We start from the raw sequence: 237,996 nt of genomic DNA, 5'->3' as shown, positions 1-237,996 counted from the left end.
GAAATCAGAACTAAGCCCAGATTCTTAAAATAAGCCTTAGTTCAGCATTAAGTATTGTACCCATGTGAATGGCAGCTGTGGCAATAGGACTCAGGGAAAACATGTTTGCTGAGCAGCTAAATAGAAAATTAATAACATAATAGTTACAGAAGAATGTGAGAGAAAGACCATAAGGATATCTGGACTTAAAAGAATAGGGAGAAGCTCAGATAGCTGGCAAGTAGCAGCAGCAGAAGAAAGTTAGATTTTTTCTGTGGGCAAGAGACAGCATTCACAAATTGCAGCAAAAAAAAATCCAATTGGACATATGGAAGGAGGTTATCCAGAGAGGTTGTGAAATCTGCATCCTTCAAGATTCCAAAAGTTCATCTGAACAAGTCCCTGAGCAAGCTAATGTTCTCCCAGCCTAGGCTGAGCTGTCACCCCAACCAGCCACCACTGTTGCTTGAGGAATCTTCCCATCCTCTCCATGGCATCTAATTAATTATGATCCCTGTAATTGTCTCTTTATACAATGAGAAATATTAATCCTGGGTTTTGTTCCCTCTCCCAGTTTTATTAAGACCATAATAAGGAATATTTTTTCTTGTCCGCTGTCAATTTAGACTGAAAATTTGGGTAAAGGGATGATCTGTCTCTTGATTACTGTGGGGGCTGGTGGTCATTGAGACAGTGCACATAACACTGAATAAGCTCAGTGAAGTCTCTGTCTTGAGCATTCCTTTTTCTTTATCCATATTTGTTCATTTTCACCTGAATTGTAATAGGATCAGTATATGAGTTTTACAAGTTGTCTGACATCACCAATCACTGTGCACCTGTCTGCTGGCTGGTCAGATTACAGCTTTTTTTCCACTCTGTTGCTCAGTGCATGACATTTCATCATCCCATTGCATTAAAACTTAAGAAGACCTGCTCTGGGTCAGATCAAAGGTTCAATCACCATAATTCCAAAACTGAATGATGCCTCTTAAACACTTAAGGAGAAGGAGCAGAAGGAGCAGGATGAGTATACAGTGTTACAACAACATGTTTGTTCTTTGGTAGATGTTTCTATTTTCTAGAAATTGGCCATGGATGGAGCTTGTACAGCAGCAAATATAGAGGGTCACAGTTTTTAATAGCCCCTAACAGCTCCAGCCCATCAAGGGCTATGGGGCACCTGCAGCATCACAACTCAAGGTGCTGCTCGGTCACATACCCTGTAAATGAGGCCACTTTCCCATTTGTGTTCAGACAAGACCATTATCTGTGCAAGATCTCACTCTCATGGTAATTTTGTCTTCCCAAAAGAAAGACCACTCAGGTCTGGTTCAGTCAATTGTGTACCTCCCTAGAAAAGCTGCCTCAAGAAATCATTTAGAAACAGATTTTATCTGACAATTTAGACTGTCCCACAGCCCAAACGGCTCTACCCTCTCAGCAGGGCACATGCCCCACCTCCCCTTCTCTCCCCCCCCTCCCCCATAGAGTGGGGGTCATATAGGACATATTGTCTTTGGCATGAAAAGTGATTTCTAGTCTATTTATAAAGAAAATCCTAACTAAGCAGTGCTGATGTGCCCACTTGGTTGTAGATATGTCTGAAGGCATAATCTCTGGGAAAAATATGAAGAGAGTTGTGAGGCAGGCAGCAGGAGCTTCATTGCTCAGAAGCCCTGGCTCTAAATTGGCAGGGACCTGTGTGGGGATTCAGCAAGGAGCAACAGCACCCTTCCCAGAGCAATAAGCTATTTAAACAGCACACTGTGTACTAGCAGGAATTTGCATAACTGTGCAAAGCCATCGAGCCTGGGATCTTCTAAATAAATGCCACATTTATCAGTGTCTGAACATCCCACCTAGCCTTCCCCAACCCTATAAACCTGTGTCATTAATGAAGGCAGATAGCATCTTTTCTTTCTTTAAGGGTTAAGAGAGTAATCCACAGCCACTGCCAGGAAGAGGCAGAACTAAACAGGCAACAAGGAGTTAGAGCCAGAACAGAGATATAAAGCTACATCAATCATCAGAATGGACTGCAATAAGAGCATATGCATGCAGAGCAAGAAAGAAAGTGAGAGGGTGTTTTGTTTGGGTAGCTAATGTTCCCTGGACAAGGAGAGACAAAAATTCTCCTTTGGGTTTTTAATGCCACTCTAAATATTTATAGCAAGATCATGTCCAGCTAGTGAGTTAGCAGCAGCAGGGAGTAGGGAGGGAGGGTACATTTTCCCCAGCACCCCAACATCATTCTTGGGTCATTTCTTTACTTGAGAAGAAGGGAAAAAGCTGTAGATTGCCATGTTTACCCTCAAAGTGACTCATCTACAAGAGTCAAATCCAGTGGCTCCTGCTCTTCCCCTCCCTCACCTCACCTCATACATGCTTGTGCACACACACGCAGACTGTGTGGGCAGCTTCCAAAAAGCTATGCCAGCCTGACTCCACTCTGTCTTTAACATGGGGCTGATTGCCTTCAGGCATTTCACCATGTCAGAAAGGCCATGTACAGCATGCTCATGATGCAAAGCTGCCATTTTTAGGGGAACAGGCTGCCCACATCCCTGTGATCTGCTGCACCATGGACACAGGGGCAGGTACGTATGGAGGACTGCAAACACCAGCATGGCATGGGAGTTGACATGAGGGCACTGTGGCTCCCAACGATTTTCGCTCATCTGCTTCATTGTGACTAAACAGACATGACTCACTCGTGAGCTTTGCCTTTGAAAATATGAGAAGGACTTTTGCTTTAACCTTGTCTTTCCCTGTTGTACTGATGCTTAGAAACTACATTTTGGATTCAACCCCACCCTAGAACAAAGAGAGAAATCTCAGCAGAGATGAGGAGCCCAATCCAGTTACCCAGGCAAGGGCAGCCAACTCTATTTCTCTTGAAACACGCAGGAACGTGGTATAGAGCTGGGGCACATCACACTTGACCTGCTGAAGACCCCTACAGGGCACCAGCTGGGGTTCTGGAGGATCCTCCCCTGGCACAAGATGTTTAAATGATCCCAACCCTGAGAATGGATTTAGGCTCATCATCATAGATGCCCACCATGGGAGTGTTAAATATGGGCACCTACATGTGATTGAGGCAGCTGAGCACCTGTGGATACCCAGCAGTGCCTGGAGGACTGTTCACCTGCCCAAATACAGGTTGCACATACTGGTGACCTGTATTACTTCGCAGACTCAGTTGTATTGACTAGACCTCACTGCCTGCAAAAGGAGCTTAGCTTGTTCATGTGCAGCCATCTGCAGTGAGGGACACCATCAAGGTATGTGCCCTGGGGAGCTCTGTGCCACCCTGGGAATTACCACTCTGAAATCTTGGTTTCCAGCTTGCTACTCACTGCAGCAACCTATTCCAGTCCTCCCACCTGTAACACTGAACTTCCTCAAGCCATCTGATTGACAAGTTCTTTGCTAGGGGTTTCAGAGAGCTGAGGTCCTTAGACAAAAGGCCACAACGTAGTGTTTTCTATATGAAATATCAAGCAGCATCATAAAGATAAATTGCTCCAAGAGTGAACTTCACTTTCTGCTCGGTGAAGGTAGCTGGGCTTTCCCTGACCACCTTGGAGCAGTGCTGGATGCAGGGGTCCCAGTGCATCAGCGTCTCCCATCACACTGCAACAGGCTGATGCTCCCCAGGTCCCTCCATAGGGTGGAGACACGGTCCATCCCCCCGGAGTCCCTGAAGCCCTTCTCTCTCCGCCTTTCTCCCTGAAACGACGGTGACAGCGTAGTGCGAGGCATTGCAGACTGTTTACAGGCTTCTAGAATTCCCAGGCACTTTAGGACAGCGTCCTGCCACTGTTTCCAAACGGACAGCCAGGACTTTTATAAGTGAACTTTCCTCTCCGTGTCTATTTATTATATGTAAACATTTGCCAGAAAAACACCACTCGGGCATGCTCAGAAGCAGCCAGGTCATTGCAAAAGGCAGCGGCGGCGTCACATGCGCTAAGAGCGCGGAGCGCTGCGCGCCTATTCTTAGCGCTGGAATGTACACAATGCCCCGCGCCCGCCGCTCCTGCGCGCAGCGCCCGGCCGCGGCGAAACTGACTGCGCCATAAACACGGCCAGAAATCACCCTCTATGAATCACCTACCTGCTGAAAGAAACCTCCCGTGGGTTTATAGGTTTTTGTCCAGGCTCTAGCTGTGGAAAAAATCAGCAGAGAATAAACGACAGAGAGTAAGTGCATGCAGTGAAGGACAACAGAAGGTAAACGTTTCTACCCTTCGGTTCCACTGCAGGTTGAGCAGTTAAGCCATGACCGTAGATACTCATCATATTGTTCTGCCTGGCACTTAATTTAGTCATTGTGTGTCTGATTAACATAAAAAAAACACAGCTAAGCAGAGTTAATAAATAACTTTTAATGCAGATTCCCAGCCTCTAGGGTTCCGTTTGTCCTGCTGCAGAGTTCAGCTCTGCCAGATTTGCATTCTTTGGGAGTGACTAACTCTAGAGGAAAGAGGCACAAGCTACTAAACTGCTAATACTTTAAAACAGTGAATAAATGTCTAAGTGCGTTTATTCAACATGATGGAAATGGACAAACCAATTGCTTCAGCCCTCCAGCTTTAATCCAAAATCATTGAGATAACTTCAGTGCTTTTGCTTCTTGCCAACGACACAGGCAGTGCTGACCTCAGACTTGCAACCTATCTGATAACTTTATGAGAGTTTTAAAGGGTCTTAGCGACCTTTTGGCTTCTTTATTATTTTCCCACTGTGCTTAAACCATGTTCCATTTTTATGTGTAATAGTGAACAGGATATTTACAGCAACATCAAAGTCCTTACTTGTTCCCTTGGAGCTGGATTTTTCAATAAAAGCTGCTAAGAATTTGAGGTTTTTTTCTGCCAAGTCCGGAATTCATCTTTCTCATATTTTGCTATGGAAGAGGGATACACTGAAGAGTTTCTCTTCAAAGACCAGGACTTCTCCTCTGAACTGCTGAGGCAGCTGAATGCTCTGCGGCAGAGCAGGATGCTGACCGATGTTACCCTCTGCTCCGGGGGCTTTGAAATCCCCTGCCACCGAAATGTGCTGGCTTCCAGCAGTCCCTACTTCAAGGCAATGTTCTGTAACAACTTCAGGGAGAGTCACCAGCCTAAAGTCATTCTAAAGGGCATCGACGCTGATATTTTGGATCAGATTATCCTTTATGTTTACACTGGGGAGATTCTAATATCCTCTGAGAATGTCTTGTGCCTCTTGGAGACTGCATCCATGCTGCAGTACACTAAGCTGTTTGAGGCCTGCTCTACCTACCTGCAAGACAAGCTGACCCCTGACAACTGTCTGAGCATGATCAGACTGGCAAAAGTCTTGAACTGCCAAAGCCTGAATAAGAAAGCCAAGGCTATGGCTTTGAAATGTTTTCCTGCGGTGGCCTCTTCTGAGGACCTGAAGGACCTCTGTCCCATGGAGCTCATAGATTACCTTGGGGATGATGAACTCTGTGGGGAAGAGGAGCAGGTCTTTGAGGCACTGATGGTCTGGATCCGGCACGACCTCCAGGCACGACAAGGCTACATCCAAGAGTTGTTCAAGAAGGTGCGTCTTCAGTACGTCCATCCAACTTTCCTCTTCCATTTCATTGCTAATGACTCACTCGTTCAGTCCTCACCCACTTGCAGGAGCATCCTGGAGTCAGCCCGGAGACACATGTTTTCCTTGTACAGCACCAACACGCCTGACATCAAACCCATGATGCACGTTCCTCGCAGGTACTCCAACCAAGAGTTCCTCATCATCATTGGTGGCAGGAAGGACAGCCAGCAGACCACGAGGGATGTCCTGCTATATGATGACAAGACGAACCAATGGCTGAGCCTGGCCAAACTTCCCATGCGCCTCTACAAAGCCTCTGCAGTGAGTTTACACAGCAATATTTTTGTACTCGGAGGGATGCCTGTTAGCAATAAGAGAAGTCTGGTCAGTGGTAATATTTACATTTACTCCCTCAAACTCAATCAGTGGAGGTTGATTGAGCACATGCTAGTTCCACGTTACTCCCACAGAAGCCTGGCATATAAAAATTATATTTTATCATTCGGTGGAATTGGTGAAAACCAGGAAATCCTGAATTCTGTGGAAAGATATGATAGTGTCTACAACACCTGTGAGAGCATGGCAAACATGCCTGTTGCCGTTCTTCACCCTGCTGTTGCTGCCAAAGATCAGAGGGTTTACCTCTTTGGGGGAGAAGATATAATGCAAAACCCTGTTCGGCTTATCCAGGTAATGGTCAGTCCTGCTTGTCATGGGCAATTTATTCTAAGGTATTCAGCAGTCCATCACCTTCATGAGGAAATCAAACCACTCAAAAACTTCAGCATGTGTTGCAGCAAGAGGCAGGATGAGTTGATCCATGGCCTCAAGCAGCATTGCAGCTCTTCCATTTTCCCCTTCTGAATGTTTCTCAGGCAGCAGCCCCAGAGGCACTGCTTTGGGTCTCAGTCAGCTGTGCCACTGGTGGGCCCCAGGGCCAGGGCTGCTGCAGGTGATGCCATGGCAGGCAGCGGCAGCTCCCCCTGCCTGGCTCCATGCCTGTAGCCTGATAGCACCAAAATCAGTGCTTTCCACTTGGCGCTGAGCTGGGGTCTCAGCCGCACACCTGCTCGCTCACAGCAAACGCAAATACTCGCCTTCATTAGAGTGATTAGATACTCACTCATCAAAGGGCCAGAACTTAAACTGACAGTCATTTTGGATAAACAGTTGTGTTAAAAATGTGGTTTCTGCCACATGTTGCTGGCTCTCTGCCTGCTTCCAGCCATTACACTCTACTAGGAGGAAAAAATACATTGCATTTTTTATCTGATTTGATGCTTTAGCAATGTTGAAATGTTTCTTTCTCATGAGTGTTTTTCACTGTTCAAAATGCTTTAACTAAGAAGGATGATTAAGCTAAGATGGCAACCATGACATGAGCAATGTTTTATAACGGTACTTCATTATCAGAGTGAAGGAAATGTATTTATCAGTTAGTGGGGAGATGCCCTGGTGATATTTGCTAAATTAAGAAGCAGATAATACGACATAAAAGTTTGTGTCACCCAGATGCAGATGACTGAATAATCATCGTCTGGCAGCATCTCTTTTTCTCACATAAATCGATGACTTAGATACCACTCTAAGTCCCTTTGCCAGTCTGAGTGCATACCAGTCACTAGCATATATATAGCAGCTGGGCAAACACAGTGGCTGCCAGCAGAGCTAGATGAAGCTGAGGTTTGTTTGCCCAGGAAATTGTTAAGGCTAATAAGGAATACACAGTATAACTGGAAAATGAAATGAATCAGCTTGCCCTTTGGGAGAACTAGTAACAGTGATTTAATGGCCATGCAGGAAGCCTTCATATGGCAGATACACTGCTTTAGTGCTTGTGCTAGCATCTCCTGAGCAGAAAATCTTGGGGATCCAGAATGCTTTCCAAGGGGACATATTAGGGGAAAAACAGTGGGTACATTCTCAGATTTCCAGCAGTTTGAGCCAGAGGATTGTATTTATTAGGGCAAAATAAAACCCAGAAGTTGCTCTGTAATTACAGATGTCAGTTAAAATGAAACATAAACAGCTGTGTGAATATCTTTATTTTTTTGTCAGGTTTACCATGTCTCCAGGAATACGTGGTTTCGCATGGAGACCAGAGTAGTGAAGAATGTCTGTGCACCAGCTGTCATGATTGGAGACCAGATTATCATCGTAGGTGGTAAGGGCTCTGTTTCACCTTCCCTCTCCCTCCCCTGCCCAGATCCTATGGGTTTTCGCAGCCTTCCTTTTTGGGGTGCTCCCTCAAAAAGCACCTGGATCTTGGGAAGGAAAGGAGGAGTATGCCCCCCCTCCATACACTTCTCTTCTGGAGCCTCATGGTGATTGAAGTGAAGATAAGTTCTTCATGAGGCACTTTCTTACCCTAAGTAGCAGCACCTGGGTGGAGAAAACTGAGGAAAAGCCAATGCAAGTTACTGCTCTTGGGAGGAAGCCAGGAGCATGGGGCTCCTGACCCTCCCCTGCTGACTCACAGCCTGGTCCTCCCTGTCTGCTCCACTTGGAAGAATGGAAAGCACAGCTACCACAAGGCCATGGATGGCTTGTCAGGATGGGTGGGCTGTAGGTCTATGAGGTGTTGGTTGGTCTTTTAGCTGCCTCCTGGAGGTAATTGGGAAATATCCCAAAAGGAGTGCAAAACACTTGGAAAGAGGAAACTTCTCTGTGTCTTTTTCGACCTGAGGGCCAGCCTCTGCCCATGGCAGTCGGGTATGTCATGTCATTGATCATTTGGCCCTCTACAGTCCTTAATGCCTCTTCCCTGACTACTCCCTGCCAGGAGGAAGCATGTGTTGAATTATTTAAGGAAAAATGAGACACACAGTATCTTTAGCAAAACAGAGGATTGAACCCAAACTGCACAGGACTTCAACCTGGTGTCACCCCTCAGGGAGAGGCCACTGCTATCCTTTGCAGTGAGAAGAGAGGAGGGCTGAGTCCAAAGGTCCAAGACTATCAAGCTCCTATAAGGCAGATTGCCCTCACCTCAGACCACACTCACGTTTTTCTACATGGACAAGGTACTGCTGGGTACCAAGCTTCCACACCTCCACTGCTCCAGGGCAGTGGCCCTCTTACCAGCACTTACCTCTCAGCTGATACAAGGTTGTATCACCCCTCAGAAGAAGAGCTGTCCACTTGGTCACTGGCATGGTGGCCAGCACAAATGTGGTGCTGAGGGCTTCAGGAGTGGAGTGAGCACTGGTGGCACCATGCTGTTGCATACCCAGCTCCAGTCAGCAGACAGCTACAACTCCAACCCAACAAGGCCCATCCCATGTGCCACCGATTTCTGTATTTCCAAGTGAAGCTCTAGGAGTCTGTTTGGTAAAAAGAAATATTTTCAGATGTTTGAAGGCACATGCAGGTAACTGCAAGCCCCGACTGTGTTTGACAGATTGGTTGCCTGATCGATGGGCTTTATGGTGCTCATCAAGCCTTGGCTGCCAAGGTGCTACAATGAGGATGAGGACAGACAGGAAAGGAAGATAGACAGGCAGGCATTCCTGTCTTATGAATCATCACTTCTTAGTTTAGATATCTTAATTCTGCCGAATTATGTACTACTATAATATGTTTTATTGAAGACCAGCATGAAATATATTATTATTATCCCTTCTGCTGGCCATAAGAGCTTAATTCCCATCTGTCTCTTCTACCTCTGGCTTTGCATTCAGGGTACACCCGGAGAATAATTGCTTATGATACAAAAGGCAACAAGTTTGTTAAATGTGCAGACATGAAGGACAGACGAATGCATCATGGAGCCACTGTGATCAAGAACAAGCTGTATGTTACAGGAGGACGATGTCTCACCTCAGACAATGTCATCAAGGACCTGGATTCCTTGGACTGCTATGATCCAGAGACTGACACATGGACACCAAAGGGAAAACTGCCACACAAACTCTTTGACCATGGGTGCCTGACTCTCCAGTGTGTCCCCTGTTCTAACCTTCTCTGAACGACTTTTGGTATTACCTTGATATTTTGTGGTTTTCTTCCCAGAAAGGACCCACCTCACTCTGCAGAGAGCATATGGGGAATCTTCATGGGGTCACACAAAGTCTTGACCTTGAAGGCACCAGCAGCATTAGTCCTTCCAGACCCTGTGCCAGAAAGACCATGAGCTTTGCTCACACTGTATTCACCTGTCTGATATTGCATGTGGTGCTGCTGAGTCCAGTCTGGAGGCCTTACCCAGCATCTCAAGAGGAAACAGGAAAAAGATACTGGCTAAGAACACAGTGTGGGATTTGTCCTTGTATGGACTTTAAAAGTGAAAGGGGATGCTGCTATCTCCAGGAAAAGTAAGATCTTTGCTGTCATGCAAACTCAGCTGCCTGCCACAGCCCTGTGCTGCTCATCGCTGACTGAGCTTTCCATTTCCAGTGGTGGGAGTGTTTAGAATAGGAAGCCCCAAGCTCCAGTCTTGTAGCCAGTCCAGGAGCAGCTGCCTGAGTTATCTGTGGTAGTCAGCTCATAAGAAATAAAATTTTAATGTTCCTATCAGCTAACTAGAAATTGGCAAAAGACTGATGCTTTGATCTGAACTCTCATATTGCAACAAGAAGCAGATTTGACTTTTCAGAGCTAACACTCTTCCACAGTGCAGGGAAGATTTTTGTTCCATCTGCCTGGCCTCTGAAGAATCAGGAGAAGACGGGATGGAAATTAAGATTGTCTGCACCTTCTTTTTCAAGGGATCTTATTTTGCAGGGATCTTCCTTCTCCTTTGGCATGAGGAATAGCAGTGGAGTTTGTTAGGATGACTTTGGCTGATGCAGTTCCTGAAATGTAGAATAGCAGAGAGGACACATGAAGGAAAGGGGATGTAAAAGAGAAGAGGTATTTGGGAGGAACAATTTCTTTTTCCCTTTCTCCTCTCTCCAAACCACTGGAAAAAAGCCCATGAGACAAAGCCAGTGACAGGAAGCCAGCTTTCCAAGAAGAGCAAGTCTAAATCTGCTACTTGGCAAAACAGCTCTGCTCCATCAATATTTTCGTGGGGTTCTGCCACTAAGTGAATACTTTTAAAGGGAGGGGATTAATCATCAGACACTGAACAGGCTGTGAACTGCTGTTAGGTCACCAGGCTTGGTAAGATTGCTGAGATAGCAAGGAGCTTTACAGATGACCACTATCCAGAGAAAGGCTGGCAGAAACAACACCCTTTTTCTTCATATTTGAAAGAAAGTGGAACTTTTCAAAGGGTACAGGATAGCACGAGGAAACCATGCTCAACCTTCCTCTTCACAAAAGGCTGCACAGAAAACCAGCTCCAGACACTAAGATCCCCTCCCATGAATTGAGCAGAAGAGTGACAGAAATAGTTAACAAAGTAGAGGGCTGGAAGGAAGTATTTAGTATCAACTGCTGGTTTAACAATGGAAAATAAAAGGGCTATTATTGTTTGCATGAGCTTTGTGTTCAGGAGTCCCCATTGTTCCCTCCCTTTGTTGATAAAGGGAATTGTTTTTGCACCAGTGGGTATTGCCAGGGTTTCCTTCTAAGGACCTGTGAAAAATGAGTGGGAACTCAAACTCCTCTCCCAGCTCAGAAGCCTTTGGCTAGATTTCTCTTCTGTCTTTCAGTCTATATCATCTCCTCCCTGTGTAAAGCAGAACTAAATCATGGTATTTGCCAAATTGAGCTGGAGCAGTGATTCATCCTGCTTCCTCACAGACCAGCTCCAGCTCTCTGGAGAAAGAAGCCTTGTCATGGCCAATTATGGAAAGTCTACCCCAGGGAGATGTTTATTCCTAACCCTGCAGTGCTGCCTTCCCAAACTCCATCCTGTTGTGACCCCACTCAGCTCCAAACTCCAGGAGATGCCAGTTGCTGCCATGCATTTTAGCTGACATAGATTCCTGCCAGGCTCATGACTGTACCCAAAACTGAGGGGAAAAAAAGTTGACTTGGGGCCATAATCCCATGTTTGCAAACCATTGCCTCAGTAATAGGTTTACGATTAGAAGCAAACAGATTTTTTTTTTTAATTCCTGTATCATATAACTAGTGATTTTCTCTGTGTTCGTGTGGGACCAAGCAGTACCTTGCACAGCTGGGCAGGAAATGGGGAGTGCAAAAAAGAGGCAGGGTTGTGGCAGGATTGAACACAGCATCTTTCCCCATCTCGTGGGGAGCCCTCACTTGACCCCCAGGTCCCTGGAGAAGCCAAGGGTTATGGACAGCTCTGCTCTGGCTGCAACCTTGTGCTCCTTTCCTTCACAAACCTCTCACCTCATGCCCATAATTCAAAGAATCTGGGCTGCTGGGCATTAAATTCAAAACCTGGTTTGTAATAGGCTTTTGTCTTGTGGTGAATCTTGATGCAAACTCTGACAAAGCTTTTGGGATCCTTTGAAGAAGAGGGGTTGAAATCAGAAAACAGCGTTGAGCCTTTGCAAGACAGATGAGGGATGGCTAAGTTGCTCAGTCATGGGTAGGGAGCAGCACATGCAGCTCCAGGATGGGATACTGACCTCTGTGTGGGCACAATGGGGAGAAGGGATGTTGCCTTTCTAATCAGGTGCTGACCACCATCTGGCCCTCCTAGACCAGTACCTAATACCATGCTCACTTCTTTACAGTTGTAAGAGCACTCCTAGCAAGGGTTGGCCAAGGTGCTTTTTTCTCCATTTTCAGGAGGGGACTTTTTGGAGCAGTGACTTCTGTCACTACCTGATACACTTTTACATACTTTTTCAGGGGTCTGATCTTCTAAATATTCAAGCATTTGAGTACTCATCCAGATGGGAATCCCCCATGGGAGAGCAGCAAGGTTCTTCACAAAGCAATGATGGACCCATTAAAAGGTGGGAATTTGTTGCTCTTCATTTAATAACCATGCAAGCCATGGAAAAGAGGGTTTTAAAAAATATTTCTTCTTGCAACTTCTAGAAGGGTTGAGCACCTGCCACATTTTTTCAAATCAGGGAGTGCTCCAAAAGTTCATCACCTCCAAGGGCTTGTCCTCAGGTGCCCTGACCCAGTCACTAAATCGAGGAAACCATAGGACCACATGGCTGAAACCAGTCTGTTCCATGGGACAGTGAGTTACACAATCCCTCATGGTACTTGTCCAAAACACTGAAAATCTGCCATGAGGTGCTCTGATCCCTCCCCAGGTAACAAACTTGAGGTGTTATTGGCCTCAGAGCTTTTAATACTATCTTCTTTGCGCTGTACCTTCTGCCACAGAGATAAAGGGCAATCAATTGACCCTTTTAGATGCCATATATTTTTTACATCTTTAGAGTTTATTACGATGTTTCAAAGTCTGTAGACTAAACAAACCCAGCCCTTTCAATCTTTCCTCATAAGTCATGTTTTCTAGACCTCTGATCATTTTTGTTGCTCTCCTCTGGACAATTTTCAGTTTGTCTGTTGGTGGTTTTATTTATTTAAGTGCAGGGCCATGGCTCAGCCTTGCAGTGCTGAGAAGGGCAATAAACCATTTCTGCATCTTACCTACAGCATTCCTGGTCTCAGAGCCCAGAAGGATTTTGCTTTTCACAGCAGCAGCACAATACTGACTGGGGCTCAGCTGTCGTCGCAGTTAAGGAATGTTTGCAAGTTTGGGCAAGGTCACATGGAAAGACTGCAGGACATCCAGAATCTCCCGGGGTTATTCCTAACTTCATCTTTGCTTTGGCTCATCAGGATCCCGTCAGAACCTGTCGAAAACAGTATCTCTCCATGGCTTCAACAAGGGGCTTTGGACATGACCCTTGTTATTGTGTTCACAGCTGGGTTCATCACTAATTCTATTAATTTTAACAGCAAATATTTAATGGTTGAGTAATTTTTATTTTTTTTTTTAGTACTAGGGGAAAAGTTTCAGACGAAAAAATAAAAGGAAGGGAGGAGATTGCATTTTCTTTTCAGCTTTCTTCCCCTTGCCTTGCTGCAAACCCAGAGCTGAGTCCTGCTGCACAGGCAGCTTGTGGCAGCAAATTTGCTTTGATCTCAGCAAAGAGTTGTAGGTTAAACCTGTGTTTTTTCACTGTAACCATTTATCAAACAATGCAGTCCTTTACAAGGGCAGCCTTTTTCTTCTGCAGTAATATGTTTATAATTATAATGCATTTCCTTCTTCTTTTTGATTAAACACACCTGACAAAGTAGGAAAGATGTCAATGCATAAATAAATGGGCACACCAAGTTCATTGCTTTGTCAGTCCTCATTTTCCAAATGCCAAGGAGTTCATTGTGAGGTGAATCCTCTAGTTGAGAAGGAAACAATTGGGTAGAGCATATATGAATAGCATACAGGGTAATTTATCCCTGGCATTGTTCCTTAGCCTGACCTGAGAGCCATTAATAATTGACAGCAGCAAAAACAATCCCTTTTTAAAAATATAAACATCCATACTTTTTTCCAGCTGCTTGAAAGCTCCCCCGGCAGAAGTTGAAGTCATATTCTCCATGGCATAATGAGCATGAATTCCTCAGTGCAAGGTTGCACCTGCAAAGGAGCTGAGATCTGCTAATTAGTGGACTCCTAATGATGTTTTCAGTGGCTAAATTCAATGAGTTTGCCCACAGTCCAAATGAAGCAAAAGTTCTTATGGACAAATTCATGTCTCAGGCTGCTGGTGCCACCAATGTCACAGGGCTCCTCAGGGTTTGTGTTGGAGCCCTGAGTGATTGATCTGGCCTCTTCTGTTTATTAGTGTTTCCAAAATAGTAGCAGAGCAGCGAGGAGCCCAACTGCTCTGTCAGTCGGCAAGTCACCCACTGGCTCCAGCTGCTGCCTGTCACTTCTCTCCCCAGAGCTCTTTGTTTGCCTGCACTTCTTTCATGTTGAAAGAGCCCCTTCCCAGAAAAGCAAGCAGCAGCACATCTCGAGCAGCCCTGGACCAATAGACACATGTCTCGTGGCTGCTTTAAACACAAGGCATCCCCACAGCTGTTGGAGACATTTGCCTTAAGAGTCAGGGGTGAGCCATGAGGTAAAACCTTGCTGGAGGTGGGAGAAGGCAGAAGAATCTGGTCCATTTCTTCATCTGGTCAGGAAGATGCTTGCAACCATCCTCCTCTATCTAATCTTCCCATGTCTAGTTCTCTGAAGTTTGTTTCTTGACCAGGCAGTGCCTTCTGATGAATAAGCCATGTCCCACCACCCCTCCCTAAAGCAGGCGTGCAGGGACAAGGACAAAGGCATGTCTGCTTCTTCAGATCCCCCAGTGCCACATCTGTAATGGCATTCCCTGAGTTTTGCCCTGGTCTTGGCACATTGTTGAGTTGTCTCTCTGCTCTTGGATACCTTCCTAGACAGATCTGCAGTTGCCCTGAACCAACATTTGGATGTGGCAATGACTGCCCAGAGCACCAGGAAGTGACACCAAGGACTCTCAAGTTGAAATTTTTTAAGTGATGGGATGCTTCTGGTCTGGAAAATCAGCCCAAATCAATCTGAGCCTTAGAGCAGAACCCTGGCACCTCTCTGTAAGACCTGGGAGACTCTAGGGGAATGTGTTCAGCCCCAAGGAGCAGAGAACAAACTTAATGGAGAGTGCTGCAATGTGAAACTTGGCAACAAAGCTTCAGTGCTGGGAAAGAGCAGTGTTTTATCCAGATCAGCAGCAAGCCCTGGAATTAATAGGCTTGATTAAACTATTTTGATGTGCATGGTATGTGGAGATAAGGGCCCAACTCCCTAGGGTTTCCAGTGAAAATCAGATGTTAACATAGCAGTACGTGACATTCCCTGACAGGAGTAAGGAACACTGCTGGAAGACAAGAGACAAGTACAGACCAAGGGGCAAAAGAGGCACTTCTTCAGAGAGCAAAGTTACCATGAACTTGCTGGATTTGTTTCAATGCTGAAATGACGTGGACCCTGGCACCAGGCAGATTGAAAGCAAGGGAACTATGCCTGCTTTGTGTTGTTATGACACATATATTTCCCTGAAAATGACATTAAAATGTACCAGAGGCCCAAACATTGTTCTGTTTATCTATTCCCTGGGTAGGATCTTAGAGACAGCCTGAGCACTGCAGAACATAGCCTCTGTGAAGTAAGCTTGGCCTCTGGCACGACGACCATCAGCAAACGTGAAATGGGAAGCCAGCGAATCAGGGCATACATGACCGTGTCCCACAGCCGCCTGTCAGGGCTGTGTCCCTTGGGACACACAGAGGGGTGAGCCACGGGAGGACACTCCCCTGCCACGCACTGAGGTTTGCCAGAGAGGAAGCAGATGGCACAGAATGATTCCTCCCCATCGCATTGACCCTGGGTTCATTCTGTGCAGAAACATGGAAAGGCTCCTCATCACCCAGGCTGTGTGAGCAATGCCTCAATGTGCTTCAGGCCCCATTTCAGCCCTGGCACTCCCTTGCAGTGGAACTTGCAGCTGAATTAATTAATTAATTAATTAATTCACAGTGCGGACTAACCCTTGTGTGTGCACACAGAGCCATGGCATCCAACAGAGAAGACTCCCAGCAACTTAACTGAGTGTCAGCTCAAACCTTGACCAAGGAGGAAAGCAAGGAGGTCCTATGCATGTTCTTCAGGATGCTGTGATATTTAATGGCTAATTCCTTCTTAAATGAAGGAAGTCTTTGGGCTTGGTAGGTTCTGACTGAAGGCTTCTGGCTGAGAGATCCTGGTTATAGCCTGCAAGAGTTGTCTGCTCATAATAACTTGGAAATAATGTCAGTAAATAGGGCCTGTTTCTTCTTCCAGGGGGCTCTGGAATTTTTTTCACGAGAAAAGTAGCAATGCACAATGAAAGAAGGGTTGCAGGTAAACTGAACTACAAATGGCAGGGGAGCCAAAAGCATGTTTGCCCTTCCAACCTTGCGCATATGTTTTTATGGCATGAAATGTGGCATGCACAGTTGATCACGGGTATCAAGCTAAGAGTCTGTTATCTGGGATGGCAGCATAAAATACACAGGCCCTCACTCCAAAGAGCTTATGAGAAAACTGAGGACACAGATGGCCCTCAGAGCACCATCAGCTGGACTTTCAAAGCATCCAGCTCATTCATTAGGCAAGAGCAACCTTACGCCATAACCTGGATAACTGAAGTAGAAGTGAAATAAAATAAAATAAAATAAAATAAAATAAAATAAAATAAAATAAAATAAAATTCAACTCTTCCATGTAGCTTCCTGGTCCACAGATCAGCACACAAATATGATCAAATAAGTGCCAAGGCCCAGGAGTTTCTGGAAACTTGGGCAAAAGTGGCTGCACTAACCTTTCTATCCCCAGGTGCCTCATAGCCGGATGGGAAGCATTACCCTTCACCTAGAAGAAGAGTTTTTTCCCCTAATTTTCCACAACAAGATTTTTCCCTTCCCCAGGAAAAGCAGCTGAAGGGGTGGGACAACTCTAGGAATAGGCACACACCTGGGAAATTGGATCCCTTCTGCTTTTAAAATCAAGTGATTTTTAGAGTAAGGATCGAACATTCAGACAGCTCAGGGAACTCTGATTTCCAGGAACAAGCTGTAAAAGCCATTTAGATTGTCTGAAAATACTTTGACATTTCCCTTTCGTATTTCCAAAGCAATTTCAAAGGTAAGGTAATAGGTAGTGCAGACCAATCTTCCTAAGACTGCCACCAGTGAAGGGAAATGCAGCTGGGAAAATTATTACATGGATCAATAGGATTTTGCCTTTATCATATTTGTTTGACACTAGAACACATTTTCCTCTACTGATCTGTAGCTGTACTACTGCAAATGCATGGATTTTCATGTAAGTATAACATATTGATTTGTGGCTGCAGCATGTTGGTGAGCTCAGCTTGATCAGGAGAAAATCCCTGCCCAGGTTTTAGTAGAAACCTTCAGCCACACTGATACTGCCAGGCTCAGTGGGATAGGCACTTGCAAACAGCATGAGTCATTTGCCCTGGAGCTGTAGGAGCAGAGAAGATCTGAAGATCTAGATCAAATTGGTGAATCTGCAGCATCTGACACAGTTTAAGAGGTTAAGCCTATTTATAGACAAAGGAGGGTAATTTTCATAGCTGAAGGGATTGTATTTTTTTTTTCAATAAATTCATAATAAACTCTAGGGAGGAGAATACTCTGATCTGTACTCAGATAACTCTGGAGATGAGAGGAAGTTTGTCCAAGACAAGGATGAAGGAGCCAGTAACTCAAGAGTGCATTATCCTGTCCCTGGATTAAATTTTGCTTTTGGGACAGTACAAGGCATCCCTGTGGAGCCAGATCTTGATCTCCCTGCTTGGTGCATAGGTGGGACCCACACAAGTACATTTGAAGAGGGAAACAGGGAGAGACAGGATGGATTTGGAAACAAATAGCTTATTTGCAGAGGAATTTCTGTTATCACTTCTTGTCTTACTTCTTTAGTGAAATACAATGTTTATTATTACATTTTGCTCTTTTAGTGATATGAAATTAAGTAAGCATTCTTGAACAGACAAATTGTGAACTATTAGCCTGACAGTCCTGTGGTAGATCACACCCCTTCTCATTCTGGTCATGTCATTTACTGTGGATTATGTCTCACAGCAGAACCAGCTCAAAGCCTACTTCAAATTTTGACTAGAGTCTAACTCAAGAAAACCCTCTTGGTTATCACTAATGGTGAAATGATAGTTAGTTTGCTAATGGGTATCAGCAGTGCAGTTATGTGGCATCACCAGAGAGAAAGGATGTGACTTGCTGAGTGATTGTGGGTAAAACATTGTTTCTTCCATGTCTCCAATGCCACATCATTAAAATAACAATGATACCAACCCCATAAGGGCATTTCAAATGAATCTGCTAAAGCCTAAAAAAACTCTGCTTTTTGTGAATTGCCAGAGATTGCTTTTGTACAATCCTACTGCAGCTACTTGCTCTTTAGGAACTAACCACACCTGTAGAAACAGTGCTCTTAATTAATATAATTATGATCTTAAATTAATTCATCTGGATAAGCACGAAGACTTATGACAAGAATATGGGACTAATTTTGACTGAGGTTATGCACCTCCTCCCCAGGAAAAAAAAAAAAATTAGGAAAGATAGCAGGGCTGAAGTGCTGAAGTTAGCCCCCATCTCCTTTTCCTAAGATGTAGAGATTTTAACACTGCTTTCCATAGAAATCAAGGATGTATTGACTATGGACTTATAGACCCATGGGGAAAACAGGCCCTTATCGAAAGGACACAAACACTAGCAGGATTTGCAGGTGGATTAGACCCATGGACTAGTGATGCATTCACTTAAGCAAAGTCTCTCTTGTTTGGAGGCAATCTCCAAGTAAGCTTGAAGATTTGAAAATTATGTCTTTGAGGTCATCTGAAACTTTTTTCCAAATTCAGCATAATGATATATGGATGTATGGAGCACTCCACGCAGTCAATTAATTCCCAAGTCTGCAATTTCAGATCATGCCAAAACATGGCATTTCTATAACATGCATTTCTACATCCCAGGTCTGCAGAACCAGGTCCTTGTTTGTCTTCCTGGAAAAAGCAAGTTTTTCTGTTCTTTCAATGTTTTTACACTAGCCTTTCTGAGGCACCTTCTTGTAACATCCCCTCAGCATCTGTTTTATTTTAAAAGGATAAAAATGCATCGAAGTCTCACACATTCTTGCTGTTTTCAAGCTTCTCTAATTACATTATTTATAGGAATTAACTCCCTTTTTTTGTTAGGATTTTCTTTTAAATTCAGATTTCATATACTCAGTGGCAAGGACAGAGACCTGCAGGGTGTGTTGTTTTAAAAACCATTTTATTTTGTCTGCTCTGTGATGAAAACATCTCTGCAAATGTAGGATTGCAAAGATGTTTGGGCACCTGCCATCACTCTATTAACTTTAAGCTGATCCTAGGAACTGGCAGTACTTGACTATCCGGTTCCCAAGTAGCATTTGTGAACTGCAGGAGTCCTTCAATCTTGTCTTCCAAGTATGATTCCTTGGGTGCCTGCACTCACCACCTGTCTTGGTAAGCTCAACTCAGCCTGAAATCTTACAGTTAACATGAGACGTCTTCATTCTTTGGCCTCTGCATGTGTGTCTCAGTACAAAAGGGGACACGAAGGGGACATGGGTTGCCCAAGCTGGCAACCCAGGAGGCTCAACAACATAAACTTCATCAGCACTTGTGCAAGTCAGAAGTCCTACTTTATGCCCTGCAGCTTGACCTGACAGTAGATAGGTCGAAGGCTTCAAAGCAGCCTGTGGCACTGGCTAAGTCTCCCAGGACTACCATGGGGGTCCCTGGATCGCCCTGTTTTTCACAACTTCCCAAAAGCAGCTCCAGTCAGTGTGCTTCAAGCAGGGATAGCAAATCAAGCAACTACCTTTGAAAACTCTAGCCTTGGTCTTTGTGACCAGATCCTCTTGATAACAGCACTGCCTGGAGTGAGCAAAGAGCTTTCCTTGTTTTCCTCAGTCAGAATTCAAGCAAACTTTAGCTGACCTCTTCATTTTGGCCATTTGATTTCAATGGGAAATGGACTGCACAGGGAACTTGGACATCAAGCCTTGTATATTTTCTCTAATATTCTTTTATCTTCACTAAAAAACATTTACTAATATATTAAGCTAATGTTTCTCTACAGAGGGTCACACACAGTTCAGCATGCATCTTGCATCCAAAGATTTCTCCAGGTCTCTAGTGTTAAGTTTTTCTAGACAGGTCGGCTATTACTTGCTGTTACTGAAGGGAACAAGCAGAGCCCTTCTAGTTGACATCTAAAATAATGAAAGGAAAACCATATATAAACCATACTTTCTGGAAATAAACTAACCCTTCTACATTTACAGGGTCAGGGGAGTACGAGTGACCCCACATATCCCCATGTGACTGCCCAAGTTTCTACACAGCAGGAGAAAACAGGTCACACAGATGTAGTTACAGAAGTTGAAATGGGGATGCGGGGAAGATGAAGAAACACTGCCAGATTTAGAGTAACAGGTGGTTCCTCTGTGGCATCCACAAGGAACGAGTGGTGCAGAGTGCTGAGAGCAACCTCTGCCGAGGTTGACGCCTGCACAACACGGGGTGGAAAAGTCTGCAGGGATGGGGCACCATGGAAAATAAGCAGAGGAACCTGCACATGTAGCATCAGCCCTTTCCTATAATTGGTCCTGCAAGGAACTTCGAAGAAACCCAACCCAGCAATAAAGACTGTATCTCAGGACTTTGGAAAAACATGGTTTAGGCATCTGCTGCCCAGACTGTGTCTTACTATCAACAAACAGCTTGGCCACGGTGCATGGATCCCAGCAAGTGCTTAAATACCTTCACAGACGTGGGTGTTGCTGTCTCAGTTCTCCTGTTTCCTTTCCATGCTGAGCAGAAAATAGCTGGTCTCTAGTTTGCATGTTAGAGAAGACAAAGGCACTGAGCTGTGTCAAATGCTATTTGAAATGAGGTTTGTATTTTAGGGGTCCACTCAACTCAGAAGAAATAGCCCATTCCCATTTCCAGCCCAGCAGAGGCACCTCATGTGACCCTGCAAGTTTCTGCCCAGCAGAGGACAGGTCACACAGAGACTGTGACAGAAATCCAAGCAGAGAATTGTGATCCAAAGTTTATCAATCCCTGGCAGCTGTGGGAGTGAACTCAGAGCAGTCAAGAAGAAAACAATTAGCACAAGGTTTGAAACAGTCTCTGGGGAAGCTCAGAAAGACTTCCCATAGGCATTTCAGTGTCTCATATGGACACTGAGCTGGGTTCTCCACCATTCTACCCCTCATGTGAGCACTGGCACGTAAAGTAACCACAAAATACTACAGTCATCATTTACCTCCAATTCATGTTCTGAAGGCTGCCCAAGAAAAGGAAGAGCTGTATTTTAACATACTAAGCTTACAAGATTACACTGCTGCCATGTGCCCAGGGCTTTCAAAAGGTGCAGCCAGACCCTCCCTAGTCCCACTGACCTTTTCCCATTGATGACTAATGTCAGGCCTGTCTGTAGGAGCAGAGACTAAACCAGTCCAGAGTGGCAGTTCCTTGGCAGGAACTTTATTCACCTTTCAGTGCCACATTTAATAACTCTGAGTGGCACTTATTGGAATACATTTTCCAGCAAGTGGCATGCCAAAGCCTTGATGAAATCAGGCCTTCTGTCTAATGTCAATCACCTACCCTTTGCCAGTTCAAAAGTGCTATCTGTGCTGGAAAGGCAAGTCCCAAGGAGTGCTTCAGCCCAAAGCACGCAGCTAAACCTGGCCTAGCAATATGCTGTAGTAGAAAGGAGTAATAATCTACAGCCTTCAACCTGTTCTTCTACACTTGGTGTTGAACTACAGACTCGCCAAACTACTGATAATACTTCCAAGTGTCTTCCTATCTGTTTTATGGGAAATCTTTCATGGACACTAAAGCTGGAACATGCACAGGCATGGGCATCTACTGCAGGCATGGGTATCTACTGAGGGGCATCAAACTGGAGGTGGATCCACCACCTTATTTTGCAGACATTACATGGTTTTTACAATAGATTGACCCAAACTGCTGATTACAAAAATATGAAAGATATATTATGGTGTGGGCAAAGTTAAGCCTCAGTTCATGGCCCAAGGCTATCCCTGCTAAATATGCAAAAGTAGATATTATTCTCACCCTAGATTAGGTTATACTTTCAGTTCTTGTTGTTCCCTGGTGTCAATAGGCAGTATGTTCTCTGGCATCTGCATCAGGCCCGTTTGCACCAGTCCCCGACGGCTGCGGAGCTGCAAATTCTGCTTGTGGGTGGTGACTTTGCCTCCTGATCTTTTGTTTTCAAAATGCAGCTGCAGAGGAGAGGAACATGGCATCATTATTGCTATGAAAGGTCTTTTCATCCCCTGTGGTTTCCGGGTTAGAGCTGTGTTGGCTGAGGATTCCTCCCCCAGGGTGGAGGAGTAATGGAAATGCAGCCTAAAACAGGATCAGGAGGAAGATGTGAAAATGAGCACAAATTTACAGTGTATGAGTCAGTGCCACAAGGAATCTCTATCCCGTAAGTCAAGATCACACCTCCTCTTGGTACAGCAGAGCTGTTCCCACACAAGGAGAAGGCATCCTGTCATGTTCAGCATCTTAAAAAAGGACTTATGTCCTGACTGAAAGTTTAATAGTGGGAAAATACTTTCACGTCAGTAAAATTGCAATTTCTGAGAAGGGTAAGAAAAGCAAGCATGGCATGCTGCATTCATTATCTGCTGTAAAATAATACAGACCAGGCACTGAGGCCAAATCCTCTGCATCTGCAAATCAACAAAGCCTCACCGATGCTAAACTTACCCTGCGCTGATTAATTCTGCTGATGAGCTGGCCTTTGTCATCGAAACCAGTTCTTGTACTGTAAGGAGTCCCTCATGGGATATTATATTTTAAATTTTTCATTAGCACATTAACAGCCTCACTTTAGATTGTTCAGAGGAAACAAAATGTAGCTCTAGCACAAGGAGTATACCATATGGGCTGAGAAATACACAAGACAGCAGGTCCACTGCCGAGTGTCTCCAGACTTCCTGGCCCTATAAATCCCCAGTCCTTGGCACACTGGGGCTGCCAGTGGCTGGAACTCTAACCTGAGCCTGTGGGTTCTCCAAGGCAGATACCAAATCCTCAGAGTGGGAAGAATTTGTCCTCCAAGGAAAGAGCCAAGGCCCAACAGAGCAAGACCTTCTCTTTTTAGGTCTTTCTAAAGCAGAACAAAGCTTAAAGAGCAGGGCCGGGATTGAGCCAGGCAGGATTAGGAGGTTGACACTCAAGGCAGCCACGAGACTGACCAGACAAGCTGCAGTCTGCTCTGAACTAAAGGTCCAAGCAATTGGCACAATTGTGGTAAAGAAGCAATGTAAAAGGAGTTATTTTTATTCCTGTATTTGTCTTGAGGACCAAACACTTGACTAAAGCAGAAATATGATGTAAGAGGGCAGGTCAGAACAGAGCAACAGGGGGTGGGACAGCTGGTGGGACTGCTACAAAGACCTGACCATTGGGCCATCCATCCAGACATCCTGCTTGACACCAGCCTGTCACTGCTCTGATGGGCCACACCAATGGCAGCAAGCAGCCTCATGCCACACTGCCTGCTCACCTGTCACATGCAGGAAGAGCAATGCACTGGCTGTGCAGCAACAGTGCTGAGCCTGCCCACGGGTAACCTCGCAGCCCAGGGAGGTGCCTCACATTCCTCTGCCGTGAGCGCGGCTCCGGCCGCACCCAGCTGCCTGCCAAGTCACCTCGTGTCCCAGCGGCAACCCTCGCACCAGCAGCTCTCCTGGGGAATGCAGGAAGAGCTCTTCCAGGAGAGAAGGTGCTCACAGAGGTGGTGGACAGGTGGTGTCGCTCCCCGTCTGTGGGCAGATGGTTTTGGGACAACTACTTCCAAGGAATTGCAAGATGAAGATGGCTCATGCTTGAGCATCTACCAGCCTGGGAGACACTCCAAAAAACCCAGGACAGGGGAGGCCCAGGACGCAGCCCAGGACAGCAGCCTAGACTGTATCTGTGCCCTTGGCACCCACTTCCCAACCAGTTCCTCAAAGGTGTGCATGCAGATGTGCACCTGCACAGGCAGAGGGGAACTTGTCACCCCCTAGATCACTAAGACATGACCAAAGACAGGCCCTGAGCCACAGAGGGTTCACTCTCCACGACTTCTGTTTTGGGGGGCTGTGGCACTGTGATATGAAAGCCTGTGTGTAATTTCTCAAGTAGCTCAATGTCTCTGCTACTCTCAGTGTATAGGTGCAATGCCTTTTTCCCTAATTGCTAGACTGAAAAAATGCTGCTGGCATTGGAGGTTCAGGATGTTCCCAAATAAAAATCATGTTTCCAAGGGCATATGAACATCTTCCATGAATTTGCATGGCTAGAGCCTGGTGAACTGCTGACAACGCACTAGGAGGAGCAGGATCAGGTCATCCTCTGGAATCCATCCGGGCTTATTTGGAAGCAGACATTGTTTCAAATACAAAAAGCTGAGTAGAAAGTGCCATTTGTAAGTCTTGGGAGCAGATTTTCATTGTAGAGGCCCCAGTCTTATTTACACTAGATTGCCTCATAATGTGCAGGTGATTTATGCCATTCTTCAACTATAAATTATATTTACATCCACTCCATGGTTTCTTTATATTGCTAAAGTGTAGTGATGTGACTGTAGGGTAAGTGAAAGGGATAATTTGTCTACAAGAAGAAATTAATCAGAATAAAAGTGTGCATGAAGAAGAATCTTTTTCATCTTGGAAAATATTCTGCCTGGTTTCCTCATGTGAAAAAAGCCATTCACAACACAGATTTGATCTGCAGGCATTGTTTCCCGTGACCCGAACACCACAGATACGTGCTGCATCTTCCTCCGAAATGGGGTCAGAAATTATGAATCTCTTCTGTAACTAGTGCAATTTTTATTCACGGTACTTATCCAAAGATACCAAGCAGAGAGTAAAAAGCAATCTAAATTGTGAATGAGGATGTATTTGTCATGCTTGCTTTTTTTTTTATTCGCTTTTCCAGCATCCGGAAAACATATCTCTTCCTATTCTAAGCTATTATTCCAGGGTGATTTTACTTACAGTCAAAAATGAGCATTGTGAAACAAAATGTTAAATTTAGATCTTCAGGCTGTTTTCATCAGAACAAAAACACAGGGATTTGTAGCTGTCAGCTTCCCTAGAACTGATTCATACAGAAAGACCAAATCCTGAGCTCAATTAACTTAAGGTGGTTTCCAGTGATACCGGAGACACAGGCATGAAACCAAGGTGCCTTTGGACCTTAGGATGAGGGATCTTTTGAGTGTTTCAGGCAATGACCAGACTGGGAGAGGTAGCTGGGAGAGAGCCATTTTAGTGGTTTCTCACTGCTAGCTTCCTGCTGAAACTTTTGAAAGAGGAAAATAACATTTCTGCTTTCTCATTTTTCTTTCTATTTTAGGATATTATTTTGGCTACAGTTGGAGCTTTCTAGCTCTGAGAGCCAAATTCTACCATTAGATCAGCAGGGCATTTTATCTGGGAGGGAATAAAAAATGTCTGGAACATATAATGGAGGACCAGCAGGATTCTTCTCCAATACTTCTCCAACTACTTCAAATACTGGTCTCAGTAGATTGATGCCAATTTTATATTGAGCATAATGTTATATCTTCTTTGAGAGGGGACAGTTCCAGTGCTACCTGCATCACTAAAACACACACCATGTTTGCCTGCAATAGGGGTTAAGTCCTCCCATGAACAGTCTGATGGCTTTTAAGACCAGATTGCCTAATATGCTAAATTGCAGACAATTACCTTATTATTCTGGATAGAGTATTTTTGTCTAACATGTCAGAGAGATGAGCACTGGATATAACACAATGTCTCTGAAGTTCACAGCAGTGTTTTCTGAGAAACATGTCCTTCTGGTTCACTGGTAAAAGCAATGTCTCTCCAGAAGAACAAATCTACCTGTTACTGGATAAGCTCCTGCCTTTGGAACTGTACTTTAGTGTTGGAATTTAGTCCAAGAAGTACATTCTAGGCCAAACATGTGATATCTGCCACTTGAATTTTTATCTCACTCTGTTAGTCCAGCAAACCAAACCAATGGTCTGACCGATACAGTTTATTTGCAGGAATCAGTTGCATCCTTTAAAACTTTTATGTGCAGGCTCATTTTTTGTTGTTTTGAATGTCCTTTGCGTCAGGTTAGTTTGTCCCAGTCCTGTATGTAATCTCTGTGTGGCTTTTTTTAGGGAAACAGCTTACAGCTTGCTACCAGACTGACTGCTGCTGATAGCATGTACAGGATTAAGTAAATTAAAACCATGAACATGATTGGTCAGAAAATTAGATTTACATGTGAATAGGCATAATTCCAGGGCTACCTTTTAGTATCCCTGTTAAACATTATGGAACCTGTTATTAATGCATTTTTTGCTGCCAATTCTATGAACCATTTCACTGGTTAGGAACAAAATCCCCAGGATGCACTGTAGTTGTCCTCCCAGAGCAGAACAATGGTATGTTATGAGAGTCATTGATGCTGGTGCACCACAGAAGACCTTAAGTGGCTCATAAGGACAGCCCACAGAAAAGGATAGAAAGGCAGAGAAACAAAAATCCTGCCTACTGAGGCACACTGAGGTAACATCACGATTGTAGCAACCTCTTAATGTTTCTAACCCCAGAGTTTCCCTGGAAAGCAGGAACTTCATGAAAAATGTCATACAGTTGAATTTAACCTTTTCCTGGTAGGAATATTGCAGCCAGACATTTTGCCTGCTGAGAGAATGCCCCTTGTTCTTTTTCCTTTCTGTTGTTAGTGATAGAAATATTTAGGCAACACATAGGCTGCAGATGGTCAAAAGAGAAAATCTGGGAGATGATGTCCTCTTCTGCCCTTCGTGATATCCATGCCTGGGAAACAGGGGGATATTTTTGGAATATTATTTTAAAAAGGAGGGAGGGGCTATCAGGTTTCGTTTCATCTGTTGGTTCTGATCTGTGGTGCCAATCACAATTGCTACAATTTTAAATTATAGAATGAAGTCCTATGTGGTGAGGAGCAAAAAAAAGAGACAATGCCCTTCTCCACAGCTGGGGTGTACCTGTGGCGATCCATGCTTTCACCACTAAGCCCATGCTACTGCAATTACTGTCTGCCTCAGACTTACTGATGTGAAGCCTATTATGTGGGCTTAGTCAGACAGATCAGTGCAGGATCCTCTGCTCTCCATACCTCGGCCCCCGCCAGGACAGAAAATGGGTTGCCCTTTCTAGAGGGACTGTGGTTTTCTGAACAGTGTGCAGCGGCTCACAAATTCACAGCACAACTGACATCATCTAAATCCTCAAGTCTTTACCCAAGGCTCCCTCAGGAAGGTCCGTCCAGACCCCATACACCTCAGTAAAGAAGGATCAACACGGAGCATAAATTACCCCCCCACGCATTCTCCTCTTCTCTGGGAATAGCATCCATCTGTGCATTGCATTTTGTCCCTTCTTTACAGCCTACAAATCTTTCAGCCATTTTGGTTTTACACTGACTTCTGCTGAAACAGCTGATGATCGTACAGTGTGACCATGTGGGGAAGATGGCCCAGAGCTGCACTGACCATGTCTGTTTATACCCAGATAAGGCTGAGTATTGGGATGGAGAATGGCTTTGAAGGTCCATCAAGATAAGGGAGTTGAGTGGTATCCCCAGTTGACTTTCCTTGAGAAATACATTTCAGTGTAATCTTGCACAAATCCCAGCACTGGGGAAGGCTGAAAAGGGATCAAATGTTCTCATGGCATCAGTCACTCTTTGAGCTTTCAGCTACAGTGAAACCACACCAGAAGATAAGGTGGCTTCCTACTCTGATGACATGAATGCTTTGGGGCTAATCTTGGGTCTGACTATTTTAAGCTGAATTTACCTTCCCTTTCTTCCTTCAGCTTAAATGCTCTGTATCAAAGACAGCAAGGACACTTGCTCCAAAGACAGTGTGAAATTAGTTTTACGGGAAAATTAATAAATTTACATTCTGGCTTGCAGGGTTGTATATTGTCTACACTGCTACAATGATCTAATTTAGCTGGAGGAGTTAGACTCCAATATGATGACAAAGGCTGTTTCTGCACAGACTAAACAGTCACAGCTTTGTACAAGGTAAACAGCAGTGCCTGGGAACGGAGGGGGGGTGGGGGGAAAAACTGGTATCAGGCAGCTTAAGGTAGATGTCTTATGATGTGTCTTTGCATATCAAATGGCTCAGAGAGATCTAAAACTTCAGCTGTTTAATCAGCTGTCACCTCTTCAAGGTTTCCTAATTCTCCTACGCTACACGCTGCCTTGGATGATACGTATTTTCCACAGACACATGACAGGACCTCCGTCAGGGCCCGTGTGTCTGTCATTACCCTCCCACACCAGAGCTGATGTCCTTCCCGTAATGGGTACAGATATATAGATACATGCAACACATCCCCTTCCAGAAAAGTTTTCCAGGCTTTTTCTCCATTAAGTTAGCCTCAGTTGCATTCTCTGACATTAATTGTGTTGCAATTCTTGCTGGATATTCAACCAAGAGATGAATGCTATAAGCACTTACAGGAGTTTCATGTTCAATGGAATAGCTGATCACTAAACTTGGATCCAGACGCATTTCCCTTCCCTGTCCTCCAGCTGGTGAACTTACAGTGATCACACTTTAAATGTCAGCATACACTGCAGAGTGTTCAGCACCCTCCAATATATAGCACAGTATCTTCTGGGAAATCTTTTTTCTTGACCACCAGCTCTGCCTCCAGGCAGCGGGGTTGGAGGAAGGGGACTGCAGCCATCAGCAAAAAGCCTCATTTGAACCATCACAGAGTTTCAAGCTAGAGTATTCTTTAGGGACACACAGGGCAAATTTAAGATCAAAACCTGTTGCACTGATATCAGTGGGAAAGTTGCCAACAGCAGCTGCAGATGCCACATTAGGTCTTCTGGCAGCTGAAGAGGAGTGTTTTGAACTCTCAGATGGGTACAGATACTGTGTCCCACCTAGCCTGGGCAAATGCCTGGTGAGTTAGAGCAGGAGAACCATAAAATTAAATGCAAACTTATGAGAACTCACCTTTTTTTTGATGCAATATGAGTGGGAAATTCAATTATAGAATATAGCTCTGAAAAAAAGCAACTCCTGCTCCCAGAAACCTGTAACCTAAAGAGCAGGCTGGGACAAACTCAGCTGATAATTTTGTTCTTGAAGTTAGTTACTGAAATGTAAGAATCTCCATCCTGTGAGTTGATTCAGGATAACTGTCCTAAGAGCAGACTTCTGACTCCAGTGGAGCCAAGGTACTCTGACTGAGTGGGAGGCCAATTCCATCACTCTACAGCTCGTGCACACAAGAAGCATGGAGCCACAGCATTCCTCCAGCTCTCCTTGTGCCCAGGGATTGGTTAAATCCAGGCCATTTTGCATCTTGGCTATCCTAAAACAGAAGAAAATCCTCTCCTGGGCCAGATGATGCATTTTGCATCAGAGGAACAAAATTTTCTCCTCAACTGGCCTTTAATTGTAATGTGGCAGCTCACATATCTTACTTACCATGAGCCAACAAAGAATGACAGGTAACGGCTGGGTAAAGTACCTAACTGCTTCTGCAGAGCTCAGAGGCTCTTAGTGTGCAGCAGCTCTTGCCAAAAAAAAAAACCAAAAAAAAAAAACAAAAAAAAAAAAAAACAAAAAAAAAAAAAAAAAAAAAAACAAAAAAAACCAAAAAAAAAACAACAACAACAAAAAAAAAAACAAACCAACCAAAATTGATGTTCCAGCTAAGCAGGTGGCCTGTTTGGACATCTGAGTTATCAACCCACTGAGTTTGCTGAGTTATTCAGAGTCCTGCAGTCCTGAATCACAATTTTCTTATGGCCCAGATTAATAATGTTTTCCATCAATCTCAACCATCTGAACTCCTGCAGAATATAAAGGGGCCTTTTTGTGACCTTGAGGTATTATCATGGCTTGTTTCTCAACCTTTGTGAAAGGAACCTGTGACACTCTCTAAAAAGCTTCTGCCCATCACTCAAGTGTTGAGAAGAGCAACTCTGCACAAGGGTGTATAATTCCAGTAAGAGACAGAACTTGTCTTCTGGGAAGACCCTCAAAGCAGCAGGTTTTTTTGTTTTTTTTTTTTTATTTCCTGCAGTTTTAGTGATGTTTTCAAATTTAAAAAACAAGCCACTAGATATGTATCTGGTACTACTTAGATCTTCCTTCTATTTTACAAGGAGAAGACTGCCTCTTGGAAAAGATTTTGCTTTTCCAAGAAGTCTTAGAAAAGATTTTGCAGACAAAGAAATACTTACTCTGAATTCATTCCTCCTTTTGCAGATATCAGTATTGTGCCCTTTCTTTGCAGCTACCAGCTCTGGACTGATGAAAAACATCTTGCAGAGTATCTCTCTTGGGTTATCTCTGGACTGCCTCCCCCTTTCCAGTGTCTTCTAGTTCCCATTGCGTGCAGAAAATCAAAGAGCTCTCAAAAATGCAGTAGCCACCCATCGTCATTTCAGCATAGTATGTGCTGAAAAATCCATCCTTGTAATAACAGTGATGCTGCTGTGACTACTTGGCACTTTTCTCTGCAAATCCACTTGCTTCGTGGAAAAATCAGGCATGCGCAACTCCATGCCTGGCCAAGAAAGTCCAGATGCTTTATTGCTTCATTCTCATGCTGCATTTAGATTTTTAACGCTTTCATATGAAAACACATGGGAACCCTAAGTTGATACTCTATCCTTCATGTTGTGAGAGTTAAAAGTTACAAGGAGTGAATGGCTGTTGACTCCAGGGGTTACTCTTAAAAAGCAGACCAACACTGATTTTTATTTCTGTTTGTCTTATGCTTGCAGAACACTACACACCATGTAAACATCACAAGGCACCAAAGGGGAAGTTGAAAGCAGGGGTTGACCACTGTGGTTATGTCTGCACACAGCACAAAGAAGCACAAAATAAGTATTTAAAACTTGCTGCTGAGCCCTAATGTCTTTGCCTCTATTGGAGCAATACCAAGTCTGAGAGAGATGCAGCCAAAGCCCATAAGTTATGTCTTCAGTACCTACTGGAAGGGGAAAACTCAGATGTGCAGTGGGCCTTCAGCAGGAGGTCTGGTAAGAAAAAGCTCCATTTTCATGCAGTTGTTCATTAGAAAAGAAAAGTATTACAAAAATATCTTACTTGTATGTATTCAGATTAAGAGTGCTGGCACTAATGTTGCCTGTGGGCAGTGATAAGCAGAGCAAGGGAAAGGAGCCAGCCTAACCTGCTCCTCTGAAAGGTCCTGGACATCAGAGGTGGCCCACTGAGCAGCTGTGTCCTTCTAAGCATGGCCTAGTAGTGAAAGGAAGAGTTTGTCACCTGTTCCACAACACCTAAATCCCTGCAGTCCTGGTTCTCAAAATTACGTCAGAACTTCTCCATAACAAAAAGGCCTGATACACTGGCATCTTTCCCTGAGATTGCTAGTGCCAAATACTCTAGGACCACTGTGAAGCCTTAAAAAACATAATATTCCTTCTTCACTGTCTTCTTAACCAAAATATGGGGTAATTTGCATTTTCTGAGTCATGGGAGCATGCTTGGAAGTTACTTTGTATCTTCCCTGCAATTGTCAGGGCTCCAAATGTGCATTCTGGATTTAAACTGAAAGCTGAGCTTCTCACCCCAAAACTATGCTCCAGATATTGGTGCTGTCAAGAGAAAGCCAGCTATCACAAGGCTTACGATAAAAATCAGAAAGCCAGCAACTCTCCTTCCAGCAAAGCATTCTTTGTGGCTATGAACAGCCAGCTGAATCTCAGCTATGTGGCTTCAGAGACAGAAATTAGTACCTCTGGCTGCACAACAACAAGCCTTAACTATACTAACTCAAGAAGGTGACTCCACCAGTGTCCCTGGTCACTGGCACCCATGCTGCCCAAGGGGCAGTGCAAAAGAGGGCAGTGATACAGAAAACAAAGCTGAAATAGTGGTGCTTGTAAGTCATAGATGTGAGAGAGAAAGAATAGATGGCTTTGGGTAGGAAACGGGAAGAATACCAGTAATTACAATACTGGTCCTGGTCTGAGTTCAAGCATGTGGGCCAAGTGGCCCCATTCAATTAAAGATGTATTTGGGAGAGGTCCCACATGAAGCTGCAGTGCTATTCCTGGACACACTCTGGGTGAGCTTCGCTGGCAAGGAATGTGTGCTTCAGGAATGTGGCTGGACAGGCTGTGTTTAGGAAAAGTTGTGTATCCTACCAACAGGGTGAAGGATCGGAACTCTCTAATAACCACGCTCCTCTCTCCACAGGGGTTTTTACACAGCAAATCACCCTGCTGCCCCTTGCAACCAGCTCCTGAGGCTGCACTGGGCACTGGCCACCCATGAGACGCAGCTACCCCAGAGCAGCTTTACACAGAGCTCCCCTCTCAGGCAGGGATGCTCACTGTGTCCCACTGACACTGCCCGGGTGGTGTTGAGGCAAGCAAAATGTGGAGCAACCCAGGCTGGAACTTTCTGCAGAACAGAGGTGAGCATCCAGAGAAACTCCTGCGGGCTCTCCATTGAGACTGAGCAGTAAAGTTCTGGCTTTCATGGAAGGCATCTGCTGGTGCAGGAGAGGGCTTTCTGACACATGGAAAATGAGCTGTTCTGTAAAACAGGTAGTTCTGGGTTGGAAACATCTATGGGACAAGAGGGTCAGCTAAGGGGCACCTTCAAAGCCAGCCAGGAACAACTTCTTAGGCTGCTTCTCCCACACCTTTTTCTGTAGCATGACCATGAAATGTGCACTTGCACAGTGAGAAACAGCTCTTTTCAGAGCCTGTGAGGGAGGGTAAATGTGCTGTGTGGTCTAACAGCAAGGGCTTACCTTTGGATTTTCTCCTTCATCATGTTGAATGGAGGCCTGGAGCAGGCAGCATGCCTGATGGGCAGGGCTGTAATGCCCTGGCACCTTCCCAGACCTTGCCTGGGGCCACCTCTCACCTTCAGAAACTGCCCTGCCCAGGGATGCCTCTTCACACGACAGAAACAGCTGCTTTCTGCAGGCTGCTGGAGGGACGAAGGGTGGAAATTTCACACTCCATTCCCTCCATCTGTGTTCCTACCTTCCTTTCCAGGGACATCTGTCCTCTGTAGCAGGCTTGCCCTTGGTTTGCACCATCTTTCTACTTCGGAAGGCTCCGAATCACTTTAAGAGACAGGAAAATGAAGCTGCAACAAGGCTGCAAAAGGGAGTACTTGACATTAACCTCTTCCCTGCAACAGGCATCCAGAGAATAGAAGCAGTTAGGGTAAAAAATTGAGAATTTGGGTCACCAAATTGGGTGCACTGAGGCTGTGGGCAACCAGGCAGCAATGCTTGTTACACAGGGGCCACAAAAGCCAAAGAAAACACTGCAGCACCAAGAACAAACTTCAGATTTATTGTAAGACCCATAGCCCTGATCTGCCACAGAGAGGACAGAAAAGATGAAAGGCCTGGCCACTGTTTGATGTCCCCAGGATAATTACATTGTTTATTCTAGGAGATGAACCCTCACCTGCGCTACAAAGCCAGGCCAAGCCAACCCCACTGCTAACTTGATCTTTGCAGGTGTGATACCCTCAAGCTTGGTGCCTTTCAGTGCCTTCTGCTTTCCCCAGCACTGGCAGTGCAGTACACACACTGCTGTGGACCTTGGGGAGGCCCTGGTGCTGATCCAGCTCCTGGCTTGGTTTGTTGCTGTCCCACAGAGAAACCTGCATCCTGCAGGACTGTTGCCACAGCCAGTTCAGACACTGCTGGCCTCTTGCCCGCTGGAGTTCTGCACTTCATATCCTCTGCACCGTGGAACCGAATGTCCGGTACTAACAGCTCCTGACTGCAAAATTCTGGGCTTAATGCAGTGAGCAGGGGTTGAGACACTCTTTCACATGGAAAAATATATATTTTCTATGAAATCATATCCCAAAGCCTGTTGTCAGCTACATCATGCACGGTTTACTATAAGCAAGGAATTATTCCCAGATATGCTTCCAGTTTGACAAGATACAAGTCCCTCGGGCTGCTCCTCTTCTCAGTTGGTTTGCTGACATTAACTCGCTGCCAGCCTCCTGCCTCCTTCAGATCTACCTACAGCACGGGGAAGAGGGAGGATGGGCTGACCCATTGCATACAACAAACAGAGAAGTTGGCTCTCAGACAACACTCCACTGTTTCTCTTTTGTGCATGGGGAACTGCCAGTACTATTGTGGCTTTCTCCTCTCTGTTGTCTGTCCTAAGCACATCACCTTGTGTTTAGGGGTACATTTCTGTAAACCAAGGTTCAGAGAAGCATTTACTTCATTTTACTTCTCCTAAATGTTTTTTATTTTCACACCAAACCCTCTTACAGGCATTTGCCCAGGAAACTGTATTCCTCTCCCTCTGGTTCCCAAGGAGCTGCCGCTCAGCACTGCTCCCATTTCAGTGCAGAGCAGGCTTCTCCCCCTGAGATCAGGTAACTCAAGGTACAGCAGCAGCTAGCTGCCCTTGGGGCCAGTGTCCTGGCTTAAGTTCCCACTAGTGACTAACACAAATAGCCCTCTCACCTCAATATCAGCAGCCTTGATCGCACCCAGAGAGTTAAAATGTTAAGCTCAGACTTTCAAAGGCAACAAAGAAAAAGTTTGGCATTCTGACCTTGCCCAGAGCTGCCTCCCTCAGCCCTTCAGCATCCTTTACTGAGTGCCCTTGTACTGCCAGACCCTTGAAGTGAGTCACTGGAGGATGCACCCAGCGACCTCATCTAACACTGGAACCTGCTTTCCAAGGTGAGTCATGGCCCAGCACCTCCCTGCAGGCTGTGCAACTCGCCTGGAGAGGAGAGGCTGGCTTCTGCACATCCTCACATGCCAGCTACCTCCTTGATGAGTACATAAGGTCTAATGGTCACGGGATGGGCAGGCAGGAACTGCTGTGATTTCATCACAGCTGTGACCTGATTCACCCTTCATCACATCATTTACTCTGCTCTCTGTGGAGTGAGAGTCATGAGACTTGCCTGCTTGGTATGAGGATTAATTCCCACCAGCTAACGCTTTGAAGATGAGAAGAAGAGCAGACATCGCCGGGTGCCACTGTTGCTGTTAGACCTGTGCTTAGCCCAGGCCTGGGCAATGCTCAGATCGAGATTCCATGGTGAGAGGCATTTATGCTATTGGTGTCTGTGTGACATCCCTCTCCTGAAAGGTTCCCAAAGGAATTCACTGTTGGGTGCCTCAAAGGACCCAGATCCATCAGGAAGTCTCCAGGAGGCTACTGGGCAGGGGTATGAGGGTCCCCTCCCATGCCTAAGGACAAAGGAAGGCCTGATCCAGTGTAGAGTTACTGAATTTTTTGAAAGATAAGGCTCCACAGGACACCTCTGAGCATCCAGAGAGTCCCAGGGTAAAACTAGCTCCCCTGAATCATCCCTGGAGCACATAGGCCAGTGAGCCAAGCTTATTTCTGGCATTTTCCAGTGAGTTTCAGGGACAAGAGGTGCAGTAAAATAAAGCTTGGGCCATACCATGACTCACTGACCTCAAGGTGAGATGCCATTCATCATCACTGCATGGCTTTCCCAGATGGCAAAACCTCCTGCAGCAGCGTGAGCCACAGCACACTAACTCAGCTGCCAGCATGCCTAGCTGGGAATGACAGGGGCATGGAGGCTACCAGATCTGCCTCTCTAAGGAAGTATCTGTCAGCTGGATCACTTTTTAGGTAAGAGGAATGTGTATGTTTCTGAGGTTTGAGAGCACAGGCTGCCACAGCCAAAAAGGGGTTCCTACCTCTCTGCATGAGATGGTGGGAGCACATCTGGGACGGCCAGAGTCCTGCATGGGCAGGATCCTGTAAGATGTGGCAAATGAGGGTTTGCTGCTCAGAGTTTGCTCTGAAGGAGTGCTTCTGTCTTTATTCTCATATGGGAAATGCATCCTTTAATGCATACATTGATAATGTGATGACCACATCAATAATTCTCCCCATATCCACTTATCTGTGGGAGCCCACAATGGTCACAACATCACCCATGGCCCTTCTGCAAACCAGTGCTGCCAGGTTTTGTTCTGCACTGCCCAGTGCAGCACCCTTCACCCCCAGCCTCAGTGCCCATTTTTGCAACCAGAGCTGATTTGCACTGTTAGCTTTCACCTGTGGTATCTGTATGTGCTGACCATGAGTTGATGAGTTGACCAAAGGCTGATGTTGAGATACTGCTGGAATAAAGTCCTCACCACCCTCCTATGCAGAGTGGCAGGACCAGGACTGTGTGCACCACCACAGCTGCAACCTGTGGCCACTTTGCAATGTCACCCTGCACCAGCTTGTCCCAAAAAAACCAGGGGTTTGGGTTTTGTTTGTTTGTTTTTTTTTTTTAACTGTGGTGTGGTGAATTCTCCCTGGATCCAACCAGCATTGGGCAATGGCAGAGCCACCCTGGCCCATTCCATGTGCACTGTGATAAAACTCATTCCTTGGCAAGAGGAGCCCAGCCTTGAAGGGGCTCAAGGTGGGGGAGGTGGGTTGTGTGCTGGACTCCAGGAGGGCATGTAAAGGGCTGCTTTGATGTCTGCACACACACATGCACAGCAGGCAGCTCATGCAGCTGGCTTCCACAGTTGCTGGCTGTGACAGACATGCTGCAGCAAGGGACCAACACGAGCCACCACACCAGTGCGGGGTGGGGATGTTCTATCACAGCTAAACATGCTGCTTTTAATCCCTCTGCTGCTGACCTGATTCCCAGGTCTCTAAACACAGAGCCACGATTGGATACAGGTGTACCAGCTTTGGGCAAAAACTGAGGGTGATACCTCCACCAGTTCCTTTACAAATCCCTGCACCTTCCCAGGCAAGCACATGGGTTTGACCCTGCTCGCTAACCTCTGCATACCAATGGTCTGTGGAGGACTTAGGGCAGAGTTTGAGCACCTGTGGTACCTGCTAAGTAAAGGCTGAAGTAAATAAAGGAAGCTGCTGCCCTGCAACACACCAGTGTGGAAGCACGCTGTCGGTGAGGCCCTCAAGAAAGCCACCCCTCCATGACCTGCTCCTTGCAGACCACTGCTACTGTGCCCAGCAGGAGGAGGAGGAGCAGAGCAGCTCAGCCATGAGAGGATCTATTTTGGCCTTTGGGAAAAGGGTCTGTGCTCTGGAGCAGTATCTCAATTTTCTTTCTATACCACCATTTCTACAATGGTGGTACCTGCAGTGGGTCCAGCCTGGCCAGCCCTGGCTCTGCACTTGTATGTCTGCACAGTGAGCTTCACTCTGGGTTTGTTGGGTTTTTTCAGTCATAAAATTTTTTTACCATTGAGTCAGGCTGCACTACAGTGCCAGTGGTGGCAGCTCTCCTGCCACAGCATGTTAAAATCTCTAAAGGTTTTAACACACCACCTGCTCTGTTGAACCTGCGGCTCTCACTGGGTCATGGTCTGACACGGTGCTTTCAGTCAGCAGTCAACGGCCTGTTGCAGCCCCCTGGCAGCTTCCTGGCTGCTCACAAGGGCTGATGGTGTTTGTGGGTTACCATGACAGATCACAATGGCTTTTAAAAGAGACAGGAGAAATTAAACCCTGCATCTGCCTTCCCTAGCACTCATTTCTCTCTTCATCCCCTTCTGCAGACCAGTCCCAACTGCACTTCAGAGTTGCCAAGTGATCCACATTTTTTATGATGTGTATTTTCAGTGACAGTGACATGTGACAATATTTTCAGTGACATGGATCTGCCTGGCTGAACCCACTGTCATGGTTTCACCCCAGACAGCAACCAAGCCCCAGGCAGCTGCTCACTACTCCCCCACCAGCAGCATCAGGGAGAAGATTAGAAGGGTAAAAGCCAGAAAACCTGTGAGTTGAAATAGAAACAATTTAATAAAGAAAGCAAAAGCCAATTACCCAAGCAAAGTAAAACCAATAATTAATTCACTGTTTCCAATAGGCATCCTGGTGTTCAGCCATCTCCAGGAATATGGTTCCATCACTTGAAACAGTTACTTGTAACTTGTAACTGGGAAAACAAACACCATCACCCTAAACATCTCCCCCTTCCTCTTCCTTCCCTCCACTTTATTTATTGAGCATGAGCATATGGTTTGGAATATCCCTTTGGTCAGTCAGGTCAGCTGTCCTGGCTGTGTCTCCTCCCATCCTTCCCCATACATCCAGCTTCCTCACCAGCATGGCTGTAGGAAAAGAAGGAATGGCCTCAGCTCTGTGCAAGTCCTGCTCAGCAATAACAAGAACATCACTACATTATCAACCCTGTGTTCAGCACAAATCCACAACACAGCCCCAGACCAGCTACTGCAAAGCAAATTAACTCTACTCCAGCCAAAACCAGCACACCCACTCTGCAGGGCAGGACATAGTGACAGGTGACCATGGACATTCAGGGACACAAGAGGTGGTCTCACCCCAAGCATCTCCACTGTTGCAGAGCTGGTCTCCTCTGGAGTCTCCTGATGTGTGGAAGGTGGTATCACCTGCAGAGATGCTGTTGAAAGATGCTTAGGGCATTTAAATTGCAGAAGAAAAAAAGCCAGAGATGATTTTGCAGCTCAAAGCGCTCTTGCAGCTCAAACAATATATCCTGACACTCAAGAAATAGATGGCACTGCCTGAAAGAGAAGGTGAGACCACTTCTCTGTAGGAGTGGATTAGCTGGGCAAAAGGAAGAGACCTCAGCCCCAGGGCTCTCATATCTGGATTTTAACTTCCACATGCACTGTGGCTCACCACTGCTCTCAAACACTCTATGTACCATGGGGCTGCAAGAGCCCTTCAGATATGACTGATTTTAGCTGCTGGGTTTTCACTCTTCCTCCACTGACCCTCTTTAACACCCAAACAGATGAGCCACAGCAGGATGGGGAGATGGGGTGGCCGGGGCAGCCAACACGCCTGGGGTGAAGCTCCCAGCAGCAGCAGATGCCCCAGGGAGTTCCCCTGCCTGCAGAGCTCCCACTCACTGCCCTCAGCCCCACCAGCGCTGCATCTGCACCTGCAGCCTTCCCCACACCTCCAGGGCTTGTTTTTATTAGGGTTTTTCTGGGTTTTTTTGAGGGTAAATACGTAACACTGTCACTTGCGAGCAGCAGATGTTGCGGAAGGCAGCGGCAGCACAGACCGAACGGCGGCAGCAGGACGGGATTAGGGCAGTTTATCCCCCCGGCCCCGCTCGCCGCGTCCCTTCAGCCCTCAGCCCCGCGCACAGGCCAGGCCATGCCGGTGGCTGCGTGTCCGGACAGCCACCCCTTCCCGGGACTGGGGCTGCTCCCGGACACCCAGAACACCCCACACACAGTGCCCCCGAGTAACACTGACTTGGCAAACCCAAAATATATGTATTGAGATACATATACCATAGCACAGGGCAAATAGGTCACAATCCTAATACAGAATGTCCTATATTTATGGAATGTGCCATAGTACGCTTTTAGCTGGGAAGGTACTCGGCCTGGGCTTGGATGCAAAAAACCCTGTGTTTTTAACATTCAATAAATAACAGTTTTACTAAAAAGTGCTGGTACGTGCACCAAATAAACTATGTGTAAACAGCATGTATATTTCATATAAAATACTGTCATATATATTTATATAGCTTTCAGTCATACATATTAATCTATAAATTATGAAAATAAATAGCACTGAATGTAAAACCATAGTACATATAAGCCCACATGAATATATAAAACAGATACATAAAATGTTATATATACACGAACCATTACAAGTATAATATATACATATAAAGCATACATTTAGAAAACATTCCCTTATATAATTTTTTTATATAGTGTTCTCTATATAGAACCAATATGTAACATTATATTTATTCTGTTTGTTTTCATAACGTTCTAAATTGATGTCTTTTAAAAGAGATAGGAGAAATTCTGTCTGCCTTCCCTGGCACTTCTTTCTCTCTTTATCTGCTTCTGCAGATCCGTGCTGCAGAGCTGCCGAGCGATCCTCATTAAAAGGATGACGGTATTTTCAGTGACACGGATCTGCCTGGCTTAACCCCCTTCGCAGAGCAGGATTTCGATTCCGTGTGCTTCTATAAAGATAACTTTGCAGTACATATATTACATGTTACACTAATATACACTATTACACGGTACAATATTGCAACACGTAAATACCTAAAGCACATTTATGAACCTCTGAAAACATGCCTGCATAAATATTTATATCTTTTGTACCAATAACTCGAATGTGGGAGCCATATATGGCATTGAGGTAGGCATAAAACGTTGTTTTCACGTTTGTTTCTATTCCGCACCCAAAGCTTTCTGCACGCACCGCCGGCAGCGCGAGGCCGCCGCGCGCAGCCCGGAGACCGCGCACGCGCGCGGGGCTCGGGGGCGCGCTCAGCCGGGCACGCGCAGCGCCGCTGGCCCCGCCCCCACCCCGCGGGCGGGGCCTGCCCCGATAAACACGGCCACGTGCGGGGGGGCGGGGCCTGCCCGCGCTTCCGGCAACACGCGCCCGCCGCAGCCACATAAATAGCGCGGAGCGCGCCCGCAGCCACCGCACCGCTGCAGCCGCCGCTCCGGGTGCTGCCCTGCTCTGCCCCGCATCGCTCCGGGTAACTGCCCTGCTCTGCCCCGCACCGGGTTCTGCCCCGCCCCGCCCCGTCCCGTCCCGCTCCAGTCGCCGTCGCCGCACCCAGTCCCGGTGTTGGTCCCTCTCCGTGCCGTCGCCATGCCGTTCCTGGGGCAGGACTGGCGCTCCCCCGGGCAGAGCTGGGTGAAGACGGCCGACGGCTGGACGCGCTTCCTGGACGAGAAGAGCGGCGGCTTCGTGGGCGACATCAGCAGGTACCGGCGGCGGCGCGGTCCGGCCCCGCTGCCGGGCGGTGCCGCCAGGGGGCGCGGTGCCGGGGCGGGGGAGCTGTGAGGGGCGGACGGGGCCCCTCGCCCCGGGGGCGCCCCGGTGTCGGCGGAGCGGGGTCGTTGTCTCGGTGACCCCGGCCCTGCCGGCGGAAGGGCTCGGCGGCCCCTCCGGGCCTAAAGAAGCTCCGAACTGGGGTCACTCAGCCCCCGGCGGGGTCCCCACATCCCTATGGAGGCTGTTCCTTCCCAGGCGGCTGGACCGTCCTTATGGCTGTGGAGTGTGGCGAAAAATCGAGGAGAAGATGAAACATTCACCTGCCCCGCGGCCAGAGGGGCGCCGGCCCGCCGGGCGTCTCCTGGGGGCCCTGGAGGTGGCTGCCCACCCTCCCCCACAAAAACAACCTTACTTGGGGCTTCCCGGTCTCGGACTGGGAAGGATGATGTGTCTGAAGCCATAAATCTTCCCCAGGCCATGAGTAATATACCTTACGTGCTGCTTGACTAATCTGGCTGCAAAACATCAACAAACCCCCAAGATGGTGCGGGCAGGAAGCTTTGCAGCGCGTGGGTGTCGTGGGCTCCGGCAAGATCGCTCCTGTAAAAACCAAACTTTTCTCACAGAGCTGCATCTTCTCAGCTGTGTGCTGCCAGGGCTGGGGTTGCTGCCAGGATGCAACTGGGCCTGGGGATGGGTCAGGAATGCCCATGACAAAGGGCCTTGGAGTAAGAAGGGATTTGCTGTGAGCCACTTGTGCAAGAAGGCTTATGTAGCAGGTATCTCCTGCTGTCTTTCATGTAAGCCGTAAGTAAAAATCAAGTTTAGGTTTGTAATTTGTAAATAGGTAGAAAAATGTCTGACTGATGGTAGTGTTGGGAATACTGAGTTTAGCATGGGTTTATTCATCCCTTTTCCCATTGAAAAGCCAAGAGGTGACATATTGACCCGAGGCTGAGGTCCTTGCAGTGCCAGGTCCAGGTGCCCAACTGCTCAACCTGTCAAGATGATGTGGAGAACTGTGTGGAAACCTGGCAGTACATAAACAGGGTAATAATCTGCCTCCTATGCTGGAGTTCATCCACTGCTGCTGTTATTGTGGTTTCAGATTACAGAGTCATTCAGTAGGAAGTCAACAGGCAAGCGTGTGCTGTTGACATGTGAGATTTAAAGCAGATCCATCTTGTGCTCTTGGGCTCAGATTCTGCCACTGCATGGGGCGTGTTAACTTGACCCCCATTGATTTTGTGCAACCATGATAAAACATGAGCTTGGCTATTCCAAAATAGCTTCTTCCTTGCTGCCATATTCTGTTCTCAGGTTTTGGTACCCCCAGCAGGAAGCAGCATGGATGGGGTACATGAGCAGCTGAGAAGTTCTGCTCTCAGGCTGAGGTGGTTCTGAGCAAGCTGCAGCTGGCAGAAGTGTCTGGTTCCTCACATTGTTGTTTCTGTGAATATTGTTAACCTTCAATGCTGCTGCTCTTCCCCTTCTGCAGTGCTGTGGTGGAGCCCCGCAAGGGGGAGGCGGAGTACGAAGGGGGAGCTGAGAGTCGTGGTGTTCTGAAACTGGGAGAGGTTTCTTCTACCTCTGGGGCCATGTGCAGGTGCCAAACCAGAACATCCATCTAGACTGTGCCTCAGAGGATCTGGGTCCCTTCTGGGGCTGAAACTCTGACTTGGTCACTTGACTTCTGCGTGTGCTGGTGGTGTGGCCATGCAGACAGCTAGTGAACAGGGGAAATAAGTCTTGTCCCACAGGTTTCATTCCTTTGCAGGAGACTGTGCTGAATAGCTGTCAGAGGTGTGTTTGGTATGGTGCTCATGTTTGGGTTTTGTTTGAGACTAAGCAGAGTAAGCACATGGCCTGTACAGGAAGCTTGCTGGCTGTGTAAGGGTCCTTGTGGCTGTCTCAGAGGAAGCTTGCCCGGGCTGCAAGCAGCAGCAGCATGTTTTAGCACCTGTCATAGCTCCAGGGCTGTGTGAGCCACAGTAGCTGAGAGGTGCAGTGAGGTGCCTGGGACCCTTCCTCGAGTTCAGGCCTGCGGACAGCCATGCTTCATCCCTTGCAAGCCGCTAGAGCGGTGGGGATGGCTCTGTTTTGTTATCCTGGATGCATGGCCTGTCTTCTCCTTGGCACCTGTGAGGCACCCTGCAGCTCTGGGCAGCAGGCTGTGTGCTGGGCCTCTGCTGAGAGCCCCTGGTGGTGCTGCCCTGCCACCCCCAGGGATCTCTGCAGCAGTGCTGTGGCTGCCCAGGGTCCTCTTAGTTTTGAGCTGTGGCTTGGATCTGGTGGTTTGCAGTATGTGGGGATGTTGATGCATAGCCTCTTTATAGCTAGCCTTTCATTGCCCTTGAAGGAAATAGGGGGTTATAGCTCCCTTCAGTAATAATACAGTTATAGCAGAGCTCCAGAAGCAGGCAATGGGCAGTCTTGGACAAGAGATCCTAGCTGTTAACTTGTGTAGTCACTACTATGCAGGGTCTGGAAAACCATTTAGATAAGTCTGAACCTCAGCTAAGCTTTTCCTGCAAGCTTGAAATAGTATTTTGTGGGAACTCTTTTGTTAATAAATATTTTGAGTACATATATATGTCTTCAGGGATATCTAAATATGTCCTTCCGTAGCAGATTGCACTGAGCCAGTCAGACTGCTACCTTCACTAGGAGGATATGGTGTTACTTAAGGATAGAAATAGGTTAAAGAGTGGAAAAGAACATTGCTCAGCAGTGTCCCAGCATGAACTGTGTAATCTGTTACTTGCTCCTGTCATGGGTATCTTGGCTAGCCCAGAATTGAGGCAACAGAGGTTCCTTTAAAAATACCAGTACTGGATGCTAAAACTGTGTGCAGACTATTTCACAGGAGCAGCCTGCAAGAAGGCAGCTTTGGAGGCCACAATAAAAACCTGTCTGCTTTTTTTTCCTTGCAGGAAACATAGTGTTCAACAGAATGCAGAAATAAACAGAATCCTTGCTTTGTGTCATTCACAGCTTTTGTAAAAAAGATGATCACAACAAAGAGAATCTCTTCAACAGCATAAACTATGATGTTGCTGCCAAGAAGAGAAAAAAAGATCTGCTGAATAACAAAGCCAAGACTCAATGTAAGACATCTTTTTGGACTTCTTTTTAACAAAAGTTGCTGCGGAAGAATGGAAAATGCTTAATATCTATGTTTTTTGCACAGTGCATGAGGAGCCTTCTAGAGTCTTGAAGGGCTTTGCACCCATGTTTGACCTAAGGAGAGAACTTGGATACAGTTTAACATAATGAAGATTTATGCCCCTGTTAGTAATCCCTGTTCTGAGGAGTTGTGCTTGTTGTGTTCAGATTTTTGTCATTTGTTTGTCAGGAGGGTAATTTTTTCCTATGGTACATTCAAATGAACCAGTTCCAGTATTTTCCCCCCGTAGACTTCCTTGTGCACAACAGGCTAAATTTATTCTTCCTTCCATATGCATGTTGAGCACTAATCTACGTTACTGGAGGCTACAAGCCTGAATGTAAGCTTTGATCCTATCTCTGTGTGCGGAGTGCATGAAAAATGAAATAAGATTTCAGCTCACTCAAAACAATAGAAGGCTTGAAATCTTTGTGTGCACAGCGAGCAGTCGGGGTCTCAGATGGGGCCCTGGGAGAGCACCCGGCGGAGCCTGCAGGGACAGCAAGGTCTGCACTGGCCTGATTGCAAGATAGGTACTGGAGTTACATGTGAAGGCTACAAATGTAAACATATCCAGAGGAAATGAGTTACAATTCCCACACTGCTATTAACTCATTGTGCATCCCCCAGGATTTTGGAAACTGTTGCCAGAAGTTGGCCCCTCAGTGTATTCAGTTCTCAGAACAAACAAATGTTACCATGACAGTTTTTGGCTGGATTATGCTGTGACCTACCACTGAAAAGGGCTTGATGCAGGGTCAGCATGCCTGTAACTGAGACTGGGTCTGTCCTTTGACTTACAGTACCAGGCAGAAGTACATTCCATAGCTTGAGTTCATTAATTTACAGGTTGCTCTAGGAGTTCAATATTTTCTTTATGGAAAGGCATCCAGCAGGGTGGGGAGGAGAACTTTTTTTTTTTTTTATACTAGCAGCTAAATTGCCAGTGTGTGGTGGAAGTAGGGTCAAAAGCCCATGTGAAAATGGAGTGGGAGAAGGACTGAGCAGCATAACTGCTTATAGTACAGGCTCTTCTGCAAACAGACTTAGCAGTGTGTGCTGGGTATTGGGAAGTTATTTTGGGAAATGGATGGACAACTCCCATTCTGAGGGAAGGGAGGGGCAATTAGAAATAGGAAAATTTTGGTCCCACATAGTTTTTTCTTTTTTAGCAAGTTAGCTGCAAGCATAAGCATGCTTCTCTGAGCCTGACCTCACTGCTAAAAGCTCTCTTACATGCCTGGTGTCTCATGACATTTTTGCTCAACTTCAAATTTGACATACAATTCCAAGCCTGTAACCAAGGTAATAGTTAATAAAATCAATAACAAAACCTGGCTGTCAGCCACACTTACTGTCTGGGACCAAAGAAGAGGAGGTGCTATGGTATATCTGTGGCTGGCAGGTTAAACATTTACAGTCTTGAGCTGTGTCAATGAAACGGAAGCCTTTTTTGAGGCTTAGGGCTACAGTCTCAAATGAAGCTGTATCAAAACAAAGCAGCTCAGCAAGTTGCTAGATTTGGTTTCAAGTGTGGTGGTGTAAACAAAATCATTTATAGTAAAAGACAGTGAATACTATGAGCAGAACAGAGATACAGCTCTCTGAGGTGGAAGATTAACTGAGTGAAATGTCTTTGTCCAAACAGATTTCCACCAGGAGAAGTGGATCTATGTTCACAAGGGAAGCACAAAAGAGGTAAGTGCCTCTACAGGTTCTTTGTTCTCTTTTCTACAGATTTTTACACGCAGTGGATGATCCTGTGCTGATATAAATCAGCAGAAGCTCTTAAGAGATAAGTGGAAGTTCTGGCTTGTAGCTGGAATTTCAGTAATGATTTTAGGCCCCTATCAGGGATCCAGGGCTTGATGTACAAGGCTTTGTACATGTGTTTAAAATATGACTTGTTTGCTTCCCTCATTTAAAAAAAAAAAACAGCCATTTGCAGGCCAAGCCATAATACTGTTCTTGGCTTTCACCCAATACAGTCCTAACATGGAAAATCATTGGAATTTATCACAACGGCTTGCTTGCACTCACGGAGAGAAGTGACTGTAGGAGACTGCTCTGAACTCACACTGCATATTGAACCCCAGGAATGTGTGGCTTATTCTCACATGGAAATTCATGGGTCATGAGCAGAGCATGGGTCTCTCTTGGGAAACTACCATAATCTACATTGGGCCATGCCCACTCTTGATGTCAGTAAGTGCAGCTCAGCAGGAGCCAGGCCTGCGTCCTGTGACCGTGAGCTGCTCCCATGGTTTGTACTCATCAGCTTGCTAAATTGAGTTGCTCTGGGTCAGGTCTACCTGGTGCTGTCTGGACTCCAGTCTGCCAAAACATGACCCAGAGTGTTTTTTCTTCTCAGCGCCATGGTTACTGCACCTTGGGAGAAGCCTTCAACCGGCTTGACTTCTCCAGTGCTATCCTGGATTCCAGGCGATTCAACTACGTCGTGAGGGTGAGTCAAAATCCAGGGCTTATTTTGATGTAATGGTGGTGGGGGCTCCAAACTGAGCACCAGTTGGGTAATGGGAAGCACTGGCAAAGAAGAGATGTCTAAGCATGCAAGTGGGTGTGTTAGGCTTTTCTGCATGAAGTAATTAATGGAAGTTTTGTGAGTGGATAGATGCCCAAATCTTGTCTTTAGTTTATTAAAATGGAAAGAGAGAAAAATGTTGATAATGTGGAAAATGAGCTGTCAGGAGCCTAGCATTCCTACTACTTTTCAATTGTGTCATTCACTTTTGAAACCTAGAAAGCTTGGCTTCTAATTCCTGAGTTTTCAGTTCAGCTTCTGAAAAAGATCATGGGCTCTGCAGATGCCACAGGGTACTGGAGACCTCTTCGCTCCAGAAGCTCCAGTCTGAGGTCTGTGGAGCTTTGTCTCCATTGAGGTGATACAGGAGAGACTCAGGGCTGAGCATTTTGGGAATGAGGGGATGGGCTGAACCACTTGGTGGCACTGATCTTAACTTCTCTGTTAAGTATCACATTGCTCTTATTCCTTTGTGACTGGCAGTGGTTTCAGTGGGTGAAACATTTGTTTAGTCTTGACAACATTAGTTAGTAAAGGAGTCATCAGCTTCAAGTTTCCCATGCTCTGGCTTTGCATAATAGCTTAGGGCTTGGCATGGCCAAGGAGGTGGTAGTGGCTGGGGAACCTACTGTCCTGAGGGCTGTATGTTTATGATAATTGTATCTTTATCTGCATGTGATCTGCAAATGGATCTTGAATTTCAGAATGCTTAGCAAGATTTGGAATTCGGTAAGGTTTAAAAGAAAGTTATTAACTTGAGGCTGTTTATGAACAGCTCCTCTTCATGCCTTGTGAGCAGCTATCACTGGTGAGGCAACAGCTGTTCAGGTGTTAGGTTCTGGAGCAAACAGCAGTGGTATTGCTTTCCCTTTGAGTCAAATGTCATGAAAAGTGTCTAAGGAAGAAATTATCTGAGCCACTTCACCTAGGTTGTCTAGGTGACAAGTCACCTGTTGAAACTTCTGTCACCCAGGGACGGGTACAGGCATTGGGGATGATGACCCACTGGCTGTGTAAGAAGGGCAATCACTTGGATGTCCCACAACAGGAGTGGTGGCAGGGAGTGGGGATTCTGGGGGAGACAAAGCAGGATCCAAGCCATGTAAACTCAGGCTGTCCTAGCTCTGCTGATCTTGGGACAACTTGTTTTCCTGCCTGTGCAGAAGTGATCACCAGTGTTGAGGTAGTCGGTGTTTCCTGATATTGGAGATATATATATATACACACACACACACAGTGTCATCTTCGGGGGGATTACTGGAGAAGGAACAGTTCGTGCCAAGGCCATAACCCTTTAGTCAAATATAAAGAAGGAATGTAAAATAAAACTTGTTTAGTGCTGCAGATATCCCTTTGGCAGACTTCCTTATGGCAGTGAAGAACTCCAAAGACCTCTGCTAAGCATGGCCTCAGGTCATGCTGTACCACGTGATGGGCTTCTGCTGTTTGGCTCAATGTGGTAGATGTCTCATATGGGACTGCAATGGTTGAACAAAAGTCCCACTAAATTTTTTGAAGAGCAAACTTAAATTTCAGTGAAGTCAGTGTGGTCTGGTGGGGGGAGCTCAGGCTGACCTTCTCTCTTTTTCTCATGAGCACATGAGAAAATGAGAGAACAGTACATTTGGGATGCTTTTATCAAACACAACAGTTTTGAAAGCTATGGAAGCTGACAAGTGTCCTTGTTTCTACAAATTATCTCTTCTGAGCTTTTAAGAGTAGCTTTCCCCCAGTAGTTTTACAGATGCAGTACTACTGAGAAGTATGAAGGTATCTAATTGAGGTTGACTTGTGGCTTGGCAGTTTAAAGAAGATATTAAACCTGGTACCATGGATCAAGCTGTAAAATTGACTTCTTAAAATGAAAGGCTTGTATCAGCCAAGTCTCCAGTGGATAGTAGTTCATAAAATGCCTTATATGCCAGATTCACGCATGAAAAGCTCTGCCTCGATGTGGATCATGTTTATAGTCCTTTGCAAGTTGCAGGCCTCCTAAAGCACATGGATGGGCAATCTGTCACATGGAAAATGCCTTGAATGTTGGCAGGCAAAACATTTTTCCCTTCCTTCCCTCTCCTTGTTCTCTCTAGTTCCACTCCTTGCTCAGGGTACCTGATACTAATGTCATGCTGCTTAATTCACCAAGCAAATGCTTTCCAAGGAGGGGAGCTTGGAAATGGAGGATGGAAAAGAATATGATGATGTCTGTAGGGCAAGAAAGGAGAGAAACGGCTGCAGGTTTGAGGTTCTGCTGGCTATACCCAAGCTTGCCCTATAGAGACATAAGCTGCATCACTTGCTGGTAGGATAATGGGCCTTCAGGCTTAACATGAACATACGTTTCTGAATTTCTCTGAACTTAAGTGAATAGTCCTTAAGTGTCTTTAGTGCTTGCTTTCTTGTCACAGAAGTTTCTGCTTTAGATACACTCAAACTAAGTTCCTGGAGTTTCTAATGGTGCACAGATGAAATGGGCACCTCCTTCAAGAGGGGTGGAGGTATGAGCTGCAAGAAGCTTGGCAGATATTTTTCATGAGCAAATACCATCAGCTGGAGCCAGTAAATCCATGTAAGTGAAGCAGAAGAAATTTTCCTCTAACATCAATCTTATCTTGATAGTCTGCTGGTACAGCTCTGGAAGTGGCCAAGTTATAGGTGTTGGTGTCATGACTTGGTCCTTGCTGATCCTTCAAATTAGTGCATCTGCTTGCACGTTACAGAACAATGAGTGTTCCCTTTTTAGGGCTAATAAGGAAGTGTGTGATTGACCCAGAGGACCCAAACTGTTGTTGGTCTGAAGCAGCCCTGGTTTCTCTGGTCTTAGAGATTTAATGAAAAGACTGAAAGCATTCTGTAAACATAATTAATGGGAGCAGAGACAAAGGTGCCTGTAGCCCAGAAGTTCGTTTTCCTTCAGGAACACTGTGTTCAAGTGACAGGTTTTGCAGGCTGCTTCTTCAGAAAGGGATTTCTCATATGATGGTTGTATAGTCTCAAGGGAAGGTGCTGTTTCTGATCATGAAAGCTTAGGTCATGTTAACCTGTCTGGGCACAACTCTTCTAAAATAACATGATCTAGGTTGTGTGCAGCCTTCTAAAGTAGTCTCTTAAATTTGCTTCTTAATTTTTAATAGAGGTTAGCTCCAGGAGTCCTGGATTTATGCTGTCCTGAAAGAATATCAGCTGGATGCTGTCTCATGGAGATCTGTCAGCACCTGCACTGTAAATCATTATAACTCGCCTTGCCCTTGCTCCACCTGTCAGCTGACAGACAATGTGACATTTCAGCCACTGAAAGTGAAGGGCTGTGAGAGCAAAGTGAGGCTAGAGGAGGAATTTTTCATTTTTTGTAAGCAGTCCAGATGTGAAGAGTCACATATCCGATCATCAGGAACTTATGGATCCCCACACAGTGCAGTCCAGCTTTCATGTAGTTGGCTTGAGGTATTCAGTGGGGAATTTACAATTCAGTAGTTTGAGACTTGTGATTTTAATCACTACAGAGCATTTCCCTTTTTGAGTCAAGGTTGTACTCTCCTGTGCAGCACAGCAGGACTGCTGAGGATTTTTGGCTCTTTGTGCTGGAAGCCCCAGCAGTGGTTATTTGGAGTGTGGATTGCCTGCACACCCCTGGGTTGAACCAAGACTATGGCCAAAGTGCCATCTGGCTGTAGCGGGTCTAAGCAACGCTGCACACAGTAGTCATGGGTGCACAGCAGTGTTTTCATGGCCCTGAAACAGGGGCCCTAGTTCCCTGCCACATGGCACTGTTCTGTTTGCTTTTTTTATCTTGTGCTTATGGGAGGAGAAGGATCTGCTCCGCTGCTGAAGCTGAGAGACTTTGTTGCACTGTTGCTCCAGATGGATGGCTGGTGGATTTGAGCAGGAGCCCCATTGCAGTCAGGGGAAGTGAGCAGGTTACTGCCATGCTGGGTAGGTTCTGGGATAGCATACTGCATCTCTTGCCTTTTCTCCATAGTTCTGGGAAATCTCTGATAGCAAATAAAATAGGGAAGGATTTTTTTAGTGGAGCTACCAGGTCAACTTCCTCAAATTCTGAGGAGCTGGAAGAGTGAATTTGGACCTAATGCTCTGTTTTCCAGAGGTGTTGCAGACTTCCCAGCTCCAGTTAAAACTGGCTGGAATGCAATTACTTAGTGTATTTGAAAAGCAGACCTTTTAAAATTGCTCTTAACCTTTCCCTGTGCACTCTCTCCTACCATCTGTCCCTCTCAGCTGAGCGTGGGCTGGACTTAATGCAGCTACATCATAACACAGGCTTGCAGCTCTCTGGTCTTTTTACCCTACTCAGCATTAATCTGAATTTATCTGTCTGCTTTAGTCTGTATTATGCAAGTGGCAACATTAATTTATTTTTTTATATACTGCTATAGACCCCAATTTGGCAATCCATTAACTAAGACCATACTTGGGGCCTGTGGAAACACTAAAAGACCCCAAATGCACTGGAGCATGTGGGGCACAAATGAACTGTACTGCTTACCTGGTTTTTGTTTAGTATATGAGCACAGAAGAATAAAATATCTTTTGATTTGGAAGACTAGCTAGTTGTTTCAGTTAGTGGGGTCCCTGGGGAGTGGAGTAGCCCTAGAAGTATTCACAACATAGTTTTCATATGGAATTTCATCCTGTGTTTATTGCTGTAGGAGAAGGGAGGTGACACATGATATCTAAGCTGGTTCACTGAACATAAATTGAACCTTGGTAAACACAGACAGGGCAAATTTGAATCTGTTCCTTTGGCTAAATTAATTTTGTACCAGTTTAGTGTTCAAGGAACTGGGATTTTTATCCTTATTCTTCTAAAAGAACAGCCCTGGTGTCCAACTCCTCTGGTATTACATTACATGATGCTTACTGCTGCATGCATTTTGGTGTTTTTAGTAATGGGCACAATATTGCTAACACTCAGCCTGGAGGAAGCTGTCTCTGTGCCAGCTCCAGAACAGTGCAATCTGGAGACAGCAGTTGTTTGTGCCCAGCCAAGCTGATCTTGGGTGCATGTGTGGCCGGTGTACAGATGGAGTCTGGCAAATTGATCACTATAATCAAAGGTCTGAAGGCTAAACAGTTTAGGCTAACAGAGTATTACAGACTACTGTGGGACATTGGTTGGGTTTTTTCCCTACTTATTCATCCAGTATTTTAAAAAATGAAGAAAAAAACAACCTTTTATAAGCTTTTCAAACATCTTGCAAGCTGCCTTGCATTTAGTTTTTGTGGTGTCATTTAGCTGATATAGCCAGAAAATCCACTGATACTTGTGCACCACATATTACCCAACTCTCCTGCATCTCCCGTTTCCTCCAAACAAGCCAAGAAAACAAGCAGCCTGCCCTTGACAGGAGTTAGTGCAGGTCTTTTTTCATCTTGGGTTTTTTTTTTTGGTCATGTGAGGTGCAAGATATTAATAGAATGTAAACTCAAGGCCATCTGATGGTGGTGTTGGCCTGGATAGAAGACAGAAGAAGAGATTGGTCACTCGAGGCGACTTCACTGCTCCTAAGTGGCAGTCACATGCCAGTGCCCCAGATGAGCAGAGCATGCTGCAGTAATACCTCTCCCTCAGTTCCTGCTTCATGGCAAGCTGCCGGTGACTTTTTGGATACATTCCTGTCATTCTTATAGCAGGGCAAACAGTTCAGCTCATGACTTATCAAGTCTAATCAAAAGCCATCTTCGTTACTTGACACAAGTAGTTGCACCTTCTCTGCACTCTCTGTGGTGCCAGCAATGGGATACTGGAGCTGCAGATGATAAAGGATTAATAAGCTGGTCATGTGGCAATGTGTTGATTGATTTGTAGCATAGAAGGTTTTACCTTTCCTTTCTAAATTAAAACAGAAGTCTATGTACATCCAAAACAAATGGACTGACATGTGGGCAGTCTGTGCATTTATATAATGCTGGGGGAAGGGAGAAAGGTTTGTAAGATCACAGGCCACATGTTCTGCAGAGCATGTTCCATAGGAAACTTCCCCAGCTGTTCTTGCAGCACAGAGATGGGGAAGAGAGAGCATCCTTCCCTGTGGGAAATGCTTCCATTAACAACTGCAGCCCAAATTCACTGCTCAGCTTGCTCAGGAGTCAAGAGGTCAATGATGAGAAGTAAATTCTAATTGAAAATAAAAGCAAGATGTTCATTAGGGGAGGTTAACAAGTAAACAGGGCAGACAGGGAAAGGTGGTTTGTTATTGTCGTTGTTAGAGCTGAACAGGGAAGGAAAGTCTGGGAGGGAAGGGGTTTGTTGTGGGGAGGATTTTTGTTCTTCATACAGTACTTAACCTTTCTGTTGTGGCGACAGTGCCCTGACAAAACCCGTGCAACCCAGGAGTTGACGTAAATCGTAGAGTCTGATTCTCATTAATGGTCTGTCAATAATATCCCCATCCAAACAGGCATTTGCTCGTGTTCCCTTATGACTCTGCTTGTTTATGCCCCAGTGCAGGATGGTGACGCTGGCCGTTTGCTGTTCCCTTGGTGCAAATAGTGGCTGTCAGGCCAAGCACCACTGTGGTTTCTCTACATCTCTGAACCATGAAATCAAGTTCCCTCTCCCCCCACACTGAAAATAATTAAAATGCCTTTTTCCCCCCCCACTTCTTTAGATGTGAGTTTAATTATTTGGTCTCTGCTCTCCTTCCCTTTTGTGTTACTTTGCTCTGTTGTTCTGTCTCCTTTTTATTTTCAAGCAGCAAACAAGTCTCTGGACTGTTTTGCTGTGTCATGTGACTAGGAGTCAAGATTAGAAAGGTATCTCTGTGCTCTAAGGCTTGCAACTTCTATTTTTATCCACAGCTGTTGGAGCTGATAGCAAAGTCTCAGCTGACGTCACTGAGTGGCATTGCCCAGAAAAACTACATGAACATTTTGGAAAAAGTGGTTCAGAAAGGTAAGAAATGGAAATGGTGAGGGGGAGTCTGATTTAATCTGATGTACTTTGGTGAACCACATCCTTAACAATAGCAATGTAAAGTGGGTGAAGAGGGGCTCCACTGTTTATTTCTGTAATGCAGTTCTGCTTTCTTTTCCCTCAATGAAGGACTTAGGGGGAGGGGAGGAAATTTCTGTAGTCTAGTAGGTATCTGAGAGGTGACTCTTCCTTTCCCAGCTTTCCTCACTTACCACCCCTTCTGCATCCTACTGAGTCCTATTTTTGACTGCAGAAGATGTGGCTGCTCCTGCCCTCAGCCAGGCATATCTGCAGTCCCTGCTGCTGCCTTGTTTGCACTGTGCTGTACCTACTGCTCCCACCGCTCTGGAGGGGTGTCTTCACCTGCTCAGGGGAATTAATTGTGGTTGAGATGTGGCACTTCCCTCATGGATGTTCAGCTGTCCCTGAAGCCTGGGCATGGACAGCAGCCTGTTATTATACATAATGAGAAATGCCCATTAGCTGGGGTGGATGGGGAAGAGGTGCACATAGATAACTTCTTGCACAGTATCAGAGGGGAAAACTGGCTGGTTGCCAGTGGCTGGAAATGGGAAGTGTGGCAGATCTGATCTGCTTAACTTGGGAGGCTCTCTTTCCATCTGCTGTCTAACCTGCTGTGACTGGCTAATGTTTAAGTGCTTTCCTCTAAAAAGAAAAGCACAGGCTGGCTCTCTTGGCCTGTGAAATTACAGCAAATGACTTGCCTGAGAAACATGTAGATTCAGAGAAGGACTTTGACAATTCCCATTTTTAACCTTTCCTGTTCTTCCAAAGTCCTTGAAGATCAGCAGAACATCAGGCTAATAAGGGAATTGCTGCAGACCCTCTACACATCCCTCTGCACATTAGTTCAGCGGGTTGGCAAGTCTGTCCTGGTCGGAAACATCAACATGTGGGTGCACAGGATGGAGAGCATTCTTCACTGGCAGCAGCAACTGAACAACATTCAGATCACCAGGGTAAGCACAAATCCTAAAAGCTAAAAATATTGTCTCCATCGTGAAACTTTTTTTTGTCAATGGCTCTCATTTGGGAGACTGCTTCCCACTCTACTCCCAGTGCAAGCACAGACTGGAAGGACCTGGAGTTGCCAAAATAACTGGATGCATTCCTAACATTACTTGACTCCCTTAATTCAAACTTGATGTACATAACCCAGGATCATGCTTAAGGTTACTGGTCACAGACTGTGGCTTGACTCTATAATGGCTGTGAAGTGCTGTGTGAACAGTGCTGGACAGAAAACCATCTCCCCCTCTTCAGGCCTCAGTGTGAAAAGTCAACTCAAGCTTTCTCAAATTGAGCAATTGCCTTCAAAACTTGTTTATCAGACAGCTGAGGTTTTTAGATTTGTTTAATCTGTAAATTAAATGCAAATTTTCAAATAGCTGCATAATTTCATGCTTCCTGGCTGAGAATACCAGTGATCGTTCCAGTAGTCTGGAGCTACCTGTTCCAGCTGGATGAGTCCTGCTTTTACAACATCTGTCTTTTTTCAACAGCATCTGTGGGAATGGGAAGGATGTGTTGGATGATAAATTTCTAAACTGGCTTTACATGGGAATCAAACCTGAACTTGTTCCCTTTCACACAGTCTCAGCAGGTTTGATGTTGGACTAGACCTCTGGAGGTCATCTGATCAAACCCCTCTGCTCAAGGAGGGATGCCAACAATAAGTCGCCCAGGACTATACATACTTTTTTTTTTCCTACCTCAAATTACTCCACTGAAATGCTAAAGCTTTCCCCCCATGCTGATATCTGTGGTGGTGTTCTCCTTGTAGTCTTGAAGAACTCTGCCTATGCAGACAAAAGTGCATCAAAACATTGTTTGTGAAAGGAACTGCCTTTTATACATACTTGTGTATGTTTGCAGACACTCTTTCTAAAGTAAATAAAATACATGTAGCGCATGCAAAAAAAAAAAATTCATACCACTGAAGATAACTTCAGTTCAAGCTGGAACAAAACCAGATGAATTCAGAGAAAGGAAGAAGCTCAGCTCTGTGCAGCCAGTTACTTATGGTGCAGTGAACTTGTGGTGTTTCTAAAAGGGAAAATGTCTTGCAACACCCAAGACCTAAATCATTTTTAAAAACCCCAGAAAACCAACTCTGAAAAGTGTTGTATGTGCTATAGCTGCTTAAAAAAAAAAATAAACTTCTGTCCAGAAAATGACAGCTTACTGATCTATTCTGGTCTAATCTGTGTTCTTTCTGCAAAAAAAAAATAACACATGGAAAGTTCTGGAAAAGAGTACTGAGCGAAAACTAGTAGCAGATAAGCTTTTGGCTTGATCCAGAAAACCTGTAAGGATTTGTTTGAGTCACACAAGGTTTTTTTTTTTTTTTCAGAAAAAGATACAAGTGTGAGCTTTGTTTGGGTTTTTTTTTTTTTTTTTTTTTACCCAAGAGTCTCTGAGCTTACTCTTGCCTGTTGTGCCCTAGCAAAGCTTATATGTAGACATAGTTCAGAAGAATGCAAAATGCAGCCTGGCAAGGAAGAGCAGTGGGACATGATCCAGGGATCCAGTGCATTTGTCCTACCCCAAAAAAATACCCCAGGCTGTTATGGAAAGGACTGTCCTCTGGACACTGTAGAGACAGTTCACTCCTCCTGGAGTGATTGTGTCAGGTCTGCCTGGTGGGTGGTGATGCAGAAATGGGTGTTTTGGTTGACAAGCTCAGGTCCTTGCAGGTACTGGGCAGTGTTGCTGGTCTGGGCAGGCTGGCACTGAGGCGCTGAGGGAAGGCAGGAGCTGCTGCTGTGCAGAGGTACTTATTTATTGTTCCTCTGGAGTCTCCCATGCCGTGGGATGGCTGGAGATGGGACCACATGATTAAAAGCAGCCTCATGCAGTGTTTCCCTGCTGCTGGTGGGCTGTGTGCTGCTTGTTTGAAACAGTTAATAGCTCTGCCAAAGATGAGGCGGGTGCTGTGACTCTGCAACTTAAAATAGCAGCATCTCTGTGCAGGGTAAAGGATGAACTTGGCACATCTGTCTAACATTGTTTCTTTGCTGGAGCCCAATCCTAGAAGCTGCTGTTTGCCTTAATAAGGCTGGGGCTGGTTTTGAAGCTGCAGCTGGTGCCCAGGTTGTGAGCTTTGCTGATGCCTTGCTCCTGTGTATAGCTTGGATTTCCCATGAGTGCAGGACATGCAGATCTACTGTGGTCAATTTGTCCTGGAGCTGTACCCCAGGTGGACTTGCAAAACAATCCTGGACCTTGTAGAGACTAAGCAAAGGTGGATGGGGGTGACTTTTGTCTCTTTAGGCTAGGATCTGCTTTTGTGTGGCTGAACAGCATGGAAAACCAGGGCTGTGGCCTGTGGGAAAGGGGCAAGTCCTTCAAGTGTTCCCAGAGGAACAGCAGCAGTGACCTGGGAACCCGTGCCATGAGTACTCACCAGCCACTGCTGTGGTTGCAGCAAGATCCTGTGATGATATAAGCTAAAACATGTCAGAAGTGCATGAGATTCCCAGCAGTGTGTGTAACCACAGCTGAACTTGAGAAGTAATGCCCATCTGCCTTGTGGTGGAGAGACCTAGATGGACAATAGCTGATACCACGATACAGCCAAGGTCCTGCTGTAGTGAAAGCTGATGGTGATACTTCAGGGAGCAGTCTCACAAGTTGGATGTGAGGTGGACAAAAAGGAGAGAAGGAGGCTTGGACTGCAACTCTCCTAATTACTGTACTACAGATACATGTCCTCTTCCTTGAGGTTATCTCAAACAGTTATGGGGAAGAAGGTAAAATATTTCCATGTAAAATGTCTCCTTTATTTAGAAGGGGGAATTGTTGTTTTGTTCTCTGTGTGGAGAAGTTTTTAAAAAGCAGTAGCTATGCTGTAAACTAGGATTTCTGAGGTTTTCAGCTTCCTGGGAGCTCAGTTCTGTCTGTCTCTTTCAGCCTGCCTTTAAAGGAACCACTCTCACCGACCTGCCTTTGTGTTTACAATTGAACATCATGCAGCGACTGAGTGATGGGAGGGACCTGGTTAGCCTGGGTCAGGTGGCTCCTGACCTCCAAGTGCTCAGTGAAGACAGGCTGCTGTGGAAAAAACTGTGCCAGTACCACTTCACGGACAGACAGGTACAAGGAGAGGTGCAAACTGCCATCAGTTCTTGGTGTATCCCCCCAAGAAAGAGTGTCTGCCCTGCATCTTCTCTTACTTGGCTGTCTCTTGGATCTGAGGACTGTACAGCAAGCTGATAATATAGGCTGGCATGAGAATGGCTGTGAAGATGATTTATATAGAGGGTTTTACATGCCACAGCAATGATTCCTGAAATAGGAGCTTGAGGAATTAATCATACACTGAATTTCAATCTTAATCCAGGTGGGAACAACTGCATGACTTGCAGTTGCTCCTTGCCCCACGTGTGCAGGGAAAATGTGCAGGCAAGCTCCAGCAATCACCCTGATGTCCCAGGGACTGATACCCTTGCAGAGAATCTTTGTGGATGTGGTCCATGAGCTGTACTCCCTTGCCCTTTAGAGCAAGAAATCCCCTCTGAGCTGTTCTGTGAGTGATAGGATGATATGTGGAAAACAGCCCTGCTGCTGCCCACTTTGTACCTGTGTAAACATCTCTGGCAGGCTGGTAGTCATCTGAGATCATCTAAACTTAAAAGCAAACAAACAAAAATCACTCTGTTTATGGGTGAATGTCTGGGGTGATTATACTAGGCCTCTGCACTTCAGAAACCATGTACCAGATTTCTCTGCTGACTTGGCTTTATTTGGTCACTCTGAATCTGACTTTGGAAGTGACTCTGGAGGAGTTATTTCTTTTATTACGTAAATTCAAATCCAGTCTCTGCAACTAATGAACCCTAAAAGAGAAATGGGTGTCTCCCAAGCTAATATGATAAATGGCTGACTCTTAGAGAAAAATATCTCAACTTTTACAGCTGTTAAATGCAACTCTAGTTGCTGTGCTGCCTGCCAGAAACAGTGGTCAAAGTAGTATGACATAGCTCCCAGGGTTTCAAGCTTCCTACAGTGAAGTTGATGAAGTGGGAATAGACTGTCATAATGGTACTGAGTGAGGCTGTTCCCATCAGGAAAATGCTTTTAGCTTTTTCAGCTATAAGTAGAAAGTAAGAGCTTCTTAGCTCAAAGAAGCTGAGAAGTCTTCAAAATAAGAGCTTTCTCAGTGTTGCAAGGGAGCTGTTATGGTACTGGCAAGGTTGACATGCGAGGGAGAGAACATCATGAGCTGAACAGAACAAATCAGTTTTTTGACCTGCTATAATTGTGTGTATCTTTTCTTTAAGATTCGCAAACGTCTGATCTTATCTGACAAAGGACAGCTGGATTGGAAGAAGATGTACTTCAAGCTCATAAGGTGTTACCCACGGAAGGAGCAGTATGGTGACACACTGCAACTGTGCAGGCACTGCCACATCCTTTCCTGGAAGGTATGAGGTGCTGGTGGGACAGACTTGATTTGGGGCAGGAGCCATGGGGCATCCAGTGCTTCCTCTGATTGCAGCTGGCTTAGGGTTGCAGCTCATTTGCCTGCGTAGCCTAGTGAATTCGTACATCTTAATTCTCTCTCAGCTATTAAGACCCTTTCTTCTCTGTGCTTCAGAGATCCCAACTTTATCTTGAACATGAGTATTGTCCATTGGGGCCAGAGGGTTGGAAGATGGGCATGTTTTAGGGCTGCCTGCAAGAAATCATTTTAGCACTGCCAGCAGCTTCCTCTACCCATCATATGCAAGTGGAGGTCTTGGCAACAAGATTAGCTGGAATGAAAGCTGATGGCTGCAGAACAGCTCAGGACAAAAATCTGCTCACCACTGTGGTGATATGCAAGGCATGTCTCCGGAGTTAAACTCCAGTAGTTGGTGGTAGGCTCTAGCCTCTCTTCCCTCAGAAGAGGGGAACAGAATTAATTGGATCCTTGCTGCTGCTTTTTTTGATGACTTGCCCCTAAGATATTAAGCCCACTATTGAGCTGTCGATTATTCTGGGCTCTGCTCTACCTATTTGCACATGGAATGTCTGGCAGAGGGGCAGTGCTGAGTTGGCTGATGCTTTGGCAGCCTTTCTACAGCCTCTCTAAATAGAATTGTTTCCTCCTTTCCCAGGGTACTGATCACCCCTGCACAGCCAACAACCCAGAGACTTGCTCCACCTCTCTTTCACCGCAAGAGTTTATCAACTTGTTCAGGTTCTGAACTTGGGTCAGCGCAGCTTATGCAATTCCTACAGGACACTTTGTCACATAGCTTGGACACTCCATTTGTAAATAGTGTAAATATTCATGTTTGTTTGAAGCTCCTGAGTCAAGGAACAAGAGGATCTCTGAGAAGAAAGGTGCAGTTGCTCACTGACATGCAGCACTTAAGGAATACAGACTTCCATAGAACTGGTGTATAAATACAGCATGTTGTACAGAGTCCCTTTTTTATCATCAGAGTACAAGATACAGGGCAAAAAGACCTTCGTTTTTTGTTTTTAGAAGTTAAAAATGAATTTGCCCCGCAACCATTTGAGAACTCTTTTGGTTTGTTTCTAATAGAGAGAAAGCAATATGAGGCTAGGACTGTTGAACTGTTCCTCCATCTGGTTTTATTTAGCATACATATTTATAAGTATGACATTTTAGAAATATTTATGAAAAATATCCCTGTGACAAGTTTAATAATACTTTAGTGCTTTTAGAAGGACACATTCTGAAATACTTAGGATAGAAATCTAGCCTACTTGCGAGACAGAATCGCAACATACCACTTTCTACCTCCAATAGATTGAGTACCTTTCAAACAAAAATCCGGTGTACAATGTGAACTTTTGTATTTTGTACAATGATTTAAAGGGAAATGTTTGTGATAGTAAGCATCTTTTCTTGTATTAATGCTTACCTCTTTACATTAGTTTTCTTGCTCTACTCAGTGCTTGAATGCCTAGATGATAGGCACCATATGAATACCTAAGAATCTACTCCATCCTCTTTTAATTTGTTGGTTTTATGAAAGACCATGCAAATGTGAAAAGAGAAGACAAAAGGATGAGCATTATCTATAAGGGAGGAAGTTCTATGATAGGGAAACAAAGGACTGGATTTAATCTCACAAGGTAAATTCTTATCTACTTCATTAGGTTAATTGCACTAGTTGAAATCCTAAGTAAGGTTAGTATCTGTTTTTTCAAGCCCATGTTTTCCAACATATACACTGCTCTATATTCCCACTGCTGTCAAGTGAATTCAGTCATCTTGGAGCTGGTAAAATATAGGGAGAACTGGGCCATTGAATCTCATTAAATTATGGGGTTTTTATTCACTGGAAGACTGTGAGACTGGCAGCAAATGTTTAGTTTCAGAGCCCTGGAGCTTAGGGAGTGATTAGTATTTAGTATTCCTTGGGTAAGCAAGGAATTTCCAACATCTTTGGTTCTTTCTCCATGGGCAAAGACCCAAGGACCCTAGTCCCTTCTGCTTCCAGTGCTGAGCTGCTTTATGAGACCCTAACCCACAGCTAAATTTTCAGTCCTACAGAGTAAGTGGCCACTTCACCATGGCTGTGATCTGGCTCACTGTCTCCTCTGTTGCATGCAATGCTTCACTTTTCTCTACAGTGGAGCTTGAAGAATCTAGCTCATACATACCAATCTGAAAACCTGCAGTGGAAAGTTTTTGCTGTTTGCTAGTGGATTTCCTGTATAGCACTTTCTCTGTGTATGATGTAAGCAGGATACCTCGTAAGGGTAAATATTTCGTGGGTTGTGTGTGACTGTGTACAAAAATTTTGAGGAAAAGGAGTACTCAGGACAATTCAGGAAGAACTACTTGAGTTATTGTTAAATATGCTGTTCCTTTTTTTACATTTTTATAACTGACTTTGAACACTTTTCTGTAGCTGTTTGTATTTTAAAATGACAATATTTGCATTTTTGCAAACTAAATCACTTTGCATATTCTTGGAAGAGATGTGAAAAGGGAAAAAAGCTGCCTCTAGATGGAGCAGTGGGAAGAGGGGAAGAAAACGTGGAAAATGCTGACAAGAACTGTTCTTCTCCAGCCACCTAACAGCAAATCCCGAGTTTTTGCTCTTCCAGAGAGTTCTGTGAGCCTGCACCACCCTTAGCCATGGCCCAGAGCTCGTCACTCTCCAGAGATGAGGGGAAAACACATGCAGGATAACAAGCTTTATCTTGGTGTTGATGCCCCATTCATCAGTTTGTCTGCTGGTGGAAAGCATAAGCCTCCTGATCATACTCATGTCAACTGAAAGTGATTTAAAAACTGCTACCTTGGAAAAATATACTTGTGCTTGTTTGGGGGTGCTTGTGAGTAAAGGAGGCCAGTTTCTGTTTTCCTTCCTGTGTTGATGACAGCGGGTAGACAAGGCTGAAATCTGGCTTCGTGAGTGAGGACATTAAGGAGTGAAACTTGCAAGTGAAGTGAGTGAAGCATTGCCACTGAATTTGGAGAGTCCTGTATCTGCTTTTTCTAGCAGTGAGACCTGTCCCCTTGGCATCTTTTGTTTCCAGCTCTGACTTGGGGTTGGTTTGTTTTGTAGTTTTGTCTCTGCCACCCATAGTGAGCCAACATGTTGTGATGAGGAGGCAACATTGCCATATTTTGGTATGAAATGCTGCAGCACTCTGCCTACTCTGCATCTGTGCCTAGCACTTACCCTCTGTGAGATTGTGACACTGAGTGAATTTTAAGCTCAGATTTGAATCTGGCCTACTGCATTCCTTGTGTAAGAAGATGGAAATTCTCAATGTTGAGTTGTGATTTGGGAATGTCTTGGCTCCAGCCATTGCCTCTATCAACCCTTCACTGGCCTCCTCTACCCAGAGACCAGGGGTCATACTGACAACAGATTTAATGTGTAACTGAGGCTCCTATTTATAAAACTTACTTCAATTACTGTGTATTTTATTTCTTAGCACTGTAAGGGTCAAAGTGCTGAAGATTATTTGTTATACATAGACGCTTGTCTGTTACTTGTGTGAGGTCTTGGGATATTGCTGTCAGTGTCCAAACTAGCAGCAAACCAAGCAACTACTGTACAAAACAAACTAAACAAAAAGAAACAGAATAAGCCTTATTCAGTTACTACTTCAGTCATTACACTCCTGCTGCAGCAATTGTCAAAGATGGCCTTGGTCTCTTTGGGGACCCATTGTTTCTTGAGTGGCTGGTACAGGGAGATGTTGCAGTGAATTCAATAGTCTTGGTTTGTATTTTAAACAAAATGTTGTTGCATCCCAATATCTTCCTCATTTACAAACAAAGCAATCAGTGTTTTAGGGGTGTAAAGGCATCTGCTTGGCTGAGGATGGCAGAGTAACAAAACTCACAGTGATATCAGGGGCTTCCAGGTGGGATGGTTTACGGCTGCTCTCAGGCAAAAAGGACCTCTTTATTTTATGACAATTGTGGCAAAGCTGTTGTGAAGGGGAAAACAGACTTTTGCTTGTATTGTGGAAATTGAATGTTGTTTTCAAATAACACTTCACTTTCCAGTTAGTTGATGCATTTCCATTAGATATGCATCAGTTCTTATACTAAGAAAGGAGAGTTTTTCCTCTCTTTGGGGTTTTTTCTTGCCAGCCTATCCAGGGAAATTTCATTGTCTTCAGAGGATGTATTAACTAGTGCAACAGCATAGAACATGGTGCTGTGAAGAGGAGAAATAGATTCATGCAAGGGAGGAGGCTTAGGAGGGGAGAGATCCTGGAGATCTCTGTTTCAGCTTTCTAGAAGAGGCCAGTTTTTTTGATGTGGTGGCCATTTCAAGAGGCAAGATTTCAGCTGTACATACCTTAAGCCATTTATATTAACTATGGTATGCTGAAGTTTGATCATAAAGTGTGTGTACCTCCTCTTAGGTTTAATGGGTTTCTTTTTTTTAACTGGGAGTTGCTAGATCCTTAATTATGTAAAGTGATTAGGAAAATGTGTATTGCTCTGAAGACATTGCTTTGTATGTAAACATTTAATTGCACCCTGCCACTTTCTGCATATGGGAATATATTTTACATTGTTTTTCTTTGCCCCAGGTTTTAAACTGTTTGTATTCCCATTTCTGTTTGACTTCAATTACTTTTGGGAAGCTGTCACCTTCTGGAACATACACAGGTACTAAACCAGCTTTTCCTGCCCAGAAAATTCCTTGGCCCTTAGTTGCTAGAATTTCATTTAGAGCAGGAACATTTCAAACCCCATTGTGTAGCAAACAAATCAGATGTGCTTTTCACACTGACACACTGATCTGCTTGGTACAGCACACCAGCGTTGTCCTCTGTGGTTGTCCTTACAAACATGTTGCACATCTTCCCTGTAGATCAGCACCTTGCCAGAAAGACATAGCTTTGAATTAAAATGTCCCTCTTTCTAGCTGGCCTGTTTGCACAAGCACAGGCCCTGTGGAGCTGATGGCTGATCAAGCTGGTACAGACTCACTCCCTCCTTCAAGGTTTGGGACTCTGGTGTTCTGCTTGTGCTGCTTTCTCAGCTCTTTGCTTGTAGTGATGCTGGTTCCAGGCTCTGAAGCTGTGGTTGGCCATTCACACAGCTCTGTCTGTGGTTGCTGGGCTCTGAGTCTTTACCAGCACCTAATTTCTATCCAGTGTCTTCCTCCAGTGATTTTGTTAGTAGCAAATCAGCTTTGCAGGATCTGACCCTAGGATAACAAATCCATCTTGTCCTTGACACATGCAGTCTCAAGTATATAGATACTCTTGACACCAGAGAATTCCCTCTCTGTTCACCAAGTGTTGTTGCTTCTCCTCCTGAGAGGGCAACTGAGTGTGGAATTTGCCTTTCCTTAGCCATCCTGTGCTGCACAGAATGCTAACATGTCAGCTACCAAGAAAACATTTTAATTTGAAGTAGAAAATATGCTCATCTTTAGGAACTAATCTATAGTAATTATTAATACTTATATATGGAAGAGAGTGTGTGTCCTGTTTTATTTTTCCTTGAAGTTGTAACTTGAGATGATATGAAGTGAAAGGCATCCCTTATATAAGACTTCCGTTTAATATTATTGTGTGGTTAAAATCCTTCCATTATAAATTTGCACACTTTTTTCCTCTTTCCTTGCATGTTCAACTGATTTTTATAGCTGTTCTGTGCAGACAGTATTTTTGTAAAACATTTTTGACACTGAATTGCAATAAATGTTCAAACAATGTGAACCACAGAGTTGGTTGTCTCATTGCTTCCAAGGTGGTGACCTTATCAGCCTTGAGCTCCTGATGACTGTAAGCAAAGACTGTTCTGCAGGAACATCCAGAACTTGGCTCATTGTCACAGTAGAACATCCCAGATAGAGATATTGCTTCATCATATCTCAAAAGGAAATGAGCCCTAGCTTCCAACAGAACCTGTGCTCACAGGGAGCCTTGTGCTCATGAATCTGTGTATACTTGCCCACAGCACAGGAGTGATTGCTGCCCCAAAAGAGAACACCAGTGTTCACACTGATCTGAGACCTTCAGCTCCAACTTATGGCTTACAAAATACTGGGGTTTTTTCTAGTCATATTGCCTAAGTGATTATTTTTTAATCTTTTTTGGGAGTGGGGAACAATTACATCTTGTTAGTGTCAGGACTGTAAACAGTCTGACCCAGGTTCCTGCTCAGAGGGAATGTGAGTAAGAATTCACTGAAATGACTCCTAATAAACTGGGGAAAAGCAGTTGAGAAGGCAAATGAAATGTGCCTCTGGTTGGAACAGATCATGATAAAGCAGGATTACTTGCCTCATGAAAGCTATGCCAGCTATGGAAACAAGCACAAAATGCAGATGTTTTGTTTTCAATCTCATTTGCACTGTCATATAAGGTATGCTTGAGTGGTTTCCTAAGTCTCTGTAGTTATGCTGTGACTCGGATCTGTGGTTAGAGGGTTGCACCCCCCTGACACAAGTCTCTGGAAACACAGTATGGGACAAAGCCTTTTAAACAAGAGAAAGCTGTTGTTAAGACATATTTCTTATTCAAACTTTTTAAAAAATAGCAAGCTCTACTATTTTAATAGACTAAATGTACAAAGATTAAATCCTTTAAGGGGAATACTGGACCTTTTTAGGAGTATGTTGGGCCCCATTTTAATGTTATTGCTGCTACTACCTCCACCCTTTTAAGTGAAGTCAAGGATAGAGGGAGAGGCATCCTGAAACATGGATGAGGGTCTGCCTTGATCAATGGTAACAAGTCACCCTGTATACTTCGTTGGAGTGGCCTCACTGTCTGTCTTAGAGCCTAATAATGAAATACAGTTCGGCCAAAAAGCATTTTGAAAACCTCTTACACAATGAATATTAAAATTATGATTCTGCTTTGCCCCACCTTTCCCTAATCCTCATTTCTGCTTTTCTGCTTTACAGGGGTGAACCCCAGTGAACCATGTAGGGGATTGCTTTATTTTTGACAAAACCAGAGCTGTTCCTGTGATCAAAATTGCAGAAATTGGAAAGAGCTGTCTTCCAAAAGGCTCTATAAAAAACTCATGTGGGTTCAAAGGCCTTCCCTAATCTGGAAGGACACCAGTTAATCCTCAACATTCTTGATGCATAGTATACTGCACTTTTTAGTTGAAAACAAACAAATGTCTTTTTAATATGTTTTCCTTGGATAATTTCAGTTCAGGTCAGAACAGACCTTGAATACAGACAGCAGCACACACAGGTTTGCAGCTGAGGTGCCAGGTCCATTCCAGAGCTCCCGATGGTGCTGCTGCTTCCATGCAGTGGCTGGAAGTGGTTGGTGGGACAGGAAAGACACCCACTCCCAGCTTCACGGGATAAATAAACAAACCACCCCATGGGATTTGTGTTCGTAGACAGAGAAACGCAGTCAGTGCAGGAAATGCGAGTTCCTCCTTGTCACAACATGCCAGGAATTTGGACTTATTTTAGCAGGGCTTTTAAGCACTGGGTTAAGCTAATTCTTACCAGCATTTATTTTTATTCTTGAAGTACATAAAATATGATGTCTCTGTGGGTAATCTTTGATGTGAAAGGTGTGTGTGATAAACTGTCAGCCAAGAAGCTGCCTCACTCCCTGTCTGCACCCTGTGCCAAGCTGGGGTGGGCTACAGTTTTGCTTTTTCTTGATTTCCCTCCACAAGCAAAATTCACTTTTGTGAGGGATTTAGCTCATATTCCAAGCCAGAAACCTCTTTCTCTCCTTCCTCCCACTCCAGTGTGGCAGCCCACCTGGAGGGAAGTGTCAGAGGAGGCTGCACACCCATGGGGGCCAATTGCCTGGCTCAACCTGGGGCCAGCCTCCAGCCCAAACGTGATTTATCCTAAGCTGATGAGAGCCCCTCTGTGTCTGCTCATGACTGCAAGCGTTCCAATGCTGTGCTAGGCTGGGACCCAGCCTAGCCTTGCCTTGCCCTCCCAGCACGAGCTGTCTCTTGGTACCATGGCCATCACTTCTTCCCCTGGGGTTTGGGGCACCCTCCTCAAATGCCCCTGGGGCACATTTTGTCTATAGGTCTCCTACCAGAAGCTGACCACGGTTTTCCACATCAGTCCTCTCTTAAATTACTTTCTCCCAATCTTTTTATAGCTCTCAGACTGAAGTGGAATTTATTCTTTCCTTTTTTAATATAGCTGGAGGTGTAAATCCAGACAAATATAACTCCTGAGGGGGAATCAAACTGTCCGTGCCACAACTCAGCAGGGCCTGTGTTACTGCTGGTATATATAAAGCAACCGGGAGCCTTTTTAAACCTCTGAAATTGAAGTAATTTTTTTTTGTTACTTATAGCTAATTAAATGGTTCTCATTCAAAAGCTCTGTCTCCCAGTGGTAGGTACAAACCTACAATCTTACTCTTACCACACACTTTTATATTTAAAGCCTCTATTTTTAACCCAATGGTGGGATTCAGGGTTAATGCTCGTTAGATCTGTGTCTAGACAGTTGTGAAAAACAGGAAATGAATTACATTATAGTACAAAAGGAGAATTTAACCTTTTCTCTCCTCACTAACACATGTGACTGAGGAAAATATGTTACAGCAGAATATTTTCGAAAGTTTAAGGAAGTAGAAAAATGAGAAGGAAAAAAAAAAATCTGGGTTTCCACAAGGCCTCATGGGAATTATTACACAGAAAATAATGCGCCAGACTCTGCCCTCAGCTACACCCGGGCAGTAATTTGTTTCCTCTGGTCTCCGTGGAAAAATTGCATTTTATTATTCCCTGCTTATGCTGAACATTCAGAAGAAGGAAAAGCCAAGTTAGCCCATTTCACACACATGCATGAGCACGAGTGGCAGCTGCAAGAAAGCAGCCACTGCACAGCACCCTGAGCCAGGCAAAGAGGTTTGTAACACCCCTGGGCATCACAGCACCTTGCACCCCTTCTCCTCCTAAGGCCTCACGGTATGTTTGAAAAATTTAAAAAATTATTTTTTGGTTTTTTGGATTAGAGGCTGAAAAAATGCAAAATTCCCTTGCTTGGCCCTTGAGGAAGAGCCCAAGGACTCATTGGCCCCAAGCAGCAGCACAGGGATACTGCTGTTGCTGAGCACGTACAGGGTAAGGCTCCAGCTTTAAAAAATCGCTGTAATGAACCCAGAGCATGAATTAAACCTGAACCAGTGTGGACAGCAGGCCTGCTTGCAAAGAGCTGGAAAGCGGCGGCCGGGGTGCTCTTTACCCACTTATTGCCCGCATTCTCTGTAAAATGGCCGCTGTTCTGATGCAAAACACACTGGTCGAAAGCGGTGCCGCAAGCATCTTCCAGAGCGTTCTGAGCGCTTTCCTCGCCCCCCTCACGTGCCCCCAGCGATGCATTTCCAGCGTTTCTTAACCCTCCGGGACCCCCGAAGGCTGCAGAAGCATCAAGTGCCCGCTCCGCTGCATCTCCCTGAGCCCCTGCCTGCTTCTCCCCGAGTGCTGCGGGCCCGTGACCAGCCGGACCTGCCGCAAGCACCCTTCTCACCGTGTGCACAGCTTTGCCTCCCTCGTCTGCATCGCTTTGCTGGAGCCAAGTGTTTACATTCGCTGACATGCTGTCAGCTGGCCAGAAACATGAATATATCCCTACAGCAGAGCAACAAAGCCTTCCCAAGGCTCCTCTGCGCCGCTCAGCCCAGGCTCTGCCGTTCCTGCCCTCCTGGGATCCCCGCTGCCTTTGGTGGCTGCTGAGAGCATGGAGGAAAGGGATTAGTCCTCTCTAGACTATTTATTTGCTTAGTTTTATCATGATTTCTTTTAATTTTGAAGGCACATGAACATGCTGTGTACAAATCACTGGAATAATACTGTAGCTAATTTTATGGCGTCTTTAGCACCGTCCAAAGTGGGAACAAAAAAACAAACCAACCCAACCAACAAACAACTCTCCCCGTAATGGAGCAATCTAAATAAAGTTCTTTAAGCAATACAATATTTCCCTGTATAGCTGTCAATGTTTCCACTGGCAGTTTGTCTTCATAAAGGAACCAAGCTTTAGCACAGCTTATATCAGAAAAAAATAACATCTTTAAGTGTTTCCAAGGGGGTATGGAAGTTAAAATTGCTAGAAGAGCTGTAGAATGTTGGCCTAAGTGTCTCAGAAAGGAAAGAGCCTTGATATATCCAGATTTATTTGCCCACGCTTGTGCCAGGGAGGGAGGGAGTGGAGCAGGAGGCCTTGCAGCATTTGCACCAGACCAGCAGCAGCAGCCAAGGTGTGCATCCTCCTCAAGAAGAGCCAGCTGCTAATGGGAGTGGCAAGGAAATAATTCAATGTTGCCCATTGCTAATGCCAAAGTAAGCTCGGGAGCCAACAGCCACTGCCAAATGTGCTGCTGTGGAAGGAGCTGTCTGTACCTCTGTATCCATGTGCCTGGGGAGGCCCACGGACACATGCATGCAGATGGACACACACGCAGTAAAAGCTGCCTTTCAGAAGTCTTGCTCTGCAGTGTAAGGAAGATCAATAACTTTCGTGTCAGCATCTTTGCTTGAAGGAGAGGATTTAGGACATGGCTCATCCTGGGGTGGACGGTTGGGAGGGAATTTCTGCATTAATCACTAATCTCTTTTCTGGCTTTTTTTTTCATTAGTGTCTTCTGCTTGACGTCAGTGTAACCTACTTGACAGTCTACTGCTGCCAGAAATGGTGTTTGATTTACAGTAGAGGTAGAAAGCTAAATAGAAGAAGATACAGGTATTCCAAGGATCTTCATTTTGGTGTCTCTCCATGGCCACGCCTGTCATTCCTGAGGTCTCCTGGCACTGGAGACTGATGGAGGAACCCCAAAGCTCCTCTTGCTGGCCAGGATGGGTTGCTGTAGTATCCTCTCAGGCATCTAGGAAGCCACATTTACCTCCAGCCCATCCTCAGGTTACCACATGAACTGCGTGCACTGAGATCTTGCATCCCACTTAATATTTAATCACCCTTTGCCCTCATTTTCTTAGTGGGCAGTGAAACCCTAGCTGTGTGCCCCAGCAGCATGGTATTTTATTACAGAAAACTCAAAACAAAGCTTCCATTTGCTAATCCAGCCATGCCATTGGCTGTAGCACTGGAGCTCCATGGATCACTCTCCCAATGGCATTAAGCAGCAGCAAGGAGCAGTTCTAACAGTATTTGGGAGCAGGCTCTTTTCCACTATGCAGGCCAGGCAGATGACCTTACTGTGAGACACAACAATGCCAGCTTAGAGGAGACCAAGTGAAGATGGTGACACCTCTTTTGGACCCCACACGTGTACTTCTGTCAGGTGTCAGGCTTCAGATGTCCTCAGCACTGGGCAGTCTCCATGTGTGATTTTTTGGATTCCACGTGCTTAGCCAGGGCATTTGCTTTTTGAATGACCACAAATAATCCCCATTTCTAAGGATGTCTGTAAGCCCAGCAAGCATACTTGCCAGGTTGGATGGGGGTCTGAGCAACCTGGTCTAGTGGAAGGTGTCCCTCCCACAGCAGGGGGGTTGGAATTAGATGATTTAAGGTCCCTTCCAACCCTAACCATTCTATGGTTCTATGATCATGAGTGGGGTGGTAATGTCCTGCAACCTCCACTGTCTGCATTGCCCCTGTAGGGAGTGAGCAGAGGGGACCCCATGGTCCCTAGCAAGGGCTGGGGACCTGATCCATGTGGCAGGATCAGGCTGAGCCATTCCACAGCCCTGCATGTCCACAGCAGTTCAAAGCAGTAGAGCTGCAGAGAACATTGGCAGAAAGGTTTCATCAGGCTCTGTGCCTTGGAAAGGGTGCCCCTGCTCACACAGCCCTTGGCACCAGCTCAGAGGAGGCAGGGGCTTTGCCTCTGTGCATGGATCTGACCTCCACGCATCATGAGAGCATGGAAAGGCTGGCAAGCAGGAGATGCTGGGAATGTGAGTGGGTCTTCTTTGCTGGCAGCAAAGTCCCTCACTTAGTCTTTCAGATCTCAAAAGCACCTAATCTGGTGTGTTTTATTTAATAATTATCAAATAAGTTAAATGAGAATGACAATTAAGTAAACAATCTACCCTGCAAAGGATCTCTGACAAATATGGCAGGCAGGGCACTGCAAATCTCAGCCTACTGCTGGGAGCAAGGCAGGAGGAGCACCCTGCTGGTGACATCAGCAAGGAGAACAGCTGGACCTCACAGCACTGGTTATTTTGCATCTCAGGACCGACTGTATCAATCTCGGTTTACTTTATGGGAACTCCATGGACAATGCATTTGAAAACAACTCCTGGCCAGACACATACCATAGCGTATTAAGAGGTATTTTTAGTACTTCTGGCAAAGCAGATTGAACTCTGCTTTTAGCTGTACTAACACAACTCCATGGAGTTTGCTGGCAGCCCTGCATATTCGTACAGAAGTAGCAACTGGTAGAGGTTACTTGACTAAATAGTTGCATTTCCTTCATGAAAGACAAAAACACAAGTGCACATAAATACTGGTGGGATTCCTGACTTACAGTGTGCTGTATTTTCTTCCTAAGAGAGTGACTCTGCCCGAAAAAAGTTTGAATTGCCAAAGAAATGGCGTCACATAGCAAGGAAAAATTACTCTGAATGTCGCCTCCTCGATTTGTGATGACTTTGTTTTTGTACTGGTATAAATATAACTGCGACCATTTCATACAGCAAAGTGCTCTGTGATGAGTGCAGTATAAATAGTGGAACTGATTACGCTTGCTATAAACAAGGACTGGCAAGCCTTGCTTCAGCCCAGCAGTTAGAACGGTGGAAGCAGCGGGAGCTTTACAGCTAAATGGTTAAAAGCCACAGCAGAACATTTTCTCGGGATGGCTCCAAGCGTGAAGCTGGTGCGCTGCCATTTCAGCAGCCAAGCTGAGATGAGGGAAGCACGCCACCACAATTGCATACTAAAAAGAAGGGAAGGCTGAGATAACTACCATCTTCTTACTGTGTAGGCTGTTTGAAAAAAAATAACATATAATGATTCCTACCTTATTGCAGTGTTTGGGTTCCAGATATAGCCTTGATGGGAAGGCTGGTATGATGCTGAACCAAGCAAAATGAGCATTTCCTGCTTGTAAGTAATATAATGTCAGGAATCCAGCTCACTGGAAACATCCTGCTCATCTTCCAGAGCAGGAAGCAGACATTCGTCACAAGTATCAGGTGAATAATTTCACTTCAGTTGGACATTGTGAGTGGCAGTTCACAGCCCAGGTCCTTAATACTTATTTTTATGACTACAAAATGAAGCTTGGTACCTCATGCCTAGGAAGTGGCTTAGCTCACTCAGAAACTCAGGGACTTGCCAGAGGCCTTAGATAACTAAGTAAGATTTGTTTTAACTGCCCTCAGTATCCACGGTATTTCCTACTGTAAGTATAAGGAAACATTGAGGATACTTAAACAACCATATTTGTTTATCTTAGGTCAAACTGAAGAGATTTTCCAGAACCACTACTGCAGCTGCATTTAACTTGCTGAAAGGCTGCATTTGTATAGAGTGCTTCACTTCTGACTCCATGATCATAAACAAAAAGAGGTGAGCTCCACAGGGAAGTGCACACAAACCTGGGCAGATGTCTCCAGACACTCCCTCCTCGGATGTGCTTCATTAACCTTGGCCTCAACTGGGCCAAGTCCTGCATAAGGAGGAAGCCAGAAGGCAGAAGAAAATCACCAGCATTCTCTCCCTCAAATTTCTGAGAAGAAAAACCTGAAGAGAGACAGACAGCCGGACAGGTTTCACCTCGAGAGCAGATGAGATTCTCTAAGCCTGAAAATCCAAAGTGTCGTAGGGGGGCAAGCCCACCAAAGCTGGAGCCATCTGCTCTGCTGGGTGACATGTGAAGTGATGCTCTGCAGGTCCTCCCCTCCAGCAGTGTGGCTCATGCCAGGTGTGGGGGACAGCCACAACCTGGGTCAGGGACAGTGTCTCAGTAATGGTTCTGCAAGACATCCAGTGCAAGGTAACTGGGACTACTGAAGGGACATGGTGGTATTTTCACACCTCATTCTTACTCCCTGGTACAGTTTTCTCAAGTTATTTAGTCTACAATCTTTGTTTCCTAAAAAGGTAAAGGAAAAAAATGTGAAAACTGAGAAAATTTGGATCAAACTCATTCTAAAAAGGAAAACCTGACCAACCAGAGATGGCCATTTTACAGTAGAAGCTTGGAGAGCAATGGTGCTTCACAGCATGCACGAGGCTCTGGCTGGACAATGAGGGATGAGGAGAGGAGGCCACACATGTCAAAATGCCCTGGCCAAGGCTCTCATCCAGGAATTTGATTCATACAAATATACCCCATTCCCCCTTTGCTTCCTGAATAGCCCAGATCAGATTGCAGCATCCCCAGGTATCTAAATATAAACTGATAGCAAACCAATTGGTCTGACATCCTAAGGTGTCACAGCCCCGTTTTGGTAGGAACTGTGACTGCTGACCAGATCCCCCAAACTGGCACGTGGTGTGATGATGCTGCCATAGAGCCCCTGGTGTGCAGGATGGGCTTGCACTGACATTACAGGCTCAGGCAGTCGAGGGCAATACCTCAGCCTTCAGCCACAACCTTGCAGGATACAAATCACCTCTGCAATGCTGTCAGAATGACTCATTTCTAACTCTAACAGCTACTGGCAGGGCTGAGCGTGCAGGGGATCACCTCTGTCCGTATCCCAACCTGCACATCCACAGAATGCTGACTGCTCTCTCTGCTGGCCAACCAAGAAATGGGATTTTCTCAAGACAGACGTGGTCACATAGAAGTTTGCAAAAATGCACTGACAAAACAAATGCACGCCAGAAAAAAGTGTCTGTTTTTCTAAAGCCACAAACAGCTGAATAAAAGAGTTATTTATCAAATAAACTATATTCCTAGATAAAAAGCAGTGGCATAGAAGAGAAAAAGGCAGGAGACATGTGGGTGTTCCATCTCATGTTGCAGCTTACTGCTGCAATGGCCTGCTGGAGATGGGAGGAACCACCTGTGAGATGGGATATGCCCCCATTATAAGGCTATCAGAGTCTCGCCCTATGATGTCTAGAAATCAAAGGCTTGGAGAACTTCCAGTGATCAACAGAAGTTGGGAGACCATGGGATTGTAACTGACCTGAGAGCAGGAGGGTTCCTCCTCGTTTTCTTCAATGCCTTACTCAAGGATTGCCTACTCCAAAAAGCCACCACTTAGTGTCTCTAAGCTCATAAAAACTGTAATAACTGGACAATAGAAAGACATCACTATGGAAAAGGACAAGGTAAAGAAAGTTGAAAGGGAAAGGGAAGTTAAGATGCACTAGGAAATCATTGTACTGAAAGTGCATAAGCAGCACATCTTTGTCCTGGACACAGTGGGAAAGCATCTGGACACAGTAAAGATTAAAAGTCTCAAGGGCTACAGACAGCACAGAGTATAAGAGAGCACAGGCTGATCCTGTTGTGCCAGTGCACCCCAGACAATCAGCCATCAATGCTTTCCTGTTATTTCCTACCTCAGTGGCATGAGGCCAGTTCCCCTGCATCAAGGAGTGAGGCTCTCCCTCAGCACCACTTCAGCTGGGTGGCTGCACTGGCCAGCCTGGAGCTGCACCTGAGAACCAGCAGTTGTTCTCTGCCATACGATGTACCCCACACACGTACCTGTGACTGTGGTATGAACTTGTTTGAATCTTAGGTGTTTAAATACATCACTGATCACAGAGCTGACAATTAGTGATGTCTGGCCTCCTTGCCATCAGATTTACAGTGGAAGTTCTTTGCTTGTACTTCTGCAGGTACATGGCAAAGTGGCTCTCAGCAAACTTCGCTTTTCTGTCTGCAACTTACTGTGGTGGTCAGTGGGGAAACCACACTGGTGGGGCCACCTCATGTATCAAATATGGGTTGACAGCAGAGGTTAAACACAGGAAGTTCCACAAAATAATCAGGACTGTGGTTACCTGGAGAAAGGATCAAAGAGGGGAGGGAATTCACTTAGTCCCTCTGATGGGACACTAGGACTAATCAGCACCAGAAAAGAGCTGGTTTCTGATAATTACAGCGAAGTGAGTAGCTTATCTTTGTATTTCGGGCCCTAAATGAGCACTTGAAATATTCCTGAATTCTTTCCTTCTGATACCATGCCACACAAAGGTGATTAATTATAGAAAAGCTATAATCACACACACTCTGCCTACAACTACATGTAAAATTAAGCACCTGTTCAGAATGATTACAGAGAAAAAGGACTAACTCTTCACATTGATTTTTTTTAACTTGCATATTCTGAATAATGGTTGTGACTGTTCTTAACAGTCTTGATGCTGAAACTAGACTAAACCAGGCAGACTCTTGTGTCTTGACCCCCACTAAAGGGAGTGTGTCACAGATTTCAGGCACCGGAAACCAGCTGAGGTTAAATCAAATGACACACTCAAGTAGGGAGGGATGAGAACCTCATGTTCTGTAACAACTTAAAGGGCCTGTTGAGCAATGCACGGGAACTCTGTGTCTATGAGACTCAACCACTTTGAAGGGTAAGAAGTGCTTAACACAACCCATTCATCTGAAACGTGGATCTTTGCATTCTCACTTCTGCTGTGTCTAACCCAGTTACATGGTTACATGGCAGCTACATGGAGCTGAGCAGGCAAACTGCTGCTGCTCTGCACTGTCACAACCAGCCTTAACATCACTCAGAACCAGTAAGTACCAACATCTTCATTCCCTGAGTGTGCCTGCTACATCAGCATCAAGCAGAAAGAGCTGCCGTTTCATCCAAACATGGATACATGAGACCTTTTACACAGGAGTATCTGGTTAAATCCAGCTGTCCCCGCTCAGAGGGTTTGTGCACCAGTTTATCAGGAATCCTGAGCTTCATCTCAGTTTCTTCTGGTGATGCTGATTCAGAGTGACAGAAACTGCAACCAACTGTCCCTCTCCAGAGGGCAGTGTCCCAACAACCGGCCTCCTAACTAGTCCATACTGGCACTCAAGGAATATGTGTAGTAGCAGCCTATCTGCACAGGCAACCAGCTGTGCTGCATCTGGTAGTAAAGTTTAAGTTCCTATATTCAGCAGCCCTTATGATAGAGAAAGAGATGTCTGGATGAAGTGAATCAATCCCACAGTTGTCCAGTTGGCTGTCTCTGCTGTTTATATGCTGAGTAAATTCTCTAGAACTGATGAGAGATACAGTAATACACTACGTATATAACAATAAACCTATGTAACACGTACAAGATCTTTATAGGTTTTGATATTTTTTACTTACAAATAAAATGATCCCTTAATACTTAAAATCTTTACTGTGCTTTTCTTCACAGGAATTAAGTGTATCACAAATGTTTATTGTAGTCTCAAGCCCAGTAGGTTCCCAATGCCTGACTGGCTAAAGCCCTGAGCAGTCTGGTCTGAGCTGATTTGAACAGGAGATTGGACCAGCAACTGCCTGACCCTTCTAACCCAGTCTGTGAGTCTATGATGTGCTAGGGTATAAAGTAGAACAGGTCCAAAGCTGAGAATAAGATACCTCATTTTAGCCTGTTTCTGCAATTCCACGTTTAGGGCACTCTTCTAAGAAATGTGAGACTGCTCCAAATCCTCAGTCAGCACGATGCTTTCCTGGCATGCCCTGCAGGGATGCAGCTTCGTATCACCTCTAAGGATATTCCACAGCAGAGAACACTGAACGGGGAGGCTTTCTCACTCCCTTCCCCCCAGCCATATGGCCCTGCTGATTTCCTTACACCAGCAGGAGCAGCTGTCTGACCTCATGGCAGGCCAGCTCAAGGAACCAAGAGGCAGAAAAAAAAAAACCTCAACAAAACTTCCTGTGTTCTGTCAGAATTACCACAAGGCCAAACAAACACCAAGTGCAAGAAGATGGGAGAAGGTGAGAATGCACAGCCAGCATGAGAAGCAAAAATAGAAACTGCATCTTCCAGGAACTGTCAGCACTAGAACATTTCACTGAAACGGCAGGATTTAATTCTCCCATGGTACAGCACAGAAGCCTGGATACTTACCTGGTTTTACATAGTGCATGGGAGTTCACAACTGAACTACTAAATCAATTTTCCCTTTACATTTATGCTAAATAAGGACTAATCAGTAAAGCTAGTGAGGAAGCTGAGATGCACTGTCTGTTTACATATAATTGACTGCAATCACAACATGAAGAAAACCATATCTCACTTTTAAAATGTGACAACATGTAGCAATTTAGGCTAAAATATTCAGTATTTTATGCACATATTTTTCCAAAAGCTTTTTTTTTTTTTTCAGCAGCTGTTTTCAGTTTTGGCACAGTAGCTGGAAAAGCAATATGCTTATGGTGGCATGTCTGCCTTTGATTTGACATTAAAAACCAAGTGCATTCTTACGTAATTAAAATAAAGGTTTTTATTCAGTTCTTGATATTTCTGTCTGGATGTTCTATTTTTCCAAATACCTATTCCATGTACAGAAATGTAAACCATAAATACAATGTAAGAGCAGCAAAACAAAACACATCCACTCAGAACCAGAAGAACTTTGTTCACTTTACTGTCCTTCCAAGGAATAGCTGTAATCAGTCCGACTGCCAAATCGATGCACAAAGTCTGAAAGGGAGAACACTGAGCCCCATCCCACTTCGGGATTCATACTGATGAAATCATCCAAATTCATCTTGGAATCTAAAAAAGGAACAGAAAAGGGAAATATTTAAGTTCCTGATGCAGGTTCTGTAGCACAGATATACATCTTTCAAGAAAACATTCCAAACCCCTCTTCAGTAGTTCAGTTCACTCCAGCAAGATTCTGCAAATTGTAAGGTGGTACAGAAACATCTATTTCCAGTCTCTGAAACATTGCTTTTGCACCCATTCCCCTCTCTGCCCATGGCAATAATCACATTACAGGATCAGTAAGCATCCAGTAAGTCACTAGAAACTAGCATGTGTGGGCAAGATTTTTCCCTACAACAGCAGCCTAGAAGGGTCAAGTAGTGTCAAAGAACTGGAGTGCAAATAACAACTAACACAGGGAAGTGCAATGCAGTCTTCCTGCATTCACACAAATGGGTTGACTTAAAAGCAGGGGAGATATTATTCACCCGTTTAACTTCTGAACCAAAGTCAACAGAGTCAACTTTTGCACTGACCACAGAGGAACGGGCTCACAGCAGTAGTCAGAACTGCAAGTTGCAGTGATTAGCCCCTTGGCAAACCTGCAGTTTGTTACTCTCCGGATTACAGTATTTGTTTTCCCTCCAGCCCTGAACTTTTTCTTTGCTGAACATGGGCCCACTGCAGGGCCAGAATATGCAGAAGGGAGGAGATGTGCGACCTAACCCAGTCCCCAGCCAAGAGGGATACTCAGGTGAAGAGAAGCACAAACTAGGCTGGGGGCAAATACTTATTTTTTGTGAATCCTGAATGACAGAATTAAGTCAGGGGGAAAAGTTTAACTGGTACAGCTTCAAGAGAAAAGTAACCATGACTGCTCTTTGTCAGGATTTAATCTGCTCTGTTCCCTGCAGGAGGCGTAGAAACCATTCTGTCTCATTCATGGATCCCAGAGAGCTCACTGGAAAATGCTGGTGTGCAGTTTTGGGTTTAGGTGCCTTATACATCCTTTTTTTGTAGCTGGCCTGGTACAAGCTTTGCTGACTCAGAACCATGCTGATCAGAGGTTCAGTTCTGATGGGCTTATTGTTTTAACTCCTTACCAATGATGTGCACAAATAATCTTTTTAAATGACCATTAAAAGAAAACTGGCTGAAAATGAGTTTAAGGAACAGAGTGGTAAAGCCACTGTTAGTTTTACTTTACAGATTTACTGGTAACAGCTCTTCCACTGTATTAAGTATTTACCACGGATGATTCATGTGTGCATTTAAAGATTAAGAATCAAACAAGAGGAAGCTCTAAGGAATAGATTATAAAATCCAAAGGATGGAATCTGCTTCAGCTGCAAAACGCTTGTGTAACTAGGCTTACCATTATGGACAGTGTAAGCAAGGAAAGGAAGATGATATTCAGGAACCCCAGACCCAGGAGTACCAGGCATAATCCAGCCCCTGAAGGCCTCTGTTTGCACCACATCTACACTACAGCACAGCTTTGTGATTTGCCTAATCCCAGCTCTCACCCCTTCTGAGGTCTGGTCCCTAAATCTTTTCTTGTTAACCTGTTTGAACTCTGCATACAGAAAATCCTTATGTCCAGCCAAGCATGGTCCTACTGCTGAACTGAGTCTGGCAGAACAGTGATCATTTCTGCCTATGTGGGAATTTAAAATAGCACAAGCTCAGCAATTTGCTGTCATAGCTCAAGAACAAATTAGTAGTGGGTAACAGCTCTTGCTGGTAGACTGTTAAGTCTGTTTTCCAGTTTCAAACTGCTCTTTTCCTCCCAGATGTTTTTTCAAAATTGAGGTAATTCTTCATATATGTTAAGATTAAATAAATAAATAATTCTCTGCTTTATGTGCATTAAGCAAACTAAAATAAGTCATAAAACTGTTCTGTGAATGGTAAAGCAGTCCAAATGAGATTGTTCCAGTAGTTACAAACACAGCTGCTGTTCACAACTTGGAAGTTGCTGCCACAGTGCCTGCAAGGAAATGAAATATTCTCTAACTTCAGAAGGATTGTGGCAGATTGTTTTACCAAAGCAAACAAGTCCATTCCTATGAAGAGCGACGGCCTAAGAATCTGTCGGTAGATGGCACTGGAGCAGCACGGGAGGTATCCGTAGGGAAAAACTTAGTGAGACCTCTCCCGTTGTATTCGTGTAATAACAGCCCCTCTATGCTGCTCCTTCCTCGTGGGCTCCATCTGAAGGCCGTGCATGTCGTGTTAGACCTTACAGTGTTAGGAAACAGCTCGGCAAAAATGCGGGAGAATAACCCAAAGTGTTCTTCCCGAAGCAGGTAAGAGTGACAAACATCAGAATTTATAAAAGATACACCTGGATGCTACAGCTGGCAAACCAAGATGATCTCTCCACAAAAGCACAGAGCATGTATCCTACAACATTTTTACAAGACCAATAGCAGCAGAATTATTTTAAGATTTACATTACTCTTGCAGTCCTCCTCAGGTGCTGTGACTGTCACACTAGCTTGCATTTGTGCAATGCCTAGAGCTCATCTTCCTCTTTGACCAAACTTTGTTACACACACCCCCCCCAAATGAGACCTATCTGGCCCATTCTGGGATTCCTGCATAACTTTATTTTTGTTTAAATCAAGTCTGCCACTTTTACTCCAAGCAGGGATGAAATAAAAGGCCACTATTTCAGGCATTGTTAGCAATTGATACTTGTGGCTTCTCCCAACAGTAGTTAGAAAGCAGTGTTTAAGCCAAGCCTCAGCTTGGCTCACAGACCTTGGACTAACTCAGCGTAACGACAGCTGCCCAAGGGCTGCTGGAAGCAAGGAAGTCTGGAACAAAGCCTCCAAGATCAGTTCTGCTGATGCCTAAAACCTTGGGGGCAACTAAAAGAAAGTTGGACTCTTCACAGACTTGTGTAGGTGTTTACAGCTCTCTCTCTTCAGATCCTCCTCCCTTGTCTGAGCAGGGAGATAAGTCAGAAGGACTCTTCCCACTCTCAGCTGAGGGGCTGCTGTCTCCACCCCTAAGACAGAACTGACTGTGCAAACCATCGTGGTTGATCTCAATGTAAAACACAGCTCACCAGTTTAAATTATCTTTTACAGAAAGTGGTGTAATTTCAACAAGCCACTCTGGCAATTTAAATACTTAGTTCTATCTTTATTGTATCTATCTGACTTGATTCATTACTTTCACAAAAGCTTATGAAGTATGGACCTAACTTTACAGACTGAAGTTTTATTGTAAATGAGAGCAGCAGAAGGTTCCCATGAAATGCAAAGGAGCTACTTGTATCCCTATCAGTGCCATTGCACTTTCACTAGGATCCTGCTGCCACTTCAGAGAGGAGATACAGAAAGCAACTGCAGACATCTGTGGGTCTCTGTCTGACAGATTTCCTGTTACATATATGTTTGATACACAGTGTCTCCAGAATTTCTCAGCTGTCCTATTAGTGCTCTTCAAAATTAAAAAAAAAAAATTAAAAAAAAAAAAAACCCAAAACAAATAAAAATAACAAAATGCTTTCACAAATCAATTCAGCAAGTGTGCTACTGAACACCTTGGGAGAACTGAAATTCAAACCAGTGCTTTTTAGTGTTAGAGCTGCTGCTAACACTTGCACATAAGCCACATGACCATCTGTTTGGAGTAATTTCGAAATGCACTGTGCAAGCTGTATTTTACACAGGCTTGCAGTAAGGAGGGCTGATCTCATTCTAAGTCATAAACTAAACAGAGTAAGACCTCATTAATTTGTGGAAAGAAGATTTAAAAGAAAGCCCAAGGTTGGGCTCACCAGCTCTAGAATAATGAATCTGTTCACCAAATCTCATTTTTTATTATTTGAAAAAAATACCCTGTTTTCTTTCAACAGGAGGTCACTGGCAAACAGGTGGGACCAGGGGAATGCTCTGCAGCTCAGGTATGTTTATTCCAGCAGAGCAGCTTTGAGGACAGGACAGGGTGAGAAAGCACTGTGCAGCCAGTTAGGTTGGCTAGCCTCTCCTGGCATCCATGGCAGCAGAGCAGAACAGAGGCCAGAGCAATGCTAGTAAAAGACACAGAGGCCTAACTCTGGGAAACAGCTAGAGCAGAGCCAGATCCAAGAGCCTAATGCTTAGCATGTGAGTTCTGAGGAGATACTGAGGAGTCTGAGAGGGTATTATTTTTATTGTTGTTTTATTGGTTGGACTGGAGTTGTTTGTCTTTTAGAAAAATGCTTTTAAAAATCACCTTGTGCCAGCTTCAATTTTTTTAGGCATAGACTAGAATTTATGACTCCATGTAAACTTATTTTTGATGATTTATTTTGCAACCCCATGAGCAGGAAAAATGCAGTTTAAGATTTACTCCCTTTGAGTTACTAGTAGGAGAAAAATGCCTAATTTGTTAATGATCAAGATTGCTCAATTCAATTCCAAAAGGTTTTGGTAGCAGGGGAGGATTGTAGGGCTGGCTCCTCTAGAAGCTTCCCCCATGTCCAACAGAGCCAGTGCCAGTCAACTCCAGGATGGACCCAACTCTGGCAAAGGCTGAACCCATCAGTGATTGTTGCAGTACCTCTTCCTTTAAGAAATTTAAGAAAAGTTATTGCACAGAAGTAATTGTGGCCAGAGAGGAGTGAGAATATGTGAGAGAAACAACTCTGCAGACACCAAGGTCAGTGAAGAATGAGGGGCAGGAGGGGCTCCAGGTACCAGAGCAGGTATTCCCCTGCAGCCTGTGGTGAAGATCATGGTGAGGCAGCTGTGCCCTGCAGCCCATGGAGGAACCTCAGGCTGGAGCAGGTGGATGCCTGAAAGGAGGCTGTGACCTCTATGGGGAACCCATGCTGGAGCAGGCTGCTGGCAGGGACCTGCAGACCTGTGGAGAGAGGAGTCACACTGGAGCAAGTTTGGTGGCAGGACTTGTGACCCCATGGGGGATCCATGCAGGAGCAGCCTGTTCCTGAAGGACTGCATCCTGTGGAAAGGGAGCCACACTGGAGCAGCTCATGAAGATCTGCAGCCCATGGGATGGACTCACATTGGAGACGTTCATGAAGAACTGCATGAGAGGAACCCCACACTGGAGCAAGGGAAGGACTCCTCTCCCTGAGCAGCAGCAGAAACAGCCTGTGATGACTGCAACACCCATTCCCCACTGAGGGGGGAGGGAGGAGGTAGAGAATTGGGAATAAAGCTAAGACTGGTAAAGAGGGAGGGGTGGAGGAAAGGTGGCTTTAGGATTTGTTTTGCTCCTCATTATCCCGCTTTGATTTTGATTGGTAATAAATTCAGCTGATTTCCCTAAGTCGAGTCTGTTTTGCCCATGACAGTAATCGGTGAGTGATCTCCCCCCATCCTTATCTCAACTCATGAGTTTTCATTGCATTTTCTCTCCTCTGTACAGCTGTGGGTGAGAGTGACTGAGCAACTTTGGTGGGGCACCTGGCATTCAGGCAGGGTCAAAATGCCACAAACATCAAAGACGACATATAGGAAACAGAAGGAATATAAAACCTTGTGTTTTCTCAAAAGCTTAGGAATTTGGCTGCTCTAAATGAAAGGGGAAAAAATCCAAAAACCAAAACAAACCTACTCTGATAGAAATGTGCCGCACAAATAAATTGGTATTAAAACAATATGGGGTCAGTTCTGTCAGCCATTATATTGCAGTCACTTCTAACATGAAATATATAAGTAATTTAATCTTATGCAAACACAAATCAACATGAAAAGCAGAATGCTCTATCTAAGTGAAACGGCAGGGAGAAAACAGTTATCTGCAATGGAATTTGGCATGGACATGAACATTAGTACCCCAGGCTCTTTTATGATAACAAAAGGTCTGCCACCCAGTTTTACATCAAGTTAAAAATAAGGCAGCTTTATGCCTGATAAAACTGTGCTGAGACATTACAGTTGGACCTAGACTCCTTGCAGACTCACAGCACTGTGCACATTGAAGCATGCATCATTACAAAGCATCTCAAGTGAATACAAAGGGAAGACAAAAAGTAAAGCTGAGGAACTGGTATTAAATGAACGAAAACTTGAACTAGACGTCCTAGACCTGAGACTATCTAGTCCTGTTCTGACTCAGACCTTGAAGCTCCCTAGTGAATGACTTTTCACTTTCTGTGGGTGCAGGGTAACCAGTTTCTTTCAGCCAACTGGCCAGGAGACCAGAGCACATCAGCACAGTGCTGCAATACTGTGTCCATTTGGAGACTGTCAGAAAAAAAAAAAAAAAAAAAAAAAAAAAAATCCCCAAAACATGGACATACTGGAGTAGGCCTAGAAGAGGAAAATCAAGTTGTTTGGTGCAGGACAACATTTATTCAAAGAGAGGCTCAGAGAACTTCAGTCTTAAAAAGAGAAGATGAAGGGGAGACATCTACCTGATCAGAGGTAGGACAATGGAGCCAGAGTCTTCTTGGAAGAGCCTGGCAACAGGACAAGAAATGAAAAATGCAAGTTGGAACACTGGAAATTCAGATTATATACTATGATTTTTTATTCATTGTTTACCATGACAGTGGTCAAACATTGGAACACTGTCCAGAAAGGTGGTGGAATCACCATCTCTGGAGGTGTTCAAGACCAGACTGGACAGAGCCCTAAGGAATACCTGTTTTGGGCAGATGCTCGTCTGGATGGACCTATGGACATTCCATTCAGCATGGCAAGGTATAGAGCAAGGAATGAAAGCATAAGAGGAAGTAAGAACTACATATCCTTCACTATCTACCAGCATCATTGAGAATCTGGAGGCTGGCTGAGGCCTATGGTTGTTACTCACCAAGAAGGTAAAGCTCAGCCAGACACAACCAGTAAGGGGGGGAGTTACATGGTTTGCAGCTTCGGAGTCATGTATTCCATCTAGAGATACATGTACACATCTGCAACTGTTTGAGTCATTATGTAACTTACTACCCACAAGTAATGGTTTTTACTCTTTTGATTTGAATAGAATTTTGTGCTTTCCTAGCCTGACTTCACCTATATTCCTCATACTTTCATTAGCTCTCAACTATCAAAACAACAAAGTTTCCACAGACAAAAAAGTTCTCAGCACCTACAAAGCTCCAGCTAACAGAGAACCATTCACTGTAGTTCTGGAATCCTACACTCCCTACAATACCTTTAGAAAACACCTAAAGCCTCATAACAAAGACTACATCTGTGTTCCTGCTCACTCTCATAATTCACTTCTACACTTATGTGAAACACCAAGCTTCCTTAGAAGCCAAAGCAAAGACTGAGAATTTTCCCAGAATTTTAAAACCACTTGGTCATAAAGACAGAACCGTGTTTCTGTGACCTTCTCTAACATAAACATATAGCAGTACTGCATTATTAAAAATCAACAAAACCAAACATGCAGAGCAGTAACATGAAAACTCTTCCAAACTTTTTCAAAGCAAAACATCACCATGCTTTCCTTGGAAGAAAATGAGAGAATAAACACACACATGGCAAATGTTACTCAGCTTGCAAAACAGATGATTAGAATAAGCTGAAATGTTGTGTGATAAGAATGCTTTAAGCAGCTCTACAGAATAGATGGCAAGTCTGCCTCTCTCTCTGCCTGGCCCAGAGGCTATCAGCTAGGCTATCATTTACACAAGGCTTAAGGCTTAGGGAAAAACTTGCCAGCTTGCCAGTGACTTAAAACATCCTGTCCACCCACCTGGTATAGAAACCTCAAACATTTCATGCAGGCAAACCCACAACACTGAGCAGTCTGAAAACTTCCTCCTGCCAACACTACTTTGCCAGAATGGGATCTGTGTGCTAGAGTGTGGTATAATCACTGTGTGAAAAATTTTGTGATCCCTATGCAAGTTATTTGGTCTGTCTGCTTCAGTTCCCTACTGTAACAAGAGAACAGTATTACTTACCTCTCACTCTCTGCTCAGTTCATGAATATCAGTAACTAACAGTAAATGCCAGAAGGCATGTTGGACTACATGTTCAAAAAAGAGACTACCAAATGCTTCATAGCCCTATTTTTTTCCCATATGAAGTAATAAGCTGGCTGGACAAATGTTATAGAAGTTACTTATTGTGCATCCTGGACTACTTCATTCAGCACTGTAAGCAGGAAGAAGGAGTTCTGGGAGCTCACCTGCAGTTTCAATGCAAGGGTATGGAGGAGGAGGTTTCTGCCATTTCCCATTTGCATCCTTCATATGAGATCTGTCTGAAGCAAATGTCTTCAAGTACAAATCTGCTCGAATCATTCTGATTTTTCTAAAAACAAAATGCAAAATTGTATTAAAAGATGCATGTACACAATACTGCACTAATCACTCAGAATAAGAGCACTTTCCTCTTATCAAGGAGCACTAATGTTATTAAATACACAAACCAGCAATGTTGGGCCAAGTTGTTAACATGAAGCTACAGTAGGAAAGAAAAGGGCTTTTGATGACTAAGGCAAAGAGCTTTAGAAAAGTAACGCAATGCATTTATTTTACTGGAGTATAGTAAAGAACCTTCTGTCACTATGCATACACAAAGAGAAGTTCAACTTTGATTTCATGAAATAATATCCATAGCCTTTATATTTCATGTCATCACCTGTGAAACTCTGGACGAAGGCTGTCATCCAACCTAAAGGCCTCCACACTGTACACATCAAAAGGACATGGAAACGGCAACACTGTGTCAAGATCATAAATGAAGTTCTGCTCCCCACTGGAAAGATGAAGTAGAATAACATGGTAGTCCTGGGAAGAAGGGGAATTGCCATTAGTTCAACAGCAGTTAATAAGAAACTGGCAAAGAGAGTGGAAAAAAAAAAGGATTCCTAAAACCATAAGTTCAGATTCATTTTTTTAAAGCCTGCTTTCTGTTCTTGAATATTAAGCCTGTAACATTTCTGGCACCAGGAGAGAGATTTGCTAATGTCTATCTTGCCCATCTATTCTTCCAGAAACCTTGCTATACTCCACATTTCTTTGCAGCCTCCTTTGATTTAAGCCAAAACAGCAAACTGAAGTATACGCTACTCCTAAGAAAACAGAAAATCTCTCTCATGTTCCACACCAAACCACAAACGTTGTTTGGTTAAGTATTTTTATTAGACCCAGTCATAAATAAACTGACAAGATAAAATGATAGATTAACATTAAAGTTACCTAGCGATCTCTTCTAGTAAGAGATTTTGTACCTGTTGCAGTAACACGGTCTGTGAATTTGAGTGTCGAGTGTTCAGCTGCCAGAAGCACCTGAAAAACCAGCACACCACTGAAAAACCAGTGAACAGCTCTCATCAGGAGGACCACAGGAGTAAGACATTTTTTCCCAGCTTCAAGAGCTGCTACAGGAAATTATCTGTGGGTACTACATCACACTTTTTCAAGGCAACTATTTTATCAAGACTTTTGGGTTATTCAGTGCAGTTTTACTCCTTAACTTGTAAGAAACAGAGGTGGAGGTTTGAGGACAGTGCAGTTACTGACATTATATGTCAGGTATATGCACTGCTGTTTTCCAAAATTAAATTGAAGGTAGCCCTTAACAACTTACTTAAATTTACATTGAAACCACCCACAAAAAGGGTTGAGCACTGTCTTTTGACACTCTCAATATTAAAACCACAAAGAAATTTGAATTAAAAAGATTTGGCCAATCTACTTCACCAGACCAATATACATATGCAACTATATTCAACAGTATTTAGAAAAACCCATTAGAGAGTATAAGAAAAAATAGTTTACAAGCTTTACACAACCTATCATCCATTGAAATGTCAAAGTTAAAAGACCTTTGAATCCATCAATTTTTATGAGAAATCCACATTCTGCCATGGCCTTTCCTGACTCTGCTATTCCCTTTTAGGTCTTCTCTGTAGCACTTGGATCTCTTTTTAAACCAAACATTTTTTTTTGGTAGTGTAAAGCTACCAATATTTTGGAAGAAAGTGAATGATTCAGAAATCAGAAAACTTCACAAGTTTGCAGATTACTCTGCAGAACTTAAGAAGCAGAAATTGCCACAAGAAATAGTTTTTTCTGTGCCAGATAACTGAAAGGACTCTATAGTGATACCAAGGAATTCTGCATCAGCAATTACTGAACTACATTAACTGATCAAATGACACTTCAAAGCCACTGTTTATGGGTCAGTTTAACTGCTAACACTTGAATAAACATATAACTTTCACTCTTCTATCACTTGGCAGGCCTACATAAATATGTTCGTCCATCTACTTCTTACAAGTACAGTCATCTACCTACTATACTACAGAGTTGGCAGCCTCAATACCCAGATAATAATTTTCACAAATCTATTATGCATTCTTACTGTAAGACTTGTCACCTATAGGTTTTACTGACTGTCCTGCTATTACTTTATGAGGGATGGTGCAAAGGAGCACCAGATATAGGCTATTTATAAATCTGCTGTAAAATAATTCTAAATATTAATGCAAAACTATGCAATGTGTGAAATTGGAAGGGACTTAAGGAGGTCATCTGGTCCAACCATCTTGCTCAATGACACTCTCCTAAAGCAAACTGCCCAGGACTGTGTCTGGATAGCTTCTAAAAATCTCTAAGCATGGAGATTCCACAACCCCTCTGAGCAACCTCCTCCAGTGCTCCATCACCCTCAGAGTAGAAAGTGCTCCTTTATGGAACAGATTGTTACATGCCCATGTGTGATCCTGCAGCTATCAACTACAGAGGCACACACTCAAAATTATTGAGAGTAATGAATGCCTTACCCAGACAACAGGCTCATCTCCATGTCCAGATTTCTGCTTCCAGAGTGGAATCTGAAAATTATAAATGAACCTGAAGTGAATAAAATCTTTCAGATTAATACAGATTCATTTCAGGTAAATTGGCTAGTTCTTTGCTAACCTATCGATTTCCTCAGCTTACATATGTCCCTGCAGTAAGACATTTTTTTCTAGTTTCTCTCTCAGGAGCATGACATTGGAGATACTATTCTGGGCCACATTAAAAAGAAGTGTAATGGAATCACCATCCCTGGAAACATCCAAAAGACTTGAGGATATAGTTTAGTGGTGAACATAGCAGTGCCAGGTTAACAGTTGGACTTGATGGTCGTAGAGAAGGTCTTCTCCAACCTTAGGATTATTAATGGTTCTATGATTTTATAAAGATAACTATTCTCCTAAATTGACAGATTATAGACAGAATTACTCCCAGAGCTCACAGGGACACCATGCCTCATTCTACTGTCCTGAATGCAGTGCATAATTAAAAGATCTCACATGGTGTGGTTGGCACACCTCTGAGTCAAAGTGAGCTACAAGACGGGTTTGGACTGTATCTCACCTACAGGCTGGGCTAAAGGCTCACTTCCCAACACTGGACTGTGGTCGGAATCGCTGGGACCATTCTCACCTACACTGGGCTGCGGTCTGAAGGCCCGAGCCTTTCCCTAGCTGGCTCTGATCACGTTCCATTGACTCACCATCCTCTTATCATTGGATATGAAAACAGCATAAAATTCTTCTAAAGGGTACCGATCCTGACTCCTGATGTAGTCACAAAGCTTCCAAACATTTTCCTCACTGCAAAACACAAAATCGGTTATTTATTTTGTTGTCCTCCAACTTCATTTTTCGTGACGAGAAACGAGCCCAGGAGTGTGATCAGCCCACAGCCGCACCATTCCCGCCGGTGGCTCCGGCCGTCCCGGCGCCTTACGGCGCTGCGAGGGGGCACCGGCTCGGCCGTCCCCGTCTCCCTTACCAGTAGCAGCTGGTGTAGGTGCAGGCGGGGCGGGGCGGCACCGCCGCCTCATAACCAGCCTCGGGCCGCGCCATGGCTGGCCTGAGCGGGGCTGAGGGCGGCGCAGGAAGCGCTGGGCCCGGTTGGGGCAGCCGCTACGCCGTTGCTGAGGAAATCGCAGCCATCCCGGCTCGGCGCGGGCACTTGGCGGGTACGGCCCGAGCGGCGGCCGGAGGCGCAGGGACCCCTGGGCGGAGCGGGGCGGGACGAGGCGGGGCCGCCGAGCCAGCCCTGCCCCGCGCCGCCGACTCAGCGCTCCGAGTTTTCGGCGCCAAACGTCTGCGGCGCGGGAGCCGCAGTGCGCCGCGTGCCCTTCCGCCGCGCGGGCCGGGAGTAGCGGCCGCAGGGACGAGCGGCGCGGGAGGGAGCGCGGCGGAGGGTTCCGGGCGGCGCGCACGGCCAGCGGGCGCGGGGCCGCGTCCCCCCTCGCCATGGTTGTCCTGCGGAGCAGCGCTGCCCGCCCGCCCCGCATGGCTGCCCGCGACAGCCGCTGTCGCCGGCCCCCATTCGACCTCCTGGACTCCAGCTCCGAGTTCATTTCCCTGGAGGCCCCCGGGCTCAGAAGCCACCGCGTATGGACGCGCTCCGGGTCGGCCAGGGCTGCGGTATCCAGGGGCGCCAGGAGAGCCGAGGAGGCCGTGAGTGCAGGGTGGGGGTGGGGCGAGCACGGCCTGGCGGGCCGCGCTGCGCTGCGGGCCCGGAGAGGCGCCGGGGAGGAGCCGGTGCTGGCCGGGAGCTGCTGGGAGCAGCGGGGAAGGCGCTGCGGAGTGGTGTTCCGTGGAGGAAAAAAACAGGGGAGAACCGAGTGTTTGGGGCAGGCGGCTGCGGTTGGGGGTGTGTGAAGAAGCAGCCGGCCCGCCCCCCGTTCCCGGCCTCCCGCGGCTAAAAGGGGGCTCGGCACTAGCCCTGGTCCGGGGGCCGTGGCAGCGTGCTGAGAGCCGGTCTTTGGGAATACCAACCTGCATCGCCTCATGGTTTGGTGTGTTGTATGTCATTCCCCATCCTCGTTTATTTTGGTTCAATTCCATATCTGAAAAAGTTACCTTGGGAAGATCTTAGAAAGCTCTTTGCTTTAGTTGCAGTAATGCTTTTAGAGCGCTCTCTGTTTAGATGACAGAAATGCATCAAAAAATATAAATATAATGGGACCTCTGAGTGTGGTCTGGTTGGCCCGAAGGGCCTGCTAAGTACTCCTTGGTCAGTTGTATCCAATTAGTACTTTGGATACTCTAAAACAAAAAAATGTTTAGAAATCAGGCCTCATTTGTACTTAATTAAAGTGCATAACCTAAACCAGTGAAAATGTTACTGGAGCTTTCTATAATCTTGATCTGCCCTACTAGAAGATGGTAAAGGATAGATACCAAGTGGCCTGTGCTCTCTGCATCTTAGCATTACAACTGTGATAACTGAATAATTTCACTTTCTATTGTTTTTAACATAGCTTTCAAAAAACTAAAACTTTCCTCTGCTATTTCAAAGTCAGGCTCTACTCTGCAGGCTGTCCTGCATTTCTGTGACAAATAAAGCAGACCAGATCTGACTTGGAAGTGGTCTGCTCTTCAGGGGAGCCCTACCTTGGAGTGATACTTCTCAAAGACTCTGTTTCCTTCCAGCAGAAGTCTTTCAGGTGTCTCAATTGTATGAATTAATTTTATATTTTTATATTTTGTGCCATTCAAAACTACTGAACTAAAAAGGGAAAAGTCCTTGCAGTGGTGGGGGTTTTTACCCCCCTTAAAAAGAGTCATGGAATCTTCTTAAAGATTACTGCTTTGTTTTTGCAGTCTCCACTAGAAATGGTTGTCAGGAGCTCGTTCAACCTTTGCACAGGAGAGAAGGCTCTGCAGCATTAGGCAGATAACACTGCTGGCATGTGTTCTCAGTGTGGAAAACAGGAATGAGGAAACTAAATGTAGAGTCATCCCTGAAACCAAAGCAGAATCATTGTTATGAAACTGGTTGCAAGGTTGTTCTTTGGTTTGGGTTTGTTTGGTTTTTTGGGTTTTTTTCCTTCCTTCTTGTACACCTTTCCTGTGCTTTGAGCGTGAAGTCGTCACCCCATTTGTAGGATGCTGGGCTCTGCTGGGGGTTTTAACTGTAGAGATAATGTAGAAGTGCTCCATCTGAGAGAGATCATGAGAACTGGTGCTAGCTTCATGTTCAAGTCCTGATGCCTCTTTCCTGTCTTGATGTGCAAGGACGTGGTAGTGGCAGCTTTTGGGGTTTTTTCCTGATATCAGCATATGTCGTTATAGAACTCATTTCATCCCTAGACAGTAAGAAGCATACAGCAGGAGATCTAAGGTTATCAAACATCTGCTGGTTTTATTCTCTTCCAGGTTTCCAGTCCCAGTGAGTTTCATGAGTGAGTCTCCCAGTGAGATCCAAAGTGGCTGCTATCCCTTTAGAAGCCCTGTATCTCCAGGTCTATAACCCTAGTTGGAAGGTTATAATTCCCAAAGCTGAACAAGTTTGTTCTTGTGACCTATATTTGGGGGCAGTGTGCTCCAGAGTTCTCTTTTTGTCTGGGCATTCTGACCTGTATCAGAAACAATGTGGCCAGCAGGACCAGGACAGTGATTGCTGTGCTCAGCAATGGTGAGGCCACACCTTGAATCCGGTGTCCAGTTCTGGCCTCTCATGACAAGAAAGACATTGAGGTGTTAGAATGTGTCCTGAGAAAGACAACAGAGCTGGGAAAGGTCTAGAAAGTAAAGTAATATGAGGAGCAGATGAGAGGTGGAGGTATTGAAGCTGGAGAAAAGGAGACTCAGGGAAGACCTTATCACCTTCTACAACTACCTGAAAGGAGGTTGTGGGTGATCAATCTCTTCTCTCAGGTAACCTGTGACAGCCCAAGAGGACATAGCCTCTGGCTGCACCAGGAAAGGTTCAGGGTGGACATAAGGAAGAAATTTTTCACAAAAGATGGTTGAATCTTGGAACAGGCTGTGCAGGGAAAGTGGCGTCACCACCCCTGGAAGTGTTCAAGGAGTAACTGGATGTGGCACTTAGTGCTGTGGCATCCCATTGGGGCCTGTAGAAATGTGGGTGTCCAAGTGGTGTAGCAGGTCACTGACTGTTTCCTCCCGGATTATGGGGGCTCCGTTCTGCTCTCTGTCCCTGTCTGGGTATCATGAGGACTGCTGGTCTTACTGTTGAAGATTGAGGCAAAGTACTTCTGCCTTTTCCTCATCCATTGCCATATGTTTGCCTGTGCAACAAGTGAAGGATGGAGATTCTCTTCAGTCTTCCTTTTCTTGCTGATGTATTTGTAAAAGTGTTTTGTGTCGTCTTTTACGGCAGTAGTCAGATTAAATTCTGTTTGGGCTGTGGCCCTTGTAATTTTCTCCCTGCATAACCTCTTGACATCTTTGTGGTCCTTCTTCACTCATCATCTCCATCAATCAGTGGAATTACTTCTTGGTAACATTGGTGTGAAGAAGTAGAATAATCCAGTCTGTTTTCTGCCCTTTTTAGTATGAGATTTAGTTTGGCATACTTGCAATGAGACCTTGAGTTGTAAATGGAACGAGCTGCTTCCTGTGGTCATCGCAGCTTTCCTCACACAGTAAAAGTCAATAGCATACTCCTTGCAGAAGCATCAATGTGAACAAGATGAACATCCATGAAGAACTATATCCTGAGTTCCCTTTGGTTTTCTGTGAATAAATGCTACCCTCTGGAAGGAAGTCTTTTTATATCCCTCTGAATGCCATTATAAATGGAACAGAGACAGTACTAGGATTTTTTTTGTTCCATTAAAGCTATAGAAATCTAGCAGAAATGAACCCCCTTAGGTTCCAGCTGCTCCTCAGAGATCAGAAGAGCTGGGTTCAGCTGGGCCTAAGGTCTGATTGTAGCCCATTGGACACTATCTGCCTGGCTGAGTTCAGTAGGAACTTACAGGATCCAGATTTGCAAATAGTGCGTGTGATTGAAGTGACAGGAAAGCAGATTCTGAATTGCTGGTGGTAAATGCACCAACTACACTGTGTTAATATGTGCTGTTACAGAAGGAATAGTGACAGAGATCTATTAGCAGTAGATCTAAGTGAATATTCCCAGGTCTGCTCCAAGACCTGGAGCAGTTGGGAAGCACAAAGGTCACCTAAAGGTGTCCCTTCAGGGACAAGGAGTGACACAATGCATCAGCTGATCCAAAGCAAGCAGAGGGGCTTTCCTCTCTCTCTCTATTGTTTTTCTTATTTGGTTGGTTGTTGGTTTGGGTGTTTTTTGCCCCAAACCCCCCCCTTTTGTAGTGTAATTTTTGGCCCTTCCCAAGGTGTGGAACAACTGCACATTATAGGTGAGATTTTTGGTTACTGGGGTCACTGAACCAATTTTGAAATCAAAGATTTTGGGGTTTTTTTTGGAAATCTGCTGTGTTTTTTTCATCAGAGCTACTTCTTGGTGCAGAAGTGGTTAGAGGCTTCCCTGCCATTAGTTGCAGCTGTCTTGAATCAGGAGTGTAACAGACTAACTTGATCAAATGAGGCAATAGGTGGTTCAGATAAATACATTCTTCCTTCTTTTCCTAGAAATTTTCCTCTGGCAACATTGAATGTTTCAATGGACACTCTTTAAGATCGATGAGAAAAAACATGCAGCGCTGTTCAGACTCTAGCTTTGACAAAAGCATGGAAATATTAAGTGAAAATGTCAATCGACACTTTTCGAGGTATTGTATTTCTCGGTGTTCAATCTATTTAAGTCACAGAATGAAAAGCAAAAGTGAAAGCATGCACAATGAGTCACATCATGATAAATCTACAGCTAAAAACCCACAAGGGAATATGAATATGTTAATGTGTCAGTGTCTTAGGACTAGAAACACTCTTCTTAGTAAAAGCATTCTGCTTCTATAAAAGGCATGTATCTCCTCCCAGGTCCTTGGAGATCGCTCCTTCACTTTGGTTACTGAGATATTACCTGCTCTGTTGAGACATCAAGATGAGCAAGATGGGGAATATCTGCCCTTAGAGAGCTGCGTGCATATGGTACACAGCAGACTTGGGATCCAAATCTTCCCTGGAGTCTACAGGCTTTTCTTTGCATGACATGGAGCACCAGATTAAAGTTCCCCAGTGCTGAGGCGGAAATGTGCAATGCAATATGATTCAGTACTTTTGTACAATGCTTCTAATACAATTCTGTTCTCCTTTCTTCTCCTCTCTTTCTTAATGTAGGCAGTTGGCAAAGCCAAAATCAGGCCCAAAGAAGGAAGACTATAAAGAAGGTAAGTAGTGATAATTCCTTAGGATTCCTTTTTAACCAGCTTTCAGAGAAGGATTGCATTTGGTCACTTTGTCCATTTAACTTGGCCCCAAAAATTTCTGAACTCATCAGCCAAAATCACCTGAAGTTGCAGGAATAGATATAACAAAGATAGGAATTTCCAGTGAGTTTTTTGAAAAGAGGTAGGTGCAAATAAGAGGAGATGCTATTCATTCCTTTTAGGCTTGGGAAGCATGCAGTGTGAATTCCTGAATTTTTAGGCCTTAAAGAATCTGTTCCTTGGCTCATGTTTCTTTGTGTCAGTGATTTTTTGGTGTCTGCAGAACTGGTTACCTTTGCAGGTTAACTATGAATCAGTCTTTCAGGTAGGAGGGGATATTGCAGTACTGTACACAAGTCTGTTATAAAGTAATTCAGTCATGAGATGCACACTGGCATGGGGAAGGTGTCCTGATGTTGACCATTTCACCTTTGAACCAACTTGTCATGCTGAGTACATAAGCAAGCTTGGTGCTGTGAGGCCACTTTGTGGCAGCTGGGGAAATCCTTTAGCTCCAGGCAGCACTGTGCCAGGTACAGGCTGACCGTGGAAGGGACCCAAAATGCACTTTGTGTGTAGTAACTCAAGTTCTTTTTGGGCAATGTAAATTATTATTTACTGAGCTCAAAGTTAGTTTTATAGTTGGTGGTGATGAGATCAAACCTGTGTTTAAAATGATGTGGTGATACATCTGTTACTCTCTCACTGACCTTTCTTAACTATTGTAATGATAGTACAAGTATTGAACCTGTAGCAAAGGATGCTGTGTGGTAAATATTGGGCAGATCTCTTTTAAAGCAAGCAAAGTTCTTGCTGTAGTTCTTGTGGTTTTGAGTTCTTTACATTGAGGAGTTTATCTTGAGGCATTTCTTGTCTTCTAGGGTTTTTGTGTCATGATGCAGAAAATGAAAATTATGCATGCTTAGACAGTGTACCAAAACCAGGCATCTTTAGAAGAGACCTCACACATAAGCAATTTTTAGAAAACACTGTTAGATACAATTTTACATGAATGGAGGGAAAACACCTTAGAGGTAGGCATTTGTTGTTTTCACTTTCACAGAGAGAGCTAACTGGAATAAATGTGCCTCCTACATGGAACAAAAGCTGGGTGTTTGTTTTCGTCAGCTTGGCTTTCCAGTCTACGAGAAAGCTGCTAAACAAATCCGACTTGTAAATATGTAGTTTAAGCAGAAGTATTTTAAGTTGAATGCTGTGATCATGAAAATAACTTTCAATTCAGTATTTAAATTTTTAAAATAAAAGCTGGGGGGTTTTAACTTGTCCTAGAACAAGAGTGAAATAAAAGGACTGACATTTTCCATCACAGAAAGGTTTATGTATTATTGCATTTTAGTGTCCAGACCACTGAAGACCAGAGCTGATGCAAAAGCTGCAGAGCAAGTCCATGAAGAAAATGGGGATTTGGAGCTTCGCCGCAGCTGCAGACTTCGACAAAGCCGTTACAGCAATACAAATGAATCTGTTTTGTTTGACAAACTTATAACAAAGTAAGGAGGTTTTTCTCACCGTCTTGCAAAGCTACTACGATGAGCCTTATTAGCAACCCTTTGTACTATGGCAAAATATTGGCTAGGGACTTTCTCCTTCTTTTGACAACAGGAAAAGGTATTGTTTTTCCTAGCAGCAAGAGCTATTTGCATTCACTGGTCAGGCTGAGACTTCCTATGAGCTGCTATGTATGTGTTATATCTGAGTAATCAGATGTTAGGAAGAAATTATTTACTGTGAGGTTGGTGAGGCACTTTAATAGGTTGCCAGGAGTAGCTGTGGATGCCCCCTCCCTGGAAGTGTTCAAGGTCAGGTTGGGGCTTTGAGCAGCCTGGTCTGGTATGTATGGGCTGGGTTGGTTTATGTGTTGTGAACCAAAACAATCAGTTTACATTATGACTTTTAGTAGATTTAACTTAAGATACTAAGGAAAGTTGGATACTGGCAAAATGAAGTAATCCAAGTGTTTCTGCCTGTCTGTGGCTTAATTCCCTCTGTGAAGCCCAAACGGGAATTCATTTTCTGAAAGGTTTGCAAAGTGTAACAGCAGTAAGACATTGTGTCTAGCATAAGTAGTCATTGAAAATCAATGTGAAATTTAAATAGCAGTGTAGACAAGCAATCTGTTGTCTGAAGAAGGCTGTGAACCAAGTGAGTCAGTGCTATCATGCAGAGCAACCTAGGTGCTATGAAAAACTGCCATAATTTCTTTGTTAATTTACTGTGATCTTCAGAATTCTTTTTTCCTACTAAAATAGTTGGAGTTCTTTACTGTGTTCATCAAGAGGGGGAAATAAATCTGAAAACAGTGCATATACTTGCATATGCATATACTTGCACATACTCATACATTTGTACTTAATTCTCTCTATAAAAAAGTAAACATTTGACCTAATTTTTAAGTAGCTTGAAAAATTTGGCTAAGTGTCAATGACTTCTGTTGTGCACACTGTATTAAATATGATGGTTGTGTGCTGTTCTAAATGGGCTTTTTCTGCACTTGCCTATTTCTGCTTTCATATGTCAACTTTGTATCTTAGTACTGCAGAAGCAGTCTTGCAAAAAATGGATGACATGGAGAAGATGCGTAGACGGCGAAGGATGGGAGACCTGGAGGAGTTCCAAGACACAGAAGAAGTAGATACTAATTTGTTTTGCTGTTCTTATATAAGTAGGCTATTTAACATAGGGAGATGATTTCCCTGCCCCAAGAGGATCTCATGTTTAAATGATAGACAGCAATCATATTTCTCCTCTTGCAGTTTTGCTTTATTAAATTAAGTTAGTCCACTGTCCTTTTGAATGGCAGTCACTTTGTTTTCTAAAAGTCATCATAGTCTGCTTTCATAGATTTTTTATTTTTGTTTGGATCTGCATTCCTATTTTAGAGTGGAAACCCTTGTTATTAATCTTATTAATCATGGTTTTCATGGTTTCAAGAATGATGTTCCTGTTCTCTTGCTGTACAATAATTAAATCTTCTGTGTATATGGAGTGCCTTGATTATGATACTCTATAGACACCAAATACACCCACAGGTTTTCTGCTTTATTTGTGACTGGTCTTTCTTTTTTTTTTTTTTTTTTTTTTTTTTTAAGGAAAGCCTTGATATGGAAAGGACTGATGAAGAAATAGCTGATAATCAAGGTAGCATTGTTGGATAAGTCTGTTTTAAGTTTTCTTGACTGTGTTCTAGCTAAAAGTTTTGTCTTAAATAATTGAGGTGGGATTAACTACTGGGTATTTTTCATCTATTGAAAAGAATTTGTGCTGCTACTGACATTAGAAGCCACAGTCACAGACTCTAGGGCTGTACTATAGTGAACTCAAAACAGGTTTTTCAGAGGAAAAGAGAAGTTGTTTATCCAAAGCGCTTATAGCAGGAAAGGTTGTGGACTGGTAGAAATACACGTGATGTAGTGCGTTCTGAATTTAATATAATTTGCAACAATACTTAAACAGTGCAATGTAATGTTGATGTGCAGGGGGTTCCTCAGAAGAAAGTGAAGCCAAAGAAGATGATGGTGAAGACACTCGAAAGCGTTACTCCTTTCGGCAGAGGAAAACTGTTGAGCGCTATCAAGCTCCATTGCAAAGTAGGTTATAGGCACAACTTCTCTTAAGAGCTAATTTCTTGCACGGAAGTGAGAGGTTATGGGGTTTTTTAAGAATGAAAATACGTACACACACTCAACTTCTATTCAGATATCCTACCTGCAATTTTGTTAAAGGTATATAGCCTCTGTGCATTCTATTTGTTTGCTTTTTGGCATCCTTATTATTGTTTTTTAATAAAAATGCTGCCTGTGTACCCTTGAAAGAACAGTAATTAAACAGATTTGATGACCGTATTCTTGTGGTTTTCAGTTCTTAAAGTTCAGGTGTGTATGTTTTTGCTTTTATTGTGCACTGATTTTAAAAAACAACCTTTCTCCCCATCCTTGAAACTTCCCCAGAACTTAGAGATGGGTGACACACATCCCATTCTCCACCTCTTCTAGAATCCTGCTTTCTCTTAAACTTGTTTGTAACATTGTTCCAATTTTACTTTCAACAGAACCAAGACAACGGAAGATGTATTTTTCAGACAGGTCTTCACCTGTCAGACAGAGAGATTCATGCAAGGGAACTAACAGGTATGAGTTGGGTTAGTGATAATTCTTTCTCAGTAATGCTGTCAGTCACATGACTGAATACTGCTTTCAAGGGTTTTTGGACTCTTGGTAATTAGATATTAACAGTATGGTTATTGCTGTGGTAGTCTGAGGGTATAAAGAAAGCAATTATTGGGGGAAAGCCCATGTGTTTCACTGGCCATTAGATTTTATTAGAAAATGCCGTTTTTGTGGTGATGATGAGGGTTATGGCTGAGACTGTGTAACTGAATTAATTTGTTCTGGAATTGAAGCCAAAATCTCCCTCTGAAAATCTCAGACTGTTATATCTTGAGGAATGCAAATTATTTTCTTAAAACTAAAAACAATTTAGTTAGAGTATGGAATTTTTAATGAATTTTTTTTTTAATCACTCAGGTACTGAATCTGGTTTCTCTTTGGAATCAGTTCCAGTTTCTGTATGAAACTATACTTTAAAGCAAGAAAAATGTTAAATGAAATTCTAATTTACAAATTGCAATAGTAATGACAAATAAGTTTAGCATCCTGCAAGTGTTGAATGCAGCTATGGAAGGACAGTTTTGAAATCAGATTTTGAAATTAGGAGGTTGGTGTTTCACGGAGTAGATACATAATGCTAAGTGAAACTTGATTTGTGGGTGAGAGCTTGTGGACAAAAAGAGTAACTTGGTTAAGAAATTTCTTTGCACATGGGTTAACCATTTTACCTTCCTAATAAAAATGAAATTTTGCTGTCATTAGGAAAAATCACATAATGTAGTTTGAAATGAGATTCATAAGGAGTACAATAATCTGGAAATTTAGTAGATCTCAAAGTAAACTGAGATAGTGTTCACTTCAATTTTGATATTACTTACTGTTTATTTTAATTTTTTTAATTGTTTGTTTGAATGTTTGCAGACGGAGACACACAGTCCCCAGCAGTGATTCCTCTTCGTCATCTGATGATGAAGAGGATTTTGAGAGGCAGAGGAAGAACAGAAATTTAAGAAGGTTAATGCAATTGGAGAACAGGGGAGGAAAGAGACTACTTGGGAGGACTTTATATCTTCCTAACTGTGAAGCGTTACCATCTTCATCTTGTTCAGTTTCAAAATTCTGGGAATCGTATCTGTTGATATAACTGTAACTGGACTCTCTACAGCTGGATTTTTAGAATTGATTTTAATAAGCAATTTGATTTCTAGGTGGGAAGGGGGCTAGCAACACTGATGAAATTTCTTATTGTAAAATTCTGCTGCTCCTGTGCTTTACAGTAGCTGATTTAGAGAGAAAGCCACTATAACAGAGGATATTATAAATAGAGGGAATGATGGGTATTGTGTTTCTTAACAAATGCTCTAGAAAAACTGTTTTAGTAACAGTCTAACAGATAGGTTTTAAGCCTGATGTCTCAGATTTCTTTCAGAGTAGTCTATTAGCACACAGGTTCCAGGGGCCTTGGGAAGGACTGGCAGTGATAGGCAGCCTTTATAATGTTAAAACCAGCTGAAATAAGTATCATCTTGGGCTGTAACTTTTTGAATATAGAGGTTAAAAGTATTTGAAAAGTATCAGTGTGTTTGGGGGTCAGGAGGGGCAGTTTTCTTCCTCACAGGAATCATTGTCAGTGCAAGGTCTGCAAATAAGGAATATCTTGTTTTAAGCTTGTATTCCTACATATGATCTGTTGACTGGCATGTATATTTATAAAGTGCTAAGAGTTGTTAAAATAATTAACTCCGTTTAATATCTGGAGTGACCATTTTCCTTTCTTTATTCACGGACATAAAGCATAAAACATCTGGGATGAATATTTAACAATTCAGGAAGTTTACACTATTATTAGGAAATCAAAAATCCACATTGTAAGTTAGAAAGCACCTTTCTTTTTCTTCTCAATTCAAATCAGGTCTCTTCCTGTCAACTTTCGGAAAAGTGACTTAAAGGGAGTTAACAAAGATCGCATGAAAATCGGAGCAAGTCTGGCAGACGTTGATCCAGTGCAAATAGATTGTTCAGTAAGTGTTTTTACTTCATTGTGTCAGTGAGACATTTTCAGTAATTATGAAAGCTTTTGTACAGTAATGTGCTATCTATAACTGCCTTGGCTTACAGTTTTGTTTCAAGCAGTTTAAAAATCGGCATGAATGTTTTGTTTGTGTTGACATCTAATTTCTGATGGAACTTTTTCCAGCTTGCAACTTTAACATCTGAAATGTGTTCTGTTGTCGTCATCTTTAGGTAAGATTTGATGGTGTTGGTGGTCTTGCTGACCACATTTCTGCTTTAAAAGAGATGGTTGTTTTTCCATTGCTTTATCCAGAAGTCTTTGAGAGGTTCAAAATTCAACCTCCAAGGTAAGAGTTGCAATTTAAAACTCTAAATTCTAATTCACCTATTTTCAGGAAAATATTCAACTGAAATACTGTTATGTTTCCATGCTTCAGAATTTTAAGTGTTGATGGTTTTGGGTTCTTTTAGCAGTAGAAAAAAGTAATGTTTTAAAAAAGGATAGAACCCAGCATATATATGTAGGTTCAAAGATTTGCAGTGTGGTGAGACTATGCCTTAAAAGTGTCTTGCCTTCAAAAACAGGGAGGCGGAGTGGTTTTGAGTTCTACATGCAAGTGGACTTGATCAGCCTGTAAGTGGTAGTCAGCTGCAGTTTTGTTTTGTGGACGTCCAGTTGTCTGTCCCACCAGCTCTTTTTTCAAGAGTTCCAGTATCAGCTTTCCAATTGATTGGACTTTTAACTAGAACCTTGCTGTGCTTGGGCTAAAAATGCATCTGTCCACTTTTTACACAGCTGAATGGGTTCTGTGTTATGAAATGAAATTATTAGAGATTTAATTGTTAGATTTATATATTCTAGGCCATCAACACTCAGTCATGTTGTATTGAAATAGGACTTCAGAGTCTTTGTTTTTAGTAACTTTAAAAGTATAACAAACAATGAGGAGAGCTTTAAGAGAGAACAGCTGTGTGCTTCAGGGATGAAGGTGGTCACAGGTACTTTTCTGTGATATTTTTCTTATGTGAATTTTTTTTTAATTGCAGAGGTTGTCTCTTCTATGGCCCACCAGGGACTGGAAAGACATTGGTTGCTCGCGCACTTGCTAATGAATGTAGCCAAGGTGACAGGAGAGTAGCCTTTTTTATGAGAAAAGGTGCTGACTGCCTGAGTAAATGGGTCGGGGAATCAGAACGACAGCTTCGTTTGTTATTTGATCAGGTAGGTTGAAATAATGCATTATGTTCTGTCTGAGTTGTAACTAACTTTCTGTGGTCAAGAATAATTCTTTTATTTTTTTTTCCTCCTTCCATTGAAGTGGGATTGTCAGGGTTTCATTTTTCAGTAACGTTTTTAGAGGCTGGAAGTCTTGAGATTAATTAGGAAAAGTTAGTAAAGCAGTCAAAAGAACCTTGCAAAGCAACACACACCCCCAACTCCTTGCCTCAGGAAAGAAAAGTCTAAACAGCTGCAAAAAAGGTTTCATGAAGTGGTGCTTTTTGATCAGAGGGAAGTAAATGCAGGCTGATAGCATTTTGAAATTGGTAACAAAGGTTACTTCCAGAACCTGTCAGACAGTTAAATCCCAGCTCTGTTCTTGGTGGTTGGCAAATAACTGTAAAAAACAGTGGTTTGATTTGTTTCCTGTCACCCATCTCAGTGGCTTGACCTGTGTTCCTGCCTTCTGTTACTCATGACACTTCACTACTTTAGATCAGTGAGTAGAAATCTCTGATGCTGGTCTGAAAAAGCTACTTCCAGTGACTTTGCAACCACAGTGTTGTTTGTGCATTTCTCCTCCAAACAGTGCTCTTTTACTGATGTCAGTATTCCTGTGTTTTCACTGTAGGCCTACCAGATGCGACCTTCAATTATTTTCTTTGATGAGATTGATGGTCTTGCTCCTGTACGGTCCAGTAAACAAGACCAAGTTCATAGGTAGGGCATGTTTTCTATCAACACGGAAGCTGCTTGATCTTTGTGAAAAGAAGACCACAACCTATTTAACTTGATGTGACACATTAATTTATCCTGAAAACTAGTAATTCAGTACTACTTAATTTCAGATAATCTTTAAATAGTAATTAAAAACAATTCACTAAACTTGCTACCACCCCGAGGTCTGTGTTACCTTATCTATTTTGTTATGCCTTAAAATGATTTGTCTTTTTCTAGTCAGCATTTTATCAATAAGAGTTTGTCCTTTCTGAGTGAGCACTGGTGATTATGTGGAATTGAAGAAAATTAACTGCTGAGTAAAAACTGTATTCTTCTCTTAGCTCTGTTGTATCAACACTTCTGGCACTTATGGATGGCTTAGACAGCAGAGGAGAGGTTGTGGTAATTGGAGCCACCAACAGGCTGGATTCTATAGATCCTGCTTTACGAAGACCGGGACGCTTTGATCGAGAGTTTCTCTTCAGCTTGCCAAACAAAGAGGTCAGAACTTCAACTCAACTTCAGTGCTTAATGTGGCAGAGTCCATCTTTGTAACAAACGTCTGCAACACAGCAGGATCGTGGAACAGTGAAAGTCTCCTCAGTATTGTACTGCTTGGACAAAAGAGGGCTCACTGGAGAGACTGTGCTGTACTGTGGAGGGCAGACCTTGCACTGGATATATATCATTAAGATTATTGTAATAGGTAGTTTAGTCCTCTAATTATTAGTTTTGGTTTCTCTGCAACCAGTGAAGAAAATGGGGTGCTGCTACTCACCAAAATGTTTAAAAATTACTTTATGAATTAGTTAAGAAATGCTGTAGCATTGTGAAATTGAAAGAAATGGTGTGCAGACAAGAATTCTTTTTTAGTAACAAAAGCTTTGATCCAGGCTGGTGCTGGAACCAATTAAGTATGTTAGGAACTGATGTTCTTACTGGTAGTCAGTAATAGGGACTTGGACAAAAATGTGAAGTCACTGCACAGGTGCAGGGCTAGGGAAGCTTCTAGTTCAATGACAATAGGCAATGAAAAAATATTGTGGATGGGGGTAGCAAGCAAAACTGGAATGCAGTTCTTGTGTTTTCCTTCTGGCTGTCACTGGTAGTTCTTTTTCTTAGCACTTTCTGGAGAGTACTGAATTGAATGCTGGTAAAAGTGCACAAAACAGTGCATTTAACACAAACTATTTTCTCCAGTTTTTACAAGTGCCATGAAACAGATCTAGTACACACCCACTGTGGAAGAATTTTAGAAATCTGCCATAATTAGTCCGTGTGCCACAAAACACTTCAATGAAAATCCTGCTAGGATCAGAGATGGGGATAAGCAACATTTGACATTGTCTGGATGAGTGACAGTAATTTGAGTCATAATTATTGTTCTAGTTTATAGTAACAGTAGCAACTGGGAATTGAGTGCTAGGACTGTTTCCTTGCATGAGCTGTCAGAAGAGCAAATTTGATGAACTAATGAGACTGACACCATGAAATTTTGCTGAATTTGAGAGAATTTTCTGTAAAAAATCTGTTTGCTACAGTGTTTTCTTCTGGATATCACACTTATGAAAACTCACTTTTTAATGGAAGATGTAAATGCCTTTTACTTTACTGCAGCCCCAAACAAGATTTTAATGTAACAAATTTAGAACTAGGAAATTTCCTGCTTGAAAAAACAGAGCATATTAACTGACCCTTAAAATACTTCAGAGTTTAGCAGATGAGAAAATTATTTGTGTTAGGGTTTGGGGGGTTTTGTGTTGTGGTTGTTTTAAGAGAAAATTTAGAGGAAACTAAAATACAAGTGTATTGTTTTCAGGCAAGAAAAGAGATTTTCAAAATTCACACACGAGACTGGACCTTGAAGCCATTGGACAAGTTTCTTGAAGAGTTGGCTGAGAAATGTGTTGGTGAGTTTGAAAACACTGTAGGTTGCTCTATGGCTGAGTTCTGGGAACCAGAGCTTGTTCCAGGCAGTACTTGAGCTCTTGTGCCTTGCTGTAGAGTGAGGCAGTGATGCATCTGGCATGTCTTGGGAGCAAACCAAGACAGATGCTGCTTTCAGTTTCCTTTTTTTTCTCAGACCACTGAATGGGTTTAGGCCATCTTTCCCGGAAGTAAAGTTTTGACTAGGGGGCTGCTTCCTTAGTACAAGATACCAGGCTATGAGGCACATGTCAAATCTTCTCTGCAGTGCAGTAATTCTTTAAATTATCTCTTACCCTGTTAATTTTTGGCTGCGTGAAGAGTCTTTCATTGTTGCACTTTAGAATTCTTGGCCTTGACTTCAGTGTTGCCTGATCCTGATGTAACATTCTTCGGTGTTGCCTGATCCTGACATTTGATTCTTGTTTTGTTTATTAGGATACTGTGGTGCTGATATTAAAGCCTTATGTGCTGAAGCTGCACTCTGTGCTTTGCGTCGCCGCTATCCTCAGATATATGAAAGGAGTGAGAAACTGCAGTTAGACATTGCTTCGATTAAAATAACAGCAAAGGATTTTGTCATGGCCATGCAGAAGACTGTTCCAGCTTCACAAAGGGCTGTGGCTTCACCTGGGAGAGCACTATCACCTATTTTAAAACCACTGTTAGAAAACACATTGGAAAGAATTTTACAAGCCTTACAGAGAGTATTTCCTCATGCAGAGCTTGCACTGAAGAAGGATCAACAGCAAGGTATAACAGCAACATCCATTCATTTAAAATTCTGCCAAAGCAAAAGCTTCTGATACGTGCAATAACACACATAAACCTCTTGGCCATAATGACAGTTCAGTTTTATAACCTGGATGTGCAGAGTGCTGGATGGCAGCTGTGAGTGACTTGCAACATGCAGTGTTTTAGTTGTACTTTAGGGCTTGGCTCCTATAGCATAGGTGAGGTCATGCTCCTCACTGCATCAGCCTTAATCAGGTTTAGTTTGTTGGTTGGTGAGAACAAATCAATATTGATACACTCTCCCTTGATTAATGTGAATAGTTAGTTACTATGCTAATCTCTGGAGAGTGTTTTCCCAGTACCACTCCTGATAGAGCTGGGATTGTTTGTGCTGATGAAAGCACAAACAGAGGTAGAGACCCCCCCAGCACAATGAAAGCACTGGGGCTGGGAGATGGATAATTGCACCCTCTCTCTGTTGTCCACCTCCCATTATCTCCTCCTTTTGTGATCTTCAAGAAACCTTATTTAGAAGTTGTGTGGGTCTTTATACTCTGACTAATTTAGTTGTGGACAAATAGAAGTCTGTGGTCATTACATTCACTTAATTTCCTCACATCTGGTTGGAGAACCTGTTTCAAAAAGCAGTGGCCTCATTGGGTTTTTAAGGTGTCTAGGAAGTACAGAAGTTGTTCCTAATCAAACTTATTCCAAGGAAAAAAAAAAAAACCTCCCAGGTTTTTGTCAACAGAGAAACCTGATGCAAATTGCGGGACATGGGACAACTTTGTAGAAACTGTGCACTCTCCTTACATCTGTGGTAGAATGAACCCTTCAGAAAATAGCATTTAGTGTATGCCCTCAAACAAAATACAAGAGAGTGGTTTCCTGCACTTATTTCAAAGGTGAATTAATGCACAAGTGAGATTTGAACTATTCAGGAAAGTCAACAAAGCTCTCATCTTTAAATCCTGTTTTAGGAAATGATGTGATTGACAGTGAAGAGGAATCACCATCAATCTTTGAAGAGAATCCAACTCATAAAATACCTGATCGTGAAAAGGCAGAATTCCTCACTTTAAACAGGTCTCGTTTGTCCCCTTTATGTTTACATTTTTAAGATGGCTGGGTCTGTAAACTGTTTTGTTGTGAGGGGTGCTGGATGAATGAGTGATGGGTGTGTAGGGGTTGGTCAATATTTGCAAGAAGTAAGTGTGAAGATCCAACTGGGTACTAATGCTCTAACTGTATAAACTGCCCTGGCCCATCAAACTGACTGGCCCAGCCCTATTTGCCTAAGTCAAAGTGGTCCACAGATTATTAGAACGTGTTGATTTAATCCAAAGGTTCAAGACCCAAGAAATGTGCTGTCTGCCCTTTTAGCTTAAAAGAACCAAGATTGTTAAATAAGAAATAAAATTGAGAAATGGCTTGTTAAAACACTGTGAAAAACAATGTCTGCATTTTGTACCTTTAACCTACAGAGTTTGTTAATCTTTTGATGTTTTATTGTGGAAGTTGTATAAATCAACAGCTGAAGCAGCAGATTATTGTTGTCACTGTTGGGTTGGCTATTCTCCCTTTCTGTTGCTGTGCTGTCCGGAAAATGTAACCTGCTGAGCTTGGTCTCTAAGATCTTTGACTTCAGTAAGTAAAGGTGCAACAGTCTTGAGGTAGAAAAACCCACAAACCTCTTCACAAGTGTGTTTCACGCTCATAAAACAAGATGATTAGGAAATTAATAGACAATTCAAAGAGGAAACCATAGAAGTAATTTAACCAATCCAATTGTGTGCTTCTTCAGATACAGCTAATGTGTTTCAGTGCCCGCATTAATTTTTTTCCTAGAAATGTTGGTATGCTTCTTCCTTACCACTATCTCCAGGCACTACAGCCAAATTTTAGCTAAACTTGGCAGGTGTAGAGATCTCAGCTTCCTAAAGTCAGGACCCATTGAAAATGGTAGTGTACATGGAGTGAAGAGACCCAGATTGGTTTGTGCTTAGAAAAGAAAGAGTTGTTGTTCTGCCCCATGTCAGGTCACTGACCAGTTTTGTGTGTGTATTTGGCTGGACAGCTTCCCTGAAGGATTTAAGAGCTCTTACTTAACGCAGCGAAAGGAATGGCAGATATGCTGGGGCCTGGCAGGATTTCTTAGTGGAGGCATAGTACCAGTTTTTGAGAAAATAGGCTTTGATAGTCTTCCTAATCAGACTAGCTTATTATTTGGTGGAACATGGAGTGTTTTTACAAAAAAAAAGCATATAGAAAAAAGTCAACATCTGCGTGCCTATTAATCAGTTGTTTTTAAACTTGTTTTCTTACTGTTGTAGAAACCCTCGTTGCCAGCCAACATCTTTCAGGCCACGGTTCTTATTAGTTGAAGATCCAGGGTGTGGGCAGGCTTTTCATCTGGCACCTGCAGTAATTCATGCCCTAGAGAAGTTTCCTGTTTATACACTAGACCTGCCTGCTTTGTTTGTTAGCATCACATCCCCAGAAGAAACATGTGCACAGGTATATTTTTTCTCATTAATCTGGTTTGACTTACAAACTGAATATAAACTGTATGTCAATTTGTGAAATAAGCAAAATTCATTGTTAGGGGAGGAGGCCTGGTTGGAACAGACTTTTATGTTTACTTCTGTCTGGAAATCCACTTTTTTTCTAGATGATACTTTATAAGGATGATACTGTATAATGATACTGTATAAGGATGGTATGGATAGTCATGTTTTCATTTTGAAAGGAAGCAGTGGGGGTGTTGCTAGCAGCTCAGGAAGATGGGAGGTGCTGCTCATAAAGCACTCTATGTGGCAAAAAGTCCTGCTGGTCTGTGTTGGATCCAGGAAGTTTTCATTGCTTCTTAAGCCTCTGTGCTCTCAGTAGATGGCTCTGAATCAGCCTGATGGCATCATGCACTTTCTGAAGCCCTATTTTTTATTATATTCATTGGACAGTCAAGGTTTGGGCGGAAAGGTTCTTTTACATATACAGCTTGCAGCACTGCAGTACATGCAATTAAAGGAGTTAAAAATTCATATAACACTTAGATTGTTACACTGGTGTGCTTTCTATCACTAGGTAAATTAAATATAACCAGATTAGTGCTGTTTTCCTTCTTTTTTAGTTTTAGGCAATTTTTGTTTGGCATTTCTGTATTAAAATATTTTTACATTCATGGAATTCAGTAGCAGCATTGGAGAGCTGTAGGGGTCAAGACAACACATTCCATGGCTCGTTTGTCACATAGGAGCAATTTTCCTTTTGTTATGTGATGGTTGCATCTGTGGATGAGTAACTACCGTGTATAGTGACTGCCTTGATATACCATGTGTGTTTCCCCACCTTTTGACAGGAACTCTCTGAATATTGTTAGTCTGAGAGGGCACATGGAGAAATTTGTCACTTCCCTCTGGCAGTAGATTCATTTTGTCTCCTGTGATTGAGGTGCCATCTGTAAGCAGTGGCTTGTGCTCTTCCAAAACATATCATCTGGTCTGATGGATCCTTTGGTAGTAAGAAGTTGTGATTTAGCTCTTCAGGCAGACAAAAGAATGGTCACCTCTTATAAAATGTGCTTGAAATGATGCATTGTAAGCAGGCTTCTCACATAGGTGTTTGTTTGTTGAGTCTGTGCTCCTGAATCTGTGTTAGGTATGTGCATGCTCTGAACTGAAATTGGTGTAGTTGCAGTTCTGTAGCAATTTCCCCAGGCTAATACATCTTGCTGAAGAGCGAGTCTTGTTTTTTTGGTCACACCATCAGATTGGGGGAGTGCTGAGGCTCTTTAGGAGTTCTTACACGTAAGAAGTTTTGAAATTGGGCAGAGATTCAAGTCTGTTTTTGTCTGTGTAGCCATGTCTGTGTTTGAATCAAAGTGAAAATTTTACCTTATTGTTAAGGAGTAGATAATTTATTGATTTGTCTTGATGTTTTAGCTTCGCATACTCCTATTTCATAAGACAATTTGACTGATGTGTAGTTATTTAGTATCCTGTTCTACAGGATGTAGCTTTCTTATCTGAGCTTTCATTTTGCCAGTTGATGCGAGAAGCTCAAAGAACAGCACCAAGTATCATTTATGTCCCACAAATCCCTTTGTGGTGGGAGACTGTTGGACCTACAGTGAAAGCTGTTTTTACAACACTACTGCAGAACATTCCAACGTTTGCTCCGGTTCTGCTCCTTGCAACAACTGATGTAGAACATGGAGATCTCCCAGAAGAGGTATTTATCAATACTTTTTTTACTCTTACTTTTTTGTTTGTTAGTTTATAACTCCTTGAAGCATGGGAATGCTGTGCCACTCTAAAGTGAATTCATACTGTTACTATTTAGGCACCCAAAGCCGCTTAAAATTTGCTTAGACAAAAAACAATGCTGTGAAAGCATTTGTCTAGAGTGTTTTCTGAGTAAAAAGATTGTCTTCAACCCAACTCTTTCACCCTTCTCACACACTGATGCGTATTAGACAGATGTACAAATTTGCTCCAGGCAATCATTTTGGTGACTGCAAGATGGTGAGGTGTGTGCTTAGGGAAGAACATACAGTGCTTGAGATAGGAAAAAGATTGTTTTACTGAAAAGTGAAAGATATTTTTACTGAAAAAGTACAGTAGTCACACTTATTGATGGAATGTAATTTCAAATTTAAATAATTTTATTATTATTTCCTTTTCTGTCTACATCTGGTAGGTGAAAACTTGATTTACTGGAAAGATAAAGTCCAACTTCTGTTTAAGGAACTTGGAAATCAATTTTTAGTTGTATTCCTTAACAAAATTCAGTAAGACTACCTGCTGAGCTTTCTAGACGTTTGTGGTGGTAAAATTGCCTCCCCCCTCCCCTCAAGCTGCACTGGAATTTCAAAAGCAACATCAGAGAGTGTTAAAGGAAGGTGTTCAAAATGTGAATATGATGCTCTGATTATTTTGTCTTGGTAGCAAAAGGTTTTGTGCTGTTAATAAATGCTTTCTAAAATAAGGAATGAAATTACTTCCACACCCTTTGGTAATAGAGATGGAAAACCAGAGTAGAACCTGGAAATATGCAACTTTAGACACTTCATTTAAATTAATTAAAACCAGAATTTTAAAAGCCACCTTAACAAAAAGCTGGCACTTGTATGTTGAACCTTGCCCATTCCCTCTATAGCTGCCACAAAGATTCAAGCTAAAGAACAGAAAGGCAGGTAAACACAAAATAACCAACCATGGAAGTGGTGACTGTCAGTTCAGTGGTTTATCACATCTTTTTTTCATGGAGCCTAAACTCTAGATGGTATTATTCCTCAGAGCAGGTGTTCTAATTTGCCATGCTATGAAAATTTAGCCTTTTAAAGCTAAGAAGATGACTTTACATAGCTTATCTTACTCAGATGAGTATTCAGTTTAGTTTAGAAAGGTACTCAGCCTTTTGGAATAGATGCAAAAAATGTGTGTGGCCTTATATCTGAAATATCTTTTCTCCTCATGCTTTAGATAAAAGCTTTATTTAATAATGATTGTGAAGAAGTTTTCAAAATCCAGTGGCCTACCTGTGCTGAAAGAAGAAGTTTTTTTGAGGACTTAGTTATGAAGCAAGCTGCTGAACCTCCTGCATCAAAAAACAACTCAGGTGAGGATATTCAAACTATAAAACTTTGCTAGCACTAAGTTAACAGCTAATACAATACAGCGTTTCCTTTGGAGTTATTTTCTGTCAATTACTTTTCATATGCTCGCATTTGAGTACCATGAATTAATTAAAATTTGCAATTAACTTAAGCTCGGCAGCCACTGGAAGTTCTGCCTGTAGCACCACCACCTAAGCCTCGACAACTGACAGAGGAAGAAATAAAAAAACTAGAGGAGCAGGAAGAGGATACGCTGCGTGAACTGAGGATTTACTTAAGGGACGTGACTCACAGACTTGTCATTGACAGACGTTTCAGGGCATTCACAAAGCCTGTTGACCCAGAGGAGGTAAATCAGTGTTGATCTGCAATACCAGTATACCTGTGTGTATTCACAATTTCTCTGTGTGTGTGTTCCTCAGTGTTTGTGTGTTCCTTCTAGGAAGGTTTATCTTTGTCTTTAGGATCATAGTATTATGAATCTCCAGGTTATGAGAAGTGAATTTTTGTTTTGCTTTTACTTTTTTTGACTCTTTGGGTCACTCAAATGTCTGTTATTTGAGTGTTCACTGAAGTCCCTGTGTTCCTTCTAAAATCTCTTTAAAACTTGAGATTATTTCCATTAGAAGGGTCATCCAACAAGGATCATCTCGTCCAAGTGCCAATTATATCAAATGCCAACACATGAAAAGGCTTGGATATGTAGGTGTATTACAGCACTAAAAAGGAGAGCTCTCTTTTTCTCTGTAATTATAAACAGTACTTCCAGGGCTGTTTTAATAAAGCATAAAGCTCTTTAATTGTCTGTCAATAGTTTCTGCAAGAACAGGAGTAGAAGTGGCAATTTGTCAGATTTTCAGATTCTGTTTTCAGGGGGCTTTCCTTGGTATAAGATTAACCATAAAGGCTGTGTGATTTTTTTTTTTTTTCCTTCCTCTCATATGCTTCTCATTTAATTCATTAAATAAGTGTAGGCTGGGGCACATACTTCCAAGTCAGCTGGAAATTTGAGATAGCTTTGCATTTCCACAAGGTCCTTCTTCCCCACATGTCCACTGGCTTACTTCCTTTCCTTGTAATGTCTATATATGAATAATCTAAACTATAAACATAGATGTCCTCATCTGAACTAGTCCTTCTATTGTCTGAATAAAGAAATTGGCACCTCTGGGTCCAGCTGTCTCATTCTAGGTGCCTAGGACAGGTGCTTCAAAGGTGAAATCCCTGCAGCTTTTCTGTTTTCCAGAAGCTAATTGGGGAATTTCTGCATCTTTGGATGCATCATATTGGGATTTTTAAGAAGTCCTTTATTTGACTTTATGAAAATAATTATTTTTGGTGGCTGCTATGTTAAATCTCTGAGCATGTATATATCCTTTGTAGGTACCTGATTACAATGCTGTTGTTAAACAACCCATGGACCTCTCTACAGTTTTGTCCAAGATTGACATGCACCAGTACCCAACTGCAAGAGACTTTCTAAAAGACATTGATCTAATCTGTAGCAATGCTTTAGAGTACAACCCAGCTAAAGATCCTGGAGGTGAGGATGTGGTTTTATTGCTAATTTGTAAAAATTTTAAATGTACAAGTTGATAAATGTCATTTGTGTACACTAGATGTGGGATTAGATCATTTAAAAGATCCCCAGAGAGCATTTCTGGCCAGGTTGTGAATGTTGCAGTATCAAATAATCTTATTTGGGCATGAAATTGTGATAGATGTGTTGATTGGAAGCTATTGCTTTTGCTTTAGAAATTAACTTATCAGTTGTCATGCTGAAAAGATTGACTGAGAGAGCCTTTCAGAACCTACCTATGACAAGAGAAAAGACTTTCTAAGTAAACAAAATAAAGGTGTTCATTAGCTGGTAGAAAGTACTCAATTCTGACTGTAAAATTTCAGATCGACTCCTTAGGCACAGAGCCTGTGCTTTGAGAGATACTGCCTATTCCATAGTGCGGGAGGAAATGGATGAAGAGTTTGAACAACGCTGCCAAGAAATCAAAGAATCTCGTCAACAAAGAGGTATGGTTTTTGGCACTGAGGATTTAAAGATTTATCTCAGTATTTGTAACCAGCCATGCAAGACACCATTCTTTGCTATCTCTTCTTTATTGCAAGGTTCAGACTGTGCTTCCTCTTACTTCTGTGTAATGCCAAAGGAGGACTCTGTTCCTGGGTGTAAGAAAACAGACCCAAAGTGTAATGAAAAACTGAAGATGCTAGCACGGCCTGTGGATGTCAGTACCCCCTGCTCTAAAGGCAAGTTGTGTTTTACTCAGACTTTCCTGGAGACGGTGCTGAAGCTTCTGCTCTTGGGACTTAGCAGGTTCCTGTGATGCCTGGTTCTTCACGCCAGAGGCATTAAATTTTTTAATATGCTGCAAAACATGGGATAAATCCAGAGGTCATTCATTCAGTATGGTTGTAAAGTCCAAGTACAATGGCTGGTTGACATGGTAAGACACTGCCCTTGGTGGCCCAACTGATATTTAATGGCTCCTACATTGCTACCTCTTAAAGTCAAAGAAGTTGTACATGGCAGTTTCTGAATGCTTACTTAGTTTTTAGCAACGGTGTTCCCCTTCCCTGCCCTCAAACATTAAACTGTATTCCTGTGATTTCCAGTTGAAGGGAAAAGGGTTAAAAAAAGAGGAGCAATACTCATAGACATGTAGAGGAAAGATCATTATTTTCTTCTGTTTTACCATGAAAAGGACATGGAAAAAAAAAAACGGGGGGGGGGCTTAAAACACATGACATGATGTGACATTTCCTGGTCTTGCTGGCATGTCTGGGAATTTTGCCACTGATTTGACCCACAGGCCTTGTGTGGTACTCCATGAGTACAAAGAATGGTGGGGTTTTCTGGGAGGGAAGTTTATATTGAACAAGGTTAACTGAATCAGAAAACTTATGAGGTGTAAATCTCTATGGAGGATTTTTTTATCCAGCAAATACTCCCTTAAAAGTGCCTCTTCAGCTCTTCCCAACATATGTCTAACTTTTGTGAAGTTTACAGATTCTGAGGGTTTATCTGCAAATATGTTTCTGTTCACATATATTAGATGACTTACTAAGTCACCTAATAATCTTGATTTGCAGTAAGACTTCCTGTCTAAAGTAAGACTTCTTTTTTCATAACCTCTTGAAGCTGTTGGTTTTGTGAATTAAATTCTGTAGCTGGATCTTTCAAAATTTAGTAGCTAACTGACCCCATTAAATTCTACCTTTTTCTCTAGACACATATCTGGGGAGATGGGCAGTGGTATTTAAGCTCATTTGGTTATTTTCCTTGTCAGACAAGTAAGATGAGCATGCTTCTTGTTTTGGTAATGTTTTGGATTACTTTTGCTTGTATCTCTTCGTAGATAAGTCAAAAAGAAAACGCAAAAGGAATAGAGAGTCTTCAAGTATCACAGCAAAGAAGAGGAATATTCAGTTCAATAAAGAGAATAAAATTCCTGAAAACCAAAATGAAGTGGAGAGCAATGAAGAGTCTAACACAGATTGCACTGAATTTCCATCCTCTCAGGATATTCCTATTGAAGAACATGAAAATGTACTTCAAGAACGACAGAAAAATGGGACAGAAAATGAAAGAGAGAGAGTTCTCCTTGTGAGTAAATCTCCTTCTGGAAAAAAGAGAGAACATTTGGACTTAAGAGAGCAGAGTGAGATGCCAGATTGTCAAAAAGCCGGAACTTCTGAGGATGGGTGTTCAGATGGTAAGTGAGAGATCAAAGAGGTCATTCACCCCCTTATTCTTCCTGAGGAGGGTTACACTACCTGCCAGGCTTTAGCCTTCCTGATTTCTGTTCTTGGTTGTCTCTCAAATCAGTGCACAGTGTTTCTTGCACATTAGTGCTGCCCCTCAAGTTAAGCCAGCCAAACTCATGTATTTCTGTAGCTGCTGAGTTTCTGATTCTGCAGTTTGTTTTTCAAATGGTATCTAACTGAAAAACAATCATTGGCTTTCTTTTATTGCATGAGACTCTTTCCAGCAGTAAGAAGCATAAGTTAAAAAGCTGTACTAAAAGCAGTGTGTGCCCAGGGTCATGTGTAGAATAGAAGAGTTAAGTCCTAGTGTTTGCAGCGTAAGATGTGTTTTCTAACCTAAATTACTTTGGAGTTTTACAGTGCAGTGCTGTAATGGCAACAGGATTTTTTTCCCTGGTTTTCCCCTGCCTTTTTTTCTAGTGTTGGGGTTTTTTTTGTGTTTAAGTCTCTGGTTTTCATGGAGAAGAGATTTTTGCCAGAAAGGAGGTAAAAGCGTCAAGCATTTATCAGTGAAAAATGGTAACAGTTATCTCTGTTGTTGCAGAGAGGTTCTCTTCTCCAAGTACACAGTACTTCACTCATACTGTGTTTCAGGGAAAGAGAAATCTTGATTTAAGAAATTTGTGTCATTCCAGATTTGTGGGTACACCGTATGACTCGTGCAAGATCTTCTCAGGTGGAAGAGAAACAGCTGGGATGTGTTGGGAAGGCAATGAAAATTGGCACACAGAGAGTGTTTGTGGATTACTGTGAGCTCAAAGTAAGTTTAAATTTTAATTTTGTTAATACCAAAGTAGGACATTTTCTTGTTATATACAGAGTCGTAAATTAAGTCAGTTATTAACCAATGCTAATTGAAACAAAGTATGGGAGGGATATATAGCTGGTGAAATAATTCAACAACTATGACTGTTGTTTCCACAGCTGGCGTAGACTTCTGTTCTTGCTTTTGGTGAACTAAATTTTAGGAGACTGGATTATCTCCTATTTTTAATGTAAATGGGATTGTTAGATTTTAAAATAACCCACTGACAAACTGGTAGTGCTGTTGGTTATTAGTGTCTTGTCAGTTTTTATGATGGACTGGGGGGGGGTTGTTTTGGCTTGTTGTTTGCATGTTTTCATTTATTAGGAACTGGAAGAATATATTGATTTTTAGCAGAGATGACTTTTAACTTGAAGTTAGCAGGTTGACTTAAAGGTCATTCTGAATAAAATACTAATATCTGCTCTTCTCAAATGCTTTCGAAATCAGTGATAGAATTTTGCATTCATATAGGTACAGTGTTACAAGGTTTTTCCAGTCCCCTGTAGGAGAGAAGTTATCCTACAATACGGTTCATGAAAGGATCAAAAATGTACCTAGCTGCAGGAGGTCAGAGAAGTTCCTTTGCATTAATTGGAGAGGGTAAATGGACCTGGCCTTTTCCAGGTGATGTTGCAGTGAGGAGAATCAGGAAATTGCCAGATTGAGGTCCTGGAGATGGGTCAAACCATAGGGGCTGCTGTTTACCTGCCACGATAAGCATTGAAGTGAGAAGAGAGATACTAACTTTTCAAGACAGGCTTCCTAAGCAAGCAAATCTCATGGGGTTGTGTTCATAGAATGATAGAATATCCTAAGTTGGAAGGGACCTAGAAGGATAGAGTCCAACTCCTGGCCCTGCAGGGCACCCCCAACAATCCTGCCATGTGCTTGAGAGCATTGTCTAAATGTTTCTTGAGCTCGGTGGTATAGCCACTTTCCTGAGGAGCCTATTCTACTGTCTGACCACCCTCTGGGTGCAGAACTTCCTTATATCCAGCCTAAATTCCCCCTGACACAGCTTCATGCTGTTCCCTCGGATCCTGTCAGTGGTCACCAAAGAGCAGAGATGGATCAGTGCCTGCCCCTCCACTTCCCCTTGCGAGGACAATGATATTCATGTCTGTCTGTGTAGGGAATCCACAGGGGTTTCTCTAGAGTCAGGGTGCCAGCAGCATGTGCTCTGAAGGTACTGCCCACTGGAGAGATGGTACCATAGAGCTCTTACAGAGGTCTCAGCTGTGAGGACAGAGCTACAGTCATGAAATGCATCTTTTAGAAAACTTGATTCCTTAACAGGGGTGCCACTGGAATTTGCTGCTTGTGTTGGAGAACCTCTTTGGAATTCACTTGCAGACAATAAGTTGGGTGACCCTCCAAATGGTAGCTGCTTGGTTTTGTTTGAGCTGGTTTTTTTTGTTTTGGGTTTTTTTATTTGCTTGATAATAGGCCTAGAACTCGATGAACACGTACAAGAGTGGCAGCTATTAAAAAGTTTCACATGTGAAGTTGGCCATACACCTGTCCTACCTTTTCTGTTTGCAGCTTATCTTGTGCTATTCTGAACTCTGGTTTCCATTTTTTTTCTTCAGCAAGTGCTGCATTCTATTGCCGTGGTAACTGAGAACGTCAGTATATTTCGCATGGAAAAACTATATGCTGTCCTTAGCCAGTGCATTTACCAACATCGGGAAGATGGTGACAAAAACGAATTAGTGAAGGTAATTTTTTTTGTCTTGTAGCACTTTGTCATTATTACAGATGTGTGTATTATGCATTTGTATTTGTGCCCCGTGAATATCATGGTTATTTAGTATTACTCATTGCTGCTTAGTTGCCTGTGTTACGAGATTTGTTCATTACAGTCTGGAAGACATTTCTCCATATTGCAAACTATTGTTGCATTTGGCTTAGCTGTTGGCAGTTTCAGCAGGAAAAGGCTTGAAGATGATGGGCCCCCTCAGAGCCCTCTCAAGGCAGTTAACCTCAGTCTGTCACCACTCCTGCTCCAGTACCTTTTCAGTACTGGGGGGGGCTGTGAAAGGAGGGTGCTTTTCTCAGTCTGTCACTTCCTCGTTCTTCCTCTTGCGGGCAGTCACACATGGTAACACTCGTATATCAGTCATTCCATTCCTGAAAAGAAACTAAGTATGAGGCATAACAAGAATAAGAGACTTTAGTCTCACCAGACTTCCTTCTTAGCTAGAATGACTCAAGCATCTTTAATTTCAGATATGGGAGCTTCCTGCCTATGAAGGTTTAATGCTAACGAGTCAAATTCTGCAATCTCTCCTTGTAAGAGAGGATTTCCAAGTTGTCAGAACTTGGCAGAAATCCTCCACAGGAACCCATGGTCCCAGTCTGACATTCCCAGTGCTGAGTTTATTTAGATAGGTTGGATATTCAGTCTTCAGCTTCAAAGTCCTTGAATCCATTTGTCTTCCAGGTGGTCATGTGTAAGAATAGATTAAAAATTTTTATGCATCTCAGTCTTCCTTAAAAAAAGTCAGGAAACCTCTTCTCTTGGGTCCTGGTCATCTTGATCTCTTCTTCCACATCTGATAGAGAGTCAAATGCTCTTGCTCTGATTGTGCATCAGCGAGGATTACTTGGATTCAGGGATGCCATTTCTGAAAAATGCATCCTTCTCCTATATATCACAATTACATGATTTAGCATTTTTGTTCTCCTGTGCTTGCGAGCTTTTGTGAAAGAACTTGATTTGTTTTCTGCTTCTTTGACCTTTGACCAAAGAATATTATCCAGAGGGATTGCACAAGTCAGTCCAGGAGTAAGTTCTACTGTATGAAGACAGAGACTTTAACAAGTCTTTATTCAGAGTGGAGAAAAGAACAATTCAGCTTTTAGCTGTGGTTCTTTGGGAACTGTCTCCTCTCTAATTGCTGAAGGCACTATTGATCCATACTCCCCGGTTACAGATCCCTGCAGTTTTCCTAGCTTACTCTCTATTTTGGGTGCATAAGGATATATTGGAGCCAGTGAGTACAGAACAACAGTGATGGTGGTAGCACATGTATTGGCAAAATCATTACTAACAATTGTGTGCACAGATTCTTGCTTCTTTTGATAAAGTAGTAAACAGGGTTCTTAAATTTGTGTTCACACTGACTCTTAATTTGTCTTTTTTTTTTTTCTTCTTAGGCAATGAAGAAAGAAATTACAGCCTTCAGTTATCCATGATACTTGATTTCAGCATACTTGACACACTGTAATGTTTTCTTTTTATTGCATGCTGTTCTTTCTTTGTATTGTTCAATAAATACTAGGTCTACATATATATTTATAAAATATGTCTTAAAATTTATTAAGAAAGCTCAAATAAAGTCAATTAATGACTTTGATATTTCCCTTCTAGATATGTATATTGTGACATACTGCTGTGATTGCCTTTTGAACTCAGCAGATCTGAAGAGATAATTTCAGTACCTCTCTTTAAAAGAAAACCTAACTTGAAACAAAGCAAGATTTACTACTGTAACTTTCTAAGGTAAAGTTTAATCATGCTTGTAATAAGACAATCTTAATACTGGAGAAAAGCATTTTAATACAAAATTCATCAGATTAAAAGCAATTTAATACAAAGTTCATCAGATGGCTTGTAGTTGAATTCAGGTGTAAATAGTTTTCTAGTTACCTGGGAAGAATTGTATCTGTTTATTACATAAAAGTGAATATATTGTTGGTGATAAATATATTGAAGTAAAAGCAAAGCAGTACCCTGTTTTGAAGAAGTATTTCTCTTCAAACCAACAGAGAAAATTTATCTCTTAATTTGATAGTTATTTAAAAAAAATAAGACAAAGTTTAACTATATGAAAATAAAATTGTATATAAATAATTAAATATGTGGCATGACCCTTCACTCTTCTGTTCTGTCACCTTGCATACACAATGTGTGCCGATACTGAACGCCAAACTGTGCAATCCTTCTTTCTTTGTGTTTGGTTTCTGACCTCTGTCAGTAGGGTTCTCTTTTTGTGTCCTTCTACTGTGTTTCGTTCAAACATTGGTGTGCTATGTAGTTTTTTTTTTTTCTCTGTATTGTTTGGTGGGTATTAATAAAAAATTCATCTCGTTTTAGTGGTGGGTTGTCTGCTCTATTTTAATCACAGAACAATTTTGATCATTGATAATCTTGCATTTAAGGCACCAGGATAAATACTATGATTTTAAAGTAAGAACTGCATGTGATCATCTTCTTCTCCACTCAGTGTATGGATTACACAGCAAAGACAAGCTCAGGAGAAAGAAAAAAAAAAAGAAAAGTTTACATTTTAATGCACTTTAGTTCATTTATTACATTTCCAATGTCATAATGTCCTTAACTTGATCTCCTCCTTGGCTGCTCTTGCCAATTTCAATGTGACTTGGGGGCAGGCAGCTTGTTGAGTGCATCCCCTAAGAGCACTATTTTGAAAACTGACAGTGTGGAGTTGAGGAACTAGAAACATTCCTGAGATCAAAACTTCTGTTTTGAGCAAATGTCTTCCCATCACTAGACTCTACAGGATCCTGTAGCTTGGAAGATTTTAAAAAAGCTTCCCAACTGTGTAAATCTTCATTTTCTGTGTCCACCTGTGAACAGTTAAGCGTTCCCCACAAGCCAGATCTTTCTTCTTTCTCGAGGAAAAGCGTCACCTTTTACTGTCTGACCCAAAATAGCACACAGTGACGAGAAAAATAGTGTAGGGAAACAACGTTTTTTAGAACTGGGCAGTGAGAGTTAAGCCCAACTTTGATTAAAATATTTTTGTACGTAGTAAAAGGAGAGAGGTCTCCTTTTTCCAAGTTCTCTAACAGAAAAACCCCAACAACCCAAGGTGTGGGAAATGTCTTTTTTGTTAGAGCCGCTACTTCTGTCTTCCCTCGCCCCGATTTTGAGTCTCGGGACCCTGCGGCTGTGCCCTCCCTCGGCGGCAGCTCCGGGCGGGAGTGACAGAAAAACCCTTCCCGAGCTGGGGGCGACGCTGTCCCTACAGCCCGTCCCGGGCGCGGCAGGAGGGCCGAGCGCGGAGCCGAAGTTTGCCAGCGGAGGAGCTCCCACCCTGCCAGCCCCGCTTCTCCCCGGGCCGCCGAGGAACCGCCGGTGTCCCCGGGCTGCGGCGCTGCGGTGCCGGGGCAGCCCCCGCGCCCGGTGTCCGCCGCCTGACGGGCGGGGCGGCGGGAGCGGCTCCGCCCCCGCTCGCTGCCAGGGCGGCTGAGGCAGCGGCCGCGCCGTCCGCGCTCGCCGCGCTCCCGCCCCGGGGCAGCGCCGCGCCGAGAGGATGCGAGTGGGCGCCGCGGGGCGAGGCGAGGGCGCGGGCGGCCGCGGCGTTGGGAGCTCCCGGCCCATCTGCCGCCCCCCCGCCCCGAAAGAAGTGCAGTAGTTTGTGAAGCGCAAGATGGCGGCGCGGCCGTGAGCGCAGGCGGCGGGCGGGCGGCGGCGCGGGCTGAGAGGGCGAGGCGGAGCGGCGCCGGCAGGTAGGGTCTCGCTGAGGGGGTTCTCGGCGCCGGGAGGGTGACCCCGCTGCCGGGGAGGCCCGCCCTGCGCCCGCCCCCGCTTCCCCCGGGAGCGGGCCGGGCGCTCCTCCGGTAGGGACGGGACAGCGCTGCTTCCCGGGGGCGGCTCCCGGCCAACGGGGGCGGGCGGGCCGGGCCCGACGGGGACGGCGCCCGGGGGGGTGGGCGCGGTGGGGCGGCCGCGCCCTCCCGCCTCCCCATTGTCTGGCGGCGGCACTGCCCCCGCGGCCGGGGGTCATTGCCCGTCGGGGGCGGTGGGCTGGGCGAGGCAGAGCCGGGGCATCCCTTGGAAGTGGACTGTGCGTGCCCCCCGACCCGGCTCGCAGAGGGGTCAAACCCCTCCGAGGACGGGCTCCTCTCCCCTTTTTTCCTTCCTCCACCCCGTGCCGGGAGCCTGCACGGGGCTTTGCTCGCCTCGGGGCGGAGAAAATCCGTCTGACTCGTCAGTCAGAACGGAGAATCGAGAAGTTCATTCCCGGCGCGCCCAGAGGAGTCGGCGAGTTCCTGCCCGCTGTCACCGCTGGCGTTCCGGAGGACGGACGGACTGACAGACTGACGGCAGGCAGCGAGCCATGAAGTTCTGGCTCCAGAGTTATCTTGCATCCCGTGGCGTTGCGCTGCGGGGGCGAGCATGAAGGAGCAGTACAGTGTATGTGCAGGCAAAGTTGGGGAAGATGTCTGGTTTACTCCTCTGGGGGTGCCTGGGTTTTGGGGTGCGTTCTGATGCTCAGCTCTCCCCTACACCAGGATGTGCAGCACTGGAAACCAACATCAACTTCAATAAACCATGTAATGGAGGCAGTTCTGGATTTCTGAAAGGGCTCAGAGTATCTGCAGTAATGAATGTTATCTGGTAGGTACTTGCACTTTATTTCTGAGCTGCTTGGTAGGTTAAATAGTTAATGGAAAGATGGGGAAGTTTACTCTGTAGAAAGTGTCATGTAAAATAGCGAAGGCTGAGATGTCTCGATCTGCAAGCTGACATAGATGCCACTTATTCTTCAAATAAGACATACACAGAGAGTATATTGAGCATTTCAAAGTGCATATAAACATTGTTTAAATAAAAAGTGGATTTTGTTATGAAACTTGGTACATGAAAACAAATATTCCCTCAGACATAGGAATGAGAGGGGAATTTTAAAAGCTGTGCTGTTGGTTTTCACCAGAGGTCTGTTTTTTTGTTTTTATTCAGAAGGATTTCATGCCAAAAAAAAGAAAGCTTGTGAGTACTTATAGAAACCCTGTTTAAAACAACCTATGTGATGTAGACTAGAGGACTGCCCTAAATTAAGACCTCTTGGAGCAAAACTGCATAATTTAGAATCCCTTTTGTTACTTTCTTTAAACATTGCCAGCAAGGCAGTCAGTTCCACTGGTGGTGTTAAATGAATTCCCCTGAGCGGATTAGAAGTAGATGCCATTTTGTATAACTGACATTTTTTGCTTTTAAATTTAGGCTAGTGGTTCTTGTATCTTGTCTAGACTGAAAAGCACTCTGCTATGATATTTGGATAATGTTTACTATGATTGTCCCCTAACTTGGCTTGGGGAAACATAGTACTTTGAGGTAGAGGTTTCCTTTGTGAGGCTTACTTTTCTATTTCCTTAATGTTTCTTACGGCTCTGTTCTGGATTATTTTGTCTCTTGCAACACATTTATTGATGTGAGTGCTTTAGCTGGATCCAGTGTCCTGATATCTAGCCTTAACTGCTGTTGTTTGTTACAGGAATAGGCAATATTTATCACAAAGTTTGTCACGATGCTTACCGTTGGAGACGTAGAGCTATGTGTTGAACGGTTCTCCTTTTTGTAGATTCTCCACACTGAAGAATTCCTGTCAAATAATGGACTTTGTAATACTGCTAGGATTCCTTTTGTTCCAGGAGGCTGTTTCTTGTGTCTTTTGCTTCACTGGGCCGTCTGTAGCATTTCAGTTAAGCTTATTGCTATGGCTGAGATTTTCCCCTGGGTTCCCACGATTTGTTTATATGCAGTCTGAGGGAAAGGTTTAAATTTTGGGTTAACTTTCTCATCTAGATGTGATTGGTGACCCGTTTGTTTGTGTGTAACTTTAGAAGAGTCTTACTTGAAAAACAGTCGTTCATCTTTGAAGTCAGATTCTTTGCTTAAGTCTGAGTTCGGGATTTTTTGCAGTTTTATGAAGCTGGAATTTTTAAAGAACCAAGTACACATTACCTGTGGGTTTTTTTGTTTGTGAATAATAAATACAACCGAGGCACAATCACTTGCAGCTAAGCTATGGCTAACCTTTATTTTGGTTATCAGTTTCTCTATCTACCAAGCTGAGGTCTAGTAAAGTTTTCATGGTATCAAATTCAGTATTTTTATGTTTTCTAATTTTTATAAATCCTGAACTTGCTGTAAAATTTGCAGAATGATCAGTTAAAATCCTGTGTGATAACAGTCATGGCGTGAGGGAGTGTTCTGAACATTTTTAGCTGAGTGCATGGACGTGCTGTTCACTTCTGTGTGTAAATGGTCAATATTCCCTCTCCTTGTGCTTTAGATGCAGGGTCATTGATCCATAAATGTCCAAGATGGTTTGCTTCTGAGTTGTCAGGGGCTTGTAAACAAGTGATGCAATTTCCAGTTTAGCCCCATTTTCCCTTTTGTTTGCTAAATAGGCATCAATAGTGAGTGTAGCGTTCTACTTGTGTAGCTCCCCACTACCTGTCTGTAGTGTCACCTTTGCTGAATATACACCTCTAAGAATACAATTTTCTGTCACTATTTAAGTTTCTAATATTGTCAAATCAGGCATTAAAGGGATGTGACTACTTATGTTTTCAGACTTATTAGTTCTATTAATTCTAATTTACCGTCTTTTATGCTTTTATTCTGATTCCTCTTTTCTCTCTTTTCTCTCTTTTTTTTTTTTAATTTTCATGGCTAGTTGAGGACTTTCCCAAATAGTCAAACCATTTTGCTGCATAAACAATTCTTTCTTTTTCTGTGGAGGTGGAAGCCACCAAAATGATACATTTCCTTACCCTGTACCAACCAGATGGCATTTCATAATTTTGTGCCTTACACCACTTTCACTGATGGTTCATTTCCAGTTCTGTGGTCTTTTTGTCAAGGAACTGGATGGCACTTCAGGGTGTCCAGTCAGGTCTTTGTCATATCATTCAGAGTTCAGTGAACTGTAATGTATTTCTTAGAGCAGTGCCTGTACTATCAGTGGATTCTTTCTAACCAGGTTCAGAGATGAGCCCAAATTGAACAAAAGTCGGCTATTGTCACTTGTTAGAAGGTGTGTACCACTATTTTATCCTTAAGAGCTTTGAGATAACAGTAAATGTTACAGTTCAGTATAATTCACTGTAAAAGAGTGTAATCTAAAGGGGCAGAACGTAGCCTACATTTATTGTACCATTAAGAGTATAAGACGCATTGTCATGCTAAAGCACAGAAGACAGGAAAATTGCTGACAACTAAAGGAGGAGCAGATGTAGCATGATTGGAGAGCCTTCGGGAAAAATTGTAAAGAACTTTCAATATTGCTGCTGTTTGCACTTCTTAAAAGATCTAAAAGATAGCAAAGAACTTAATGTTGCAAACATTGTTTAGCATAACCTCTGCTTGTGCCAGACAGGTATAAAGGAACTTTATATGTTCTACTTCAAAGAACAGATTCTGCATCATGTTTGGAGCCGTTTAAGAAAGTGACTTTGGTATTCTGGGCTCACTGCATGCAACTTGGCCTTCTCTGGTAGCATTTTGCAATATGCTGCTCACCTTCCTTGTCTAATGGTCTCACTGGGATTTGGAGGAACTTCACATGCTTTGAGGGGACCCAGAGTTTGAAAGCATTGCTCAAGCAAGGCTTGAAGGCTGACAGTTTTGTTTAAAAGAGTGGGCAGACAGAACTGTGTATGTAATGAGGCGCGTGTAACGCCAGCCCTCGCTGCTTGGCAAAGCCAGCGTCGTTCTGTGAGCACCAAATGCACCTCACCAGACAGAAGGACAGAAATGAGCTTTTGAACTTTCTAATGGTTATGGTAAAAGCTCCACATGTTCAGTACTCTGAATCTTCAAAGTGTCTTCAAACCGCATTTAATAGATGGAAAATAACTGTTAGCTCACAATGAATTCTGTGAATGGGTAATCACAGAGATTTAGGGCTTAAATCATTGGTTATAGGTTAGGACTGTGATCATTTTAACATTGTTTTAGCTTAGAAAGGTGCTAAGAACTCACAGATGGAGGTGTATGCTTGTATAGTCCAAGGCAATCTTGGTAGTGGTCTCTAAGCTTGTCTTTCTTAAAGCTATGAAATAAATTAACAAACATAAAATATGGTACTAAGATGATTATTTTCTCCCTGTGTTATAATGGAAAAACTTGGTTTGTATGTTAAAATGCTGTTGATTTTAAAACTCTGTTACTGGCTCTGTGCATGGGTGTAAGGCTCTGTCTTAGTAATTAGGTTAGTTGAGATCTAGGAATGTTGTATGTCTGAAAAAGTAAAGTGGAAACAGTGGGGAAGGAGTCAGGAAAGAACAGTTATTAACTACCTGACTGTAGAAGACTGGAAGTAAAATGTTAGTTTCAGCTGTATCTTCCTCAAAAACTCCAGATTTCTAGTCAATCTTAAGAATACCTTCAAAGTAGAAACATACTGCCTTTTTATACATGGATCAGATGCCCTCAGCAAATCAGTGGGAGCTGAGAGTGCTCTGCAAATCCAAGTTGTATCAGGAGGAGATGGACACTTGGCAGCAGTGGCCAAGTGAGTTAGATGGAGTAGGCATGAAAGCTCAGGAGTTTCTGTTTCTCAGCAGGATTTTCAGCAAGGTAAAATGCATTTGTAGATGCAGTGGAATTTTTAGAGTGTTTAGCACTGCACAATGTTCAGCCTTGTTTGCTATGTTGAATACTTAATGGCTCTCTGTCCTCCAAACTTCTCAGGAGGATCTGGTCTGACAAAAGGTTCACCACACTTAGAGTGTCATGTGAGTTTGGGTTTTTTGTTCATGGATCAGTTTGAGGAATTAATGCCCATATAAGGTCCTTTCTGACATTGTAGGTATCTGCTTAAGTATGATGCAAACACACAGAGCTTCACTACTTGTATGAGTGTTTTTCAAATTTGACTTATTAATACATTTTACTTAAATTTGTTGGTGAATTGAGAACTCATTTTTTATTGCATTAAAAGCAGCAATTTAGCATGGAAGAGACTCCTTTTGGTGAGGTTTTTTGTGAGATGCCTACAACTTCGGGTGTTTTATCAGTCCAAAGCCATTCATTTTAACTCTGATTCTTAACAAGTAGCTTTCTTTTTTTTTTTTTTTAACTCTCTATTTCCTTGGTTCCTCCAGAGGAAATATAAGGCCTGCTAATATCAGCTGTTTGTTTCTTTAGGGGGACAGGAGGGAAGAGATGGGAGAAAGGAGTGGTATTGAAGAAAAGTAAGTTTACTCTTTATACACATAGTAAAGAAATAATCACAAGCACACATCCTTAGAAGGATATATTAATCATTGTACATAAAGTCCAGAGAGGGAGAAGTTTTACATCACTTTGTACACTGAAATTGAGATTCCTTTGTTTGGAAAGCTTTCCAGTATATTAATATTTGCATGGATGATGACAGCGTGAGCACCATACCCTGATGTCACACTCAACGACAGAGTGGGGAATACTTTGACTGCAGTTTAAACCAGATGCATATGGGCACAAGGTGGTTCTAAGTTTAGAATTCGCAGCTATATGCTGCTTTATATGAGTGAATATCCTATTTCCAGATGTAATGCTCAATTACAGATAGTAATTACTATCTGTGAATTACTGAACAGGAGCCCTCTTCTTCACCAGGCAACATTTAAGCCCTGTTGCTGCAGAGAGCTGGTGAGAGAGAGAGAGGCTGAGGGGGAGAGCTCACTGGAGGGTTAGGACTGGAGATTGCTTTGCACCAGAGCAGCTTCTTCAGCACTACTTTGTGTGGAAAGATTCAGTCATTTCCATCCAAAGCAATGAAATAAAAGGCTCAGTCAGCCATTTCATCTTGAGATACCCCGCCCTCTGAACCAAATATTAAAAAGAAAATGTAGGTTTTGGTCCATGCATATCTCACTAATTTCCACTGATTAAGTTGATGCTTGTAATTGGAGTCTAGACAGGCTGTGTTTTGCAAAATATAAGTGTCTTCTTAAAATTTCTGTAGAGAGAGTTACAAGATTTATGTAATCCTTTTGATATTATATTTAACCCAATAACAGCTTGAAAAGGAGTCTGATTAGCTTACCTTTATCCTAGATTCAGTTTTAATATCTAATGTTTAAATGGAGGAGGGATTGATCTTTATTCTTAATGATTCGTGCAGCCTCAAAGCACAGTGGTTTCTAGTTGTGTGCTGCCTTTCCCACCGGGGGATGCAAACAAAAGAACAATAATTTCAGACTCCTCCTTCAGTTTCCAAGAGAACCTTAGCTGCTCAGGGATAGCTTTGAATTTTAAAAGCATCTTTCTTCCAAATTATGTATTGATTGCGCACAAAATAGCAGTGCTCTAATATGCAATTTAAAACAAATGCATGATGGTGCTCATTTGTTTTTAATGCTGCTTTTTCCAGCAGAAAAACAAAAAGAGGGTTCTATTCCCATAAACCAGTCTTGCAAAATCCTTACAAACATTTATTAGTCTAGACACAAAATAATCTCACCCAGCCTCAGCTTGATGATGACAAAAAAAAAAAAAAAAAAAAAAGCAAGCTAATATTGTACTTGGCTGTCAAAAAAGGAAAAGAAGGAAAAAAAGAAAAAGCTTGCCCCAGGCTAGTGAACCAGTAACATTTTTCTGAGGCTGCTTACAACAACAGATGCATCTTATTCCCATGGGCTTTCCAGGCCTGCCTATTTTCTATGCTAAACTTGGACACTCTTATAAACATTCCCTTTGAGTACCACACCCCAGTTGTATCCTGGGCTCTTCTGATTTGGTTGATTTAATAATGATTCCAGACATGTTCGTCTTACCTCTCCTGACCTGTCTTTGTATTTCCCTGTCTCCCCTAGATATCATTTAACTAATGCATTAATTCAAAACCAGTCCTAATATATGGAACCTGAAATAATGGGAATAGGTGATTTGACCATAGTTTGAATCTGAACGTAGGGAGCCTGTATATAAACGATTCCTCCTAATTTTGAGTTGAATTTATGCTTTCGATAGCTTTTGTAAATGGCAAGTGATTCTCATGGTTTGATATGGTAGTTTGCAGAGGTTTTTTTGTAAAGGGATAAATTATATCAGGGATTGTTACTTTATCTCAACATACATTCAGATTATTAATTTTAACTTCTGTCCTTTTCCTAGAAAACACTGAATTATGCATATCTTGTTTTTCAGTTAATGATTAGTTCCTGTTTTTCTAAATTTATGTCTAAAATAAATTTCATTTGGAAATTAAAATTTAATTTAAAATGCACCTAAATGGCATAACACCTGTATTATTAAACTACCGTAAATATGTACCATATCTAAGAGTACGTGTATTTAAACATGATTTTTTTTTAAAAACCTAGTGATTTGTGAGACAAATTATGATACGTTTTTAATACTCCCTAGAGTAGATTTATTGTTTCTATGATGATGCATCCATGTCTGTTAAGATTTTAGTCCTGGCAGAGTATATCTTTAAGCCTGAATTGGAGATCTACAGAAATAAAAAGCTGCCCTGCTTTTTAAAGTTTGAGGCAGGAACTTCTGTGATTCAGGAAGTAATTTCTACCTTCACTCAGTGCAGATGTCTACGAAATTAATTTCTGTGTATAAGTTTAGTTGTTAACTGCCAATAATTCAGTGTTTACACTGAGAATTTCCACCTTAGTTAAGTAAAAAATAATGATGTGAACTAAAACAATCCATTATAATACTGATTTTTTTAAGTCCTCTTATTCCATTGGTAAAAACTTAGATGTTTACAATTAGAACAGAACTTCTGGCAGTAATTGGTGCTTTTAATGAATATGTCTGGTTTAATGTCAGTAAATGAAATAGGTGTTTTTCCTATGAAGGAATGTGTTCCCTGTGTTGTTGAAACATTAATGTAAATGAACAAAATCTTTCTATTTAAAACTTACAGTCTAAATAATAGGTGTTTTAAACATAATACTCATTCTGCCTTCCCTCCTCAACTGTCATGCTCTTTTGTGCTGTGTAACATACAGTATTGCTTTAAAAATTTTACTACTCATTCTCATTTAAATCAGTGAGAGTATGATTTTGACCCTAGGATATTTATGCAGTTTTAAGCTACCTATATTTTTTGAAACAGAGCTAATCTGTTTTTCTTACCATGTTTAAATCTAATGCAAAAAAAGAAAAAAGCAGCTCCACAGCTACTAAAGTACAGTGTTTTAGTTAATTCCATATTTTCCACTTAAATCATGTTGTGCTAATTTTCCACCATTATACTTGAGACACACGAACTGAAAGAGGGCAGTCTGTTTTTGGTGATGCGCTCTCTTACTTCCCTGCCAGGACTGAACATCGGAGGTTTGTGTTTCTCCTGCAGGGGTGACTCACATGACAGGCAGCTCCAGCAGAGCAGGGCAAAAGGTGCAGCCTCCAGCTTTCCTCAGCCAGTGGCTCCCAAACTGGGGATTGTCTTCTCCAGGGCTCTGAGCAGTGGCGAGGGAGGTTATGTGTCTGGCACAGAGTAAGTCACAGAGGTCAGGTTCACAGTCAAAGTTTAAGGAATTAGCCTGGGAAACAGTGGATCAGAGAACCAGCCTGGTGAAAGACTTGTTGATTCTTTGCTGCTGCATTGAAGGCCTTTGTTCAGGTGAGCTGGGAGCAGTGTGGGACTGCTGGGCGCCAGGTCCAGCAGTGCCTGTGAAGTGGAGCCTGTGAAATGCTGTAACTGCAAACCTCCTGTTCCTGTGCCACGGGCCAAGATGCTTGTTTTGATCTGCTGACTCTTCATTACCCCATGGTAACTTGAGTACACAGTCACCTCTCAGACTTCTTCGGTGGCTGTACTTTAGGTTCATCTTTCCAATCCACACGTTGTACTTGAAAGCCTCTGTAGTCCCCTGTCTTTTACTTTTTTGTCACTTGGCTGATAGGCAGTAAACAATGTTTATCCACTCTCTGGATGAATGATGGGGACATGGGGTGGGGAGTAAGGGAATTGGTTTTGTCACACATAGAATAAGACATTATCTCCCACAGAAATCAGCAGGAGTATCTAAGGAGTACAGTACAGTACTCAGCAGGGGTGTGGAGTCATGTCACTGTTGCAAATAAAAATGCTTTGCTTTTCACAAAGGTTAACTTGGTACACAGGGATATTTTACTAGGTATTTGAGACCTGCAGAGAGTGTTTATGCAGGCATCTTGGACTATCCTCTTTTTTCTTTGTTATATGATTGAACACCTCAAAATCCTGAGGAGAAACATTAGAGTAGAAGGGACTTTTGAAGATCATCTAGTTCAGTTTCCTGCTCAAAGCAAAGTTATATGTGATGGTAGGTAGAGTTGTTGAGCATCTTGCCAGGTTTTGACAACTTGCAAGGATGGAAATTCCTTAAAAATCCCAAGCAGATTTTTACAAACTCTCCAGACAACTCGTTACAATTCCTCACCAGTGCTGAATTGCTGTTGCTCCACCATCACTATACCCCTAAAGTCATCTGCAGCAGTCACAGATGTTTTGGTGCTGCAAGGAAAGACAAGCCTGAGTGAGCTTGATAGTCTCACCCTGGTCCTGGCAGTAATTTAGTGCTGCACTGAGAATACTTGCACCTAGACTAAGTACTCTGAATACAGAGACAGGAACTTACATGTTGTATTTTGACCTGTGGATATGCTGCTCCATGACCAGCATTGTTTGGATCAGGTCAGAGATAGCATCCTGGAGAACTTCTATAAGATCACCTGTACTTGCAAGCATGAACATAAAATTCTTCCGCATTTTTCCACTATAGAGGAGTCTGCCAGTTGGGAGTGGGTCAATTCTTTGTTGTGTCTGTTCTTATATGATTCAGTTTACAATTGTAAAGCTGTTGCATGATACTGGAAACATTCTGGAGCACGTTAAAAAGAACCTTGTAAAATACCAGATCTGAAGTAAAATTTTTTGCATCCAAAGTGGAGATACAAATCATGTGCTATTGAACATAAAGGACTTTTTATGCGCTCTGTACTCCTTGGCCTTCCGACTAAGTGGAAGCAGACCTGCAAGGCTGGGGGAGGCTTTAAGGAGGACATGGGATAGGAAATAAGCAGGTGGATCCAAGGCACACAGGAAAGGTTCTGAGCAAGCACATTTGAGCAAAAGCTCATGGTGGACCAAGTGATAGAGGAGATTCTAAAGAGCAGTTGAAACCTTGAAAATGTGCCTTGCAGTCTTCACCTTGACATGGGATTACGTAGGTCCCTGCAGCAGAATTGATCTTTTTTGCTTTTCAATTAACATTCCAAGTCCTTGCTTTTTCCTCATTCATAAAACACTGGTTCATACAAACACTTGAGTTTATACATTTGTTTCAAGTATTTTGGAATCCTTTACAAGTTATTTAAGTTATGGGTCCGTGTTCCGGTGTCTGCATGTGTGGAGCATGTAGCAGTGTGTATTAGTGTCACCTGGTCAGTTCACTCCAAGTCCCTGTTTTCAGTTTCTTACAATAGTTGAAATGAGAAATTTTCACATTGAGGCTGCTTTTATTCCATGTTCATTGAGTTTTGGGGGAACATTAGCTGGTTCAAGAGTAAAATTAACAGAGTGAGGAGGGAAGCAAGGAGAGGAAGAAAGGCAATCTCCATGTAAAAGCCATATTATCTTTCTTTTTCTGAGAAGCTCTGTGCCTCAGGGATTTGACATAGGAACTTGAAATTTGGCAAGGATCTGGCCTTGAGGTCTGAGAAATGCATTCCACTGTTTAAAAAAAAAAAAGGCAAAATTATGAGTCATAATGTATGACTACCTTTTTGTATCCAAGGTAGAATTTGCAGGATGTTTTATCACCTGCTGTTGATCATGCTTTTATTCCTCTCGTGCACATCTGCAGACTGCTTTCAACCATCTTTATTTAATGGATTCTTCTTCTTTGTCTGTCTAGATTCTTGTATTGTCATGCAGAAGGTACAAAAGCATTGGGAGCTGTAAGCCCTGAGACCCAGTCCTACTTTTTAAGGGTAGAGTGCTACTAATACTCTTAATTTGCTGTTGAGAAGTACCTTTTTGAGTGGTGACAGCCAAATATTAATGAAAGCAGAAAGCAGCCAATGTGAAATCTGGTTTCCAGTGTGACGAGGGCTCGTACAGTTTGTTGGAATCAGTGGAGGAGGGGGAGAGGAGAGCCAGACAATCTGTGCTGGGCTGTGTCACCTCGAAATCGCGGGGGTTCCTGCTCAGCACCAGCGATGAGTTGGGCTGTCTAGCGTGGAGACCATCTGTAGGACTGCAGCTTGGGTCTCTGGAGGAGCTGAGGGGTGTCGGGGGACATGAACTCCAGGAAGTCGAAGGAAGGTCTTGTACTTGCAGCACTGGACTAGGGCCTGGGAAAAGGAATGGCTCTAGAAATTTTTCATCTGGAAAGAAAAAAAAAGGCAGAATGAAGTTGAAAGGAGCATTTTGTGAAGTCATATGTGTGCCAGATTGTTTCATTTTAAAGAAGGAAATCCCATCATAATAAAACCTTTTGTTTTGGTGTTTTAAGGAGAAACTTTTTTGATAAACAGTTTATAAAATTAATTATTTCTCACTGTTCTACTTTCTTTAAAGTCAGCATGAAACATTTAGAGGGTTGAATTAAATGTTTATTCAATGCAGAACACATTAAAATGTCAGTAATTCATGTCAGTAATTTATTTCTTCATCCTTTCTGTTTTGTATGTAACAGCTCAGCAATTAAAATAAAATAGAGCTGTAACTATGCAAAGAAAAAAAATTCCCTGACTCTGCTGCCATTTTATTGGGTATGATAAGTATTTACACAAGTCTGATACTCACTTTCAAAAATAGTCATGCAGAGATGTCTGACATTAGAAGTAGTGTGTGCTCACAGTTCAAATTGGACACTTCAGAGTCAATAAAATAAAGATCTGCCTATATGAGTGTAGCTGCCTAGGTGTCTGTATCTCATAGTGTCGCCCTGATTCTTTAAGATTTTCTAAAGCCTTGTGAGTTTACATTCTTGTAACAAACTTTCTCACACACGTCCTGTAAATAACTTACTGTTTTACATTCCTTCATAGAAGCAAAAAGATTGCATAAACTAGTAGTTTGTCCAGTGTTGTTGGAGAGGTGACACTTTAACTCTCCAATCCACTGTCACCTTTAGAAAACTATAAATGCTAGAGTCAAAAAAAAAAAAAGATTAGTCTTTTACCATAACAATAGCAGTAGCTAGTGTCGTTCTTTCTCGTGTCCTATAGTGACATCATAGAAAATACCTGTCTGTGTGACTGAGGAGCAGAGACATGCACCATTCATGCTGAAGGGCCTCTGGGGTAGTGTACCCCTGGTTTTTTAAGTACTCAAGATGTTTGGTCATTGGGTTTATATGGTCAGATGCAGAACCTGGTTATAGCTTTCTATATCAGAAGCAAGGGCAGAAGTTACTGTGCTCTCCACAGAGTACCTGGTGTATGTGGTGCAATAGAGAAAGATAATGTCGGTCATTTAGTGGTCGCTTCTGGTGTGAAATTCTGACATTTACTTTGGTGGAACTGCTTGTTACCCATTAAAATCAGCACTGAGAGGAAGTAACTGGGAACGTCCAGTCACATGTCCTGTGGCAGGCTCCCTTCATCCTCTGCTGGGCTTTGTGTCGGCTTTCCAGTGCTCCATCACGGGTCTGGCTTTGGCACAGCCTGGAGCTCTGCGTGGGCACTACAGTAAGCTTTTGGTACTTGCCTCCCTCCTTGCCAGTCTAATGCAGCAAGAACCCTAAGTGGGCCTTATCTTTGCAATACTTGAGGACTTCTGCTGAAATCAGTTTGATAAGTTTCACTCCCATGTTGGATTAGTACCAGACCTTATTTTAAAAGAGGAATCGAATGTAAATATTGCAGGATTAACAGAGATGCGGTTTTATTTTGGAGTCATAAGCAGTAAGGCTCTCTGAACTTTGCAGATAAGGAACAAGTGAAGAAAATGGCACTGCAACAAAGTCCTTCACCCTTCTCACTGAGAGGCAGCACACATCAGAGTGTATTAGCCTACACTGAGCTCTGCAGAATAGTTTCTGACATAGATACATCTACTCTGAATAAAGGGTAGTAGAAGGAGGCTAAACAAAGGATCAACAACTGGATATTGTCATGGGTTATAAGAAGGCAGCATTTTCTGTGTGAAGTGGTAGGCAATTTGTAATCTAGGTGGATTTAAAAATTAGAAGCTGGTACTATTGCTTCTATCTTCTCCTGAGCCTCTCTCTGCATATCTTTAAAATCACATTCCATAGGGCTTGATTTTTTTTGGCAAGCTTTTCCTGCACACTGGATGGAAGTGTCATACAGTAGACAGGGAGCAATGCCTTTCAGAAAGCATACATACACCCTGAACACACAGTGAACGTTTTATGTAAACTTGTTTATTTTTCTGCCTGCATCAGGTACTCCTGTTTGGGGGAGGGAAGGAGGAAGTGAGTAAAAAAATTTTTCTGGAAGCAAGTTCTTTTATGTGTCTTCTGTGGTCAACTCTTATGTCTTTTCCTTCTCAAACTGTAATCAAATGGGCAAAAGGTTTCTGCCTCCATTTAGGAAATATTTATATCAGTCTTCATACAAGTCTGCTATAAAGACAACTTTGAATGTTGAATTCCACTCTGTAATGAATCTGTCTTAATATAATTATTAATTAATTGGGATTGCTAACTGTTCATGTTTCTGAAGAAGAGAATCCTGCTGAAAGATAAAACACCAGATTCTTGACTTTCAAAAATATGCCTGCACTTGCTGGTTTATGTTCCTAGAAAAACATCTGTTTTGTGGGCTGATTTGCTAGGAATGTCAATTCTATGAAAATCTGGGGTGAAATTACAGAAGGGGATGCAGTGTAAATAAAGTTTTTCTTCAGATTCCTTTATTAAAAAATGCTGCTTTTGACATAAAATAAACACCTAGATTCTTTAATTGCAAACCAAATTACACAGTGCAATGTCAATATGCACAAGGAAGGATAAAAAGAGAAAATCTTTCACAATATTTTGTCATATATTTGACTTCAAGGTATGTAAGGGACAAGCAGAAGCATTTTCTGAACCATGAGTGATAACCTTCAGGAATTCATGGAATATGAGGGAGGTCTTAGTGGTCTAGAGGCAAGCACAAGACTGGGCACAAGACTGCCCAGTCTTAACCAAGGGAAATGCTTGAGCAGAGGAGAACACATAGTGAATCTCAGGTCTGTTAGAGGGATCTTCATTCCCAGCCCAATACAGGAAGATACTAGAAAACAGTCTGTAAGAACCTTGAGAATTGTAACAAGGTTCCTAGAAAGGTGGATTTGGCAAAACCACATTGTTACTTCATTTTTGTTGGAGTCATATTGCAGACCTTACTGAAGTCCAGCTATGTGGCAAGGTCCCACACACTCCTGTAAGCAGAGCAGGGGAGGTATTTTAGAGGAAATGAAGATTCCAAGGATGATGCATAATTGGTTGGATAAATTACTCGACTGTGAGTTTTCATAATCCCCTGTTAATTTGAAAGAACATGTCAAGCAGGATGCTACAGGTGGAATGATCACATTAGCTCCAGGGAGGAGGGAATGGAGGTTTCTATAAAGTCTGTAGAGGAAAGAAGGCTGGGAAGGGTTGCAGGCATCTCAATTTCTTGAGATTTTACTGAATGCTATTATAGCTCGTCATAGCCATGAATTAAGCAGGGTTTTGACATCACAACATCCTTTAAAAAAATATTTTACACAGTGTACTCAGAAGAACAGAGATGCAGCTTTCTTTTTCTGAGACCTGTTTGCATCAAAGAAAAGTGTTGCTATCTTGGTAAACTGAGGAGGGACACAATAATCTGCTTATGCACCATAAGCAAAACTGAAGCACAGCAGAGATGTGATACAGATTTAGCTAAAAGCTTGCAGGTGCTGCAATTGCACATAAACCTGCTGGCTTACAGGCACTGTGAACACTGTTGGGTACATGAGGAGACTGGAGAAGAGCATTTATTGGTTTCTTGAACAGGTTTCCCACTTTATTCCTTTTCTCCAGCCTTTCCTTCAGCATGCTTCAATATTGCATGTCAGATCAAACGCACTCCATGCCATCCCAGAATGGGACCCTTGGCAGTCACCAAAGCTCACTCAGACTGCCCTGTGTATAGATCCTATGTGCTGTGCTAGGGATACGGCACTGCAGAGTACCACAATCACTTCTCAAAACACAACTTCAGTCAGCAAAACTAGCTGTTAAGTTGCTTTTTAAAATAGGCATTTCTGGCATTTCTGAAATTTTACTCAAAATCGCAGAAACATTAGGTAATACCACCCAGCTCTTCCCCCAGAGCATTGCTCAATGTTGTCTTGGCAGTTGTCTTCTCTTTTGTCAAGAGCCCTCCAGCCTCACAGAGAAGCAGCACAGTTAATAATGCTCTACCTCTTGTCCCTCGAGACACTGAGACAAATGGATCTGTTTAGCTTTGCTTCATGGTTCTCTCACTGCAAAGAGAAATGAGTTGGCCTGCAATAGGTACTTTGTATATACATGAAAATAAATATCTTTTGCACTTCTGTGCTCAGTTTTACAGACTGCCACTATTAACTTGTGGAAGAAGGATATCTTTCTACTCCAGTACCATTAAATAATTGTCATCCTGGAATGATGATTACCCAAGATTTATTGAGCATTTTCAGTGTCTTTAATGCTATGTAGCCATATCCTTGCATAAAAAGCATATCATGTGAGGCTCTGTACTTTGGATATAGTCACAGATGTAGTGCAGAGGGTGACTGTTAAAAACATTTAAGGAGGATATATTATGAAGCAGTAAGGTGACACACAGGTTTCAAAAACAGAGCTTATGGAGTAGCACTGGGTAGCAACTGTGGATGAACACTTTTGTCTTTTGCCTAAAGAAAAAATGTGAAACTAAGGCTTCTGCTTGGGATATCAGTCTTTAATGCTTTTTCTCTCTCTGTTACAGCTTACACAATCAGTCATGTCTCTGTTAATGCACAGAGGCATGAAAACAGATTTTAGTTAATTGCCACATGCTGGCAATCAACTTTTTTTGGTTTGGGATTGGTCGTCAATTGAAGAATGACATTTGGGAAGCTAGGAGAAAGGATAGTTGTCTTTCATCTGTCAGAATGCCTTAAAAAGACATTGGTTTGCCTGTTTTCAGACATGGAAGAAAGGTCTTGCACATGATTGTGCTTGCATGTGTAATGTGATAGAAAAATACTATAAACCTGCCTTTTCTGGGACACTTCACAGCCTCTGACATGAAAGACATGACAGAGCCAGTAGTGGAGATGTCGTACTGGGCTCAAGTTAGTGATAGGAAGGAGTTGAGTTCACAGAAGAGTCGAGAGAGGTTGTCGTAGCTTAGGCAAAACAGTCCAAGGGCAAGACTGACCTCAGCACTGTGCCAAGGAAAAGGCTTCTGAAGCAAGGGAGACAGTGAGGAAGTTACCTGTTTTAAACCATTCTGTTGTTTAGGTCTGTCACTGTATTAACACAAACTGAAACAAATTTCAGCCTATAATAAGTGGATTGGATTTTACCTTTCTTATCATAGCTTCAGTTACCTCTTCTTTGAATGGAGCTGCTGGTTTCAGGGGATGAGCAGTGGCACACTAAACCCCAAAGGACTGAATTACCTTAAACTGTAATATGTAGCAAAATAGAAATTATTATTTAAATTAAACTAATTCCACTGTCTCTTCTTTACTACAGGTGGTGGATGTGGACTTTAAAACAGTGTGTCTCAACATCTCATCCTCAACTATTTTTAATCTGATTGCACTACGAAAGAAAAGCTGCTAATGGGATAAATGTTGAGACTTTACAAGAACTGACTTGAAGTACCAAAAGCCATTATTATTATTATTTTATTATTATTATTATTAATCAAGAAGAGCTTGAAGCTAAGTCTATATCTGACCAGTCGTTATCATTTTCACAGTAACAGTCATGGCAAGTAAACGAAAATCAACAACACCCTGCATGGTCTTAGCCAATGAGCAGGATCCAGATCTAGAAATGGTGTCAGACTTGGAGGAAGGACCACCTGTGCTCACACCAGCAGATAACCCTACAGCAGAGGGTGTAACAAGTGATGAGGATGTTCATGAGTGTGTGGATTCAGACAATAAGAAAAACACAAATAAAGTAGAAGGTGGTTATGAGTGTAAATACTGTACTTTTCAGACTCCAGATCTCAATATGTTTACTTTTCATGTGGATTCAGAACACCCCAACGTAGTATTAAATTCATCCTACGTTTGTTTAGAATGTAATTTCCTTACCAAAAGATATGATGCCCTCTCAGAACATAATTTGAAGCACCACCCTGGAGAGGAGAATTTTAAATTGACTATGGTGAAACGTAATAACCAGACAATCTTTGAACAGACAGTAAATGATCTCACTTTCGATGGGAGTTTTGTTAGAGAAGAAAATGCTGGACAGGCTGACTCTTCTGAGGTCCCCTCATCAGGGATCTCCATTAGCAAAACTCCTATCATGAAAATGATGAAAAGCAAACCTGAGGCTAAACGTATTGCTGTTTTCCACAATACAGTTGATGACATTCCTGGTGAAGAAAAGGGAACTGAAAATGAGCCAAACTCTGAAGATGTAGTAGAAAACCCCCCACTGGCAGTTTCTGAATCAAAACCAAACCATTCAGTGGTGTGCAGTGCAACAGATGTGGCTGGGGCAGTAGTGACCCCGGCACCAGTGCTTCAGCCTGGGGTGGCACAGGTTATAACAGCTGTTACAGCTCCACAGAATTCTAACCTGATTCCAAAAGTACTAATACCTGTAAATAGCATTCCAGCCTATAACACTGCTTTGGATAACAATCCTCTTTTGCTTAACACCTACAACAAATTCCCATATCCAACCATGTCAGAAATCACTGTTCTTTCCTCTCAAGCTAAGTACACAGAAGAACAGATTAAAATATGGTTTTCTGCCCAGCGTCTGAAACATGGAGTGAGTTGGACGCCAGAGGAGGTGGAGGAAGCAAGGAGGAAACAATTTAATGGCACGGTGCATACTGTGCCACAGACAATTACCGTTATTCCAGCACACATTTCGGCCTCTAGCAATGGTTTACCTTCAATTTTACAGACATGCCAAATAGTTGGTCAGCCAGGACTTGTTCTCACTCAAGTTGCAGGTACAAATACATTACCAGTAACAGCCCCAATAGCTTTGACTGTAGCAGGAGTCCCAAACCAAACACAGTTACAGAAGAGTCAGATTCACAGTGCTCAGCCTATTGCAGAAACCAAACAAGTAGCTGCCATTCCAGCCCCTCAGCCTATCAAAAATGAATCCACACTGATGAATCCTGACTCCTTTGGCATCCGAGCAAAAAAAACTAAGGAACAACTGGCAGAATTGAAAGTCAGCTACCTTAAAAACCAGTTTCCTCAAGACTCAGAAATTGTTAGGCTTATGAAAATAACAGGCCTCACTAAAGGAGAGATCAAAAAGTGGTTCAGTGATACACGCTACAATCAGAGAAACTCAAAGAATAATCATGGGATTCATCTCAACAGTGATTCATGTGCCACCATTGTTATTGATTCAAGTGATGAAATGAATGAATCTCCAACAGGAGTCACTCCACAGAGCAAGCCATCTTGGGGTACTTTTCCTGATTTCACCCCACAGAAATTCAAAGAGAAGACTTCTGAACAGCTGCAAGTCCTCCAAGCAAGTTTTCTTAATAACCCTGTCCTTACTGAGGAAGAGATGAATAGATTAAGAGCCCAAACAAAACTGACCAGGAGAGAGATTGATGCCTGGTTTATAGAAAAAAGGAAATCAAATGTCTTGAAGGAAGAGGGAGCTGACATGAATGAAAGCAATGCTGGCAGCTCTAAAGAGGAGTCTGGAGAAACATCTGTGGGAGATGGAGCAGCAGGAACAAAATCAGGGTGTTCTACTTCAAGCAAAATAGGCAAAAAATCACCAGAGCAGTTGCACATGCTCAAAAGTTCCTTTGTCCGTACTCAGTGGCCATCTCCACAAGAATACAACAAGCTGGCAGAAGAAACTGGGCTTCCAAGGTCAGAAATTGTGAGCTGGTTTGGAGATACTCGCTATGCCTGGAAAAATGGTGGATTGAAATGGTATTACTATTACCAGAGTGCCAGTGCAAACAGTCTGAATGGCCAAGGCTTTGCAAGGAAGAGAGGGAGAGGAAGACCAAAAGGGAGGGGGAGAGGGAGACCTCGGGGGAGGCCTCGGGGAAGCAAGAGGTTAAATTGCTGGGACAGAGGTGTATCTGTCATAAAATTTAAAACTGGAACAGCAATCCTGAAGGACTATTATATGAAGCACAAATTCCTTAATGAGCAAGACCTTGATGAACTGGTAGCCAAATCTCACATGGGATATGAGCAGGTCAGAGAATGGTTTGCAGAAAGGCAAAGAAGATTAGAACTTGGAATAGAGCTGTTTGATGAGAATGAGGAGGAAGATGAAATGCTGGATGATCAGGAGGATGAGGAAGAAACAGATGATAGTGATACTTGGGAACCCCCCAGACATGTTAAACGTAAACTTTCAAAAACAGACTGATGTACAATTTGGAATTTGGGGGCCAAAAACCTATGAATTAGGTTTGATGTTATGGTGAAGAGCCAAATGATTTTTCATGGCCTTCAGTTTAGCAAGCAGCTGCTTAGCATCTTCCTTCCACATAAGAGTACCTGGGCAAGATGCTGCCTGTGCAGGCAAGAACTGTTTGCTTTGTTGCTACAAGAGATGAACATCCTCAGGCCTGGCCTGGGACAGGGGGTTACAAATCAGATCAAGTTCAGCTCCTTCTTTTCCACACTACCGATGGGAAGGTTCATGTTCATCATACACGTGACTGCTTCTCAATATTTAATTGCCTTATGTTGTTTAATTCCAAAAAAAACAGACACTTTTTTGTTGTTGTTGTTGCTGTAAGAGAACATTGCCTGCTTGTGAAGGAGGAAAACACAAAAACATTAGATGTCTTTTTGCAAACATCACTTCATCTGAAAGGTTTCAAGGCCTGGGTTTATTTCTTAAGGAAAGCATTGAGAGCAAAAGAGAAGGGGAAAAGTGTGACAAAAGGAACCAATGAACCTAGGGGTGAGGATTGATTGGTTTCAGAAAATAAGGTGATATCTGCACCTTTTGCATTATCTTTGGAGTGTTTTGGGTTTACAGAATTTGGACTGAAGTGTTCCTTGTTGAAAATTATGAGCTAACTGAATGAGTCTGATGCTAGAAGATGCTTTTTGTTACAGTCAGTGTAATCAATGTATCCTACATCAGTCTAATTTAAATGCCTGACAGACTTGATGCAGTTAATAGTAACACTCACTTCTACCTTGTGCTTTCTTTCCTTTGTTGGAAATGGTAAAGAAGTATCTATATTTAAAAAAAAAAAAAAGTAATTTTTTTGAAATTTGACACTAAGTTTTAAGGTTAACAAAAGACAAAAACTGCCTAAAAGTTGTTCAGAGTTGCCTAGGGGTTTGTAAGAATACAGAGATGAAAAACATCTTTTGGTGCTAGTAAGAAAGGTTTTCGAGTAAGTTGTGGCAATGACATGGTGTTGAATTCACAAAAAAAATGAAGTTATATGGCTTTTAGATGCTTAGTAACTACAAACACGTTACTGTTGAATTGTTCTTCAGTGATAACCCAGTTGAGTGATTTGTGGGCAGGTTTAAAAGTAAAACATCCTAATTTAACTCACCACTGTGCTGATTGCTCCTAGGACTGCTGGGTGAACACACTTACTTCTGGAGGTGGTTTGATCTGCCCAAACTGAACTCCAGAAGTAGTTTAATCTGATACAAAACATTCCCATCTTAAATAAGTGTATATAAAATAGGAAAAAAAAAAACCTATTTGGTCTCAATACTGTGAAGTTATAGTGCAGTTTGAATTAGCAACTTAAAAGAATGGGCCAAATTCACACAAATTTAGTTTAGGCAGATGTTTGGCATTCTAGAGAACTGTTACTCTGAGGAAGAGTAGTTTATATTTTTGCTACTGCCAGCATGCATTTTTAGGGATAAGTTACTTTATATTTAGATGTCAAAAGATGGTGATGAATTGGTGCTGCTGTCACCAGCATTGTCTGCCTTTACATTGGCACTAATGGATACTAGCAATCTCCTTTTGCACATCTGACAGCATCTTCTCTGTATGCTTCTGCATCTGATGACTGATGAGGACAGATTAGTGCAGAGAAAATGGGACCTAATGTCTCCCCATCTCCAAGAACCTATGCTAGAATTTTAGAATTAGTCTTTCTTTTGGACTGTGATAATTCAAAAAAACCCAAGAAAGCCCTTTTAGTAATTATTTTCTGAAGCAGAGGAGTCCATGTTGGATCAGGTTTTCATATCTGATTGTGGCTGAAGCCCAGGCTAAAGTAAGAAAGGGAGTAATGTCTGACAAAAAATGTTGTTACCCTCCCAGACCTTCCGCCCTGGACTCTTGTAGCTGCCCTTCTGCTCACAGATTGAATAAGCTCCCTGAGCTCCAGGAGGATGTTTCATAGGAAAGCCATTTACTGGGTTACCTCTTCTGACTGTTTTAAGATTACTGGGGAGAAAAAGGCAATAGCTTATGGTATATGTCATGAATTTGATGATGAAACTATTCCCTGGCTTCCAAGGCTCAGGTTGGTGAGACACAAAGTGGCCAGCATTGCTAGAGAGGAATAGCCGAGAATCCCTCATTTTAACTTTGGAGTGGAGCAGAAGCAACCCCATGTTGTCAGCATATTTCATGGGATTGTTTATGACTCTGCATGTGAGGTGGTACAAGAGAGATCAAAATCTGCCCTTTTCAGCATGGGGCTGGGAAGGATTCTCATTTGTGTGGTAATAGTGTGAATGATGGTAATAGTGTGCTGTTGTAGATGCCAGCGGATACAAGAAAGAGTCACGCTAGCTTCAAGCTCTGTTGGGAATACAGGGTCAAAAATCTGTGCTTGCTGAGTAGGAAAGAACAAAGCTAGAAGGAAAATCGCTATTTTTAAGTTTCCAAAAATATTAAACCAAATCCTTGGGAATATGCCTCTAGCAAGCAAAATCTGGAGTTGCCTTAATCCTTGAAGTTGACCCAGAATTAATTTTCTTTAAAAAAACCCAAAACAGCCAAGCAGCTTGTCCAAATAAATATCTCCATTTTTGTTAGCAGAGCCTTATTTAGGTTAGCTAGGAATTCTGTCTTTAAAAATGGGGGGAAATACAAAGATCCAAGTTAATTACGTGATTGAACTGGGATATTTTCCACTTTGGCAGTGTTCTATTATATAATACTCAGCTACAAAGGTAGGCCTTAGCACATCTGGTCTGAAAAACACAGGAAGAGGAAATACATTGTTTATCAGACTCAATATAGTTGGATTGGAGGTCTTCTTTCAGTAGAATGGTCAGAGACAGTGGCTGATGCATACTGGGCCAGATTCTCAGTTGCTGTAAATACTAAAGTTCCATGTATTCCACCGGTTATACTGGTATTTACAGCCCAGTGAGAAAATTATCTCTTTGCAGAACATAAAATTGAAATTAAACCATGTGCTGTGAACCAGCTAATGAGAGATGCAGAGTCTACACATAGCATGTTGAGCTGCATGCACATTTTAAGCCTTTCAGTTGTACCAAGGATGAGGAAAATCTGGGTGGGTTCAGCCTGAAGACAGAAGTTGTATGCATTCATTATTGTCCATAGTCTGACAGTTATTCCTGTTTGAGGAGTCCATTAATTACCAGTGTGTTTCATGTTTACAGCATGTGTATATTTGCACTGGGAGAGAGGCAAACTCCTTCCAGAGGCCTCCCGTGTCAGGACTGACAGAGGAAGCACTGGAAGGTGTTGTGGTCAGTTGTACCTCTGATTTGTGGTCATGGCTGGTGGGAACTCAAAACTTCTGGTAACAGTGGTTTAGCCCAGATTCATCTCAGCCACCCTTAGGCTGCTGTGGGCACTGTATAGTCATCAAGAGAAACAGGGATGGCCTGGGGAGTGGGAAGGATATGGCACCTTCTCATTCTACCAATCCCTAGAAACTCCCTGAACCTAAGCACATCAACAAGTGTCTTAATTTATTATGATTCTGAGCACCTCTGTGCTCATCAGCAGTGCACCCCTGCAAGCCTGGCTCCCTCTTACAGCTTATGCACACTTCCAAGGTGTTTTGGAAGCCGTTTGGACTGAGTTATGTTGGCAGTTAGAAAGGAAGGGAAAGAAGATACATCTGCCCAGGAGTGAGTGTTCATGTGACTTTCTTGATTTTCCTGCCTGGTAAGGACTGTGTCTAGATGAACCTGTGGTATGTTTTCTGTATTTCTGTGGAGCTTCACCTCTTAGATTATGAGCCAGGCTTCAGTAATTGTCACTGACACTGTGACAAAGAAACTCTGATCTTGCTTAGATCTTATCTCTGGGTAGCTGGTTTCTCAGTCTTCTTTGGGACCACTACATCAGAATTCAGTTGTGAACATCAGTTCCTTTAGAGCTAAGCTAGTGCATTTCTCTTCATCTACTGTTTCTGCCAGGACTACCTGCTCTCATAGTGCCAGTTTTGCTGCCTCTGGAATTCAACTAAAGAGAGAATACAGATAATCCTGTGCCAGAATGGAGAGGGAAAAGAGCTGAAAGACAGAATGCAGTGGGGACCGGGGACAACCTCCACCATCACAGTGTCGTCCTGCTTCATGGCATGTTTCACCCTCGCTTCCGACTGCAGTGAAAGAGCACAGTTCCATCTTAAACACTGCTGTCTTCCCAGTATCACCTCTCAATGACCCCAAAGTTAGTATTGGAATAAAGAAAGTCAGGCCTATATTCCCCTGGAGGTTTGAATGAACTAACAGTGCTGGCTTGTAAGAAGTGAACAGAAGGGAAAACGCAGAAGCTCGAAGGCTCTGACTTTTGCTTGCCCTGCAGAATTTACTTTTCTAGAAGTTGATAAGCAAAACAAGTTTAACTCCTTCTGTTCTGACAGAAGGAGTAAATTATTACAGTCACTCCTTTTTAGCACATAGAAATCTCTACTTTGTCTGAAAGCAAAGAGGAAAGATACCTAGTACCTGATTATTAGAATTTAGTGTATTATCTCTAATACACTGTAGTAAGTGAGGCCGTGCCTTTTTTAACCTTGTCTGGTACCATGCTGAAAACTGCTTTTTCATTACATTATGAACTGTAATTCATAATTCAGAGTTACTGACTGTAACTTTGATTATTGGGAAACACATGCAGTGACATGAAATCATTTTCTAATGGATTATTTGCTCACCTTGAACAAAAGCAGATTTTCTCATCAAGAAATGCTTGAGGCAGGCAAATGCACTCATTTCCCCTCTACAGAGCAAGAAAGGGTTTCTGGATCCCATACAAAGTGATTCATGGCTGTACACGGTCCCCATAGGCCAGAAAGCCCAAAGATGCAGACATTCTCCTCCTCCGTTTTCCTCTGAAATGAGAGCACAGCAGTAACTCTTGACAGCTGATCTCTGGCTGCTGAGTAACCAGGCTGTGGTTTAAGGTGGGGAGTGTTTTCCCTTTTGCACTTAACGGAGTATTCAGGCTGGATGTCAGTATTTGCTTCTGTAAGTATGGCAGTGCCGATTTGCATCCTCCACCTGAGTCCAATACCTGTCTATATTCATATCTCCCAAGGAGAGAAGATAATCTTTAAGCTTCTGTAGTGTTAAATATCCCTGCCCTAACCTGAAGGCACAAAAGTAGAGTGCAATTAAATATAACTATTTTCTTTAATTTATTTTTTGCTTTGAAAACAATTTTGCTTGCATTTGGTAGTAATAGAGAGATAGTATCAATGACTAGAGAAGAGTAGAACTTTAAGAATTGTTTATAATACCTGGAATGATGGTGTAAATTAAAGATGGAAAGGGCTAGTAGAGGATTCAGTTCCCTACACTGAACAGTGCTGGGTTATGTCTGTATTCTCCATCCAGTTTGTGGTATCCTAGGATAAGTAGATTTACCAAGAAGCATGACACAAACTTATCAGGTCAAGTTACTTGATGTTTGCTGATGTATTAAAATTCTGTAGGAAAATGTTTTGAAATAAGAATTTCAACAGAAAGTGAAAAATCCCCTTAATGGCTACTAACACACAATAACTCGAATTTCTGCATTTTTTCCCCCACTTATAAAAAGGGATATTTTGAAGCACAGGTGGGTTATAGCCAGTATTTCCAGGTTTAATGGTTGGAGTTCTTGGGGATTTTTCTCCTTCTGTGGTGAAGAGCATCTGCACCTTTTCAGTGAACAGTTGTTGCAAAACCAACTCACACAACATTATAAAATGTAGAGGGATAACTGAGCATTCTGTAGCACTTTTCATGAATTAAGGTGGGATTTGTCTTACGCTTTTGATGTCTGCACTGGGGCAAGACACTGTAAGTAGTCAGCACAGCAAGGAATGCAAACCTGCTCATCCTGCATGCCTGGAGTCACTCAGAGGAACTGCATCCCAGCTCCATTGACTTACCCTGACTTACAGGCAGCCACTGACACTGCAGACATCTGACATTACAGAGAGAGATCTTCTGGCTGGATTGCAGCACTGATCTTTGTGTTGTGCTTAGCAGTGGTACTGACCTCTGCTTCCAACTTGATGCTTGTTGGGAAATGAGGCCTCTTTTTTTTCTTTTTTTATTTAGAGCAGGTAGCACTACAGTGGTGGATAAAGTAACTGATCCTTGGTTATAATACTGTGGCATAAAAATGCTTTGGGTTTTATCACGTATTTTAGAGATAAAGTTACTCTGTGAACATTGGACTGTGCATAACCTAGAATGTGTTAGGACACATAATATTTGTGTCCCAGTTGATTAAAGTATTTCCTTATGCTTGTTCAGTACTAGATACCTATCATGAAATTGTCCCTAAAGAATCTGCTAGAATGACAGAAGAGTCAAGTCCTCATCTATGCTATGAAATGATCAACCACAGGAGCTCTGCTGTGATTTCAGAATGTTCCCCCCATCTTCCAGTTTCAGCTTACAGAAGTATTTCCAGCCCTGCATAGTTGGCTATCTGCATGTACGCTTACAGTCTGTACAGAAATGCACTAAAATGAGTTGCCCTACCTGGGAAGGCTTTATATTGTATAGAAAATGTGGCACTAGGTACTGCTCTTCAAGTGCACAGGAGAGTTAACAGGTGTCAGTCTCGTTTACAGAAATGATGGCGCTTTGCAATTTTCTATAATATATTGCAATATATTTAAATGTCCTGTTTGACATGTGAAATGAAATTAAGTTAATGCATTGTTATGTATTTGAAGTATGAGGAAGATGATTCACTAACGACCAGCAAGGTTTTTAGAAAGGTGTCCAGTATGTAGCTGTCTGTGTGATCTGTCTGGTGTACGTGATATTAAAGGAAGCAACAATGCTGTCACTGTTTAGAATGAAGAGTTTCTTTTGAATGATGCAATAGCTTACAATGTCTTTCCTTTGTAGCTGCCCAGTGTGGTGAAGGGGAAGCAATTCTTGAAAAATTTCAAGATAACTGGTTAACTGTGAATGGGCCTAATCTTTCGTGAAACCAAGAAAATTTTTGGACACACACAGGACTTGAATACTCAAAAGGATTGGAACTTAGTGTTGTGCCAAAGCTAAACTACTGCAGGTGGCAGTTCTGCACTGTAAATAGAAGACTGATTAAAAGACAGCTTGTAAAGAAAAAAAATCAAATTTTAATACAGTACATTTTTATTCTGATACATGATGGAAACATTCAGTTTTAAACCTTTTTTGAAGAGGCTTCAGTGACCACTAGATTTTGTCCTCTTATATTTTGTTTGGCCTAATACTATATGTTTTAGTAAGATGGGCTTTATTGCCTGTGTTCTTTGATATGTGATTAAGCTTATAGCTTTGAGTGACCAAACATTTTACAGAGTAAAAGTTCTTAGAAACAGTATAATGTAACTGATATTTCTGTGTCTTATTTATCAGGCTCTGCACAAACTTGGAAAGTTGTGCTGGACTTGTACAACTCGTATATGGGAACGCAGCATACTTCTGGATATTACAAACCTAAGCCTTTGTGGCTGTATGGATCTTGTCTTTGGATTTATTTTTGTTATTTTTTTTGAGGCACAGAAATGAATGGATGCTGCTGTAAAATATTTGTATTATTGCCATTATTTCTTTCTGTAGCAATTATTGCTTTTGCTTCAACAGATAAAGAAAATAAATCAGAGATAGAAAAATCCTAAAGACGCTGGTAGAAGAAAGGATCATGTGAGAACTTCTGAAAATAAACTTTGTACCAAAAATTTGAAAACAGAAATAATGGAATAAATGTCTCCTTACTGAGTGTGTGTGGTTTTAAGAGGTGGTGTGGAAACCAAGAATCATGTCTATATGAAAATGTCACAAATCAGACCTTCTCAAATATCATTTTCCCTGTTACACAAAACAGAATTTCACTAATTCCTCAGATGCACTGAATTTGGAGAACTGACTTGGCTGAACAGCCAGTGTGAGGTCAGCTTCACGTATGAGTCAGTACAGCTGCTCATTGCTGAGCTGTTGTGCCGTGTCAGCTGCCCTGGGACGTTCACGGGATTTTTCTCATTAGGGCAGATGCTTTTTTTTATGGCATTTAAAATATTCAGGGTGGGAAGAGTAGGGGTGAGTAGGAACCACCTCCTCACTGAAGTCCCTGTCAGTTGGACAGGCTGCTGTAACCTGTGTCTTTTCCTGAGATGAGAAGGGTCTGAGGAAAGAGCTGCTGTTGAGCTCTGTCCTCCGGGGAGCCCAGGCTGCCGTCACTCACAGCCGCTCCCTGCCGGAGGCAGTGGCACTGTCTTGCTTTGGTGTGATTCATGACACCATCTATTCCAGCTGTTGAGCTGCAACCGGAGGAACTCGAGTCTGAGATTTTCCTGCAGGACCTGGCATTGTGCTTACACATGTATCCCCAGCAAAGAAAAAGATGTTTAAAGCAAGAGAGTCGTTCCTGTGCTGTAGTTAATGTCAGTCTGAAAAATGACATCTCTAGCTGAAGTAGTGACCTAAGCACAGGACCAGAGATGAGCACGAGGTGTCACCACAGCTTGGTGTTTGGCCAAATAGTTTTACTCGTTTGGGTAAAAAAGAATGCTTTTTCAAGAATCCATCAGCTAATAAGGGAGTTACAAGAAGCACCGGATTATGCATACAGTCACCTTTTTCTAAAGGTATCTTTTGTTTACAGAGTTACCAGCAATTCCAAAATGCTGCAATTCAGTAGATACTTTCACAAGAGATCAGCTGGCCTTGTGAGTTGTTTTGCCTTTCCAATCTCCTTCCCAGCATCTTTCAGCTTACATTTGTTTTCACAATAATACTATCAACTACTATTTTTCCAAATTTAAAATACCAAGCCACTTTGTGTACTGCCTTTTTTCCTTTGTATGCCAGAAAGTCCTCTCTATAATTTGTTCCCTGTGGGCTTGGTATTGCTTTGAAATACTGCTGGTGGAGGTCCCTAATCTCAGACAGATGGTGGTTTCTAACATTTTTGTTGGTCAAATGACTTGTTGCACTTCAAATACTGTAAAATGAAATATCTGAATATATGTTTCTGATGCTATTATTGGAACTACTAGCATTGTGACTAATTTCTCTCCCATATGTGTTTCTTTACAGGTTCAGTGCTGAGCTGATCTTCATTACCTTAAAATATTTGGTAGAAGAAAGAAAAGATGGAAAAAGGGAATGAAAGTGTGTGTCACACGTAGTTGATTTGTGTCTTTGGGTGAAAATAAGGTCAATGTTGGCAGTAATTCTCCTCTTGGTGATCTTCAGTTTTCCTAAGTGAGAGCCAAAAGGAAAAACCGTAACTTCAGCAAAGCCTGTCTTAAGGGACTAACAAGGAAGAGAGCCCACAAAATAGCCTGTAATAACGACATGTTCTGAACCAGAGATGGTACAAATAGTATTGCAATTGTAACTGCTCTCAGTTCTGGAGTTTCCAGCAGCTGGCCAGAGCCTCCAGATGAAGTCCAGCTGTAGGAATTTCTGTGCAATTTCTGGGCACCCACAACATGCAGAACTGGAGCCCCACAGATGCCCTGTTATGGAAGGGGTTCATAATTTTCCCTAGATACACCACAGTGTTAAAAACTGCATCACTGATGCAGTTAAAATGTAAGTTTTACAGTTTTCTTTGCTCTAAATGCATTTCACATGCAATTATTGGGGGAAGGGAGCAATTGTGGGCAAAGTCCATCCTGGATTTCTGCATTTTGTTTGCATGTGTTCATTGAGCAGTGCTTTCCCTCTGCTGTGACTCACTTCCTTCAGGCACTGCTACTTGTATAAGGCAATAAGAAGACATAGAAGCTGAATTTAATAGCAGTTGCCACTAGTCCTCTCCAGCAGTGCAAAAGATGTATGGGAAACAAGGCACTGCAGAATCAACAGTTTGGTTGTTTCCCATGTGGAGGCAGCCTCCACGTATGGAAAAACAGAGCAAGGCCTGAAAAAACCTGTGAGTTGCGAGGGTCATTGGAGGACAGGTCTGAAGCCCTGAGTGTATTTCTTCAGTGTAGTTTATTTTTTTCTAATTCTTTTGATTTGTTTGTCTTTGTTCTTGCTAGACAGAGATATTGTAGTAAGTCAGCTCAGTTTATTCAGTGTTGTTACAAAAAAGGTCTTAAATGGTGTCCTAGAAGAGTTGCCACCAGTGCTGCTTGGTCCTGCCCAGTCCTGAAAACTGCAGTAGGAAAGTTTTTACCCAGAGAAGTAACAAATCCACTGTGGTCTCTGTGGCCTGGTTTCATCATAAGTAGCAATTAAGCAACAAGCATAGCAGTGGTCAGGGCAAGTTAATGAGTTTTCAGAAAAACTGATAAAACTGAAGAAAAGGTGTAGAAGAAGGTATAGAAACCTCACCATGCCCAACCCTGGGACGCTGTTGGCTGTTTTTCCAGTTAGAGCAGTAGATTGGCAATGCCAGCCTTTGCCATGACTTTTGTATTCACAGACCATCAAGGTACAACCTCAGTGCTTGCACTACATGGCTGAGTGAAGCAGTTCAGACACATGATCGTATCAGTACTGGAGATGTGTGAGCTTCCCTGGGAAGTTCACTGCTTTAGGATTCTTTCTAGCACTTGATCACTTTCTTCCTTCTATCTTTCCAGAAAGCTTTTTTGCTCTTTTCAACAGTTTTCTGGTCAAACCCAAGGGTGTACTCATTCTCCTCATCATTTATCCTACTAGACAGAAAATAATTGCAAAACCCATTAATAGCTGAACACATCTGTGTGCAGTGCACCCTTTTGGCAATAACAACTTTATTGGGCTTTGTGAGGCCTGAGGGAGAGGGAATATGGCCTAGTTAATATGTCTTGCCAAGGGCTTGAAAGGTTGCACTGTCTTAAGGTAGAGCAGGCAAATGAATCCTCTTTCGGGGGATGCATCTTCTCCTGTCTGTCCTAAGAACCCCTAGGAATCTTTTGACTTCTGTTAACAATGAACAGTTCACTCTCTTTGATTTCCACAATGCTCGCCTCACCTCCCCACTCAATTTTTGTTGCATCAAACTAGAACTAGAATTTACTGTCATCATTGTAAATTATGCTAGAGTTCATCTGAGCTCATCAGAGCTTTTTTTTTGTTTGCAGTTTGTAGTAGTGATAACCTCTGTCTGCCTCAAACCATGAAATTTTATTTGTATTACCCTCCTAGTAGTCATGGACAACATCCCCTTATGTGTGACATCATGCAAAGAAGATGAAAGATGGTTTCTGCTGTAAAGACCTTTTAATCTAAATAAAAGGTAAGAGACAAGGACACAGTGAGACAATGTCAGCAAATAAAGAGCTGCTCTTCTTCTCCTTTCATGAATGTGTTTAGGGAAGAGCATATGTTATGACTATCCAACAAGAAAACTAATCTTCCCTCAAGGTATGAATATTTCACAATGTCTGGAAGAATCCACTTAATTCAAGAGCCACCCCATCCTTTGAGGAATGCTGCCTGTGGGCCTTACTTGGCCTCTTCATTACAAGCAGCTCTTTTGCTTTGAGAACTACTCTCTCTTCGTTTTTTTTCCAAAGGCAGCTGTTTGCCAGTATATTTTAATAAAGCCATGTGAGCTGCATTATTCCTGGCCAATGTGTGTGGGTAGTGCCTACCAAGATAGGGCCCTAGCTGCCAACTGAGGTTTCTTGTTTCTGGTGTGTGTGCTTGATGGGCTCTGAAGCCTTTGTGGTGTGTCTGTGCTGGCATAAGAACCATGTGGCTAGGACCCATGGAGGCTATCACAATACAAGTAACAACATCAGTAATTAAAGAAACATTGGAGGAGGATTCTTATGAATTAATTTTGCCTCAGAGTGGACAGGGAAATGGGGAGAAGAAGGGCGTTAGACAAACTCTGTCCTCCATGCTGCATTTCTTTTCCTGGCCAGAAGATTCAGGCAATAGGACAGCGTGGAAAAACCCTGCCTGTCGCTGGAATTGTGTTCACAACACAACTGGGCTGTCTCTGGGCACCCTGACTGCTAGATTAAGCACACTGGCCTACCCAGTGTGCCCCCGCTCACCCAGGGTGAAGCTGGGTCACAGCCCCTCACCGCTGCCACGCTCGTGTGAGCAGCCACAATGGCTTTGCTGATGCACAGAACTCGCTTGGAGGCCACAACTTACTGGAGCACACTTTCATTGGTCCAGTGTTCGTGTGCCGAGCTGGTGGCTGGCAGTGGAGTAAGACCTCGGCTGCCTTTAGGGAGAGATTCATCTATAGCTTCTTTTTATCCCTGAAGCTGCCTACACAGAGCAGCTGCAGCAGCACAAGCTCTTGTAGGGCTTGTATATCTGAGCTCTCTCAAAGCTGCCTCTTCCAGGGATGATGTTTTCTCCTCTGTGAAGCCAAGGCTAACAGCATCAAGACAAATCATGCCATGCAAACGTGGGCAAACAGCTTTACTTAAGTACAGTGAGAATTTGTATTCTGGCAGCTACACTGATGACTTGGTACTTGGGGGAGAAATTGAGCAAACCTCCAGTGCTGACAAGGCGGAGGGATTTCTTAAAGTTGCATTTTTTCATTTTTGTAACTAATATATGAGGAGCTTTTTAAATGTCGTGAGGGCAGTCAGGGGCAGGGGAGAGCCAGGCAAAGAAGAAATGAAGGAGAGGGGCAATACTTTGCCCATGACTTACTGAAACCACAAGTCAGCTGCTAGGCCCCCTGTGTGGCACTTGGGAATCGTGGCTCTCCTATCACTGATTTACCAGACAAAGGCATTCTCTGCATTGCAACACAGAGCCTTTTGTAGACCACATTGGTATCCTCAGAAGAAACGATGGTCAAAACCCCCAGCCCTGGAGGACTCTGCAATCCAAGCTGGCAGCCAACCAGCTGCTGTGGGATTTGCCCTTGGGAATGCCTTGCTTTTTGTGTCTTCCTTTGAGCTGTGGCCACATTTCACTTTGATTGCTCATGTTCCCTTTTTTTTTTTTTTTTTTTTTATTTTATTTTATTTTATTTTATTTTTATTTTTGTTTATTTGTCTTTCTGGATTTTTATGCCTCGTTCATCAGACTGGTGTGTTGCAGCATGACCTGCACTCCTGGAGTAGGGGGAAAGGGAACGTGTGTGTCCAGTGTATGTGAGGAGCACTACAGGTGCTGAAACTGTTCAGACACTTGTGCCAGCCTCCACAGTCTGACCCCCATGTGCTTTGCCTGCCTCGCTGCAGGCAGGAGGAAGCCAGATGGTTTTGATGTGCATATACAAGTGACTGTCATCACCTACTTGATACTTTTAACAGAAAGACTGAAGCATGTCAGGTAAACTTCTGATTCCCTCAAGACTTAATTGCTGAACAGTTTCCTTTGTGCTGGAGGGCTTGTTTGTCAAACAACAAGTTTACAAGCAAAAGAAACAACAATCTGCTTTTATTCTTCTGATCAAATCCAACTACCAAAGTTGAGTTTCTACCCTGGCATTTATGCCAGGTCATGCTACATCCAGTCACAGCTCTGCTGGTATGAAAGAATATTTTAAGCACATTAAAACAAAACAAAACAAAGCAAAACAAAAAAAACCTAACAAAAGCAAACCACATATTTTACATGTCTTCTAGAAGAAAACTTTTAAAATCATCTATACAAGCACTACTTTGGCCTCAAAAGGTGTTTCGGTATCGAGAAATTCATTAGTCCATTTTGCAGGCTAAGGAAGTACTTTTCAGCTCACCTTCTCCAAACTTAAGTGGTGATTAGATGGGACAAAATGCACCTTCCTGGATGGACGGACTGAAGAGAGGAAACAGCACAGCACAGCTGTACCCTTAAAACACAGCACACTGTGCACAGTAGTGCCATGAGGAAGGGCAGGCAGCCGGGGCACGTAGAGCTCTCAATGAGCAGCCGGTGCCTGAGTCTTGACAACCCGAGGGAGGTCTGGGATCAGCGTTCGCTTTGCTGTGTCCGCGTTTTCCATAGCACAGTGTAGGGTCTTCTGGGAAAGCCTGTGGTGGAAAGTCTGAAATTTGGAAGGGACCTCTGGAGATCATCTAGTCGAACCCCCTGACAAGGCAGGGTCACCTAGTGCAGGTTCACATCTTCTGCTTTGAGACAGAAGTGAAACCAAATTAAAAAGTTACCAAAACACATTCCCACTCACCCTATGCACAGTCACTAGGACGAGATGCTAACACAGCACCTCCACAATTACGCAGTAAATTTATCGAGGCGCAGGACTGTAGTTCAGCTCGTTTCTGGCGGCACTTCCCTTTCGGTGAGTGGTAACCGAGCTCCTCCCCCTGCGCGGAGCGGGGCCGGCGGGAGCAGCGGCGGCGATGGAGCCGGCGCTGGGCCCGGAGTTCGAGGATTCGCTGTTCGCGCCGAGCCGGGAGCGGCGGGAGGGCGGCGGGGACGGGGCTCCGTGCGGCGCCAGGCACTGCGAGCCACGCGTGAGGACTCGGGGCGGCGGGAGGGCGGGCCGGGATGGCTGTGTGTGTGCTCTGCGTGTGCTCTGTGTGTGCTCTGTGTGCCCACTGTGGTTCCGTGCCCATGATGGGTCTGTATGTGCTCTGTGTGTGCTCTGTGTGTGCTCTGTGTGCCCACTGTGGTTCCGTGCCCGTGATGGGTCTGTATGTGCTCTGTGTGTGCTCTGTGTGCCCGCAGTGGTTCCGTGCCCGTGATGGGTCTGTGTGTGCTCTGTGTGCCCGCTGTGGTTCCACAGCGCGGCCCCTGACGGCTCTGTGTGCCCTCCGTGTGCCCGCAGTGGTTCCACAGCGCGGCTGACGCCGGGGAAGGCGCCGACGGGATCACGAGCAGCAAGTTCCGGGCGGACTGGGCGTTCCGGCAGCGGCACTTCGAGGTATTTCCAGGGCGCTCGCAGGGGCCGGGGAAGCTGTGGGGACACAGAGTGGGGCAGTCCTGCAGTCCCCGACGTGCTGCGCCAGGGTGAACGTACATTATGTGCCGCGGCCTGCGGGTCTGGCGGCCGTGCCGCGGTTAATCCCGCTCCTGGTTCGTGCTGAAGGGGCAGGGCCGGGCCGCGGAGCAGATCTGCGTTCTGCCACGATCCATCCGGGAGTCAGCCTGCAGCAAACTGGGCAGGAACGCGGCGCTGCCCCGGAACTGATCCCAGGCAGGCGGGCGCGTCGCAGCAGCTCCGCCGCGAGCAGAGCGGGTGTCTGTGGCCGGGGAAGCCGCGGTGGGAGTCAGGCATGTGGGTGTCTCAGCGCCCGGCGATAATGCCGTGTCCCACGAAGGCTGTCAGATCGCTGGCACCGCGTGGCCGCGGCTCACCTTTCTCAGAGCTCCCCCCGCTGTCAGAGGAAAGCTTCAGTGGCCGTCAGGCTCCTGCCGGCCGCGGAGCTGCCTCTGCATGACTTGTGCCAGGTCCCTGCCGCCTCCGCTCGCTCCGGAGGGCCGGCTGCACCTTTGCCCGCAGTGGTCCCAGGCCTCTCCTTTCTGTGTACGTCCTGAGCCGCATTCCTCATCTGCGATGCTCTCCCGCCTTCTGCCGTCCTAGTAGCAGGATCTAGTTTTTCGTTACCTTGTTTCCTTGTTGAAATCAGCATCCCCAGGCCTTGTTTCACGCGTAGTTTCTCCTTCCAGCCTATGGTTTGCATTACAGGCTCCCTGATTTCAAAGCCCTCCAGCTGACTTCTGACTCTACTCCTTTTGCCTTGCCCATTGGATTTGTAGATCTTTTTGTATCTCAGTTGGCACTGATCCTAATGTTATTTCAGCACTACTGCAGCCCTGTGTATACCTGACAGATATTTTCTAGTCTCAGCTGAGATGCCCTGAAGGCATTCATAAAAGGGTGCTGATAGCAGAACTGCCTCAGGCTCTGGTCAGATGTAGCTGCTAAATAGAACAGACCATTTTTTCCTAACTCTTCTCTGTTGCAGTGATTCATGTTAGAAATGTTTTCAGTTTTATTGCTAACCTAGATCATTGGTGGAACAAGAACCAGAGCTTGATTGCACATAAAATTATTGATTTGGAAGCATTGATCTTAGAAAGGGGGCTGGAAATGTGTAAATAGGGGTAGTAATCTCTTCTCTCATCATCATTTTTTTACTTCAGGATAGGCCACTTGATAGGAAGTGTCAAGGACAGCAGTGATCTAAGCTGTGCCCATTTTTAGGATATAGATGGCTGTAGAATCTGCTTGGGATTCATAATGCCTGAACCTTACCAGATTATATCCCTTTGTCACATAACAAGGCAAACAGAGTTGTCCTCAACCCTGTGATCCATTTCCACCAGTGGCTGCTGCATGCACTGGGCAGAGGGGAGCTCCCTCTTTTGATTAAGAATGAATGTGAGCTCAGCATCAAGAAAGAAAAATATTTCAGCCATTTTGCTAGGAAGTATTTAGAAGCTCTTTCTGTTAGAACCATTAAAGTTTGCAAGGAATAATTAAATACTCATTTTGAGAGATGGGAGAATGAGCGCTGCTCTTTAGTCTTTTCTCTAAGCACTTACACAAAGGGAGAGAAATCAAGATTCCAGACTTAGCTTCACTGAATACTTAATTTAATGTATTTAAATGTTAATTGGAGTCCTGGTGAGTGCCCTGAGCATTAAGCTGCAGAAGTATTGCTCATTCTTGCCTTTTTCCATAGCCCAGTTAATATTTATTTCAAGTACATTAAAACCAGCCTACAGCAACAATGGAGATTCACCTTCCTTGTGGTATTCTCTGACTTACTGATTATTTGAGGTGAGGTACTTGCAGGTTCAAACCTTCCCATGGAGAATGTCATGGTTTTGAAAGAAGGTCCCACAGATTTAGGATGAGCACTCGGATCACTGAGCTGGGGAAAAGATGCCTTGTGTCACTTATTACCCAGGGCAGTAAATGATCCCTTCTGGATCAAGCGTGGTGGGAGAGAGGTGGACAGATGTGTGGTGAATCCTGCTTGGGCCTCAGCATGAGTTAGAATTGAGGCTGCTCATCACCCTCTAGGCTTGGCTGTGCAGTACTGGGGCCTTGTCTCTTGCTCACACAGGTAGTAGCTGAGTCTGGAGAAATGCAAATGTGGACTTCAGGTTCTGAATTCCCTTTGCGACTGTAGTCATAAAGAAAATGTGCTGTCAGGCTTGCTTTAACATGCAAATCTCTCTCTGTTTTGTTGGCTTTTCTCCCTGTGACACTCCTAGAAAGCCCTGTGTGAATACTCAGACTGCCTGCTACTCTTACCTGCCAGCAACACTGCAATGAGGCGTGATGTCCAGGAGGGCCAGGCTCGGTGTTTATCTCGCCTGGGAAGGCACAAGGAGGCTCTGGATATTGCAGAAAAAATGGTAAATAGTGCAGTCTTTATTTTAGGCTTTGAACATGAAAACATTGCCAGTAGTTCTTCTATATGGACCATTTTCTGGAAAAATAATTTTCATGTGTATAATCCTTCAGGATGTTCAGTGCTCAGAGTATTTGGTAAACAGAGGGTAACTGTCACTGCAGATATAATCACTCTTTAGAAACTGGAACACCCTGTACCACAATGAGCTCCCTGTGCAGGGAAACTGGTAGTCCTGGAAGGGACTAAATATCATGCTCTGCCAGGCAGAATTAATGCAATGTAATAGGAATTATAAGAAAGGGAATAAATAAGTGCTTAAATCTTTCCACTATACAAGTGACAGTTCAAAACTCCCTTTTATTTCCATATACTTGCTGCCAAACTGCCACCAAGAAGAGTATCTAGCCACAAATAGAGTTTTTGCCATAAAGGAAAATGTCCAGAGGCTCTGAAGTCTGCTAGAATATTATTGATGATTTTTATTTTATATAAAAGGTATTTATGCTGCAAAGAAAGGCAGCTGTAGAACACTCTGAAGGCACATAAACAAATGACAGCGTTTAGGACCTTCTTGCCTCAGACTGGGACAAGGCATCTAGAGGGAATGCTGTCAGCTTGATTGTGCAAGATCTGTATCCCATTGTATCATTTTAAATTAAAAGCACCATTTTGTACAGTTTAAAAATTACCTTTTGGCATTTGTATGTCATTATTTAGGGAGACATTTTCTTAGGCTCTGAAGGATAATTCTGTTCTACTCCCGGTTTTAATCTATTATCTTTTGTTTCTAGAGAAACAGCGCTACTAACACAGATCACTTAACGACGGTTCTCAACCTGCAGTTTTCCATTTACCAGGGTCTGGAAAATGTAGAAAAAAAGATGATGTGTCTGCAGCAACTGATCTGCTTACATCCTTTCAATCCCTGGTTCTGGAAGTTACTTGCTGAAGCTTATATGAGCCTTCTACAGAATTTGTCTCCATTGGTCATTCCAGAAGCAAATCTAAATCAGTCTGAAGAGGTTTGTGTAAGTAATAGTTTCAAAACATCAACTGGCAGAGAGATGAATTTGCAGCCTCACAGATCAGAGGGCCAGAAGGAAGGCCCTTGGTTCAACCTTGCTGCAGAAACAAAGGGGGAGAATGCAGTGACTTGTCCCAGCAGCCAAGTAGTGAAAGAATTCCTCTGCACTTCAGGAGAACTGGAACAGACGGACAAAGAAAAATGTGCAGACTCCAAGGCCTGGAAGCAGAGCACGTTAAAGAAAGTTGGGATAAAAGCATGTGCCTCATTTATTAGAGCAAGGTAACTCGATGTATTCTTAGAATAATGTTACGTTCTCTCAGTCAAGTGCATATTTTTCCCAGTTTTTGTTTTCAGTTTGCACTTTCAATTTAAGTGTTTGTTTCAGAGGTGGCAACACTAACTTAGAAGCACCCTACTGTTGCTTCAGATCTAAAAAGCAAAATCTACTTAGTGTGGTAGTTGTGAAGAGTCTGAGTGGAAAGAGTAAACCAGTGTCACACACAGCTGAGAAGTAAAGAGTTTTTTAATGAGCTTATAAATCTTTTCAAGTAATTATATACAAAAGGGTCTGTTTTTCAACAAATGCTCCTGCTAGACCATTGCTGTTCCCTGGTCTGGTATTAAAGATGCAGTAGCAGAAGTGCCCAAAGGGAAGGCATAGCCAGTCTTCCTTCTGCGAGTGCCACCTGTCTTATTTGCTTAAAGCCTCATGCTTGAGTGAAAATGTATTTTATAATGATATCCCAATCTGCATAATGGATGAGGCTGGAAAATGAACTCCGTGACAACTGATTGACAGGGCTGCATTAAAATGTTCTTTCCTTTTCTTTTCCCTTTTCCTAAAACTCTTGCATACAGCAAAAATCCCCAAAACATAATCTTTCAAAGAGATAATTAGGAACTGGTTTTGTTAAAATAATCTTGGATGTTTTTTCCCCCTCTTGCCTCTCAGTAATGTATCAGTCATTGCATGTTTTTAAAGGCATCTAGAAATGTTTACAGAGAACAGTTTATAACTGCCTGCTGGGGCAAGATTTAAGAAATAAAAAAAGCCCAAACAGTAGCTTTTAACTGTACTCCAGACTAAGAGATGAAGACTTTAATTGCTACTCGGAAGAAGTTAATTGATTTAGTACTGATATTGAATACTGAAGGTACATTTATATTAATAATTTGTGTTGCTTGTTTCAGCGTGTATGGTTCAGAGCTGAGACAGTTATAAATGGTGGCATTTCCTTGCTTGGCTGCACAGTGGTTTATATTTGCAGATATACTTGTTCAGGATAAGCTTCTCCCCTGCCCAAGGTTTATGCAGGTTATCTAATATTTTCAGGTCTGTTGGATTTTAAGTGGGATCTAGATGTTGTATAAATGTATGTGCAGGATAAATTGCACCTGGAAAAGGGATGTTAGCACTGCTTTTTGTAGGAAATAAGGTTCTTTGTTGATACATCATGAATAATTGACTTTCATAGTTTTGAAAAAAAAATTGGAGGTTTTTTTTTGTTGTTGTTGTTAATTTTCATTGGAACTTCATTATTTTTATACTACATTGATGCAAATTTTGAAACAAAAATATTCTATAAATTAAAAATACTTTCCATTTTTGCTAGGAACCAACAAACCATCTGTAATTTCAGTGAAATTTTAACTGAGAAATTCATATTTGTAAATTTTGATGTTTATAGTATTCAAATGAAAGTTTTCATCTCAGATCTTGAATCTTTTCCTTAAAAACACACACCATTATTTTAACACCAGCTTCACTTAACTTCAGTAAATGGGATAAAAAAGTTTGTTGTTTTTCTTTTTTGCATTAAGCATGAATTAAACACATTTTCAGCAACAACACTGCTAAGTTCTAATGGTCCCTTGGTTAAATATTATAGAATGATAGAATTCCAGGTTGGAAGGGACCTCAAGGGTCATCCTTTCTTGGCAAAATCATGATCTAGGCAAGATGGCCCAGCAGCCAGTCTAGCTGAGTCTTAAAAATGTCCAACCCTGGGAAATCCACAACTTTCTTGAGGAGATTATTCCAATGACTGATCTCGTTGTAAAATACTTTCTCTTGTGTCCAGTTGGAATCTCCCCAGAATTAACATTTTACTTATTGTCCTTCATCTTTTCCATGTGGTTCCCTGTGTAAAGAGAGTCCCCGTCTTCTTTGTAGCTGCCCTTTAAATACAGAAACATGGTGAGGAGGTCTTCCCTAAACCTTCTTTCCTCAAGTCTGGACAAACCCAGTTCTCTCAGCCTGTTCCCAAATGGCAGGCTTCCCAGGCCTTTGATCACCTTTGTGACCCTTCTCTAGACCCTAATAAATTCTCTAAAACTGATATTTATCTCTGCAATAATGCCCATTGTGAATTTCAGTGAGATAGTCCAATATGTCTCTAAGTTCCTAGAAGTGTAAAATAAGCACAATACTGTCAATCTGACAGTGGATTTGAGACAAATGCATAGACACCTGGATATTTCTTCTGCTGACCTGTTTTGCAGTCCTTGTATGAAGAGGACTCTGGAACTGCCACTGTTCTTGCTGGTCGAGCGGTTGGTGACAGGGCCCTGCGTGACATAAACCCCTGTTGTGGGCAGAGTGTGTAACCTTCAGCAGTTCATGGTGGGCATGAACTCCTGGGGCACTGCCTGGTACATAAAACTGGTGAATGCTTTTAGAAAATAATCCAGGATTTGCCTGGGTGGGGAGGATGTTTGATATTTGTCCAAATCCCCAAATTTGTAGCTTTCCAGGTTCCATAGGTAAAAATGTGCTGCTATCTTGTGTCCATAGTAAGGACACGATAACTCACAGGTCCCAGCCTCACTTTTGAATGGTGTGATGAATATATGGGGACAGAAATGTTTGCATAGAGCAACCAGAGCTATTGTCATATTGTTTTCCAAAAATACTTCTCAGTAGTTCTATAGCACAAATATACAATATCCATGGTAGATTGATGCACGTGTATTGACTTTTTTGCAGTAGGCAAGTCAGGAAGAAGAACTGTTTTAAAGTGTTAATTAAAGTATTAACCATTATGGTTGTTTTTAGGTTTGCTGACTTGCTCTTTTTCTAGCTGTGTCAATTTTTAACTGTCTTTCTCATTCCAGGCTTTTACTTCAGCTTACCCAGTCACAACAGTTGTCCTTTGTGCTAGAACATAACAGAAAATGCCAAAAAGAAATCAATGACAAAGTGGCTCTGCTTGGTTTCGATGAAAACTCCTTGCTGTTGATGACCAAAGTAAGAGGATGTTTCATTGTGTGCAGGGTCTCAGTTCTTTGTGTGGACTGGTTGTGCTCAAAGCATGACACTCCCCTGAGCTCATTAAGTGTGCCAGGAAGCACAGGGAATTAGCTGGGCCAGGCAGCTGGCAGGGTGTTATCTGGAACTGACAGAGGTGCCTGGCCAGCCCTGGCCTGCGTCACACAGGTGGATCTCTGACCTGCTGAGATTCTCCTTTCAGGAATGTGCAGTGTTGTTAAGTTTCTCACTGGACTTGTATTTGCAGATGCATCAGCACTATGCATTTCCTGGGATTTACATTTTATCTCAGGAGTTTTAGATGCCCCAAAGTGAATCACTAGTTTGAAATGGAAGTGCAGATTACTTTGATGGCCACAGCAGTATTAAACACTTGCATAAAAAATACAAAGTATTTCCAGAAAAAGCCAGAGACTTTCTTTTGCATTTCTTTGTTTTGTTTAATGTACTAGTTTTTAAAAAAATAACAGAGGAGAGCAATATTGCATTTAATCTCTTCACAGAGATTTAATATTTTTAGTGCTATTTAAAGAGCTTCTGACTTTTATCTGTCGTAAGGATCAAAATAAAGCCAGCTAGATTCTAACTTTGCTGTCAGCATTTCAGCTTTAAGTTAGTGACAGCCAAGCCACTGCCGGGCTGCAGGCAGTCAGAGGGATGGCATCCATGAGAGGGCAGTAGCACACAGGCTACCTCAGGGTTGGGAAAGGCTGGAAAAAGAATCTTCTGTCCTTGCTTCCCTTGCTCTGACATGCCCCAGGAGCAGTTCAGTGTTGATTGATGATGCAAGGTGAGCACTGAATGCAGAGCTGGAGTTGAGATTTCTGCTGCTATTCAGAGTGAAACCTCCCTGTGCAAGTGCAGCCTGAAGCTGGAGGGGTTGTGCAGCGCTGAGCTTTGGTCTCAGCTCTCCCTGAACGCAGAATGCCAAGGCAGGCAACTTCATCATGCCTTGGAAACTTCTCCAGGATGGTGTGTGGTTCATGTGACAAGGGCTTTGCCTGTAAAGATTTGTTATTACTGCCATGTTTGATTTTTTTTTTCCTGCAAGTTATTTTCTTGATTCCCTTCTTTCTTACTCTTTTTTGCAGGCTATGGGGCAGGATCTTATACCAGAAAAACTAAAAGAGGAATTTCAGAGTGAGGTAAAAAGCATAGGCCCTTCAGCACTGTCATCACTGATAACTGCTTCAGTCATGGAATTTGAAATCAAATGGTTTGGTAATCTCCAAGATGATTTATGTCACTTTGATGGACAATTTTATTCAGACATTTATCACCCACCTTCAGTAACATAGACATTTTGTTGTATTTATTCTTGTATCTCCAAATGATTATGGCATGATACATGCAATAAAGTTCATATTACATTTTTTAAGAATTCTTATTTGTATTTCTTTTAAGAGTAGATATAAATCTCCATATTTAAACTCTTAATCTTGCATCCTTTTCTTTGTTTACTGATTTGTTTGTATTTAAAATTATAAGGAACACAGTGTAAAATCAAGCTTTCAGTTTTCAGAGGTAGCTTTCCATCATAATCCTCACCAATTTGTGCTTGAAGTGTGTGTGATTTTTTTTGAGGCATGCAATGCTGGTGGGATGGAAGCTTCCTTTCTGATGTCCAATTTGGAAATTTCTTGGTATCAAATTTGATGTTGTTGCATTTAGAGCCATGAAATTAGCCATTTTCTTAAGTAATTATTTTAATATTTTTGATTAACATTATAGTGATTTCCTGTTCAGAGACGGATAGCTAGAAATCTCAAATATATTTATGCTGAGAAATTGTCAATAACAATAATTCCATATCTTTTAGGAAGGAAATCTAAGTAATAAATATTCAACTTAAAACTAGGAGGTTTTCTCTTTTGGAAGCCGAGTGTTTGTTGCAGGCATGTAGTCTTGTGTTCAGTGTGCTTAGAACGAGAAGGAGAAAAACTGACAAGGTTGTTTATATGTACTGAAGAGTGTTTCATCAGATCATATCCTTTGTAAAAGCCTGCAAGGAAGATCTTTCCTGTGAAAACTGGCAGTGTTGTTTCTGCCTCATCCAGCTCCGTCTGTTGTGCTTTCAGTTGTCAGTGACAACACTTTGCTTTGCTTTCTCAAGCACTGGTGCTGTGTGGTTTGGGCATCTACAAGAGGGCAAAGGGACATTAAAGATCACCTAGTTCCAACCCCACTGCCACAGGCAGGAACACCTTCCACTAGACCTCTCTGGTCGTCCTGTTCTGGTGTCTCACCATTCTCACAGCAAAGAATTTCTTTCTAATATCTAAACTAAATCTGCTCTCTCAGTTTGAATCCATTCCCCCTTGCCCTTTGACTACCGGCCCTTGTGAAAAGTCCCTCTCCAGCTCTCTTGTATCCTCCTTTATGTACTGGAAAGCCCCAATGAGATCTCCCCAGAGCCTTCTCCAGGCTGCAGAGCACTACTTGTCTCTGCCTTTCCTCATAGGAGAGGTGCTCCATCCCTCTGAATATCTTTGTGGCCTCCTCTGGATTCACTTCAGCAGGGCCATGTCCTTCCTGTGCTGGGGACCCCAGAGCTGGTTGCAGTGCTGCAGGTGGGATCTCACCAGAGCAGAGCAGAGAGGCAGAATCCCCTCCCTCACCCGGCTGCCCATGGGGCTTTAGATGCAGCCCAGGACAGGTTTGGCTTTCTGCACTCCAGGTGCCCATGGCTGGGTCATGCCCAGCCTCTCATCCAGCAGCACCCCCAGGTCTCAGCACAGCCGCTCTCAGTCTGTTCCTCCCCCAGCCTGGATGGGTGCGGGGGTTGTCCCGACCCAGGTGCAGCATCTTGCACTTGGTCTTGTTAAACCTCATGAGATTCTTGAGTTTGTCCAGGGCCCTCTGGATGGCATCCCATCCTTCAGGTCTGTCAACTGCACCACTCAACTTGGTGTCATCTGCAAACTTGCTGAGGGTGCACTCAATCCCTTCATCTGCGTGACTGATGGAAGAGATTGAACCCTTGGTGTGGTTTAGCCCTCTGCTAAGTTGACTGAAACTTCTCCAGAAAAATGGAATATTGCCTTCAGCCGTGTCAAATTACTTTTGATAGTTTGGTGAGTTAGTGCGATTGAACCACATCCTGGGCAGCTGGTTACGAAGGGCGATGACTTGGCAGGTATCCTTGGGTGAGCACTGGTGCACTCATCATGTGCCACAGGAGATTTGGTTTAGTCATGCGTGTGCTTTGCTGGGCGGAAACTTTTGTGTGCGTTTGTGCAGCGCTGTAGTCAGGTGGCTATGAAGCCCGCTTGAGGGGCTGGGGATGCTTTTAAGATGAAGAGGTGTCGTAATTCTTCAGAAGAGACTGTCCACAATGTGTTGTAAATTAATTACAATGCTGGCATCAACAGGAGAATCTTACACCAAAGACAGCAAACGTGGAAAGCTTAATGCTAAATATGTCAGGAAAAAAATGAAACATGGACATCTCCCACTTTCTTCTTAAACTGAAGGTCATGAGTAGCCACATAAAAAGGCTGTAATTTGTTTTGTCTCAGCTGTTAGGACATCAGAACACAACTTCTATGGGACCAGGTCTTATAGACACTTAATGGAAACTCACCAAATTATTTGGCTTCACAAATAGCATTGGAACTGTTTTAGCAGCAAATTAAATACTTGCCAAACATTGTCATTTCATGACTGAGATATCCGAAACACACAGCAGCTAGCCAAGGTGATTTGGAAACTTTTTGTTGCCTGTCCAGATTGTTTGATTTGACATTGTCTCTTAAGCTGGGAACATAAAGGTTAACTCCCCACTGGTTCCAGGAGTTAAAGACAAGTGTTAGCTGTTAAGAGCAGGCAGTATTTTCTAAAACAATAATAAAGCAAAAATGTTGATTTTAACTACTGCAAAGAAAAGAAGATTAATGCTGTTCTGAATGTGTCACATAGTTACTGTTCCAAATAACCAGTGTTTATTGCACTGGGGCTATAAAATGTTCCTTTGTCCCATTTTTGCCTGGCTATCTCTCATCTCAGCTACTTCAGTTCTTCCTTTTTTGGCCTGCCTCTCCCTTTTTTGTGCCTCTTCTAACTCCAGTTTTCTGTTTCTGATTGTGTCTCTAGAGGGGCTTTGTATTTCCATTTTGCATTGAATGCTTCATTGTTGCCTCTACCTTCTGCATAATTTTACATCTGCCTGTAATAGATTTCTTCATTATTTGGCTTTTATATTATTGTTGCTATTAGTACATGCATCACTACTCCATTCTGAGTTAAACAGCAAATTTTACTATTGCAAATTGCAAGGGAGAATCCACTAACAGTTACTGAGGTTTGATTTTGTTATTTTAACACTTGCTTGTGGTACAGGTGCTTTGGGAAGGACCCTCTGCTGCTGGTTCTTATGCTCCTGAAATGATTGCTGCCTGCAAACACCATTATGTGTCCTGCTGCTGAGTGTTTGAGTGCTGCTGGCTTTGAGGTGAGGGACTGCGTTAGTGCTGTAATTAGTAACGTTAACACAGTTTTCATCACAGAATCATCAAATTATTTGGGTTGGAAGGGAACTTCAAAGGTCATCCAGTTCCAGCCTTCCTGCCTGGGGGTTTGGCAGGAAACTTTCCATTTGACCAGGTTGCTCAAAGCCCCATCCAACCTGACCTTGAACACTGCCAGTTATGGGGCATCTGTAACTTCTCTGTGCAACCTGTTCCAGTGCCTCACCACCCTAATCATAAAAAAATTCTTCCTTGTATCCTCTTTCAAATTAAAACCCATCATCCTGTCACTGGGTTAACCCTGGCCTGCAGCCAGGTGCCCACCCCAATGCTCTATCACCCCCTTCCCCCCCCAGCACTACAGGGAAGGAGAAAATAAGATGGATATAAAAAGGACCTGTGCTTCACAATAAAGGCAGTTTAATAGAGAAAAAGCAAAGGCTGCACAAGGAAACAAAGGAAAACAAAAAAATTATTTATTCTCTCTTTTCATCAGCAGGCAGTCATTGTAAAAATGAGGAATCAAGGGTTGTAACATGGACTCCTGCTTGTGCTCCCAGCTTAGAGACACCTTTATTGCTGGCAGTAGCAGAGGGGTTTTAGGTAGTGCCAACTTCTCCTGCCTTCTTTCTGGTACACATACATAAGCTAGATGCAAGCAAACCCATTTTGATAGTAATCTGGGAACCCAGGTGGGACCCTGTGGGCTCCCCACCTGGTGAGCATAGTGATGGCATATGACCCAGCCAGTACTGGGTGAGTTCCCCCAATTGTCCTTGCAGGATCCACACTCCCTGGGAAGGTACTAAAACTGGGAGCAGCATCAGTCATCGGGGGTTCAGTAGGTAAAGTGAAATGGAGTTCACTGGTGACAGAAATTCTGGAAAACTAGAAGAAAATTGACAGTACTTCAGGACTCCCATCAAGCTGGATGTAATTCTGTGTCAGGATGAGTAGCTGGAATGGTGGAGGGCAGACCCTCTGAGCACTGGCCCTGGGGAGGTTCTTCTGATATGAGTCAGTTGACCTTCCTGCCTCCTACGTGATACAGCATACAGCAACCTGCTCACTATTCCCCATCACCTTCTTGTCCATCACGGGACAAACTGGAAGTAATTTCCAAGATCTGTTGCTCTATCACCTCCCCAGAAATGGAAGAGCAGTTGGCAGCCCTAATGAGGGTTCTGGAAAAGGAGAAGGAGTATGGTGAGCAGTGGTTGAGGGAGGAGTAACCACCTGGATGTTACTCTTTGTTTTCTAGGCAGAATAACCAGGGAACTGACTGTGTCACAAAGGAAAAAAAAAAAAAAAAAAAGCAGCCTGTGGAAAAACTGGCAAACTGGTAACAATGGACATGGAGAAGGCTGAGGTATTCAATGAATATTCTGCCTCAGTTTTCACTGGCAACTTCTCCTCTTATGTCTCTTGAGTCGATGGCTCTCAAGGCAGGGACTGGGAAACAAAGTCCCTCCTACTGTGAGAGAAGATCAGGGCTGAGAGCACCTGAGGAACATGAACACTGGTCCTCTGTGGGACCTGGCGAGATGTGTCCTAGAGTCCTGAGGGAATTGGCTGGTGTAGCTGCCAAGCCACTCTCCATGATACTTGAAGTCATGGAAGTCAGGTGAAGTCTCAAGTGACTGGAAGCAGCCTGTGGAAGAAACAATCAGTGAAATGCTCCCAGGTTCACAGGCAGGAAGCACAGGCAATGTCCTCGAGCACAGGCTCCTCTGGGTGCCTCCAGTGTGAGCAGCAGTTGCCGGTGGGATCTGGTGGGAGTTGTATGTCCGGGCACCAGGATGAACATTCCACCTTAATGGGCAGCACTTGCTCACAGGACATCAGCTGAAAGACCTGCAGGGCTAGTTCTGGCTGGGGAAGGGACACGGGGACACTTTGGAAAACCCTGGCCAAGCCCAGCCTATTCATGCAGCTTAGTTCCAGGGTGTGAATGCTGGGGCAGCTGTGAGTTCCTGGTGCCCTGCAAAACCTTTTCTGGTGCACAACAGTCCCTTGGGCAGTGGTACTTGCCTGCTCTCTGCTCCCCGTGGTGAGGACATGCACAGAACCAGCCCTGACAGGAATGTAATTGCAGTCACCACCCGTGGTGCTCTGACATGGCAGAGTTGCCCTCCAGAAAGCCCTGGGGCTTTTCTTAGGCTCTGCAGGGGCCCACATGGGGACATAATTGACCTCTAGAGTGCTCTGAGGCCTCACCTGGGCTTTGCTGGGACCCATTGGAGGCCCCTGCTGCACTCCACAGGTCCTCCCACTCTAAAAAGCTCTAAACATCCCCAAAAAATCTGTTTTAATTAGAAACTCACTTCTGTAGATCATCTGGAGGTTGGTATAAGCTACATTTATTTAATCTTTTAAGCCCTACCTAGATCATCTTCCTTCAAAACATTACAAAATAGGAGGGCAGCAGGGGAATCCAACGGGCCTCAGCAAAGCCCAGATGAGATCCTGAGTCACTACGGAGAGTGACCAAAGCAGAGAGGCAGAATCCCCTCCCTGGCCCTGCTGCCCATGGGGCTTTGGATGCTGCCCAGGGCACGTTTGGCTGCCTGGGCTGTGTGTGCAGTGACAGCTCATGCCCAATAAACCCTCCAGTAATCCCAGATTCTCCTCCGCGCTGCTCTCAATCCATTCACCCCCTACTCTGCACAAGTACTGTGGACTGCCCCAGTCCAGGTGCGGGACCTTGCACTTGGCCTTGTTGAACTCCATGGGGTTCATGTGGGCCTCCAGCCTGTCCAGCTCCCTCTGGACAACATCCCTTCCCTCCAGTGACTCACCTGCAGCACTCAGCTTGCTGTCATTCTCAGACTTGAGGAGGGTGCATGGTGTGCATGAGTTTATCTGAGCCCTTGCTGCAGATGGACAGGGCAGGTCGGCACCTGCCATGACCTTCCTGGCAGCTTCTGCAGCTGCCTATGAACATTGCCCTTTATCACTGAGTTGTGGGGGCCTGTCAGGATTTTTAGCGTAACTCATTGCTGACATTGTAAACTGACTGTTTTCCATCAAAACTGGAATTTCATTCATTTGATGTTCAAATTCAGATGTTATCTGAACCAACACAAGCTGTTTTCCTGATCCAGCTGAAATTAACTCACAGTGGTCCTTCTGGATTATTAGCTTGACCCTTACCTATTTTTCATTAGCTATGTTCTCCAAAACTTTTGTAGGCAAACTGTCTTGCCCCACAGAGGTGAAAAGAGCTCCTTCATGGACTTCACAGGGCATGGCCTGAGGAAATCAAGGTCTACAAAGTTCTACCCACATCCCCCTCTGTACCACCCCAGCTGGGCCACAACAGGATCAGTGAAATGAACCACATTTAGAAGGAAAATCTTAATTAGTCTCTTTGGACACCTTAATTCTGTTCTGGCTGATTTCAGAAGAAACAAAATATGTTTCTCCTTCATCTGGGCTTTGACTGCATGGGACTCATTCAGCTTTTGAAAGAGAATAGAGTAAGATGTACAGGGCAATAGAATATGAAGAAAAAAGTATTCTCTTTTATTTGAATGATTGCTATATTCAGATAATTAAGTAGAATTATCATAGGAATGAAAATCAAATTTCCCTTCTCCCCGAGGAATCCAAAAAGTGTTGCTATGTACAGAATTTACAATTATATGCAATACTTGATTATTATTATGGACTCCAAAATTTGGTATTACTGGTTAAAACACCCATACTGAAGCTAGAGCAGGATATGTCCATCCTGTACCTTTCATAATGTTCTTTAAACTTTATAGGTATGCTTCCAAAATGATTGCACTTCCAAGGATGAGAAACCTTCTTCACCTGCATGCAATTATCATCCTCAGTCTACATAATTAACTTGTATTCCTTTTTGAGCAGGTGAGAAGTCAGGGAAAACAGGCCAGAAGTTCAAATGTGTTTAGGGTTCAGTTTTCTGTTGGAGGCATATGAAAAATGATACAAAGCAGGTGTGGAACAAAAAAATCTACTGATAAATCAACAGCTGTCAGGCATCTTGGTAAGTTTGGATGGAAATCCTTTGTTTCATGAATTTTCTTACTTTTGCTTACAGAAGCTTCCTTAGTTTTCATGGATTATTTGGCAGAAGGTTTTTCTGGTTTGGTTCAAGCTGCTGAACCTCTGTAACTCCCTTGGTAACTCTAGTCCATAGGCACTACAGACACCCAGTTTATAATTAGAGGCCATGAAGAACTCGGTGGTATCTCTAACTTCACGCTCAATCAGATGACCACAGAAAGGATTTTAAAGATCCATGTGCAATTAAATGAATTGGAACAGTCCTGGTGTGTTACTAGTAGGACTTCGCTTCTTTAACTCAGCTTCATTTTCCACTCTGAACCTTCACAGGTGCTCTGCATAAGGAAAGTTGCCCTGAGCTGGTAGGATTGGAGGTTTGTAACCAAGTGTGCTGGGACACACCCGTGTTGCTGATAAGTGGAATTGAACGTGGGGTGAATGTGTCTTCCACAACTGGAAGTGTTGGTCTCAGTCAGTGTCAACGGCACCAGGCCCCTTCCTAAGAATCCTTGGGAATAGCCATCCTTGCTGTGCAGCTCAAGCAGAGAGAGCTCTAAGTGCTATGGCAGGACCTGTGCTTCCCTGCCAGCTCGAAGACAGTCCCCCATAAATCAAGATTAAGGTCTGATGCAAGCACAGAGGTATCCTGCTGCTGCCAGCTTCATCTCTGTATGCCACGGAAACAGCAGCCTTCAGTCTCCTTATTCAAGTGCATAAGATGCAGAGTAGTAAACTGTGCATTACCCCCTTTCAGTTGCCTGGACATAAGAAGAACAGTTACTGTCTTTCTGGTACACAAATATGCCGCCAGGGGCAGGTGACAGCAGCAGCAGCAGTGTTGCACTGTGAGTAGCACTATTCAGATGTATTCTTCCTGGGATCCTGATGCACCTGAGATTCACACATTAGCAGCCTTGGCTTTTTAATCAGGGAAATGAAGCATCCATAAGCAACAAAACAAGAGGCTTGAAATCATCCTCATTTGTGTTATACAGAATTTCTATATTCATCAGTACACAAGCGATTGCTAAACAGGTCCTCACTACATTTACTTGCATTTCCAAACAAGGTGGTTATTATGCAAACAGGTTAGCTTTGTGGAGGCATCTCCAGGATGAGCTTAACCCTGTCCTGTTCGGTTCCTCTTGCCTGAGCCTTATAGGTCTGTAAATGTTCATGTTGTTATAGGGAACTGTGGAGTTTTCGGCCATGTAGTGTGGCTGATAGTAGTTAGGCTGGATGGCCTTCTGTGGAGGCGGGGGAGTGAATGAGACATAGCTGTGGAAGGAATTGACTCGGTGCAGAGGTGACTGGGGGGTGAAGTTGCTGTTGAATATGAGAGTTCTTGGGGTCTGCTTGCTCTGGTGGGTGCTCCCAGCTGAGAGGCTGCTGAAGGGGTCGGAGAGGGTGTTGGCGCTTCCCTCGTCGCTGTAGGGGAGGCTGCGCGGGGGGTGCCAGCTCCGGCTGAACAGGAAGGGGAGGCTGCGCGGCGGGGTCTTGGGGCCCCGCACGGGCTTGGACAGCGCGTACAGGTGCCGGAACTCCTCGTCAAACAGCTCCACAACCTGGCCCGTGAACTTAGAGAGGAGGTTGCGGTGAACCTGGCCACACAGCCACGTGAAGCTGGAAGAAGAGACAAGGTAAGGGTTAGAGTTAACGCTGGCCATCAGGAACTGCAGATCCCCCGCAGGGGTGATGCGATAGGCAAATGTGTTTTACTGCTGAAGCTTCTTGTCTAAACACAGGATGAAGATGGTGTCGAAGTTGAATTTCAGGTCAGTTCACATCAGTGCTCTTTAACTTGGATCAATCTTTGTTATTGCAGCTGCTTCTAAAACCTTCAAGAAACCTTGCAACGTTATGCAACCTCCTGAAGGGAGTGGTGATCCAGATCCACTGCATGGATAAACGTCAGATACAATACCCAAGGTATGGGTGTCTGTTCCATGGAAAGGAGTTTAGACCCCTCTTTTGGGGACCTCTCTTCCATGCTTAAATTCAGGTCTTGCCATGTCTTATCTGCACACACATAAATTGTACCTTGTACCCTGCAGCATGCCATTCCACTTGGTAACTGTCAGCCCCTCCAAGTGACATCAAAAAGACCAGGAAAAAAGAACCATCCTTTAAACAAAAGGTTATTTTTCAATAATCTTTCTGCATTGGTCAAGGTTATTTTTCAATAATCTTTCTGCATTGGTCAAGAGAAACACATAAAACCTCAACCTTCCTGTCACGTCCCATGCCACAAAACAAGCCACCACACCTGACAAATGCTTGTTTTCTTCACTACAGAGAAAATTAAATTACAAATATTTCCTACAGCATTTCCAAAAATAAATGTAATACTTTGCTATAAAGTAAGGGAGAAACACCACAATAGTTTTAAGTCTGGTAGTTCAGAGACACACCTTAGGATAACCCACAGCTTTTAAATTATTTTTCTTTTATGTGCTTCCCGAATATCCACTCAGCAAACATAAATTTGTGCTTTTATAAAACCACAATCCAGCTTGATTGTGTTGCACAGGCTGCTGTGTCTGAGCAGCAGCAGCACCAATAAAATGAGCATAGTTGAGAGAGTGAAATGTAATTACTCCCTGAACTGACCAGGGCTTGAGCTGTGCAGCAGAGGATACAGAGCAGCAGCGGTTGATTTGAACCTGAGATTATTCTGTGTTGGCAAAACTCTGCCATGGTTATTCCTGCGTGACTTTATTAGCTAGGCTGGATTTGCTCAAGGGCTGCTGAGAGCCAGATTTGGCTGTAGGTGTGTGCACTTAAAATCTTGTCATGTTTTGGTAAAACAGCTGTGAAGCTCAGTGAGACTGACAGCCTGAGCTGATACTGAGGCAGTAAGACAGACAATTTACATCTGCTTGTCCAGAGCATTCCTAAAGAGGGCTAGGTTTGAGGTATACAGTGATTTTATACTGTTGCTTCAGGAGCAGGGGGAGAAGTGAAGAAATCAGTAGTTCAATGCCATTGGGCACCCATACAATTTATACAATACATTTTGTGACTGGACATGAAAACACATAGTGAGTTACCAAAATTCAGGTACTTCTCATCCACTGTGTTCAAATCATTCTAAATATGGACAGAACCTTGGGACCCAAGGTAAAGAGCAAGCTAACTCCCTGCTGGGTGCGTAACATCTGCTGTGCCAGCTCAACGTTGCATTTATTCACTGAGCAGTGCTCTCTAAACCTTTACATGTCCTTCATCTAACTATTAAAGAGACAACAGGTCAGAAATAAATACAAAAATGCACACAATTTTTCTAGGATATCTGTGTTGAAGGTTACAAACTCATGAAAGGGCTGAGGTCTAAAGTATCATGTTTATACTTTATGTCCTAGAGATACACCTCGTTTATAAAAGAAAATCTAGAAATAAAAATCAATAATAAAAACAGCAATAAAAATCAATTATACTTGTCAATGGCTGGTAAATGCATAACACAATCGGAGGAAAAAACGTGTTCTGCCCAATTCTGATGATTTACTCCCACATGTATCTTCCTGGAGTACCTGACAGATACTAGTTTGTGGGTCATAGATTTTACCTGTAACCCTTGTAAACAGAGAAAGTTAGAATGAATAGCCCAGAGATTCTCCAAGAACTGATGGCAAATGGGTCAGCTCAAAGTAACAAGGTAAGATCTTTGTGATTATAGACAAATGCTTGTGGACTTGTTGTGTAGTGAGTCACAGCAATTTACAGTCTGTGTACTTTGCTGAAGAACAAAACAGAACTTAGCATAAAAGACTTAACAGGTTTTCATTGGCTTAATTCTAAGAGAAGATGCATTGTTTAGGTTTTAGGCCTTGTTTTGCTCTTTTACAATTCTAAGTGCTGTTTTGGGACAGGCTCAGAGAAGTCTGTTATTGTCACCATCTGCCCAGAGGGATCACTTTTCTCCCAGCTTTTTTTGGGTGAGGACCATCAAAAGAGGAGAAAGCACAAAGAAATGATGCCTGGCTTGGGGCCAACACTGTTATCATACATTCAGTCACAGATAGATACTACTCAGCCATCTTTCCAGCGTTTTGTCCTATGTCCTGTTACAGACCCTCTCATTTACGATGTTCTCAATCAAATGCCACCTCTCCTGTTCAGCATTGGGCTTGTTTTATAATGGGTGTCCTCTCTGCATTGCTGGAGGTGCAGCTCAGTAGGGATGTTCTCATCCCTGTGTTTGCAGTGCTGCAGCAACGTGCAGCACAACACCCATGGAACATGAAACAGAAGGAAGGACACACTGGGGTTTTCAGCTGGGCTCAGCTTTGGGTTACCCTGGATGTCAATGTTGCCTGCTGGTGGATAACCTGTGTGGGAGAAACCTGCCCCACCTGAACTGATGCTCCTGGCAAAGCATGTCCGTGTTAGCTGTTAGATGCTGACTCTGAAGAGGCCAGTGGCTTTCAGAGTGGCAGCCAGGGAGATACTCAGCTGCCCCTGGGGATCAAGGTCTGTGCTTTCTGCAGTTTTCATTATGCCTTCTTTAGGAATGCTGTGTTCATGCACTGTCTAATTTCAAAGTAATGAAAAAAAAATGGAATAACAGTTAACATAGGTTGAGGTAGAGTGACACAGAGACAGCAAAAATACTGCATTCTAACCCCTCACCACAGACACTGGCAATAAAAATTTAGAGTATGTCCTGAAGGGCTATTTTATTTCCTCAGCCTGTTCCCCCCACCACTATTACAACTATCATGCAGAGCTCAGCACTTCATTGAAATTTGGTGTTGTATTTTAAAATCTTTGTATCAGTTTTAAGATCTACTCCAATGTGATTTCCATCAAATGCATTGCAGAAGAGTTTGAGTCTGTTTCACTCAACATCATTCTTATTTTTACCTGAAGAGGTTGGTGGATAAGATTTAGGCATAACAAAAATCTTTCAGGTTAATAAAGTGAGAGCTAGCAAGAAATGCCACATACTGGTAGCCAGCTATAACCCATGTGAATTGCAAACTGGTGCTGAACATACTGAAGTTAAATAGTTTTTTATAGTTTTAAATACATTTGTTCCTCACCACCCTCTCTGTTTGTGTGCTGAATGTGGAATTACATAGTTTGATAGGGTACTTGATAGCATTAGAGTAAGACAAAAGTGACTGCACAGGACTTCAGGTGTTTATAGTTTTTTTGGTATTGAAAGAGAAGCCAAAAGGAAGCTTCTTGGTCAAAGAAAATAGATTGTGTTATGTTCTTCTCCCACACATCCTTCACTTCTACTCTATACAAGTCTTTTGTTGGGTTTTAACACATCTTTGACAAGGCATTAAAAATCACCCCAAATAACAAGAAAACAAAGTACCCCCAACCCCGAGTGTCCACTGAGTTCATTTGGAAATGGAATGAAAATGGTTCATTTGAAAATGGAGTGAAAAGTGGGTGCCTGTGTTAGTGTACATCTGAGCTCCTGCAGCCCATCCCCACAAATTCACTTTTTCCTTCGTTACTGTAGTTCTGTAAAATTCCTGGAGACACAGTTTTAACAGACCAGAGGCATTTAAGCTTCCAAATCGTAAACTGGGATTAAGAAAACTAATCACATCCTTTAAATTAAATAATCACCTCTTGTATTTTTGTACCTGGATTCTAGGATACACTTGGTCATTTGTGAAACATATCTATATAGCCATGATGCTCAGAAACTTCATTTATTTGACGCAAGCTCAGAATCTCCTGAAATTCCCTGACCAGAGATCTAGGATCTTACTTAAAAATCCAGTTGTTGAGATGCTATATCCACTACCTGAAATAATTATAGCAGCACAAACAAAACAAAACAAACAAACAAACTTTAAAAAAAGGGGGAAAATGAAAGTACAGCAGTTATGTAGATATATACTGCCTACCTGTTAATGAAACACATGGAAAAACAGTAAGTCTCTGAAGTATTTCTGTTTTACCTTTAATCACTAAATTTGTCATATGAAGAACAAATCCTCAGATAAGCTGAGTAACATATGCTACATTAAGGGATCCCAAGGGAGACAGAATGTATCATGGCTCATGATCACAACACTTGAGAACCCTAACAATGAGGAAAGCATAATATTAAGCTGTACACATTTCTAGCTTTGCCCCAGGGCTGCACTGGCAAAGTTGTTTACATTAGTTTCTGAGCATTTAAATTAAAACCCATGCTCCATAAGGAACTAAGAGCCAGCTTAAAGCAAGTTAAGTAGAATTTTGAAAAATGGCAAATATTTGAAAACATGAGGTGTTTTTTGTTAAGCAAAAGCTTCTTACCTTACAAAAATTTCCATGGCACTTCTTTTGGGAAGAAGTATTAAAAATCATAAAAGAGTACCTGGACATGAAGTGCAGTGGCTTATCTCACCTGTAAGATCCAGAGAGCACGTATCTCCAGTCAGAGATAAGAAATTTTTCTTTAATTTGTCCTGAAAATTTCCTGCCTGACTTGGCACAGTAAACCTCTCCAGTAACACTGCGGACTGAAATATTCTGTAAATAAAAATAAAATTGAGTGAATTACATGTCTTTTTAATAAAAAATCAGACAGGGAGGGCCCTCTTCCCTCACTGCCTTTAGCTCTTCACTGCCCCAAAGTCAAATGTCTGAACGGACTCTCTGATGTGATATTGAAGGTTTGTGTCCAGGAGAAACCTAGCCAAGGTCTCTCACTTGCCAGGGGTTGCTTGTTTCACCGGAGATATAAACCTGCCTGGAAGCTCATGCAGGTGGAGCTGAGCTGTGTGACAGTAACTGACCCTACCCCAGCCAAAAGGAGCATGGATGTGTCCATAGCTGGGAGCAGCCTGTTGCCTTCCACTGACACCCCAGGCACAATCTGCTGTAGCTGTATACTCCTTTGATTTACATTGGCTGTGCCATGACACAGCAGGGCAAAACCTCTGCTCCTCCAATCCATCTGGGCCTGCAAGGACACACTCTCCTTAGAAGTGAGGGTTTACAGGCATGCAAACAGTTATGAACATGCATTATTAATTTCAGCTTCTTTATATATTCGGGATGGAATTCAGCTGAAAACCAGGTGTCTGATGTATGTGTAAGATGCCCTCAGGTCTCCTGTGTGCCCACAGCTGCCATTCCAGAGGTCTGTGGCCTCTGCAGCATCACCCATCTCCAGGGAGATGCCATAGGAGCTCTACAGCATCTCAAGCAACAACTGAAATAATCCCTAGGAGGGCTTCTTTTAAAGCCAGCTCCCTCTGACAGAGATGAAGGCAGATTAAACTAACAGCCACCTAAATTTGAGGTGTTACCTTTACAAGAGCTTTAACACATTTTATCAGAAACCAGCCAGTGCAACCAAGCTATGGCTATGCAAAAGAGTTTTTGTGCACCTTCTCCCTGTGGCTGCCAGACCACAGCTGCTGCAGAGCTATTAAACAGAAGCAGCTCTAATACCTATGTTAGATAACTCTACTAGGGAAATTTAAGTCCTATTTTAAAGCTTCAGGGCCAAGATTACTTTCATCTGGGGACCTCATGGAAATGCCTTACCTTTCTAATAATATCCACGGGAAAACGTAGGCATCTTCAAAGAGGAATTGGGTGTGCTAACACTACCCCAGGAAATCTCTTGCACCCTTTTAATTAGAAGGTGGATTGACCCTAGCATAACCATGCTTCTAACTCAGAGTGCCTGCAGTTAGGCAGACAACTCTCAGCATAAGAGCTTCACAGAACCACAGTACCTTGAAGAGATCCTCAGAAATCTGCAACTTGTCGCACATCTCCGAGAAAAGATCTATGCTGCTGTGATCGAGCAGCAGGTAGACAAAGACCATGCGCTTGTTAGCTGCCTCCAGGAGGTCACAGAGAATCTCAGTGTCTGTGAACACGTCCATCACGATAGCTAACACCTTCAGAAAAAGAGCAGAGGCATTAGTAGAGTCAATTTACATAAGGTTGCTCTGAGGGTACTGTGATATAGTTTATTTGTTTAAAAATACTCCAATAAACACAAATGTTTAGTTATATGTGGATATTTTTTCTGGTTTTCTCCCTATAAGTGCCTGAATCATTAAACTGATTAAACATATTGCCTCATTGTTTTATTGCTCATATAAAGCCAATGTAACACACAACATATGACAAGATGACACATGAATTTGTAGGTGAGATTTCAGCACTAGGAAATATATTGAAATACTTATCAGAGAATGATAAGGATGTGGCTAGATAAAAGACCATAGCCCTTTCCACACTGCTCACTAGGTGTCATAAGCCACACACATTCAGCAAGAATCCCTGGATGATGCTGTCTCTTTTATGATTTACACCTGGACAGCCCTGGCTTTAAAAAGCCTCACCCTGTTGTTGGTGGTGGGGTGATAGACTCCAACAGCTCCATATTTTTTAAAACACTGATTTATAAACTAACTGTTAGAATTTGATCACACATCCACACTCCCCAGTTCACAACTGGCAGAATACTGTAAGAGTCTCAGGACTGGGCATAAAAGCCCTGACAACTATTTAAATGCACAGCCTGCAGCCAGTGTGGATCAAGGGAACTGTAAATGTGATACAAAACTAGTTCAATACTAGAAAGTGCTGGTCTTGTCTGATGTCTGCTATTGCCCATGGAAAGGGTCAGTTCAGCCCAGCTATTACCTGGCTTATCTTTAGGAGGGGCTTGTTTCTCCACTGACTGGAGAGGGAACCTTTGGTAACTGTGCTCATGGGATATCACCTTCAATCAAAACAAACTTTACAGCATCTTTGTAGATCTCTCTTACTAATTGCTTCCAGCTTGCTCTGAATCTTACTCCAAAGCTTATGCTCACACCTAACAGCAAGATTATTCCCCTTGCCACCATCAGGATCTCCTACAAGACCAGGCACATCCCGTGCAGCCAGCATCCTCTTCACGCAGCCAAACTATTTGTGGAGCAGTGAGGATCCCACACCTTCCTCCTGCTGCCAAAGCCTGGTGCTTCAGAAAGAGCTTTGCCGTGGCTAGGTAAGCACAATTATGTCAAATATCTCACATTGACACTTCCTATTAATGCCCCAGCTCCAGACTATTCTCTCTGGTACTGCTCTTTACCACCTGTTCCCAATTTATATTTCTGCATCTGACTTTCCTCTCTTACTTGCAGTACTCTTCACTTCTTATGCCTGAATTTCATTTTGCAATTTGCACCGATTAACAAATGTGTTAAAATTGTAGCATCCCTTGGCAATCCTTTGCAGTTTGAGATCATCCACAAACACAGTCTTTAGTCTGCTGTTTAATTTTGTAATGCATATATCAAATGCTAGACTATACAGGATGGACCCTTTTCAGATGATTATTAATAACTGGTGCCATTGGAAAGCTGTGCTCCAAAAGCAGTTCACAAATTTATACTGTTAGTGTCGCTTCAGCACACTCTCGTAATGTAAATTAGATTATTAAGAAGGTCATGTGAACCATGGGTTTATATTACATTTCCCAATTTTTCACCTGCAAGTTTTCTCTTCTTAGGACATAAAATTGGTCTGGGTTGATTTTTACCTGATGCCTATTTTATTATTCCAGAGACATTTTTTTCTGTTTCTGCATCTTTCTGATGCCTCCAACCTAAAATGGATGATCTATAATTCCACTGGTCTGGTAAGCACTTGTAGGCTTTGAGAGAGCAGTTGCCAACGGGGATCATTCTCCCCTACCATTTATACTCTGTGTTATCAGGGCCAGCACCTGCCCTTGCAGGGGAATAACAAAATGGAAGGAATCCAGAGGGCTCAGAAGTCTGTGCTGGGCAGCACTATTGCATCCTGGCTTGGTTCCTGACCATTCCTGGGTGAAACTGCTGCTGCTCTTTTTAATTTATATAAGGGCAAAACTCCTGGATGATGGTAAACACAGCCCTGAAGTATCTTTTTTTTTTTTTTTTCCAGGAAAACAAGAGAGCTGCTAGAACACACATGACATCAGATTTCTGTCCCCACTCCAGCTGCTCAGTTCCTGGTTTCCCATAGTGTGGGCACTATGGCTTTGGCTTGTGGCTGGCAGCTCTGTGGCCTCCAGCACCTGTATGTAGTCAGAGGCATCATCTGCACCTTTCCCACATGCCAAGTTATGCTGCAGAGTTTCCATATGGAGCTCACATGACTTTTTAACTGATACAGGCAACATATTAGGGATGAAAGGTCTATTTTCTGGATAATTTCCTTTCTCTGGGGATGGCTGCTGACATACCACACATACTTGCCTTTCTTTGGCCTCCCCTTCACCCACATCTCCCACAAATCCTCTCGAACAATTCCTAATGGCTGAGAGCTCACTTAGGCTTAATTTGCATTAATGGTACAGTGGTCTGAACAGATAAAACCATCCTGCTGAGGTAGAGGTAGATGAGAAGGGCCAGAGCCAAGCTGCCCTTTCTGCAGCACATTTAATCCACTGAGTGAATGGGAGGTTACAAGAGAGAAGAGGGAATGCTTTTTTTAAGCCACCAACATAAAACTCACTTGATGTGAGTTAAAAAAAAATTAAAAAGCACTGCCTGTGTTCAACAACAGGCTCTTCACAGGCACTTTCTAGAGCAAAGCTACACTGCATTGCACAGGCCTGCCTTAGATTAAACACCATGTTCACCTGAGCTTGTAAGAGCAAGAAACAACCAAGGGCAGAGGGAACAGCAATTCTCTCCTCATACCTGAGTGGTCTTGTGGATGTACCGGCGTATGATGTCTCTAATGTTGCTGTTCTTCTCTGTTTGGAAATAAACCGTGGCGGTGGATTTTTCCTTTAAATAGGGTTTCTCTGCTGTAATCCATGTGTGGAGCAGAGCTGGCTCACTGTTGTCAGAAATGGTGGGGAAGTAGGTCCCCGAAGGCAGTGACCCGCCGTCGTTCTGCTTTGGCGCGGCTGCCCCGTCGGCACCTGGGCACTCCTGTGCGTAATAAGACTCCCTGGCGTTATCCTTGATGTACTGAGCTTCCACCGAGGAGAGGAAATCCACCTCACCCTCTTTGTTTAGAGTTTCGAAGTAAGAGTCTGTCCCTCCATCCAAGAAGGCGTCAGTAGCCAATCTTATACTTTCGTTGTGGCTGAAGTCCACTTTTGTCAGCTTCGGGGACTGGTTCTTGATGTCCTCCAGCCTCTTCCTTATCTTGCCCATATGTCTGGGGTGGTTCATGGTTCTTTGTCGCAGCAGCCGATCTGCCGGGCAGGCACCATGCATATGCGTGCCACAGGCAGTGCAGTCGTCCTTCTTGTTTGAGGACTGCATTCTGGCATGAAGTCGCCTCAGCTGAACGAATTAACTATGAATAAAAATAAAGAGATCTTATTACCACAGGCAAATTCACACTCCCTGAATCTGTCTGTACAATTATCTTCAAAACGAACCTGAAGCTTGCTTCTCAGGTGCTGGTGTACTCCGGCAACAATCTGTTTCCAGATGGGACACAAAAGCAAATCTGATTAGAGATTGCTTATCTGAGAGACACCCACCTCAGCCCCAGGGCATACGAAGGATTCGAGTCAAATTTACCACGGCCGTCGGATTCGATTGTATTTCCCTTCCTGTCGCATCCTGTGAAATATGAGTGAGGAAAGCACTCAAGCAAAAGCAGGTAGGCTCCCAAGCATCATTGCACAATCTTCAAAACAGCTTGAGGCTTCTCTGTCTTCCCATAGTATTCGTTAGGGAGAAAGAACAGCTCTGATGTTGAACTGGAACGGAGACAGCAGCCATGTCCATGGCTTCAAAACAGCAAAAAAGGTCATGGGCTCTGTTCTGCACCTACATGCTGCCAGGCAGGCTTAAAAATGGATGTGAACTTCGTCACTGTGCCCCGTCCGGAGTATGTTGCTATTACCATTGACGATCCACTCACTTCTTTAAAGCTTTGTGACTACGCCATCCTATTAAAAGAAAAATACCCCTTCCCAAACATCCTGAATATTACGTGGAGGGAGGGTTGTGAGCTGGCCTCAAAGCATCAGAAATACAAACACTCATCACTTGATTGTGCACATTTAAGGCTTTTTTTTTTTTTTTTTTTTTTTTTGGTGGTGGTGGTTGGATTTTTTTTTTTTTTTTTCCCAGGCTGCAGCCTCTGGAGTCACGTTGGCCCCGTGGCAGCTCTGTGCTGTGTCATTAGGTGGATGGAGGCGCGGGTGGCAGCGGGTGACAGGCCAGAGCCCGGGGGCAGCCGGGCCGGCCGGTCTGGCCGAGGCGAGGCGGGGCGGGAGCAGCTGCCCGAGGTGTCCATACCTGTGTGCGTGCCTGGCTGCAGCGCCACGTGTGACACACTGCCCGCACGCGGGTGGGCTGGCCCTCGCCCCGGCAGCTCTGTGTCCGTGCCACGGCTCCAGAGGGAGTGCGGGATCGAGGGGATGTGCCGGCCTGGGCTCTTGTGCGGGCTGCTGAGGCCGTGTGTGGGCAGGGAGAAGGTCCCGCCGCCTCGGGAGCACGAGTGTCTTCAGGGACGCACAGGGACAGCTTTTCAGGGCAGCTTCACAGATACTGGAGCTATGGCAGGTGCCGTATGGGGTGGGGAAAAAAAATGACACGTAAAGATGAGACAAAGATATATGAAACACAGAACAGTATGAAATAGCTCAGATATTAATCCTGGAGCGACCACGTGGGGCCGAGGAGGGGCGGTGGCGGGACCGTCCTGAGCTTCTGGGGTGATTTTAAAAACTACCCCGTCCCTCCCTCCGCCCCCAACATCCGCCCGCAGCTGCCAGACGCGGCCGAAAGTCACTAATTATCTCCTGACCTGTTCTGCGCAATTAGGTCGAAAATGATGCCATCTAATTACCCTGACATGCAGGACTGTGCCCTGCCAACGCCGATCGGGGCCAGGGACGGCCCTCCCCTCCTCGGCCAGGATCTCTCATGGTCACCCCGGTGTCACTCAGGGTCACCCTGGTCCCCCACATGGGCACGGCGGGGCTCCTCACACGTTATACTAAGGGGCCTCACACTGTCACCCTAGCGAAGCCCCGCTGTCACGCTGCGGTCCCATATGATCTCTCCGAGCCCCCGCAGGGCCAGCACAGCACCCTGGCCGGTGGGAGCGGTGTGGGCGGAGGAGGGGCCGGGCCGGGCCGGGCCGTGTCCTCTCCTGGCCCCGGCGGGGAGCGAGGTCGCCTGTAGGACCGAGAGCCCTCACGGAGGAAGCTGTTTCAGCCGCCTCGTTAGCGCAGTAGGTAGCGCGTCAGTCTCATAATCTGAAGGTCGTGAGTTCGATCCTCACACGGGGCAAAGGCGGGCAGTACTTTTGCTCTCGGCCGCCTCTCCCGCGCTTTTAACGGCGACAAACTCGCACGAGGCCGCGCTCCGAGCCGGCCGCTGACTTCCAAGTCGTGCTTGTGATTTCCGAAGCGGCGGTTCCAGGTCAAGCGCCCGTCTCTGCCGGCGCTGGGCTCGCGGGAATAGCTTGTGCAATTGCTCTAGCTTTCGGCAGCCGGTATTCAGCCTCTGGGCTCTCTGCGAGCCCGTGCAGGCATGTGGGGACGGGGAAGTGGCTCCGGCGGTGGGCCGCGGGCACACCGGGGTCGGGCTGCGCCCAGGGGCCGCCCCGGCTGAGGGCAGCGCCCAAGGGCTGCTGTGGGGACACGGCAGGACACCGGCCCTGCCTGCGAGCAACACTCACGTTTATGCACTTTTACAGCTTTACCGCTTTTACAAACCATAAGCACATACATACACATATAGCCCATGGCGCAGGCCAAACCTCAGCGGGTTTACTATTTCCCTTTAACTGCAGAAATAATCATACGTCAACTCCAAGACAATCATCAGAAAAAGACAATTTTTCTCATTTAGTCCCTCTTGCCTCCAAGATGATCCTGCCTTGTTGCATTTTTCTCCCTTTGAAAAGGAATGATGACTCTTCTCCACACTCAGCTGAGGGCTGCAATGAGATTTCTATGGACCCTGGTTGCTGCCAACGTGGCTCTTTCTACTTCCAGATGCAGAGGATGCTAAGGCAAGGATAACCAAGTACCTTTGTGTTTTTAGGTTTTGATGAAATTTAACGAGAAGCAGAGAGGCTGTTCCCTGCTGCAGGTGACAAAAAGCTGCTGGTTAGAGGTCTCATCCAGGGTCTGCCCGGTGCCTCAGCCCCCAGGGCCAGCACGAGCAGTCCTGCTCCCATACTGCTGCCCCAAAGAGCATCAGCAAAACCCCAGGGGAAGCAGAACAAATTAGAATCCCAGTTCTCATATTTTCACAGGGCCAAATCTACCCTTGTATCAGCACTGTGTGTAGCAATTATGGATGATTCACTTTAATTTACTTGGCCCTATTCCTTTTTACTCTAACACTACATAATGTTCTTGACTTGGGTCAAAAGCATTAGCCATCAGTACCGCAAGCACTATGAAGAGCAAGGTATTTGTTTAGATACTCTCTCCCATTCTTTCTCATGAAATGAACCTGCTAATATGTGTAACAATTACACACATCTCCAGCAGCAGCTGCTTCACATCCTCTCTGGGCCTTGGTTTGAATGTTTGGCTCTCACTGGAAAGGATTATTTTCTCTGACTGCAAATTTCCCTGCTGCAACTTGTAGAATCCACTTAAATATCACTGACAAAACCAACATTTCAACAGTGGTTTGTTTCTTCAAGTCAGGGCAGCCACCAGAAAAAATGAAGTACACAAATACTGCACACTCAGTAACTTAATGGTAAAAAATGAGTTTATTTTAGAAGTAAAAAATAACAAGAAGGTTACAAACAAAAGACATATTTTCTAGCTAGGATTTTATTCTTATATAAAAATATCTCCAAATGCCTTTAATAAGTCTATGATCCATCCTGAATCACACTATACATATTTAGCTTTTCACTGGTTAATAATTTGAAAGTGCAGCTAAGGTCCAGAGCAAATCATCTCAAGGTGACCACGTTGTAGCTGGGAAACGAGCTGGAGGGTGCCTGCCTTTGGCCTGTGAGGCGAGCCTTCGTCTGAGCTGCCGGACTTCTGCCATCAGCTCCCGCTCCTGGCGTGCCAGTTCTGCTCGTCTTCTGTCTAAAGACAATGAAGTGCAAGAAACTTAACATTGCAACTAGTGGTTTTCCATAAACACTGCAAATACCTGTTGCAAAACAAACATCTCTGGCAGAGAAATGCTGGTTTTCACTACCACTGGATGTCATGCAGCCCTCAGACTGGTAAGATCAAGTTCTTTGAAAGCAGTGCCTCTGCTCTACCAGGTCAGATGAATTGGGGGCTACAGCAGGTCCAGAGGTCCCCATTGCCTGCAGTACATAAGGTGCATTGGAATTTAAACTGTGCTTTCACTGCCAGAGTAGCTAGGACAGACCAGAGGAAATTAGACTAATTCTTGACTATAACTCCCAGTCAGATTTTGATGAAAGACAGGTCTACAGCCTCTCAACATTCCCAAATCATAAACAGCTACGAAGACAGGAAAAGCATGGGCAAGATGATCAGGTCAGAATGCAACTAAACTAGGCTTAAGTTTTCTAGGACCACTGTCATAACATGACACACTTCAGGCAGTTCATACCTGTGGAGCAAAGACATTTTCTGCAGGTGTGAAAGAGAACACAACAATAAACTGGTTTACTATCCACTAAACACCTACACAACTAATGACTCAATCACACAGCTGGGTGTTCCAGCAATGCTCTGAAACTAAATGTGAAAGAGACTCCTAACTTAAAAACTTACTTTGTGGTGATGATGCTAATGTACACAAATCATTAAGACAGATGTTTCCAGACCTTGGCACCTGGTGGACGTCTACCCCTCTCTCTGGACACCTGGCCTTTAAATTGTGCAGTCTCTCTGTGGGAAATGGAAAGAAGGGTTATTTGTAAATTAAAAATATTGAAGTTTCAAGTGAATTTTTCTAGCTGGAGGTAAAACAGTTTTTCTCCAGGAAGCAAAGCTAGAACAATCACCCACTCCAGTTAATGGCAAGTACAATTTGCTCAGAATTAGAGGTCAATGTTTCTACTCTTCGGGTCAAAGCTATGCATCACAGCATTTCATTTTAAGGAATTACAGCTCTGTAATTTCATTAATTTCTTAAAATTCCCTTTAAGAAATTACAGCTCTTTAAGAAATTACATGCGCTGTTTCTTCCTATGTAATTAATCTTCTGACAAATAGGCCACTAAGATCATATGGAATATGGCTACTCATGCTTGTAGTTTTAGGAGCCACCCACTTGAATTATGCACAGTTGCAAAACACTGCATACTAAAACATTAGGTAAATAAGGACAAAGGCTGAAAAAGTTTGCCCAAAGCAATAATAATCACCTAACCCTAATATTAATCACTAATTTTATGTGAGCCTTGGAAGCATGGTGGGGGGGGTAGGAGAAATACCTGCAAAAACACACAAATGCAGCACTTGAGAAGGGTGTACTGGCCAATTCTGGAAGCACATATATGTGTTGGGGTTTGTTTGTTTGTTTGTTTTTTAACAAACACTTGGAAAGCCACTTCTTGGTGTAATACTGTATGTCATCATAGTGCAACATTATTTGACAGAAAATTTCTAATGGATGCAATTTTACAATTGTTTCAAGATGAGCTAAACCTGTGCTCCTACCAAAAATGCCATTTATATTGCTGCAGTTGATAGGTAACAAACCAAGATTTCTTTCCAAGTCTGGCCTTGGAAAACAGATTTATCTGTTTCATGAAAGAATATTGCCAAAAAACACTTATGGAGTGCTTAGTAAAGGAGTTATGCTTAAGTTTATCCCCAATATTGGACAGTTTGTTTGTATTCAGTTGTTGAATGCTTCATGCCAACATGCACATAGAACTGTGTTATCTACATGCTCACCAAAATGGCCATCTTCCCTTTGCAGCTTCTCAGCCAATTCTAACTCATCATTCATTTTGTCATCTAAGAACTGCTTCCTGTGCCCATCTACAGCAGCAGCCGCCTTCTGCTCTTCCTCCAGCTGAGCTTTATTCTGTACAACATCTTCCTGCTGTGCAACAGAGATGTTAAATGTCTTCAACAGATGTGTTGCAAGGAAAAACCAACAAATAGAACCATCTGGATTATTACAGATTACACTTCACCCTAAAGTCAAAATATGGTAGTCAGCTGTGTAAAGGTTTCATTTTGAAAAATGTCTCATTCAACCATCTGGAGAAAGGTGAAAGTCTTAGGTCAGAGAACAAAAATGAGAGGAACTTACAGAAATAGGAATATGCTTTCCTAAGGCTAAAACATCCTTACTAATTCACTCTTGTGCTTCCAGATACTTCCAATCAAAACAAAAAAGGAGAATTCTAACAAAATATTTCTCCAATACATTTCAGCTTTCTGCACGCCCTGTTACAGGTGGTTACATTTTTGCCAGGCCCACTTAGAAAAAGAAATTATGCAAATACCTTTTCTTCTTCTGTCTCCCTCATGGCCTTCAGCAGTTCAGCTTCTTTCACCCTGTTGTCATGCAGGAGCTTGACAATCTCTCTGTAGCGCTTCTCCCGGTCCTGGTCAGCACGCCTGAGTCTCCGCTGCCGTTGCAGCCTCCAGTCACTGTCAGTGTGCTTCTGCTCAGCTTTGGCTAAATTTTCTTCAGCCACCTAATAAAACACCTTTCTTACTAGAAATTCAGTCTATTCCAACTGCACAGCCTTACCTACAGACCAGGCAAGACAAACAGAGGTGTTCTACAGTACTGGAGCCACTCACTAAAAGGTGCAGCTGACATAAGATTGATACCTGAATGCCAATACTTTCACCCACATCCATCTGCTTCCAAAAATCAAATGCTATTTACAAAAATTCAGACCCATATGTTTATTTCTAGACAATATACAATTGCAGATGCCAAGCATATGGGCAGTGGGATAGCTGCAACTATTTTTCCAACTGTGCAGTTACAAGTTCTGAGCTTGAAAATCTGAGCAATTCCTAATGTCAAGCTACACACATTCATTACTATGATCTCGAAGACAGCTTCTACAGCTGAATTTCCTGCCAAGTACTACCAACTGAAACCTCCTTTGAGGCTGTCTTTTATTTTGTTATGGTTACAAACAAAACATGTTCCTTATCAGGAGGACGACTTGTTTTGAAAAGCACTTTTGAGTCTTACATGCTTTCTAAGTTTTGAGAAGTAAAAAAATAAAAGCGAATATTTCTGGCAGGTCCATAGAATTTCAATATTATACAGCGGTTTGGACACTTCAGTCAGATTTTTGGAAATCTCAAAACTTTAAGCATAGAATCTTAATCTATTAATACAGGTATCCAGAAATGAGATTTTTTAAAGAAAATATTTTCATATTAACTTGAACTAGTTAATTACAGTCAAAATACTATTAACCAGTGCTACTTGTATAAGTTAGCATATTGACTCCCCAGAACACATGTTAAGATCCAATAATCTTACTGAATGAGCTTTCTGTATTTCTTCTTTATCTGTTTCTATCAATCTCTGAACACGTTGATCTTCCAGATCCACCTTTCTTCGATGGGCTTCCAACTCTTCTTTTATTTCCTTTGTAACTGCCTCTTGGTCTTTGATTAGATGCTGCCAAGCACACAAACAAAAATTATTGTTGCTAAGCTACTAGCTCACATTGGTAATTCCATCTCTTTCGCATTTATTAAAATTTCATTAAACTAGTATTTGAATATATCCACACATCTCATCCCACTACATATCATAACTGTCCAAAAAAGTAATAGATCCTGCTGTTTTATCCACTTGGAATTAGATGAAGCATGAGTCATAACAGTGGCCTGAGTCATGACAAGGGATGTAATTCCATTCTCCAGATTACTGTGGAGAATAAAAGCAGATTTCCAACCTAAATGAATGAGATTCATCATGAAAATATTCTGAAATTTATGGCAAATTTTAGCCAAAACCCAAAAATGTTTCATAACTATAAAGTGTGTTTCATGGCACCGGGATTTGTAATAAACACATCTGTAGCTTGAAAGCAGAGATGATTTGCTAAAGTAGTACAACCCAGCAGTAGATCTAGAAACAGCATTTTAGTTTACCACCTTTTCTTCACATTCACCAGGGCACATCTACACAATTTTCTGCAAAAGTTACAACCCCTTCCCAGGCCTGTAGGAATCTGAGCAACTGAGGCAAAGTCAACATCCTTTGAAGCTGGAGTAGGGACTCTCAGCCTGCACAGACTTTGTGGGCAAACAGAGATCCTCAGCTAGTTAAATAATTGCTACCTTTCCAGTCTAGAGAGGATGATCACTGTAGAATTAGTTCCTTAGAGAGCTGACTTTACACATACTGGAATACAAATGAGCTTAGCCTGGTTTGTGTTATGTAGCCACAATACAGCTGGCTGTGTATTGAATAAATAAGTGCTAACAGAAATTTAGCCCAGTCATGCTTAGTATGGATTATAAAAAGTTTATGACCAAAAGCTTTAAAAAACCCAAATATAAGCTGACACGTTTCAAAATGAGTGTCAGAGAGCTGAATGTCTACTTCTCCTTTATTCCATTGGATCTACACATTCCCAAGATGGGTACATGTATCTTTGATTTCTAAACACTTAACTGAGTATCTTTAATCAAAATGAACATTTTTAAAGCTTTCCATTTGCATTCTTGCTTTGCAGTAATTTATAGTAATTATTTATAATAACTAACTAAAATTTAACTTTAAACAGAATTACTGATTAAAGCCGTTTATTACTGAATAGCCATATTTCTGATTAAATCAGTCATTTCAGAAAGGAACTGCACATTCCTGATGAACCATCCACTTCTTTTTGCTTAATGATGTTGTTGGCAACTAGACATTTTTGCATCACCTACATCAATCTGCTATACTGTTCTCTCCAGAAAATGCAGATATGTGTGGATATCACAGATGAAAAGGTGGGAGTTTCTGGATGAGGAACACATTGTTATACACTAATTTCTTATTTACATGTTCCTCACTTCCCTCAAGCAGCTGAGCCCACAGCTAAACCCTGCAGGCCACTGTGGAGCCTCTCAATCAATGGCAGAGTTAATTTGCAATCTGGACATACAGCCCACAGACAGCCGAGAATTCACTAGTCCTTTAAGGAGCTCATTACATTTTTCAACACTGCCACTAACTGTTAAATTATGCATTTAAATGTTGAAGCAGTCTGCCTCATGCTAAATACACCTCTGGGCTCACAAATCACAACATATCAACAAAAATTTTAGTTATGCATTTTTTCCTTATTTTCCCTATTAAACCTTGTAGAAAATAATTGCTTGAGCAATACTCAACCTTTCTTGCAATTTCATCATTGAGACGTTTCAGTTCCATTTGAAGCTGATCTTGCTGGTAGTTCAGAAAACGCCTTCTTGAAGCATCTAAAAGTTGCAGTTCCTTTATTTTCAGTTCTCTTTTCACAACAGCAAGCCTTCAAGGCCAAAATAAACAGAAATAAACAAATTAACAGAAATAATACTGTCTGTGTAAAAGGTCAGTACCAAAGAGCACAAACACGCAATGCAGTTAGCCATTAATTACTGTGAGCTCATCTCCAGCTTAACAAAGCTGAGGACATCTGCTTTCATTCCTGTAATATGTCCAGTTTTCATTTAGGAGACAAAATTAAATTCACAGACACACATCTTCTAATGGCAATATCTCCAGTTAAGCTTTGAAGTCCTGTGCCCTGTTTCTGCTCCACTTTAATAAGTACTAGTTTAATGTTGCAAGGATTCAAAACTGGAAACTACTCCTTAGAATAACTGCCAGTGTCCTGGTATCTCTTGCTGCACAAAATTAGTCCCAAGTTTATCTGGTAAATATCAAACTCTTTCAAAGAACAAAATCACAAACTCAAGGATTAGTTTGTAAATAAAGGCTTGCTGACCTCTTTAAAAAAACCACTCAACTCTGTAGGTTACAGAAGTTTAGGAGATGTGCTAAAAACGTGGTGGTTAGGGACATTGTTTAGTGGTGAACTTGGCAGTGCTGGGTTAACCGTTAGACTTGATGATCTTAAAGGTAATTTCCAACTTAAATGATTCCATGATTACCTGTAGTTCATCTAAGAAATTATGGAGACGGTGAAATTCTCTTAAACCTTCACAACTGCAAAATGTATAAACTTACAGTTCAGCTTCATTCTTATCACAGCTCTTTGCTTATAAACCGATACACAAAGCAGTTGTTTTTTTCAATCCACTAGAAATCCAAGACTGTGTACAGTCACTGATCCTGTAAATGACTCTTGTATCTGCAGTGTGGGTCTGCCCACAATGCAAGTCTGAAGTCTCAGTGTGCAGACACACAGCAATTGACTGTTTAAGAGACTTCCCAATCCGAAGGAACCAGAAAAATGGCTGGGAGTGGAGACAAGAATGTGAAGTGACTTGACCTCTAATCTGCTGCATTCCCTCCAGGGAGTAATAGGCGAGGTAGTTATATAACCCAGATCACTTAATTTCCACACCAAAATATGACCCATCAGACCACAGTTATCCCACATTACAATTTATACCAATTAGTAGTTATTTCTCCTTTACTCATGGTTAAAAATGTAATAGCAGGCTATAGTAGCCAGACCCCTAATGCTTCCTATGTTCTAATACCTCTGCCTCTGTTCTGCCAACTTCTCTTCTTCCAGCAGGATTTTCTGCCTCTGTTCTTCAGCTTCTTGAAGTAATTTCTGCTTTTGATACCAGGCTTCATCTTCTGCTTTCTGTTCCTGTGCTATGGCTTCTGATTCATGTGCTAATTGTCTACATGGAAGGCGGTCACATGTTAATCATTCAAACCACATATCAAGAAATTACTTGATTACTTTGAAATTGATGACAGTACAAGCAAAGAACTGCTGAAATGAGATGACATGAAAGAACATGGCATCCCCTTCGTAGTGACAAAGTACATGAGGAAGAGCTACCATACTGACTGTTAGAGACAACAGGGCGTTACAGATGAGTGCAGGTACTTTCTTCCTCACATTCTTAACAAAAACTGGTTTCTAAGGGTGCCTTGGCATCATGGTACCCCATTGATTTCAATAGCAAGCTAAGAACTCCTGGGCCTTCAAAACTTGGGCCACACAAGGTCAACAGAGGTTTAGGCTCTGGCTATGAGCTTCCAAGTTTGGTGACTTGTGGCCCAATATCTTCTGCTAATTAGCAAACATTTTTTATTTAAGATAAGACTAATGATTTAATGTAAAAACATGTCAAACCAAGTAACTCTCAACCTTTAGCAGCTATTTCAAGTCCTTTTCCTGAATTTCCTTATCTCTCTTCTCAAGACTACACATTACAACATAGAAAGGCAATTATGTCCACCTGTACTTCCCAGTCTGAGACTGTCTTCAATTCCTCACTAATACCTCTCTCGCAGGTATTCAATTTCATCCTGTCTGATCTTCTCCCATTTCTGAGCTTGATAATTCACAATGAACACGGGATATTTATTAAACACAGGGTACTGTCCTTTTGTAAGTGGTGTGAAGTCATCAAGCATATGCTGTGGATGGATATCCAGTGGTGTGGCCTCCATAAGATGATAGGCTTCCTTAATCACAACATTAATGTCCACGTTGTTACGATGATGAAAGAAATACTGTAAGAGACATGCTGCCATTTACATTCTACACAAGATTATGCACTTTAATGTATTTTTACATAAATTTATATTTATTTTTAATACATGTATTTGGGAATTATCATGAAAAATAGCAAAATATCTATTTCAACAGTTAATTTAAAAAGTTTTTAAAGTTTTCCCTACCAATTCATAAAACATCACAAGCTCAAGTGACTTGAGCTAAACTTCTTAAAGGTGGGAAAGGATACTGTGGTATCCTTTCCCATGGTATATAGTTCTTTTCCTTCTCTTCAAATGGCAGCTGTGGAAGGGATTTGGGAAGCTGGGTGTCAGTGTAGAGTGTCCAATAGTGACTCCTACCACTGGATAAACCTGCCCTGACTTTCAGTGTTCAGCCACGAAGCTCAGAAGTTTCTCCTCTTGCAGGGCTATTCTTCCGTTCAAAGATCTTATCTACAAAGAATATCTCTAAATGGTCATTATTAAACATAGCAATAATGTTATCTGCTTAATGTCAGTCAAACTGACTGCTCATAAGCACGTTTTAGAGGTGGAACCCTTTGTTTGCCTACAGAGATATCGTCATAGGAAAAAGAATCCTCTTCCCATGGAACATTAAACATAAGGAAACATTTTAATTTAGCTTCAGAGAACATCCAATAATACTGCCTAATTTTGAGAATCTGATGAAACAACATCACAGAATTATTGTGTATTGTCTCCCGAGGCAGAAGTCCATATTAGATCCTCAAAAAAGAGACAGAATTATTTTGTGCTTGATGAACTATTGAAATTTAAAAAATGGCCTTTAGTGACATTAGAAAGCTTTTAAAGTTCTCCTTGCATGAAACTGCAGGAAACTGCTCAATGTTTTACTCATTTATTGTGTATTTGTCAAGTACCAGATACTAATTTGGAAATGGATCTCCTTGTAACCTGTCTAACAACGGATACAATGTTTTATACATCTTTTCCACATGATTGACTTAAATATGAAAATGTTTACCTCAAAATCTGCTGCTTGATTACAGTGGAGCAAGGGAGCTCTGGAACATATAACATAGGCAATGACAATCATTAGAAAGTATGAAGGATGGTTGGAGAAAATATTGTCAAAGGTTTTCAGCCACTCTTCTCTTGTTAGAACCTCAGATAATAGTGTTTCTAGGAGAGGCCAAGCATAAACCTAAATTATGTGGGAAAATTGACAAAATGATCCATTAGTACAATTTTACCATTCCTTTTAAAGAAACAATGCGATTTTTCTTGCCTTATACCAAGAATATTATATTCATTATATGAATATATTCATATATATGAATATAATATTATATATTATATAATATAAATGAATATATTATATTCATTTATGAAAAAGGAAATAAACAGAACATTTCAAGGTAAGTTTCATCACCTCTAAACATACAAAGGTAATCTGGGGTGACTACAAATACATTTCTTATTTCACTGGATGTCTAAATGTTCTGTTTAGGTTTCTGAAGCTAAAATCATCCCTAATGATAAACAGGCATTAGAAAATTAATTAATCACACTTATGTCCATGTTAAAAAAGGTACATTTATAATTTGATGAGTAGATTTTTAAGCAATATGGACTTGAAAGCAAAGAACTTCTAAAGAAATAAAGTAGCATATATATGATCATGGACAAGGAAAAACAACAGGAAATCAATGATCTATTCTTTACACTCCCACATAATTCACTGTTATTTAATGAAAACTCCCCCAAATTAGAAATATATCAAAAGACCAGCACACTATTATTTACTGCAATATATTTTTGTATAAAAAAGCTGTCTAGACTATTACCTGTGAAGTCACATTGTATTTTATTAAATGTTGAAGTAGTTCTTTGTCATGATATGCCAAAACATTTTCCATCATACCAAGGATATTAACTGGAGGATTGGGAAAGTACTCAAACCAGTGTTGACAAAAATTAACTGAAAGAGAACAAGAAGCTGAACACAATCCACTGTAATCCAGAGTGAAAGACTCATGACAACCTTGAAGTTGGGTTATCAAGCAGATGCATTTAAGATGTTGTTTCAGGCAGCAAAACCTATTTAAGATATTCCCATCTCTTCTCTTTCTGAGTATTCCTAAACCATTCCCTCCAGCTGCACTGGCATGAGTTTTTGTGTCAGTACACTGTGAACCAGACTGAAGAACTGATCTGGCTCAGATACAAAGTGAAAAAAAATCTGTGAGCTGCGGGATTAAGGCATGGGAGGCAGATGGGAATACTTAAATCAGTGTTTCTGTCTCACAAAACTACGGCCTGGATCATGTAATTTTTAACGTACTAAGAATAATTTCTGTAAACTTGGATACTTATTCACCAACAGCATGTGGTTGCAAAGTGGGTACGCATGCTTGGCAGCACATATCTTCTGTAGACTTAGCAGTAGCTGCAACAACTAATTTAAGTGTAAAGCACTTTAATTTAGAATGTTTCTTCAGAAGACAGCCACAGCCAGTGTTCAGACAAATGTCTAGTTTTGAGTTACCACATGCTCGAGACAACTAAACAGAGTTCAGTTGAGAGAGATCATTCAAACCTTGAAAGAGATCATTCCCTGTTGACTGGGAGCAGGTGACAGGTGGGGTGGGTGGCTGTGACTACTTTTCCTATGTCTCAGAGACTTAATTGTTATGATATAATTACGCTAGATACATATGGGTTTGCAAATGCTAGATACATTTCAATTAGACTTTACAAACACTGTTAAAACTGCTTTTTGCTAGAAACACTGCAAAAGGAAGTTTCATATTTTGAGGTTTTTGTTTTAAGCTCCATATTAATTCCTGGTAACACCTTGGTGACCTATAAATAAGGAAATGCCTTATTCTTTTCAGCAGGAAAACCTCTTTTGCTTTGGAAAGCTTAAACATGTTGAAGCATATTTGAGTTTTTAAAATCATTGCTTACCTACTACTGTAGCAACAACTTCAAAGCAGATCAGCTGGTTGTTCTGGAATAATTTTACAAATGGGAATGCTAGCAAAGGCATGTAAGGTGTCTCAGCAAAGATAGCAGACCAGTGAGCTAGAGCTGACAAGGTCCTGTACACAGAGGCAAACAAAAAAACTGTGTAGAAAACATTGATCCAAAACCAAACAAAAATATAGCATCTATTTTACAACCAAAACATAGTAAGATTGTGAACTTCAAAACAGATGCAGGACTGTATGAGTTACTGAAACAAACAAAACTGCATGAGGGCACTACAATGTCATTTTAGATTTTTTCTTCCACCTGCTTCCAGCTACTGGATACATTTCAGATGTTTATATGAAAATAAAAATGTGTAATATTTTAAATAAATACAAATATATATTTTACCTCTGTAGAACTCTCAGCAGTTTCCCACTTTTGATAGGATACTCTTTCTGAATATTTACAAATGCACTGTGGATTCCCCTATCTATCAGGCTACTGAATGCCAAGTGGTTTTCAGGAAGTTGTAATAAGGAACGCCAAACAAACATCCTGCAATTAAAATGCAGCCTTAGTCAAGGAAATTCTTTTTCATAGGCCAGTAAACACAAGCAATTTTATTTTGTGCAAGCATGAACATGCACACAAAAAACACCTGTACTTAGCTGGATATTCTCCAAATCCTTTCAATAAGGCCTGCAGACGTTTCTTGCTTAATCCACCTGGCAATTCATTCTACAAAACAGGAGATCAACAAAAAATGTAACCATTTTCTCTTTCTTTGCACTCTAATTGATGAGAGGGGCTAAATATTGGAAGTTTATCACCTAGGGTCAAAGAAAAAAATCCAATGTGTATTGCTGTCTGCTACATAGTCCTAGGACCTTCAACAACAACAAAAAAGTAATTCAATCATCATTTATTGTCTCCTGAACTCAAAGAAAGCTGCCATTGATTTCAGTCAGAAGCAGATCAGACCCAATCTGACCGAACTATGTACAATTAAATTATGGCTATAGCAAACCATAAAGAATACTAACATAAGAAATAGATCATATGGTGATACATAAACAGGAATATATATATGTACACATAAAAAGCACAAGAAAAAGACAGAGAGAGAAAATGGCACTGTGATGACTGAGGGGAATAAATGTAACAGTAATTAATCTTCTAAATAATTAAGAAAAAAAGGAAATGGATCCTAGGCAGACATTTTAGAGGTGCCAGCTGGCTTTCTGCGGGGAAGCATATCAGATCTAGCAAATACCAAATGTGTCACAAGTTGCTTGAACAACTGCAGAGGTACCCCAGACTGGAGGCAGCTCTGACTGTGTCACATACTGTAGGAGTATGGGCTAAATAGAGAGAGAAAATGGTACTAAAATTTCCTTCATCCCTGCTCTGCTCAAATATCCAAGTGCTTCAGTGAATTTATTTTTTAAAGCAAATGGCAATGAAATATAAACACTGCAGACTGAACGACAAAATATTTGCAATTTCTTCCTACCTCTTTATTTTCAAGTGATGTATTTGCTTGCAGTTTTAGCAATTTGCTTTGAATTTTGCTTTGTTTGGATTTCCATGGCCCCTTTGACCTTCCTGAAGTCACTTTTGTGATCAGTTTATTTGTCTCTGATGTGTACTTGGGCCCATCTTCTACAACTTTGAACATGAATGGTGGAGGCTAGTATGAAGTGCAAATACTTTGGTTAAAATCTTGTAAGACAGATTACGAAGAAATATAATTTGTTGCTTACTCTATTTTATATGCCACATTTTTGAGCTTGATGGCCATAAAAAGAAGACTAGAAGCACATTTATACTATAGATAAACAGATATAGATTGCATACTCCTGGAAAAGGATGTCCATGAATAAAATTGCTCTAACTATGAGAAGGTTTATGTAGCTTCCAAGCTAACTCAGACATCATGTTATTTACTTGCATAGCAAACAGTAAAAATATAATTGGGATACTACAGATGTGTATCATGTACTGTTCAGGTTATTTACTTTAGTGTGTTTCTCAATGTCATTAAAATATTTTGCATTTCTATAGCACCAGTTAAAAGAATACAGAAGACCTTTACAAACTTTAATTAGTCTTCAGTGTCAGGCAGGTATTAATTAATTCAATGCTGGAGATTGTGAAAGCAAGTGACAAAGTGGATATCCCAGTTTATGTCAAACTGTCAGCAAAAGTGCAAATGGAATGCGTGTGACATCCTTCCTCAGCTCCAGCTCCATCATTATCCAGAGCTGGTTACTGTTTACTTCAAAGACATGGTGATTAAAGATACATGGAATTCTGTATTTAGAAACCTGACTCCCATTAATAAATTAATGTAATAAAATAAGAACTGGTATTTAGAATGTTTGTTATTTAGGAAGGATTAGAAGTGTATGATTGTGCCATAAATGATGGGTGCTGGTATCCAATAACACAGTAAGAAGAACAAAATCACAGTAACAAAAACACCATTCGTGCCCACAATTTAAGAGAGCATTAGTTGCAAAATATTTCCTGTAGGAAATGGAACAGAAGAGGCACAATTATTTTGTTTCCATTTCCTCCAAAACACCATTACAAAAAGAAATTGATGCACACAAATTGCTATAGAAAGAAATACCATCTCCCCCTTCCAACACTAGTAACACGGTGATATATATACCTTGAAAACATCAAATTACCTTACAGGCTGGAGGAACTATGAAGGAAATTGTACAAATCACTTTTTCTTTATTTGTATTGTTAAATATGACACCTCTGCAAACTACTGCTGATGCAAAACATATGCAGACAAATATAATCTTTAAGAGGACTTACTGCTGTTTTAAGAACTGTAAAATACTCTACCTTATTTCCTTCTTGAGTCAAAGCTTGGACACTGTATAAGTTCAGGCTTCCATTTTCCATTACTGAGGCAATATACTGTCCATTTGGGCTAATCACTGCTGTACTAATTCCCTCTTCAGGACTCCCAATGTCAAAAAGAAGTTTGCATGTTTCTATATTGATAAATCTCATAATATTATCTTGACTTAACACTCCAAGGACCTACAGGTTAAAAGGATTCATCCAGTAATACTGCTAATGTAAAACAAAGTGGAATACTCAATTCAGCAATGACATTCCATTAAGCTAAAGGAGCAAAGATTCAGCACAGTAATGTATATTTCCTTTTGTATCGTATACCCCTATACCCCCAGAGCCCCCACAAAAGCCCTCCAAGTACAGGTGTTGAATCCACTACCCAAATACTCCTGTCTTAAGCTTTATGAAAAAACTGACCTGATTGGAGCCCCCATCAAAACTGTCAGGGAGGAATTCCAGGTGACGGACAGCTCGCACTTTCTCAGGCATCTGGATTATTCTCATCAACCGCTTTAATTCCAAACACCATACGTGAAGATGATTTGATTTCCCACCAGCTACCAAAGTGTGACCATCCCTGCATCACAGGTAAAGCTTCCATCAGCATACTATAAATTAAATTAGTGTTAGCTAAAAAGAGAGATTGTTCATTTTGTTCTGTGCCCTCAAATCAGTTCTGAATCAGCCATTATTCCTGTGATACTCTCCTGAGGAAAGACCAAATAGCTCCTAAATAATAAAATCCGTTTTAGTAAAGGATAGTTTAAACCTTATTTTAGTGGTCACTAAAAATCAACCTAATTTATTTCAACTGCTATGGGACTATAATAAAAACTGCTACTGATCCTTGCTGAAAGTATCAGTCACAGCAGAGTTCAAAAGCTTATCATAGTATATAGCTGAATACTTCCACAAAATGTTACAATAAAGAAGGAGAACCTGTTTAAAACCATAATTTTTATAGTCTGCCTTTAGAATGTTTAAAATAGGAATTTACCTGGTAACAGCAAACACCTTATAAAATAATACAGAACCTTCTACAGGAGCTGACAACTGGTATTTACAGTGAAGAGTATCGAATTCCCATGCAAAAACAGAATTATCTTTGAAACAGCTGAGAATGGTGTTACTCAATGGAAGAAAAAAAACCTGGAAGAATATGGAAAAGAAAAAAAAAAATGGGATGTTGTCAAGGAAGTACATTTTAAATTACCAAAGTGCATGGCAAAATAAATCATGGCAGGTGTGGCTATTACTGTAAGTGTTCAAGGCTTGGATCCCACAGGGAGCCGGCCCTTGTCCCCTGTGACAACCTAGAGAAGAGTAGGTGTGCTCTCCTTGCACTGGTTAAAATGTGTTGTACCCTTTGCTAAGCCAGTTTAACTCACTGAAATAACTGTTAAATTTTATCTGTCTTGTTTTTATGACTGTTAAACTTTTATTGTTTCCGATGAGTGCAGAGAGGACGCAATAAAAACACTCGGGATATCACTGACTGAGATTAAGTCAGTGCTACAAAGTTCGTCATTTTGGTCTGAATGATCTCTTGGGGCCTTGAAAATCTGGAAATATGGATATGTGGGCTGGGTTTCATCTTAGTGACTGAAAATTGGACATTCAGGCCAAATGAGTCACTTGACAGTGAGCAAAAGTAACCTGTGGGGAAAAGAGTCATCTCAGTTACCAAGTAATTTATCTTCAGAGAGACTGAGCGGTCTGTCCTCCTTCAGGGACCCTGAGGAAAACTAGACAAAGAATTGAGAGCAGATGAATTTTGGTAAACTGGAGTACTGAATAGTTGCTAATTTTCTGCTTTGCCATAGAAAAATACCACAGGATGGTCACAAGCAGCTGTTGAATAAACAGTGATGCTTTGGAAATTATCATTTAGATGTGTTGTATTCTCATCTGTCTCACCTGCTGTCTCTTCACTCTGCACCTCAGTCTCTGTCTTTTTAAATTAGCTTTGCCCCATACCAACATAACAGAAAGTGTATGTTGGAGTGCAACTGGGCTTAAGAGGCATCAAAAAGCACACAAGATGGATGTGACATTGCTACATGTGCAGTGTCAGGCCTGTGGTCTAACAATAAATCTGAACTTCAGTAAAGCATGTATTTACCTACATGTCTTAGACTGTGGAATGAGAATAAATACCATTATTCTAAAGACAGGAAAATGAAATCTAGATCATTTGCATAATGTCCTATAAGAAGTGGTAGCGCCAAAGAGAACAGGCTCCTGATTCCCAAATGTGATTTATTAATTCAATCATAATCTCTACTGTTTGGCTTTAAAAGTTTTTTCCATACTGCAACATCCTCATCCTACCAAATTCCAAGAGCCACTTACCAATAAGAAGTCCCTACACATAGCCTACACAAATAAAGATACTTAGCACTAGAAAAATCTCCACTAGAGAAATGCATCCATCTTTGGAGGATGTTTTAATTATTTTAGCAACATGTGCTACACAACAGTTTTAATAAAACAAACAAACAAAAATTTATGGATGATCTTTCACAGTAATTGCTAGGTGACTATTTTAAGCTGACAGAGTTTTTGCCTGACCCAGAATGGGTGAGGACACTCAAATGAATAGCCTTGTTCTCTGCAAAAGCAGCACGGCTTTTTAGTGGCCAGCCTGACGAGAAGCTTGGTTTGAAGTGGTGTTTGTCAGACTATTCACTGCAGGGCAGCACGTGTGCAAGACATGCTCAGGCACTGGGTCAGGACTTTCTGTAGTACTTAGACCATAGCGTGACGTTTGATGGCGCAGGCAGACCTGTTTAAAATAGTGTAATGCTAAGGGAGACCTACTTAAACCAATCCCTGGCACAAACATGTCATCCTTCTCATCCCATGCTGTTCCGGTGTGTCTGCGCAGCAAACAGAAGCAAAGAAACCACTAGGCTGAGAAGCAGTGATTTCTTTTTGCTGAGTTCCTTTTCAGCCTCATTTGTTCCCACATTCAGTGCTCTGCATGCACAGACAGAAGAGCTTTGGAATAAGAAGCTGAATGAGGTCAGGTGGTGGTGACTGTTTGAAGTTACTATTATGACACCAAAACTGTTTTTTTAACAATACCCTTAAATCACACTACCATTCAGGTTGGAATCAATCTACACAGGTCCTCTGAGCCCACCCTAGGCTAATGCCAGGTCAACCTAGAAGATGGTTCAAACTTCCAAGTTAAATTGGGTTAGTCAAGGTCATGTCCAAGCAAGTTTTGAGTATCTCTAAAGATGGAGGTTCCTTAAAAGTTCCCAGCAGATCTCTGCAACTACTGAGTCATTATTTCAGTGGTCTGGGTGATGTAACAGGATGAAAGTTAAGAAGAGATGCCCAAAGATGATGACAAAAAAGATTCACCTGTATTTTAAAGACTATTTACAAGTAATGTGATTTTAATATGTGATGTTATACCTACTGTGGTGTGCTTGGTCACCCTTTAGCAACTGCTCTTTACTCACCTTTTGTATACCCACAGACTGACGAACATTCAGCTTTCTTATTCTTTGAAAGGTGTCCAAGTCCCACAGTTGAGCTGTATCAGTGGAAGTAGTGATGGCATACTTGCCCGAGCCATGGACAGAGATGGAAGACACAGAAGATTCATGGCCTCTCATCCAACTAACTAGCTCCTGGGTTTCTGCAGAAGTTGATGAAAAAAATATGAAAGTCATTCAACTACTGTCAACAACTACTACTTTATTCTTTATTGTCAACAGTATGCTGCGAAAGAGACTTTTAAGCGTAGCTAGTATATAACCATTTGCCATCACAGCCCAACACACAAGAAGCAAAGATATCAGTCTTCACATAGGTTTTATACCTTAGAGAGGCACAACCTTCTTCTCATCTCCAAATAACATTTTACAAGTTATGCTCAGTTCTGCACAGAAAGCCAACTTGCACAGACTTGATTCATTTAGTCTAAAAATCAATCTTAAAAAGCCATGAACAATGTGATCAGTTAAGTTCAGCATGCCTCATAGAATATCTGATGTGAACACCCACAGAAGCTGAGATTGAATGTTCTAGTTAGAATTCTGCACTTGTTTTTACTTGTGAACAGAATGTGTGAATGATTACACAACTATTTACAGGTGCAAAGAAGAATGGTTTAATGACAACAGGCTATGACTACAGAAAGGCAGAGTCAGAAAGCAACAGCTCATTAATTCTTTTAGAACCTTAAACATTTTTATGCTGTGCACTGCATTCTAAGGAAATCGTTCCTCTGACTACAATGTCTCCCACTTGTGACTGCATGACCACTAATCTTCCCTCAGTGACCAAACTGCACTCGTGGCAATTACACTGTTTACATTGGGTGGTTTGCCTGGCAGCCCATGGAGTGGTTCCAGCTACTGCTGTGGCATCAAAGATAGGAAATGGCTACAAAGCAGCTCATAAAGACTAGAAGTCAAACTTTCTGCTGTGCTTACAGACAATGGAGTGCTTAAAGCTATCATCACCTGAGAGGTGACAGGGGATTAGAGAGTATGTCTTCTAAAGAAGGGGATGGAGCCCATCAGGTAAGAACTGTCTAACACCTCAAGGAACTCTACTGATTTAGGTGAGCACCATTCATATTTTAGAACATTCTTCAGTATGACTTGATATCTAGAAACAGCACCATATGAACATGCAGTACTCTCTGGAGTAATAAAGATTTCTCTAAGTGCATCCAAACATCTAAGTTTGGTCTTGCTGTTGTTTAAAGGAAGAGAAGAGTGCAGAGGATTTCAGACCTTAACTCTTCCTCTATTTTGATGAACATTGTGCTACATTAAAATCTTCACAGATAATCTCAAACCCTAAAACTGTAGATGAGTGACTCCTACAGCTTTTTAAAAATATCTAAATCCAGGTAATAATTTGATATAATGGAGACATTACAAATTTTCTGATAGGTAAAGAATAATTTATGAAGAATGAATTGTCACTGCCCTTCACCATTTAACTTCTAATCAAGACAGAGACACACAGCTGTAATGTTAATTTTTAATATTGCTTTTCAATAAGGATATAGAACTACTTGAATACTCAAAAGTACTGACATTTCTTTTCGTGTACATTGTCACTTTGTTCAAATATTTTACTGTAAATATAGTTAAGAATTTGTTCAGTTGCAAACTAACATACTGTCAACTGGTTTTGGCTTTATTTTAATACAGTACCTCATTCTAAGTAAACATATAAAAACTGCTTTTAAAAAAAAAGCAACATACCTAACTACAATCCTGTGGTGGACTTCAGTTAAACAAATGCCTGTGTGACTCAGTGAGAATAAAGAACTTTAGCAAAGCAAAGGGTTCATTTAGGTTCATTTACCCAAAGACTATAACCAACATAGGCCCAAACTTTTCTTTTTATGGCATGAAATACATAGTATAATTTCCATAAAACAAACTAGCTGAAAATTTAAGATCAAAACTAAAATTATGTAAGTTTTCATGCCAATACAGATAGCATTTAAGCCCTGAAATTTCTCCTTACCTGTATCAAAGCACTTAACGGAATAATCTGCCAAAGCCACAAGGAACTCTGTCTTTCTGCGAAGATTAAATGCCAAAGCAGTGCAAGCCTGCATTGTTCTCTGAACAAGGTTGAACCTATTTAAAAATACACATTCTCATTGTGTTAGGAAACTGGTTCATTTAATGTCAAGTGAATAATTTAATTGGTTTCAATATATTTCACAGAGAGAAAAAAATAAACTCAAAAGAAGGAAGTAAGGAAATAATATCCAATTATAATAGATCTAAAAATGAGTGCTAATATTTTTAAAACTCTAGTAAAATGCTGAAAGACTGGTTGATGCATTTCTGCAAATGAAAAAACTAGGTCTAGTCTACTGTAACTCATTGATCTGTACTGGTCCAAGAATAACTTCTGGTCGTGGCCCTTAAGTTCTATGGCATTGCTGTTCTTTTTACAGTTCCAAGCCTCTGATCTTTTTGAGCAGCTAAACTAGTGAAATAACATTTAGGGGTCTACACAAGACACTGGGTTGAAGTTTCAGCCCTGAGCAAACTACTGCCTATTTAAAACTATCTAGTTAAAACCTGACCTGTGGGATCCTGTCCAGGCAACTTCCACACCCCTGAATACTACACATGTCTCAGACAATTAAAAAGCCTTGATAGAAATATTCTTACCTGTTCGCATTCAAGTCAAAAACATATATATTCCCTTGGCGGTCTCCAGCGAGGAGAGAATCCCCAGAACTGTCAAAAGCCACATTCAGAAAATGTATTGTCTTTGAATGGTACCCTTGGACACTGTGAATGATGTTCACTATAACTCTGTGAAGAAAGCCAGCAAAACAACCTTAGAATCATTTTATTACCATTTATATCTGCAAGACATAGGATTAAAATGTTTCTATCTTATGATTTTCCAATTCTGATTTTCCATGTTCTATGAAAAATCTCCCATGAAAGCCATGTATTTCTAAAATGTATGTTACAAAGGAAGTAATTCACTGGGTTGGAAGGTGGGTAGGAGACAGGTAAAGCAGATGGGGGAAATTCACCATTCACAATCCTCTCATGTGGTTCCTGGTTACCTGATTTCCATTATTAATGAATAACACTAATATATACTGATGTATCTGAAAGCCCAGTTCAACACTCAGCAAAGAACCTGGCTCATCATCACCACTGCAAAGAAACGTTCTAGAAAACTGAGAAGCTGTGCATTACTGTAAGAAACCAGTCTGTTTAGATGTGGGGAAAATCAGTTTTAATATCACTTCTTTTCACAGTCTTCAAAAGTATTGGGATTGTTAAACCTGGAAAAGAGAAGGCTCTGAGGTGACCTAATTGTGGCCTTCCAGTACCTGAAAGGAGCCTACAAGAAAGGTGGAGAGAGACTTTTTACAAAGGCCTGGAATGGCATGACAAGGATGAATGGCTTCAAACTGCAAGAGAGGTAGGTTTACATTAGACATTAAGAAAAAAATCTTTACTATGGGGGTGGTGAGACAATCAGGCTCCCTAGAGAAGTTCTGGATGCTCCATCCCTGGAAGTGCTCAAGGCCAGGTTGGATGGTGTCCTGAGCAGCCTGGTCCAGTGGAAGGTGTCCAGGCCCATGGCAGGGGGCTTGCAACTAGATGATCTTTGAGGCCCCTTCCACTCCAAACCATTCTACAATTCTATGAAGAAAACCTTATTTATTACTATTCATCTGAGCTATTACAGAACAAAAGTTTCCAGTTTTCCACTTCTATCCTTGTAAGGTGTTGTCCATGTAAAACAGAGCCAGATGCAGAAATGTGCACAATAAGCTGTAAGAGGAAGGTTTTTCCAGGAAGCAGGACACTGAGATTTGAAAGATCTGCTATTCCTGGATGTATTGCCTAACACTGAACAAGCCAATCATTTTGTATTATCACTTGGATGTGAATTCACAGCTAAACACCAAACGTGTGCCAGATATTGGCAGGCTGATTAAAGATTGCAGAGCACTTGCAGAATGCAAGGTTGTATAAGATACTGATAGCTCTCTGAGACACAGAATATGCTACCCAACACCTTCATGGGGCTGTGGGGCAATGTTACAAAGTCTGAGTGAACACGAGGTCATACAGCTGTGGTGCAGACTAGAGATAAAACTAATTGCACCTCACTGTTAAGCCCATTCTTTTCTTCAATACAAGGGCTATGAAATTAGAAAGATAAACTATTTTAAAGTGTAATTGAAATCTAGTGATGTTTGTGTGGGATTATGACATTAAAGACCCTAACAAATGAAGTATGACTTCTGCTTCTAAAACCATGCTGAAACACAAGTATTACCACTGCAGCTACAGAACCTCTCAAGACCTTCTCAGCGTCACTCTCTGCCTCTCAAAAGTTTTCCTGCAACTAAACTAAGCCAGGAGAACAGAGTTAAGAGTTCACAGGGCTGCCTCCGGAGTCCCCCAGGACAGAGACCCCCAAAGCATCATTTGTGTCGTTGCTCTTCAGCTTAGACCAGGCAGTATTTACATAGCATACCACACTGCGATTAATCTCCTGGAATTCCCCCATGGCATTTTATTCAATACACCTGAACTAGGATAAGTGCCCAGCCAAGCTGAGCAGCCTGAGCGCGGGGGTTTCACAGCCTCCTTGGGGACCTGCTCCGCCTTCAAGCGGGCATCTCATTAATACATGGAAGTATCACAAAGGCGGTGCCGAGAGGATCGGTGAAGACTCTTTTCGGTGGTGCCCAGCGACAGGACGAGGAGCAATGGCCTTAAACTAAAACACAAAAATTTCACCTCAACAGGAGGCAGAACTTGAGGCTGAGGATGGCAGGGCACCAAACAGGATGCCCACGGAGGTCGTGGAGTGTCCCTCTCTGGAGACATTCCAAGCCCACCTGGACTCCTATGTAAGCTGCTCTAGGTGACCCTGCCTTGGCAGCGGGGCTGGACTGGATGATTTCCAGAGGCCCCTTCCAACCGCAGCGATTCTGTAATTCAAGGGGAACGTGCTCCTTTCGTTATCTAACCGGGTATCCCCGGGCTGCCCCTTCAACCACCTCGCAGAGGCTCAGGTGGGCCCGGGCCGGCCCTGCCCCGTCCGCCCGCTCCTCTCGGGCAGCCGCTCCCCGCGGCCCGGCCCCGTTACCCCCGCGGTCCGGCCGCCCCCGCCCTGCGGGTCCAGATGGGCCCGCGCCGCCGCTCGCCCAGATCGCAGCGCTCCATCCCCGCCCGGCGCCGCCGCTCCCGCGCTGCCCTCAGGGCTCCGCCCACGCTCCGCGCCGGGGGGCGCCGCTCGCGTGGTACAGCCCGCTCCCGCTTCACCGATGGGGAAGAGCCGGAAGGGTGGCGAGCGCTCCCCTCCCCACATATCAGGGAATGGAACCGCTCCACCTGCGGCCTCGCGGGCTGCTGGGAGTTGTAGTTTCCCTCGTGGGCGTCGCGCGGCAACCTGGGTGAGGACGGGAGAGAGGAGCGCGGCCAGCGCCGGGCAATGAAGTAAAAACGTCGCGTCCTCACAGGCAAGTGTATTTATAACGCAGTGCAATAGGTCACTCAGAACATGGCTTTTCTGGCTGTCGCAGGCGCAGGACTTGTTCCCGGCTCTCTCCTGTTGCCCCCGCATTACGAGCGCCTCGCGGGGAAGGGAACGCTGGCTGACCCGACAGCCCCGTCGCCCACCGGCGCCGGCTCGGTCCCCGTTCCGCCCTCGGGGCGGGACTCCCGGCTGCCGGGGCGGGGCCGGAAGCAGCGGCGGCGGCTCGGCCGAATTCGGTGGCGCCACGTCTGGCTCGGGGCCCCCTCCGTGACCGGGCAGCGGGAGTGGCTGAGCCCTCATCTTGTCTCTTCTTCAGCGGCCGGTTCGTGGCGAGGCCTGGGCGGCGGCCAGGCGCGGCTGCAACATGTCGGACCTGGGGGACTGGTTCCGAAGCATCCCTCTGATCACGCGCTACTGGTTCGCCGGCTCCATCGCGGTGCCTCTCGTGGGCAAGCTGGGCCTCGTCAGCCCCGTCAACCTTTTCCTCTGGCCTGACGCCTTCATCCACCGCTTCCAGGTAAGGGCCGCACTACCGCTCCCGGCGTGCCGCGCGGCTCCCGCACAGTAGCTCACTATGACACATTGCTCGCGCGGCCTTCTGGGAGTTGTGGTGCACGGCCGCGCTGCTGGGCCTCGCTTGGGCTACTCGCGGGGCCGGCCGCTTCCCCGGTTCCGCGGCCGCGCTGGAGGCGCCGTGCACCGAGACAGCGCCCAGGGGTGATCGGGGTGACCAGAGCTTCTCTGGCGGGAGTGGAGCCGCCTTCCCGCTCAACCTGTACTGGGCCTGCGGGCAGAACACCGGGTAAATCCGGGCCCAGCCCCCAGGCCCAAGGGCCCCCACCGCGGTGACGGGCAGCGCGTCCCTGCCAGGGTGACAGAAGGAGGGCTGTTGCCCCTGGCAGCCCTGTAGTTCGTCTTGTGCCTCATTCTGGTGTGGTTTTTCCTACATTTTTTGTGGGAGTTGTTGTGGTGGGCACTGGTTGTTCTAGCAAGGAGCTCTATGGCTGTGGCTACGGGTGACTTGCCCAGCTCTGTGTCCTCGTGTGGCCGTGACTTTGGGAGCTGTAACTTTGGACAAACATCCCAGACTGCAGCTGGCCCAGGAGGTTTTTTGGCAGAGCTACAAGAGAGACATGGAGCTCCTGGGGTGGGTGCAGCAGGGGGCAACAGAGGTGATCAAGGAACTGGAGCATCTCTGATGAGGAATGGATGAGGGAGCTGGGCCTGTTCAGCTGCGACAAGAGAGACTGAGAGGGAACCTCAGCAGTTTCTGTAAGTGTCAGAAGATGGACAAATGCAAATGGGCAGAAATTGATGCACGGGAAGTTGCACCTGACCTGGGTGACCATGCACTGCAGCAGACTGACCAGGGAGGCTGTGGAATCTCCCTCGCTGGAGTTATTCAAGAACTGTCAGAGTGCAATCCAGTGTCATGTGCTCTAGAATGTCTGCTTGAGCAGGGAGGTTGGCTCAGATCACCCACTGTGGTCCCTTTTAACGTGACGCATTCTGTGATTCTGTAATGAAGTGCATTTGTACCTTCTGGTTTGGAATTTGAAAAAGCTTCTGTTTGCGATTGTCAACTTCTGTGCTTAGATATGGTCCATGTAAGCTAACAACTGATGCCTCGAGGTGTCAATAGCAATATCAAAAGTGGTCTCAAACTGGACATATTTTTCCTTGCACTGTGATGTTACAGGTTCAGTGTTGGGGAGAGCACTCATTGGAGGAGCTCAAAATGAAGGAAGGGGAAAGATTTAAATTTTTAAATTTCTGTTATATCATCTCATTGTATCTTCACTGAAGAAAGAAAAAATAATTTAAGCCATGACTCTCTCTCTATACCTTGATTCATGTATTGTTCCCAAGATTTAGTAACATAAATGACTGGTTTTTCCTCTAGTTCTGTTTTTCCTTCTTGAACTGTGATGTTCAGGATCCTAATACTCAGTTTGTAAATGTTGCTGCATTAAGAGCTCATTCATGAATGACCAGACATTTTCTGTCTCTGCTATGTGCTGTCATGCAGTTGGCTATGCCCAGTATTCATAGCTGGGAGACTGTCCCAGAGCAGATCCCAAATGCTCAGAGCAGCACGTGCTGTCTGGAATGGTACACTAAAGGCTGTGAATTCTTTGGCCTCTGTTCAGCAGAGAAGAATGGGTTTTGTATGGCTGTTTTTTAAACATGGTAGCATCCTTGCCAGCGAATCTCTTTTGCACTGCATTAAAGACTCACTACTGCAAAGATGTGATGGAAAACAGTTTGAAAAGTTGTGTGATATTTCTGGTGTAGTCTTAATAGCTTTGCTTTGCTTACCAAATTGAAGAAAACACCCCAACTAGAAAAGCTGCTGAAGCAGGAACAATCGATACTTGGGCTATTTTTAATCTTCTTCTTGATATTCCAAGTCATTATCAAGTAATGAAAGTAAATAAAAAGCTTGTGCACATCAGTTCATTCTGCAGTTTATGAATACAGCTTTCTCTTTTGATCTTGACAGATCTGGCGGCCGATAACGGCGACTTTCTTCTTCCCAGTGGGACCTGGAACGGGATTTCTCTACTTGGTGAATTTGTATTTCTTGTATCAATACTCATCACGACTAGAAACAGGTATGTTGGCCATTAAATTGTATGCCCCTGGTGAAGCCTGCCTGGAGCTGATAAGAGATGGCTCATCTCTGTGCCAGCTTATGTTGGTTAATGTGAAACTGCTCTGAAAACTGATTTTCTGTGGCTGGCTCCTTCCCTTTGGCCATTTAGGATCTGAACTTGATACTTGTTTCAGTAGGAGGACCTGGTGCTTTTAGTTGCTGGATTTAAGGAAGTGAGACAGATTAAAAGAATATTAAAAGAGTGAGACAGATTAAAAGATGATGTTTACCTCTGTGTTTTTGTATCTGATGCTTTTTATCAGAGAAGGATGATAGAGCATAATGTAATAATAGGCTTGTCCATTGGGAGAAAATAACATCAGTTTTTTCTTGTTTTAATAGGGATGCTTATTTGTGTTATTCTGTTGTCTGTGTTGAATTGAGAGATACCTCCCTCAAAGAAAGTCTGACCCTCTGCCTAACAGATATGTGGAAAAGCTAAGAGACTAGAAGGATTTTCAGTTAAGGGGAAAAATTAAGTGAAAAACAGATCAGATAATCGATAATTTCTCTCAAACAGAGGGATTGTTGGTACAAGGTAGCTTCAAAACTGGTTTCCTTTTGCACTGCTCACTTCATTAAACCGAGACAAAAATTGCTTTAATTGACATAAATAATTAAAATATTTGCAAAGCCAGACTCCTCCTGAAAGCCTTTGTGAGTAAGAATTTCAGTATCGTTCTAATGGAGTCTTAACACTGATGGTGTAAAGGGGAATGCATTGGAAGGTGATGTTGGGAAGTCCCATGAGAGAGGAGATCCCTGCCATTCAGAGAGTATTGTGGAATCACATTTAAGTCTTAAAAAGAGTGGTAGGGAAAAGCAGGAGTGGTGCCAGATTGTATTTGGTTGTTTTCTTAGTAAAAAATAAGTACTAGTTTAATAGCTAGAAGTGGTTCCTGCTTCCTTTTGAGCCTTTCTGCGGCGGTTTATGAGTACATGAGAGTGCTGGCAGTTCTGACTGGGCACAGGCAGGTGTAGTAAGAGTTCCTGGTTAATTATGCAAATTAAAAGACCTCACTGCTTGTAGATATACTTACAAAATGCTCTAGTTGTCTGTGCTGTGGCACAAATCTCATGAAAGAGAGTAAATTTGTGCTGTACAACAGATCTGGATTTTGAAACAACGCAAAACAAAAGTCATTTGTGTTGTTTGAACCAATGCATTTCTTTTATCTTATAGTCATTTTTCTGGGTATAAATGAAATCCTTGGTTAGGTTAGCCCTTTCTCTGAAAAAGGCCTGAATCCTTCTGTAGTTGGAAGGTATATAAGTTGCTGAAAGTGTTTACAGGTGGAAGTCTGCATTGGTCTGTGCCTCCTGTTGTCTGTGAAACTGAGAAAGTAAACGTCTATTTTCAGCATTGTGCATGCTTTTTGAGCATACACTGCTGCTGCCTGCCAGCTTCAAATTTAGCTGTCAGAAATATCTGTATGGTTCTGTGCTGTTTCCTAACAGGCTGACCTGTAACTTCCAAAGGAAAGGGAGATTGGTGTGTTTTTGTTTTGCTTTGGTTGGTGAAGAGCAAATATCAACAGAGTAAGCAGAAAATGCAGAGCTCACTCCCCAGCTGTATGAATGGTGAGATTATGGGTCTGCAGCTCTTCCCAGATGACTGGATTATACCCCGGGCTCCACAGAAGGATCCATGGGGTACAGCTCACCCAATACCTGTGCTGAGCTTTCTGGCAGTTTGTAGTCCAATTTCCTTAGATGTTCAACGAAAAGTCAACTTAAATGGTTGGTCTAAAACTCTTGTTAGCAATCTCGTAGATAATGAAAAGAGAAAAAATTTAGAAGAATAATAATAGCTTTGATTTCTTCCAGTTTTGGAAGGATTCCTGAGCTGGCATTTCTACAGTCTAAGTCAGCTTCTTCTCTTTATTTGTTTTTATTTGTTGTATGGCAACAGTAAGGAAAAAACTTTCAGTTTCTGTAGTTTTACAACATTAACACTTTCTGATATATTTTTCAAAATACGTTTTTTTTCCTGTCATGCAATTTGTATGGCTGAACTTAAACAATAAAACTGGTATTTTAGTAATTTTGTTTTACATAGGCTATTCTAATGCTTAAAAGTATATTTTCTTCCTTTAAGAATACTTCTATGAAGCTGAGCAGTGCTCACATTAAGCAGTGGCATTCTTTCTAGGCATTTTGATGTTTAATTAGGAGCATGTAATTCAGGTTGTCCGTGATGTGCTGTGTGTGTCACTGTCATTCCACTGTCACTGTGTTTCACACCCACTGGTCTGGGTCTTTTTCAGCAATATTCTCAGGCTTTCCTTTCCTGCCTGGGTTTATATGAAAGTTGATGGAAGTCTTGCGTAGATGCTGAGGTCTCTGTCAGCCTTTTGCCACAGTTAGCAAGAGTGAGAGCCTCAGCTTTTCATGTTTGCAAGGAATTGCTACAGGGTTATTTTTTGGTACTTGTATCTGTCAGGTCTCAAACTCTACTGAGCATCTAAAGATCATTTCATTTTATATGACCTGCAGGGAATGTTACTCTTATTATTTTTGTTTCCAGTATCCTGAAAAATTGACACACATTTGGAATGGTGAATTAGACAAGCAAGTACAGCTTAGAAGGAATAGAATGTGCTGCACATGTGTACCCTCCTTGTCATGGGTACTAATTTTTTTCTGGAGTGTAAAAACCATTGCATCTCTTGAGTCTGATGAGATGATGCAAAGAGGATGCAATTTGCCTGAGTAAGGGCTGGTTTTCACATGACTCAGTCATTAAACTTGGTATTTCTGCTTTTGCTGTGCACGTGTATTTCCTTATTCTGTGCTTCTAACCTGCAGTTTCATATGAATGATGGGGTCCATTTTTGAAACTCCATTTTTGAAATCTTATGTAGTTAAAACTACTTATCTCCAGAGTCAGTGTGTTCTTTTTTAAGTATAGACACTGCTTGTGCTCTAATGCAGTAGGCTGAATGTCTTATTTTTCAGCCTGTAGGTTGTTCTAAGGCTTTTTAAAATTTAAAAAATACTTGTAGACCACAGAGTGCATGCAAAACAACTGTTATAAACTCAGCTTTATTAGACTCTGAAAAATAAAAGTTGTCCTAATTTTTAAGCAAAATTTTAGTGCCTTTGATGATTCAAAATGATTCTTTTTATTTTCAGGGGCTTTTGATGGAAGGCCAGCAGATTACATGTTCATGCTCCTGTTTAACTGGATCTGCATTGTTGTATCCTTCTCGTCATCAAACTTTGAGAAATATTTTGGTTCTCCTGTTCCCACCTGAAGTATGTTCAAAGACCAGGTTTTATCAAGGAACAGTTTTAAAATGGAGTAAATGTTCCCAGAAGAATTTGTAACCTTCCTGAAAAGGTAGCGAGTGGCTTGCAGGGAGAACACTTAATGATATGCTCACATGAGTGTGCAGTGTGGGGACTGGAGCTCTGCCTACACAGAGCTGAGCACGTGCTGGCTGAGTGTCCCTGGTGCTGGCTGGGTTGCTTTGCTGAGCTGCTCTTGTGTGGGCTAGCACTGAATTTAGTGTGTTCGAGCTGCCATGTGCAAGAAGGGCTGATCACTGCCATTCCCTGAAATTCTCTCCCTGAAAAGGAGAGATCCTTTACCTGCTGGGTACAAGTCATCTGAGTCTGTGAAAGCACTGTTGTGATATCTTCAGAGAAACAACTTCCTGAAGAAGCTGGGCTTGTTGGTTTGGGAATGCTGGGAAACATTTTTGTGGGCTGTGCTGTACCACCTGAATTTTCTTTTAGATCTTGAATACAAAACTGGGAGGAGTTGTTGATAAACCAGGTGGTTTTGTCACCATTCAGAGGGATCTGTAGAAGCTGGATAAATGGGCTGACCAGGAATGAAGCTCAGCAAAGGGTAATGCAGAGTCCTGCTCTTGGCAAGGAGCAGCCTCAGGTACCAGGACAGACCAGACTGACAAAGCAAAGCATCTTCCAAAAAAGGCCCTGGGTGTCCTGCTGGACACAAAGTTGACCACGAACCAGCAATGTGCCATTATGGCCAAAGTGGCCACCAGCCCCTGGGCTGTCCTAGGCAGAGGATTGCCTGCAGGTTGAGGCAGGTGATTACTCCTCTCTGCTCAGCCTTTGAGAGATGTATGGGGGCTGCACCCAGCTCTGGGTTCCCAGGTACAAGGAAGACATGGGCATACTGGAGAGAGTCCAGTGAAGGGTCATGAAGATGATTAAAGGGTTGAAGGATCTGTCACATGAGCAGATGGGAGAGCTGGGATTGTGCAGCCTGGGGTGTTGTCATAGAATCATAGAGTAGTTTGAATTGGAAGTGACCTTGAAAAGTTATCAAGCCCCCTGCAACAAGCAGGGACGCCTTCAACTAAATCAGGTTGCTCAGAGCCCCATTCAACCTGACCTTGAATGTTTCTAGAGATGGAGCATCCACCATCTCTCCAGTTAACCTGTGCCAGTGTTTCACCACCCTCATAGTAAAAAATTTCTTTCTCACACCTAGTCTGAATCAACCTTTTTTTAGTTTAAACCATTACCACTTGTCCTATTGCAAAAGCCCCTACTAAACATTTTTGTCCCCCCACTCTCTCAGCTTTCCCTAAAAGAGAGGTGTTCCATTCCTCCAGTAATTTGTGTGGCCTTCCTCTGCTCCCACTCCAACAGGTCCATGTCTTTTCTCTGCTGAGGGGTCTGGAGCTGGACACCCAATTCCACAAAATGAAGCACAGGAAATTCCATTTAAATGTGAGAAAGACCATTTTTACTGTAAGGGCAGTGAAATACTGGCATGACTGGCAAGAGGGGGTGTGGAACTTCCATCCTTGGAGTTGCTCCCTTTCTGTCTATGCTGTTGCTGCCTCCACGTAGCAATTTGCAGTGGCACAGCAGGTGGAAAAAAGGAAGGGGTGACATCGATGTGAACCAGATACCAGGAGAACTGGTGTATAGAAATGCTTTATCAATACATTATCTCTAGTTACATTCCACTAGGTGGAGGGAATTGCTATTCCTGCTAGTCCTGTCGAGCCACAGCTGTAACAAGATGCTTTTAGTTACATTGTTATGAAGATGAAGGTTTTCTTTATGATAGCAGGCTGTTGGCCGTGAGCATTTAATTAATCTAATTATGACTTGACTTTCAAACTGGTCATTTAAAAGCTTCTAGTTGTTTGTTCCCTGCGTGATGTAAGGATCAACCTGGATGCATGATCTGGGAAAATGCTGGATGCCATTTTATATGTATTTATGATCTGTTAAAAGCATCCTGATGGTATTAAAATAATTCAGTGATTATTTCTACTCAGCAGTTACTACAACAGGTTCTTTGAGCTCCAAGGTGGGAGAGGAGTATTAAAAGCCTGCATTGATGCACTTTAAGAAATCACTTCTTTTCTATGACTCATTGGCAATATATTGGTATTTTTTAATGATCTGGTGTTTCTTTAGTTAGAAAACCAAAATGTCAGTGTTAAACTAATGAAAGAATACAGTTGTTAAACTTTAATGTGCCTTTATGCAAGGACTGATTGAGTCTGTAGCTAGCCAGTTTCATCAGGGAGGAAAAGCCAGTGCACCCATCAGCTCTTGGGGTAATGACTTCAGGTGGGCACCTGAAAGGCTGCCAAAAAGCAGTTATTGAAACAAAATTTGTACATTTCTAGATCATTGGAATTTTTAATCTAAACCAGTGTAGTATTAATTCTGAATATTAAAGATCTTTGCATGTGTGTTCTGTGTGTCTGCAGCTTTTTATTGTTGTAGTCTGTCAGGTTTTTCTGCATTTTCCTTCATGGTGCAATGACAGATAACTGGCTTGGTAATGGACATGCAGGTAAGTGTGGCGCAGTTTCTTAGATAATAATTTTACAAAACTTTATGACTACTTGATGACTTTATAGAGGGCATTATTGACTGATCTGCAGAACGTAGTTAAGCTAGGCTGTTCAGATTATACCAGAATAGGCTGCTGTGTGTGTATTGTTAATTTTTCAGATTGGGTTAGCCTCAGCTGAAGGCACAAGCTTGGATCTGACTGCGCATCTAACCTAGTTAGGGAACCGAGAAGTAAAAATTGTGTCTTTGTGCAGTCAGGAAGTGCTTAGACTTCTACTAAAATGGACACAAGATGTCATCTATGCACTGTTTCTCTTTTAATGAATGTAGATCTGCTTCTTATTTTTCTATTTAGAAATGATTCTTGGGTTTATTAATCTTCTCAGATTTAGTTCAGTATGCCTTTTACTTGCCAACAGAAGATTTTTTTGGTAAAAAATAAGCTTCAGTTTGAGACCAGAACCATGAACTACAAAATCCTCACAGGAATGATTAAGATAGTGGTCTTAAGAACTGGTTTCAGTGAAATAATAATTATCTCGCCAAATACTAAGGGTGAAAATTGGAAAGTGTGTTTTGGGCACAACAGAGTGTCAGATAACTGCATGTCTTCAGTCTGCCTCTGCTGTTCTCATCTTCATCTGTCTCCAGCACCTAAAGACTGCACCAATATCTGCAGTTTTCCATACAGAATTATTGTTAGCATTTATTAGATCACTTCTCTGGTTCCTTGGTAGACAAAACCAGTGATCATGTATCTCGGGTCCAGAACGAATTGTGTTAAGGGCTGTCCACAACTTTATACTTAAACTTTTCTGTGGAGAAGATACCACAAATTTTTGAAAAGCATGCTGGAGTTACCCACACATTGTACAAATTTTAGACTGATTGTGCTGATTTGTGTATTTTTAAAGAGGCACTTAATTTTTTTTATCTCTATACAAAGTATTGATTAAAGAAGAATCAGTTTTTTGTTATAAAAGTGTGGTTTTTTCTTAAAAATAAGAGGGTTTTTACTTGTCTTGAGTGGCCTTTGTTGAAATTCAGAAGATAGAGTAAGATAGCTAGCCCTCTATACCTAAGTCAAATGCATTCAGATATTAGATACTGTTTTTTTTTCAGTAAAATAAAAAGAGTTTTAATAAAACCTTTAAATAAGGTTCTTGTGTGGAGAGTCAGAGTGCACTGTGGGGCTTGTGAAAGGCTGGATTGATATTAGGATGCCAGCTTTAATTTGGAATCTGTTAAATAGCATTACCCCTGAAGGGATGAGTTTTAACCTCTTTTCCAAGCACAGGAGCTGGTAACGGCATTCAGCCAGTTCGTGGAAATGTTGCTGGTGCAGCCTGCCCTCAGTTCAGAAATCAGCAGATGGCTAAAGCAGGGCTTTGTGTTTATTTCACTAGAAATAGTCCAGTCAGTCAAAGAAGTGTTTGAAATAACCTCAGCTCCTGGCGTGGAGCACAGGTTCACTCCAAGCTCTACCAAGGCTGGCTATGATACCCTGCAGCACAGAGCACCTTCCCCCTGTGGTGCTCTCAGGAGGATGGGGACATAGGTGGCAGTTGGATGGATAACACTTCATCTGGCATGTTAGCCTGGCCCCAGATTGAGAGTGTTTGGGTTAGTGCCCTGAAATGATTGTGGCACAGGTACAAGGCTCACTGTTGGGGGTGTAGGTATGAGCAGAGGAGCTCCCTGAAGCTGCTCTTTCACTTGGCACAGGTTGGAGCCCTTTGCTTTGGCATGGTCATGCAAAGGAGAATGAACAAGTAGGTTCTCCTCCTTAACTTTCCCAGTAGTTTTTGAACAGACCCAGGGCACATATCGGAAAAGATTCTGGGGCAATCTGAAAGGACTTTAGTGATGTACCATGCTTACAAACCGCTTCTGTCACATAGCTCCTCCTACCTCTTTGAGTTTCTTGTGCTTCTGTGAAAGTCATGGTAACTTTGTCTTTTTTAAACGTTGCAGTTGCTGATGATTCCACTCATCATGTCAGTACTTTATGTGTGGGCCCAGCTGAACAGAGACATGATTGTATCATTTTGGTTTGGAACAAGATTTAAGGTATGTCACATAGTATATTGGAAATATTTCTGCCCATAAGGTGCATGTGTAGTGGGTGAGGGGCAAAATAGAAGTATTTTCTCTTATAAAAGCTGTCTTGTACTCTCACACAGAATACTCCTTGAGATGCAGCAAAGACAAAGTTCATAGTCTTCCATGTGGTATCACTCAGTGTGTCTCTACTGAAAAGATGTCCTGACAATTCATTGTTCTGAAAAAAAAGGAAAAATTCCTGATAAACTTTAGCCTGGGTAAAAGCTGAATGTAGTGACAAAATGTTGGTATTTTAAATTGTTTTTTCTCTGTGTGACCTTGGCTGTTTCTGTCAGATCTTATAGAGAAGACTCTTTTGATAATTTCTAGACCTTTTCAAAATCAAAAACTTTAGAACTTTGTTCCAGAAGCAAACTTGCTATGGAACATAGGGTTCGAAAGGCACGTTTACTTATAATGTTTGAATATGTTTTGTCTAAAAATGTTAGTGGTTGCTCAGTTTGGAGTGACCTTTTTAGATTGAATCTGCTTAAGTTAATAGATCAGGACCTGTGTAATGCCTAAAGCATTGAGAATATGATCATGCTTATTAGTGCAGTGGGAAGTTGAGAGCAGGTTTACATCCTTAACTTGTACTTACTCTCTCCACTGCATTCTTTTTCAGGCCTGTTACCTTCCATGGGTTATTCTGGGATTCAACTACATCATTGGTGGATCGTATGTATTTACTTATATGGCCAATTTGAAGTTATAAAAGCTTTTACAGCTATTTAACTTGCTGCTGAATTTAGGAGTAATATTAAAACAAGAAGCTTAAAACTACATAATCTGACTGATAATGCTCAGTGTCACATGGTGGTCATTTAACATAAAAGCAAAGAGGAGATGTGCATGTGAGAACTAGAGAACAGAATGTAGGTGAGGGGGGAGTAATGAGAGATTGGTGTATTTTCTAGTAACTCTGTGCATTAGGCCTTCTCCATACTAAGAAAGTAACACACACTAAAAAAAAGATGTCATCCCCTGGAACCAGCCATCATTACTGGTTTTAGAAACAAGTTTAGCTTGACTCTGATAGTGCTGTTACTTCTTTCCCTCACAGACTTGTCCAACCTGATCTTTTTTTTTTTTTTTCAGTTTGTTAAACAAGGGAAAATTGCAATAAGCCCACAGCGTGCCATATTAGCACTTGTTGAATTTTTTGGTCTCTCTTGGTTTTGTTTTGTTTTGTTTTGTTGTGGTTTTTTTGGTTTTGTTTGTTTGTTTGTTTTGTTTTTGTTTTTTTACTAAACCCCTTGATACAGAAATCCCCTCTATGCAGTGTGGGCCCCTTCACTGGGGCCCTGCACTGACTGGGGTCTCTTGGTGCTGCTGTAGCATAATTAGTGACAATAACAAGTTTATGGTTGAGTTATAAAATGAGGAGATGGTACAGCAAAACCAAATTCCCTTTTCTGGCTGTGCCTCCTACTGACTCATCTGTGACTTGTGAAAACTGCTTGCTCTTACATACCTGCTGTTTCTATGCATGACAGAAGATACTCAAGGGCCTCCAGTCAGCAGTGCTTTTACAACACTGGGAACAAAACAGTTCAGTAGAGCAGGAGACAGGTTGTCCAGTGAAAACAGCAGTAACTTCTCTAGCTCTGCAGATGATTATTTTGGGCACTAATCACTATACGGTCTAATTCCCCAATGTAAACAAGTATTTAATTGTGTTTTCAATACAGAATGTAGAGAAGGCTTGGAAGGGAGGGTGGAACAGACTATTGATGTGTTGGCACAGGAGGTTGACCCTTCTAAAGAAGTGGCTGCAAAATGCTGAGGACAGGGAAGTTTTCTGTGTGTCACGACCCTGGCAAATCCTGGTGGCAGGTGAACAGAAGATTGTCACTCATTTACTTTCAGAGAAGACAGCATGTGAAACCATTCTTTTTCTTTTGTTTTACAGAGTCATCAATGAGCTGATAGGAAATCTGGTTGGACACCTGTATTTCTTCTTAATGTTTAAATATCCAATGGATTTGGGAGGAAGGAATTTTCTGTCCACACCTCAGTTCCTGTAAGCTGACTTGATTCTTTACTTCACTATTTGTTTGGTCCAATTTTTTGTATGGTTCATCAGACATATATTTGGTGGGATCGTAAAGTGTAAAATACTTTGCCAAGTCAACCTTCTTCAGACTCTCATACTGACTGAGCTGGTGAGTCATAAAAAATGTTGAGTTACTTGTAAATGGCCCATGTGAGAGTTCTTTGTTGCCCCTTGGGATGGCTTATGTCTTTACCCACTCTTAAGAGTGAGAGTAAATGTCATAGTTCTGCTGTTGAATTAAGCTGCAGTAAAGAGAACACCCTAACAATTATCATATGGTGTATAAAAGAAGTTTTATCCTGTAAATGATCTGTTATCTGTATCCCCATGTATTGTTATAGTAGCTACCAGCTCAGCAATGTTTGACACTAATACTCAGTTGTTCAGGGCTATAAATGATTCTGCTTCGCGGTCTGTACCAGTCCCCCTCACTGGGACTGCAAGTCTTGGTTTTTGAGGTGCTTTTTCTTGAGATATCTTCATTGTTTTGGCATTGAAATACTATGATCAGAAGCCAAAGTTTGTAGTTCAGTTGCCCTTGTCCACATAATTTTGGGCTGCAAATATTTCTCCTCTATCAAACTTTAGTTAGCAACTCAGTTAACTCTTTTCATCATATAAAATGTTGAATTACAGTTATACTTTCTGTACAAGTTTCAATGAATAGGGAAGCTTTATATTCTAATTCTGTGCTTGCAAGCCCATCTGGTAAACCTAATTTTCCATAAAGATTAGAAGACAAGGTTGTTTTTTAAAATGTCTTTTAAGGTGGTTACAGCTCTAAAACTGCCCCCACTATTGTTGCTTCTGTGCAATTCTCTTGTTACCATACCCTTCCCAGAGATTGAAGTTTCCCAGTGTTTCCATTTGTCAGTGTGCTGAGGGCTTAGATTTGGAAAGAATTCCCTGAAATTCTACTGGGAAAAGCCAGTTTTATTACAAAGTGTATCAGCTAAGAGGAAGTGCATGGAAAAGTAGAAAGCACAGCCTTGGCATTTACCTGCAAGGTCCATCTGTTTCTCTAACTCCTCCTCCTCTGGTTTGTCCTAGTTACCGCTGGCTGCCAAATAGGAGAGGAGGAGTATCGGGCTTCGGTGTCCCTCCTGCCAGCATGAGAAGGGCTGCAGAAGATCAGCAGGGTGGTGGAAGACACAACTGGGGCCAAGGTTTCCGGCTAGGGGACCAGTGAAGAATTCCTGCCCTTGGAAAACAGCAACTCTTCTGTTTCAATTGGACGTAGAACTGACCGTTCCTGATGCAGAGCATGCTTAAGAACTGAGCTCTCTGCAGTACTCTTGGATTTAACTGATTAGAAAGAAAGAATGTTTCTGGTTCAAGAGCAAATTAAAAACTCTAGAAGGAAAACATGTAGATCTTGCTCCAGTTAGCCAGTAGTGTCCAGTGTGATTCTGCCATTAAAAATAAGCCTTCTTTATACAGTATTGTCTGTCACAACAGAATCCATTGGCTCTCCTGTTCCATGATGTGATGGCACAAGCTAGCGGTATTCTATCTTGCCTGGTATGTTAAAAGCTTTGTTGGCCACAGTAAAGTAAGAATCTAGTGTGAGGCAGATGCCTCAAACAAGCCCCCAAGTTTAGGAAGCTGACATTTTCCATAGCTGTGCTTAAGTCCCAGGGTCTTTGGAAACATTACTTAAATGATATCTCTCTGATGCATTCATAAAGCAAATTGCAAATGTTTCATTTCTGTTATTAAGCTGTGTTTTGAGCAGAGCTGTTCCTTGCCATGCAGCATTTGTCATACCTGCTACATCATGGGCTGGGCAAGGCTATGGATTAGAGGGCTTTTGTTCGAAATGGCAATAACAGATACTCACAGAATTGAAATCTCTGAACTCTTCATGACATGTTACAAAGCTTGTTCCAGTGAAACTGAAGTCTGGCATGTTTTTTCCCCCCCCAGATTTGAATTCTTTGCTTCAAGGTTTCTCTTTTGATTGCCAAATTGGGTAGCCTAAATACTGCTTAAACTAGAAAATGTAACATTGTTGTGGTTAAGGGTACTGACTGCAGCATTGTTTAACTGAATCTTCAACTTTATCTTAAAAGCTTTAAGACATCTAAGAATCAAAGCTGGAAATAATCTTTTGCAGGGTGAAGATACAATATAACAGGAACTGCAAGACTCTTTCATTGTCAAAGAAGAAATTGCATACACTGTTTATTAGCATCTGTACTACTTTTGGTAAAAATTTTTGACATGGAAAAGGGAATGATTCTGTACAGTAGTTTTCCTTGCACTGGGCTCCCATGGGCAGAGCTTGTGGCTAAGATCCAGGAAGCTGTAATGCCAGCTTGTTACTGACTCACTGCATGCTCTTGAGCAAACTTCTTACTTATCTCAGTTTTCCCAGCTGTAAGGAGGACTCGTGCATGTCTCACAGCATTCCTACAAGACAGCTGTCCCTGACCTCCCTAGCTGGGAGCTGCTAGTGAGCAAGTAAGGCTTAGGTTTACATAAATCCAACAGCTAGGAACACAATTACTCTCAGCTTAACCAAGACTAAGTCAAAATGTAGTTGCTCACTTTTTGTTTTGTAGTCGAAGGAGGAAGAGTGTTGTCAGTAGGATAAATTTCAAGTCTGACTGAATTGCCCTTTAGCATTTCTCTCTTTTTTTTACTGTTTAGGTGGGGCACAGAAAGCTGTTCTGCCCCAACTTAGGTATCTCAGGTAACTAAGTAGGTGAAGTGAATCTGGGCTGATTTCTATTACTACTTTGTTTCTTCACTAAACTTGGGTTCTGAAGGTGTAAAACTTGTAAATACTAAGTGATGCAAAGCTGAGTGGAAAATAAGCAGTTAGACTGGAAATCTGAAAAAAAAAAAAAAACATGTTCCATGTCTTCAGTGCAACTCAGTTATGTTGATTTGGCTCGTGGAGAAATGTAGAAAACTGGTAATGATTATACTGTGTACTTAAGTTTTATAGGAACTTGGAGTTTAGAAATCACCTGCCATTTTTATCTGTTTGGTGATGAATTTTAAAGATGCTCTTGTCTCTTTCTTTGTGTAAAAATGGAAGGTAGAAAAGAGGAGTGTAGTGTTGTAAATACAGATTTATTGTTGACCAACAGCTATTACTTGATGTGGACTTGAATAGTCTGAGAATCATCATTTTGATAGGGGTCTTTTTAGTCATATGAATTTCACAGTCTTCAAAGCATTTGTCTTCATTTTGAGTCAGGACCCAACTTTTAAGTGAAGATGCAATAGTTTGTGATTGAGTTAAACCCCTGGCACACTCAAACTGCAGAATATCTCTGTATGGAAGGCCCAAAGGAAGGCTTCAGTGGGAGAAAGCACAGCAAAAGGCATTGTAGTGGTCCACTGTACTGCATGGGGTCTTGCGTTAGGTACGTCCTCCTTCTCTAAATTAAGAGGAAAAAGTTTGCAAGGAAAATAGACTTCTTATATACATTGATTAGCTTCTGAGCTGCTTCAGGTCAGTTTACTTTGTTTATGGAAAATTCACATCAGAATTCCATATTACAAGCTCAATTAGTTTGTTTCTCAGTTTGTCGCTTGACCTGAACTGCTCTTTGTCCTCCCACATACATTGATAATGGCAGTCTCTTGTTAAAATGAGTACCTCCTTTCTTATTTTGTACAGATAATTTCCCTTTTTGTAATCAATTTCTGTTGGCAAAGTTTTAAATTAAAATTTTAATCTCTGTAACTGTCTTTGTTTTGCTAAATCATATTTCAGCTTAAGACAAGCCTTGTGATCTGCAGGTCCGTGGGTATTGTCTGACAGCTGCACTGTGACACCATCTCCTGCTGTTGATAAAAGCACTCACAAAAATGACCTGCTTTTAGGTGGGAGTCTTGTCTTCTCTGATCAGTTGCAAAATCATAAAGGCATTTTCTTTGTCTCTGTTTGCACCATGAGTTTTGACAGACTGTGTCCTTCTGGGCTATTGCCGTTTTACAGCTGTTTTTTATATACTTGATTATTAATCCTTTGTCATCTGGGAGAAAGCATCCTTCTGCCTACCCTCAAACTTTGTGGGATTGATACAGATCACTTAGTTTTCCAGAGGTAAGCTTGGAATTCTGCAATACCCTCTCTGTTCAGACTGATGTGCACAACTGCCAGAATTCCTTTTGAGGCTCTTACCGTAGCTGATTTGGTGATGGACACATTGGGCATCCTCTGACTCTTCCAGCCCTCAGCATTCATCTGACTGCACTTTGCCTGTTCGTTGCCATAGTGGCATCAAGGAAAATCAAGGACGTGGTAGATAAAGCACTGTATGAATTAGTTGTGCTCCTTGTACTGGAAAGGCTGGGTCCATACTAAGTAGAAGAGTGTGGCAAAGTGTGTGCCTTTTGATTTTGCTCCAGCTGCATAGAGAATCAGCAGAAGAGCCAAGACTATGAAATCAAATGCTTCATCTGTCATTCCTGTCACTTCGTCTTGGCGACAGCTCCTCTCTCAGCACAGCTCAGTGATGTGGTGTTCGAGTGACTTAATAAGAAATTATCTGTTGTCATCCAATGGTTACACTAGGAAAATTGAGTGTCTTTCATTTTCAGGGGAGCATATTGTTTGCACTGCAACATAAGATTCTTTCTGTGTTTATGTATCGCTGCGTACCTTACCAGGGAGGAAGATTGCTTTGCCTTGGTGGTTCAGGTTGTGAGCTGGAGACATACACTCCAATTTACAGTTTGAAGCTTCTGATAAACAAGTCACTTTGTAATGACTTTGTAATCCTGTTCTGCATCCATAAATTAAGATGATTCATACTCTCCCTTGTTCTGTGCTAGACTTAGGATGGTGGATCCATCTGTACTTGCCATAGTATGAGAGAGCACTAATTTTGGTGAAGATGCTCTTAGCATTGCTATTGCCTGCACTAGGAAATGGATTTTCTTGTTCTAAGCATCCCTAAATACTTATTTTGCCATAGATGATAGTAACAGTGTGAAGTTCAGAATTTAGTCTGTTGTCATGATTTTATTAATTAAGCTAAATAGTGTAATATGTGCATATTAAGCAGAAGTACTTACATCTAAAAGGTGATGATGTGCTGTTCTCTAGAATTGAAAAGATGAGAACACTTCAGCTGCTTGTGTTTTTCAAGCACACTGTTCAGGTGATGAAAGGAATTCCATTTGCAGCCATGGCTCACCCTTTCATCATCTGAACAGGATCTAGGAGTGATTACACTAGTTGGGAGCTAAAGTGCATGAAAGAGCTGTAGCTGTGGGATGCTGGCAAGGCCTGTGCAGAATCTTGTTGATGTTGGGTGGGGGAGAGGGAGAAAGTGATGATGAAACCTTAATTCTGGTGTTTCATTTTTTTTTATTTTGCTCCTTCTCCAAAGGACTTCCAAAATGTCATTAGAATCAAATCAGATTTTAAGGCCACGTTTCTCTGACTGCCAGACCAATTCTAACCCTTTGTGATGAGGATCATGGCCACTGGAGGTAGTCAAAACCAAAACCATTGGAAGTAGTCCTCTTGCATCTGAATACTTACAATATTTAGTATTTCTTGAGAGCATGTGTGTATTTAGTCCTTGGACTGGGCGTGGATTAAAGGACAGCCGGTGGATCTGTCTATTAATGGTTTCATTGACTTGTCTTTGCCCCTGGAGGTGTGAGGATGCCTATGCCAACCCTTGGGCTTGTCAATCTGCTTGGTCTCTTCACACTACAGAGTTCAGGTCACCTTGTGGCATTTAGTTAAATGGAGGCAGTTTCTTTGCAGTTTGTTTCCCTTTGGTTTCAAGTTAGTGTATCAGTTAGCCCTCCATAATGAACCCCAGGCTAGTTTGTAGTTAACCCTAACAGACCCTTCAGTCTCTGTTAAAATCAAAGCTCCCTCACCTGCTCCCAACTGGAAGGGCTTTTTTAAGCACTTGTCTTCATTAAGACTGACTGGCCTGGCACTGCTCAATGTTGGTGCTGTGAAATCTCCCCTGGCACATGAAGGGTTAGGCTGCAGGGGCTGCTGCCTCCTTCTGCAGTCCTGCACGGTGTGGTTCCTATAGAACGGAGGATCTTGGATCAGTGCAATCCACACTGCTTCAGTTCCTGGTGCTTGTGCAGGTGTGCTCATAGCCCAGGCTATGGGGAACAGGTACTTCGATGGAGAAATGCAATTTGGGTTACATGGTGGCTTCTTTTTGTTTTTTGGGAAAGCAGTGTGGTGTTGGTGTATGAATGAGGTAGAGAAGCCTAAGGTACTGTTTTTCAGGTGAAAAAATATTTTTAATCAGTCATGAAGGGATCTAAAGTTGCTGAGAAGTTGTGTTTTAAACTGGACTTTAAAATAGGAAAGAAAAACATTAACTAAGGATTGTATTAATTGATCAAAGAATGTTTTTCAATGTGCTTTTTTTATCTGCAGTATGGGCTCAGAAAGTGACAGTCTCCATTCAGAATGCAAAGAAAAGCAACACCCGTCTCTGTCCTCCTCTACTGAATCCTTAACCCCACAGAAGGAGGAGGGGCAAAGGGAGACTGCTCAGTATTTGTACCCCCAGCTGGTCTCAGGGACGTGCCTTTGGCTGGAAGGAAGCCTTGATTGTGTGCCTGTTACACCCCTTTACCTGTCTTTTTAAGCAGTTGTCCATTGACACTGAACTGCCTATGCTTACTGCTGTTAAGAATTTAAGCAACTGCAAAAAGAAAATGGCATGTGTGTGCCTTGGCCATTTGCCTTACTTGTTTTAGGGGTTTAAGCTAAGGAGTTAAACTTTAACCAATGTTAATGTTTTGGTATTTTCACTCTGGCGCTTTTACATACAGAATAATTCTCTTAAAATCTGATTTCAAAGCTCAGCTGCTAGAGTGTTTGGGGTTTTGAATGTATAAACGTCTAGGAAAGTTAATTTTGTCATGTTTTCTGTTCTGTCTCGCTTTTCTTCCCCAAGGTATGTAAGATCAAAATCCAATTAATGTTGAAAAAGGAAAGCAAAGATTCTGAGGTAGCTTCAAGAAGCTTGAAGACCCCAAAGCTTTATGCAACTTATGGCATAAAGAGCTTTTATTGTTCTTTCGGCCCTTGTGTTGTGTAAATCCAGCACAACAATATTTGTGGTTTTTTTCTGCTCTACTGCTTACCTTTTCTGCTCTGTTGTCTCACCAATATTCAAACTGAAGTGTAGCCCTTGCTCATTCACAAGGACAGACATTCCTCTCTAGCTGTATCAACATCTGCTTTGGCTTTGCTAGTACAAGATGAGCATAGCCAGGGCAGGGGCTCCCCAAGGAGACCAGGACACCTCAGCATGCCAAAAAAATCCATGGGGGCTGAGAGGAAGGGGAAGAGTGGAAGGTGTGATCTGACAGTAGGCTTGATTTCTTTGACTTTCCTTTGTTGCCTGGGTTGAACTGGTGGGGCTGTACAACCCAGGAGGGAATAGGCCAGACAAGGATGAGGAAGTGGCCATATCATTTTGAGGAGGTCCTGGTTGGCACCTCTTGGGTACAGCCTTTCCCAGGATACGTCAGGAAAGCTTCTTGAGATGAAAACTGCTGTTCTTGAAGGCTGTAGAAGGGAAGGCTTCTAATGTGAAAATAAAGGGGCAAAGCCTCTGTGTGCAGAAGGGAAGTTTTTAGCTGGAGATCAGACCTGTGTGTGCCTGCAACATGCACAGGCTTCACTGGAACAGGATTGCAAGGAAATTGTGTGTGGGGGAGAGGTGGGGTTGCAACATGAGAGTATTTTATTTGAGTGATACTGATGAGGATGAAATGCTTCAGGTTTTTATTTCTAAAATTACATTTCAGTTATCTTAGGAGGTATAATGGGTTTTCTGTTTTGGTTTTAAAGTTCAAGTCAACCCTTAAAAGCTGAAATCAGAGCCTGCTTTTTTGATTGGGGCAAAATATTTCTGCCACCTTTGTTTCCAGAGCTGTTATGGTGGTGGTGGCTTTTCACTGCAATAAAATGAAAAAAAAAAAAAAAAAAGGCTCTTGTTAGAGATGAGACTTGCATGTTGGAAAAAAGGCCTCACTTGAACCACAGGGTCAGTGGGTTTCTATCTCCTTTGCTCCCTGAGTAAGGAGTACCTGAAGGGGTTTAAGAACCTGGAGCTTCTGGGCAGTTTCTGCATTCGTGGTGAAAGCTTCCTAGCATGTCTGTTGTTCTCACTGCAGTAGTTACAACCTGATTTTTTGTTTTCCCATATATTTTAGTTAAAACAGTATTATTTCATTTAAGTCTACCTTCCTTCTTTTTAATCTGAAACTGCACTCAAAGCATTAGAGCCAATTTTAATGTTTCCCAATAGCACAGGAGGAAGAGGAGGGATATTCTCAGCTCTGCTGCATTGGACCCACACCCACTGCCTGCATTTTGCAGAGGCAGACAAGCCTTACAGGGGCATCAGATGCACCTGCAGAATGTAAATCCTCATTAGTTCAGAGAGCCTGGGCAGGCTGTAACAGGGATCTTTACCCATTGCCTGCTGTGGCAGCCATCATATATAAAGAACTCCAAACCATTTTCAGAAGTTGAGCCTTGCTACTTAAGATCATGTGCCCAGTAGCAATACTGGTTTTATAGCAATTTATAATCTTTCTTGCCTCCTCTGCTGTCTGTCATGCAGGCAGTAAATTACCAATCTCTATTTTTTCCCACCCCTTTAGGTGATAACCAGTCTAATACCTCTTCCCTTGCTTACATCCATCTCTGTTTTCCAGATATCAGCTACTTGTTCTCTCAGATGATCTGATGAATGTAACTAGTTTAATTCAAGAATTCTTGTCCTTAAATGTCACTCGAGCTTTTGGAGTTGCTGCTTCAGAAGAAGAGTTTTTGTGCTGTCTTACCCAATCGTTTTCTAGCTGTTGTAACTGAGTATCTAATGGTTTCTCCAAACCTTCTCTTTATTTCTGTACTTCAGAGCCCCCCCATGGGGATGTGCATGGACTGATTTGGGAGCAGAGGGGAGTGTGCAGTCATTGCAGTGTTGTTGCAGACACATCACTCTTCCCAAACAGAATGCAAGCTGTGATTACCCAAATGGTGAGCTCTGCTTGCTTCTCATCTGGACTGTCTGACACTGGGAGGTCTCACCAGGTTGTAAGTCCTTGGATGAACCATTGCCTTCACAAGAGATGGATTCATGGGGTTGACAGATCCACTCATTAAGAAATTACTTTTCTCATCTCTAACAAAACATTTCCCCCCACCTTGCACCCATTATTCTGTCATTTTCAAATAGTGAATTCCTCTGTGTAATGTATCTTTCAAGAAAAGAAGAAATAGTAAGAGCCATTGATATAAGTCGATGTCATTTAACCTTCCTGGGCAAGGTGATAGTAGAATTAAAGGAGAAAATCCTGTATTGGAGGTGTAGGTGTGGTGATACTGCACCTTGAAGGTCTGGTAAATCTCAAGGAACTCTATCAGTCTAATTTCTTGAAAGCAGACAGATAACAGGCCCTATGGCAGTATTATCTGGTTAGGTAGCTAAGTGGGCAGGGGGATGTTTTAGCTGGATGCAGTTTCTGTGCTGAAGGGTCTCAGACAGTCTAGCTAGTATTAGAGCACAGCTCATCAAGCCCAAATATTTACTGTATAATTTAGTACAAACAACATAAGCTAATGCATCTGCTCCCCTATAGAAAGTTTTTGTCTTCTAAATCTGCTCCTGCCAGTTCCTCAAAGTTCTCCTAGACCTTTCTGTGTCCCCTTGTGCATCTTGAATGAGATCAATGACTTCCAAGGCTGGCTCTAGTGGGGTGGCTCATTCCACAGAGCTGCCCTCTGAAGCCACAAATAAGTCCTGCTGAGTAAGGAGAGTTTCTGTTAATGTGTAATTGAGTCATGATAAGACCAGCTAATAAAGATAAGGTTCCCAACAAGTGGTTGGGACAATGAGCAGGGAAATGGAGTATGGAAAACTGATTAATCATGACCTCTGGCTGCATTGTTTAGGGGAAAAGCCCTGCTGAAGAGGATGCAAGGGCATGTTGCTGAAGGGGAGGGAAAGTGGGAAGAATCCAGGGAAAAGAGTAGAAAGCAGGAAAGTGATTGTTCCTCTGTGACCATGAAGGCAGCACTCTGACACTGGGGAGGGCTGTCTAAGAGTAGCACTGTTGTTACTGCCAGGATTGTTTATGCTGGGTACATACCTCGCTGTATCACTGCTTTGCTTTTTTTTGACCTGAGGTGTAAATTAATCTATGGGCCAAATCACTCACTCTCTGACCTATGAAATTTAATCTTTTTCCCTTTCAGAGTAGTATCTTAAAATTGCAAGCTTTGTTAAGTATATGCCAAAAGGTGAGCTTGCTCTTAGGTGCTTCTGGGCAGGGAGCAATTGTAAAGCCAATAAACGAGGGCAATTTTGTAGACTTGCAGTTTTTTCTGAGTATGCCACTGTGTGTCAGGCTTCAGCTTTGCTATGTGTTTGCCAGAAAAACAGACGCTGACTGGCACTGCAGCCCTGGTAAAAAGCTGGGGAATAAGGGTGGGAAGATACTTTAAAAAAAATTTATATTGGTGCCTTAGACCTGCAGTCCCTCTTTTTGAATAGCAGTTACAACAGAGACCATTCGGGCATAACTGTTTTTTCCCCTCCCCTCTACATCTGCCTTGCAACCTGGATGGTGGCGGGTTTAAGAAGCTCTTAGCCTGCGGTCATATTTGAAGGACTGATCTAGTGTTGAACAAGCATGAGTGTCAATTAAGAAATGGTTACCTGCGTAAGATAATTTAGGGAGAACGTGACTGAAAAGAAGTGCTGATTTTTCTTGTCTGTCAGCTTGATCCTTGACTTGCTTAGGTGCTGGTGACCATGTTTCAGTAGTATCAAATTAATACAGGTTATGCAAGGCACAGAAATACAGCAGTTCTAGCTAGCATCAAGAGATGGATGATAAAGCTGATAAGCTCCAAGCAGCTTTTATATGTAGTCTTATGTTTGGCATGTTGGATTATTTTTTAAAATTATTAATGCTGTGGCTGTGAAGATGAGTTAAGAACTTCAGTGTGCAGGATGCAGAGGAGATACCAGTTTTGGCTCTACAGAGAACTGGGATGAGGTTTACTGAGTATTGCTGGAAGTGTCTGTTTAAAACAGGCCAGCAGGAGCTCTTCATTTAAAAACTACCCCATGCCTGTGTCCTTAGGTTCTTTTGCAACTGCTTAGGTAAATCAACAGCTTTTGCCAAAAAGCTGGGATGAGGAGGAGCACGAGGAGTTATGACTCTGGCAAGCTGAAGTTGCAGATGGCCACAAACAGTAGCTTTGGGAGAGGTGGGAACTGCTCTTTTTCAGAAGGGGTGTCAACACTACAGTGAAAATTTAAACACTGTAATTTTGCCTGATGAAGGCCAGTGCAGCAGCATCTGCAGATGCCCTGAATTAGTGGGTTGTGCTTTTACTGAGTGAAAACATTTCTCTCCTGCTAAGGGCCACCTGGAAGTTATTTGTAAGTAAAGCAGGAAAGCTTCATCAACCTGTATGACTTCAGTTCCCCAGTCACTTGTATTAAAAAAGAAAAAAAATCACCTTCTAAATGAATAAGTAGGCTTGGGATGTACAAGAGACTTAACAAAATAGCCCAGAAGGCCAAGCACATTATCAATAAGCCTATTCTGCTGCTGCCTAGTTGAGGACAAAGTGCTGAAGACATTGTTCAGTGCCACCACCTGCTCTCTCATAGAGAGGTGTACTTCACTTTTGTTTGTGTGTTGACATGTCCTTCCTTGAAACTCAGCCACAGGGTGTGATTCTTGGGTATACCATGCAGGGCCAGGAATTGGACTCAATGACCCTGATGGGTCCCTTCCAACTCAGCATATTCTATGATTCTATGAAAGCAAAATCATCCGAGAGGAGGTGATTTGGAGATAAGTTCACATTTGGGAAAGCCTTGTCTGGGCCGTGGGGCTGTGCTGTGCCGTGGTGGCAGCAGCCCCACTCTAGGACAGTGCTGAGCACAGTGACACCAGGACACTCTGTGGTCAGCAGTGCTTGGTCCAGTGTCCCTCCCTTGGATGGCACAAAATTGCTCTATGTGAGTCTGAAAAGAGAGTGGTGATGTCCAGGTTCAAGTGCAGGCCAAGTATGAAGAAAACAAAACAAAGATTCAGCAGCCTCCTGTGATTTAGATGGGCAAAACTCCCACGCTGGAGGACAAAACTGCACTCTTTGGCTAAGTGCTTATCGTTCTTGAAGCTGGCACAGCAGAGCAGAGCAGTCCATGCTTCAAAAAGCAAAGTAATTAATTCTCCTTGCTCTCAGCCGCAGCAGTCTCCGATGTGCAATGCTGCACTGCAACCAGGCATGGAAAAACTTTCTTCCCAATCAAAAGAAGTATTCATCTTTTCACTCTGATACAGCAGGATTGGTCTTCCTTTTAATATTAATGGAGACAATGTCTTCCTTGCCTTTCCATGACCTTCAGCATTTGTGCTTTGTGTTAAAATTTCCATTCCCCCTCCCTATTCGAATGCTGGCATTAAAAAGAAAGAAAAAAAAAAGATTAAAATTCCTTTTGTTTAAATCCCTAAAAAGGGAGCCTTAGAGCATGCCAGCCATCAGATGCAGGGATAGGTCTTGGCTTACACTCCTGGCTCTGGACTCTTCACCTGGACCATGCTGGGTCAAACCTCTGGACCCTCACACAAATACTCTTTTGCCTACTGTTTGCTCAGTTGTGGTTTAAGTATGGTGATAGCTGAGTCTGGGCTGGAGAAGAGGTTTGGAGCTGTGCTTCTCAACTTGGGGTATTCCTACTCACCCTCTGTATAATGGGCCTGACAGTGCCAAAACCTCTGGCATCTTATTTCTGTTGCAGATGCTCCATTTGTATCCCCTTGCTCTTAGCGTGTGCAGTGGCCATCTCCAAATGTGTCACAAACAATAATGAATAACTATACCAATCAATCAGAATTAGTGCTGATTTAAATTCCTGCCCCAGCACTGAGATGACAGGGACTGCTGGGGTTATGGGAGGACTTAAAAAACAAAGTATGTCAAATTTGAACATTTAGGTACAGATATATGTTACATGCCACTGTGTGGCAAAATGCCTTTTGGTATTAAGGATTTGGTGTGAGTGGTTCAGGGAGGCCAAAGAGGCTGAATGGTTCCATGCTTCTTGGTCTGAGGAGATAACCATGATGGGTTTAATTGCATGTGCTGATGTGTTTATAAAGCACCCCTTGGCACGCTGTGACCTCCTACTATAACAGAAAAGGCAATTCCCTCTGTGTGGGAATAAAACAGCAGCTGCAGCAATGGCCAGAAATGTTACCCAGGCTGGGGGGAGCACCTGGCACCTCCCCCTGGGGTCCCCTCTGCTAGTTTTGGCTAATTTTCTTTACAGTAGCTGGTTCGGGGGTATGTCTTGGATTTGTGCTTTATTGACTTGAATATGGCAAAATCCCTTCCAACTCAAACTATTCTGTGATTCTGTAATATCCCAAACCATTGATCATCCTCAGCAATAAAAGTTGGGGAAGAAGGAAGGAGGAGTAGGATGTTTGGAGTGATGGCGTTTGTTTTCCCAAGTCACTGTTACACGTGGTGGGGCCCTGTTCTCCTGGAGATGGCTGAACACCTGCCTGCCCATGGGATGTTAATGAATTCCTTGTTTGCATTGCTTCTGTACCTGGCTTTATCTTTACCTATTAAACTGTCTTTATCTCAACCCACAACTTTTCCCACTTGTACCCTCCCAATTTTCCTCCCCATCCAGCTGAGGAGGAGTCAAGTGAGCAGCTGTGTAGGGCAGAGGTGCTAGCTGGGGTTAAACCACAACACCACCCAAAACAGGTCTCTGGGAAAGGAAGATGGATGGAGGATGTTCAGGAAAAGACTTAAAGGTGGAAGGAATTACGGCAGGAAGGTGAAAGCTTTACCTGGAGACCTGGGCTGGAGAAGACATGTCCTGGCAAGATTGTGTGGGATGAGGGTCTCTGAGAATCCCCAGTCCCAGGCTGCTCATTTCTGCCCTTGTGCCTTTGCCTCTTGCAGAGCGAAAGGCTTAGAAATGCCAGTGAAAGAGCAATGATTCGATACCAATATAAAATGAAGCTTCCTTGTTGGGAAGTCAAGACTAGGCCAAGCTCAACTCAGCTCTTAGCTTTTAACATTTATTCAGCAGTCTTATGAAAACCTACATACATCTCAGTTTCTGTGTCCATAAACTTTGGCTAATGCTTTTATTCCTTTAGCTGTCTTATAGATGTTTGCAAAACTAATTATTTTTTAGATTAAAATTGCTGCACACTAAATTTTACACAATATAGTGCACTGGGATGATCCAGACTTTTAAGAAAGATTTTTAAAAAAAAGAGAAAGGTAAGGGTGAATTTGTGTACTGCGGAAACTACAAAGATGTCCCGTTTACTGTGCCTGAGCCAGCTTGATGGATGTGTTAGGTACATGTAAATTATGAGAATTTTAATGTAATTGTAACGACCATTTTGGTGCATCAGTTTGAGGGAAATAAGAAAACCACAGCCCCCCCTGCTTTTGCTTGCTGTGCTCAAGGCGTGCTGTGTGATTTGCTCTGACAATTACCCCGTCACTCAGCTCTTACCTCTGTCCTAGCCAGAGCTTGCAATAATCTGATTGGGATATAATTCAACTGCATAACACCCCAGAAACCCTGCCTGGTGCTTTTTATGCTGCTTTTCCATTCCTTCACTGTGTATCTCACATTCTCTTGCTTTTACTGAATACATTCACTTTTCCTGCTGTATTATGAATATTTTTTGAGTTATGCTCAAGAGCCACAGGCCCCATTCATAGCTGCTTTCTGTTAGTCTCTGACCAAATGCGTACAGATTTCCCGCTCAGGTTTCTCTTTTTACCCAGCAGATAGTAAAAAAGTTCCTTTCCATTGCTGGTGTGCTATTTCCTTGCTAACAAGATGTCAAAATGACTTCCTACAATGTTGTCTGATGTGCTTCTGAAATTTATTCTTTTCCTCATTCTGTAAACTGGTAAGATTTCAGGATGCATCTTTTTGCTACCTAAGAATATCTGAGGCTACAAGAAGATGAAAAATGTTTAAGTGGTTAAATTTCTGCTGATGGCAAATATGCATAAATATTCCTTATCTTGGTTGCCCTTTTACCTGCATGTGTATTTCTCTAGATTAAGTTATCATCACATAATTATCATTATGCTCATAATCACTCAGATTTCTTGTATAACCTAGCACTTTCCTTCCAGTTTGTACTGGTCCACATAGTGCTGGGACATTCCTTCTTCCTAAAGTGATCCCTGCAACTGCTGAGTTTCAACCCTCCATGTGCAGCCTTCTTGCCCCACTCATTGGCTGAATTTCAGAATGACACATTAAATGAAATTCCCAAAGGTCAGAATTGGAGATATGAGGTAAAAAATGGTATTACTGCACAATTGTGATTGAAAAGTGAAGAGCTTTTTTTTTTTTTTTTTCAAAATAGTATTTGAGAAAACTGAACTGAGTAATTTAGACTGCAGGGAATTTATAATTGCTTAACTTGTTGCCCCAGAAGTTCCCAAGGCTTGGTTAAATGGGGCTTTGAGACACCTATCTATTGAAAGATGTCCCTGCCCAGTGCAGTGGTGATGAATGAGATCTTTAAATGTTCCTTGTGATCCAAACCATTCTGTGATGCCCTTCTCTGTTGTCTGAGTGGTCTCTCACTATTCACATTTAATAAGGCTTCTGACATGTCTAAATTGTGTGTTACTATGTGCTTGGAGCCCCCAGATCTCTAACACCAGTATAGAGCTGCCCAGCATCTTATGGACCGAGCAGAAGAATAATGAAAATCCTTGTCAGCAAAAAATCAGACAAAATTTAAAAAGTAGAGGCCATCTAATTCAAATTGTCACTGACTTCCCAGTGACGAATTTTTCTACAAGCCACATTTTCATGTTGTACAAGTTTAAAAATCTGATTCATTTTTACTTTGTGTTTAACTAGATTTCTTCTGATTAGAAACTTCAACACTTAGGTTAAAATACATTGTGGAAGGCATCAATCAACACCTGAGCACCAGGGACTGCTGGTGCTGGGGGACCCTGCCCAGGAAAGGGTGTCCCGAGCCATCTCCTTGCTAGAGGACTCTGCCAGGACAGGCCCTGCTGGCCGTGGTGCCAGCAGCAGCTCTGGGGGTGCAGGGCTGTGGGAGGGAAGTCGGCGTCAGCCGCGTTTTCATCGTGGGGACGGAACCCCAAGGCCCTGTCCCTAATGGCTGCCATGCACAAACAATGTCCCGATTGTCCCTCGCTGCTGGCTCTCTCCTAGAAACGCAGTCACTGTGGCTGTGTTCATTAAAAACAAAGCCTGCTTCCAGTGCCCAGCTCCAACAGCCACTGAAGCAGCCTCTGTGGGCACCTGGGTTGCTTTAAGCTCAGACAAAAGGGGTCCTGGGCTCAGCTTTCCTGGGTCTGAAGGTTTGGTACCACACCGCGACCTGCCTGCACAAACCCCCGCAGTGCTGCCAGGCTGCCCACGCTGTGCCAGCCTCTGGCCAGCCTGTTTGCTGGAGGACAGCTTCAGATGTATTATCTGTGTGATGACAGACTGCAGGGCCACTGCTATTGTTTTATTTGAATTGCAGAGATCTCAAAGAGCCCCAGTCCTGTGCCTTAATCCACTGTATCTGGGATGTACAAATACAGAAAAACCCAGGTGGGTCTTGTTCTTCCTAAGCTCCCTGGGAGCACTTCTAGTTAAGTAGGTCAGTGCTCCAAACACACAGATGTACAACACATGTCAGACAGGAGAGATGCAAACTGGAATCCTAAGCCATCAAGTGGCTGTTAAGAACTTCATAACGACAATTAAAATATTACCTTTCATACAAGCAATGGAAACAAAAGTGGCAATTAGTTTCAGTTACAGCTTTGGAGTTCTGAACAAGCATCTTCAGATGCATTTTCTTTTTGGTCACCTGATCTGTGCATCCATGACTGCACAGGCATCCGTCTCCACCCTGCAGATGAACACCTGAGCTGTGTGTGATGGGACATGTGCATGCTCCCTGTCTGGCAGCCTTTGCCCAGGGAGCAGCTGATGTCCCTTACCCACCTTTTGCTGTTGACTTGTGTCACACAAATGCAGCAAAGTGCTGCCCCATCCAGTCACTCCTCTTCAGCAATGAACCAGACAACTTTACTGCAAGGGAATTCACTTGTTACCACCCACTGCAAACCTCCCTCTGCAGTTATATGTTGTGCTCATGATTAATAAAAACAACTACATATGGGTGAATCACAGGGGTGGTTTCATTC

The 237,996-nt window shown here is 42.9% G+C and overlaps 9 protein-coding genes, 2 long non-coding RNA genes and 1 other non-coding gene across 23 annotated transcripts; 8 read left to right on the top strand and 4 right to left on the bottom strand.

Annotated features, from left to right (window-relative positions):
• The first annotated feature begins 4,833 nt into the window (after positions 1 to 4,833).
• KLHL38 (kelch like family member 38) lies at positions 4,834 to 11,391 on the top strand. The gene is made up of 3 exons (XM_053992594.1): positions 4,834 to 6,246; positions 7,615 to 7,720; positions 9,237 to 11,391. The coding sequence occupies exons 1-3, from the start codon at positions 4,897 to 4,899 to the stop codon at positions 9,521 to 9,523; spliced, it is 1,743 nt and encodes a 580-aa protein (XP_053848569.1). The 5' UTR covers positions 4,834 to 4,896; the 3' UTR covers positions 9,524 to 11,391.
• Positions 11,392 to 40,654: 29,263 nt separating this feature from the next.
• On the top strand, positions 40,655 to 64,684 carry FBXO32 (F-box protein 32). The gene is made up of 9 exons (XM_053992606.1): positions 40,655 to 40,837; positions 43,842 to 43,954; positions 45,662 to 45,711; positions 46,385 to 46,477; positions 53,375 to 53,468; positions 54,285 to 54,469; positions 57,423 to 57,605; positions 58,793 to 58,936; positions 59,612 to 64,684. The coding sequence occupies exons 1-9, from the start codon at positions 40,722 to 40,724 to the stop codon at positions 59,699 to 59,701; spliced, it is 1,068 nt and encodes a 355-aa protein (XP_053848581.1). The 5' UTR covers positions 40,655 to 40,721; the 3' UTR covers positions 59,702 to 64,684.
• A 12,598-nt stretch (positions 64,685 to 77,282) lies between these two features.
• On the bottom strand, positions 77,283 to 89,532 carry NTAQ1 (N-terminal glutamine amidase 1). 5 transcript variants are annotated; one of them, XM_053984206.1, is made up of 7 exons: positions 89,220 to 89,530; positions 88,939 to 89,038; positions 88,220 to 88,270; positions 86,071 to 86,219; positions 85,616 to 85,740; positions 83,886 to 83,930; positions 77,422 to 77,575 (listed from the first exon to the last, which is right to left on the bottom strand). In XM_053984206.1, the coding sequence occupies exons 1-6, from the start codon at positions 89,291 to 89,293 to the stop codon at positions 83,890 to 83,892; spliced, it is 540 nt and encodes a 179-aa protein (XP_053840181.1). In that variant the 5' UTR covers positions 89,294 to 89,530; the 3' UTR covers positions 77,422 to 77,575; positions 83,886 to 83,889. The 5 variants fall into 5 exon arrangements, with proteins under 5 accessions (XP_053840164.1, XP_053840197.1, XP_053840181.1 ...); XM_053984214.1 differs by lacking the exon at positions 77,422 to 77,575 and adding an exon at positions 82,282 to 82,366; XM_053984189.1 differs by lacking the exon at positions 83,886 to 83,930 and having other exon boundaries at positions 77,283 to 77,575; positions 89,220 to 89,529.
• A 74-nt stretch (positions 89,533 to 89,606) lies between these two features.
• Positions 89,607 to 119,585, top strand: ATAD2 (ATPase family AAA domain containing 2). The gene is made up of 28 exons (XM_053977951.1): positions 89,607 to 89,896; positions 93,803 to 93,942; positions 94,451 to 94,500; positions 95,897 to 96,050; positions 97,092 to 97,188; positions 97,650 to 97,698; positions 98,037 to 98,147; positions 98,609 to 98,687; positions 99,588 to 99,680; positions 100,579 to 100,687; positions 100,911 to 101,026; positions 101,727 to 101,901; positions 102,530 to 102,618; positions 102,960 to 103,119; positions 104,438 to 104,528; positions 104,983 to 105,297; positions 106,260 to 106,365; positions 107,613 to 107,796; positions 109,324 to 109,509; positions 110,763 to 110,898; positions 111,049 to 111,245; positions 112,280 to 112,439; positions 112,802 to 112,924; positions 113,021 to 113,161; positions 114,271 to 114,627; positions 115,315 to 115,439; positions 117,077 to 117,205; positions 118,647 to 119,585. The coding sequence occupies exons 1-28, from the start codon at positions 89,690 to 89,692 to the stop codon at positions 118,683 to 118,685; spliced, it is 3,918 nt and encodes a 1,305-aa protein (XP_053833926.1). The 5' UTR covers positions 89,607 to 89,689; the 3' UTR covers positions 118,686 to 119,585.
• Positions 119,586 to 121,261: 1,676 nt separating this feature from the next.
• On the top strand, positions 121,262 to 137,986 carry LOC128808732 (uncharacterized). Its single transcript, XR_008437528.1, has 3 exons — positions 121,262 to 121,653; positions 121,752 to 121,857; positions 137,898 to 137,986. It is a non-coding gene; the product is annotated as an uncharacterized LOC128808732 (long non-coding RNA).
• A 46-nt stretch (positions 137,987 to 138,032) lies between these two features.
• On the top strand, positions 138,033 to 148,535 carry ZHX1 (zinc fingers and homeoboxes 1). Of its 2 annotated transcripts, none has more exons than XM_053980187.1 (2): positions 138,033 to 141,302; positions 147,674 to 148,535. In XM_053980187.1, the coding sequence occupies exon 1, from the start codon at positions 138,135 to 138,137 to the stop codon at positions 140,757 to 140,759; it is 2,625 nt and encodes an 874-aa protein (XP_053836162.1). In that variant the 5' UTR covers positions 138,033 to 138,134; the 3' UTR covers positions 140,760 to 141,302; positions 147,674 to 148,535. The 2 variants fall into 2 exon arrangements, with proteins under 2 accessions (XP_053836162.1, XP_053836153.1); XM_053980178.1 differs by having other exon boundaries at positions 147,068 to 148,535.
• A 5,562-nt stretch (positions 148,536 to 154,097) lies between these two features.
• LOC128817531 (uncharacterized) lies at positions 154,098 to 154,924 on the bottom strand. The gene is made up of 2 exons (XR_008440225.1): positions 154,845 to 154,924; positions 154,098 to 154,703 (listed from the first exon to the last, which is right to left on the bottom strand). It is a non-coding gene; the product is annotated as an uncharacterized LOC128817531 (long non-coding RNA).
• Positions 154,775 to 163,665, top strand: C1H8orf76 (chromosome 1 C8orf76 homolog). Of its 3 annotated transcripts, none has more exons than XM_053996044.1 (6): positions 154,775 to 155,133; positions 155,448 to 155,543; positions 157,847 to 157,990; positions 158,847 to 159,295; positions 162,131 to 162,263; positions 163,376 to 163,665. In XM_053996044.1, exons 1-6 carry the CDS (start codon positions 155,020 to 155,022, stop codon positions 163,580 to 163,582), a joined length of 1,143 nt encoding a protein of 380 aa, XP_053852019.1. In that variant the 5' UTR covers positions 154,775 to 155,019; the 3' UTR covers positions 163,583 to 163,665. The 3 variants fall into 3 exon arrangements, with proteins under 3 accessions (XP_053852019.1, XP_053852011.1, XP_053852029.1); XM_053996036.1 differs by having other exon boundaries at positions 158,781 to 159,295; XM_053996054.1 differs by lacking the exons at positions 154,775 to 155,133; positions 155,448 to 155,543 and adding an exon at positions 155,924 to 156,146 and having other exon boundaries at positions 158,781 to 159,295.
• Positions 163,666 to 170,252: 6,587 nt separating this feature from the next.
• FAM83A (family with sequence similarity 83 member A) lies at positions 170,253 to 181,938 on the bottom strand. The gene is made up of 4 exons (XM_053983077.1): positions 181,441 to 181,938; positions 178,486 to 178,653; positions 177,144 to 177,268; positions 170,253 to 172,405 (listed from the first exon to the last, which is right to left on the bottom strand). Exons 1-4 carry the CDS (start codon positions 181,921 to 181,923, stop codon positions 171,859 to 171,861), a joined length of 1,323 nt encoding a protein of 440 aa, XP_053839052.1. The 5' UTR covers positions 181,924 to 181,938; the 3' UTR covers positions 170,253 to 171,858.
• A 1,994-nt stretch (positions 181,939 to 183,932) lies between these two features.
• TRNAM-CAU (transfer RNA methionine (anticodon CAU)) lies at positions 183,933 to 184,005 on the top strand. The gene has a single exon. It is a non-coding gene; the product is annotated as a tRNA-Met (tRNA).
• Positions 184,006 to 185,430: 1,425 nt separating this feature from the next.
• TBC1D31 (TBC1 domain family member 31) lies at positions 185,431 to 208,494 on the bottom strand. Of its 5 annotated transcripts, none has more exons than XM_053987622.1 (22): positions 207,760 to 208,494; positions 207,408 to 207,601; positions 205,299 to 205,445; positions 204,637 to 204,752; positions 202,605 to 202,783; positions 200,129 to 200,280; positions 199,549 to 199,708; positions 199,114 to 199,314; positions 197,765 to 197,941; positions 196,910 to 196,989; positions 196,660 to 196,806; positions 196,246 to 196,379; positions 195,123 to 195,256; positions 194,300 to 194,479; positions 193,076 to 193,308; positions 192,315 to 192,464; positions 190,999 to 191,134; positions 189,145 to 189,285; positions 188,138 to 188,332; positions 187,578 to 187,728; positions 186,447 to 186,563; positions 185,431 to 185,780 (listed from the first exon to the last, which is right to left on the bottom strand). In XM_053987622.1, exons 1-22 carry the CDS (start codon positions 208,447 to 208,449, stop codon positions 185,644 to 185,646), a joined length of 3,951 nt encoding a protein of 1,316 aa, XP_053843597.1. In that variant the 5' UTR covers positions 208,450 to 208,494; the 3' UTR covers positions 185,431 to 185,643. The 5 variants fall into 5 exon arrangements, with proteins under 5 accessions (XP_053843597.1, XP_053843606.1, XP_053843624.1 ...); XM_053987631.1 differs by having other exon boundaries at positions 187,578 to 187,725; XM_053987641.1 differs by having other exon boundaries at positions 185,640 to 185,776.
• Positions 208,041 to 224,463, top strand: DERL1 (derlin 1). The gene is made up of 9 exons (XM_053987684.1): positions 208,041 to 208,132; positions 208,466 to 208,666; positions 210,653 to 210,764; positions 213,941 to 214,005; positions 216,576 to 216,602; positions 218,579 to 218,674; positions 219,333 to 219,385; positions 220,620 to 220,730; positions 221,814 to 224,463. Exons 2-9 carry the CDS (start codon positions 208,514 to 208,516, stop codon positions 221,950 to 221,952), a joined length of 756 nt encoding a protein of 251 aa, XP_053843659.1. The 5' UTR covers positions 208,041 to 208,132; positions 208,466 to 208,513; the 3' UTR covers positions 221,953 to 224,463.
• Positions 224,464 to 237,996: the final 13,533 nt, after the last annotated feature.

The sequence above is a fragment of the Vidua macroura genome, chromosome 1 (genome assembly GCF_024509145.1).
Source record: "Vidua macroura isolate BioBank_ID:100142 chromosome 1, ASM2450914v1, whole genome shotgun sequence".
In the NCBI taxonomy this organism is placed as follows: Eukaryota; Metazoa; Chordata; class Aves; order Passeriformes; family Viduidae; genus Vidua; species Vidua macroura.
This window is presented reverse-complemented; position numbering and strand designations above follow the sequence as displayed.

Excerpts from the sequence above, each read along its gene's own strand:
- KLHL38 (XM_053992594.1), top strand. The coding sequence starts at position 4,897 with ATGGAAGAGGGATACACTGAAGAGTTTCTCTTCAAAGACCAGGACTTC. Across the intron at positions 6,247-7,614 it reads ACCCTGTTCGGCTTATCCAG|GTTTACCATGTCTCCAGGAA; the intron begins GTAATGGTCAGT and ends TTTTTTTGTCAG. Across the intron at positions 7,721-9,236 it reads CCAGATTATCATCGTAGGTG|GGTACACCCGGAGAATAATT; the intron begins GTAAGGGCTCTG and ends CTTTGCATTCAG.
- FBXO32 (XM_053992606.1), top strand. The coding sequence starts at position 40,722 with ATGCCGTTCCTGGGGCAGGACTGGCGCTCCCCCGGGCAGAGCTGGGTG. Across the intron at positions 54,470-57,422 it reads ACAACATTCAGATCACCAGG|CCTGCCTTTAAAGGAACCAC; the intron begins GTAAGCACAAAT and ends TGTCTCTTTCAG. Across the intron at positions 58,937-59,611 it reads GCCACATCCTTTCCTGGAAG|GGTACTGATCACCCCTGCAC; the intron begins GTATGAGGTGCT and ends CTCCTTTCCCAG.
- NTAQ1 (XM_053984189.1), bottom strand. The coding sequence starts at position 89,293 with ATGGCGCGGCCCGAGGCTGGTTATGAGGCGGCGGTGCCGCCCCGCCCC. Across the intron at positions 89,039-89,219 it reads ACCTACACCAGCTGCTACTG|TGAGGAAAATGTTTGGAAGC; the intron begins GTAAGGGAGACG and ends TGTGTTTTGCAG. Across the intron at positions 88,271-88,938 it reads TATCCAATGATAAGAGGATG|ATTCCACTCTGGAAGCAGAA; the intron begins GTGAGTCAATGG and ends TATAATTTTCAG.
- ATAD2 (XM_053977951.1), top strand. The coding sequence starts at position 89,690 with ATGGTTGTCCTGCGGAGCAGCGCTGCCCGCCCGCCCCGCATGGCTGCC. Across the intron at positions 99,681-100,578 it reads AAGAACAGAAATTTAAGAAG|GTCTCTTCCTGTCAACTTTC; the intron begins GTTAATGCAATT and ends AATTCAAATCAG. Across the intron at positions 109,510-110,762 it reads ATGGAGATCTCCCAGAAGAG|ATAAAAGCTTTATTTAATAA; the intron begins GTATTTATCAAT and ends CTCATGCTTTAG.
- ZHX1 (XM_053980187.1), top strand. The coding sequence starts at position 138,135 with ATGGCAAGTAAACGAAAATCAACAACACCCTGCATGGTCTTAGCCAAT.
- C1H8orf76 (XM_053996036.1), top strand. The coding sequence starts at position 155,020 with ATGGAGCCGGCGCTGGGCCCGGAGTTCGAGGATTCGCTGTTCGCGCCG. Across the intron at positions 155,544-157,846 it reads TCCGGCAGCGGCACTTCGAG|AAAGCCCTGTGTGAATACTC; the intron begins GTATTTCCAGGG and ends TGACACTCCTAG. Across the intron at positions 159,296-162,130 it reads GCCTCATTTATTAGAGCAAG|GCTTTTACTTCAGCTTACCC; the intron begins GTAACTCGATGT and ends TTCTCATTCCAG.
- FAM83A (XM_053983077.1), bottom strand. The coding sequence starts at position 181,923 with ATGAACCACCCCAGACATATGGGCAAGATAAGGAAGAGGCTGGAGGAC. Across the intron at positions 177,269-178,485 it reads TTTCTGAGGATCTCTTCAAG|AATATTTCAGTCCGCAGTGT; the intron begins GTACTGTGGTTC and ends TTTTATTTACAG. Across the intron at positions 172,406-177,143 it reads GTGCTCTCTGGATCTTACAG|CTTCACGTGGCTGTGTGGCC; the intron begins GTGAGATAAGCC and ends CTCTTCTTCCAG.
- TBC1D31 (XM_053987622.1), bottom strand. The coding sequence starts at position 208,449 with ATGAGGGCTCAGCCACTCCCGCTGCCCGGTCACGGAGGGGGCCCCGAG. Across the intron at positions 197,942-199,113 it reads TGACTCAAGAAGGAAATAAG|CCTCCACCATTCATGTTCAA; the intron begins GTAGAGTATTTT and ends ACTTCATACTAG. Across the intron at positions 187,729-188,137 it reads GGGAGACAGAAGAAGAAAAG|CAGGAAGATGTTGTACAGAA; the intron begins GTATTTGCATAA and ends TCTGTTGCACAG.
- DERL1 (XM_053987684.1), top strand. The coding sequence starts at position 208,514 with ATGTCGGACCTGGGGGACTGGTTCCGAAGCATCCCTCTGATCACGCGC. Across the intron at positions 208,667-210,652 it reads CCTTCATCCACCGCTTCCAG|ATCTGGCGGCCGATAACGGC; the intron begins GTAAGGGCCGCA and ends TGATCTTGACAG. Across the intron at positions 216,603-218,578 it reads GCTTGGTAATGGACATGCAG|TTGCTGATGATTCCACTCAT; the intron begins GTAAGTGTGGCG and ends TAAACGTTGCAG.